The sequence below is a fragment of the Lissotriton helveticus genome, chromosome 2_1 (genome assembly GCF_964261635.1).
Source record: "Lissotriton helveticus chromosome 2_1, aLisHel1.1, whole genome shotgun sequence".
Classification (NCBI taxonomy): Eukaryota; Metazoa; Chordata; class Amphibia; order Caudata; family Salamandridae; genus Lissotriton; species Lissotriton helveticus.
The window spans coordinates 1,657,231,058-1,657,485,026 of NC_136059.1; the positions used below are offsets into that span (position 1 = coordinate 1,657,231,058).

The 253,969-nt window shown below is 42.5% G+C and overlaps 1 protein-coding gene across 1 annotated transcript; it reads right to left on the minus strand.

Annotated features, from left to right (window-relative positions):
• Positions 1–243: 243 nt before the first annotated feature.
• TET2 (tet methylcytosine dioxygenase 2) lies at positions 244–207,166 on the minus strand. The gene is made up of 10 exons (XM_078676620.1): positions 206,812–207,166; positions 80,032–83,455; positions 58,145–58,235; positions 44,923–45,016; positions 36,939–37,147; positions 33,063–33,213; positions 26,066–26,155; positions 20,072–20,209; positions 17,400–17,748; positions 244–3,436 (listed from the first exon to the last, which is right to left on the minus strand). The coding sequence occupies exons 2-10, from the start codon at positions 83,408–83,410 to the stop codon at positions 2,082–2,084; spliced, it is 5,856 nt and encodes a 1,951-aa protein (XP_078532746.1). The 5' UTR covers positions 83,411–83,455; positions 206,812–207,166; the 3' UTR covers positions 244–2,081.
• Between the last annotated feature and the right edge of the window lie 46,803 nt (positions 207,167–253,969).

Consider the following 253,969-nt stretch of genomic DNA (forward strand, 5'->3'; position numbering starts at 1 on the left):
ACTTTCACTCTTAGTTTAATATCCTATTGCCAAACTAGTGCTGAGGTATATGACAAGTAGGAACATCCCTCAGACCTGTTACGGATCCTTAGCTCACATTTTGACATTTTTGTAGCAGGTTGAGTAGCACCATCATGACATGAAATCAGCTCAAACCCCTAATAGGATTTTTTTTTTACAGTACTAAAATACTAAAGCATTGTGTTACAAAACGTTTTTTACAATTTTAATTTACTGTACAGGTTTATTTTTTTCTTTTCTTTTTATTACAAATTCATTATTTTAAATCTCTACAGCAATCCAGCTGCCAGTTTGTTTCCAAAGGTTCATCTTACAGAACTTGTCTTGTTTCGTTCTTGTGGTGTGTGAATCGGTATGTTTGAAAAGAGGATGCTTGCTCAGAAAGTCTGCATGTACCACAATACACGTGATGATGTCTACCACATGAGCAACTTGCCATTTAATTCTGAACAGACTGTGCTTCATAAAAACACAGAAAATCAGGAAATTAACTCCCCTAGCAGTAGCTTAAAACATGCCGTTAAGTGTTACCGGCAGTGAACATAAACTCCTATCTTTACATCTGTAGGCACTGAAGCACTAAATTTGCATTATGATATAAAGTAGTTTTATCATCAGTGTAAGAAGAGCACCAGAAATTGCATGTGTTGTGTATGAATGCATTCCCTTGCATCCAGAAAGCAGATAAATGGATCTATAATCTCTCTACAAAGTTACGGTCAAGATAATGTACTAATGTGCATTTTTTGGCAAAGTAAAATGTATATTTTTTACTGTTGCCTTAAGAAAAGTAGCATATTTTCATGACTAGTAACTCAGTTGTAGACTGCAAGTTTTTTTTTAATAACATAAGCAAACAAATTCCAATTGCTTTGGAGAGAACATGCTGGGTGTAGAAATAATTGTGAGGTCGTTGCAATTGTATCCTTAAAAAAAAAGCATGTAAGAAGTATTGTAAAGCACCAAGTTGTATTCAGTCCATCAGATGGTGGATTGAACACATTCTACTGTCATTTTGTTGAAAGTTTTCTTACTGCACAAAGCGCATAAAAAATTAAATTATAAAATGCACACATGGGTAAATTCCATGGGTGCCATATAGCCAGATGCCATGAGTGATGTCTCATGGTATGGTTAAGATCAAGTATTAACCATCAGCACCAAGATAAGTTATTAGACAAGACATCACCCTTAGCTGGTTGAGACAGAAAGAACATGTCCAGTTCACTTTGCAGTCCTCTTCCCCACCCAGCACTGGGCAGCCTTTGACATACCATCAGACATCACTCACTGTTCCTAAATGTTCTACAACTGGCATGATATGGCATCTCTTAGAAAACCATTTGCTGATTCATTAATTCTTAAAACATACAGAGGAGATTAAAAATGTTACTACCCCTTACTGTTGTAGGGAACACATACAGAGAAGTAATCATTGTAAAATATTACCAAGGCATTTTATGTTCCAATCTGTAGTAAAGACACTTTTTTTAAGATAGCACCATTCAGTAGGACTACTAGAATTAATGTTTGTTGTTCGGTTATTATGTTTTAAGTGTCCCTCTTTTGTTAAATAAGCCAATAAATTAGATTAAAGTTAAAAACTGTATGACAAAAAGCCACAATTCCAGTAATTTGTCCAATGATTTAGCACCAGATTTGATTTCTTCTTTTAGGATTCCTGATGTCCTAATACTGCAGTACATGTTGCCCATGCTCAGTAGATGTAATATTTTTGAAAGCAGTCACAAGTTTGTCAAGTTCTAGGAAAACATGTGTGCAAAGGTCTTTTCTAGTGTTACTTAGCTTGTAATGTTGAACACCAGGATGGGACACTTTGGTCATGTTTCCTACGGACTCTATACAACCAGTTGTACAATGGAGGAAATAGGACTGCTGAAAGACACCTCTTTTTGAATGTGTTTTATGATCAGACTCTTCCACTGACACAGCTCACAAAATACTGTCTTCTTTATCTCTCTGCCAATTGCTCTAAAGAAGAACTACTTTGCAAACAACCTGCGGTTTTGCTGGATGAGGTAACAAATATAGCTGATATATTAAATATACCTATTGTAAGGCCCTGTAACCCGTGTGAAGGCGTATGGAGTTGAAGTGGAAGTGGAGTTTGTGGTCTTCGACACTGTCCTTTGCAAGAGGGAATTGATAAAACGCATGTAAGTTTGTTCTGAGGCCCCCGGCTGCAGAAACTCAGGAGGCTCTCGCTTTACCTTTTTGGGGTAGATTTTTGGAGCCACATAATTTGGGCCATACTTCTCACAGTCTTCCTCTCTTTCTCTGGCCTTCTCAGCCATCTTGGCCTCCCACATAGCCAGGCCATGTTTTGCCTCGTTCATGCTCTTATGCTGGTAAAATACAAGGGATATTCGGGTGGGATGGTGTCTGTTTGGGTTTTTCAAGGGTGTTGTCGCATGGAGCTCCCTCTTTGCACACTCAATCAGAATGGATCCATGAGTTGGTGCTACAGCTACACCTCCAATGTCTGAATCCAGAAAACTTTGCTCGCTGTCTGACCAGAAACCGTCTTGTTCGTCCTGCACATGTGTCTGGATTTTTGTGGGAGTTTGTGATGTATTATCATGAATATTAGCACAGTTTGTTCTGTTTGTTTCATCGTGGGAGGGTGTAGTCCTGTCATGGTTTAGAGCTGGAAGCATGTTAATATTCTGGTTGTCTGCCAGAGAATTAATGTTGTTTCCCTTATTCAGCATTGAATTTGGAGGTCCACCATACATTGCCGAATGACCACTGTGAGCATGATAGGGGGATGAATGAGGAGTGTAGTCACCATTTCTGTTGACAGTTGAGTAATCCATTGCCATGTCTGCATGATGGGAAGGATAAGGGCTATAAGATTTTGCATGGTGTACATTTGGTCCAGGTATGCAGCCATTTAGAGAGCCCATCTGCATGTTTTGGTTTCCATAATTCAAGTACTGGTGACCGTACCTCTGCTGGTAGGGATTCTGACTTGGTGGCATATTAAGCTTAATCACAGGTTCTGGGCTCTGATACCTAAACAGGTCTGTATGCTGAGAGTGTGAGGAGTATCCGCCGCCATATGGCGGACACATCTCACTGGACAGACCTCCATTATAAGGATAGGTAGAACATTGGCTGTTTTGATGTAATGGTCCAGAATAAGTGCTCATGCAATTGGAAGCATTCATGTAGGAGCTGGAAGAATGAGAAGAGCTGCTGTAGATGTTTACAGGATTTGTTCCGCCATAAGGGTCAGAAGAATTTGAGGAGCTTTGGTAAGCATCAGTCGGAGGGGGGCATTTCATGTAGCGGGCTGTAGAATCTGTACCTGGGTAAGTGCTGACAGATGGAGAGTTCCTAGGAGGCGTTTGCTGCTGCTCTTGCTTGACTGATCCAGAAAGACGCAGAAATTCTGCATTTGTTTTCAAAAAGAGAAAGAAATAAAATTACAATCCTTCTAAACAAATCAGACTGGTCCAATATCTACAAATCTATTAACAATTAATGAACACGAATTGTGACAACATACTTGCAATGTTTCTATTGATGGCCTTGTGAACATATCATGAAATTACCAGAAGCAAGTATAATAGACGGGCGCTACATTTAATAACCGAGGCATTCTTACCCATACCACTTAAAATCGTGAGTGACTCGTAAGTGACCTCCCGGGAACGGCAGAGTGAGGGATAGGTCTTTCCGCTACAAGCACGGACCAAATGACACTGCACTACTCAGTGTCTTACACCTGCCAGAACATTTCGAAGCCTTAATCTGACCCAATTGGGGTTGATGTTCTAGATCTACAGGTACCACTTTTTAGGGTGCTGTATAGGGGTCACTCACTTTGTAAATTGGAACCACCACCAAAAAGTGAAATGCTGTCTAATTGACATAATGGCAAGAAACATGTTGACCTTAACAGAGCATTTCCCTGTACCCTCATAACAGTGCTGCGCATCTTTTCACATTTTTAATCAGGATAGTGGACACATTCATTAAAATTATTCTGGGTGGACCTCTACTTCCTGTTTTAACCTCACATTTTCACATCTACACTCACTAGGGCCCTTACACGCACTGCACCGTACGGCAAAGAAAAAAGATCTCCGCCAAAAGGTCCCACCATGGGTGCCGATTGGCTATTGGAGCGGCGACCCGATTAGGAGCAGACCCAATGATGAAGCAAGACACCTCGCTGATTGGGTGTGTGAGAGTCTTTTTCCTGAAAGGAGGAATTTTCCTCCTGCCTTTAGTGAGCACTATATATCTCACACCACACACATCAACCTGTATTGTCCATTAGGAAGGATGTATGACGGAACAACGCTAGCTATTACAACGCGTGCCGTTACATCGCAGTCGTTACAACGACTGCGATGTTACTACGCTATGCCATTACAACGCAAGTCTTTACATCGACTTGCGCTAGATGGCGTGCTAACATTAAAAAAGTGTAATTTACTATTCCAACTCCAGTCCACTTAACAGTAGGGAAGGTGTTGGGATAGTAAACTACACTATTTGTAATGTTAGCACGCCATCTAGCGCAAGTCAATGTAAAGACTTGCGTTGTAATGGCATAGCGTGGTTACATCGCGGTCGTGGTAACGACCGCGTTGTAACAGCATTGCGGTGTAGTAACCGCGTTGTTAACGATGTTTCCCATTAGGAACAGCATACCACTCTGTTTTTGACTCAAAAGTGAAGCAGACCTCCTAAGTGAATTTTAGGAGCAGGTCGAAGGTAAACAATAGGGAATACTTTACATTCTGTGTCACTTACTGAAAATTTCTCACCGGTTTATGACCTGGACAGTCGTCGCAACTTCTGCTTATGTACAGAAATTCTATGTATTTTGTTTTCTATGTTTTGCTGATCTGTCAAACTTCAGACATCCATCCAACTCTTTTGCAAAGTTTGGATATTTTAAATGCATTTGATTCAGATATGTTATTTAATTCCCCCAAAAGCAGAAGTCTGTCTTCAAAAATGATTTTCAGTGTGCTGAAAATCAATGAGTCCTTCAATCTTTTTAGAGAAAAATAAAAAGTGAAGGTGGAATGCTTTCAGTAACGTCAAGCAGTAGTAATTTCTCCAAGAAGCATTCCAATCTATTGTTGTTTGCTCATGGAGCCACTAAAGACCAACCTCATGCAAATAAACCATGGCCCTTCTCCACTAGGACCAGTCAATCCCCAATTTCAATTTGAGTAAAACAATTTAGGTTTAATTCAAGATTTTCACACTTCAATTTTAAGTTATCAGCTAATACACAGTTGTACCTGTCTGTAGGCAAGACCTATATTAAGAGTGGGCTTTGGGTCAGCCCCTTGATCATAATTGATAGCTTTGTTGTCTGTCTCACTTCCCTGCTCCTGATTCAGTGGTTCTTCTCCCTGTTCTTGTGTTGGTCCTACCCATGAGCATTTCAGTCTTGCTGTATTTTGAGTGGATGATGTATCCTTCTACTAATGTTGTCAGTCCTTGCTTCTTTGCATTGCACGCACATGTCTATTTTACGTCACTCTCTCTATTTCTCCTAACCCCCCTTGCCCTGTCCTTCACTTTTGCCCACCCCACTTAGAGTTCTCTTTTAAACAGCTCCTTGTTCACTTTTTTTGTTTTAACTTTTTCACCGGCTGCCGCGTTATCAATTGGAAGCCATTTTAAAATGGTTTTATGATTATTACAAAATGGCCCATGTATGGTCGGTATCTGTAAATGGGTCTTATTTTAGCAAATCACATTCAAAGATTGCCATTATAGATGCACAGGCATCCACAACAGCTATCTTTGAAAATAAGTTATTAAAAGAAAACAAAATGCATTTAAAGATGGTCACTGTGCATGCATTCTCATTAAGGACACCAACCTTAGAACAGCATTTGTTAAAACATAAAAAAACACATTCAAAGATGGCTGCTGTAGATGTGTGTGCATCTGCTGCAGCCATGTTGTATTGTAATGCGTTCCCTTTTACAAGCCTATTCCAAGGTGGTGGCACAGATTCACAGACATTCACACTGGCTATTCAAGATCAAAAAAGAACTAGTAAAGCCGAAAGATTTCACTGCTGAGACAGATTTGATTTGCCAATAGTTGTCTGTTTTTCTCAGGGACAAGGCCTACGTGTGACAAGTATGCACAGACATGAGTCCAGTTGCTTCATTGTGCCTATGGGTAAAGCTACAGCTCACTGATGAGTCACGATATAGCTGAAACTGGTCTTGAAATGATTGCGCTCTTATTTAGAGGGAATGGTGCCGAGTGATTCTAGCTAGCCTGCTCTTATTTGAGCAGGGCATACACTGATTTGCATGAGGTTAGTTCCAGTCTGAAGTGGAGGAAAAGAGAGATATCTACAAAATTGATGAGAATGTAGGAAAAGCGGTTTCTCCCCGATAACAAACCTTTTTCTCTGTAGAGGAAACACATTATGGGATTAGCCAGAAAATTAAAATCCCTCCCCACACTTTGATCTGAAGCTCTGATGGCATCAAATTAGCAAACCATTGCTACAAACCTTTCTTTTGTCTCTTCCATCAAAGCATCTATCCATTTATCCTTTCACACTTCTAGCCACCTGCCGATAGCCACCATTTTACCTTTAGGTTCCGTCATACATTAATTTTTTCATCCATCATTCAGTCTTTTACCATTCCATTCATCCATCCATTCATTCACACATCCATGGTCTATGCATGTATCCATACATACATACGTACATCCACCCATAATGAATTATTTGACTTACTTATCCACCAGTAAAGCCTGTAATTTATCAGTTGATCTTTTTTGTCCATCCATCCTATCCATCCCCACAGATTTTCATTTATTCAACCATCCTTTGATCCACCCATCTATCCTTCCTCTCAGATACCCCTTTACTCTGCCACCCTTTCACCTACCGGCTCAGGTTTCTATTTACTCTTCCAACCTTCCACCCACCCATCCACTCACCCACAGACCCTTTCACCCACTCATCCTTTCTCCCACCCATTTAGCCACTCACTCATCCATTCCTCCTTTCACCCACAACCTTTTCTCCCACTCTTCCATTCACCCATCCATCCTTCTTTGCCTTTTCTATCAACCCATCTTTCTTTATTTCTTTCTTCCTTTTATGGTTAATTATGAGCTTTTGTCCGCACGGTTGCAGACAGAAGAGGCCGAAAAAGGGCTCCACCCCAGGTGTAGCTGCTAAAGCGGGGGATTCACGACACCCCTGTACTAACTCCACTCCCAACTGATGTGGAAACCCAAAAAACCAACCCAGAGTACGGGGCATTTTCGTAGTAATTCTCTGTAGGTAAAACTGTTTCCACCACCTAGAAATTTAGACAAGGTAATTAATATTGTGTTGGTACCTCCCTAATTGTTCTAAATAGGACAGCCTGATCAGCTGGTGTTGCCTGTTAAAAGTTTATAGAGGTTGCCTCTTTCTCCAACAGCCCTAAAATATTTCAAGCGGAGGTATGACTCTAAATTTATGTTTGGAGGTTTATAGCATAGTGCCGTGTCCTGTGAGCCACAGGACCCAATTTTCTTATTCACATATTCACAAAAGTAGATTTACTAAAGTGAAATGTATTCTTACACCTTCGAGTAACTTTTCTACTTTAGGCTATCCAAAAAATATGAGTGTAATGTTACTCCAAAGTAAGTGTAGATTTACATGTCTCCACTCCATGAGATAGTGTGGAGCCAAATTTACAAGTGTAAAGTTACTGCTACCAAAAAAGAGTGGTAAGTTCAGCACAACAGATAATCAAGCACTGATCCTGCAACACTCTCCCATAGAAAAGAATGGTGGTAGGGACTTCAAATAAAACCACAGAGGATTTTTTTTTCAATTAAATTATTTAAAATAGTTACAAATATTTTTTTAATTATTCCGTGTTTTAAAAAAATCTCAAATTGATTTACTGTTTTTGAATCTAAAAATAAATGTAACAATCATTTATTAAAATGTAAACAAATGTATTTAATTTGTGAATCACCTTTAATAATTGTTAATACGTAAATATATATTTTTTACTTTAGGTAGGATTTTTTTTATTTAAACCTCAAAACAATTTTAATTTAATATACATAATATATGTAAAATAATGAAATATTTTATTAAAAATTAAGATCATGCAGTATGTAGCTTTTGTCCTACTTCTAGAAATAAATATATATAAAATAAATTTGCAACATTATTGCAAAAATATATTTTTACAATTGTGATCTCAGCTGTAATAAATAACAATAATTATAAGTAACATCTCCCTATGGCAAACAAAGACATTGGCTCAATTAGTAACGGTTTCTAATCATTCTGTGGATTCACATGAAAGAGAATGTTGAATTGTACTCAATGTCCTTGAAACTGCAGAACTTGCAGCAGAATGTAAGGGGGAGGGTCAGAGGAGCCTCTCAGAGAGGAAAACAAAGGGGGGGGGAGATGAAAGGAGGGGGAAGAAGAAATGGCCGGGCAGAGGAGAAGCCACCGGATCTAGAGCATGTTATTTTGCATGTGGCCAGCTTGGTCATTTGAAGCAAGATTACGCCAATAGTGCATTCCATGGACCAGTTCTTTCTAATGTGCTCGAATTTCATCAAGTTAACCAGAATTCCAATCCTGAGTTTTAGGATAGTCTGAGCGGTCCAACAATGTCCTGAATACCTTAATTCCTATCGATCAGAAGGGTCTACCAATCACTAGATTTGTAGAGCGCAACTCGTCTCCCCTGAGGATATCCAGGCACTGGCATGGTCCAGTTGATTAGCCAGTTCTTCAGGGACTTATGTAGATAGCCTCATTAACGATTAATATGTCACTTGCCTCATAGACACAGGTGCTGGGAGCTCTGCAGTGACATCCCTCTCAGTTTCGAACCTTAAATCTCTCTGGCTTGACCACAGCTGCAGTCTGTATTTCTAACCAACGAGTTCCTGACCACATTTCTTGTCCCAGTCTCTATTTACTTGTGACCCATCACTGAAAACATTCCGTTCTATTGAGCCCTACCTCATGTACTAATCCATTAGGAAGGGAAATACTGTGCAAGTTAAATTACACTATGCCCCAGCAGCAAGAGAATGAGGTCCTTGCCCTTCAGTGTCAAAGTACTAAATGTCAACCCAACATGAACAAAGTTGCTTGCACCGCCCTTGCTGTGGTCCACTGGGGTAATGATGTGGCGTTCATCTCTTCAATGGAACCAGTGATGGTCAAGATTGACTACAATGAGCAGCTACCCAGAATCCCTCAGTATCTGCTAAAACCAGAACCAGAGGCAGGAATCTGCCCTGTGATAGCTGATTTACTAAAACAAAGGGTTCCACTGCCTATTGTCAACTAATGCTAAACACCGATTTTGTAATTGTACATTTTTTTTATAGAACGCCTAATACCCCTCTCACAAGGCGTACAAGTGCTTTGCAGCGAGCAGCATGCTACTCCGGAACTCAAGCTAGAGTTAAATAGTGCGTAGATAGGAATATGTGCTTCCTTTTTCTTTGTGAATTAGTTGGGGGTAATTTTAAGTTTGCGCTTTTGAGTACTCATGCATTTAGTAGTGTTTTGAATATGGGAGAATAATGGAAGTGGATTAGAAAAGGAAAGTTGTGAGTTGTTATTGAGAGTAGTGGACACATGTGCCTTTTAGTTGGGTGAATTGGATAAAAAAGATATTTTGGAGTTATTAGTAGTCAGAAAGATTTGGGATGAGTCCGAGGGAGAAGGGCTGAAATAAAGGTTGAGAGGAATTGACATTTTTTTTTTTATATATAAAATAACTGAAATTAACATATACATGTATAGAGACAAAGAAATGTCTAAATATGTACTAATAGGCATGCACAGATATTTACATATATCTTTTAGTGCCGTTTTAGTACCAGGCATAAGCTCCTCTAAATACACCTATATGTACACAGAAGCCGCAATACTTATGTGGGCTGAAAGCATACCCGAACCCCGTGCAGTGGTGTAACAAAGCTGAAAATACATTTGTAAAATTAAAAACTAATTTTAACTTCCACACCAGCTTTGGGTCTGCCTGATTGTACCAAACCATGCACATTAAACTATCTTAAACGCAATCGTTTTGCCTTTGTGTGTTGGTACAAGGTCATGCAGGCCAGAAAAGGCCCGTAGCGTATTACTCTATAACCTCAGCGTATAAACTCAGTGGCAACTGGGCTCCCAACTTGTCTCTGTTTTGTAGCTGCAGCTGCTAACCTCTTTCAGGGCTCTGAAAATATTATGTTGAGTTACCCTCTAACTGTAGCTCTGCCAAATGCTGCTGTTGTTGAACTCCTCCTGATCATGATAACACAGAACCTTTCCACTGCCAAGCTGACTAGATATGAGATTCTGTTGTAATCTGCCTCACACAGAAGCCGCCTAAGGCAAGTCAATCTGTGCCCGACCAGGAACAGGGGCCAAGGGATGCTGCTGGTATGAGTACAGTTAAGCAGAGGTTGAGCTACATGAGTCTAGCCCTCATGAACTTCGAGCAGAAGGGGAGGTACAGGGGAGGGAGTGTTAGATCCTGGGATGGTGGGACAACGATATTACTTTTCTTGCAACTGGACTACCGGGAGCCCTCAGGTTGGGGGTGGTTGTCTCCAGAGATGATAACACCAAGAAATCTAAGGGAAGAGCACAATGAGGGGTATAAAGGACAGAGGAGGCCCTATGTTGTGCATTAGTTAACTCCTGCTCCCTCATAAAGCACAGCTTAGAAATTAGCTTGATGTTTGGGACAGCCAAGTTAGACTGTTTGTTTTTCACGGAGACTTGGGCCGAGGAGGACTCCGGCCTGGAGTTTGCGGCTGCCACGCCACTGTGTTATGGGGCAGTGAGACTTGATAGGAATATACAGGGGGGGGAGGCCTAGCCTTTATTTTTAGGGAGCAGCTGAGCTGCATGCTAGAGCCCCTGAACACCACTATTGACAGCTGCGAGGTGGGGCACTTTAAAATCGAAAATAAATATTCAGTGATTTTTGCGGGGCTGATGATTTACCATCTGCCTGGTCCTATAAAGCAATTAATTTCAAACTGGCACCAAGTGCTTGTACCCTTTATCTTTCGTCGTAACCTCACCATTCTGGGGGTTTTAACTTTCATTTGGAAGAAGAGTGACCACGACACCAGGACTTTCATGGATCTCATGCTCGGTTTTGGCTTGAGTCAATGGGTCAATATCTCGACTTCCGGACACAAGTTAGATGGGATCTTTTTCAATCAAGAGACCATGACTATAGGCGATTGTCTGCAGTTAAGTTGTTCTCACCGCAGTTTGATATTGTTTGATGTACACATGGCAAGTGTGGTGGAAAGCATGTTGAGTACCACTAACAGCATCAGAAAATAGGGAAAAGTCGCGGCTGGAGACTTTGCAGATGTGCTTGTAAAATTCAAAGAGAAGGACCCTGGGGCCCAGGCCTACCTGCAGGGTAGTTTAATAAATGGGTTAGGGTGGCAGTTGAGTAGGTTGGCCCCCTAGCGAGATCTTGCCCAAAGGGTAGTGAGAAACCCTGTGGTTTTCTGAGGAGCTCAAGGAACTTCAAAGGCAGCGTAGAAGGCAAGAACGGAGATGGAGACTGGCTCTTGAGTAGAAAGAAAATCAAACACAGGGAGCTTATTCTCAAATAGCAAAGCGCAATCAAAGAGGCTTAATCTGTATATTTCTCCCAGAGGATTAGGTGGGCTATCACTATTCCAAAAGAACACCTCCTATACATCAGGGGGTAGAAAACTTGCAAGCTTTCTTCAATAAGGTGGCAGAATTCTTTAAAGATAAGATCATGAAGATCTTTTCAGACTTCCCTGCTCTCACTGATTAGTTCTGCAGTTGGTCCCTGACCTCATAGCGGAGGCCCTGGAGAAGATCTTGTCATAGGTTTGGAATCTGGGGTGTATCCGCAGGGCTGGAAGGAGGCAATGGCCATGCCTCTAAAGAAAAAGCCTGACTGAGATTTTAGTGAATTTTAAAAAACATGCGCCCGATCTTATTGTTGCCTGCTTCAGGTAGGATCCTGGAAAAGCATATCAATCAGGAATTAGTTCAGTAGCTCCTAGATCAAGAACTCCTGGACCCTTCTCAAAACAGGTTCAGGAGGAATCTGCACCGAATCGGCACTTGTAGCGATTGCTGATTCCATTCGTAGTCAAGTTGACCAGGGAGGTGCAACTATCCTGCTACTGTTAGACCATTGACACCATATCTCCATCTCTGCTGGTGCAGAGGCTGCATCAGGTCGGGTGGACGGACGTGGCTCTTAAGTTGCTGGAGTCCTTACTGCAGGGTAGGAAGCTTTCAATCAGTTGCGGGGACTTAAGAGTCAAACTTTTCCATCTTCGATCTGGGGTTCCTCAAGGGTCCTCCCTAAGCCCTACCTCATTTAATTTGTATGTTGTCCCTCTGGTGAAACTGGTGCATTCTTTTGGATTCCAGGTGTAGTCCTATGCGGATAACACCCAGATCATCATCTCAATCTCCGATGACTGGGAAGAGGTGGGCAACAGTTTTAGGGCTTGTATGATGGAGATCAGCAGGTGGAACTGGTTCAAAATTAACAGGGAAAGAAACTGAGATCATGGTGTTTGGAATGGCTAGCTCAATATGGACCAACTGTTGGTGGTCAGAAATGTGTGGTATGATTTTTGATAATACATTGACCTACAGCACCCAGGTTAATAGAACAGAGAGCTCCTGTTTCTGGATTATTAAGATCTTGAAGAAAATACTATCTTTTCTTCCAAAAGAGCTTAGGGTGTCAGTGGTCATTGTGCTTATCACTTTTCGTTTAGATTACTGCAATGCCCTGTATCTAAATGCCAACCTGAATTCTCTAAAAAAGCTCCAAATTATTAAAAATGCAGCAGCATGTTTGGTCCTGGATTACCTAAACACTCCTCTGTCAGGGAAGGATTGAGAGCCCTTCACTGGCTGCCAGTAAAGAAGTAGGTGTCTTATAAATCCCTTTGATTGGCTCACAAGGCTCTCCATTCTCAGGTGTTGAATTATTTTAGAATGGCTTAAATTGGTATGTTTCGTTGAGGCCTCTGAGATCAACCGGTCAATGTAAGGTGGTGGTTCCTAGGTGCAAGAAAGTCAGATGGGGGAAGGGCACTTACAGTGGCGACCACCAGGATGTGGAACTCCCTCCCAGAACACAATAGGAGCTTAAACTCGTACCTGATTTTTCATAAGCAGGTGAAAACGGGGTTATTTGCAAACTAGTCCCCCTTTTAAGTGGTCGCATATTCCAGGTTTAACGTTCTCTAGAAATGCTACAATTACACATATTACACTTGTTTGTTGCTTCACTCTAACCAGATGCCTACTCTCAATGAGAGAGAACTTCACTACTCCAATGTTAATAAACCCCTTGTAGACTTGACTGATGTTCCAATTCCCAACTGCAAAATGATATTCTTTGTAGAATGGGCCTACCTTCGGAATAAGGAAGGGGTGTTGATTGCAGGGTATACAGTGTTCACTGTTTATGAAATGGTAGAAAGTTGTTGTTTCCTCAATGTGAGATCGGCCCAAGTAGTTGAACTTATTGCTTTAACCGAATATGTATTTTGGCTCAAGAGAAGATTGTTACTGCGTATATGGACTTTAAGTATGTGTTTGGATTGACGCTTGACTTGGATGGAAAGAGAGATCCTTACCTCTGCTGGAAAACGGGATTAAAAATGGACACTATGTACAGAACCCCCTTGCCCTGACTGATTCATCAGCCTGAACTGCCCCTTTGTCCAAAAGTGCCTATGTTGCCATGTAAGTTGTATGAACTTGTTCATTCCCTGTGCCTTCTTTAACCCCTTGAGCACTGGTGACGGAACCACTCCTTCACCAGCCACGGGTGGGCTGTGCTAATGACGGAGTGGTTCTGTCACGGCCCGGCCGCCGCGGCATCAATTTCGCGCCTGCGCGGCGCGTTCTATTATGCAGGCGGGGCCGTGACGGAACCACTCCGTCACAAGCACAGCGCGCCCGTGGCTGGTGACGGAGTGGTTCCGTCACCAGCATGGCGGTGCCGCGCGGCCCCCTTCCCCCCCAGCGTCGCGGCGGAATTACCGCCGCAGCCAAGGGGTTAAACGATTTGTGTTCGTTGCAGAATCATATTTCTAAAAGCGAATAGCAATATTAGATCAAACAGAAGTGTGAAACGGATTTTAACAGGGTATGGTAAGAAAGCAATGGGTTTGTGGTAAAGCTGACAATTCTACTCCCTGACCTTGCACAGTTGCATCACAAAGCTGCTTTTGTTGGTAGTGTTGACATGTTGTGCGCCACAGCAAGTGACTTGTATGCACCGTTCCTTTTCTCTATAGTCTAAAATGCTGCCCATTCCTATGTCACTTGTCAGTCCCATAATGCTGAGAAAGGGATCAGGATCACCCAGCTGCTCCACCTTCTCTTTGTGCACTCCAGATAGATTTCAAACAGATGCAGAATGGCGCATCTGATCCCTATGTCCTGGGGTGGGTGGGAGCTTATCCTTGTGCCAAAGCACATTCCATCACAGTTGAAAAGCATTTATGTACAGACTTTATCCCATGGTTTGGTAGTCCAAACTGTTCTCGGCTGTACACAGGTCACACTCCATTTCAATAGTAGTACAGGGGATTTGCATAGAATTAGGAATAGATCAGCATTTCCACAGTGTTTACCACCCAGAGTCAAACGGCAAGGTAGAAGCCTGCTACTTCTTTTAACTTGGCGACTGGTCTACCTATGAGACCACCAGAGGAGAGAACTTTTTAACCACCATAGAGGGGCCATATCAAGTTCTTCTCATCCCCAACATCGCTGCTACTTACAGAGGCCTGACAATGTGGACTCATTCCTCCTAGTGCAAGCGAGCTTCACCACCCTGAGTTGACTGCCCTTCCTTGTCGGCTCCCAAATCTATACCCGGTCTCCGATCCTCCACGAAGTTCGCCTTGAAACTGCACTGATTTCAGTCAGTCGGTCAATCCACCTTTGCCTGCCTCTCCACAGCCAACCAGTGCTGCACCCACTGCTTCTAATCCCTACTCCCTCTGTCTGAGGTAATCTGTCTGTTCCTGGGTACTGGATCCCTCTGTGGGGCTGGCCGGCTATATTTGCTGCTGCCTTGATCATCCAGATGTTGCTGAGATACATCACGGTTGCTGTGGGATGGTAAGTTCTTGAAGAAACAAACTGGACTGAACACATCCTAGGTCGGATTCGATTCTCTCGAATTGTCAACAACACCTATGTGAGGCTGCTTGAGAAATCCAGAGAAACAATGAACCGTTCCACTTTCTGGATCTGCACACGTGTGAATAATCATTTAGAGGGACACATGCCTTCTATCGAGGTGCCATTTGAAAGAAACACAACTTTACTTCACCTGTAGTATCATGGGCAAAGACTGTTGAAATGTAATGGAATGCACCCTCAGTCCTTCCAAGGACTGGATAAGTACAACAACCCCCTCGGTTGTTATCGCCCAATGTTACTCATCTTGCTGTGTCAGAGTGGGGAATAATGTGGGAGCACAACAAAGAGAACAACAAGTGTCTTTGTGGAGTGAATTTGACACTGTTATAGACACTATAAGCTTTGAGTTGTCCCAGTATGGATTTTAACTTCCCACTGGGATGGTGTTTCATCAGCGCTGTCATCATGAGGGGTTACACTCACTTATTTAGCAAAACTATAGCCAGTCCATGGCTGCCCCAGGAGTGGACTGAAGTCTGTTATTCAGGGGCTGTCATCGCAGTTATCAGACATTATGCTGTCTGCTCTCTCTAGTGACGGTGGGGTCGCTTTGAGCTTTGTGAAACAAACATGTGCATGTGGATGTGTGTGCACGCATGCGTGCGTGTGTGTGTGTGTGCGCATGCAGGGGCGGCTTCTCCGCTAAGACGGAAAAGGGTCACCTCACTGCTCTTTGAGCAGGGAAAATAAAAAGATAATGAAGTAGTTATTATCATTCTTTCCCTGCAGATTCGGGGCTGGGTTAGTGGGGGCAGGGCTGGAGGCACACGGGGTAGGAGTAGTCTGCACACTCCAATTGTGCATGACTGTTTGGCCGGCCGTCTTGTCCCGGCCAAATAGTCATACACACTTTTCATGGTCCCCACCGGGCTGCATCACACAGTCTGGTAGGGAACTTGCACAGGCCCACAGTCCCCATCTGAGCGCCGATCCACAGTGCTCAGACCAATCACAATGCTGCAGCGTTGTGATTGACTTAGGGGAGCCAACCACAACGCTGCATTGCAACGTTGTGATTGGCAATGGAGAGCCTGGGTGCTTCCTGGTTCCGGGACGGAAAAGCGAAGGAAATACGTGGAAAAAGGGAAGCGGTATTTTTTTGTTTGTTTCCCCTCTCCCCACCACCCCTTCCCCCCTGCCCTCAACCCTCATTGCCTGCCAGCCGCTACTGTGTGTGTGCCATAGCAGGGTCTGAGTGCTGCCCATACCTTCCTAACACTTCTCTCAACATACATAAACTGACAGACTACTTAAAGTAAAGTGTTAGGAAATTGCATGAAATTTCAAAACAGGTTTGTTTTCAACCCAAGTAGCATCTGGTCATGGCTTTGTGGAACCTTTTTGAACTGAGGAATGTATATATTTGAAATAGTAATACTGATTGTGGTTACATTGAATACTTTAATAAAATTATTCCATAATTCCACACTGGAATTCCACCACTCTACACCACTTGTAATATCAGGCCTCTTAAGCTCCACCCCTCAAATTACTGATGCCCTGGGCATTTGTAATTTTGTCGGGTAGTGACAGTTCCTGTTATCGGAGGGTCCCTTCTGAAATGGAAATTATCTGAAGAATCAGGACTACAGCACCTGATTCCGAGATCATTCCTAATTTCTCCATGGAGTTTCAATTTGACCTTTCAGCGGCAATCTGCAGTCAAGTGCCTGAGGGAAATTCTCTGGATCCACGGAGCTAGTGCAGATCTCGTAATTCCGACAGGGCTGCTACAAGCCTCATTGGAATTACCGGGACTCCCATAATGAGGCCCTAATTGGTCTGCATGGGTTTGCGTAATTTCTCTTTTATGTCTTAATATACTAATTTGGTGGTTTATTCTGTAATTTGTAACGCTATTTATATGATTTCACCCTTCCTCCATGTAGGCGGCATCGGAGCTCCTAATTGTCTTCATAAAATATGTAAATTATCGCTGCTAAATTATCTGCATAATATGCAAACTGGTTTTGTTTCAGGTACTTGCACCACCTATTCTGTCTTCCATTTATTTGTTATGTATAAAGCCTGGGTCAGTTACTGGAAGAGCATTTATCTGAAGCACTTGAGCTGGTTCACACGTATAAAAACTCCAACCGCATAAACAAATTACCTGCTAGGTGTTCAGCATGAGCAGGAGACTCTGGATGCTTCCTGCGAGGAGACTTTTCCTTCTCGCTTTTGACGAAGCCATTCTGCAGAGCTGCATGCCGCGCTGCTGCCGCTCTCTTGGCTTCCAGCTTCTTCTGCCTACAGGTCTTGACCGGCTCAGAATGCTTCCTTACTTTCCTGCGGAAGGAGTGCAAGACCTGGATGGCACCACTCTCTATCTTCTTCTCCTGCCCCTCAGCACTTCCAAACTCATCCACAGAGGAAGCTCTGTACAAAGGTAAGACATGCAGCTGCTCATCTTCTGGAATTTTGCCAATTTCACGGTTGTCCTCTCTGGTCAGGGTGCATACCTAATAGGGAAAGTAAATCATGATTAACTATTCGAAAGGCATTCATGAACTTTATTCGGATGAATGTACAAAATATATAGTACGTTTTTGAACACTCAGCACAATCTTGCTATTACCAAAAGGGGCAAAGAAGGGCTTCTAACAAATTAACCCTGATCAATGGTTGACTTCTTCAGGGGGGAGGTGGTTCCCACAGACCTTCAATGCACTTTTGGCACCTTCGGCTCTTAATGGTTCCCCCATAAGGGTGGTGGGGACTGGTGCTTTATTCGAGCCACTTTTGAAGCGACTGTGGGGACTAGGCACTTGCCATTGCCTGGTGTCACACACTGTTGTGAGTGAGCAATGATAGAGTGTGCTGCTTCTGCAATCTTAAAGCTCTCAACCTCAGAAAGGAGATCTAGGGAGTCCCTTCTGGCTGTGTCTTTAAGCTTTTGGGATGAATCTTGAACTACAGTGGATCTGGGACAGTGCCTAAATATCTTTGTTTGAGGGAGGATCTGACTGGATTCGGTGCTGCTGAAGAGTAAAAGGTACGTTGGGAGAAGAGTCCAACAAAGTAGGTGACTTGATAGTGACTTTGCAGTCATTTCTCTAGCTGCTGCAATGGGTTTGCACGCTGCCTAGCGAAATATAGACTGATGAACTTTTTGTGAACTGTCTCTACCATGGAAAAAGTTACATACATTCTAGTTTTAGTTCCTAGGGAGTTCAAAATAATTCCTTTACCCTTACGGATTTGTACTGTGGCCCAATCCCGAGTCTTGGTGAACCTCAGTTATTGCAGTAGGCTCTGGACTGACCAGGATATATACCGGCTCCACTTAAAGACTTTGAACACGCAGCAGCTCACTTCATTAGCAGTAGTAGGCAGCGTGATCCCTCATGGAAATACAGACAACTGCGTATATCCTCATCAGTACTACCTGAGATATTTGTCAGTCCCCCAAAAGTCAGATAACCACTGTAGTCACAGGGAGTATTTGCTATGGGTATTTTCAGATTATTTTGTAAAGAATGGTGAAATGGCCATATAGCAGTTATCACTGGATACGCTCACTATCGTCCCTTGACACCTGTTTCCCTGGCTCATCTGCAATACTCTTGGGTCATTTTTCTTCTCAACCTTTTAACCTGTCCAGGTAGGTGAATGTTCAGACATTTTATACCACCAGCTGATTAGTGGATGTACTAACCAAATCACAGTGACTAACAGGGCAGAGATTCAGCCACAGTTAAACAGTGAGTGTTATGGGCTCAGCAGGAGCTGAACACACAATTTATGCTCAGTGGCGTAGCTCGACCTTTTGCCGCCCATGGTGGTCGGGCGTTTGCCAACCCGTGAGGAAGGCAGGTGAGAGTGGGAGGCGGTCGTGACGGTCCCTGCTTTCACCAACTCGTGGACACCTGTAAGAGGGGTGGAAGGGAGCACGTCCACTGCCCCCGAAACTCGTGCCACCCGGGGCAAAGCCCCCCCCACCTTACTATGCCACTGGTTATGCTTCCAGGTGATAGCAGGCGGCACATGTGGTTCCTACATTCTACCTTCAATCAACTGATTATCTGCAATACTCATGCAGCCAAACATTCAGAGCATACAATTTTCCAGCTGCTCACTTAAAGGTTAGCACCGGCAATGTAGTCTCTGTGGGAGTTGGAGTTGGAAAGTGGGCAACTGCCAGCTAATTAAAAGGCTAGAAGGGGGTATCAGTGCGAGGAAGAGGACCAATAGAACAGGAAAGGTGGCCCTGTTTTCTTTCTCTGAAAGTTGTTCTATTTACATGAGGTCTTTAGGTATATGAGCACAGGGGAGCAATCTGCTGTTCCAGCCCGCAAGATGCCTGCTGGAAGGGTGCATGGTGGCAATGTGGCAGTCTGCTCTTCCACGGGGCCCTGGGCCACTCTATATGCCTGGGCTTATTGAAATACTGAATAGTAAAATACAGTTAGATTTTAAGACAGACCCACATACGTTAATAATATACGTGGATATTCATTATAGGAAAATTCGCCTCATACACATTCATTCTGGGCACCAGGAACAACTGACTTGATTTTACAGTTTTGTAGCCGAAAAAGCTCAGTTCTACTTCTATGTATCTTTGGACATTGTCTGTCCTCCTTGGTTCTTTCGGTGTAGCACGGCGACCTGACCAATATCGCCTGTCATTTGTACCCTGCATGTCTTAAAATGCACTGCCCGGTGGGAGGTATCAGACTATGCCACTTGTTGCATCTCTTCCATGCTTTCTTTAATATAGGCAGGCTTTGCAACAGACTTTACTGGTGCTTAGAGGAGAAAAGTAATGGGTACATGACTTACCAATGTACTTCCATTTTGCATGTTGGCAACGTCTCTGTGGGAATGTGCACAAAAATCGAGACAGGCAGTGACTCCAGAGAACGGACGACCTTCCTTTAAACCCAACCGGCAGTCTAGCGCTCTGTTTTCATGTTCAACCTGTGAAAAAATGACATTTCCACTATAAGACGTACTACTCACCAATAATGGAAACACTCTTGAATCTGAAAAGATCAAGTCACAAATCTCCCCCCCACCCATCTTCTTTAAAAGGACGTATTTAATAGCAAGTAAACACATACAATCTTGCACTTAAAAAAGCTCTGAGACCAATGATAAAGTAAATTAATCTCAGACTGTGCAAGAGCATTAGGAAATCCCCATGTTCATCACTTTGTTTTATACACTATTCATTATGTGTGTTAGTAGCTCAAATATAATGGAATACATGACTTTAATTAAGAGAAGAGTGGTGGAGTTACCATGATATTCCAAGATATCATCAGCGGCACCAACTTCATTGACACTCCCATCAGCTACATGGAACACCTCACATTCATAATATGCATCACAGCCAACTTCTCCCTGGCTAAACCTTTACATACACACCATCAGGAGCCCACACCATTTCTGCCAATGATATCACAGACTTAATCACAGCCCTCATCATCATCAACGCCAGCACCTGCATCCTCCTAGGAGACCTTAACTTTCATCTAGAAAACCTCACTGACCAAAACTCGACAGCCTGGCTAGATTATCATGAGGACCTTTGTCTCTTCTAGCACATTACCGAACTCACCCATCGTGCTGGACACCTATTGAAACCGATTCCTCAATCAGCAACAACACAGTTAATAAGCCAACAACTATGAACTGGACAGACCATACCCCCGTCAGTTTCACCATACACATCCCACACCTTCACAAACCTGCCACCACCGGAACTGCCTGCTGCAGGTGGAAAAGCATCTCAGAGCACTGGCTGGAGCACACCAGCGACTTGCTGGAAGCCATCAACAACCTCACCTGCTTGATCACCACCATTGTGGCTCCCCTCAAGAACAAGCCAACTGCAAGAGCCAGACCACAGGCCAGCTGGTAAACAGAGAACTTTAGGCCGATGAAATGCCACTGCAAGCAACAGAAGCGTAAATGGAAAACAAGTCATAACATCACAGACAAGACATCTGCAAATCAGCCCAAAGACGCTGCTACCAGCAGATACAGAGACACATCAACGTCAGCGCTAACAGCAACAAGGAAATCTTTGCCATCATCAAAGATTTCATGACACAGAACACCTGGAAACATGCAACAATCATGTCCCTGCTCCAAAAACCATCCTCTGACCTAGCCACGCTTTCCAGCTACAGACCCAACTCACTCCTACCATACCCGGCAATGATTTTAGAGAAACTAATCAAATGACATCTCACCAATCACCTCAGCAACCACCGGCCATGCAGACTGGATTCAGGCCCAACCACAGTACAGAAACAGTACTCATTGTCACCACAGATGACATACACAGGATACTTGACAGGAGACATGGCAGCCCTCATTCCTTGGACCTCTCTGCAGCATTTCACACAGTCTCAAACCCCTTCCTCATCAGGCATCTGCACAAGATTGGCATACATAGACCTCCTTTTCACTGGATATGCTCCTTAATGGATATAGCACAAGCTGTCAGCCTGGCACCTTACTCCTTAAAAGCCTGCAAACTCATCTGAGGAGTGCCTCATGGTGCATTGCTCAGCTCCACCCTTTTCAATGCATACATGATCCCTCTGACCGACATCATCTGCACACATGACATAAACATCCTCTTCTACTCAGTGACTCACAACTCATGCTCTCCCTTTCAGGTAACACATTAAACGAGCTCACCGCCTTCAGAGTGGAAGTCGCTAATTGGATGAAAGCCAAGTGTCTCAAGATCAACACCGACTAGACAAAGCAGTGATCTTCAGCAAGTACACCTCACCATGGGACTCCAACTGGTGGCCGACCAAACTCAGACCCACACCCAGAACCCACACCATGAACCTTGGTATAATTATCGATAACAAACTGTACTTGACCGCACAAGTCAATGCAGTCACTGCATCCTGCTTCCAGACCCTGAAGATGCTGAGGAAGATCTGATCTGCAAATGTCTCCCAATCAACACTAGAAAAACTATCACTCACTCCTGAGTCACCAGCAAGTTGGACTATGGGAACTCCCTCTATGCTGGGATCATCAAGCAACTCACTAGAAGTCTACCAAACATCCAGAACTCGGCAGCCAGACTCATCCTTAATCTCCCACACATAACTCACATCACACCACACCTCAGGGTACTACACTGCTCCCGACACACAAATGCACCCAATTCAAACTCCTCACACACACATTCAAAGCAGTACACAACTCTGACCCCACCTACCTGAACAGTCGCATCGCTTTCCATCACCCATCCAAACCCCTCTGCTTCACAGGACTTGTACTCACAAACATCCCAGGCATACACAGAACCAGTTCATGAGGGCGGACGTTCTCTTGCATAGTTTCTGAAGTATGGAATGACCTTCCACTCAACGAAAGCTGAAGACCATTTACCAAAATACCTAAGACCGGGATAGGCACACACACCTGCTCAGCGCCTTGATCCCCCTCGTGGTTGATAGTGTGCTCTACAAATACACATAACATGACGCAACCCTTGTGTTGCCGGGGCTCATTGATGCTTTTAGAATACATTTAAAAGGTGGAATCTAAAACAACTAGTGGTGTACTTAGAGTTATTGCTAATAAAGCTGCACGTAATTGGTCACTAAAGGTATCATAGACCCACCATATGAGTCATACTTGCAAAAAGAAAGGCACCAGAGTTCTAAATACTTATACACATGATTTATACAGACCCAGCAATACTCTGCAACAGTATTGGGGAGATCTTGATCTACCGTCTACAAGAAAAGTATAAAGAAATATAAGTTAAAATAGTGAGGACCTCATTTATGGGGTTTTGCTGTAGGGCAGCGCCGCAGGCCTTCCTGCTGCGCTGCCCTCTGGCAAAAGAAACGGGCACAAATGTGCCGTATCTATCAGATACGGCGCATTCTTCTCCTTTCCCCCCGTGTCAGCGCACAATGTGCTGCTGTGTGCCAAGGGAGGCATCTTTGCACCATGGTGCAAGGGTGCCTGCGTTGTGGGGATGGTGACTTTTGTGCAGGAAGGAAAACCTTCCTGCACAAAAATAATCACGAGCATTTTTCCTCTTTCTATGTGTGCTGCAGAATGTTTCAGATCTTGCAGGCAAATAAGAAATAGTTTTCTTGTTTTGGTAATCTCAACAACCATCAGGCTCGTGGTATGATTGATGCGAGTGAAGTCAGAGTAAGAATGGCAATGGAGTGGGATTGTTGGTGGTAGACAACCTTGTCAATCATGCACATTGACTTGTATTTGATGAGGGAGAGCCACTGAAGATAGATGATGTGACTGTATTTTCATATAGTGCAACTTTAGTGAAAGCAGCAAAATAGGGCAAATAAATGTCATAACATTTACAAAAATGTTCACATTTTAAAAAGAATCATCACTCAAGTAACAACGGGATATATTCTGAAACTGTACACATTTTATTCACATATATGAGTTTGGTGTCTAGAAAGCTAGGTTTTGTAGCAATACCATCCTTTTATTTTCAGAAATGAAACCCATTTCACCACTATGCACCCGCTTGACATTTTTCTAATAATGGCCAACTGTCACCATTCTTTAGCTTATTCATTTTTGGAAGTACGGCCCTTTTGTCTTCAAATACAAACTTTTCAATTAATTTTGTTCCCACACACTAGTTTTTTGTTTTGTAATTTTGTAATTTTGAGTAAACTTAAAATGTAATCCCTAAATACCAGCGTTAGCTACTGCATATTTTAAGGTTGCACCTAAATTTCAAATTGTCATTTTCTGCAAATACACTAAGGTGCTTATTTATGAGTGGGCAGCGTCATGTTTGCACCACGCAATGTGGTATATGTGTGACGCAAACTTCTAGGTCAGATTTTTAAAGCCTCACAAAGTCACTTTACGCGGCTCTAAGTACCTTTAAAAATCTGGAGTAACGCAGCTCCGTAAATCTGCCCTGGGAAGGCGTTCCATATAGATGTTCTCATGCAACTCCCATGGATTCTGATGCATCCCCAGATTTCCAAGAAGATCTAAACCTGGGTATGTGCCAATATCTTACTTTCCCAGGGGAGGAGTAACAAGGAGCAATATCTCTATTTCTCCTCGTTTCTTCCTCTTTCTATGGGTCCTGAATTCTGCAACACACATACAAAGAGGCATATGCATCCCAGGTTTGTTTTTTTGCAGGAAGGTGCCTCTTCCTGTACAAAAACAATCCTGAATGCAACACAGGCACCCTTGCACCATGGTACTAGAAACAGTTTAAGATACCCCAGTAAGTCTAATTTGCCCACCTGCAATCTCACCTGCCACGTAAGTCTCTCACGTGCATGCACATCCTTTTGGCTGGCCTCCACACACACATAGGTACACTTGAACCTACAATCGCAAAACAAGTATTTGCTGTGTGGATCATTCCCCCCTTTCCCACCTTCACTTGCCTCCTTAGTGGAGGGCTGGTGGTGTCTTCACTGCCTCCTATGTTCACAGGTGTACCTGTATGCCGTCTCTCAGTGAGGAGAGTTAGTGGTGTCGTCCCTGCCTCTTATTTTCACACTCTACCTGTATGCCTTCTCACAGTGGGGCTGGCATCAGGGGTACACCCCACAGACCATTACGAGGATCAAGTGATTGAAAGCTGTTGTCTGAGCTAAGGCAGGTGCAACGCTAGGAACCTGGTGGACAAAAGGAGATTTGTGGGCCATGGAAACAAGGCAAAGAAACTGGCATTTCGAGGATCTGGCTAATGGAGGACTAGATCATTAGACTCCTCCTCTGAAGCTGCCATGCCCCAACTTTGTATACAGTGGGGACAAGACCCCTCTCTTCTTGCTTGGTGTGAAATAATATATATATATATATTAAAAAGTGGACATGAGCGAATTTGGCTTCCATAGGTCCCCAACACGTTTCTGTGAAATTATGCATGTGACAAGGCAAAACATGCACTATAGCTCCAACACCTCATTGAAGAGCCTGCCCGGATCTAGAACACTCTTGAATTAGGTCTGATATTTATTTATTTTAAGTTTTTATACAGCGCAACACTTACCCTAGTGGGATATCACGGCGCTGGTATCCCATCCTGACGTTTCTGAAGGCATCGTTAGTGAGGACCCCAAAAGCATTATGCCCTAAACAACCATGTTTTTGGCTTCTTCCTGAACCCCAAATGATCTTTAATGAGGCGTAGGTCTAATGGTCATTTGCTCCATTGGACGACTACCTAATATGAGAAAGAGAGCCCGCCCGTTCTAACTTAATTTATTCACCTAGTTTTTTCTAATGTAAGATTACAGGATCTCAGCTCTCGTGAAGGCAAATAGAATTATATGTGTCTTGCAAAATTATAGGGCCAGTCTTATGTAATGCTTTGTGTCCATGGCACCGTAACTTAAATTTTGCTCTTTGGGGCATTGGTAGCCAGTATAATGTTTTCAGACATGTTGATGCCGAACTAAACTTGTCCTTATTGCAGATTAACTTGACCGCTGCATTTTGAGTAACCCGCAGTCGTGAAAACAAGTAGTCATGATGTCCATTCTTATTTTGTAAAATTGCCAAGGACGTGCATATAACCCTTCTATCTTTATCCATTTTTCCAGTGCCTTAAAATTAAGACTTTTTTGGAAGAATTATTAAATTGATTTGTAGGGATATGCTTTTTTAGAAACTAATCTAATTTCACGGTGGCAGTGATTTTAACAGTTCCGAGTGCTGGCCCAGAGACTGCACCCGTCAGTGTCTGTGAATATATAATATGAAGAAAAGAAAGGCATGCTCTTAAAAACACTGGAAAGATCCCCACTCTAGAAATTCACTTAAACTTGCCTGGTTGTTGAAGGCATCAGGTGCCATCTTCTTGTAAGTCGGAGCAATCAATGTTGACAGGTTCTGCAGACGTGCTTCGAGCCTTTCCTCCTGTTTCAAGAAATACATTAAGTATAAAACATACATCCACTTGTTTTGTAACATTCTGATTTTACCTAATCTAGTTATACAGATTTTGTAACATTCTGATTTTACCTAATCTAGTTATACAGAGCTGTATGTCACGACACTGAGCACAAACATACCGTTCTGCCAAAATATCATAGCTTAAATATCGACTACAAGACTTTTGCGAAAGTAGGTTTTCATAGAGGGGGATAAAACGCAACCCTGCCAATAATTCAAGTGATGTTCTCCTCTACAATCGACTGTGTTATTGGCATGTACTTAAATATTCTCTGTTCTTGCATGTGATTTTGAGTCATTAAAGTAGAATATAGCATGTATCCTTGACGTATTACTTACAGAGTATCATGCATCTAATACATCGTTTATATTGCATTTTTGTTACATGTGGCAGGTTGTGTACAAAGTATTTATGCCATAGACTCAATTTCCAAACTTTTATGCCGTTTTAATTCCTTGGTACCACTCTAGATTAGTCCTAGTTTGCTCTTATCACACTGAATAGTACCATATGCACTTGTTTGGTTTACGCAATAACTGGCATCCTTTAACCCATTGGGTGCTCATGACGAGCTCAGCTCGTCATGAGCTACGGCGCTCCGGTGCTCATGACGAGCTCAGCTCGTCATGACCTCGCCCGTTCCGTGGAACGCTTGCACGCTGGGCTGATTCCCCTGCTGTGCTGAACGTTCCATGGGAACGGGTGTGACCATGACGAGCTCAGCTCGTCTTGAGCACCGGAGTGGCGTAGCTCATGACGAGCTGGCCTCGTCATGAGCACCGGGGCGCTGTACGCGCCCCCCGCCCCCAGCACAGCGGGGGAATGTGCCCCGCAGCCAAGGGGTTAAAACCAATGAGGACAGAAAGGATATGGAGGTATGCCTATACAGCTGAAGATAAACTCAGCTATTGAAAAATCTACACGAAAACACACAAAGAACTCAAAATTGAGCATAACTCGACTTGATTACTTATTGCTTCTGATATACTGAAAGACACTTTTTCAGTAGTGGAAGAACGTACCACTCCTATAGCAACAAAAGTTAAATTCCCCCTAACTAAGACCCATGTAATGATTTGTAACGCTTTTGTCTTACTAACATCAAAGATAATCATCACTATATTTATGGGAATTAGACTCTCCTGTTCCCCAATAATAAGCAGGTCTTCCCAATCGTCTCAGGTTAACTTTTAGTTCCCCAATGTGTACATTAGAGGTTAGAACTTCCATTTTCTCCTTAAAGTAAGGTTCTCCTTCAGTTGTCTATCTGTTCAAGATTTAAAATAAGTAGGCCGCGTGACAATACCGGAATGTATCATTAGTCAATCTATTGTACAGGGCATGTGCCCAATACCTTTTAGGTAGCCAGATGCTCGTTGTCTGTTTAAAAAAAAGCGTTGGTTGGACCCTAAAGTACCTCATGTTATTTGCTCAATTCTTTACTGCCCACTCCTGCAAAGATCATAGAAAAATGTCATGAAACATAATTAACTTTCTATAAAACCATGGTACTCTGGACCGAGCACAAATGGGTTTCCATCCTTTGTACTGGTGTTGGTTCTACATGATCCATTGTCTTGGGCAGCTGCATCATATGAGCTCTACTCATTTTCAGCAGATTTTTATAATGTTGACCAACAAACTCTTCTGACCAGAACAGGAGCCTTTTGTATCCTTGGGGTGGTCCAGAAGTCCATGCCTTTTGGCTGTCAAATACATTCCTCCCTGGCAGCTAATCCTGCTTCAACCAGTAGAGTGTGTGCTTTTGATCTCACTACCATTATTAAAAATATAATGTATTCTTCTTGCCCAGGAGAAAGCTTCCTTATCACAATGCAAATGGTATATTATTTATCCACTTCCTTTTTCAAATTCCATTGGCCATTCATCTGTTGGTAGCCAAAATTATTGAATGTTGGCCATATCCTAGTTCCAGAAATATGAAGAAGGCCTCACACTTCTGCATCCTCACCCCCAGTCAGAGTTCACCAACAGCGATTGGGATTAATTTAACATTCTGTGCCTTTGGCATGGTTGACAGGCATATCTTTCCTCACTGCTTGTAGTCTGTGGGTAGCATTTCCCACAAAACAATAAAAACAAGTATATGACTGGACATTGGTTTTTTGTTTTCACTGCATGCACAATGTGTTATGAGTCATGTTCACTGACAGGTATCTGTACTTCTCGCCTGAGACACCTTGACTGCTCATCCGACGCTACCTAACTCAGAGCCAGGTGCAGAAGGGATGCTTGACCCAGTTAAGCAGGATCATTAGTAGGGCGGGCTCCGGGACGTCAGCAGTGAAAGGCCTCTGCCACGATGGTGGGCCCCAATAACTCCTGCTTGCCCCATGTCCATCTGAACGGGGCTCTGACAAGATACATATGCAGTTCATGGGCTGAAAAGCAGTACTTCCCTAAGTAGTGCCTAGCTAGTGGATGGTTCAGAGGTCTGAAATTAAGTCCTGAGGACAGCTTGCCCAACTCTGGCCTGCTCTCTTGACATGAAGTCCACACAGTAATGTTTTTTAAAAGTGTGTAGAGTGGACCAGGTGGCAGCTTTACAGATGTCTGCTAAGTATATGTTTTTTAGGAAGGCCATAGTAGCACCCAGCAGTGAAGTGTGGTCTGTGGTGGGAAGGCAGGGTTCTTTTAGTTTTAGTGTAGCAGGCCTGGATGCCTTTAACAAACAAGCTTATAGCTGCCGTTAAAATGGCCTGACCTTTGTGAGGTTGGAAGAATGTTACAAACAGCTGTTGTATTTTACAAAAGGGTTTGGTCCTGTCATTGTAATAAATAAGAGCATGTTTGAGGTCAAGGATGCAGAGTGCTCTTTCAGCTAGTGAGTCAGGTTGTGCGAAGAAGCCGAGAGCTCAATGGATTTGTTAATGTGAATCGGAGAGATCATCTTGGGCAAAAACGTGGTATTGGACCTCAGAACCACTTTTTACTTGTGTACTTGGAAAAAAGTTTTCTGGAGAGTGAGGGCCTGCAGTTTACTGAAGCATCTGAGTGAGGTGATTGCGATTAGGAAGGCAACCTTCCAGGGGAGGAACTGCATGGGGCATGAATTCATGGGCTCGAAGGGTGGCCCCATAAGTCTGGTGAGGGCAATGTTAAGGGTCCAGTTTGGGGCAGAGGGTATGCTAGGTAGGATTACCCACTTGCTGCACTCCATGAAAGCTTTGATCACAGAGATTTTTAAGAAAGACAAGAGTTCGATGTTTGGCATGTATGCTGCAATAGTTCATAGGTGTATTCTAATTGAGGTATAAACTAACTCTGACTTTCGAAAGTGTAAGAGATAACAAATAATGTCCTGAACTTTGGGGATGAGTGGATTAATGTTGCTTAGAGAACAGTAATGCACAAAACCTTTCCAGTGCAGCATAGCAGGTGTGTGTGGTGAGTATACAAGCTTCTTTGAGTATGTCCATGCACTCCTGCGGTAACCCAAGGTATTATGACTTCATGTGCTAAATCGTAAGATTGAGTTGCTTGGGGTCTGGGTGCCTGACTTTACTGTGACTTTGAGCTTCTTGTGTTGGACAATGGCCATCTCCAGTAGGAGGAGAATCATGGTTGTCTGCCTCATGTTGGAGCCACCAAGATGGGAGTGAGTGATGTTTACATCAACTTCCTGACCACGTGTGGAATTAGTGAGAGGGAGGGATAAGTATAGGTAAAGATCTCTAACCCCAGTGCACTGCCAATGGACTAGGGGTGTTCACACCTGGCAGGAAAGTGATAGCATTTGTTGATTTTTGATGAGGCCAACAGATCTATGCCTGGGGTGCCCCCCAGGTGGCCGTAGGGGAGCAGGGTGCTGCATCCTGCTGAGTAGGTCTGCAAAGTTGTTATCTACACACCTGGTGTCCATGGAACCGACGGACGGAACCAGCGTTAAAGTTGAAAACTATGCACTGAAGACTGTTCTCGCGTCGGGTGGAAATCAGTAGACTCAGCGCCATGACAAGAACGGAAGAACTCGTCAAGTCCTGGAGCACACTTGAGCACATCCAAACCCGATGGCAGAGAAAAACAATCTAACAATGCAGCCGGTGACCATGAGCATCTACATCAAGGGAGGAGTCCCCGACACCTCATGACTCGAAAGACATCTTAGAAGAAAAACTATTTGCAATGTCCAAGCCCAACACTAAATGGAAGGACTATGCACAGTATGTATATATCTACAGCCACACATGCTACGAACATACAACTTCTTTGCTGTCTCGACTTGCATATCTCTCAATTGACTCGCTTGACCCTCCAGAGGGAGATATGCCATTTCCAATTAAAGCCAAAACTGTAGACAGGATTTTCAAATGCTGGTTCAAACCTTCAAGGTAATCACTCAAAGAATGAGCTACATTTCTTGGGTTGACTGTCCCTATGTACCTTAAGCTTTTGGGCTCTAAAAAACCCACGCCCTTTCTCAAATCTGAAGAGATCCTGATGTGGCTAAACAAATCATGTATGACACACAGTAAAATGGTCACACAAAGTTGTTTTGTTACAGCAACAGAAACTTTTCATATTTCAACAGAGGAGGCAAGGGTTTCCTCTGTGATTTGGCATTAGAGGCATTTGTTGTAGGACAGTCAACAACTTTCTATAAGAACATGACTTCATGCATTTGTTTCATCTTAGCAAAACAGGCAGTGATATAATTCCTGGGTCTCCTATGGAACAGAATTGTACCCTTATTTTTCTATGTTAAGTGGGTTTATAAAGCATGTGACTGGCTGCCAGTGAGAAGTTCTTCATGCTGTTCCCTCTGCTAATGGTGAACCTTGGCGGATCTTGAGGTTAGTAATGTAAATTGTAATGTAAATTGATACTTGTATAGCGCACTACTCACCCGCAAGGGTCTCAAGGCGCTTGTACGAATACCGCTGTGGAACCCATCCTGGCTTTCCCTGTGAAGTGTCCACTCCTGGGCACCCCCCAAGGTGGAGGCCAGGCATCCTTAGCGTTGTGGGGGTCGTTGTGGAGATTAAGCAAGCTATTGCCCAGAGTTGCAGAGTGGGACTCCATGATTGGAATAGGCACCGAGGCGAGAATTATCAGGTCCGTGGAATTTTTGAGGCCAAGACCCGCCGAGGCGGGGAATTGAACCCTGGTCCCGGGCTAGACCTCTGCATCAGGGTCTGCCGCTCTAACCATTGAGCCACACTTCTCCAGGTTGGTGAAGCAAGGGCAGTCACTGATGCATGGCCATTTTGTTAGATACAATTAAGACTCCCTGGCCTGGGGGCAGCATATGGAGTTGAAGAGCCTCAACAGTGGGAGAAGGTGCAGCAGAGGAATGGGCATCAAGGTAATGTTGTACCCACCAGGCATTTGACAAGTAGCAGCCCTCATCATACATGAAATTGAAGGAGGGGACTAAGGAGTGGCATGCACAGGCAGTGCAGTAGTTATTGGGGACAGCACAACCAAGGATGGGGTGGACCTCTCCACCATGCAGCCCTAGAGCCTTGCCCAGAGGAGCAGAATGAGACACACTACAGGAAGCAATAGAGGACACCACTGCTGATGCACAAAGGATGGAATGACTCCTGTAGATGTCTACTAAAGTAATCTCCACACAGAGGGCACACAGTGGCGCAACACAGGAATGAACCTGGGACTCTCTCCACCACTTACCTTTGGATCCTCCCCATTTATCTTATCACTTCCATTCAGAGAAGCGAATGCCATCAAGGTCAAAGACAAGCACACACATCAGTCCCAGACAAAAATGTACAGGTATGCCAAAACTTCAGGTGAGGCGGCTCTGGCGGTTGAAGGACCTCCCACAAAAAGTGAGTCATCAGTCTCAGGGGATATTATTCCACAGATCATAAAATGTTCAAACATGTTGCTGGAATGCAAATGGACGAACTTCGAGTAGACATTTTGCTTCTAAGACAAGACTTCCATACAACACAATATTTAAACCAATCAAACTACCAGTAAATCGTCAAATGGCGATGTAAGGCTTGAACAGGGTCGTGTCCGCAGTCTTCTACCGTGATATGATGATCCAGGGTTCCTTGATTCGAGGCGCAGCTCGTTGTATTCAACTGTTGACCACTGCAGAAATTACCTTGTTTTTTTTAACTACATTTAATGAGTGCTTGTGAGGACTGACCGTGAGATTGCGGTGTGGTGTTGGAATCTGAGATGCCTAGGAATGGACTGACTGGAATATGTCCACAATTGACAGTGGTGCTTTACTGTTACTTTGACTGGATTAAAAACTGCTTCTGGTCCTTCTGAGTGTGTGCAGAACCAGTGAACTTACAATAGTGTCCTGATGAAACCTGTGATTGGCGAAAAGCGTTGGCTGCATGGGTATAGTGTGGTTGAAGAAGTTTGAATAAAGAAGAAAAATCTCCCACAGTGACAAGGACCCTACGAGTTTTGATTTATGCTAACTGTTTTTCCATACTCAATAGTTTTTTTGTTGCCTCTCTTTCTTATGTAACAAATTGTTAAGTGTATGGTCGATAAGCACCTGACCATTAGAGGCGTGCAACTTGGAATCATTATTAAGGTGATTTTATCAGGTGGTGTGGCTTCGGGTTCCTGGCGGCCTTTGTTTATTCAGTATTACAGTGAGAATGTGCCATTCGGGGGGCCAACTTAGTCCTCACATCAATGTTCCCATAAAATGGACCCTCTCCTGACCAGCAGAGAGGGGTTTTAATGACTGCCTCTTGTTGTGCGTGAGACTGCCTATGTTCTGCAGAATGGTGTTGGTTACTGATGCATTTCACTATACAACAATTCTCTTTGTTTTATTGGCAAAAAGCAAAACAAAAAGATTTATGAAGAAGAAATTGAAGCAAAGATATCAGTTTTAAAAAGGAGACTCACTTCTTTTGGATCATCACCAGATAGCTTAAACTTCCTTGGAACTCTACTTCTGGCAAACTTGCATCCATTATAGTACATACTCCACGAACACCCAAAGGAGAAGGAGGCACCACACGTCTCACTGTCCAGCCCTTGACATGCACATGTACGTCTGAAACAAAAAGAGATAGTGGAAAAATTCACTCAGAGGGAAGTGCAAGTTAACACTTAGGGCCATGTTTCATTTATGTAGGCTTGCCTGCTGGTCCACCAGATCAATGGATGGATGTTTTCTGCGGGCCAGCTCAATATAAACATCTCCACGAGGAAGGGTGAGATTGCTCTGCCTTTAGCAGAGTCTTTTTTGACAGCTCATCTAAAGGCACTGAAACTTTGCTGAGAAGGTGCATTGTTTAATGTGCCTGCACAGCAGAGGTTTTTGGTTTTGAAAAATAAATCCCCTAAAGCTGTGGTCTGTTATCTAAATCAAAATATGTCCCTGACGTGCTGGGATTTTACACCCAGTGAGAGCTGGTCATTTCTTTGTTTTCCTGTTTGGGACCCCAAGCTTTCTCTGGCAGTCCCAACCAGGAAAAAATCACACTTTTTCCGCCATCACAAACATGACAGACGCTAAACATGCTGGCACAGAATAACTGCAAGGTTTGAGGGTGGGAAATCCGTCACATTTTGGTGGATGTTCTATATTGACCAAACTCTAAACAAAGACCATAGTCTTCTCTGGTTGGTCAATCCACTCACATACATTTTCAGTGACAACAAACCTCACAATTCTTTTTTTAAGAACACTTTACAAATTAAAAAAAAATTGTTTTAATCAACAGTTTAAATTTAAAAGATTTATAATCTCAATTAGGAGATAAAAAAGAAAAATTTAACAGTATGCATAAATTGCATTTTTATCATCAGCAGTGCACAAAATTTGAACATCAGAGCATACACATGTCTAGTTGTTGCTAGTCATAAAAAATCTAGCTCCCACATAAAAAATCTAGCTAGCACTTTCTGTGGACTACTCTATTCCCTGCTGTTCCTCTCTCTTCATAGAAGTAAAGGGTAGGAAGGTAAATGCGTATACCCAAGTTAGAGATCTTCAATTTTCTCACTGTACTAGAACGGATCCCCCATAGCAGAAGAGACAACTGCATCCCAACAGACTGGCAGAAGGAGTGCGGGGCTCAGGTCCAGAGTAAGAAAGTTCAGAGCCTATCCAATATAATAGCTAGCCAATTGGGTGGTCCCACTACCCAGTAACAAATCCTTTTTAAGACACTTGTTATAATCCCGGGCCTATGGTCTGAACAAGAGTGTTGCTCCACTCGGGTATTTCATCTTTTGAAATATTCTGCAGAATTCAGCAGCAGAAATGTATGCAGCGTGTATATGACGGTGGTAGCTCAATCGTACATCTCAGCAGAGCTTCCAGTGTAGTGGCACGCACACCCAGCCTCTCACCAGATACCATTTAAGGTATTTACTATCTGAGTCAACTTGTGCTGCACATTGATCGGACCCTCAATGCTGCCTGACACTATGATGGCGACTGCTACCACTCCTGTGCTAAGTCCATGCCGCAACAGCACCCAGCTCACCATTGCTCTCTGGCACTGTTCCTCAGGCTGATCTGCTGTTTTTAGCTTGTACCCCCTTTCCTTCTGGGTCATAGTGATTAGAGGGGATCGACCGAATTTGAACATCAATGACTCATACCCCTTACCAGTCTTCAAGATGGCTACCTCAGTAAGACCCTCCTCGATGCTCTATTTGGCCTGGTCTAAAATACCAGGTCACAGGTCTGATTCTGATCTGCTTTCACCCTTCCCTGTTTCAGCTCACCCTCCAGGACAGTTACTCCATGAACTCTCCACCCACAGTTGAGACCTAGCTATTCTGATTGATGCCCAGTGGAGCTACCTTGCTAGCTATAGGGGAGATGAGCTGTGGACTCCCTCCTCGGCCGTCACCTCCTCTCCTTCGTCTCACCTGACCTCTAAGCCCCCTCCTCCCCCTCCACTCTACCCCCTAACCCATATCCGCTCTATTCATTTCTTCTTTCCAGTTTTGGACCTTTGCCCTCTCCCGATCTTGTTCACTGTTTCCATCCTGTTAAACACTTGGACATTCTTCTGTGAACTTTCTCTCGTCTGTGGAGACCTAGCTATTTTGACTGATGCTCGATGGAGCTACCTTGCTAGCTATAGGGGAGACGGACCATTCTGTGCGCCTGCTCTTTCTTTGCCAACACTTGACTTCTTCTTGTTACTGGCTGAACATCGTTTGCTCCGTGGCTCAAACTACTCGGTGTTGTAATTGACTGATCTGCTATGAAATACCCATGACTGCTGTGGGAGTGACTGGCTTTCATGTGACTGAGGTTATGAGAGTGCTCCATGAGTGTGTTAGTTTTCACCGACTGGTCGGTGACTAAGTGCACAAAACTGCTATTTGCTGCTCTATGTCCGGGCGCTCTGCCTTTCACTGCAGCTTCCTCTCTGTTGATGGCTGCGGATTGACTGCTAGTTTTGTGGCTGACTGCACACCGCTGCTTCTCCTGCATTCTTGTGATTGTCTGCACATGAATGCACTGTCACTGGGAACATACAACAGCTCTGTCACTGTGTCTGGGTGGGTTATGATGACCACACACAACCAAGAACAATTTGGAAGCAACACTCAGTGAGCTTTCTAATCTGCCTACGGGCCTGTGGGTTTGTGAAAATTGTACAATCACTAAATGTATATAATCCGCCTGAGGTCAGTAGTATTTAGCCCGTAAGGGTTCCACATTTCACTTGTTAGGGGGGCGGGGCATTAGGCAGCTGTATGTGGCGACTCGGGGTCAGAAGCTGTGAGACCAGGAATCACAAACAGAAACCACGTCGCAAGGGCAGTCTTTGTCTTCTAGTCAGGATAGCATTTTACTGTGGGTTGCCAGTGGTGGATCCTTAATGGCTTGAAAGTCTTCTGCAAGTTGTGGTATATATTTTTCTGGTTCCTGTAGTAGAAAGTTGGGATTGAATGGTTGCACAATTAAGTTTAGGGCAGAGTAGAGGAAGTTAACTAAGATATAATCTGTGCAACATAAAGACTTAAACTCCATGAATTAGAATCCAGCAATCGGAAAGAACAGGAGGTTGCAACTTTGATTCCTGGAGCAAGTTTTCTCTCAGTTATGTGAATGCTGCCTGCAAAGCCTATATCACTAATTAACTGCACACAGGTTGAAGATGTTGTCACAACATGTGGAGAGGTTACGTATTATGTACTGTGTCTTTGAAATACCAGTTGGTATTACATCACTGCGGAACACTGCGGTCCACTAATTATCAGTGCAAGCCCACATCTGTTTTAAAGTCCTCTGCCTCTCGCACAGGACCTCTGGTAAATGCCCTGACTGACTGTCTTACAAAACCAAACTCTACACAACCAGTTTTGAATTGTGCTCGGACACCCAGAACCTTGTCTCCGAACCAAAATACACTAGACCCATAATGGACGGTGGAGGTTGTTGGTTACACCACCAATGCTGTGACATTGCTCTATTGTATACATTAATATTCTTGTCAGTGTCTGAAAAGCCCCCAAAAACTTGTAAAGAGGGATGATGTGATTATTTCTGGCATCATATGCAAAGTACCATTTTGTAACCCCACAATCCTGCCATGGTCATAGCTAGAGACATCTGGGGCCTTCTTGCTAATAACTCCCTATGTGGTTGCCTAGAATTGCCTTAATGAGGTACTAGAACAGGATAGAAGCAGATTAGATATACAATGGACAAATACATAAAACAAATGATTAGCCAAAATGGCTATGGCTCCTGTGAGCAGCAGGTTTATCGCTTGGCTGAAAGCAGGTCTGAGTGACATCACTTACTCTTCATTTAGCGCACAACGCCGAGCAGTTATGGCGCCATACTTCGGCAAAGTATCGGTGAGCTCCTTGTACAATGTGTCAGCTAAACTCCGACTTATGCCTTCCCACACCAGAATGACGATCACCACCACTGCAGTCTCACAGGAATGGCCAGCACGCTCTCTAACCAAGCAAAGCACCTTTTCACTTTTGCTACCTCTTCGGATTACCTGTGGGGCAAACAAAAAGCAAGAAATAGACAATAAGATCAATGAAGCCATGTGTTCATTCTTCTGAAGGTACCCCTGTGTGTAGAGGATGCAACATGATGAACCCCATACATTAAACTTACAGAACAGATTGCTGCTGTAAACGTTTAATTAAATGCCCCATTTCTACTGCACACACAGGAAAGTGAGATTTCTATATGCAAATTTGCTTTCGTTAACAATACAGTTTAACCAAATCGTAATGTTTTACATTTACGTATTTGAATTTTACATAGTATATTATTTGATGATAACTGTGCTGTCAAATCGATCCACGTGGGTAGGAGTTTTAATGTTTAATATCTAGCTAACCTCAAGTTATTCAGTTACAGATGTTATCACTTGATCTTCACCGTGTCAAATTAACTTTTAGATTTCTCATTTTACGCCAAGTAAGCTCATAATGTATTGCTTTGCATGAACATGGCGTCTGCTGAGCAATGTACCCGTCAGCAATGACAGAGCTACAGTGCTGCTGATTTAGCTTGCATTTTAACAAATACTTTGATTTAGAGTTCTCTGGTAAATACAAATCCCATTTTCCGGAGGAAACTAGACACAGAGTGGATTTCACTCACTGATTTTCCTGCACAATTTTATCTGTAATTAAAGAAGTTCAGCTGGGTGAGTCTACTCCCTGTTGAAAGTTTTCTCAAGAAATTGGAGGCTTTTCAGTTACCAAAGCTCTACTGCAACGTACTATATTATAAGCGGAAGCACACCAGTGGTCCATGCAACTCAACAAACATGGATAAATGTGCCACCTAAATGTTTTTGATATCGCCCTCAGTAAAAAGCAAAAGCAAGGGCTGGACTTTAATCAGAATAAAACTTGTAAAACAACATCAAAAGCATGATATGGGGGCCTGGGGTTGCACAGCGATACTTTAAGGCTGTCCAATACATCATGAGAAGTTGCACGTTGAATGCTAGTGGTCTAGGTATAGTTATCCCACAGAAAGCATACCTTGAATGTCATGTGTATAATCAAAATGTAGGTGCATCTGAGAAGGAGGAACAAAAGGTTTTCTGTCCCTAAACCAGATGTGGCGGACGAAAGAGAGGATAGTTCTATTAACTGGGCTCATGTAGTAAAGGCTCTGCACTAAGGCCTTGTTTCAATAGCTGTAGACCTGGGGGGTTTGCACTGAACTTTTTGGCAACTGGAGGGTTAGAGACAAGATTGAATATTAATGAGACCCAGGATTTCATCAATCATTTGTCTGTGGTACTGCCACACTACAGATGGGCAAAAGATCATATACCCCATGATGGCGGTAAGGTATTTAAGGTACACCCAAACTATGCCTACAAATTGCCTAAAGAGCAGTTTATTTGACATTTATGAAACTACGGTTGCTAAAGATATTGGAACGAGGAGGATGATCATCAGTAGATATCAGATTGTTCTGAACAACATGCGCCACCAAGTCTCGCCAAATACGACGTAGTGCACTTATGTTGTACAGTTGTTATCGGTTTGCTCTCAATAGCACCATCTGTTAAGAGTTCCTGCACACATACCAAACAAAAACAGACAGAATATCTCACATGTATACACCACACCACAGATACGCCGTAAAATGTCTGTAATATGTTGCCTTCAATAGCACTAACCACCAAAACCTACAAAACAAATATAAAACAGCACACAGATAAAACATCAGACAGATACACAACTCGCCCATGCCACACAACTAATAGAGCTATGAATAGACTAACCGTGGGCAACGGAGGTTACCACCATCCTAAGAGATCTGTAAAAAATTATAAAAACATCTGGCCCCTCCATCTGACACTAAACCCATGCTCTCTGGCTATGTGAACAAGACCCTTCCACCCAATCATCTAACCACTTGTGCTCATCTTGCAATCTAACCAAATGTTCAACATTCTCAACTAATACAATACAGTCCGAAAAACAAAACAAATACCTGAAACAAATCCTATGTTTACTAACTCTCCAGCACTCAAGTAGCATCTGAAGTCATACATCCAAGACAGCCCAGTGTCCTGCAGGTTTATTCTAATAGCAGTTGCATACTAACCAAATACTGCAAAGATAACATAACCTACACAAGGCTGTGCCAGAGGTTTTGATTGAGGTTCATTCAAATCAATCCCCAGTACTTAAGAATAGAAGTCCTCAAGCTTATGGTCCAATGAAGCCCTGCAGACTAACTTTTCAATTTGCTTTGGGAATATATTGCTCAGTATCTCAAAAAAAGGAGATTCACCTATGTCTTCAGTCTTTTTTATTTTGAGTTGTACAACAAGGTTTTGGAAATTGTTCTCCTTAATTTCAAATGCAATTATGCATTCCACACTATTTAATCACCACACACTAAAAACTGTACTGAAGAATTAAAAAAAACAAAAAAACTTTCAGACATCCCATTTCATTCACTCACTAACATACTGATAAAATCCTGATAAGAAAGAACGAACTACTACTGCCGACATGAAAGACTATGTAGAAGGAGAAAGATACCAGAATAGAGAGCCATTGCCAATAGTCTTGGCCAGGTGAAGTCCTCCCCAAGTGGGGGATCCATACAGCACTAACTGACAAAGACTGGAAATAGCAGCCTAAAGGACATACAACAAAAGCACATAGAACATGTGAAAGGAAATTGAGGTATTTGGAGGTACAAACATTGTGAGACTGGTGAAAAAATAGCAATACTAGAACCCAACAAGTTACTGTGTGGGGTGAATGATCAAAATGATTAATCTAATAAAACACACCATACATAAAGATTTTAGAGAATGGATGATTAACTTTAATGGGTTGAAATACAAAACATCCTGATGAAGGACCGAAATTTGGGGTTATGTCAACAGACGTTTTGTAAACTGACTGAATAGTATAGGAGAAATAAACAACCTAGAGTGTTTCTATAACAGACTACAATTATGTAATGTGTTTTTTCTCCTATCAAGAATTACCTAGTATGTTAATGTGTGAATGGAACGGGGTGCCTGCAACAGTTATTTTTACTAATCAGGACTGTTTTTAGAGTAGATGTGTCATGTAGATAGATAATGAAGGAGATGAAATAATGTGTAATTTATAACTGCACTAAATTAAGAAGTGCAATTTTTTTACAAAATAAAATTAAAAGATAAAAGTGCTTCTCCTGTTTTTACATGTAAAGCAATATATTTCCAGCATGAAGTGAAAAGTTAGTTGAGTCACATGGGTGTAAGCAATAAAAGGCGCGTCATCAATTTAGTTGAAATGTTGAATGTACTTGTCTACTCTTCAAGAAAAGAAGACAAATGAGTAGGATGAATAGCCCTGCAGGCTAATACTCGTTTTGTATTGCTTCATTTTGGTGAAACTATTTGCGTCACAATTTTATTTAACAGTTAGCATAAATAGACTTTCAAAAACCCAAACCATTTTCAACATGACAACTTTCACAATGTACAGCATTGCTGCACTGATGACAAGTGATCATTCGTGGTGAGAATAGCATCATTACATTGGGACTTGTGGATTTCTCCACTACATTTTAGAACATCGATTGAGCTTTTTGAATGATTAATGTATCCATATACCTTACTCAATTATTTTACATCTCTGTAAAACTGTGTGAAATTTAGGTCAACTGAAGTGGAAAACTGGCAAGCAAGGTTCTGTGTCCAGCAAAAGTGAAACAGGGGATGCCCTTAATCCAATAGTTCTCAGTCCTTTTTTTCTGATTTACCGGAAGTATTAGCTAATCCCGCCTAATTGGAAGGATAACATGCCAGCTCTATGCAGACGACATGGTCTTCGGCATAGTTTGATAAATCTCTTTAAAAATTAGAACTGTCGCTTCCAATGAAGAAATTAAAAGTCAATTAAGTTGACTGGCAAAAGAATTGGGGCTGTGCTCTCCTGCTTGCTTGATACAGACGTTATGAATGCCAGGAACGGTTCTCTTATGAATTTAATCGCAAATTAAGTTTTCATCTAGAGGGTACCAGAGAACAATCAATATGAAATATGGCGGAAAAAAACAATCTGAGGATGGAGAAGATGCCCATGCGCACTGTAGTCCAGGGGAGGAGCCACCTATCTCGTGATACTTCGAAGACTCTTCCAGGACAACAATGTGCAATCATCCGGACCCAACACTAGGCGGCGATCTATGAACAGATATGAATTCAGCAGCCCACATGCCTCGAACATATTGTTTGTTGTGGTCATATAGCTTAGACCAATCTGATTGCTTAACAGATGAGGGGGTTTCTAGGTCCGCGTTTTAAGTCATCTAAAAAAAAAGTCTAGGCGTGTTTTTTTTAAAAGAGAATTTTAATTATTTGGCTTTAAGGCGTCTTATTTATTTATTTATTTATTTATTTATTTATTAAAGTGTTTTGTATAGCGCGAACAAGACCCATGGGTATCAGAGCGCTTAACATCGAGATCGGTCACAAATTGGCAGTACAATATTAATTATAGAACAAAACAGATATGAGGTAGAAGAACTTAAGGCTAAGAGAGAGTGCATAAATATATATATTCCACATGCATGTGCAATTAAGGCTAGCTTATATCCCTATCTATATCGATAAATACAGAGGTAGAGGTTATATAGTTTTCTGCTATAGAACAGTTATCGGTTCATCTAGTAAGGAGATGGCAGTGAGGATAAAGTTCAGTTCCGATTATTGGGTGAAGTCATTCACTTCTCGATGATATTGTTCCTGAGGATGGCCGCCCTACTTCGGAATAAGGATATTCGTCTTAGAGTTCCGTTAGCTTCCCTAGTCAAGGTATTTCCTCAACATATGACTTTTCAATTCCCCTTTGAATTGAACAATATTTTGAATCTTCCTGATGCTTGGAGGGAGAGAGTTCCAGACTCTAGGGGCAGCTCCAGAGAATGATCGGTCATAAGACTTTTTCTTACGGAAGATGGCTGGCCGCAACAATAGCTCCTTGGCACTTCTGGTTGGTCTGATTCCACCCGATAGCTTGATTTTCTTGGCTAGATATCTTGGTGTGTTGTAGTGCACCGCTTTGTGGGTAATGCATGCTATCCTCATTTGAATTCTAGCCTCATACGGTAGCCAATTTAGTGCTTTCAAGTGCGGAGATATATGATCAAATTTCCTAGACCCCGTGATGAGTCTTGCCGCTGCATTGAGACAGGCTTTTAATGGGGCTGTGGAAGTTTTTGGTAGGCCGGCTAAAGTGGAGCAACCATATTCGATCCTTGATATAACTAAAGATTGAATAGCCAGTTTTAAATCTGCTTCCGAGATGAATGGTTTTAATTTTCTTAAGTAACTCAAGTGGAAGCGGGCACTTTTCGCCATTGAATTAATATGCGCTTTCATGTCAAGATTTTCATCTAAGGTAATTCCAAGTGATTTCGCTGAATTGACTAGCGTTGGGGTGCAGTTTAGTGCCGTCAGCAGTTTGGTCCATTCCTTTATTTCAGCGTTGCTCCTTGGTGGTGAAATTAGCAAGAATTCCGTTTTATGGGCATTTAGTTTCAGATGATTGGAGGTTAACCATTCCAGAACCAACTTTAGCGTCTCATTCATTAGGTCAATGTCCTCAAGATTGGCGATCTTCAAGTATATTTGTGGGTCGTCTGCATACATGTGGTAGGAGATCTGTGCTTTACGTAGAATATCTGTAAGAGGTTCGACATATAGGTTGAATAGATCTGGGGATAGCGTTGATCCTTGCGGGACCCCAATTGTATTAGGACATGAGGGTGAGATTGCTTGGTTAACCAGGAATCGTTGGGTTCTGTTGCGTAGGAAAGAATTGAACCATTTCAGTACATTTCCGGACAATCCCATCCTGTCCTGTAATCTGGACAATAATGCTTCATGGTTTACCGTATCAAATGCAGCTGATAGGTCTAAAAGAATCAGTAGGCAAGCTTGCTTTTGGTCTAGGGCTTATAGGGCATCATCGACAATGTACAGGATCGCTGTTTCCGTGCTGTGCCCTGCTCTGAAACCTGATTGGCATTCGTCTAGTAAGGAGAACTTGGTGATGTGTTGATTCAATTGGCTCTGCACGCATTTCTCAATAAGTTTGGCCAATAAAGGGATGTTGGTTACTGGACGATAGTTATTCGGGTCTGTTGTGTCTGCGGTTGGTTTTTTGATTATTGGCACTACTTGCCCTGTTTTTAAGCAGTCTGGGAGAATCCCTTGCGCAAGTGACGCGTTTATTATTTTGGTCCAGATTGGGACCAGGATGTGGCTGATCTCTCTTACACACTTTGCCGGTAAAGGGTCGTGGTAATGGTTGTTCGGTCTAATTTCCGAGAGCGTTTTGGCGATCTCGATCTGGTCATATAATTCAAATGTGTCCCAATTCGCTTTATTTTTTACTTTAATCCTCTCAGTTGTCATAGGGGCCGCATTCGTCGGCATATGTTGGGTCGGGAGGATAGCCGCGCCTTTGCGAGCTCTACCTCTAGCGATTTGGTCTTTTCCGTGAAAAATGTGGAGAATTCCTCGCCGCTTAGGGGGGTCTTTGAATGTTTTTGTGCTGATTTGGCCAGTTTGTCTGATTGATGTTTTAGGATCTCGAAGAGATTTCGTGGTCTGTTTTTGGCATTGTCAAGTTCCGCTCTTATATATTCTTTCTTCGAATTGATTATCTTTTTGTTATAGTGACTTCTGGTGGTCCTGAGGGCTTTCAGCTCAGGAGAGGAAGGGTGTCGTCTCCAGTTTCTTTCGGCCATTCTCAATTTGCGCCTTTCCTCATTCAGTGAACCATTAAACCAGGGATTTTTTGGTTTTTCTGCGACTCTTTTCATTTTTAGTGGCATGGTGTCATTGACGATATTTCCAATTGAGGTAAGGTAGTGATCAGTCAACTCATTTACATTCTTCATGTCGTCAGGTGACTTTAAATCCTTCTCGCATCTTTCGACAAGTAACTCAATGTTCGCCGCTTTTGTATCTCTTATCGCTTTTTTGGACCTGGGGGGTTGCACAGTCCTACCCTTTTTCACTGTGGGAATCACGAATGTTATGGCGTGATGGTCCGACCAATCACAAGGATCAATAGCGAGTATTGATGTCTCTTTCTTATTTGCAATAATCCAGTCAATCGTCGCTCCTTGCACATGTGTGGGTTGGGTGCAAGCCTGTGTAAGGTTTAGTTCTGCTAGGAACTGTTTAAGCAGGTTAACCGTTTTGTCATTTGCGTCGTCCCAGTGTAGATTAAAGTCCCCCAAGAAAATGTTGATTGCCTTGGAGCTCTGCAAAATTGTATGTGATTTTGGATATATCAAGTTCCAGTGCCTATTGTGTTTAAAGCTTGGCAAGCCCTGGGTGAGGGGAAGAGAAGTGGGCCTGCAAGCTGCTTCGAATAGGCAAAAGCAATACTTCACATGTGCTGTGCTTGTCCTAAATTCAGTAATTTGTTAAATGGCAAATTAGTCCCTGGTATCCTTCAATTCAACACTTTAGGAGAGTTTGATTTTATTTGCAAATTGAAGACTCTGGGTTGACTCAAATAAGCACATTTTTGGATTATCTAAAGTGTCCTATTTTACAGTGGTCAAGGGATACGTTCCCATTAACCCATTATATATTGTGGAAGTGCATATGTTTGTTAAAACTTAGTAAACTACAAATTTACCTAAAAAAAGGTTTGATCGATTTTCCACTAACCGGGATTTTAGCTGTTTGTCCATGTTACAAGTTACACTGTGCAGAGGTACCAAACATACAGAGTCTAGAATCTAGAAGGCGTTCATACATACCCACTTAGCAATAGGACATCCCAGAGAGCTTCTGCCTTCTTTTCCTGTGTAGACCACTCTCTCTAATCGTATAGCATCACCCTTCTCGCCAAACCTATAAGAAAAATGTAGAACATTACAGATATTATAATAGCACATGTTAGCAGGAAAACCAAGCGTTCTCTTTTGTTAGAGAGCCATATGAGAAAATGCTCCTAAGAGCACAAATGCTAGTACTTAATATACTTAAATGCCGAGAGGGCACAACATATAAACCACTCTAAATTTAGAAACTGATCAGATATATGTTTTTGCTAAGATTTTGCTTAGTTTACACTCAAAAAGCATGAACACTTTCTTGTATCCGAGTAGACACTGCCGTAGTTCACATAAAAGGTACTGCCAGACTTTATTTAACAGAACAAACACACTACTACTCATTTGTTATCTACACATTTTTATAGATTCATCTTCCAAGCAGCTACTGTTGTAGTGAAGAATGCTGTATTTTCCAGGCCCTTTCTCATTAGGACAAACATATCTGTAGGGGTGAACCGACCTAAGTAGAAGCCTGTCTTTAATAGTAATTTGTGTTTCTAAAAGATATGTTTCATTTTTCACTAAAAGGTAAATATTTAAACAATATTTAGTATCCTAGGGATTGGTGTGAAACTGCTTTGCTGGTACAAAAATAAAATACAAAGAGTTCGACCATGTAAATTACTATTTAAAAATCATGTTCTAGCATGGAATCTCTGATACCATACTACCGTGAATGTCAGTCGTTACATCGAAGAACATTACATAGGAAGTCATTACATCACAGTTTTGACATCAGAGAGGCATTACATCAGGAGCACCTTTACATTGCATGTCTTTGCATCTCTAGTACTTTACTATGTACCTAAACAGATATTACTTTTAACCCCTTATAATGTCATTGATGTTAATATTAATTTTTAAGATATCGTTAATTTACATTTATACATGTATATTATATATTTGTGTGTGTATATATATATATATATATATATATATATATATATATATATATACTCTTGATGCACTTGCCAGCGATGTAACATCCCTCAAAGTTACGCCCCCAACGTATTGGTACCATACCCTAGTGGCAGATTGAGCGGTATACAAGAGCCAATTAACAATAACGTCCAGCAGTTTTCGAGAACCATTTAGATGAGTTTAGAGAGTGCAGTAAATCCAAGCATTGAGCAACTTTGGGCAAAGAAACTGCATGATACTTTAAGAAAAAGGTGGGCGCAAGCCTTAGGATCACCATGGGTTTGTAGTAAAAGCCATGTTCTGGAGCTAAGCACACTCCAACTGCGTAAATCTAAAAAATGAAGACATGCTTGAGCCATGTTGTGTACAATGTTTCCTTCAGTGGTTTTCTGGCAGAGGGATGATCAACTATGTCAGAAAGTGGTATTGCCCTTTGCAGCTGGGCCTTGAATAGAGTCGGACAGATGAAAAATACTTCAGAAAGAAGTCCTCATGTAGGAAAAAGCAAGGCACCACCAAGAGGGATGAACAAAAGAACAGTTATGACTGCAAGCCAGAGTATAAAGCTTTGGATGTGATAGATAATTGCAGTTTTTCCACCACCCAGAAAACACAACCGTAATCTAAATGCAGTAGGGCACAGATTCAATAGGACCCTAGACCAGGCTTCAGAAACTAGGTCTTGAATAACAGAGCAGGCTTTCATTTGGGTTGTTTGAGATAAAGCCAGATTTAAAATTAATGCGTTTGATGTCCTTTAGGAGGTGCATTTCTGGAACCATTTGATTTGTGCAGGAATGCTGTACACTAATGTACTCGAAAAGCGTATCCAGGTTAGTTTGTCAATCATTTTGTTTCCTAAAATGATATTTAGCAGCCTCCAGTAAGAAGCTTCATTCTTGTGTCTGGTGTTCCGGCTTCCACCCTTTTCTCAAATGCCTTGCCCGCTCTTCTTGCCTTTGTCTCCTGCTTCTGTTCTTGCCTCTCTAGTCATCTGGTACTGTCTACTGCCATTCAGTTATTCTGCTACAGCTTTGTGCGTGTCAGTCATTCTGCCTTCCAGCCATTCTTCAGACTCCACTTACAACCGTATGCCAACTTTAGCCTCCTCCCTACCCTATCCAATCCATTGTCTGCCATTTACTGCATCAAGCTTCGTTAATGTAAACCAAATGATTATTATGACTCACCGGAAGTTCTAAGTTTCCTCTTGCGCCTACTAACATTAAGTCAGTCAATCAGTGAAGGCTGCCATTGCGCATCTGTCCAATCCTGACCTAGTGCAAAACTTGGAATGCTGTAAAGTGGACATAATCAACTGCTGTGCGCGGTTGATGCAAGATCCTGCCTTAAGCAGTTAGGATGGAATTAGGATAACAGGTCATCCATGGCTGGAACTTTCCTGGTTGCTGGAAGATCCTCCACTGACCTGTATTCTCATCCCATCCCCAAATCTGGTGATGGAGAAGCAAAGGTTTAAGTAGGAAGGGTACGCAAATGGGACTGCGGGGTTCATTGTACTTATTTAGCAGATCTCTCTCTGCTGCTTTACCTTTACCTAGGTTGGAAAAGCAATGCACTTTCTACTAATTGTCTACTGCGCAATTGTGTTACTATCATAACAACATTAAATATGTACAAAATAGTGCTGATTGCTTTACAAGTAGGTCCACCCACCATGAGAACAACGTTATACCTTAAAAGTTGTTTATTTAAATGTTCAGGCATTTTTAACTAGGATAGGTTAGCTTGCCTCCGAAAAATGCTGCTGTGCCAGGCCCGGTTGCACAGTCCAGAATGATTCTAGGGCTGCAGTAGGTAGGAGACACAATATTTGCTGTTCTCAATTGGCTGCATAGACTTCCCTTAAACCAGTTGTCGGTGTCATGCCCGGACACTCGTTCATGAGTCAATTCACAGAGGAGAGACTAGAACTCAAGAACATAGCCACCTTTGGATAGGTCTCTGTTCCGGAAACAGCGTCCAGTGGAACGTGCCCAGAGGCCTGCGTGCAGGGGGCCTAGCTTTCTCGTGAACTACTCTGACCTTCTAGAACCAGAACGAGAGACTCAAGCTCCAAGAAAACCGCACCCTTCACTCACCAACTTTTGGTGAAGAGTGTCTATTCTGGGAGAGGAAATAGCAAGCTTAGCACACACACAGTTTTTCAGACAGCGGTCGAAGTTCATTAAAACAAGCATTTGCAATGCAATAGGTCTCGCATTTGCGAGAGTTAGAGCTATTGGTGTTGTGAATGACAATGCTTTTTACCTATGTGTTTGAGTGCAGTGCATGTATGCGTTGTGGAATGGAATGGAATTATGTGGGTTGCATTACAATTGTGAGGAGGAATTGTGTGGTGTGAGGTGTATGTGTGTAATGGAATCATGTGGCATGGTGAATAAATAGGTGTGAGAGCTGCATACAATAGATAGAAAGGAAGACAGAGAGGGATAGGTAGTGTGTACAGGATGTGGTGAATGACAGAGGAGCAGAAAGAGTGTATGAGAAATAGAAAGAAGGGGAGAGCAGTTGAAAGATGCATAAAGCGGGTGCGCCTGTCTATGCAGAAGACACCCCAAGATGAAGAGGAGAGCATGCATTTGAGGGACAGAAACCTTGAAAAGGCACAGGAAAGAAACAGTACTTGAAGACGTGAAGTCAACCACATGAGAGAGGCGGAAAGAGTGAGTAAGAGAGAGAGGGGTGAAAGAGAATACGAGAGAGAGAGAGTGCGAGAAAGGGATAGACGGATGAGTGGTAGGGCCACCAAGGGGGGACATGAGAGGTGGATCAGTGCGTGGCGTGAGGAGGTATAGGAAGGTAGCATGTGTGGGCAGGCAGTATAGAGGAGACGGAGTGTGAGGAAAGCATGAGAGGGTGCAGTGAGATTGTGAGATGAGAGGGAGTGGCAGTGTGAGGGAGAGATGAGAGGGGCAGTAGGTGAGTGGGGGAGAGTTGACAGGGTTGGTGGAATTACAAGGGAGAGATTTGTTGGTTTGGAATGGTTTGTTGTGGAATTGTGTGGCATGGAATTATGTGGTGTGAAGTTGTGTAGTGGAAATATGTGGCATGGTGTACTGTGGAATTATGTGGATAGTAATTAAATGGTGTTAAGTGTACCAGAATTTTGAAAGGGCCAGCTCTAAGACAGTGTGATCGGTGCCACTGCACCGGGCGCTAACTTTGGGGGGGGGCCACAGTGCTTACAAGTACAAAATGGTTTTAAAAGCACCTGCTGCCTCCATCCTTGCGTCCGGCAATTTTCAGGCAACGATAAAAATGTCAAGATAACATTGGTGATTGATAGATCTCCTGCAGTGAGATCAGAGGTTTGTCTAATGGAAGTTTTGACCCATCATAAAGTAGAGCAGGAGGTTAAAATGCCTGCTGCAAAGCACGTGTACCATGCAGATCACAAAGTGCATATAATGTAAATAGGTCACTTCTTTACTGCTTTTGTCAGAGAGATTCTTTTGTTACAAGTAGTTTATAAGTTTAAATCCTAATATAGAACAGTGAGCTATTGACTGTCATCAAAGTGCTGCATGCAAACTGCAAGGTGCAGATTAGAGCGTGAGGATTTTTTCCACCAGTCTTTCATTAGCCTAATGTTGCAAAAAGGGTTCACTTTGGTAGAAATCAGTTTTTAGTAAAGCCAACTTCCAACCATGGTGTTATATTTTAAATTCTGAGTTTGTGCTTTTCCAGACCAACTATTCTTAAACTATACTGTCTACCAGTAGGTATGATTTGTGACTCCTACACCTTTTAGTCCTCTGTCTGATGTAAAATTTCCTATACACTGATTTACACACTTAGGACTCATTGTCTCTGTGCAATGTGTATGTGATGTAAATTGCTCTGACACCTTACGCTGGTATGAGTGGCACTATAAAACAAAAGAAATACATGAGAGAGAGAGAGTGGTAATGGAGACTTAAGGGGCACTGTTAAAGAATGGTGGTGAGGTAAGCCTTGAAGAAGGAGGTCATTGATGAGTGCCAACAAACATTGTTGCACCGGCGCCACCAGCGCTAAGGCCGGTCCTGAAGTAGAGTGATAATGTGTATTATGAAAAGTTAAATACTCAATGCGACCAACCCCGTTTACACAGACCACTGATGCCCCAAAATAACACTGCATCGCCAGACACGGACGCTTTCAAATCACCATTAGGGGGTGTGGGAATGGAAACAGTACATTCTGTAGCACTCCTGGGCATTCCCCCAATAGTTGAGACTATGTACCTTCTTGTACAATGTATCTACCTGTTTTAATTTCCTTCCCACATATAGCCGGGACGTTAGACTACGTTTTTCCTTGCATTATGTATCCCATATTTTACCCAATTGATTCCTCCCTTCCCTTCGCTTTGTACACCACCTTAATACTGTAAAGCGCTCTGATACCATCACCGGTCTGGTTCGCGTTCTATAAAACGAAAAAATTAATAAATAATAAGTTGTCCAATGCATGGAGAGAAGGAAACAAAGTTATTCTTATCACAATATGGCTCCTACTGAGATTACCTCTCAAAATACACAGATCATAATCCTGCTGAAGAGCCATGAGCATTCCTCTCAAAAATCTCTGAGCAGTAGAAATAAAATCCACAAGAAGGCTGTGCTACTGTTTTACTTTATCTGGTTTTGCTTTACTACAATTTTGTCCCCTTGTCTAATGTAATGGATTAGTTGGAGCACTTCTCGCTTTAGAGTAGCGAGGGTCACTTAGCCTTCAAGTCAAACAGCTTTAGCATGGAAGCCCCAGCCACCTCAAGGTCGAGCCTTGCTTCAAAGTCTACTCGCATAGAAAGCTGTTCAGCCAATCTTTTGGTAACCCCTGAGGGTGCAGCTTTTGAGGCAGTGGCTCCATGTGAAGTCTTCCTGCAACAGAATCCCTCATGTGGGGAGAGGGTGTGGGTGGCGGAAGGGTGCCCACAGCAGTAGATTGCACAATGGAATCCAGGACATCAAAATACACCTATGACTAGCAGCTTTAAAGTGTCAGTAGCAGAGACGAACAATAGTTGTTTGTTCACCCAGAAACATTTCACTAATGCGATGTCAAATAAATCTGTAGCATGGTTTGTTGATTTGATGGCAATGCAGGTGGTTTAATGCTCAATTATTGGAAACAAATTACCTGGATGACAAATTTGCAGTTGTCAACTCAAAACATGCTGCAGCAAATAGCAAAATGTAAGGATTGACCCCGTTAATGGCCTGCTGGCCAGGGGGGACCAGCGGGTTCAAGGGTAACAAAGGGGTCCCAGCAGCAGGAGTGGCCTCAATTCGGCCATGCCTAAGCCCAGGTCCTTGTCAATTCTGTGTTACAACTCGGTCGTCACTTATGAGCTTCCAGATGCCTCCTGAACAATTGGGAAAAACTTTGCTCGCTTCCCAGTAGATTTGGCGGATCATGTATAGCCGCTTGTTGCTCCTGTACAGAGCGACCTGTCGTAGCTCTCTGATTGCCTAAGAAGTTGCCAATCAAAGGTGTCAAGGCTTTTCAAATCCGTGCCCTGAGGCAGGGAGAGGCACATGTACTTTGCATCTCATTGTGCGACGTGGACATTTAGCTAAGTCATAGAAATAAAAACAGGACATACGTAAACACAAAGAAGTGACCGGAAAGAAACCTCTACAATCATACACACGTGTTAATATATAATCTTTGAACTACATGCATTATTTTTCAGCAGTCAATTTCCATGATATTAAAATGTGAATATGAAATTTGGTTTCAATCTCTTATTGCTTCTAATACTTACACCTGAACACATCATACATGCAAATGTTTCAAGTAAGATTTTGTAATAAAAACGCAGCTTAGTACACGGTTCATCCGAAAAACAGGTTCCTTTGAAATCTGACTGCAGACTAACTTGTGGAGGTATTTTTAAGCAGAATAATTACCATTCTGGGATGGGCGTTGTGTTTGTCGAGATGAACGGGCAATGACAGCATTGATCAGATACAAAGTTGAATGCTAAAGTTCTGCAGTTGGCAGGGCTTTAAGTGGGCCGGGTCCTGCCAGACATCAGCTGGCAATGGGAGTCAGCATTCTGAAACAGTTCAGAAAAACCCACTGGTGGAAAGCTTAGAAAGCCCTCAGCTGCAGTGAAGAAAGTTACGGCTTGGCAGCGAGCCAGGCAACTGAGCTCAGCTTTTTGTTATGCACTTCACTTTTACTTAACAGCTTGCATAATGCCTCTGTCATGTTATGTTATCACAATTTCTATAGCGCACTACTACCCTTAGGTGTCTAGGCGCTTCATCTCCAACTCTAACCCCTTCGCCACTCATGCAACTTCAGCTCAGCAGGTTTTTGGCTCAACGGCGGAGACTCGGACCCGATTACAGAGCTTCAAAGTCAGCAGTTTGGACACTACATCCTCTCCCAGTATCAATAACCAAGCAAACACAAGCAGCGACTTGTGAGGTGGTGGTGTGTGGATGGCACTGCACAGCAAGTTTAAGTGTACATTAAGGGAACTGCGAGCAGCAACGGGCCCCATAGCAAGAGACGAGCAGGAAACCATGTGTGCAACCAACTTTAAAGCTTGGAAGTCGGCTTCTCTAAAAAAAAAAGAAATAGTGGCAAGAAACCAACATACATACTCAGAAGTGAAAGGCCACAAGTAATAGGGCCAGTAGCCATTGGCAGAAGCAACACCCCAAAAGGAGGGACAAATATATGTGAATGACTATTGAAAAGGAAGGATTTTCTAAGGGCGCATGAAGGAACAAATGGAAAGCAAAGGACGTGGTCTAAGCCCACAGAAGAGATACAGCATGTCTAGAGACAGTACATGCACGCTTCCTAGGCTTGACCCAAAAAGTAGGGGTACCATGATGCTGCACAAAATGGTGTGGGGTGGGGTGAGGGAGTGTGGGAGTCGGGGAGTGGGGTCAAAGGCATGGCTTAAAAAACTAAATATTTTGCTACTTTTTTCGATATTTAACCTTCAGATAACTGCAAATAAACTAAGGCACAGCTTAAATGAAAGTTAAATGCACTATTGTACATTATAAAACCACTATTAGTTAATGCATAACAGAGGTCTGTGTCTGTAATCAGAGAGCCACAGAATTAAATCCTGGTTGGCACAGTGGAGAATAGTGATTTGTGTATGTTTAGTGCTACGAGGTCCCAATCTGTGACAGAAAGCACTGTGAACATGTAAGTATTTATTTTAAACTAGCATTACACACAGGTTAAGATAGGCTGCTACAAAAGGGTTTAAGATAAAAAAAAAGTTCTTCCAAAACATAGATTTTAGTAATATCCAAATTGTACGCATTGCAATTATTTTTTATAACTGTCTTTTAAAAACACACACTTCACACGTCAGCCTTGCAATACCACTTAAAAGTAATAATAGTGTGTAATCAGGAAGCTTCAAGGCATTTAATCAATTAAATACAGTACAATCTTTCAAGCACCCAGTACATTTGCAGATTGACCAGCTGTGCATATTTGCCTTTCTTTCAGGCAACACACAGCCTAGCCGAAAGGTGTGTTTAGCTGTATGCCCCGATCTTGATTTCATAGCACAGGAGATTGCTTACCTTACGCTTCCGCTGAAGCATTTTGAATGCCGGAATTAACCGTCCCGGGACAGTTGTCTTTTCACAAAATCTAGGGGAAAGGCTTTTCTTACCCCTTGGCTGCGGCGGCAATTCCGCCGCAGCGCTAGGGGGTAGGGGGGGCCGTGCGGCGCTCCCGTACTCGTGACGGAACCGCTCCGTCACAAGCCTCGGGTGGGCTGTGCTTGTGACGGAGCGGTTCCGTCATGGCCCCGCCCGCTCAATAGAACACGCCGCGCAGGCGCGAAATCAGCGCTGCACAGGTGCGGCGAGTGGGGCGTGACGGAACCGCTCCGTCACCAGCACAGCCCACCCGAGGCTCGTGATGGAGCGGTTCCGTCACAAGCATGGGAGGGGTTTAATTAAAGAAGTATAGTCACATTGTGCCCCTCAGATCCCACCTACTTCCACCACTGGTTTCAGAAGCCAGTGTTCACAGGAATTTGGTGTTTCGCCTCAGAAAGTAAACGTTTGGGCATCTGCGACATGCATGTTATAATAATATAATGGAGCCTGCAATACCGATATAAAAGCCCATCTCTAATTTCTATTTTACAGGTGATTTGTGATATTTCTAGTTGCCTGTAATAACGAAATGACTTAGCTGTTCTACTGTAATAAGTTATTAAGGTTGATTTCTGGCATCACTACGCCTGATGCCAGAACCAGCAGTCAGGGTGAAAGGCAGGTCACTGAGCACATTTACAGCTGCAATATAAGCAATGAAAAACAGAGCAGGCTTTTGGCTGCTTCTGATCTGTTTTTCAAAAACGAACAGTAAATAGTGGAAACTAGAAATTTATGACACTATGTTTTTTTTCAACGCTATATGCCATTATAGGAAAGATAAAATCTCTGTATGTTTCTCCAAAAAGCAGCGCCATTTTTTAATGTTACTGAAAAAAAATATTTTTTAAGCACATTACTGGCTGCTTTTGGAGTGCTTACTTTTGCACTATAGATGCTGCTTTTATTCTTCATGTCTTCAAATCAGTCTCTTTTTCAAATGAAAGAGCAAAACCTAGTATTTAAGCATTTTGTGGAAAGAATGATGTTATGACCATGTATTATAAGGAATAAAGAACCCCTGCCATGTTATGAGGTTCTTGAAAATCACCTCAAAAGTCCATGACCTTATATAGAATCTCTAAATTGCGCCTTAGTCCTCTATATTGTCGCAAAACTCCTCAGTGACCTGCAGTCACCTTATAATGCATAGCAAGGGGTTCTTTATCCCAAGTCTTATTTAAGGAGGTGAGAGGGTGGGGTTAAATGCTGTGACACACAGGACGCCTGACTACTTACAGCAGGCAGCTCTAACAATATGTTCTCAGCAGGGCCGGACACGCCTTTAATTCCTCTGGGCATTTTTCTGTTTGGCTGGAGACCGGGTTTTGGAAGCCCAGGGCCACTCCTTGTGCAGCAGGCTAGGGGAAGGTTCAAGAGAGAGAAAAAGAAAGAGAAAGGGAGGAGCAGCGGTGGCTGGTCCATAGGACGCCGAAGCAGCGCCTCACTACGCATCATCCACCCAAAAAGAAACTGCTCATTGCAGTTCGGGCAACAGGAATGTAAAGCAGACGAATTGACAGCTTTCACAATTCGTCTGTTTACATTTCTGGCCTGTGCTTCACTCGGGTGAAAGTGCGCATGTCAACGCACAGCGCACGCAGGTGAGAGCAGGAGTCTAGAAGATGGAGTGCGCATGGGAGCGAGGAGCGCTCTCAATTTCAGCTCCTGACTTGCATTCACATCCATTAGGTATGCTGCACTTGCCTAGTGTAGTGCAGGCGTCTGAAGATAGGATCCTGCTTGGGCGGTGACATGTTTTTCACACAGTCGCCCATTGCCTTGTGAAATGCCAGGATACAGCCCAGTAAACAAGGGTCAGCCGCCCCCAGTCGCATCCAGTCTTCTGATTTGGCAGTCAAAGTATTTCCAAGAGCGCAAAAGAAAAGAGCGGGGAGAAGTTAGTTCCACGTTGCACGTCTTGTATGGAGAGGAGACGTGATGCGACGAGGGACCGGAGGAGATGCCTGGTAAGTTTATTTTATTAATTTTATTCATTAACCCCTTTCGTGCGTCGGCCTGCCGCCGGCCGTCCGACGTCATGGTAGGCGTGTGCGGAGGACGGCCGGGGGCGTCCGAACCACGCCCACGCTATAAATTACCCGCACCGCGGTGGAATTTCCGCCGTGGTTAAAGGGTTAAATTACCCTCGCCCCTCCCCGCGCGTAACCTCCCTCCCCCCTCCTCCCCCGAGTCATGCCGGCCGCGACTGTGCATGTTTGAGACTTGTGCAGTGGAGCAATGATAGTGAAGTAAAGCCTGCATAGTGCTGTAGGGAGAAGATCTTGTGTTGCACTGCAGTTAGGTGTGCCCTGTTTGGAATTACAGTAGCAAGGTTTGTACGATGGGTTTAATGACCAAGGCCTCTGGTTTTCCTCAGTGAGAGAGCCTCACTTGTGGCGCTGCCTGCTGCCAGAGAACTTGTGTTGTACTCTAGTGGGCAAGACCTGTGTGATGGTAAAAGTGAAGATGGTCCCTGCATGGTGCTTCAGTGAGAGATTCTCAAGACAAAGATATTATGTGAGCTGGGTCATGTCACAGTTAATGAGACTTGTGTGGTGCTGCATGCACTCCTTGAACTGCACCGAGTAATTGCGTGCTGCTGCAGTGAGCAAGGCATTCATGATGGTGGCTTGACTGGGCCTGTGCTGTATATGTGAATGAGGCCTGATGGTGTGCCTGTGAGAGTGAAGACTTATGAGGTGGTAGAGTGAATAATGCATGTGTTGCACTATGGTGTGAGGGCCCATGCTGTGGTGCAGTCATGTCAACAGCAAGAGGAGTTCTAAGAAAATAATTGTTGCAGGAAGTGTAGCATTCACTGGCGCCTCCTGTGCTGTATGTATCAGATTTGTTAATGAAGCATCCACTGGTGCTACCTGTGCTGTATCTGCTATGCTTGCTTGCCGCAGTGCAGTTCGCCAATAATTTTACGCCTCACCACTTTCAAATGTCACCAGCTGCCACTGGGGAGGAGGAAGGTAGAGAGAAAGTGATAAGAGAGAGAGGAGAGAGAAAGAATTGGTGGATGGAAAGATAGATATTACAGGAGGACATGAGGGGAGTTGTGCAGGTCTGAGCATTGTTACCAGGGCTGCCTTTCGTTCCTCAGTCGGTACATGGTATCGGTCTGTTGGTAGAGGAATATGATGCCTTTGCAACAGGGCCGAACTGGCTGTAGCAGGCATCGGGCGTATTCCCGGGAGGCTGGAATGATGGGGCCAGTTTTGCTACGGGGGCCGGTTTTGGAGTAGTGCTGCAATATCGGCTCCCAGTAACAAAAAAACAGCAGTGTTTTACACTTGACAACAAACCCCCGCCACCTGACACCCCCCTCCCCCCCTGCTCGGACACAATTGCCAGGGCTGCTCTGGGTTCCCAGTCCAACCCTGAATAAGGTGGCACAGAGAAGTTTCTGCTGCATGGAGAGCCGATCTTCCAGCCCTACCCACTTTCAGGAGGTAATATCAGACTGCCTTAGGTCAGGGAGAAGGCGGAGTTAACTATGTCCCCATCTCCTCATAGAACTCCAGGTGCGCTCTCTCCAGTGCCACCTCTCTGCTCTGCCGCGCCAACAAGCTGCCCAGGTGGAATGGAATGGATGGGGCAAACCAGGTTGAATTGAAAGAGGCTTTAGTGCGACCCCGCCCTTCCTTCGTGGTGGCGAGTGGTAAAACCGGTGATTTCCGGGAAAGCTGCGCCACACGCTAGGTTGGAGAGCAGCGCTGGTGATTACTCCCAGCGAGGATCCGTGTGAGAGATTCTGTCTGCACCTGCCGCCCACTGCTCTTCACAGAAGCGTAAGGTGGGCACCATAGGCGCACCTAGAGTCAAATTTCGAGGGGGGCTAAGAAAAAAATTTAGGGGGGGCTGATTCTTCAAACAAAAGGCAGAGTGGAGCTGCAGGGGCCCTAGGAAGGGGTGAAAACCATCAAAGCCTCATTAACTAGCAAAAGATCTTTAAAAGACCCGTGAAGTACTCGGGTGCGGCTGTGTGTGCGCCCAGGAAGCTGTCTCATCCTGTGCTGCCACACACGACGGGGGGGGGAGAAGGGGGGAATTAAGGGGGGCCAGAAGCCCTGTGAGTCCAATGGGCGTTGCGCGCCTTGTGGGCACACAGGGCATCATGCGCAGCAGCTGCCTTCTGTACGGACTCCTCTAATCAGGCCCTCCCAGTCTACACACCCAGTTTGAATTGTTACATCTGTGACGTCATCCTTTTTTTTTTTTTCCTGTGCCGCTTAACCCCTAACCTCACATTTCCGCATCACCAACTGTCACGTCAAAGTGAAAGGTACCCCAGCCTCCCCCACTCCCTCCGTGGTCCTGCCCTGCGCCGTCTGGTGCTGCTAGCCATAGTTTATGATAATCCAGTCAAATATTGTGATTCCTCGGGTTTACGGGACAATGCCACGTTGAAAATTGCCAGAGTAGAAATAACAAGCTCACAGTGTGTTGATTAGTAATTGTTTACTTCCATCCAGCTCCGCTGAGCCCGAGAACTCTCGATACACAGAGGATAAAAAAGCGTTCATCTGTTCTCCACCACTTATGTTAATTACCTTTCTTCCATGATTTCTCTAATCGCCGCCACGCTAGGCCCAGCTCCTAGATGAGTATAATAGGGACCTTCATCCTTTTCAACGATTTGCTCTGTTGAAATAATGGAACATCATTTTGTTAGTACCTAGTTTTTATGTACATTTTAAACTGTAAAGAATTTCACCCAACAGGCTGGACTGGCATTTTAATTGGAGACTTTCTGAACAATGTTTTTACTGGTTCAATGCATAGGTTTTGTCAACAATTCCTGGAAACTGTCAAAACTGGATGATTTATTTTACACTTGTCATTTTAACATGTACCTTGCACAGAAAGTGATGTTGTTGCAAACAGAAGAGAAAGTAATAGAAGAGATGACTGCACTCTTGCAAAAGTGTAACGAAGAAATCATTGACAGCTATGCACCCATTTTGTGCATAAGCACTTAACCAAGGGTTTGTATTGATGAAATAATTATTTTAACATTTGAAGCAGCAGAAGCAATACCATCAAAAGTATAGATTTGAATTTGACATAAAAAGTTGGATTTGGCACAGGGCTATTCGAATATTTTGTAAACAGATAATCTGTGCTCCAGTTTACCATTAGGAGGCGGCTTTTGTGCAAACATAAGGGACCACATGCACCCTTTAGAAGCGTAGTTTGTGAATAGCAATAGTGTTACTCTTTTGTGGAAGTGTTTTTTTTTAAAATGTCCCCCCCAACCATCTCCTTATATTTCCCTAAACCCCTCCCACTTAGGATCCTCATTTTCCTACCACTCCCCCTGGTCCCTTCCACATTTACTACTAAATCATATACTTACATAGGTCGAGACCTCCACATAGTGCTTGAAATGGAAAAAGTAAAGTGCAGGTACTCTGTACCAGAATATATGCTCGTTTCTGAGAAGTGCTGGTACCCTCTAATTAAAATTATTACATTTCTCTTGAGAGGTGTCGGTACTCTCCCTTTCAAAATAAACAAGCATTGGAAATGCAATAGGTCTCGGATTTATTTGAGTTAGAGCTAATGGCATTGTAAATGGCAATGTCTTTTAGCCATGTGTTATGGAGTGTATGCATGTGGTGTGTAGTGGAATTATGTGGATTGGATTGGAATTGTAGCAATGATGGCATGCTGCGCTTTAGATGAATATGCTTAAAAGCACCATACTGCGATTGCTACAATACTTAATTGTGGATGCGTTAACAATTGATGTGTGCACTGGTGGTTGGTGGTGTGTGTGCCTGTAGAAATTGTGCACTGATGGCTGGTGGTGTGTGTGCCTGGTGGAAGCGTGCACTGCCGACTAGAGGTGTGTGTGCCCGGTGAAAGCGTGCACTGACGGCTGGTGGTGTGTGCCTGGTGGAAGCGTGCACTAACGGCTGGTGGTGTTTGTGCCCGGTGAAAGTGTGCACTGACGGCTGGTGGTGGAAGTGTGCACTGGCGGCTGGTGGTGTTTGTGCCCGGTGAAAGCGTGCAATGACGACCTATGGTGTCTGTGTCTGGTGAAAGTGTGTGGTGGTGAGTGTGTGGTGGTGAGTATGTGTGTGCGTGGTGTTGTGTGTGTGTGGTGTTGTGGTGTGTGTGTGGTGTGTATGTGTGGTCTTATGTGTGGTGTTATGTGTGTGGTGGTATGTGTGTGGTGTTATGTGTGTGTGCGTGGTGGACTTAGTTCGAGTTTTCATACCCTGCACACTCACACACTGCCCCTACACACTCACAGACTGCTCACCCTACACACTCACACAATGTTCACCCTGCACACACACACACTGCTCACCCTACACACTCACACAATGTTCACCATGCACACTCACACAATGTTCACCCTGCACACTCACACAATGATCACACTCACACACTGCTCACCCTGCACACTCACACACTGCTGACCCTACACACTCACACACTGCTGACCCTACACACTCACACACTGCTGACCCTACACACTCACACACTGCTGACCCTACACACTCGCACACTGCTAACCCTACAAACTCACACACTGCTAACCCTACACACTCACACACTGCTCACCCTACACGCTCACACACTGCTCACCCTGCACTCACACAGTGGGGCTTAGAAGATAGCAGTTATATACGCAGCTCAAGGAGTGCTCCGTTTCTAGTAATTGTAATAAATATAGCTGTAGTTGGGGGTTATTGGGCCCAAAACATAGGCTAGGGAACCACCAGAACAGAGTTCTGGCCACAGTATCACACAAGGGCAACGATGTGTGATCTTGTACAGATCTTCTTATGCTCTCTTTTCTCTTAGGTCCACTAACTGGAAAGCACTTACAAACATGTTAATGCTCAGTACATGGCGATACATTAAAAATATGTTTATACGAACAAGTGATGTTCTTAGAAAGCAGAAATGTACAAGGTTCACAAGTACTGGGGCTCCATGCTCCCATTGCGTTATGCTTATTTGTAATGGATATCCCTGATCTCATTGCCCCCAGAGAATAGCGCTGCCTCACCGCGCCCACAGACACTTGGAGGGTGGGCAGTGCCTCGTATGTGCCCTCCGAGCGACCACACTGACCTGGAAAGATGTTTCAGAATCTGCTTCTTGATTATGTCAGCTATGGTGGGTCTGCCTGTTGCAGAAGGGTGGTCCAGGAAGAATCAGTGTGGGCAGCGGCGGGACCCGTGTCATCATCGTTGGGGAGCCAGCTGCCCCCTTCGGACGCGGTGCCCGCAGTCGCCCCCGCTGCCCTGCTCCGCCAGTCAGACGGTCGCCATCTTGGCTGCAGCATCACCTAGAGATGCCAGGCTGGAGGTGTTGTCATCGGCGCGGAGCCGCCCCCAGCCCGACGGCTCTGCACCGATGACTGCACTGGGAGGAGAGGAGGAAGAGGCAGAGTGTACCGGCTAGACAAACAAGCGATCACGAAATCGACCCAATTGTGAAGAAAAAAAACGCCTGCGAGTGGTGCGCGCGCCACTGCGAGCATAGGTCTTCAATTATTACGGCCGCGTTCGGCCGCGATAATTGAAGACATGTGGCCTTTGGTGCGCGTAACAGACACCAATAGGCCATGGGCGGAGCTACGCGACCGCCCATGGCCTGTTACGTTTTCTGTTTTAAAAGTACACGCACGCAAAGGCCAATGAAAATGGACCTAGGAAATAACACGCACAAGCTGCGTGGAATTCCTGGGTCCATTTTCAAAACCCCAAGAAAAGTGTACGCTAGGCCCGAGACCTAAAAAGTGCTGGCACTCCTGAACAGACAGTACCGGCTCATTTAACGCTCTGCCTCCACACAAAAAAGGTAGGAGAGGCGGTGGTCTCCGCCTGTAAGTTCGTGAATAGCTTTTTGTAGTCTATGAGCAGTAATACTTCACATAATACATGATGCAGTTTACCACTAGGCCCATAATATCAAAGTATGTTTGCTGAAATTGGATGGAACAGAGCAGGAGACATTCTAATGGTCTTTTGTGTATTCAGCAGGTTAAATTTAATGGGAGGTGTGGAAGAGCAGAACAATCAGTTTGCTGCTTGTTCTGCTATAGGTTGAGATGCGGTGCACGCTCCTGCCATCTAGTGTTAGGTGAACAATATTACAAGCTGTTTTTCTAGAAGTATTTTTCGGGCTTCAAGCATTACACAAATTATTCTTGCCCACGTCTACCTGAAGTCGAAAATGTACTAGGATAGTCTCTCCAGATTAGATAAGACCTTTTCCATATTTGTTATGTGCCTCTGTTCTTGTACTACATATATAACTTTTTTTTCACCTGGAACATGCCAATGGTTATCCTTTTCTTACAAAGCACAGTACGAAGGGGGTAGGGTCACCCGTGAACCCACAACAGAAAAACCTGCAAACATCAGTTATTTTTATTTTATTTGCAGCATGCGTGTATTACAGATCAACATGCCATGCTGATAGTGTAAAGCAGGACGCTCAACTTGCCTTGAGGCATGGAGGGAGCACAGTAGAAGAAGAGGATGCAAATATTGTCTTTAGAACAGTTTGATTCACTAAAACCTCCCCAAACGTAAATTCCACCACTGTGTGTTTAGTGAATGTGTGTGCAGACGTCCAGGCAGCTGTTCTACAAATGTCAACACTAGGAATGTACCTAAAAAGGACTTGTGCTACCCTCCTTGTGAGTGAAGTGAAAGCACAGTAGGTTCTATTGGCACATGCAAGGCAGATTTGTATGCAACATAAAATCCACCTTGCCAGACCGGATTCAGAAAAGGGCTTCAATAAAATGGCTATGCAGATGTAACAAACTGTTCGTTGTGTAGAGTACATGAGCACACCTCGTGCTATTCATTGTATGTGAAGAGCACTCTGCTGTACACTGTGAATTAGTGAAGAAAGAGAGTTGCTTAAGTATTAGGGTAATATGAAAGGTTACACCCTGCTTGGTTGTCACTTCCTTTGTTGGGAACTCCAAGTCCCAGAAGTACCACGTGCCAGCCACGTACCAGAAGGCACCTGCTGTCTGTCAAGGGGAGGAGCGCTTGAAACTTGTGGGCGCAACAAAGTGCTGCGCTCACTCCCACCGCATAGGACACGCGCAGGACATGCCCGGGCCAAGAGTGGGCCCGCGTTGCACCTGGAAGAGGTTGGGCTGGGTCACCCTTGGTTTATGGTTTCGCCACCAAGACTCGGTGAGTTTACTTATTTGGGAGCCTTGTTTTACGTTTGCCTGATGACACTACAGGTAATCATAAATTACCTGGGGACGTGGACACCGTCACCTTTAAATCTCCAGGAAGCACCACTCTTGGTTCCTTTCTGGCGGGCCGAGTTATAGCCAAATAAATAGACCTTGCAGAGAGGCATTTGTCCCTAGACATGGGAGAGGGCCCTCTGGGACATCAGGGGCACCAACTGAGTGAGGGAAAAGTGAGCCTCCCACAACCTGCAGTCCCCAACCCAGCGAGCATAACCTGCAAGTATTTCCACCAACAACTAGCACACATAACCCTGATCCTATGAACACCAGTGACAAAGGTTCCTCAGCTAAAAGGAAGCACAAACCCAAGCCATTTGGTATACCCAGGATATCCAGAGCTCCCAGAGCCCAAAGTCCACAAACAGGGCTAGTCCGCTAATCCCCTGGCAGTCCAACATCATTAAGCCCCTCACATGGTGCTGTACATGAAGTACTCAACATTGACTGGGATTGTGTCTTTGAAAAATTTAGATCTATGGTGGTTGCGTGCGAATCCCCGCTTGTGGATAGGATACACTGTTTAGAAGACTCCGTCATGCAGCTCTCAGAGGTTCATATTAACTCGTTGGTCTCATCGGCTTCCACTACAGCAACCAAACTTAGTAAGACCTATGGCTCTGAGTTCTGCTCCTTTCATTGATCAATCATCATCTCATTGTGTTATGCCGGTTTCTAATGTATCGAACCCCCCTCTTCGCAAGTCCGGGGCAATCAGGAGCAGGTTTCAGTAGGGGATGGTCTTCTGGTCAAAGGGGTGGGAGGTTGTACAAGGCTGTGTATAACCGGTCTCTCTAGTGTTCTAGAACTGGTAGGCAAACCTCTCTACCAGCACAACACCTTTGTGGGCTGGGGTCAAGGTTCCACCATAGATTATGTTTTCATAAACCTAGAACATTGTGTATATTTAGGAGGGGTTATAGAATCATGCTTTAGCAACATAACCCCATAAAATTCTTGCGGAACCTTCCCATCACCTCCTGCCCTCACACTGCTCCCGGCGCCACCGGCCTTTCCCAACATGATAAAGGCATGAGTGTCAAGTGGAGGACCACGATATCCCTACATTGATGCACCTGTTGATAGTTGGAAACTTATCAATCGTAGTTGACAGCCTGTTATCTAGTTACTACCCTGCCAGAGGTGTCCTAGAGCCTTTTCATGTTTAGGTTCTTCAAATAGAACTATTTTGCTCAGCCGATTCAAGCAGAGTGGGCAAAGGAAACAGGGATGGTTTAGCACAGAATGTCGCACTACCAACCATAGGCTTTGAGAACTGCTGAATGTTGGACCCCCGGATCAACCAAGTTATCACTGCCGCCAGATCGGATAGTAAAAAGGCCTTACAGAATCGAAAACTCGAACTTAAGGAGGAGAGATGGGATCCCTTAATTTCAACCTACAAAGACAGGGCTTACTAGGGGGTTCTGGGAGATTATCAATCATAAGCCAGCCTTTCTCCATTCATCTGACAGCCTAGGGTTGAACATTAACCGGTGGGATGTGGGGCTTGTCAGTTGTCATGCTCAATTGAGTAGAAGCAAACCTGGGTGCAGGAAAATAATGTCCTTTGTCCATTGCAGTATGGCTTTAGGGACGGTCCGGGAACCATAGAACAATGCTTAAACCTGAACCTAATTTTCGGGAAGTATGTGACAGCTTAGAAAGGGGCACTCTACGTGGCCTTTATGGACTTAATCAGTGCTTTTGACAGGGTCAACTGATCCAAGCTATGGGACATTTTAATTCATCTTAACCTGCCCTGGTGGATTTTCTACGTGCCTTGCACACAGGGTTAGTGCTTCTGTCAAGTACGGTGTAGCAGAGGAATATATAGAATGGTTTGAACACCCCTGAGGTGTCCGGCAAGGCTGCATTCTGGCCTCATCTTGTTTTTATCATATATTAATGATCTTAATTCTTTTTTGAAAACCAATTGAAAGGACATGCCCAAAGTAAAATCTGCATCCATTTTGGCCCTCAAATATGCAGATGATGCTGTTGTGCTCTCCTGCACTCTCATCGGCCGTAGGGGGGCTTGTTGATACCTTTTTGAGGTTTATGGACAGCTTACACCTAGACACAAACATCTCCAAGATGCATTATATGGCGTGTGGTAGGCAGACTAGCAAAACAAGCCCAATATCTATCAAGGGACATTAATTGGAGGGTCAGCGAGTTTACTTATCTATGGATTACTTTTGATGTACGGAACAGCAGGGCATTTTGCGGGTTTATTCGCTGCATGCATTTTAATAATTCCTGTGGTGCCTTATTCAAGTTGGCTTCCAGTGGTGGCAGTAACCCATTCTGCCTCTGTTGGAAGTGTATAAGTTCAAATGTCTTCCAGTGTTGACTTATGGGGCCAGCTTATGGGGGTATCGTGATTGCACTAAACTACCGTACGATGAGATCAATTTCTGAAGAAGGCTGCTTGGACTGGCCCTGGGAACCCCCACATTTTTTATGCATGAAGAGCTAAACTTAGCTTATGTGGACGGGTGCAATCAGATATGCCCCCATGCTCCTACGGTTGGCCGTATGGAGCAACAAATGTATGTTCCTCAACCGAAACATGGTTGAAGATTGTTTAAGTTATGAGTTTGGTCACAAGATCCTGTGGGTTGTCCACATTAGGTGCTTGGCCAATTCTTTGGCCAGACTTGAATTGTATTCACCCCCCAGGCCATGATCAAGAGAGAGAATGGTATAAAATGTTTTGGGTGCCAAGGTAACCAGAGAAAGAAAGGCCCTGGAAAAAAACACTCTGAGAGACTACCTGATCATCATAATCAGCCAAAGCCCTACCTGTCACGTGTAAGGAATCCCTGGGAAAGATCCCTGTTGATCCTTCCCACATGCTGCCCTGTTTGTCTGACAGTACTTCTCTCCAATTGCTTGAGCACTTGTCTTATTATGTATTTGTTATGCTTCATTTCGCCATTGCCATTTACTACCTATACCTAGAATGTAAGATCTGTGCCAACATAGGCCAACCCTTTACTTTCTAAGTATGTTATCTGTCCCGGCAGTTTGTTTTGATGTAAGTGCTTTTCTAAAAAGTGCCCTTCATTGGCGGAACTCTACAAACTATTACCACGGTTTGTCTATACCACAAAGTGTTTTAATGAATATACCTTATAATCATACCTCTGTGTATCATTATGTATTCTTTTATCCTACATTAATGTTTCTTGATGATTGTGTGTATCATCCTTTTAAGATTATTTGTAATAATCGAATAAATATGAAAGAAAAAAGGTGACAACCTTTGGTAACAAATTCCGGTGTGCATGCAATATTCCCTTATCCTTGCAGATTGGTTTAATGTATTCACATACTCTTCACAAAGAAGTGATAGACAATTTATTATTATTTATTTATTTGAAAGTTTTATATAGCGCGAACAAGATCTTTGCAGATATCAGAGCGCTTTACACAGAAGGGGTACATGAGGGAACATAGTCAAACCAGTAAGTCAGAGGAGCATACAGTACAAATAAGTGAGGGCAAAGCCAATCATGTAAATCAGTAAATCAATAATACAAGTAATGCAAATATGCAGCGGGGTCAAACAAGTAATACAGTTCGGTGCATATTTTTAAGGAGACCGAATTAATAGTTCAGGTGTATTTTGCCATGAGGATAGCTTTCACTTCTTTCTTAAAGAGTGTAGTTGAAGAGATGAGCCTAGTTTCGGGGGGAGCGAGTTCCAGATTCTGGGTGCCATTCCTGAGAAGGAGCGTTTATATGTTTTTTCCTTCCGGAATCTGCGGGTTTTCAGCAAAAGATTGTTTGTGCCTCTAGTGTTTCTAGCACCGCCAGAGATTGTCAACTTCTGAGTGAGGTAGCCGGGAGAGTTCAGGTGTACCGCCTTGTGAGTCATGCAGGCGATTTTCAGATGTATTCTGGCTTCAAAATAAAAACACTATCTCCCAAGATCTTTCTCTAAAACTACAGGAACTCGTAGGCTCAAAAGGGGGACCCGTAAGTCTTGTAGGGACATCGCTCAAGTCCTATGCGGGTGTGGAGAGTCTTTGAGGTGGGTTCAGGCATTTTAGACCTTCCACAAAGATCATAATAACATTCAGTCATTGCCATGTGTCCCCTATTTTGATGATATGATGACACTGCGACCAATGAAATCGCACTGATACATAAGCTATCACAGTTTGCTAAACATGAGAAAATACAGAATAGTGTTTTGGGCTGGTGCACGTGCTGGGGCAATGTGAGGAAAATAACGGCTTGTAAAGCATTTCCATTTAGCTGTCTCGCATTGCCCATGTTATGGGACAAAATGTTTCTTTTAGCATTGATGTGTAATGCAAAGTTAAAGTAAGTTAATCAAATTCTATTGCTACGGCTACCATATTGCTAAAATGATAATTTAAGTGCCACACCCTTGGTCTTTGCTGGTAGATGTCTGGAGGTAGTTTACTGCACAGATACACAGATATCTCCTTTTTGATGGGAAAACCATGGCTGCCTTGCCAATTTTGGTGCGGTGAAAAGCCATTGTGATTAGCGCCTGTCATAACTTTCTGATCTCATGTGGCAGAAAGCATAATTGTGGGAAAAGCATTTCCAAACATCATTGAGCTGTCGCTATTCAGAGCATTCCTGTGAGCTTGGGATTGCTGGAGTCTGGGTGCTAAGTTTTGGTATTTGTCTTGATGCAAACAAATCTGTCTCTGGTATGTCTCAAACTATTAAGTCTTACAAACAAATCTGTCCCTGGTGTGTCTCAATTGTTAAATACTTTTGTGGAGTCTTGAAATCTATTTTATCTCCTGCTTGCATGTTTGCTGGTGACATCTGATTCATCGTTATGTTAGTGTGTCCTGAACCCCTCACACACGTGTGGATAGGCGATGTATTCACCTTCGTAGAACCCTTTGTTGTATCACCAGTGTTTCTGCAGATATCTCGAGATAATGCATTCCTCTTTGCTTTGGTAACTAAACCGTTGTTAATTGGAGCAGCGGCTGAGGATCTGCAGATGTTCTCAGATTCAACTTGTTCCACCACCACAGTTTGTGCTGAACCTTGAGTGTTTTCCCAACTATACTATCTAAAACCCGATTGCAGTGACTATTGCATTTTCTTCTGTTTTTTTGTATATGTTTCAGCAATGTGTTGGATTAAATCTTCATCTTTTCCCATTTAAATCTCTCATAACAACTTAGAAAAGGTGGAAGTTGACTATAAGCCAATAGATTGCTGCAACCATGGCCTGCCTGTGTCCCAGATTATCTATATGCTGACTTTCTGTACCTCGTGGTAGCCTAATAGTAGCCGCAGAGTTGAGGAGCCCTTAATGAACCTTGTCAACTGTGCAGGGGCGGCTCCTCCATTGGAGCGGAGGAGCGTCGCCCCACTTACATTACCCCCGAAGCCCCAGAGATGAAAAATAAAATGGTAATTCATTATCATTTTATTTTTCATCCCACTTTGCAAACAGAGCGTCAGGAGGGGGGTGGGGCAGCTGCTGAGTGACAGCAGCAGGGAGGAGGGTGGGCTGCCTTTTGCACTTGTGTAAAGTGTGCATGTCTTTTTGGCCGTCCGTCTTGTGATGGCTAGCCACACACACACACTTTAAAGCTCTCAACCCAGCTGTCTTAAGACAGCTGGGTTGAGAGTAAATACAGGCCTCCAGAGCGCTGTGGAGCGCCGACTGAGGGTGCTCCCTCCAATCAGGGAGCTGCTCACATGCTGCATGTGAGCAGCGCCAGGATTGGGCAAGGGAGTTTCCTAGTGGCTTGGCTGCTGTGGAAGGAAGAAGCCATCCACACTGGAGGAAGGCCTTTTCATCTCCAGGTAAGTTTAAAAAAAAAAAGAAGACATTATTACCTCCCCGTAGATGCCAGCCGCCACTGCAACTATGTTGGAATTAGGCTCCTCGTGAAAACAGATATAACTATGGTCTTGAGGTGCAGCTGTGTAGTTTTTTTTCTAGATGACATTTTGTGTACTTCCTATATGATATTTAACAGATCTTGGTTTAATTGGATAGCTGCATTATCTCGCTGATTTCAACCCAGTTTACATCATCAGTAAATACAGGGTGTCTGTTGGGTTTCAATGAGAAAGTCATCTTCCTCCTAGCCCGCCTACATAGCTATTCCACAGTGCCATGCAGTGTGTTCAATTAGTGTATTAAAGATACACACGGGAGTAATTGAAAAGTGCGGGGAGTTAGATTGGGTAGGAATAAAACCTTCCATGTGCAAGAACAAGCTGCTAACTGTTTAAGGCAACATTCTTTTCCATTCTTTCTTGATTTTCTGGGTCTTGATGCACCTGCTACTTGTATTCATGTTCTGTGTTACCATCTAGTGATTTAGCAGGTGAAGGAAGCTGGATGTCTGTCATTTCTTTTGAAGCAGCAAGATGTTTAGCATGGTCCTAAGCTAGCTTTCTTTGCTTTGTGATTAGAAAGGAGCATAATTCTGGTGTAATGGACTCTAACATTAATTTTCTCGAACTAATGAGACATGCTTTTTAGACTATTTGTCTTTAATGGACAAACAAAATGTGTGCTAAAATCCTGTTTGTAACGACATGGTCAGTTTCGAGGGTTGATATGATTTGTTGTCTGGAGTATTTTGTTCAAAGTCAGTATATGGTCCACATTCGAATGGACATGGAATGGATCTGGTTAGAGGGTCATAATTTCATAAATAATGCTTTCATTTGAGGTCAATCTTTCAAACAATGATACTCCATTTGAGGCCGGCTTCTTTCCTAAGCTGATCTTTTGATCAATGGTTCTGAAACATTAATCCGGCTCACTAATCATGGATGGCTCGGTGTGTACATCTTTCTTCCCAGTTTCAGTGTTTTTCCACCAACTCTTTCTTCAATGGTTCTTTGGGATGACCATAGAAGTGGAGTCTTCTCTCATCATCATGCCATATGAGTGAATTACTGCTCATTCCCTTATGGTAGTTTCATTCACTGAAGTGCTTATCACAGTCATTGTGATCACGGGTTAGATAAATATTGGTGACCAAATCAAATTCCTTAGAGTGTAGCTGGTGTTATCTAGGGGAAAATATTTTAAATGCAGAATTTTCCCTTAGCAATCACCTCTTCCCTTCTCCCCAAAGTCATTCTCATATGGCCAGATTCCGTGCGTGTGGTTAAAAAGGCAAAAAATTCTTCTGCAATCTGCCGCGGTCGCGATGCTATGTCTGTGTCATCAGTGCTAAAATTAGTTATTGCATGCAATTCAATACTGAAGCAGAGCTGATGGGAGACAAAATAATCTAAGGTGGAGCCTGTTATCCAAAACATTGTGGGCGTTTGGGTCACATGGTCATAATTCCTTTGAGTCATGCCTAAAGCAGATAAAATGATTTTGAGGAACACTTGTTACAATATGACAGAACCACCAAATGATGCAAACACACCACACCCGTCCTTTTCAAGCTTTTATGGGGGAATTAGGGAATGTGATTTGAACCCTCATTCCGCCTGTAGTCCTTTATTAAGCCAACCCTGTCTTTAAGAGCTTCAAATCAGTGATTTTGTAAGAATCTTCTTTCTTTTGTTTTAATATCCATTTTGTGAAGTCTTAGAAGACACCTTTTTGTAGTGTGAGAAAGCAATGGGGGTGAACAGGTAGGATGGGTCCTAGTCTGAAAGATAGCTCATAGAGCTAATACTGATGGATGAAATAGGCTATGATATGCATATCACACGCTGAATCCCAGTATCTCCGCCTCCTATACGTCCAAGGAAGGTAAATTGATTACCATTAACTAAAGTAATAGAAACACCTGTTTTTTATAGCACTCAGAAACAACAGGAGTATGATAGGAAGTGCTATATTTAAGCAAGTTGTTTCAAGAAACCCCTTTCCTTAATACCAAATTCAAATGTTCTCTTTTGATCTTGGGGCCTGTAAAACTGGCTTCTAATCTCATTACCAGCATGTGACAGGACTAGCGTGAAATGTGAACACATCGTTGCATTTCTTGTCCCCAAAATTGTACATTTACATAATATTTTTTAAAAAGTGCAGCATAAAAATGAACTGTACAGTGTGCACTCTACACCTCTTGACGTTATACTTTTCTATTCCCCTACTCATCACTTTTTTTTTTTTTAATAATCTGATTTTAACAAAACCCAATATACAAAATATTTTCCTATGTACAACAGCTCAAATTTGAGATACTGCTGTTCAAATCTTGTGCTTACATGCCAGAAACAAGACTTCGTTGGTGTTCACCGGACTTGGGCATCAATATTAAGTTTTGGGGTAATCCTGTGCCAATTAAATTAAGCCAAGTCGCTCGTTACTCCAGTATTTTTTCTTTGCTGTCAATGGATTTCTTTGGTGGCAGAGATTTTGAAAATAGTGTATACGGTTATATAGGCCCATGAACTGCAACTGCCTCCGGCCATACCAACACTCTCCACTTCTATGAATGGGCAGCCGCAGACGGGGTGTCACTACGTTTAGCTGTCTTTTTGCCAACTCCGAGTTGTAGAACTTCTCTTTTTCAAAGAAAAGTGCTAGCACTCAACACACATGTTAAGTGAAAGCTTAAACCGGAAGTTCTAACTCACGGCGATGTGTCTTTCGCAACTATGTGAATATTCATGACAAAAGCATAATATACAGAACTTTCTAGGGTAGCATTCTGGTTTCGGGGATGAGGGAGAGGGTTGTGTGTAGCAGTGACAGTTTGGGAGCAGGGCGAGGCATGTATTTTGTTCTCCACGGCATTTCCCCGGTAGGCTGCAGCCCTTGGAGGCCAGTTTTGAAAGCGCAGGGCCTCTCCTGTTGAGGTTTATTGCAGTAGGTAGGAGAGGATTCAAGAGAAAGAAAGGGAGGGAGCAGGAAGGTAAAGAGAAAGTGATAAGAGAGAGATGAGCGAAGGATGGCGAGAGTGGATGGATGGAAAGAGAGTGATTAAAATGGAGACGAAATGAACAAGGCTGAGCATTTATGGTAAGGCTGCCTGAATTTGGCCTTGTCCGGAAGACACCTATGATCAGCAAAAGACTTCAAAAAGTAAGATCTCAGTGATGGCTCAGTAGAGAGGTAGTACAGACAAACATTTTCAGATATGAAACACTTTTATCCATTCTGCCTCGAGGAAAGTTTCATTTTTTCTATGTTATCCCTAGGTGGAAGTTCACGCACAGTGTCAGTATATTGCTGGAACGAACAGGAAGCAGGTTCAATACACATTGATCTTGCCTTCAATTTTGTGAACCAGCCTTTTCTATTACCATGTCTACATACACTTATTTTGTCAGCATTAGAAAGTTGAAGGACTCATTTGGTCCCGAGGGAATTCATATAAGCCAAGGCTCAGTGATTGCGGATTGGGACTCATTACCTGGAGGCTAAGAGTAGATCTGTACAAAAAGGCCCTTTAACCCAGAGTTATCGGTCAGGGATTGCAAAATGTAACTTTCAGGGAAGGCAACTATTTACTTACGTACAACAAATGTATTGCTTCTTGAAACCTATAGCTTTGTGCTGCGAGGAATTCTGCAATCTAGTGGTTGAACCTGGAATTTCTTTTTAAAAAAAATACGTTTTACTGAAGGGTGTTGGCCATAGGCGGACCCAGTAGTACGTCTCTGTATCATCAACCGTAAACTCTTATACAACACAGAGAGTCTGGAAAAGATTTGAAAGCATTCTTTTTGCACCATTCCCCTATTCTATATATATGTGTCTATATAAGCATCAGCGATATGCAAATGAAATTGACAGCATTTGTATAGCACATTTAACATAGACCACCTTGAAGCAGTTAATATTTAGGGTTACCCGCAGTGCTAAATTTGATAAATGTTGTCACTCACTGTAAAGGGGAGGGGGTGGCAGTGGTTAATTGTTGCTGACCAATTGCATCACACATGGGGACAGAAGCAAAATATGAACGACAATTCAACAGACCAATGAATGAAGGTTACTGACTCAAAGCTCATTTGTGTACTTACATAATTATTTGATTTAGGAATTTCTGAGGAAGCATGAGTCTGGCGGGACAGCTTAAGCTATCTTGAATGCTGGACCTAGCCTAAAAATGAGGCCAGGTAGCTTATTTAATACCCTGACGGGGGAAAGTAGTAGGGCATGGTAGCCTTTGTTCAGAGGAAGGCGATGTGGTGGCAGAGGCAGGTATCCATCATGAATTTTTCATTATACACATCATCCCATTTAGGAGAGAGACTCATCCAGACAGTCCTGGTTTACCTTGGCATTATGGTACTTGTAGTTTTGTTTCCTTAGAGACTATGAACAACAGAATATGAAGTCAAAGAAGAGGGATGCTTGCGATACTAATGGGAAGCATTTTACAAATTTTCCAATTTAGCATGGATAGTAAACTTCTGTACTGGAAATAGGCTCCAGACTGTATGATTTAGAATGCTGGGCTGGAGAACCTCTGAGTCGAGGGGGGGAAGGCAGCCAGATGCATGAGGGATGCTGAGTGGGTAAGCATCCGTAATGAAAGGTAATTAAATACACTATAGCATTGATTATTTTGTATGCAAGGGCATCACGACAGCGGCATGCTCTCAGGCAGAAGGAACATAATTGCATGAGAAAGCAAATCTGGTAATTGCATTGCATTTGCGGCTTATATTGCTGCCCCTTCCCAAGCCCTGTCCCTTGAAACCCGTGCTCAGTTTGGTGAACACCGACTCTTCTCTCGTCAGATTTGAAGTACTGAAGGTTCCATAGTAACCTGGGGTCAGATGTACTAAACCACAGGATTTGTGAACACATAATGAGGTTGGGCAGTGTTCTAGGCTTTCCAGCTCGCAAAATGGGTAATGTAAATCATTACGAATTGCAATAGGGGGCGGGGGAGGGGGGTTGGTAAGGGAGTGGTAAACGTGGTGTCCTCTCCATATTTGTGATTCAGATATGTATTATTCAATGCTTTGTGATGTAATTGTAGAAGCAAATCTTTGAAAAGTTACTGGCACCTAAGATGGAGTGATAATTGGTTGCTGGCAGGAAGGGGCTTGGGGGACCAATGCAAGCCCCCCTCCCGATATGTTCTCAAATCGGAAACATCTTTTTAAAGTAGCACAAACCCTTTGATGGAACCGGACTGTTAAAACAAATAAAACGTTTCCCATTTGGGAACAGAAATGCAAGGTTGGTGGTCTGTTGTCCTTTGCAGGTCACCATCCCTGCATTCTTGACCATTTGTACCGTCACAAGTTGTGACCTGACTAATATTCATAATGAAGGTCATTTATGAGACCCCCTAAGAATGCGCAATATCGCTGGCTTCTGAAGTGAAACAGACACTGAGCTTGTGTACTGTTGTCAAGCTATGGTGGTTTTATGCATTAGGTAGATATCCGACCTCCTGGAACAGCATTAAGTGGAGTATACTCAGCCTAAAAACCTACCTAAAATTTAACTTTCAGAAGATGATGCTTGACGATTGATTGCTCAGGACTTGAGCATCTGGAGAAGGTGACATGTAGCTGAGTGTGAACCTCTGCTTATAGTAACCATTGACTTCAATCCGTTATGACCTTGCGACTGGAGGTAGAAGCCCTCAAATTACATGCCAAACTAAGGGTCAACCATTTGGAAAAGGCACATTCAATTATGACTATTCTATCACGTAACATTAAGTGAACGCTATTACGTAACAACGGTGCTCTTCATTCCTACTTTTTTGAGGGCTGATTTTAGGAAAAACAAGTTTCCAAAATGAATTAAATCAGCGACATTGCAGTAAGGAGGACTGCATTTTGGTTGTGTATAACACCCACCGCCACGCTGAGACAGTGTTTCCAAGGGGGCGCTTAAGCGAAGGAAACTCTTTCATCGCTTGTAGGCAATGACCTGTCTAGCAAAAACGGAAATGCTACATAAAGAAGGATGTTTTTAACATTCTGATGTGTATAAATCAGGGTAGCACCCAGGGCAGAGTTTTCAAAGAAGCACAACTAAAGTTTGTATAACACAGCCTTCACAGCTGTCAGTGCTACCAAATTCTTCCAGCTCTCTGGAACCCATTCTCAGAGGTGAGACTTAGCAGGCACCTCTGCTGATCCAAATGCTACAGGTCTTTCCACATCACAGGACAGTACATCCTCTGCGTTGGACAGTATGGAAAAGGCATAATTCTTAAGAGTGAGAAGGACTCTCAATCCTCTTGGCAGTGGAAAGCTTTGTTGTTAAGTTTTCCTGCGAAGGTAGAATCTGTTTGAAGATGCCATACAGAGACATGCAATAAAGACATTTTAAAAGACTTCTACTGTTGTAGGACGCATAGCGGCTCCTATGTAGGTGTGCTAAGTAATACCTCCGTGTTCCTCCTAACACCTTTGGATTGATTAAGTACTTTGAATAATTGCCACCTGTTTCTGGGTGAGGAGATCCTGCACATGCGTCTGAAGATCTGCAAACATACATATGGTGGAAATTGCTTCTAAGAAGAAGGACTTATCTGAAGTGCTGGGAACCAAAAACAATAGAAATATGAAATACCAGTGCTTTGTACAGTAGGGGTTAATTGACACCCTTGAAGAAGGAATTTTAGGGCACATGCATCAACCAAAATACCACTCGAAAACAGGTCGATTCGCAGAATCGGGCCCTTTGCGACCGGTACTTTGGCACAACTTGCGACTACCTAAATTACGAATGCATTTAGAGAATCGCAAATTGCGATTTTGTGCTACCCAACAAGGTTAACCACTATACCGCAGCTCTTTTTAGTAGACATAGCACAACCTTTACATTTTACAAGTAGCAGTTTTTAATTTGACAATAATGAACCCTTAGTTTCTCAATAGAGAGGAAAAACAAATGTTGCTGTACCCTTCTTACAACAAGATCTTTACAGTAAAGTTGGTGAACAGTATTTATTGTGCATACTTAAGGGCATACTATGAAAGAAGTGAAAGATCTTATCCTGTTTACTTAGCAAATATTATAGACAAAGACTAAATCCACTCAATTAGAGGATAATCTAATTATTGACATGACAAAGACAGCATAGTCAAAGTTCAATAGTTTTCTTGTAAATGTCAAACATTCCTGTTGTGCTTCTTGGCGTAATAATATACATATATAGTCTGTGGTATGATTCAACATTAACACGAACGTAATTTCTTATGTATCTGGGATAAATTTGTATTTTTCCTTTAGATGAAATCCGTAATTCCGTAATTTGGAGAATCATTAAAAGCAATCATCTATATGTCCTCCTACCAACAATATGTTAATCATATTTCACACAAAAGGTCATGTTTCCTCTAAAGTCTACACAGGACTCTAAAATAAGAAATATGGACATACTTTACACATGCATGCTTAATGGTCATCAAGCTAATTAATGTTGCTTATGAAGATTGTGGCGGGGTGTCCATTTCTAGCAATGATGGTGTATTTACTACTTTATTATCCCAAACACATTTCTGCATGATTCATGTTGCCTACCAGTTTCCTACAAACAGTTTTAAGTTCAAAGTATTACATTGACCAAAAGTTGTGGGTAAAGGGATCATCTTCCCACATTGTATTTTAATGCAAATGTACTGCTGATTTTTGGAGGGAATGTAACATAGAAGTGCATGCTATAACAATTAACGTGACGTACTGCCTTACTACGGGAGACGGACCTTACACTTATGCAGATTTTGGGACGGGTTGGAGATCAAATATTAGAACGCCAAACGTGGGTTTGATCATCTTCTGTCTACTACAACGGTGACTCCATTATATTAACCACGTCCAGCTTTAACAAATGATGGGGAAGCCCTAAGAATAGTTACCGATTTGAATGCGACTGATGCGTTGATTCTGAAGAAACAAAGACGTCATTTGTGACTTTTGATCTACCAGATATCTTGTAGAGGTCTCGGTACTTATGGACATGCAGCCAATCGTTTACTTTCTGATGCACGTAGTTTGAGCCTTTAATCCTGTTGGACTTCAGGATTTTGTGATCAAAATTTGAAGCTTTAAGAAACTTGGTCTGCGACGAAACACGTGTCGGCTGTTATATTACGACAACTACGTGTCAACACTGCAAGATATTACCAAGCATTTTAATGCTCTTGCCAATTTGATTGCTTCTGTGTATACTACATTTTGATAATTAAAAAACACTACTGACTTTCTATGGTTAGTTTTTACTATTGTTGTTGTGCTCTGTCTTCGTTTTGTTATACTCTAACAATTAACCCCTTCTCGAGTGAATGTAGGTTGTTAAATGTGTTTACGGCATTAATGGTTTTTAATTTAGAAATCCAGCACTGGCTTATCTTGTCCTGTCTGGTAGGAAGGGTACATTTCACAAGAAGAGGTCTTATTAAGCAATTTTCCTTTCAAACGTATTCTCAAAATAAAGAGTTCTTGTGGAATGTGTTTGCATTTGTCTTCTTCAAGTCAGATTTTGCTTACTTTTTATCGAATGTCATCCTAAAAAAAAAGCTGATATTCATAGTTGCCAAAATGCTCCATATTTTGTTTGATGCCTTAAACCGGTTTTAGATAACCCTATTAATTCTGAGACCTGTGGGGTTATAGTTCTCAATGAAAATCCCCAAAAGGACACTTTTGATAAGGTAAGATTTTCATATTAAAAGTCAATCCTTGTTAAAGGTATTACACATGATACGGCAACTTTGCGTCACTGATGCTGGGGATTTTGAGGAATCACTATCTATGGTGTTATTTTTTTAACTCTCATTTATTTTATAAACATTTATTTTCTCAGCTTCCATATCCAAAACTAAAACCAGGTTCTATCAGATCAGCTTGGTCTGTTTAATTTTGTTCATGTAGGTTGAGAGAGAGAGGTGACCAGACAGGAATGGGCCGGTGTCCAGTTACCTGTATGCTACACTTGACTTGTATTCACAACTTCGCTTGCACCACTTGGCTATCTCAAATGATGGGGAAAGAAATGGGTACGTGGCATAGTCTGAAACACTGTCAGTGCTGGCCAGTAACAGAAAGGAACCTAGAGGCTGACACAATGACACTGCACACGAGTAATACATTATTACAGGTGAATTGTGGCATTTCTTTATTACTACAAGTATGTTCAGACACCAAAGAATGTATGTAATAAGAAAATGATTGCAGCATTTATATAGAGATTTGTGTTTTGTATTTGTAGTTGATATTTGTTAGGCGCATGTATCACCCGTAGGTCTCGCAGCGCCAGCAGATACTCAGATAACCATGGTAGGTCTCTCATCAGAACTGGTTTTAAGAGATTTGCGAAACCTCTTGTGATCTTGTTCCATACAGATATATAGGGGTAGGGCATTCCAGGTTTCAGGGCCTATTTGGGAGAAGGCTCTAACTTTGTTCCTTACTGTATGCACTTTAGGCACTGCTAGGAGTAGTTTACTGGTTGAGCGTAGAAGTCTGGCTGGTTGGTATTTTATTAGTTTTTTGGCTAGCTATTTAGACTCCTTGCCATTTAAGGTCTTGTGGACCAAGCAGCATATTTTGAAATTGATCCTCTTTTTTATCGGGAGCCAATGGATGGTCTTCAGGCTGGGAGTGGAAGGGGTGCGGGGAGGGAGGCTTAGAGCCAGTCTGGCCGCAGTGTTTTGTAGGACTTTTGACAGATGTGCCTCATTGATGGAAGCCAGTAGCGCATTTCCGTAATCTAAGCAGCTAATGATGAGTCCCTGTACTAGGGGGAAACGGGATGATAGTAGAATTCACTTAAATATTTTTCTAAGGGTTCTCATTAGGCCATAGCTGGTGCATACCACGGTGTTTATGTGGTCAGCCATGGAGAGTTTGTCATCTATTATACCCAGATTTCACGCTATGGATTTGGGTGGAGGGAAGAGTCCTAAGGACGGTGGTCACCAGTCATCTGTCCATATTTTCTGAGCATTGCCAAAAAGCAGGATTTGGGTTTTGCTTGCGTTCAGTAATAAGTGATTATTCGCCATCCAGTCGTTGATGGACGACATGCACTGTTTAAATCTGGATTTGGTGTTATTAGGGCCTGCTCCAAGTGTGATCTCCCTTGTGTTTTATACACATATGTATAACATATGTAAAGAAAAAAATACAGAGACAGTTAATCCAACTGACGCATATTAGAATTTTCTTCTACATCTGTTTACTTCACAAACTAGAGAAATTTGGCAATTCAACCTATTCCATATACATATACTTTCATTTATCTGTGCCAAAACACAAAAGTATAAGCTACCATCCAAGTATATACCTTTTTATAAAGGGGAAAGACCTGGTGGCATTACAAAACTCTTTATATTTTAAAATGGATCTTGTAATATGGAATGAATCATCACTTGGTTGCAGCACATCTCACACCCTGCAGCAAAGTCTCACTCTGGGCTAGTCTCAATGACTGCATTGACTTTAACAGTGTCACTCCTGCCAACAATATTTTTCAAAACTTTTCCTTAACTCTCAGATGTATTACCACTGGGACAGGCGCGTAACAAAGGCCCACCACAGCCCCTGCAGTGTGGGGTGCCCCCAGGCTTACCCATACTGGAGGTGGCCCCTTCAGGTCCTACTGATGTGGGTGTGAGGGGCCCCTTCATCATATCTTGCATCTGGGTCCACTCACATTTTGTTGCATGACTGTACTGGGAGATGGAGATTTTATCGAGTTGGTCTAACGTTCTCTCAAGCCTGTCTCAACAAAGATCTACTACTGTCCCCGCACGCCAGTTTCATCCCTGAATAAGCACCAATGGAGTTATTGAGAAGATGTGGTACTGCACTACCACCTTGAGGTGCAGTTGTCAGGAGTAATTTTGCTTTATTTAGCGTTATGTCTTTAACTTGCAGTGTGCAACAGAGTTAACTGGAAAACGTCAGCTGCCTTTGGGCTAGATTCTTGCTATTACCAAATACAAATATCCTATTACTCATTGACTTTATGCTGGTCTTTAAGGCTGTACAGTGCTCCGCAGCCTTTTGTCAAGGTTCGTGCTATAGAAATACCACATGTAAATACAAATTGATTCTCGCATTAAAGCACTAGATTGCTGAAGTGTGATATACTATGCAACAGACGAATAAAAACGTAGTCAGTAATGGCAATGTCAGGGCAGTTAGAATTTCTTGGTCTACATAATAAAAAAAGTTAGAAACAGGCAGAAAATGCAAGACAACTTCACACCCCTGATCTATATATTTTATTAAACATGTTCTAAAATTGATCAGCCACTTACCCACGCAGTTGCAGGATGGGAAATCATACTGAGTTTTCACTGGTGTGTCTAATAGGTTTTTGATGGGCGTGTCAAATAACGTAGAAGGCGACTCTAGAAAATTATTAAGGTATGACCCTGATGTTCTCTTTGTTGGGGTTTTCTCTAAGGGGATCACAGATTGTTTAGCTAAACCTGGAACATAACCTTCAAATTCTGGAGCTTTGGCATGTGTAGTTAGTACGGTTACAGAGCCTGACGTTTCAACCTTAACATGCCTTGGTGATTTACTTTTGAGACGCTTGTTATTGAACAGTGATTTGACCTGGAACTTTTTCACCTGCTCTTCCATCGTCTCAATGATGCTTCTTTGATTCACATTGTCAGGGCCAAATTGCTGAATCTCTCGCTTAATCCTTCGCCGTTTTTTTTTTCCTGGGACCCGGGTAGCAGTAGGACTGCTAAGAGATGGATGCGAGGTTGGCTCCACTTTTATGGGCATGAGCAAATTGTGGCACGAGTCATTTTGCTGCTCTAGTTTGAGTAACAGAGGACTGCTAAGAGAAGGAAGTGGGCTCGGCTCTATTTTTATGGGCTTGAGTATATTGTAGAAGGGTTCCTTCTGTCGCTCTACCTTGTGCATCACAGGACTGCTAAGAGGTGGATGCGAGTCTGGCTCCACTTTTATGGGTTTAAGCAGATGGTTATACGGCTCCTTCTTTTGACGCTCCATCTTGTGCAACAGATGTGACCTCAGCACCGAATACTTTTTAGTAGAGTCACCATTGCTCATGAATGGATGGAAATGTCCTCTCTGGTCTGCTACAGAGGGTGGAGTTCCCCTGAATTGTGGCATGTGTCTATGTGGGATCTGAGGAGTTCGCTGGTTGGAAAGATCTAGACTGCAGTACTCTTGCTTTGGTTGGTGAGGATATTGTGATGAAGGGGGCTGGTCCTGCTTCTCTGCTTCTTGGGAGCTAGGATACTCATGATTTGGGGCCAAGTTATTAGGATAGTGCTGCCTATGCTGGATATCTTGCGTTTTATTTAATGTAAACAGTTCACGGATTACAGCATGTTCCTTGTTCTCACTGTCTGAAGAGTAATGGTGTGCAATATTGGCGTTCGTTTGTGGAACTGAACTGTAAGTGGATTGTTTGGTGTTATGATGTGATGAATGGTTTAGTCCAGTGCTGGGAGTATGTGAATGTGATTGGTTTGGTTTCGTATATTGTTTTTCGATCTGAATGAATTCTTCCAATTTATTTTGACAGAAGGTGTTCGGCTCTCTTTTGATTTGCGTTATTTGGGGCTGGACTAGTGTGTGTGGAAAGGTTTCTGCCTGCTTCCCTCTGAAAATGTGTTGCTGATCCGGGGTTTGGGCAAACTGTTGACTTGGACAAATGGCCTGTGAATGTGGTGAAAAGTGGGCACGTCGGAATGACTCAGCCTCTGCAGTTTGTGGATTCAAGTGCTGCTGTTTGAACTGGGAGTCCACATCATGTTCCAGTCGCTGTCCATGCTGAGAATAATCTAAAGTCCACTGCTGGTTGTGCTGTTGCACGCTGGACCTTGATGGAGAATCAGCAGGTAGGCAATGGTCCTGCGGAGAAGGCTTTTGGAGCTGCATATGTTGTTGAGCGGTAGGTTGGTGTTGCAGGGGGGGCTCTTCGCCTTTGTTAATACGCTCCTGTTTATGAATGCGCTTCTTTGTTATGCCTTTCAGTGCACGGGGATTTCCTGTGTCTGGTCTCAAGTGTGCTGGTTCATCTGCATGGGACTGAGACTGAATAACTGATTTGAGTAAATCCTGTTCAGACATTTGGGGTGAGAACCTTTGCTGAAAAGAGCTGTTCCCTAGGTCTGCCCATCTTGGTTTCAGATGTGCTTGAGAGGTCTGGTCCTTAGCATCAGCACATGCCATCTTTTCCTTCTCAGGCAGAGGATTGGACTCGTTTCGCAAACCAACACCCCGACGATGTTGGTGTCCCTCGTCTGGTATCAGCAGTCTCTGCAACAGCTGCTCTGGTGACCCTCTTAATCCATCTAAGCTTTCCAGTGCTGACAATGATGCAAGCATCAGCAGACCTTCATTGCTAAATGTATCCTGTAAACTGGACTGAAGACTCTGCGAATATTGTGATACACCTGGACTCTGTGACTTTGGTCTATTCTGCCTCCCATCAGCACCATCCATTGCTTCGGAAAGATTCCCACCACTTTGGCTGGAATAGGAATAGTCTTTTGGGCACATACGGAGAATGCTATTCCTACCAGGCAATTGAGTGGTTTGCACATCTTTCCGGAAAGCTGGATTTTGTTTGAAGACAGTATAGTTTCCCTCTGGGTACCCTGAAAGAGTGCCATTGCCATTGCCATTGCTATTGCTATTGCTTTGGATTTTCAGATCAAGAACAGCATCACCAGCAAGGCTTTCTGTGGTAACCTGGCCCTCAGCTTCTTGCCCATTTCGGTACCCTGCCGGCAACATGTGTGAGTCATTATTTAGAGCTGACATCATACATGCTGGAGACTTGGTGGAATTCTCCATGCTGTAGACCCCAGAGTCCATAGTTGCTGGCACTTGTTGCAGCTCCGCTTGGCAGGTGGGAGTGGGAATACTCTGCCCTGAGGTATCGGCTGACTGCACGGTCGTCAGAGACAACGGAGAATACGGGTTAACGGCATCTGTGTGAGGTGAGCTTTTCTGCAGTGCACAGAACTTTCGCTCTCTGTCACAATGAGATAGTGTTTTTTGCAAAAGCTCATCGTTCGTATTTTCCTTGGAAGATGTGGAAACATTAGCACCATTGAAAATTGTCATCGTTTTAACCTTAGAGTATGAGAGGGAGTCACTGTTGTAATTGAGCGGTTCACTCTCCTTGTGTGTTTTTTCCTTGCAAGCAGGAGGGTTGGATCGACCACTGTCAAGTTTTGAGGATTTTCTGATGTTCGAGAATGAATTTTCCCCATGATGATTTCTCTCAGCCGCAAAGATGTCAGCCTGCTGCTGCTTTTCCACCAGGTAACCATCTACCCCATTGATCTTTTTATGGCTCCGGACTTTTTTTATCTGCTCAGGGTCCGTCAGGCATGGGTCGCTCGAAATGCGCTTTATGCCGCCATTTTGCATAGGCCTTGGACTCTCAATCTTCTCATGTGTAACATCCGGGCTGACGTAGTTCTTTTCACTTCTCTTCATGTGACTGAAGCCATAGCTGTTTCGAAATGGGATGAATTTATTCTCGCCGTTGAGCTGAAGGTAGGCTTTCTCAACTGACCGTCCTCCATTCTGTAACTTCAGTGACCGGGTTTCTCTCTGGTATATACTAGGTGGATGCGCGAGGAGGAACGGACTCAGTCTACTGCCCTCAGGATGGGCAATCCTATCCTGTTCCATCTGGTCTGCTCCGGGGCCATCCACGAGGCTGCCCTCTTAACTTATCTGAAAGAAACAAAGAAAGAAGTTTGTTGTTGATGTATTGCTTTACATAATTTATGCCAATTTTCACATAACTTTATCATGCAAATTAAAGGCTACTCTTAGTAATGTAATTTGTCCTCAACAGTCTTTTCTGTCTTGCAATGCTCTCAGCTTTATACTTAGACTTCACTTGCAAAACGTATCTCTGCCTGTCAGTGGGTTTCATAATTAAATAAATACGTGCTTCCGTTGCTGCAGTTGAACTCTAAGTACAAAAGAAATTGTAAAATGCTTTTTGAGATTCTAAGTCTTTGAAAATGAAATATAATTGAAGAAAAAAGAACCAGAGGTAGAACGTTCAAGTTTGTAGGACATTTCAAAGTTAAAGCCAACATTTTATTTTTTTAGGTCTTTGCCAAAGAACATAGAAATATCTGACCGGTTTTCTTTTTTTAATACACCTTAAATAAAACATGTAGAAGGAGAATTTGCATTATATAATATATTCAAAGCATCTTTTGCTCGCCATACAATATAATATCTCTAAATGCTAGACATAAAAGAAATTGGCACTGGCATCCTCCTACAACGTGAAATGCTTTGCCTTTGATACTTCATTAGATGCGAAGTAACTTCAATTTCTAAAATAAGGACAATTCTGAAATCGTTGTTACATAAGTTGAAGAAAGTAGTTAATAAGCAGTACTTATGAAAGATGTTGAGTAATTAAGCAAAATTGATATTTTATATTGATGACTAGGATTTTAATAAAATACAGGAAGATAAACGGACAATCCTGGATTGTCATTTTAATACTGTTCAAATTGAATAATCCAGAAATCTGAAGATTTTTCTTGCTATTTTAAATTCAGTTTTTGAGAGAATGGTGAACCAAGATGCAAAATATAGGTACCATACTTCACCTGCTCCCAGATCTTTTTAAAGAAAGAGGCAAAGAGTATTTATTATATTTTAGGTACTTAAGGGCCTACAATATTTGTATATTAGAAGATCAACACTTGTAAATCACACTGTATTTTATATTTGCTTTACACACCACTTCCATGCATTAATAAAATCCTAAAAATATTCCTAGCATTGCACTCTACGGGTATGCGCTTTAATCACCACAACACAAAAAAATACCAAATGCGAACAATGAGAGAGATGCCAGTCATCTAAGCAATAATCTATCTAAACATATATGACCACAGAAGAAACATTTGTGAGCTCTAGAGGACTCAGAGTTTTGATGGCATTGGCGTGTGTGGAAAGATTACGGAGTATTTAGGATGACGTCACCTAAAAGAATAGTTTTCTAATCATGGAGGGAAGAAAACACAATATTGATTGCTGCCACCATAGAATGTACACTGATGTCCCACACAGGTGAGATCAAAAACGAAACAAACAACCTATCACCACTTGAGAGAAGAGTGATGAGAAATCCCAAAACAAACCACAGACCATTGCATGGCCAGCATGTAAAGATGCAGCAGTAGAAATAATGAATAAAGATTGTTAAACTGGGAAGACATACAAACAACCACTGGTCAACATTTACTACATAGAAAGAGCCAAAGATCCCACATAGGATTAGAGAGCTGGTCAAAGAGCGCAAATAGGCATGCAAAGGAAAACAATAAACTTCAATCTTAAACTTTTCTGCAAATAGCCAACACCTGCCAGTATTAGGACTCCTTCTATCCACCGAAGGACCTTTATACATGCTCCCTGAGACCCACAAAGCAGGTTGGTTTGCATTGTCATTTACTGAGTCAAACCCCTCAAAGAAAACATCTGTGCTTGATCAAAACCACTGTAAAGGCCAATGGTTGCATTACAAGTACTAAACCTCAACAAAAGCTAACACCTGTCAAACTGTGGATGTCAGCGCTTTATACACCAACATCCCTCGCAAATGTTACGTTTCTCTCTGCCAAAACGTTAAACTAAAAGGGGCAGACCTGGGCAGTATTTCCATATACCTTTGTCACAAAACTCACAAAGTAAATCTACACACAACTTCACTTTTAAGAATGAACACTTTGTCGATCACTGGAGTTTCCATTGGATTTTAAATGGCTTCACAGTGTGCACATGGACGTCTATTCACCAAAATGCTGGAGTAGCAGAAGGGAGAAGGGACATCACATAATTTCTCTTTGACCCGGTCACACCACAGGAATTGAAATCATATAATCTGACACTGAATCCTCCCAGGTAGTGATAGCTCAGTAAAACAAATAAGTATACAGCAGTGCAATGTAGCCAAGAGTTGAATGCCTCAGTTCTCAGCCGGGGTTGTATGATAGAGGCCTGCATGGCTAAATCATGCGTGCCTCTACAACGCTGCCCTAACCAAGAATGAGTCTCAATAATACATTCCTTTACCAAGCATATTTTTACCACCCAATTCTGTGGTAAAGTTGTGACTGGTAAAGGGATATGTGTGGTAAAGTTCACACCTGAGCCCTAAAAACTACCCCAACCCCCCCCCCCCAGCCCTAAAAACTACCTCGCCCCCAAGACCCAAAACCTAACCCGATTTCTGAAAACTTCCCCAAACCCCCCTGAGCCCTATAAAGTACCCTAACCCTCTAAGCCCCAAAAACGACCCCACCCTCAGCCCTAAAAGCGAACCTGACCCCCCAGCCCTAAAATCGACACCAATCCCCCATTGAGCCCTAAAAAGCACCCGACCCCCGAGCCCTAAAAACTACCACAACCCTTAACAACTGCCCCTAAACCAGGCCCAGGTCCCACTTATTTCATTGTGTCCTCTCCCTATCCTTCCTGTTCCTGGGCCCGCCCATTCTAGCATCTAGACCGCCCATATGCCTTAATCACACTTATGCGTGGTTAAGCCATATTTGTGGGTAAGGCAAGCGGGGTTGTGCTTGCGGGAACGGCACATGTGGCTTAGTCTACGTTGTAAAGGCCGTTTCACCCTTGGCCGGAGATGTAGAAAGTAAATAGTGAAGTTCACAGCACCACTAAACTTCTGTTCTCTTCTTGGCATTGCCTTTGCCAGGCTCTGAGGCTAGGGGTCGCACAGACAGTGCCAGGAGTCACAAGGAGCATGCCAGGCATCACAGCTGAGACCCCAGGCAATCCCTAAATTACATATACGAGTGTGCAAAGTATATAATGGCAGATTTCGAGGAGGAGTTCCTGAACTAAGAACTACTAGTCTATATATCTTACATAGATTTGAGAGAGCACAAGTTTGAAAAAAATGTATAAGTACGCCATATTTACAAGCACGTAGTTAGTTCACATGTATTTTGCACCAGAGTGTTTATATTTAGAAGTGAAATACACAGAGTGTCTTATATTCAGTGGTGAAATGCATAGAATGTTTGAAGTAGAGTAACGATAATCATAACTGTGTGAGACTAATGTAGAAATGTTTGGGATGAATATGAAAACCTCATGTTCTCATGTTAAAGGAATAATGTAAGAGTTGAATGTAACTCTAAAAACCCAGTATTTTGTGTAGGCCTCATGGCAATTCACAAGCAAATCTAAACGTGCTGCTAAAATAATGTGAGACAAGGTTATTAAATGGTTATGATCTGGAAAACATGACTCACTAGATCAGTTTCATGCATATAATAACTTCAATAACCCTCAGCATTCAACATACCATCACCTTTCATTCAGTGGCACAACAATAGCCCCTGCAGCCGCTCTGGTGCGGGATGACCCCGAACTCCAGGGGGCCCCTTCCGGCACTGTGCACGGTGGCAGTATCCTGGCCTGAAAGCTCCTGACTCCGTCGGGAGTGTTTGAGGCCCCTCCCATGTACTTTGCAGGGGGGCCTCCTCAAGTTTCGTTACACCACTGCTTACATTACACAACTGGATTTGAGAAACAGGATAGCCACATAGACACTACCCTCTATAGGAAATACCTACAGACACAACCGTTTTCTTCCTACTCACAAACAGAAATCTGACCTATAGCAAGGCCATCATATACTACTGAATCAGTTGAACTTTAAGCAACATAAATGACAATTTTGCCTCTGGGCAAAATCTCCTTCCAAAAATAGTTTTTGGAGGAAAATTCTTCTAAGCTTAAGTTTGCTTTATGGCTGTTTTCACACGCTATTTTTTGTAATACTTTGCCAACTGTATGACATTGACTAAGGTTTTAGAAAATCCTCACTAAAGAGCTGGAACTGGTACCACCCTCTACTCCAATGAGAAATCTGTGAGTAGCCATTAGCCAATTTACGCATTATGTCTCTGCAGGTGCGAAAAAACACAATCAGCATAAAGAATGGAAAAAAAATCTCTTAACAAAGTGAAGCCAAATGTACCAGCAACAGATAACTCAACAAGGGAAGCCTGATTGGTAGGAGTGCTAAGAAAGAAAAAAACAATATTTTGAAAAATAATCAGTATGTTTGAAGAATTTAGAAAAAGGGAGGGAGAGAGTGTGCATACGTTTTTGTCTATGTTAAAATTCCTGGGGAAATCCGACATCTCACAATACCCGACTGAAAGCACCTGCACCGAACTATTTATCAGAAAATACGTTCATTAAGGGGTGAAACACCCCAAACATACCCCTCGAGCTATGCCCCTGCACGATGCTTGTGTTAAATTCAAGGCACACTCACAGCAGAAGAATCCAGGCACAATAACAGCTCACAATGCAGGCCCAACGCTGCTGGCTGACCCATCATAATTATGACATGCCTCGCAAAAAACCGCTTCATACAAGACTTATAAATAGCAAAATATCGTGCACACGAACTGGCATCTCTTTCTACCGAGATGCTTTAGTATCTTATTTGGCGGACCATTTGACTTTTTAGTCATGCAGGAATGGTAATCATGCTTTTTTTGGTCACATGTGCTGCAATATGCTTCTGTGATGCATGGTGCCATAAAATGATGTGGGGAGGGAGTTGTGGGCATTTGCTAGTCTTGTGACTTATCCTATGACTGTGTATTTGAGAGTTTTTTTTGTGTAACCCAAAGGCGGCAGAGGAAAGCAGGATCTTCGAGTCAGATATTTCTTCAAGGGGTCGCTGTTGCCAAGCAGAAATAACAAGTTTCTTTGCTTGCTATAATACACAGATTTGTCAACATGCAACCGAAGGCAGTTATTTTTTGCATTATCAATAAAGTTAGCCAATAATTGTATCTTGTTTAGCTTTGTGGGCCTTTAGAAAACGCAGAGAGCTATGTGGTTATGTGTTGCAAACACACGTGACAGTGCCAACAAGGTTGTGCAAAATTCAGCTTCCTCAACCTAATGAGTGCGAGACAAGATTTCACGGCAGGAGACAAGACAGTACAACATTACTGCCGAAAAGTGGTTCTCAAACACTTCCTTATAAGTAAATCTCACCGCACTTTTTTCTGATAGTCAAATTCACTACTGTACAGCTATTGGGTATTCCCAATCACAATGTAGAGACACTGTGCTTGGTCTGAGCTGGTAATTGCAGGTGGCGCCCACTGGTATTCTTTTTTAGGGACTGGGACGCATTTTAAATCATCAGATTTTGACCCAGAACCAGAGAGAGAAAAAAGCAGCAATGGAGGAAGGAAAGAGGAAGTGAAAGGTGGAAGAAAGAGTGGCAAATTGAGAAATCAGGGACGAAAAGGAACCTAACAGAGTGTGATATAGGGGCAGGGAGGGTTTATTGGTGGATGAAAGAGGCATGAGGTGAAATAAAGATGAGGCTGTGTTCATATTCGGCAACCTCAACATTTGGCCGCAGCACCGGCTTCTTAGAAAATGTGGACTCTGTCACTTATTTTTTTTTTTTTACAAATTAAGCACTGAAGATACTCCTGAAGTTCAAGGTTGATGGAAATGTTTAAGGAAACATATGTGTGTTTAAGGAAACAGACTCTCCAGATCATATGGACAACTATGTGGTGTAAAACTGGGCTATGCATTGTACATCCTAGTAAGATATCTACAAGTAGTCTTAAGGTTGTGTGCCAAATTGCATATTCTGAGGTAGACACCATGAGTACCATAAAGTTAGGTAACAACACCCATTGTTAGGGACAAAGACTGAATTCAGTTTGTGGTATGCATTATATACATTTTCAAAATGATTACATTTATTTTGTTTAAGGCCCAGCACTTTATATTACGTAAGTGGACAAAAAATTGTGCTGCACATCCTGGTGTGCAAGCTTCAACTCAAGGTTTTAAATTTGAGGGATCCACCGATTCAAGAGCACCCACAGTAGTCACTATTCACATCATTGGTGACCTGAGTATCTGTTCTTATTATTGACAAATCAGATCTGAAAGGAAGGTAAGCGGGGTGTAGAAAGAGTAAGATCAAGAAACAGAAGGATAACGTAGCAGACCGGTGTACTAGTCCGCTATAACGAATGACTAAGTTGCACCTTATCCCACACATTATTTGATGTGTGGGACTGAAAGCACAAGCTGCAGCTATAAGCAATACCGCCTTACAAACATGTAAGCGAAGAGGACGAAGCTGTTGCCGGCTCCCGGATTGTCTCACGGATACACCAGACTTCAGCCGTCCAATTTAGCGACTTGTGTACCAGCAGACCATAGTGGAACTATTATCAGGTGCTTGCCAAACAGTCCATTTAAAAGGAAGCACATGGAGAGCAAAAGACTCTCTCAAAAATGACATGCACTGTCAGTAGGAAGCGGTGACTCAGTGCAGAAACTCACAGCACAGCAATTTCACCGCAAGACAACGCCTCCTTCGAGTCTATTCTGGGAGATCATTCACTACTAGGCGGCAAGTGAAGAAATACGCTCTAGAGAATTGAGATTGAACACTGATTGGTTGCCGAAATACCCAATCCTACAGTGCCTTCGCACTGCTCAGCCACCCTTAAAGTGAAGATAGCACATACGAAACATTGTACAGCAGCAACGCGATTCAGACAGCACGTTCAGCTTCAACTGCTGTTAACACTAGCAGTGCTATTTTAACTTCTGCCCATGCAGCACCTATTTCTTTTTTTTTTTTTTATAAAGATTCATTTTGGTGTGTTATGAAAACGAAAGGGAGCTTTGGGAGGATTCACTTGGAGAATGTTTCGGCAGTAATTGATAAATCTCTTAGTAACTGTATTAAATAGGTCAGAGCGGGATTCAAATACCCCCTTTGAATACTGAAATCAGTGACTCAAGGAGGACTACCCGGAGGAAACAGGATAAGTGGTATGGCCATTTAAACACTAAACTTGGGGGGTCGGGCAGATGCTCCCATATCTTATTTGGTCCATCACACTACAGAGGTGTGGGAAGCGGTGGTAAAGAATGTGCTACGTAGGGTCCCATTTGACAGGGAATTATGCATTTGGGATTTGGAACCATTTCGCTCTATCGACCTTGATATGTCCATGGAGAGGTGGATAAAGGGAGGATGTCTTTTTGCTTGAGAGCTATACCCGGGGGAGGTTTTCCTCACATTTCAAGAAGCTACCACTCTCTTCCCCCAATCATTACTAATGCCTTCATGTCAGAGTCAGTTTCCGGCTGCCAGTGAGGTCTGTACCTGTGGTAAAGGGCTGCTGAATGATGTACCCTAGGAAGAGCAGATGGCTCACTAGAACGCGCTCAAACTTCTACAGCGAATGCTGCAAAAATCAGAATGCTCTTTTAGAATGGTACAATAAACAAAAAAACATTTATCTCAGTTTTGATAACCTGATGCAATGGCTGTAACTGAAGCAGTTTGCCTCATTGAAAGACACCATGCTCAAACACTATCTTCTTCATGACTCCGGAGAGGCATTGCATTATCGGTATAGATCAAGGACTTTCCTCTTTGAATTTATAATAAAGGCAATTTGTACAGAAATCAGGGGGTTCAAAAGAAGATCTTAATTGTACTCCAGGCATACTGATCTGAGGGCAATGTGGGCATGTATTGGTGGTTAATACACACCAACACATCACGTTCTTCAAAGTGTTGCACATCCCATATCAAATTCTAATGAAAATAAATGACAGCTTTTGAGTGTCACGATACCCTCGCTTCCTGACTTCCCCTCACCTCACAAAGTCAATGAGGGATTCACATGAATCAAATGCTTACCATACATGCTTTTAAAGACATGTAAAATACATCTGGGGCAAGGAAGCAAATGGCGCTACATAGAAATTACAGCAGCAACAAATGTGAACTCTATTATTGGCTCCCTCACATACTTACACCAGTTATCCGTGAATCTTAGGTAGATTCTTTCCGACTTAACACTAATAAATTCACGTGCTACAATTTTACATCTTTGAAAATAATCAACTATTTTTGATGGAGTTCAGCACATCATCTGTTGATGAATACTAACCTGCTCTCTACTACTGTTGCCACAAATCCATGCTGTACTAGACTGACAAGCAGTTGTTACAGCCTTTTCCTCTACTTTCTACAGATGCTACACCAAACCAGGTTCTACTTTCCAGATAACCAATTTAAAACACATCAACCTGTGCTTCCACCATTGTCTTGTGATCACATTTTCTTTCTTATGTAAGGGCAATTACATTTCCAAAAAAAGAAGTATGATAAGTACCAGAAGTAATGAGAAGAAAATAAATATGGTAATACTGAAACAGATATTGGCCAAACCAATATGTCTGGCATGTGTGGCCACCCTTCCCTTGACTCCTTTGGGCCATGGGGACCCCATCCCCTGGGGCTTGACCCATTTTTTTATTTTTCTTAATAAAATAAAAAAGAGGGAGGTGTGCAGCCACCCTTCGGAGGTCGATTTCGGCCCTGGGTTCCTCATCCCCCGTGGCAAGGCCTTTGTTTATATCTTTTTTTTTAAGGGAAGGGGTGTCCCCCTCCACAGGCAGATCTGCCCTGGAGACCCAATCCCCCGGCCAATAAAAACAAAATTCAAGGTAGGGGGCCGGACCGGGGGACCCCATCCCCCGGGGCCAGGCCATTTCTTTTTTTTTTATATATTCTTTTAAGAGAGGGGGGTCATGCTGCCCCCCCTCCCTAGGTCACAGGGGCCCCATCCCCTGAGGCAGGGCTAACTGGTCGGGGACTGCGGGGGGAGCCTGAAGGGCCCTGTGATCCCGGCCGGCTTCCGCCTCCTGTGGGAGCTGGCATTACTTTTTACCCCCAGGGAGCTGCTAACATGCACTCCTTGAGGATAAAAAGCAAAGCGTGCTCGCTTTGACCAAGCGAGAGTAAACTGCTCTTGCTTGGTCATAGCGAGCACACTTGTTTGCTATGGGATGGCAGAAGCAAACTGCAATGTATATATATATATATGACACAGAACGTTCAAATTTCACAAAGAGCGGGAGGGACACAGCGGGGAATTCGGGAAAGGATTTATTTTACACTAAAAAAGCTTCAGGCATGGCGCGTTTCGGAGCAATTTCCTTTTTCAAATGCCAGCTTGAAGTTCAAAGTGACCTGCAGGCTCATTGGCTGACTACAAGTCCCAACAAGCAGTTCTCACTGTTATGTCAGGTAAGTTCCTTTGCTCAGCCACTCGTCTCCCATCTGGCGTACCGGATGATTTGTAGAACGCTGCTGTTGTCTTGGCAGCCCGATGTTGGCGAAAGTAATTTCCTTTCCCGAGTCCCCAACGCCTTCAACTGCATAAATCCCCGTTGCTTCCGGCCTGAATAACAAGGATACAAGGATGCAATGACCCAAGAATCCTCTGTGAAGTCATGGACTGCGATGAGCAGCGGCGCTTTCAGCAAATGAGGATGCGGTGGGTCAGGGCCGTACCAAGCCCTTGGTGCAGTAAAAGAGTTGCCGTAGCTGCCCTGCTGGCTCTGTCCTCTTTGTAAAGGCGGGTCACCTCAATCGCGATCAGGGCTGGCGTGAAAATTATGCTACAGAACGTTCAAATTTCACAAAGAACGGGAGGGACACAGCGGGAAATTCGGGAAAGGATTTATTTTACACTAAAAAAGCTTCAGGCATGACGCGTTTCGGAGCAATTTCCATTTACAAATGCCAGCTTCAACAAAGGCAAGCCCACCAGATCCTTGAAATAGCCCCATATATATTAACTCATTACCTTACTAATCCCTGAACCATAAAAACATACCCCTTTGTTCCTCGTACCATTCCCCATTCCTGAATCCTAAAACCTTTTCAAACCCTTACTACGTTGTACCCGTACCCATTCCTAAAACCTTTGCTACCCCGAATTAACCCTGCGCTGCTCTGCGAGGCATGCTTTATTCGAGTATGGAGTTGTAGCTCCGCCCATATTTTCCGTTGGCTTGTGTCACTGTCCTTTGTAAATGCTGGCTTCTGATTCGGTAATAAGCTTGTACTCCCTCCCCAGTACCGCCTTGTCTTCATTTGTAACCTCCCTTGAGGACTGGCCCTTTTACTTCTGTTGTTACACCGTATGTCTTATTTGGTCTGAAAGCACTATTTTCTTTAATGAGTTTCTACTACTGCAGGCACGCTTTCTTGCAACATTCAGTGCGCCATGCACGCTTTCACTTTCCAAGCTGCCCGGGACAATGGCGGCCACTTCTTTCAAATGAAATAAGTCTCACATTTACAAGCATTTCACCGATTGGCATTGTAATTGTGGAGAAGTGTGGCTCACTGGTTAGAGGAGGCAGACCCTGAAGCAGAGGTCAGACCCGGGACCAGGGTTCAATTCCAGACGCCCAAATATCCACGGACTCGATAATTCTCGTTTCGGTGCCTACTCGAATCACGGGTTCACACTCTGCAGCTCTGGGCATTAGCCTGCTTAATCTCCACTACGGCCCCCCCGCGGCGGGATGCCTGGCTTTCACCTTGGGGAAGCCAGGACGGGTTCACAAGGCAAGCGCCGAGATGCCTACGGGTAATCGAGCGCTATATAAGAACGCATAATAATAATAATAATTGGCAATGCCATTTATTTATGCGTTAATTATCAAAACAGATAAATAAAAGGCATTGTCTACAATGCCAATAGCTTAAACTCTCGCAAATGCAAGACCTATTCTTTTGCAAATGCTTGTTTTCTCAGGGGAAGGTTATCTGATTATCAAAAAAAACACAAACCTGGAAATCAAAGAGAAAGCCTACTTAAAAGATCCAGGAGCATTAAAAAAAAAGACAAAGTAAGTCGCCTCCTTGCATTATATAGTAACTGGTAACAGGTCTTGCGTGCGTGGTTGAAATTCCAGCTGCCACTAAGTCCGCGCACTTGAAGCTTTTGGGCTCCGTCTGAGGTGTGTAATTGCATGCCGCCTCATTCCACAGCCGCTCGTGGCAGCAGGGCTCTACAGTGAGGGTGGGTGAACCATGGTGGGTCAGTCAGCTGCTCTGCGCTCAGACTTGAACAACCGGTTCTGTTGAAAAGAAACTAGAGCGTGCTTGGTAAAATGTAACTTCCATAGAGCCCTGGGGAAAGAACAGCTGTTTTCTTTATTTTAAAAAAAATGGAAAACGCAAGACCAAAGAAGAGATTGTTGGTTCGCTGCTAAGTCACATGAGGCGACTTCGCTTATGTGACCGGGGTCTCTGCTGTCTTCCTTTTCAGATTTTTTTCTTCTAATTTCGTTATCTATGTACACGAGCTCTTCTCTCTTCCGTGCCAGCTTCACCCAAAGAGGGAGCACGTCATTAAAACTCGCCCGCAGGCAGACCACCGTACACACCCTCTTTTTCAGCAATTCCACACAGATGCTGACTAACATCTGGAAAAAGACGTGAAAATGTTTAAAAAACTACAACAGGAACAGGGGTTGAAGCATTCTTGAGGGAACTGAAATGAAACTGCATTTTGTAAAATCTTACCTTTAGATTGAACACTGCATGATCGTGCCCCGGTGACGTGACAATATGTCCGCCAAGTAGACAAGGGAATTACTTTATGGTGGTTGTTAGTTTGCAGAACAATGGCCGGTTTACTTTTCCCACATAGGCTACGCGCCAGCTGGTGTTAGAAGGATTATCAGCACTGTGTTTAGCACGTGCCTGCCACTACACGGCTACTGGGTGAATGAATGAAAGGAAGTTTGAATGGAAGGTTGAAAGTGATCCTAAAATAGTCTTGTAAGATCGAAGTCATTAGTGAACACTGGCAAGGACATCAATTCATCCAAAATGCCAGCCGTAGTGGCAGTGACTTCACATGCCCTTTGACCTTCACTTGCACATACACGTTTACACATACACAAGTATTCACACATACACACGCACCCATTCACACACTCTCTCTTACATTAATTTACTCAAAACTGCAAACACCCACACAGCATGCATACATTTAAAAGCATGTTTTGTACTTACCTCAGCTGCCTGTGAAAGTCATATTCCAGCTATTTGTACTCCATTTTTTCATTAAAATAATTGCGAATAATGTAATATTATACACTATTAGAATAATAAAATTGACAAAAACCAAGAAGTGACCCCCTCGCTAACAGCGTCCATAAGGAGGAGCGGCTTCTGTTCCTGGCACTGATTTAGCCACGGCTGACACTAGGGGTGGAAAAGGGAATGCCAGGGGGTCCCAAGGGGCATCGACCCCTAAATGGCGTCCATCAACACTGGCTGCAGAGATCTGTACTGTGACCTGCATACCATACCCTGGATCATAGATTCATTAGCCTTTACTCGAGAGAATGTCTGCAGTTGAGTGACTTTATCTCTAAACTTGAGACACCAGTCTCAAGTCTAGAGATAAAGGTCAGCTTCAGGAGGAGTCTATGTAAATTGAAATCATAACAATTTTAACAATATTAGTAATAATTAAGAGTTTGCACATAGTTATGAACTAATGGACATATTGAAGGTATGTAAGGTCTGCATATTTAATAGGATCTTGATTAAGATCATTTTGCAAGAAGCTTCAGGTATGAAGAGAGCTGGCTTGCTCACAACAACAAAAAACTATAGTCAAATGAGCAACAAAGGTTAAAAAGTCATCACACGGTTGGGTGATTGCATGTTTCTTAAGCAATCTCATTTTCTTGGTAAGTGCTACTAGCAAAGTAAAGGAAGTGACCTGAAATCCACACTTGTTTTGGCTTCTTTCTGGGCCATTCGCTGACGAATAGCTTTTTTATGGATCACAAGCATTGTATTTCTCAACATTGTTGTTTAGTTTAAGTGAACTGTCTCAGTGGTTAAGCACATGACTCTGTAACAATTTGTGGGTGCTGCCACACAAATACATGCTAGCTGCAACTGCCTGGGAAAAATGAGATTGTGCAACAATGGGGTGGAATTGTTTCAGATGCATCTGACATGTTGGCTAAGGGCCTGATTTCGATCTCGGACGGAAAGCCATCCGACAGCTTGTTGGAGGCTTTTCACCCGATATCAATGGTTTCCTTCGGACCGCTGTATTACAATACCGGGGGTCAGAGGGGAAAGTGTTTCATTTCTATTGATGCTAGTGCTGCAACCCGCAGCCCAAGCATTAATAGAAAATATACACTTTGCGACCGCCGTGAAGGCGGACGCATCCTAATTATGGAAGCAGACCCGCCGACTCCTTGTCGGGCGGCATGTTTCCTCTACGATTTCGGTCAGATGCTCATCCGACCGACATCGTAATTAGGCCCTTAGTGTCTCAGTAGTCCAACTGGCAGTGGGAGCAAAGTTGCAAACTTTTGTACACAACTCCACACTACTTGGGAGGTACCAGGAAAGTAGAAGTCACAACAACGTGTTAATTTAATGCCTAATCGATAAGGACATTACTCACTCATAATGTTGCCTCCTAGTCATGCTTCTTCTCTAGACAGATGAACTTGTCTTGGTTCAGACATCTGATTTTGAGCAGAAGCTGAGAATACACATTGTCCCCAACTTACAATACCACTACTCATCAGTTATTGAGTGGAGTAGCTAGGCATCAAACACAAGGCCAAAATCAGGACAGAAAGTGCCCTGTCTATGGATCGGGCATCTGTTCTACCATTTAAAACGTGGCAAGGATTCTCAAGAAATAATGTTCTAATTTCAGATATTTACTAGCCATGGAATCTTAAGATAGCAAATGTACTAAACCCTGTCCCAACATTGCACGAGGAAGAACACTGTTATTGGTCGAATCTCCCTCAAATAGATGCCACAACCTGAGAATACTTAAACGTTTCTTTAAAATACCAAAGAAGGTGTAGGGTCCCTATTAATTGCCTTCCCATAAATAGTAGGTGGACAGTGGGAAACGTGACCTTGAAAAAAGGTGAACTTTCATTCACATTTGAGTAGATATTGGTTGTATAGCTGAAACATGGCTGGAACCAGTACATAACAGGGATTTATTCCAATATTGCAATAATTAGTAATGATTACTTGTCAATATGTGGATGATTACATCTGCCATGTTATGCTACATAACCTTTTAAAAGTCTCTCCATTAAAGAGTTCCGCTCTTTCTGGAACAAAATGGAGGGTGGGTAGAAATAGTAAAAAAATGTCACAGCATTCATAAACAATACCCTTGAAGCCTTTCCAAGTCATCTAATGATTTTGTTATTGGTTGTGAAACGAGAGATATTTGAAAGAATACGCCATCAGATCATTGTGAGTGCTCCTGGGCCAAGCTCATCAGTTCTTCACTATCCTGAACTCTCATACTTGGAGGCACAATTGAACATATTATATGACATTTTCCTTGCATGCTTGAAAGCTCTTTTCTGTGAAAATCAGAAGGAGCTCGCTATTGTCTATTAATTCAATAATTTGTCAATTGCTTGTGTCCTCACTATATTAAGTGTTATAATAGTGTATTAGAAAGAATCTCGTACTTTTGCACCGGTGACCACGTTGTCTTCATTTCAATAAATGGGGCCGTAGCAGCAAACATAACTGGACTTTTGAGAAAAAGGGCCTAACCGCAAAGTAATCACCGAGCTACTTGTGTTTTCATTGACAACTCAGAAATGCTGGTTACAATATTGCAAAGTTGCAAAGTCAGTGGACTTGGACCTCATATGAAGTTTGCCGCTTGTGCCAGAGCGGTGTTTTCCTTTTCTCTTTCAAGATCCATTGCAAATTTCTTTGGGCTAACGTAAAGAAGTAAAATAGAATTAACAGATGCTACATCTTTTAGGGAGAACTATGCTAATGCCCGCATGTGTGTTAATTCAGACATTTCATTTGAGAGGACGCTTCAGCATGCCGTAGTGCGCACGTGGCTACATTATTTACAAACGCAGCATCAGAGCTCCTCTGCTCTCATTATGCAACTGTAAGCAAGCAACATCAGTGGCCGCCTTGTCTCATATACTTGTCTTTGGGTTTTTATTGTGAAACACATTGGCACACTCCTGTTCCTTCTCTGTTTTGTTCTAAATCATACACTTGCAATACAAATGAGAAGTACTGTGCGATTTTGTAGTATTGAATTTTCTCTTTTTGTCTGAAAACTAGGGGCACACAATAGGTATCCTAGATTGCGAGAGGAAGGGTGGCTGTGTAACAGAATAGTGGCTCAAATTCTTTCATACGCAGTACATTTCCAAATCATTAGGTCTCGCCTAGACAGCACATGTGCAGTCTCTTTGAGACCTTTGAGATTTCGTTTGCTGGATGATTGATTGATTGATTGATTGATTGGTTGATTGGTCAACTGCCATAGACTTCGTTCCTCTGCATGTGTTTGCTCCTCTCCCCCAGATCGTGCCCACATTACTTGTGTCCTTCCACTGCTCATTTTTTAGGCACCTTGTTTTTCTTTGGGTTTAAGAACTCCCCCATAGCATGTCTTTGTCTGCTGGTTCCTCACGGACTTCTCCCCCTCCATGTTCCTCACCTACCCATCTGCTTGCCCCCAACTGCCCTCACTCCTTGCATTCTCAGTGTTGACTTGCCCCAACCCCCACTCCCTCCCTGCTTCCATGCATTTGTTGTCCATGTTGGCATGCCACTACCTTTCTTTCTTCCATCTTCTGTTGTCTGTGTAGGCTTGCCTTTACCCGCCTTCCCTCCCTCCCTTGTCTGTGTTGGCTTGACCAACCCTTCCTCCCTCCCTCTTTCTATTGTCTGTATGGACTTGCTCGCCCTCCCTCTCTTACTCCGCTGTTTGTGATAGTTTGCCCCTACCCGGCCTTCCTTCCTCCTTCTTATGTCCCTATTAGTTGCCCCCATCTTCCTCCCTCATTTGGTTCGTGTTGAGTTGCCCTAACCTAAGCACCCTCCCTTCTTCAATTGTCCATGTGGCCTGCCTCACTTAACCACCTGCCCTCTCTTCATTCCTCCCTTCGTCCATTGTCCATGTTGGCCTTCCTCCAAGTGTTGTCTGTGTTGGTCCACTCCGCCTCCATCTGTGTTGCATCCAGACAGCAATAACACAAAAATCCGCTATATTGTGGCATTTTTCTATTTGAAACTTTTAGCCCTGCTGCTGCACACATGGCTAAAAAACACAATGACAAAATGTATGCCTCACATAAGCAGGACCTATTATGTTTGTCAATGACCCTTTTTCAAGTGTCAGAGCAACAGGAAAAGGGTTCAGCCATGCTGAACATATGAGTCCAAATCATATGCCTGAACATGAATTGTGCTGAAAGAAACTTTCATAGCACCATATTTTTAGGTCTGGCAATAGTCACAACCGTTTAATCTTACCAATTTTATATCTATATAGTATATTTATAGGGGCCTTCCAGCCAGGCTTCTTCCTCCATTGGCCTGTTGTTCTGCAGTCTCTTTTTTCTTCAGCATGAGGCAGTAGGTCTGGCCACTTCAGCCACTGTCTAACTTCACTGTGAGTGACAGCATTCCGCTCTTATACAAGGAACACATTTTTACACATAGAGGTTCAATTCAGTGCCAGGGACTACTATGGCAATGTGTGGTTTTTGAGCTCAAAAACTCTGATAGTAGTTTTTTGGGGGCAATAGCCTGGCTGCTCATCCAAGAATTAAAATTTACAAAACCCTTGAAGAAACAAAGCAAGTACTGGCAAAGCTAAAAACCTGGCAGTCAACACTAGACCTGCTCGTTTTGTCAATGCTTGTTTATTCATGCAGTCTGTCTATACACTATAAGGAATACAAAAGTTATTTTAATATATCTATTTCTTTCGTTTGACTTGAAGTGAAGTACTGCTCCTTTGAAGGCTGCCCATAATCCAAACATAGGTTAACTCAATCAGGATGGAGTAGCTCCAGATTTAAGGCCCAAAAAATGTCATAATGGATCAGTAAACTTATGGAAAAAGCCAGACTTTTTCAAATGGGGTATCAATGAGTAGTGGAGCACAAGCCTAACAGGGCATACAGAGATGCTACAAATACAGCATGAAGAGCAGGAACAGATAAATGTCTCGTTTGTGGATGTTGAGGATGTGGTGGGAGAAGCTAGATGGAGCACAGAGATGTTTTAAGGCATGGCAAAGTGGGCAATTGCCCAGGGCCCCACCTCTCTAGGAGCCCAAGTGGCCAACTCGTACAGGGACTAAAACTGTCGATATTCCTGCCAAACAGTGCTCATAAATGTTGGCAGGTGTGCATTTTAACAGAAAATTAGGGCTGCATTTACCAAGGGTTTGCGCCAAGGCAAAGTGACGGAAACTCATGGAAGAGAATTTACATTCCAGTGTAAAAGCTATTTTGCATTCGAAGGTGCCCTTTTCTCAGGTCAGATAGCACTTTGCACCACTTTGCACCAAGGGAGTATTACTTGGGTGTATCTGTTAAGCTAGCCAGACCAGGCTTTGCATCAAAAATATCTAATTTTATTTGAATCTCCTTTGTGAAGCAGCAGCTAAAAGGAGAAATGTTTTCAATTTGGCAACAATTCCAAACATTGTATGAGTGCTGCATTGTGCAGCACTTATACAATCCATGGAATGTTAAACAGTTTTTTCTAAGCAGAGGATTTCATAATGGAAGGGTCATTTTAATAAATGTGGCTCTGCTCTTGTTTCTCTCCCTTCTGCAACTCAGTGCAGCAACTTAGGTTGCTGCGCTACGTTGCGCTAAAAAATACATCTGCCCTTTAAAATGCATTCCTGGCCTGGCCTGCCCTGCCTTCCCTCTTCCATTCTAAGGTAGCTGGTGGCAATTAAAATTAAAAAAAATCTTTCTGTCGTTTCACGCTCCTTAATTCACCTCATCTCTTCTGCCACAACCCTGTCTCTCAATTTCTCTCTCTCTACTTCCCTATGTAACACCATCTTCTCTATCGCAGCTCTCTCTACTGGCCATTTCTCTTAATATACCCAATACACCTCACTCAAGTTCATCTTGCTCTATTTCACTCTCATGACTTTGCCTCGTCTTAATCACTCTTTTCTACACTCCATCTCTATCTACCTCACCCGTTGGAGTACTGTACTCCTCTGTCTCTCTTTACAGCTTCTTCTCCCGATGGATGTATGACGTTACAACGCATACTTTTACAACGTCTACCTTTACATCACAAGTTTTACAACGCATACCATTACAACGCATAATGCTTTTGGGCGCTGGGTAGTGAATAGTTTAATTTACTATTCCAACTCCAGTCCCCGTGGATAGTAGGGAAGGTGTTGGATAGTACATTAAACCTATTCCGTATCCTAGAGCGCCCCCCAGCGCTATGCGTTGTAATGGTTTGCGTTGTAAAAGTTGCATTGTAATGGTAGTTCGTTGTAAAAGTTTTGTTGTAAAGGCTGTATACCTCTCCCGATATCTCTCTACCACTCTCTAAATTCTTAGTCTTACCTACTTCTCAGTCTCTCTTTCTGTGCTTACATCTTCCTCATTCTACCTCTCCCCATCTTCCTTCTGACTATCACAACTTCCTCTATTTACTTACTTCTCTCCCAACTTAACATTTCTGTATACATCATCTCTATCTCTACCCACTTCACCCTCTACGTCATGGCTCTCGCTATATTGTTCTCTTAATGTGTCTGTGTAAGTGCACACATGTAAAGAGAAGAGGGACAATGCAGTGGAAGAGAAATTAAGAGACAGTTACTCGATTTTAATAAATGGGATGGTGAAAACCTTCAGGAAAGTGCTTTGATTTTCACTGTTGCAGCAAGAACGCCAGTAAGGAAGGGCGATATATGCGTGACTACGAATATTCAGTAACTAAACCTACACTATGTTCAGGGCCTCTGGAACTATGCAGCAGGGTTGAGCAAATAATGCGTCAAGAAAAGCCAAAATATGTGGCGTAATGCGGCACATTTTGTAACAGTATTAATTCTTCGTTTTTTCGTTTTAAAACTTGATAAATTCTCTAGGCATTGGTTGCACCTCATTGGTACCAGTTTATCATTCAAATATAGCAATAGGCAACAGAAAGGTGTAAAGTCCAGCTTTGCAAAAGGCCATCCACTGCGCTGCAACAAGTCATCGCATTTTTTATAACTATTGAACCGTTCGATCTAGAAACACATTTTTTTTGTTAACATCTGTAGATTATGCGGCAGATGATAAATTATGTGACAATTGCATCAAATCTACAATTGTCACAATTGCATAATTCCAGTGGCCCAGACTACGTTCATATGTCTTACTTTATTATTGTGCACTAGTGCATTAAACATGTAACAAGTCACCCTTAGCATGTTTTCCTACACTGGGAGTAATAAGCTAGTTAGACACTAACTGCCACATAAAATGTTGCTGTTGCAAGTAAAAAAAAATCGAGGCCAAAACTCAAAAAGAAAAGGCTTCGTCAATACTTGTTCAGGCTTTCTTTTGGTACTATTGGCCTGGCACACAGCAGGCAGCTTGAACTTTTGACTGTTCTGTGGCCCGCATCTTAAAGTTAAGTATATAATTCAATATTGTTTGGCATCACGAGGGCTTGAAACAGAAAAATAACACTCTAGTCAAAACTACACTTGGGGCAAGTGTAATAAACCGGGCGAAAAAAGATAGAAAAACTGCACAGTGGTGTAAGAAAAACGGATTAAGAAAAGGAGTCATACGCTGATATGCTGCAGAAAGTTACAATCGGATTGTAATGCAGGACTTCACACACATCTACTGAACACACTGCTCTTTTTTAAAATTAAAGACTTGTTCTGGGTCCAAAGCGTGATGGTCAAGTTGAAGATTTCGAACAATTCTGTCAAACGAAATTAATTGGCAGACTCTCATTCTACTGTTGTGGTCTTCTCCGCTTTATAGCTTAGTAAAATAATATGGGTTGGAGATAATTACAGACAATAAAACGATATAACAAAAACACACCTAATGGCAATATTTACAGTGATACAGACTTTCACTGATCTTTGGACTCACATATGCTTCAGGGTTCTTCAAGTTAATGATTAAAAAACATCACAAGTGTGTGCTGCGTATGAGACAACCAGCGCTTAATTAGTAAAACAAAATAAAATGCCAGGGCTCTCGTAAGGAGGCCATGGCATCTTGCACCACACAGTGCCCCTGCCATGCTGCCAATGATGGTAATAACACAACTACTAACCATCATACTACTTCCTACAAGTCTTGCAATTCAGACTATTCCAGACCCCCCAAGCTACAAAATTGGCTTGGGGGGCAGGCAATGGTCTTTTGTATGTATATTGAATTCATAAATAACTGTGTTGTGTTCATCTCTAAATTACCCAGACAGTGTCATCTTGTGGCAGACTGCAGCAAGCGCTGGTGTTGACAATTAAGTGCATGTGCCAAGCACCAGAAAGCACTGGCTCAAATTAAGCACTGGAGACAACCTTGTAACCATTGTGAAACCACGTTTACTACTGACCAGGTATTTAGTGCAGAAATATACACTGTATCCTGCTTTATTCAAGAAACAAGACTGTATGCCACATCCCAGCTAGAGGTCACAGTAATAGGTTATAAAAATGTTCTCATGTGTGTAAAAACGCATATAGATTAATAAGGAGAGTGGTAAAATTTCTAATACTTTTTAAATTGTTTTAGACTTTTAATCATGAGATGATTCTTTTTAATTGAGACATTTTATGTGTAACCCACTTCAGGCATGTATTTAATTGTACTGATTTTATCAAATTTGCTGCGCATTGGTTGGTCCCTGCAATTGACCTGTTTGCTATTGTACCTATGCTTGCGTCTTCTATTTCTCGTTAGTATTCCACTTGCACTTTTCTGAACCTATTGCCTTTGCCCACTGGCCTGTGCAGCCAAAAATTCTCCTGCAGCCAAAGATGTTGCACATTGATTCTTATATCTTCGTTCGATGTGTTTTAATCATACATTGTCATGATTCTGATTGTATTGTATACATACTTTTATGGTCTTAAAGACCGAAATAAAGGTTTTTGAACTGGAACTGGCATATAGATTACAGTAGTTTAGTGAGGTTAGTGGCCAGTTATCCATTAATCTCCAGATAAGAATCTTCTTACCAGAGAAAGCTTAAGACCAAAACTCCAGTCCTTACACCCTCGGAGAGAAATAACCAACTATTCCATAAGCTTGGGTCCCTCTTGTCTCCACCCATGAGTCAGGTTTAACCACCATGATGCTTTCCACGTGGGAATATCATGTTCAGGAAGGACCTCAAGACCTGGCTCTTCGACTGATCCGGAGATGCTCCCCCCTCCCTCTAGTGCCTTGAGACCCTCACGGGTGAGTAGCGCACTTTATAAACCCCCTGATTGATTGATTGATCAGCCGAGTCGACTGGCCCCAGGTGATACTGGCCTTCCTAAGTTCACAGAGAGTAAATCCACCTCGCGACGTACATCACTTTACAGACTAAACATCAATCCCTGTCAGAGTATTAAAACTTTCCAAGGCTTGAAAATCAGTAAAACTTAGATGAACAAAAATCTAAGTGCCCCACCAAATAATGGCTAAAAATCACGATCCTAGTGCATAGTGCGACTAGGTCTACCTACAGCAGATCTGTGTGAAGAGGTCACAGCCAGCACTGTTAAAGTGAGACAACAGTTTTAGCAGCACCAGTCCTTTTACTGCACTGCCTTCTCTGGCAATGCAAGTCACTACAAAGTTCAGATCCATTCAATATGAGCTTGCCAAGGAAATGCGAATCCCGGACTATGTCTCACCACTGCCTCTTTCTGATGCCATAAAGTAACGTACCAGAATTTCTATAAAGACAAACGGTAGACAAAGGCTCTTACAGTAAATTTAACATTTCCGACCTCTCAGTAGAGGTTTATTGTTGCAAATGATCCAGTATCTCCCAACCCCTTCCCAGATGTAGTCCTTTTTGGGAACTTCATTGAACCTAGAACTTCCTAGGGTCCCTATAGACTGGTCTGCTGTTTGGCCAATATGATGATATGTAATGGGATCAGGAGTAGCAGGGTGCATTGGCGGTCGGCAGGGGCACAGCACGCCAGGAAGTGATTAGGGTAACCAGTGAGCCCATGGTTTAAATGCCCATGCCAGCTGCCCAAGTGACCCGCCGCCCAATGGGAACTAATTGGCACCATGTGCAATTTTCCTTGGTGTTCCAGGAAAGGCCGCAAATTTTAAAAATTGCTCCAGAACCTGAAATGCAGTTTGTGAACCCCACCCCAGGCCAGGGACAGGACCCTCCTGTGGCCAAGGTCAGCCAATATGGTATTACCCCTGGTGTTCATTATGTTGGTCCCTCATAAAGATGCCATGCAGCTCTGGCTCTTTGGAATCTACAGTGCCCTGAACGCCAGTGGTTGCAATGCACTATAACACAATGCAAATAAATTAAATAAAAGTCAGATACAGAAACCATGACAGCCATTAACCCTAAAGAAGTCTGATAAAAGTGCACCTGCACTTATATGATGTTATAATGTGAATACCTCAAGTGCTGTAACAGTAAAAAAGAAAATGCTTTTAGAAACGTTAGGCCTCTGCAAACATCAGAAAATGTCCTAATTCACCTTTAAAATGGGCCTTTTATGGGAGGGATGCTTTTAAATTGATTTGGTAATTCTGTACTTAACACTGTACTCTATTAGTGTGGTGAATTCTTGTTTAGTCATTGGAGTTGTGAGGTTATTAGTGCTCCAGCTGTGTTTTTAATTCTCTTGGGTAACTTTGCATCTCACCGTTTGACAGGAAGATCTTGCATGAACAGGCCCAAAATGGCTTTTCTGTCACTCAGGCCTTTCCCCTGTAGTCTCCAGGCTCAGTGGCTGCATTCAAAGCTTAATGTGCTGTCATGACCCAATGGCTGAAAAGTGTGGCCAGGGTTTATTTTGGTTTGCAGTCCAGCCCTGTACATGAACAATTTTTTGCCCCCAGCGTGGGCCACCCAGAGGGTTGGTAGATTTTGGGACTCAGGACTGGAAGTCATGCTTCTAGCCTGGGTCCTCAAACCGAGAGACCTATGGGACAAAAAGGGGAGATTGGGTCTGGCATGGGGGGTCTAGTGACGGCTGTCTGGGAACGACCCAAGAAAATAAATAATTGAGGATAGTATGGGTACTTAGACTAAGATGACAAGGTAGTCATTATGCTCATCATTTTAAGGCTCATACCGGTCAAGTATTTAGGCTTAGTCATGAAATGACTGATCTGAGTTCAAGCAATGCAGACTTCGAAATTATTCTGTCAAATAGAATTGTGTTACATATGAAAATAATTGAAGTTAAGTTTTCAAGTTTTAATATCAGTGTTGGTTTTTTGCCAGATTACATTTTTAAATGGGTATCATGTATTTGTGTAAGTTAACCAATATTTTTAGAAATAGATGAGACCCATATTTTCCAAAAATTACTATTGGGCTTGTGGGTATCTTTTTGAGGAAAGTGGGGGGAAGAGCTCCATGACTTGCTGGTCCACTGCCTATACCAGGTATTAGAAATGTCCCAATTTAATGGTATCCCGTTTATCAGCCTGGGAAGGAAGAAAGAGCTAGTTGGCCATGGCAGGATTCAGAATCTTGCATTGTTTTTCCACTTTGTCTACATACATGCACACACTTCATGTTTACCTCTGATGCAATGCAAAAACTTCTGTTCATTGGCTTGTATTTCTGCCCACACTGCTTCAGAATAACTCACAGCACAATTCAAGGGATTCAGTCAGGAGTTATACACTGATCTACAAAAAGGAAAAGTATTACAAATAATATCTATTTGGTCAGTGCACAGTACATACTGCTAATAATAATAATGAATGTTGCCACTGACAATAGTTTAAAGTTCAAACATACAAAGAATATATATTTTCACTGAAAAAACACAAAGGTTACAGGGGCGTTATAGTTAGGCTGACATGTCACTCATACAAAACCAGAGAAATTCAGCACTTATAATTACCTGAACTAACTATAACTTGTGCCCCCGCAATGCACTGCTTATGACCTCAAACATTACATTACTCATGACATGGTCAGTGACCTCACTGATGACATCTCAAATGATATCACTGATGACATCATCCACTGGCTGTGAGTGTTTTTAAAGAGTTTATAAGTGTTAAATATACATACTAAGGTGTATTGGTGAATCAGTGGGTATATGAGTGCCTGATTGGATGATTCAACACCGCCACCTTCCCGGAGAGCTGGAAGCACGCCGAGCTCAGCGCCCTCCTGAAGAAACCAACAGCGGACCCCACCGACCTCAAAAACTTCCGCCCCATCTCGCTCCTCCCTTTTCCTGCTAAAGTCATCGAGAAGATCATCAACAGACAGCTGGCCGCCTTCCGCGAGACGAACGGATCCCTCGACCCCTCGCAGTCCGGCTTCAGAGCCAACCACAGCACCGAGACCGCCCTCATCGCAGCCACCGACGACATCCGGACCCTGCTCGACAAGGGGGAAACAGTGGCCCTCATCCTCCTGGACCTCTCCGCTGCGTTCGACACTGTCTGCCACCGCACCCTAGTCCAGCGCCTCAGCAACATCGGTATCCAAGAGAAGGCACTGGAGTGGATCACCTCGTTCCTCGCCGGAAGAACACAAAGAGTCCGCCTCCCCCCGTTTCGCTCCGAGGCCACCGAAGTCATCTGCGGCGTTCCGCAAGGATCTTCACTCAGCCCCACCCTCTTCAACGTCTACATGAGACCTCTCGCAGCCATCGCACGCCAGCACAACCTCAACATCATCTCTTACGCCGACGACACCCAGCTGATCCTCTCCCTCACCAGGGACCCCGACACCGCCAGAACCTGCCTACACGAAGGGATGAAAGACGTCGCCGAGTGGATGAAGGACAGCCGCCTGAAACTGAACTCGGACAAGACGGAAGTCCTCATCCTGGGATCCTCGCCCTCCGCCTGGGACGACTCCTGGTGGCCCCCAGCCCTGGGCACCGCACCCAAGCCAACCGACCACGCACGCAACCTGGGCTTCATCCTGGACTCCTCCCTCTCGATGACTAGACAAGTCAACGCCGTCTCCTCATCGTGCTTCAACACCCTGCGTATGCTTCGCAAGATCTTCCGCTGGATCCCGACCGAGACCAGGAAGACAGTCACCCAGGCACTCGTCACCAGCCGACTGGACTACGGAAACACCCTCTACGCCGGAACCACAGCCAAGCTACAGAAAAGACTCCAGCGCATCCAGAACGCCTCCGCCCGACTCATCCTGGATGTCCCCCGACGCAGCCACATCTCCAACCACCTGAGGAACCTGCACTGGCTCCCTGTCAACAAGAGGATCACGTTCCGGCTCCTCACCCACGCACACAAGTCTCTCCACGACCTGGGCCCCAAGTACCTCAACGACCGCATGACCTTCTACACGCCCACCCGCCAGCTACGGTCCACCAGCCTCGCCCTCGCCACCGTACCACGCATACGAAGAGCCACCGCCGGAGGAAGATCCTTCTCTTACCTGGCTGCCAAGACATGGAACTCCCTCCCCATCCACCTTCGGCTGACCCAGGACCATCTCGCCTTCAGGAGACAACTCAAGACCTGGCTGTTCGAGCAGTAGCATACCCCTTCCCCTAAGCGCCTTGAGACCCTCCCGGGTGAGTAGTGCGCTATACAAATGGTATGATTGATTGATTGATTGATTCAGTGAGTGGATGAGTAACTATATAAGTCAATAATTAAGTGTCTCAGTGAATGTATGGGTGGGTGATTTGCTGTGTGAATGTCTGAATCTGTCTGTCAGTTGGTGTCTAAGAGGTTGTACATGGGAGGACGCACTGACAATTGTGGCGTCCTTGCGAATATTGTGCGCAATAAAAAAAACATTTTAGGACACATAACGTGTGTCACTAACACCCCCATTTCTCAAACATGGGGTCAGAGTACCTCTACTCTGACCTTTATGTTAGCTTTTTCAGACATTTTCAGCCCTTGGACCCATTCCCAACCCATAAAATGGTGGTGGCAACTTTCTGTTCAGGTTCCATCCAGCCAATCAGAGCATTCTCATTGGCACGTACATTCGTGATTTATCGCGAAAAGCCGTGACCGGAGGTATCACTATAATTTTTGGCTTGAAGTTCGCAAAAACTACTCAACAGATTTACACCAAATAGGCAAAAATCACTGCCTTGAACCAACATCTACACTCCCTTGACCCAACATCTACCTCTCTGCCAAATTTGGTCTAAGTCCTTTCAGCGGTTCGGGCTGAAGGAATGGCTAAAGGTTCCCATGGGAATTAACATTACAAACTCAACTTTATTTTGCGCCCCAAATACTCGGTCCCCACTGCACGGATCACCCCCAAACTTTCCATGACAACCAGAACCTACCTTTCATGAAGATTGATCAAACGACATCAAAGTTATAGCCAAGTCAAAAAATGCTTTTCCTATGGAAACTAGGTCCTAACTATAACTACCTACTGGCGACCGCCAGTTTGGGAATGAGAATCAAACTTCTCATTCATGTTCAATAAATCAAGACCCTATATTGACATGACAACTTCTTGATAGACCATGCTACATGGTTATAAAATACAGCATAGGAATGCACTGTTTGTAAATGAAAGGAAGCTGGAAAAATATATACACATGGATGTACAGGTGTATTTCTCGGCTAGAGCTAGTAAACCTTGTAGGGCTGAAAAAGGTACAATAGTTACTGGGTGCCGATCAGGGATGATACTTGGAACTGGATGATTACTGGGTTCCCACTGTTAGAGGGATAATTTGCCCTTAATATGTTAGTATTTAACATTTTCTAAATTGTGTTGCATTCATGAAAACATAGCATCACTCCTTTTAGCAAGAGCAATAAAGATACACAATTATGCATTGATTTCTTCTCTGCCGTAGATTTGCAAAATTCGAACTAAATGGGACACAATAAAAGGGATTTTGTCTATTACCTGTTCATCTTTAGAATAGGGCTCTATTGAAAGGCTAGTTCTGAAAACTAAGTTGATGCTAAGCATCACCACCAGTGATGTAGTAATATCGTAGTACAGCACTAGAATATCTTTCCATCTCTTCCGTGCGCCTTTCTTATGGCATTCTTTTGACGTGAGAATGACGGGAAGGAGATTCCCACAGTAGTGCTGTAACAAGTGAGTGAGAGTGCTGCCATTAGCGCTACATCATGGGACGCTAAGGGATTGTGAAAAACCCTTGTGACACACGCCCATTCATAGTTAGGGTGTAATATGTAGCTGGTGCTGTGTTTAGGAAAACACTGCCGCAAATATATTACTAAACCAGGTGTGTTAGCACACTGGCACATTTTCCATTGAAATGATCACTAAATTTGGAAAGATATATTGTTTTATTGATAAAACTATATAGCACACACACAATAATTGGGGAGACGATGTAGCCTAATGGCCAGATCGGTCGAATTTGAAGCTGGGTTACCGGGTTCGAGTCTCTGCAGTCAACATCCTGTGATTCTGGGCAAATCACTTCATCTCCCTGTACCTAACAAAATAAATGTGTCCGTCTGTAATGCAACTGGTGCTCATGTGAAGCACTCTGATACCTACGGGTGAAGTTCGAGCTATATAAAAATCACACAAAAAAAAAAGAAATGTGTGAACTTCAGGTTTAGCAAATATTTGTCATTTGCACATCATAAGTAAAGTGTCTTTATTTGTTTTGATCTTATTAAAATCTTTGTTTCCGTTACACACTGCATACTTACTAAAAAGTGCTTTATTTTTGTTGTCAGCTGATGATATATTTTAAGCTATATGTAGTTTGTTTATTGGTATGTAAAAAAGGACATCCTGCAGACTTTCATTTCACACTTGCAAGATTGTCACAAAGCTATTTTTACATAATCCTCTCACTTTGCAGTAAGTATAAAGTAAAGTAAACACCAATCCCCATGTTAAAAGTATAAGCAGCAATTTGTAGGAAGACTTAGCCTGACATTTGACCTCTGTCTTTTGAACACTCAGCAATTGTGACAAGTTTTAAACTAAATGTTAAGGCATCTTTATTGCTCATTCACCTTCAGATCCTCCCCACGGTTATTTTGGATGTGCTGCAGCAGCCCTTACTTTCAGCGCCTAGGGATTCCCAGAACTCTGCTAACCACATAAATTTAACCCCTTGTATGCGGACGCGATTCTGCGCCTGTGCGGCAAAATCGCAAGTGGGCGGGTTTATGATGGCCCCCAGCCGTTATCAGCACACGAGCACCGTAGTGCATGACGGCTGGGGGTCGTCATCAGCATGCAAAGGGTTAAATAATACTTCACTTTCAATTCTTAGCTGATTGAGCCACAAACTTCAAATTATGGATCCTCATTAAGCCCCCATGGGAAGCATTTTCTGCCGGGTTCCACCAAACTGTTTTTTACCAGCCTTAGGGGCATTGCCATAAAGTACCTTGTGACTATTATGGATGGAAGATGCAATACTTAAGCAGTAGTATCATGCAAATAAAGCATGATGTTTTCTTCACATGATGAAACAGTTAACTGAGCAGTCCACACATCAATATTAAGCTGTTTTCAGAAAACACAAATGGAGTTTTGCAGCTAGATTAGCAAAGGCCACTTGGCAAGATCTGCATGTTGGAAACCTAGATCATGTGCACGCAGTATAGCCCTGAATATCAGGCTACTCTGGATCCAGCCAGCCCACACTATAGTTCATGGGTACTCACAAACATTTTCACAGGGGGCCAAAAGTTTGGTCTCAATACCTCCGGTTTAGGAAACAGCTCAAAACCCACCTCTTCCCACAGTGAATCACTCCTGGCCCTTATCTTGTTCCTTGTTCCGCCCTCCCCGTCCTCTTCCTTGTCCCTCCTTCCCTCTCCCCCTCCCTTGGTCCACTGTACTCAGGAGATAAGATTTTTTAGCGCTGGGATACCTCCGGGTGACTACGCGCTCTACAAAATAAATAAATAAATAAAATAAATAAAAAAATAAATGTGCCCTTAGCCGCATTGATGCCATGGAGGTGGTTTTAGGGCGAGGGGATTGGTGGTAAACTTGGTGTTGGCGAAGTGAAGAATATATATCTAGTGACTGAACTGAACTATGTGAAACCAGAAAACCTGAGATTAATCCCAGCTTCCACACTTTACCAAATTGTGTGATCCTATGCAATTGTTTAATTTCACTTTCACTCCTTTTTCTTCCTAATCACATATCAGAGGACTTTGGAATACATGATTTCAGGGTGTGCGCTGAACAAAAATGCTCTCTTGTGTTTGACTTAATATATTATAATGTTGTTCATGTATACTATGATCCCAGGCCACCCAAAGCGTGCACATAACAACTGATATGACTCTTTAGTTCATTATAGGCGCTGTTGCCAGGGTAGGGGGAAGAATTAATGTATCTAAAGTCATGTCTAAAAACTATCACTTTTATATTAAAACTTCTCAGTGCACTGCAAAAAGGTTCTGCATGTTAATTAAATACACTTTTTGAATTTTGAAGAAACTGTCATGGTTTTACACTTTTGCTGTAAGAAGTGTTTAAAAATAAAGGTGTTTCTAAAGTAAAGCTGTGAAGGGCTCCCTAGTTACATCCTTTCTATAACACCAATTAACCTTGAAATAAATGCTAGCCTGTCTAACATCTTTTTATTATTAGTGCTGAGTCGAGTAAACAGCAGCCCAGTGCTCCTATTGGCCAGGTGGCTGCATGCGGCCCACCGGGACGTACTTTGAGTACCAATGCTATAGTTCAAGAGAGAAATCCTTAATTGCAAATACAGAAATGTACAGCAAAGTAGGTTAATAAGTTAGAACATTCTCAGCCTCAGGGCCAGGAGGAGGAGAAAAGGCAGAGGTTTGGTTGTAACCAAACATAATATTTACTCTCTCTCCAACATGCTACAACTAGAAAGTTCAGGCCTCCTGAAAATGTTGATCTCCTTTAAATTGATTAGAAACGTTGCCACTATGGAAAATGTGTGCATATTCTATAGGAGGAAGTGGGCCACTAATCGGTCTCATTCAATTGAGTAGCCTTTTGTGCTAAACGAGTGAGGAAGCAGGTCATTTTGCTCTGGCAAAGTACTATCTCTAAGATGTACTTGTGTTCTTTTCTCCTTTCTTGTAGGGTTATCCTACAGCAGTAATGCATGTAAATATGGAAGAAAAGGTCTTGCTCCTATTGTCTTTACAGCTGTAAACACAAATCATCAAATGGCAGAGATTCTGCTCCAAATGCTGAAGTGGTGCAGCCCTGGGCATTTTAGACCAGGATAAACAAGGTACCAGCAGACACCATTTGACAAATTGGGTTGTCTTTGCATCTGATTGAGTCCAGGGTCTTCTTGTGTATCATTTCCGCCTGCACTCATTCTGTAGGCTGTACAGACTTGCAGTGTTTCATCTTTTCAGCTACTCTTGAGCTGGTCACAGATCCATCAGCTGCTTTGGGGGCACAAAATGTCTTTTAATAGAGGAGTGGAATAAAGGACCCAACGTATCCCTGTCCGCGCCTCACACCCAGTCATCCTAGACTGTTTGCAGCCAAAATATACAATTGTGACCAGTGATGGTAGACATTGAAGTGGGGCCCACCAATGCCTCCTCTTTAAAGTGCTGGTAGTTTATGCCTCCCTGCATGTGTAGTGAAAGTACGGTTGAAGTGGAAGCATGGGTAGGTAGTACAGTAAGTGTACCAGCCCAAGTAAAGTCTAGCAGCTCCACTGAAATGTGTCCACTCTCTCCCATTTAAAAATTGCATTTTCAAGTCCCCTCAAAAAGAAAGCATCGACCAGTTTGACGCAAACGTGCAAAACTCTTTTGAAAGATATTTTCATAGAATAGGTTGCATAACGACCTCAGCTAGTTTGCAGTGGCTGACGACGTCCCACCACGTTTCTCGCTCTGAGACAATATCATTTGTACTGGTGTCTAGACAGGGTTCACTTTCTTGTGCTGTTAGCTGCTTTTTACGACAGCTCCTAACATTCCAAACCTTTATTGAGAACTTAATTAGAAGGGCCGACCATTGCTACCTTCAACACCCTCTCTTTTCAAAGTTTTTCCAGTGTTCGAGAACTTACCGGAGTAGCCGTGCATGCTTCTTCCATTTTCAAGTCTTCCAAAACAGGCACGTTCTACATGTTCTCTTATCCTATTTGCATAGGACAGGCAAGAGAGCCCTGCGTAGCATCATGGATTCACAGTATGGAATGTGAGGGTGTGTGGAGTCTACCTGCATGCCTCGTCAGTGGTAGTAAGTGCTATATAATTTCAAAATGCAAAATAAATTCATATAGCGAATGCACCCATGACTCATTGTGACATGCATTCAATTCCTTGCAAGTTGTAATCCCAATCTGTACTTCAATAACAAGTATAAAACCAACACACTTCTATCGCCAGATCCTGCTCAATCCCCAGATAACCCTGTAACCAAGGCAACGTTTACTGCACCGTCACATGACTGCTTGCAGCACTCCTGCGTCACCAGAGACTGGAACCACGCATCTACGTTATTTCATCGCTGCTCAAGGACGTTCAATGCATACTTTTATCTCCATCATCTCAATAATTGTAATCTGAACACTGGTCCATGAAAAGAAAGCGCTGCTGCAGTGATGGTCAGGTAGCGAGGCGCTCGCCTCGCATACAGCACCCGGAATGCATTGAACATGTAGCCACAGGAAGGAGAAAACACTTATGTTGTACTATGATTGGTCATTTGTACATAGGCCAGTGGAAGGCCGTTATGTTTGTAGTATTGTGCATGTGTAACAGTGAAGATGGAACAACCCTTCTACCCCCCTCCGGTTTCCCTGTTGTTGGTTTGCTCCATGATGTGTTACGTTGGTAAATAAAAGGATTCTACTCCACGTGCCCGGCACTTGGCATGCCGAAACCAAACTGACGACACATCGCTCGCTGCTCTCTGTTCATGCCGCAGTATACTCTACACGTGCAGACCGGGAACTATCCACCCTCAGGAATCCACTTGGAGTAGCAATAAATACTGTGTTTGCAGAATGGCACAGCTCTCTGCTCCCAATATGGAAGGCATCTTTTCAGGAACATCTTAAGGGTTTTTGGGGCCCTGGGACAAACGTATTTTGGGGGCCCCTTTTAAGAATTGCTTTGAATTTATGATCCAATTTCAGCTTTTTCATGCCCTCTTTGGCCAGGTCACTTGCAGTGCACAGGCACACTTGTCCACTTTCTAAATGTGTTTACATCCAATTTTCAGGGATAGTGCCCTGTGTATTCATTATTGTAACACAGCAGCAGATCATTGACATTACTGAAAATCTGGGTTACACCCTCCCATTTCTGCTATATAAGGTCTCGTTTTGATCTAAAAAAAAAAAAACAACTTTTTTTTATGGATGTTGCATGAAACATAAACACTACATTTCTCCGCAAAATGTAATACAATCTCACACATCCCCCACATTAAAAATAAATTAAAGTAAAACGGTACTTAAAACAATCTGTTTAAGAATTATTCAAAGTCATCAGGGCAAGCCTCTATGCTGGACAAAGATGGCTCTATCAGGGGGCCCCTGAAGGCTGGGCCAGAGCCCACTTTGTTCTACCTTAAAACGTCTCTGCATCTTTTGCCTGGAAGACTCTACATCTGGGACCTGGTAACTCTAAAAAGCGCTGATGGGTGGCTCTCACCAGCTCTTCTGAGCCTGCACGGACATGTCTCTTTCTCTCAGCGCTCCGAGGGTACACTTGCTGCCCCGACAAGAACCCTTTCGCTGCAGCCGGCCCATCTGTCTCTTCCGTGTGCATTGATCGCGCTTCCTGCTGTGTGCCTTTCTTCTCTCCATTTCTCGTCAGTGGTTCAGCGGAGGTGACGCGCGGCCGCATCTTGATGCGCTTAGAGAAAGGGGGCAGCCAGCGCCGAATCCAGTCCGAGCCCTGGAGGAGTCCAGACCGTGTCTTACTGGAGCCCGGCACTCTAGCTTCAGCTGGATCACACCCACACACGCACCATCCACCCCTTTCAGAAAAAAAAGCGAGGAATCCCTACTGAGCGCTTTATCTCTCTCTCCTTCCTCCCCCACCTTCTGTCTCCACACACACACACACGGAGAAATGCTAATCTCAAAGCGCCCTTTAAATCAGAGGCAATGCCCACGCAAACTATTGGCAAACAAAACACAATGGCACACGGGCACCCTCCAAGGCAGGAATGCTTCACACCGAATCGGAGCTGTGTGCCCGGAGCAGCGGGGCGCGGAGCCTGGAGTCCCCAGGGAGAGCGCAGGGTTATTATGTTGGCGGCCACTTGTGTCAGGTGGACAGACTGCAGTGACCACAACCTCCGCTGTCGTCAAGGACAGGCGGCCATGATTGTCGCGCCTTCTATCTGGGCTTTGGACCGAACCATGTGCCACGGACGCCTAAACCCCGTGATCATGGTCAGCATCCATTGACTGGATAAGAACTCAGCAGGTCAAGTGCTCACTGCAGAGGTCCTTGGTTTCACACATTGTAACAACTACCAGGACAGACTCCGCCTTTCATCATTCTGACATTAACAGAACAGGCACCGTAAACAGGGATCTATGTGCAAGCACTCAGATAGGTCGTATTTGAGATGCCAGTGTATATAAATGATCAGTTTCAGTAAAAGATAATAAAACTGAAAATGACGTCACCCCTGGATAGGGCTGTGTAGATAGCGCTTACCCGGATGTAGAAGGCTAGACTTCAGTCTCCATGCCAATAACACAGCCTCCGTTGTCCACTTGGAGAGACAGAAGGAATTGTGTGCTTAGTCACAGCAAATAGGCAAATGATTTTAAAGGGGGAGGGGAACACCCAATGAGTCACAGATCAAATTGGTGGGGCTCTCTACAAAGGACAATTGTGAAGTGTATATGCATGTATGTGTGTTTGTATGTATATATTATATACACATATGCACAGTATAAGTACACCTATGTTTTCTTAGCATCTTTAAATACGAATTTGTACGTATTTTTGGATATTTTGACCGTAAACAGATATATAGTCATACGCATAAACATCTCATATTTAAACATTTTGAGCAGGCACGTGAATTACTTCAAACGATTGCTGCTTTACATTGAATGGTAGTTTGACATAATGTGCGTGACAAGGTGCAGTGCCTGTTTTCTGTGTATATCACCTCCTTGGAGGTGTGCCCTCAGCTGTTTTGATGGTGGGATCCATACGGGGACAGGATAAATAGAACCTGGTCACAGGCCCCATCTTGCCCTCCCTAGAGACATCCGTGCTTAGCCATCCTACAGGCGGGATCATGGATAGGTGGGCACAGTGCTGGATATGTTCATTAGGCAGGTGCGGCCGGTTCAGGTAAGATCGGTGAGGCAGAGCGGGGGCAAGTCGCTAGATGACGGAATAGGTATAATAAAATAAATAAATAAAACCACTTACCTTGCGCTTGCCGCATTGCAGAGTCGGAGATGCGGCGAGTGCAAGGTAAGTGGTTTTATTTATTTTATTATACCTATTCCATCATCTGTCGACTTACCCCAGCCCGCTATTACCTGAACCGGCCACGCCTGTTCATTAGAAGGGGGAGGGGATGCAGATTTCTGCTACACACATGGTTGGTTTGATGTCTGCCTGCTGCTATGCTGTTAGCACAGCAAGGAAGAAAGAAGCGCGTTGACCACCATGGTCAATATTTCAATTCAACTTACGGGATACAGGTTCAAACCATGGAACGTCACCAATGTAGCAATTTCACTGTTCTGTGATTAAGGAAATGAGCAAACATTCATGCCTCCTCCTCATTCATTCAAGGGCGAAGAAACAATCAGTCAACATACTGGTTCTGTTCCACAGGGTTTAGTAAATGTGGTCTCCACAGACAAAAAGGGTAAAGTGGGTGTAGCTACGTATTCTCAATAGAACATCAAGGACTGGGACACTTAACGTACGTACAAGTGAAATGTCACAATAAAAAACATCTAAGTGCCACTAAGAACATACCCATCACAGGTATGGGCACAGCCAAACCACACCTATTTGAGTGGGTTGGTTGCATTATTTACTGGCAGGAATGGAGCAGCACCTGGTTTTTGTTTGTATATTTGGTATTCAACTCGTTTTGATAGTAATTTGAGACCCCTCCATACTCTGCAAACACTTCAGGCAAACTGCCAAGAGGTTGAACAAGGCAACAGCACTGAACGAACATCGTCAAATAGTGAACTTCGCTCTGAGAGCATTGACTTCTAGAAGACCGACAGCCACTTGGAGCTGCCAATTCCTTGTGTCCATATTTCAGGCACTTCCTTAGGGATCGGATTTTGGGAACAGACACAAGCTGGCCACTTTCAATGTCATCTTGTTTACTGCTAAACAAAATTAGGGGGAACTGGTTTGCGGTGATGAAATATGATACACATATTTGAAAGGGGGGCTGTACGGGGGAGCACTGTGTAGCAGCAGACACTGCAGTGAGAGTAATACTTTCTTGCTTCTACTCCCACCCAACCCCACAAAAAACAAAGTATTGTCTTAGGCCTACTAGGTTATCACGATTTTAAACCAGAGAGCTAATATTTCTGGGATGCTTAACACTTAAAGGAATGTTAGTAAGTATTTCACTCTTAATAGTAAGGCATTTAGGCAATCCATCTTTTAATACCTCATCTAGATTCCATCAGGAGAGGAGAAGGATTGGGTGTGGGAGTTTTTGTAAGTGAGACTGTTGCCAACTCTCGGAAATGGGTTATAGATTGCAAGTCTTGAACCAAGCAAGCAGACGGAAATATCCATACACAAAGACCAGTCCTCACGGGCGTGTTGGGAAGAGCTGCCTTTGAAAAAAGAGATTCATTATTTTCAAGAGGGTCAGTAATTGGGGGGAAAAATGGTCCAGCTGAGTTTTCCTGTACTCACATTTGAAAATATTATGTGATTATTCTAACTGGGACGTTCGCTGTGGCAGGGGTAGACTGATTCTTGTGATATTTGCAATTGTGGGTACAAGTTGACATTTTGTAGCATGTGTAAGCTAAAAATTTACGTTTTTGGCAATTGACAAATATTCCCTAATACAGCGTTTCGATTAATGCTTAGAGCAAGTTCTAGTGCAACAAGAAAAAAGAGGAGCCCACTCAGCAAAAAATATGCCAAACTACCTGTGTGTTTTTGAACAAGGGTGATATGTATAACGTAAAAAATGCAAAAGTTAGGCGAAATTCAGAAAATCAATCTAAAAAGAGGCTATTTGAAAAACGGAAAACAAAAAAAAGTTAATCATCAGAACATGTACCAAGGGTTGAAACCAAAACTCTCTGTGATTCTAGGAAAATCAATTATTTCGAAGTGTGCCCACATGTAAATATTAATGACTAATTGTGCAATGTATTAAATGGTGTAGATATTGGTTATGTAAATACAACCATACAGTGTGCCAAGACTGTTCCAATGACATGTTCCCACCCTCCTCTGCATCCTGTACACAGTCCAGACGAGCATTGTTCTATATATAGCACTGTCTCTTTAAGATTTATCTACTACAAAATAAATACTCCCTCAATAGAGCTTTGCTCCTCCACGCTATAACAAGTAACATTATAAAATAGAGACGGCAGCCAGAAGCACCCTAAAGCTAGGCCCCAGTACACATGCTCTCAGGGCGGATACCAATCCTAGCAACAACAACCAAAACCCATCCAAAAAGGAGACACACATACAACTGAAAACAGGAATGGTACAGACATGCTGATATGAATGCGTTTTCTATCTGTTTTGACCAAGTCCGATTCTGCATGAATATTTTGAAGGAAAACCATTGGTTCAAGCTAAAGTCTAGGCCTGCTCAAAGAAATAGCTTTGTCTTGGCCAGGAAGTGTTAAGAAAAACATCCTTTCCCCACACTGATGTTCTGATATCAGCTGCTCTGCTTCCACCAAAGGAATTTGAGCTTCAGAGATCTTCTAAACCGGCATGCTCTATCTCTTGGATCAGGGGCTTAGCAGGCGCCTGCAGCCTTTTAGATGTAGCGGCTCCGCCTTCAGAGCCGTCCCCTCCACCATTCAGCTGAAAGTGTATCAATAGCAATGAGATTTGGAAGTCTCAGGTGCCCTTTTCCACATTCTTTGGTGGTGGGGGACATGGGGGAAATCAGTTTACACTACACCTTTACTCTGGATTGTACAATGGAAGAATCTGTTTGCCCACATCACGGAAATCTAAGTCATGCAAGAATGCAGGGGAAAACAGTAGCCAGCATTTTTAGCCAAGACACAAGCAGAAAGAAAATACAAAATGAGGGATTAAGTACCACAGAACAATAAATGACTTAAGCATTTTAAAAAAATGAAATAGGTAATATATACAAAGTTAGTACGAGGACTAACAAAAGAGTTCTGATTTGAGTTTTAACTCTGATTATTTGTAATTTCACATCTGTTACATACATAATAATCAACAAGCACTGGCAAAGAAAATAGGTCTCTGCTCTGAAATGCGGTCATTTGGATTTTCCAGTGCTTGTTTCCAACTGCATGTGTGTACAAGTCAAGATGCATATGCACTTGCATGGCAGGAAATCTTTGACTATTGTTGTGCACACATTTGTCATGACAGATGCATATGTGCGCCCTGTGCATGTGCACACGTGTGTGTCTTGCTTCTAAATAAAGCTGGCATTTTTAAATTACCAATCCAACACGGTGGCTGGCAGTACTAGGACACTAGATTGAAATGATAAAAAAAGCTGAAATAGATTGCTCAAAGGAAATAGAATGGGAATCAGCTCACTTTCCAGTGGCCAGGCCTTGGTTTAAAAAAAAAAAAAACATTACTAGTATTTTTTTAAATCAGCTTTGGACAGGGAGTGGGGTGGGCAGCATCGTGAAGTAGAAGGGCGAAAGAGCAAATGGCTCATGAACAATGGGATGCGGGGCTAAAAGGCATCTGAGAAAACACAGTAAAAGAAGAAACATACCAGGCAGCCAGATAGCCTTCTCCACAGGATAATTTCTTTGGAAACTCACTAGAACTACAGCTGTGAGAAGTTGCAAAAATGAGATGCACCAACAAAAAGTTAACTTCCTCAACATAGTGCTCTTTAAAAAGAACAAGATAGCAGGTGAAAATCCTGTATTTGCTCAAAACATTTAATGTAGCATTTTTTTGTTTGTTTTGTTAGGTAAATTTCATTAAGATGCAATGTTTCCCAAAGGCGACCCTCTTTAGCACATTTAGTCACCTTAGTAAAACCTTGTCAACAGAATAGAAGTTCACAGTCCTATCAACATCCCTGTGACCCAACTTTTCCATAATATATCTCACTTACTAAAGGTTTATTTTGATTCCTAAGGATGGGGAGAGAAGGTGTGATAACGACAGAGCGAAGGGTTGAGAGGATTAGGCCAGGTAAGTGTCAAATAGCACCAAACATATTTCACTCATGCTTTAAGGTGTGCTCACCCAAAGTAGCCTCTTACTGTTTGTAACAGGGCATCTTCCTGTTGTAGGATGTGCATCTAACATTAACTTAGTTGATGATGGAATCATTGATGATGCCTTTACAAGTTAGATGTTATATGTACACAGAAAACACATGGAGATGATGGCAGGAGCGCTGAAACTTTTCAGACACTCACCCCCCAGTCACAGATTTGGGGGCGAGTATCTGAAAAGTTCCAGCGCTCCGTCCATCATCTCGTTGTGTTTGCTTTGTTCACTCTAAGTTGGCAAGGTATGCCCAGACTTGGGTCCCTTGCTCACTTTGCCACTGGATTCAAGCTAGCCTGGCTGATGAGGGGTGTTTCCCCGAAACCGGTCTCAGAATGCTAGTTTCCGGTCAAGGGAAGACCTGGCTTGGCAGCTCGGGTTGGACTGTTCCCATGAGGAACAGGGTCAGGAAAGATTTGCAAATGGCTGGGTCTGAACTGAGGTGGCGTAGTGAGCTAAAGACCAATGATGGATTAAACCCAGATCTGTTACTGGGGGTGAGTGTCTGAAAAGTTTCAGCACTCCGTCCATCATCTCCTTGTTTTTGCTTTGTTATATGTATACAATCATAGAATTCAGTAGCAACTTGAGATTATATGGTCGGTGAATCCAAAATGTTAGAACACTTAATTGTCACCCTATGCAAGAAAACAAGCTCTGGCAAAGCTAATAGGTCTATTTTGCATTTTAACTCTACCTAAACATTAATAAAAACGATCTGGTGTGATAAAAAACAAAACAAAAGATTGCTTTAACTATTCAACGTGTCTATGAAATAAGAAATTCAATGTGTGATAAATCGGAGTACTTTTGAGGTGTAATGTAGTGCCTTTCCTCTCGCATTGCAATAAGGCACTCCATAGGAAAATGAATTATATACCAAAGTGCCTGTAGCATGAGGTGAGAGAGAAATACTCTTTTGACCAGAGCCTACTCAATGTATATTTTAAAGAATTAGTAACAATTGACTTTCCTGTTAGCGACGCTGTCAAGCCAGATCCAAAATTACTCGTTAAGACACAAGCCGTTTCCATACCAGTTGGAAGTGATGCCCATTAAATGTCAGTCCAGGAATGCAACTTGCGACACAAAACTGTCCATACTACATGGGACACACACCTGTGCCTCTCCTGGCTACTTCAGTGATTGCAGATAATAAACAGTATCCCTAAATGGTTACACTTTATTGAAGACAAACAATTCTACAAGTGCCTAATCACGTCCATAGTTAGCTCTGTAAATAGAAGTAAATGATGGGAGGCACAGGTACATAGAAAAATATTTTATTTACGAGATTTTAACATGATTTTAGGATATACTTTTCTATTCGTCAGAGGTGTAACCACCGAAATGCTCTTTGTGATCACCTTCAGATCCTAGCTGAACATAATGACATTATGTCATACACCAAACAATATGATGCATGTACATCAATACTAATTCGTTTTCAACCAGTTTTTCCGTAAAATCATGTATTCCCTCTCAAGTATGCCTGAATTATAGAAATGTATTTCACATCTTTTTTGGCCTCTCCATTGGCCAATGAGGCATGGATTTTGTATGAGGATACAATGTTGTTCTTTATACAGCATCACCATGAACTCGCCACTATCCATGCCGTGTTAAAGAAATACAGTTCAGCTTTCTGCTTCCCTGTGCACCTTTGTTTCACCTCATTCATTTGACAGCATGATTGATGGACCTCAAAGTGGGCATAATGGGTATGTGCAACACTTTATTTAAAAATTATAACATAGCAACCAGGACACAACAATTCCTGTGAGGTACCAGAATCGATTCCTGATCACGTAGTATTGATAATCGATATGTTAGGATTAGCATGGTGTCACTAAACTCACACTGTAGACATGCATAATTAGTATTTACGGTATTTACTTTCACTTAGCTTCATGCCACGTTACGCTATATGAATACCATACTATGGCCTTCTTTAATATCGTACATGCACAGGCCTTATTCTCCCTTAGCTCTAAAAGCCCTGCTCCTGGGAAAGAAACCAACTGTTGCAGAAACTGCTGTTTCAGCTCGGTAGGCTCGGCAAGGTCGTAGTTAGCCGAGGGAGGGCCGATAAGCACATTCCGGGAGGGGTGCAGGGTGGTTTGTCTCTGAGAAGACAGAAGGGAGTCACCCGTCTGACCTTGCTGCCTGAGCGAAATCAGGAGCTCTTTGTGTGCCTTATATGGGTTTTCCTATTACTGTACTAGCTTGTACCAATTTGTATTTTTCCATGTTAGGCCATGCCGGTGCCAACGCAATTGTATATATGTGATGTGCTGACAATGTGCCAGCAGTCTTCTTGGCGGACCTTTTGGGTTAGGTCGCAAGGAGCTCCTCTGGCAGAGTTTTGTGTTTGTCTAATAAACGCTTGAACCTTCTACACTGCCGACCGACTGCTTATTGGTAATGGTAAGGGGATTTGGTAATGTAATGATTAGTGTTGGGAGGGGATTATATAATTTTCGGTACTTCAGTTGGCGACTCCGCCGGGACTCCGCGTTGGGGTCGTCCCTGTGTAGCCACAGGCGACATCGAAAGGGGTCCTCTTGATCGGGAGAGTTGCAGACCAGACGCATAAGAAATTGGGGTTTTGCTCTGCCCTCCCGGTCCGGAGGGCCTCAGCTGCTAGTAACCCCACGCCGGAGTCCTTCGGGTGCAACCCGAGAACCTGCAGCGCTGATACGGGGCAAACGTCGGCAGTGAAGAACGTTCCGGCAAACCTGCGTGCACCAGGTGAGTGTTGTGTCTCGTTATATGTTGAATTGCATATGCAGATTTAAATAGCGGGATTTAAGCATTTGGTGGCCCATGGTCACGGAGGAACTCTGACTTTGCATTAGTTGTCACAGAGAGGATCTGGTCGGAGGTTCGACGGGGGCAGTGTGGAACTGCACGTGCGAACGCTCTGGGTACACTAAAGATAAGGATTATACGCCTGGGGGAACTGCGGTTCCTGCTCGGCCGGACTGTTCTCGGGAAAGCCGATGGTTGAGATTGGGTAGCACCCGGACAAATCTGGAGCGGCGCTGAAACGCGGGCTTAGCCAGAACAGTTCGGGAGGTGAACCATGAATGCTGTCGGATGGCCTGTAGACCGGTCTGTGGTTTAAAACCTGTGTAACTATCTTTAGGCAGTCTGAGGACGAGACTGTTGTTGGACGTGTTTTTGCAGCCTTTTGAATAAATTAGCAGAAGAGTTCTCCACAAGTGGGAGCCGACGGGCTCCACTTTTTGATTGCAAATTGCTGGAATTTATATGTTACGTTTTACGTTTGTCTGATGTATAAGGAAAATACGGATGTGAGGATGATGGGTGTCATGGCCATGAGAATGAAAGTACAAGGATAACGTGATATTTAAGTTCGTTGAATTTGTACTAACGGAGAAATTCCTTTTCAGCCAGAAACGAGATAATACGATATGCCGTGCCTTAGCAAATTGTGTTTTGGTTGTGTCCGTAGCGACGAGGGGAGGTTAGACGAGAGTCAGCCGAACCCACCAGAAGGGACACCTAGCCACTTTATGTATTGTAAGCATGGTATTGGCCCCCTCATCTTTAACTCTTTGTGGCATAAATACACTAAGGACAATATAGAATTGCAATGGCCAAAAACCGGGTCTTTCGATGAACAAAAACTGGCATATTTACAAGAACGTCTTTTCATTAAACGCAGCCGGCAGTCGATGTTCGACACCCTTAACAAATGGCAGAAAGAAGCAAAGAGACGACGCATTCGATCTGAAAAATTAATGAAGATAGAGCAGGGACAGACTATTACCCAGAAGGCTATCGTATATGATAAAAATAAGGTAGAACAAAATATTGAAATTGCAGACAGGCGGTTTAAACTTCAGGTAGACCAATGTTATGTAGCCAGAGAAGGGGCGGAAGATGAGATTGAGGAATTGTTAAATGCGAGGCCTCCCCCACCATATGCCCCGGAGCGTATATACCCTGCAATACCTGTCCAGCCAGAAGTTAGACCACGGGCATCTGCGCCCGAGGAACGGGGCTCCGTTACCCATGAACAAGATAACGGTGTTTCCTCTCCTCAAGGTGGGGCCTTGGTTACGCTTGTCCCCGAGTCTACACAACTGATCACATCCCCTCAGACGCACTTGAGTCTCCCTATGCCGGAGATATCCTCCCCCCGAGTTTGTATTACACCCAGGGGGTTTGACCCGACCCCGAGGGGAGCTGTAGGGGGCCTAGATAGCAAGCGTTTGTTCACTAGAGCATCTGTAGAATATGGCGAAAAAGAAGCATTAGGAGACCAGGCTATCAAGTGGGTACGGAATGAAGTATATACCCTGATTGACATATGGAGTACTGTGAAGGATTTAGAGCCGGTCATGCAACAACATGTGCTGTACGAGATGTCCAATTCGCTCATTGCGTCTTGGGAAATAAACTTTAGGGACGGGACAGCCCCCCAGATCCTGTATACTATCAGAGATTGGGCCCATAAATTTAGCCTAACACCGGAAGAAGTATTTAAGAATGTAGACACTTTGGTACAATATCGCGACCGATTATTCTTGAAAAGTCCACAGTGGACTACGCAACACCCTATGCGAGAAGTACACCCAATCTATCATCCCGAAATCCCCGAACAACGAGATGGTAATCAGGCGATCATACGACAAGGGGTGGCGGCTCGGTTCCAGGAACAGTGGGTTTATACCCCATGGAAAAGAAGTGAAGTACTGGCGTTGAAATCTCAGCTGCCAGATCCCCGAAAGAATCCTACTGCGTACTACAAAGAATTGACCGAAGCAGCTGCGTCCGCTGTAATGACTTTAGCCGATGTTGAATTGTTCTTCGGACTACTAGTACCGGTTGATATATGGCGACAGGTGCACGATTCTAATCATGCTGAATTTGGTGGCACGTGGGAGGAGTTAAGGGGCTGGGACCAGGATCGCAAACCAGGGGACAAACCAAGAGTGGAAATAACTTCTCTTCCAGCGAAAATAATAACTTTTATGCATACTCTGATCCCACCCCGAAAAGTCGATTGGGATAAACTGTCCGCCTGTAGACAAAAGAAGGACGAAAGTGTGTCCGACTTCTTTACCAGGTTCGAAGAGGTTTTTATTGATTTTAGTGGGCAAGATTTGGCCACAGAAGGGGGCACAAGGTTGTTCGTTAACAGGTTCGTTACGAACCTGGCTCCGGAAATTTCAGCACGACTGGAGGCGGCAGAGAGTACCTGGACTACCTCTTCCCCGTCTGTAATCCTCAGCATGGCCCAGTACTACGAGCATAGAGAAAATGAAAATAAGGATAAGGTGGATAAAAAGGTTAAGGATCTGAAGACTCGAGTACTGTTACAGCAAGTGGTTCGAGGGCAAGGAGGAGGTAGAGGTGGTCGGGGCCCAATGACGAGAGGGGCGGGGACAGGAAGGGGTTCAGGAGGAGCCCCGTCAATCGGCATCAACCAGTGTTCCTATTGTAAAGAGGAGGGACACTGGAAGGCTCAGTGTCCATACTTGGCCGCCCAGAACGTAGCGATTCGCGGACGAGGTAGAGGACGAGGGGGCCCCGACCGAGGTGATATGCATAGAGACGAGCACAGAGACGTTCAACAAGACAGGTCAGAAAGGAATCATTTTGATAACCCCCAACACAGACAATACTACCATGGTGACTATGCCAAAGGGAATGATGATGAATATGCCCCAGCATAGGATAGCCAGGGACAGAGGGGGGGCCATGTGTCAATTCCGGTCAATCAGAGGGGACCCTACATCAGAGGGGAAGTGTTGGGGACATCTGAGAATTTTCTAATTGACACAGGAGCAATGAACAGTTCCGTTGCTCGATCATTGGTTCCAGGGGCAGCTCTGTCCGGGCAAAACAATGTTTCGGTGGGTTTTTCCGGAGTCCCCGTTGTAAGCCCCATCTCTAAACCTATCCCCTTTACGATTGGTCCAGCCACTATGGACACTCCTTTCTTATTAACATCGAATTGTGGAGAGAATCTGTTGGGATTGGATATGCTGAAAAGATTGAATGCTACTATACATTGTTCTGCGGATGGGGTCTATTTAACTATACGTCCCTCTGTAACACCTGTTAAACAATGTTTTACGAAAAATGAACGACTCCCACCGGAGTTCGATGGCGTCCCAACCTCCCTTTGGGCGATAGGGGACGCAGATGTGGGTGAACTGGACATACCCCCAGTTCACATCACGTTGAAGCAAGGCGCTAAACTACCACGCATCCCACAGTACAAAATAGCACCGGCGGGGGAACGGGCTTTATTGCACATCATCCAGGAACTGATTGACAAAGGGGTTGTAGAAGAAACAAACGCCAATATTTGCAATAGCCCGATCCTCCCGATTTTGAAGAGGAACCATGACCAAGGGGAGATGGGTGCTGCCTATCGTTTTGTGATTGATTTGCGAGCCGTTAACAAAATTGTGGTGCCACAGTATCCTGTGGTGACCGATATCACTACCATTCTCACCATGATCCCTCCGACTGCACAGTACTTTTCGGTCATTGACCTGAAAAATGCTTTCTTCAGCATTCCTATCCACCCTGATAGCAGACAGATCTTCGGATTTTCAATATCCGGACGCAGTTTCCGCTTCTGTCGCGCTCCTCAAGGCTACACTGAAAGTCCGAGTATATATAGCCAGGCTCTGAAGGCCCTGTTGGATGACTTAGAATTGCCGGATGGCAATGTCCTCTTGCAATATGTAGATGACTTACTAATTGCATCTGACACAGAGGATGGATGTAAAAAAGCTACGGTTAAATTGTTGCACCATTTGGCTGTCAAGGGGAACAAGGTATCCTTATCTAAATTTCAGTATTGTCGAAAGGAGGTGACCTACTTAGGTCATCTCTTATCGAAGGAGGGTAGACGACTAACACCTGAACGTATTGCTACCATTTCTAACATGTCTGTACCTTGCACGCAGCGTGAAGTCCGCGCTTTTCTTGGCATCACATCTTACTGTCGCCAATGGATACCTAATTTTTCACTTCTGGCTAAACCTTTGTTGCATTTGACTACCAAAGATGTGCACGAACCCCTACCCTGGACGGATGAATGTCAGCTCTCTTTTGACTCTCTAAAAACTGCTTTATGCTCTGCCCCTGTTCTGGGTACTCCAGATTATCGTAAACCTTTTGTACTATATGTACACGAGGTCGACGGTTGTTCATTGTCTGTTTTAACGCAGGCCTTTGGAGGTAAGCAAAGACCGTGCGCCTATTTGTCAGCGACATTGGATAATGTTGCAAGAGCACTTCCTAGCTGTCTGAGGGCTACGGCTGCAGTAGCAGTGGCCATCCGACAATCAGAAGGACTCGTTTTAAATTCCAATTTGACTGTAATGGTGCCGCATGCAGTAGACACCTTGCTAAATAAAACAAAAACGCAGCATCTTACGAGTGCACGCCTTACTGGGTATGAGCTGACCTTATTTGCACCACATATTACGATTACTCGATGTGCAACACTGAACCCAGCCACATTGTTACCACTCCATACGAGTGAACAGGACACTAATTTACATGATTGCATATATCGCACAGAGGAAGAGACCAAGGGTAGAATTGACCTCACAGACACACCCTTAGATCAACCCCAGGGAGAGCTATATGTGGATGGTTCCTGTTTCAAACTAACAGATGGCACAACGACAGCTGCATATGCGATCACGACCCTGAAAACAGTTGTTGAAACACTTAGACTACCCCACCGATCAGCCCAAGCCGCTGAACTTATGGCCTTGTTACGAGCCTGTGAGCTGAGTGAGGGACTAGAGGTCAATATTTACACGGACAGCCAATACGCCTTTGGCGTAGCCCATAGTTTTGGGCGGCTGTGGAAAGAAAGGGGCTTCCTTACTTCACACGGTCAGAGAATACAGAATGGGCAGCTGGTTTTGAGTTTGTTGGATGCTCTCACTCTCCCCAAGAAAGTGGCTATTATCAAATGCAGTGCTCACAAAGTGATTGTGGATGAGGTAGGAGAAGGCAATGCTTTTGCAGACCAGGTGGCCAAGCAGACAGCACAGTCGCTGATGTCACCCATGTACGTCCATTCCTCTACTAGATGGGTGGGGGGAGACTGTGGATTATTTGATAATACTATGGAAAGTGTGAGAATACTACAGAAGGAAGCCACCTCAGCGGAACTAGAGAAATGGGAACAAGAGATAGGGAGATTGGATGAAAATAATTGTTGGATCGACTTGACCGAAAAGCAAAGATGGCTACTGCCCAATGCATTAGTACAGGCTGTGGTAACAATGGCACACGGACCAGCACACATAGGAGCAAAAGGTATCTGTGGGATCTTAGATCCAGTTTGGAATAATCCGAATATCCAACGGACGGCTGTCCGTTTGGTCCAATATTGCATGGTCTGCTTGCAGCATAATCCAGGAAAAGGAGAAACTGTTTTGGCCGGGAATTTCGCACCACCTGCATTGCCTTTTGAAGTGCTCCAAATGGATTATATTCATATGGACCGCGTCAATAATCTCAAATATGTACTGGTTGTAGTCTGTGCATTTAGCAAATGGGTTGAGGCATACCCTACTAAGGAGAACACAGCATTGGCAACTGCAAAAGCTCTCCTGAAAGAGTTTGTGCCTCGCTTCGGATTGCCTCGCTTGATCTGGTCGGACAACGGGCAACATTTCCATGGGGCCCTTGTGCGGCATATCTGCGAGGGCTTACACATACAACAAAAATTCCATGCTGCCCGACACCCCCAATCAGCAGGGCTCGTGGAGAAGTACAATGGCATTCTAAAATTGAAAATGGCAAAAATAAAGGAGAGTACGGGGTTGAATTGGCCTGACACTTTACCTCTAGCCCTTATGTCTTTACGTGTCACCCCGCACTCACGTTCGGGTCTCTCTCCATATGAGATACTGTTTGGGAGACCTGCTAACGTGTGGGGGGTACCTCGACCTCGTTCTTTTGCAGATATTGAATATCCTATGTTGATTGATTACCTGTATGCTTTGACTAAAGACCTTCGTTCTGTTCATCAGCAGGTAGCTTCTGTACTGCAGCCACTGCCAGAGGGCCCCGGTCATCGTTTACAGCCCGGCCAGTGGGTCCTGGTCAAAAAGTTCGAGCGGGACACCAGCTTGGCTCCTAGATGGTCTGAGCCACGGCAGATTTTGTTGGCCACCCGGACGGCGGTTAAAGTGGATGGCCGCAAACATTGGATACATGTTTCGCATCTGAAACGGCTACCACTTCCACTCCCTGGTGAGCGGTCACGTCCAGGGGAAATTCTAACACAGGAAACTGAAAGAGCTGATGCATTTGTGCCCTTTTCTGACGCCTGCGAGATTGAGCGGAGGCTACAGGAAGGATCGGCGAGATCAGATGACTTGGTCTCCACTGAAGTTGCAAGTGAGCGTGCAATAGCGTTGAATTCTGTTTCAAGTACCCCAGACGACCAAACATCACCAGTACGGAAAGCCCCGGGTGTGCTCTTTTCTGACCCTGAAGTGTTGGGTCGTGAGCGATACAATCTTCGGCCCAGAAGGCCGACACACGGCGCCTCAGACCACATTGTCAGGAGATAGGTAAGGACTTCATTGCATAAGATAGGGTTTGCTAGACTACCGGTCTGAGCGCTGAGCAAGACACTGGACTGAACTCGTTGAGAGCTGGAACTTTTCAATCATTGTGCTCTGTTCAGAAAGAAGATTCTGTTCAAACGGATATGGCTTCTACCTTGGAATAAGGATACGAGTCTGCCTGTGAGACTCTGACGGACGCAGGAACGAAGAAACCCTCTGGCAGGTCGGACTGCTAGGCCTATTTCTGGACTTTTAGCTAGCAATGTACCCTTTTGGTCGTGTAATCTTAGAAGAAGAGTTTCCTATCGCGCCTAGACGCATACCTTTTTATGAGCCAATGTTTTCCACATGGACCACAAAGGTCAAAATAGCTTTTGTTGTAACTATAACTGTTATAGTAGCTGTGTTCATGAGTCTGTTTGTATACCTAGAACATAAATACCCATTACAAAAGTTTTTGCCCACTACTGCCGCACCTCCCGAACATTTCCTGTTTACCCTAGCGCCCCACAAAGAAAGGCATCGCCAAAAATATGCTAAAAATGTATTCATAGAAATGTTGCATCAGACGCACAATGTTACTAATGCCACGGATTGTTGGGTTTGTGGACTCCTGCCTACTGTAGTACGCAATCATGATCTATTTCTCTCCCGTCCTCTGTCTTATCTAGGTAGTTGTGAAGCATGGTACAAACTGTTTCTGGCGATATACCGGCATGGGAGTGAGCATTTCAGGGATCTAGATGTCAATGAGCATAATATTATTCTTGATTATGTTCGAACACACTATGCTTATAATAGAACAGGACATGGGGATAAGGTGATAATTGACCCACAAGGTTGTATACAGCTGTACTTAGCGGCAATGAACAAAACTTGGTTACAAGATGAACTGTATGATTTTAAAGACTTTAATGCCACTCAATACTTTCAGATTTTCATCGAACGAAATGTTACCAGAGACGGCACTGTCCCCATCCCTATTTTGAATGTTTCTGCAGGATTTTGTGTGCAAGGGATAGGTAAGGTACAAATGGGGAATAGCATCTGCAATTATACCTATCGACTGCGAAAACGTATTAGCCCTCCTTTGATTACTCCCCACAATGTGTACTTCGTGTGTGGGGAACATGCATACACTTGGCTACCACGAAACTGGGGGGGACGCTGTTATCTGTCCTTTCTGTTTCCCCCTGTTTATGTGGCTCCCTCCAACTATCATAAAACGCATCAGTTATACCCGATGCGGTCGTATCATGGGAATACAGCCGCTCCAATCACAAGCACACCGATAGCAAGCTTCACCGAGGTGACCTCGAGCCATTCCCGTAGTACACTTTTACACAGAGCACGTAGACAGCTCGATATGACTGAAGTTGATCAGACAGATACTTCATTGCAGCAATTTACGGATTTCAGCAAGGGTCTGGTACCCTTTTGGGGGCCTATTTTCAATAGTAGGGAAATTAGGAGACTGTCTAGAATAGTGGAAAATGTCATTAATATCACTACTGATATTTTAACAAACTTAACGGTGGAAATTCAGGCTACTCGCCTTGTAGCGCTTCAAAATCGAATGGTTCTAGACGTTATCTTAGCTGATCGGGGTGGGGCATGCCGCGTCATCGGCAGTTCTTGTTGTGTATATATTCCTGACTCCGCCCCCTCCGTCCATCTAGCCATCCAGAAACTGCATCGCATTGCCTCCGAAATGCATGTTGACAATGGGTCTTGGTCATTGTCAGGTTGGTTTTGGGGACTTCTGGCCACATGGGGATGGAAGATAATGTTAATTTTAGGAGGAGCTGCTGCCATCATTTTTACGTGCTGTGTCTTGATGCACTGTGGTCCAGCCTGCTGTTCTTATTGTGCTTCTCGTATCACCACTGTGTGTGTCCCATCCCCTATCGCTGTTAAAGCCCAAATGCTACAGAAAGAGGTACATGATATGATGGTCATCGATAAAGAAATATTCGAGGAGTAGATGTCTGTTGTCATTTAGCGCCACCACGCTAAAAGGAGGGTTTGAGGTACCAGAATCGATTCCTGATCACGTAGTATTGATAATCGATATGTTAGGATTAGCATGGTGTCACTAAACTCACACTGTAGACATGCATAATTAGTATTTACGGTATTTACTTTCACTTAGCTTCATGCCACGTTACGCTATATGAATACCATACTATGGCCTTCTTTAATATCGTACATGCACAGGCCTTATTCTCCCTTAGCTCTAAAAGCCCTGCTCCTGGGAAAGAAACCAACTGTTGCAGAAACTGCTGTTTCAGCTCGGTAGGCTCGGCAAGGTCGTAGTTAGCCGAGGGAGGGCCGATAAGCACATTCCGGGAGGGGTGCAGGGTGGTTTGTCTCTGAGAAGACAGAAGGGAGTCACCCGTCTGACCTTGCTGCCTGAGCGAAATCAGGAGCTCTTTGTGTGCCTTATATGGGTTTTCCTATTACTGTACTAGCTTGTACCAATTTGTATTTTTCCATGTTAGGCCATGCCGGTGCCAACGCAATTGTATATATGTGATGTGCTGACAATGTGCCAGCAGTCTTCTTGGCGGACCTTTTGGGTTAGGTCGCAAGGAGCTCCTCTGGCAGAGTTTTGTGTTTGTCTAATAAACGCTTGAACCTTCTACACTGCCGACCGACTGCTTATTGGTAATGGTAAGGGGATTTGGTAATGTAATGATTAGTGTTGGGAGGGGATTATATAATTTTCGGTACTTCACCTGCTCAAGGAACAACGGACTTTTGTGTGTACCATTTTCTCTACATCTTACTCTTCTTTACTTGTTGGTATTAAGACACATAAAAGAAAGAGTAGACGTTCTTCACCTGGTAGGAAAAGATAGTCGGTCGGGTATACTGACAATGATTACCTTTGAAGCTTGCTTGAACCACCATCTTATGGTCCTTTCTCTTACACCTGGCTTTAATGGAAGCTGCTTGAATTCGATTTAACACAATCATGTGGTAACATTTTGATAATTACAAATAAATTAGGGGTAAACTAAAGGTAAAATGGACCATCTCATGCAGGCGATGGTATCAAAGTGCATACATAAAAGCAGGCATAAAAAGTTGTCACAATCCTTTGAGCAGACTGACTGCCTATCCCACATAATCACTGAGGAAATAGAAATGTGTGCTCTCACATATAATGTACATTTTGCAAAAAGGCATTACAAGCCTTCACACAGCAAACAGCCACTCCCTTGTCCCCTCCCCACGCCACACATTTGTGACTTAGAGGAGGAACCATACTAAGTAGATCATATGCCTGCTTTTCCAGACCAAGGAAGATCCCCTTGGTTACAGTCAACAAAAGCTACCCAAACCACAACATGAAAACACGCCGACAAATATTGAAGTGCACGAGCGACAATCTGAGGCACGCTCCGCTGATATTGGAAACCTTATTTACGGGAGACAAAAATAGGCTCACTCCATGCAGTCGTCTAGGAAGAGAGTCTACAAAAGAAGAGCGAAGTAATTTTGTTGTCACGGCCAACCAAATAGCAGTTACAAGTACATCCACAGCAGTAGTTTGCTTTGGTGGTAATACGCACACTGATGTATTAGTCCGGGAATGAAATGGTTCATGGTATTCAATGAAGCACACAGGTATTATTATGTATTCCACTTCAAGGTTATAACACTGCATTGAACAGGCCCTATGAATCTAATACTCGCGTTTCTTGCTGCAGGGGGATTCCCATCAAACTCCCTCACTATTGAAGGTGTCTCGAGCCACCACGTGATGTCTACACACAAGGCGGCGGGCGCTTTCAGAGTTCATTCAGGGATAGAGTCATAGGCTAGTCACTGCGTATGCTTTAATGCATGAGGTAAAAACGTATCAGCTGTAGGTCAAAGGCTGCACAGATTCAACTATTCGAGTCTACAGTGCAGAATGCTAAAGATAACTACGAGTACCCGCCTCCGGGAGAGGGGATGTGCCTAGTGTAACCCTTTCTTTTTCACATGGCTTTGAATGAATCGGATGTTCGAAAAAGGAAATGCATAAGTACAACGCATGACGACACTGGACAAGAAACTCGCACAACTATTTTTAGCATGTTAACCTTTTTTTGAATGGCAAAGTTATCATTTTAATAAGTTAAAATTGTAGGAAATATACTCCTAAGCCAATGCTGGAGTGAGGCTCAATAGCAAGCAGTACTTCACAACACAGGATCGGAGTTCAAGTCAGCACCAATTTACAATCTGGAAGAGTCTAGTTTTCCTAACATTAGTTGCCATTACAGGCCAAGTGTGTGTGTTAGTAGCAGTTTCTCCCACAAACTAGTCCCACAAGCCAACAACTATCATTTTACCTAAGATTCCAGTTTGTGAATGTGGGAAGGGATGTGGTCCGTCGGCTAGACTGCTGACTTTGGTGCTGGAAACCAAGGTTAGAGCCTCGGGGTCCCGTCCACATCCTGTGATTCTGGGCAAATCACTTAATCTCCCTGTGCCTGAATGTGTAATGTTAATACGGTGCTCATGTAAAGCGCTCCAATACCTTCGGGTCAAGTTTGCGCTATAAAAATATGCACAAAAAAAATGTCATAGTATTTAAATGTACTGCAACTCCAGTGAAAACAGAAGAGACAAACATTTGTAGTAGCTGCCATGCTCTATGCTTCTACCTCCTGGAAAGGTCAAGTAGATATGGATACAATAAGTGTGAGGATACTTAGTTTGGCACACACCTTTTCATTTACAAAGTATATCAGAGTTACGGTGAAGTCAGATTTAAGCAGTGGCTCCTGCTGCTACAACGAGTAGGAATGTGGGTGGATAAGATGGGGCTGTTGGTTGTTTCTGTGGCCAATTTTTATGTAGCAATTTCATGAACTCATTCGTTTTTTTCAGCCATTCAACTGCAAGCTTAGCTTAGTATCTTAACAACATTGAGTGTCATTTCTGCTCTCTTGAAGTTTTCCAACACTTTGTTTGGAAGTTGGCTTTTTCATACAACGCTCCAATCGATATTCATTGAATAAAACCCAATCATCTTAATTACTTTTGGAGTCCTCCCTCTGTATCTGTTGTTCGATTCCTATAATCACCAATGCTTTGTGGAAAGCTGCCCGCATTATGAATTTAGAATCTGAATATTTGCCAAACTGACAGCGTTTTAAAATGTTAACAGCAAACAGAAACACCTAATGAATTATTATGAGAAGCTTGAAGCAATCTCAGGAAGAAGAGTGAGCCACACGAGTGGAAAAATTGCCAACGGTACCATCTTAAGTTCACCTCTGCCACATAGACACTCACTTCTGAGGCAAAGATGAAGCAGTACTAGAATTTACTCAGGCAGAGACCAAAGCCTGAATGAATTCCACAAAGGACTTTGCTTCATAGGGTAGAAAAAGCCCAGCCTAAATTTTAGGTTCCATGGCTTACTATAGAAAAGATACCACACTTTTTTCCAAACTTTATTTCTCAGCCTCATGGGAAATGAGAGGCACGCACGTGGACACAGTATTGGCGGGACGGACGGCTTTGCTGAACACGGTACATTGCTTTATAGAATAATTATACCAGAATTATGGATTACTCTGATGGAATCGTGACTTTTTGGACAACCTAACTTTGCTGACCTTTTCTAGCTTCCATTTATGTGCAATTAGCATGGAATGAACAACGTAGGACTCAGGTAGTACATTGTCATTCATCAATTGTAGTACTACTGCTATTAGAACAATACTGCCCTGAAGATGCCCATGCTTGGGTGAAACCAGTTGGCTGCGTATGTTTGTTTTGTCCTTGAGACGAAGAAAAATATAGAAAAATAAATCAAGCCTAAACAGACTCGTTGCATACTTCAGAAAGAACTTTGGATTCAATTTCATGTTTTTCATTTGCCTCTCATTTCATGCGTTTCTAGAATGTTTAATTTATGACCATCTGGTAGCTGTTCATTTGAGGTGGGCATTATCTATATACATCTGTGATTACCCTTAGGTGGTGCAGTGACTGAGTTCCTTAGTTGTCAATATTTCTTCAGATTTCTCAGCCATACTCATGGAACAGTCTACAAATGGCTCAGCCTGTATACTCCCTCATGGTTTCAACAGAGGAAAGATAATGGAGAACATTGCGCCTTGAGACAGAGATTACGTCCTGTCAAGCTCATTTTGTGTGTTAAGTGTAATATTAGAAAGGGATTTTAGACAAACGTATCTTTGATGTTGTCTCAGAGAGCATGTACAGCGTAAAGATTTTGGAAAATAATAGCCAGACCTATACACACAAATCTACCTGGGTATACAGAAAGGAGAAAGCGCCAAACACATGCATCACAGCATATCTGTGAGTATCATCTGATGTCTCAATTTCTTCATTCTTCATAAAATTAGTATTTTGTCTTTGTGATTTGTAGATTAACCCATGACAAGTAGGTGGCTGTAATTCCTAAAATTCTCACACTCTAGGGTTCTGGTAATAAGACAGTCTGTGAACTAAAGCTAATACCTTGAACTGAAAGCATACTTTAATGAGTAAGCAATGTAACATGTTCATGCTTGTAAAATGTAAAATTGTCTCTAGCTTAGTAACAACTCTATCTGGCAAAGTTTCAAAATGTACAGCTACTCTATAACCTGCTGACAGTATCCAAATACAACACATTATTAGAGTCTGTTGTAGATACAAAATTGTCCTGGAAATCACAGCACAATGGTCCTCTGAAAGAATATGGTAAATCCATCTTAAAAGTTTGATTAATATGCACCAACATTATTAGTGGCCTAGAAAATCACTCCAAGAATCACGAATGATATCTGAATGCCTATGTTAAAATTGCCACTGGAATAGAGGACTACGAATCCAGCATGTTTTCTAGATTACTATTTGTATCAGTTACAAGAAATTCAGCCTTTGACTTATTTGAACCCAGCTAGTTCCCTTACATCCATGTTTTAACTTATCCGAGACACAAATATCTTAAAACATACCTGGCTTTCATCAAGCATATAGCACCGGCCTGCCTTAACAATTCTTGAAGGAACTGACAAAAATGTTAAACGAAAAAGAGTTGATGAACAGGATCCCTATGGCACTGCATACAAAGAGAGAGGACAGGGAGTTGGATTTGTCAGTCCAAACTCCAGTGAAGCTGATACAGCGGTAGACCAATCCACTGTTTTGCAGCCTTCAATACCCTGGCCAACTTGGTAAGATGTTTCAAAAGTACAAGTTGGTCCATGGTATAGACATACTAGCATAAGAAGATCAGTGTCTCCTCAACTGCGATTCACAGTAGATCGCGTAGCGCACCTAGAAGGGTTGTTGGCGTATCATAGTTGGGACAAGAACTAGATTATCTATATCCAGATGTTCCTCAATGGATTCCTGCAGTTGAAAATAGATTGCTTTCTCTAAAGTTTGTAATTGAAAATGTACAGTAGTTCCATAAGAATCAGGTTATTTATGCTATAAAATAGCGTTGCTCAAACAGCATTCTATGCGATTGTGAATATACAATGCATTGTGTCAAGATGAGGAGAGAAGAGAAATTGTTGCTTTGAATATGAGGAGTCATTAGTCTTCTGTAATAAACAGGGATCCATTTTCGACTAATATACATAAAAATCACAAATGTCAAATACAGGAAGCAGACAGCCAATAAGAAAATGGTTTGTCTTATATATACAGGATGCTTCTAAGCAGGGTAAAACAGAGCTACTGCTTGCCCATTTAAGCATAGCTTGTTTTCCTTCTCAACACAGTATCTTCAAAAAGGTGCACTTTCTAATTACAAAGTAATTAGCACCACCTTATTCTAACCTAATAGTCTCAGTGGGTTCCATTCAATTTACTGTTGCAAATGGCTAATTATGTCTCTGATGGGCACTGCTCTTTAGCATGGCAACTTTTCTTTAGCATAAGGACTTCAAAATGCAAGGTATAATTGTGTAAAAGGAACAATTACACCTGGCCACTTGAGTGACAGATATTTGTAATCGTAAAAGCAACATTATAAACTTTCATATGTGATAAAACTACAGCTTGAGTTAATGTGGTGTGCAATGCAAATATTTAGCATTTTGAAAAAAATCATACAAATGACTTCCGTTGCAAGTGTCTAGTGACACCACACCTACCCAGTTTCCTGAGTAATGTAATCAAGATATCAGTAAAAACACCAGTGACATTTAGTAAGAAATGTGACCAACCCAAACCATACGGATTAATTTTGTTGAGGGGGAATTGCTGAAGGAGAAACATCCACCCTTCAAAAGAACAATATAAATTCTGAAATAGAGAGAACTTATTTGTGTATTCAGTTTTCTGCTTTATTAGAGGAACAGAAAATTATAATTCTATATAGCAAGGAAATGATTGTACATTCTAAATGCTACTCTATTCTTTAGAATTCATTAGTGTATTCGAATTGAAATTTCACAGATTGTATACTATAAAGCAAAGCTTCACATCATGGAGCTCTAGGCTGCAAAAATAAAATGAGGCCACCTTTCTTGCGTCTGTGTGCTTATAAATAGATATATCAAGATAAAAAAGGAAACATCGCACTACATTAGGTGCAACATCCATCCACCCACACCTCCCATTTCCTGCTAATTAGAATCTACAAATGCGCCTCTTATGGAGACAAAACAACCTACCTCCAGATTTTATTAATCCCAGGGAATCTGGTTAAGAAATTTGCTCCTGAAATACACTGCACTAAAAGTATTATGTAACAACATATAAGGTTTAGGAAGCCATGCAAAAAAAGATACCTCTGCTGTATTACTTTACTCATTCTGCTGCCAATAATTATGACATTTTTTCTAACAAGGAAAATGAAGCAACAGGAGATTAAGAGCTTGATTTAGAATTTGGTGGACTAGGTAGTCTGTCACAAATGTGACAGAGTATCCTGTCCACAAAACTGATGTTCCACCCTCCTCATTTAGAGAAGGGTAGACCATTTGCTTTTTGTTGACTAAAAGCGGACTCCGATGACCAAACAGTGAGTGAAGGGGTCGTTGGAGTGCAGCCTGGCACCGCCACTCTGCTTAGAGTCGACAGTCTGCTGCCTTTTTTTCTGTCACCTTCAGGAAAAACCTGTTAGCGAAGGACAGAAAAAGATAAAATATTGACCCCCGCGCACACTCTGGGTAAAAACTCTGAGGGTGTGGGGTCATTAGTTTTATTCCATCCACAACTCCCACTTTAGGGGTTTGTTTTTGAAAAGAAAATATTAAAAATGTGATGGATGGCCGCCAAACGGAAGATGGATGTCCACCAAATATTTTGACTCTTGACAGGAATCGCCATGAGGGCAGTTCCTATCAAGGTGCAGCGATGACCGCTGGCCAGTGGGGATCTGCAAACTTGGCAGACTGTTGTCTGTCTGGGTGGTGGGACCAAATGTCCTCCTCCACCCTGATGGATGGAGTGCCATGTACCAAACTTTAAATAAATCTGCTCCTAAATGATTTCAATGATTCACCTTAGTTGGAATATTTGGCATCTCCATCTTGCTACTGCAGTGAGAAAGACTGTGGGGACGTATGGCATTACCAAACCATTCAAGAGAGAAGAGAATAACCCATTTTGATAAGGAAGTTGCATTTTGCAATCCAAAACACCCAGAAGGTGAAGGACATTCTGACAGATTTAACACAAAGAACATGTTGAAAACGATGCTCTTCTGTGTCCCACGCAAGTTAACAGAGCAAGTGCTGGATACTCATGCAACGCAACAACCTGACCACCCTCAACACCACCAGAAATCACATGATTGTCAGAACAGATGAGCCACAGAAAATCTATCTTTTTACTAGAAAGTAGGAAAGGCCATAGATTAGTGACGGGCCTATACAACTGCTAATATTTTCTTAGCGCTAGAGTTTTTCAATATAAAACCAAGCCAAATTACTACAATTACCCAAGACAATTCATCTTCTAGAGCACATGTAAATAAAAAATACAAGTAAAGTAAGTACCTGTTAAATGTTTTTTGCAGTAAAGACAATATAGTTTTCATGCATTATTTAATAAATCAAAGCGCCTGAATAAAGTGTCAAACTTACTAGTGACTGAATTCAGACTAATGTTCAGAATATTCTACTGACCCACAGAGATTAAAAGTAAAGACCACGTGATTAAGAAGAGTCGAATGTCTCTGGTAGTCATTGGCATTGTTCATATCCTGAGTTCATACTTCAGATAAGAAAAATGTAAGGTAGTGGTTTCCCTTCCTACCACCTCACCAAAGGGCCCAATAAACGTTAGTAACTCAATAGATAAATCACATAATTTTTGCAGAACAGAATCATAAGAAAATAATTTATGTAATGCTTTATTGCTAGAGTTTATTACATTGTGCTTAAAGGTCTGAAGAGTGTATGATTGAAAAGGATTATGAAAAGTCATGTTCGAGCAGTAGGATTTGATGTTGCTGGCACTGAAGGCATGCACGCTTTATCAAACATCCCCCTTTGCTACAGTTTGTTCTGTGTTCTGGTTGTTGCATGTCCCCCTCCTCATGGATGTGTTGCCCGTCCCACCTGAATAATATGGTACACACAAACCTGCCATCTGCACTCCACTTCGAGTCATATATTAATCCAATCATATGAACTCTCCCAGGAAATTTTCTGTGTGCTGCTTTGTGCAATATTACTTGTTAGTTAACAAGCTTTCCTTCCTAGTTTCAGTGCCAAAAAAGCTGAGCTTCAGAAAACAGGTCAGAGTCAGGATGCACCAAAATAAGCCTGTTCTCACCACTACCAAAACCATGATCATGTTATTAGGTCATCATGCGTCCTCGTCCTACTTTTCTCCACTTCCCACTAAATAAGGATGCGTTAATCTGGGGTCCTTTTGATTTCTATTTCTTACCAGGAATAATAGGGTCACTAATCGTACGTACCAACACTGGAGGCTTCCGAGATCGCATTTACTGAATTCTGCCCATAAGAACATGTTTTAGTAGTATGTAGCCGTCTTTAGGTATTGCAATTCTGTTTCTGTAGCACATGTCCCAAGAAAAAAAACCTCAAAGGGTCAATACCTACATGGTGTCAAGCAGTGCTTAATTTGTTGAAGCATAAATGCCGTAGCCGACTGCTTTGCTGCTTTTTTCTTTCTCATTCTTTCTCTGTTGTGCTTTTTACCTCTCTTGCTCTTGGGAAATGTTGGATGAAGAAAAATAAGTGCCAGTTCCCCAAAATGAGTGGCAGAGGCCCCCTCCTACAACCATTGGCTCAAATTAAGTAGTAGTCTCAAGTGTTTTGTTAACATAACCCCTTCCCTGAAGTCTAAAACCTGGATATGAGATCTGGAAATTACCCAGATTAAAAAGCATGCCATTAGGGGCATGGCTTGAGCACCACCGAAGATGACTGCTTAACCTGGGAGCCACGCCCTACCTCAGAACCTCACAGCATTTGTTTCTGTTGTGCAGCTTGCAGCATCTTCGAATATGGGACTTGTGATTCCCTCTCACTGAATTGCCAGGAGTATAGATTTAGAGCATCAATTGCACAGGGGAAGCTTCTCCCTGGTTTTACTTCACAACAGCACTCCCAGGACATACTTGCATCTGCCATATTGTAAAACGCTTCCCTTTTCATCAATGACCTTTCTTATTACTGGAGCGGTGGGGGGTCATATTTACAAGAGAATGGTGGAGCACCCATGATACGGTTTAGTTGTTCCTCTGCAGACAAAGGTATTTTGGTACTAGTTTGGAGTTTTTTTTTTTAGTAAACTGTTGTCTACTGTGCATTTAAATATTGTAAGGGTAGGCTTAAGGAACCTCATCTTAATACCACATTTAAAGCACATTTGTCCTTCAAATCAACAGCCTTTTCTCCTGCTAGCGATCTGTTGATGGATAAACCTATTTCTACCACCATAATGGCACAATCTGCTACTCCACTTTATTCGTCAAACTCCTTAGAAAAGGTTCAATCACCCTCCTCTGCGAATAAAAGCCATAACCAAGATCCTCCTTCACTGGAAAAGTTGCCGTCTCATATCAATGGAGATTTGCCGGGTCTGGTGGCTCAGGGTACAAATGCATCCACTGCAGGGGCCTGTGTTCGAGCTCATGGTCACAGGTTCAAATCCTGGTGGGTCCACTCAGCCTTTCAACCATCTGAGGTCAATAAAATGAGTACCATTGAGTTGGGTAACAATAAACATCTGTTATTTAGTGCCAAGATAGCCCACTACGGGTGAACGTGCGCTTTACAAATACACAGGTTATGTTATCTTGCTGGAGGAAATTCGAGCTCTTTGACCCTTCATCAAGGAAACCAATAAACAATAAATGTATAAAGCACCTTGATGGCAAATGGACACTCATGGAGACACGATCATCATCGGTCGAACAACAGGTGTATGTATTACATGATGAGACTGATAAAATTGCAAGTATGGAAAAGAAGTTTTTCAGTTCGAGAAATGCTGGGAAGACCTGAAAACAGAAAAAAACATAACAATCTATGCCTGTATGGTCTTCCTGAAGGCACAGATGGTGATGGTCCAGTCTCCTTCTTTGTGTCTTTTCTTCCACAATTATTGGACTTCCATCCTTCTACTAGTCTCAGTACACAACTAGCTCATACACTGGGCCCATGTTAATCTAATTGGATATCAACTTCTAAACAGAGTGGAGTGATTCTCTTCTTTTTGGAGTTTACAGACCTTCTAAAAGTTCTTAATGCAGCAAGACCAAAAGACACGCATGGTCTGGGAAAAAGATTTTTATTGCTCAAGATTTCTGCAATGTCACAGCCAACAGAAGGAAAGAATTTCTCAATCTTCACCCAGCTTTTCGAACTATTGGTGCTCGATATGGTCTGTTTCATCCATTTTTTTAAGGTCATATACCAAAATAAAACCACCTCATATGAACGCCCAGCTGAGCTGAAGAGATTTATTAACACTCATTTGAACGATAACATGGACAAAGCTGGTGCTTCCCCAAGCTGATAACAATTGCTGGAAGATATATGCCAATATTATTCACATGCTTCCTAACAAATCAGCAACATCTGTTGCCCTGTTTGCCTCTACATCTCATGTTTCGTTCCAATGGTGTGGTAAATGTTCCCCTGTCGGATGTGCCATCATCATCTGTGTTCTCACTACCCCACTTTCCTTTTTTTGTCACTTCTTCGGGTATGTGTTATCAGTTGTCTTTTTTTTTTTTAAATGTACTGTCTCTTCTTGGTCTCTTTTTCAATTCTTTTCTCTCCACATCCCATTCTCTCCTGTATCCAGTCCCCTATTTTCTATATTCCTGCTCATATCTCTCTTTTTCTACCTATTTTACTATATTCTTGTTCTGCAGTGGTTAATTTTATATTGGTTCTCAAAGTTTTCCTTTTTGCTCATTGTTATAAAATTCAAAGTAATTCCATGGAACGTAAAAGAATGTATTAGTCCTATTAAACAACAGAAAGTATTATCCCACTTAGCCTAATCATATGCCGATGTAGTACTGCCCAAAAAACCCAAATCTGAAGCTCTCAAACATGGTTAGGTGAGTCATGTGTTTGTGTCCCTAACTATTAATTGAAATAATGATGTTATGCTATGTAAAAAAAACTTTTAATTAATAATATTCCCTTAACTGTTTTGAATATTTATGCCCCAACACAAACCGATTATCTTTTTTTTGCCTGGAGTCTCTCAAAAATGCATTCAGCATAATGATGCTAATTTTATTCTAAAGGTGTTGTAACCAAGTTATGGACCTGTTCTTATATATAATATCATCGATTCAGTCCTTCCATCATAAACTGTACAAGCAGTGTCACTCTACTATTTACACTATTTATTTTGACTCATGGAGAATCTCTAATCCCTCCTACCATGACTACACTTTTTATTCTGCTACACATGGTACTCCCACAAGATTAGGCCATATTGTTCATTCTAACCCCTTGGCACAGCATTTAGTACACTCTTTCATTAGTCCCATTGTGATGTCAGATCACGCCATGGTAGTTACAGATTTGGATTTGGTTCCCCCTCAACCTGAGTCTTACAGGAGAAGATTTAATAACAAATTTTTAGAAGAAATACAATTTATTACGTTTTTATCTAATTTACTAATGAGCTTCTCTTAATTAATGAATCTCCCCCCACTCTTCCTCCTATGGTTTGGGATTTGTTTAAGGCCGCTGCTCTTGGCTTTATTACAAACTACGTATGTAAGGAAAAGAATATTCGGAAAAAAGAATATAAATCTTTACTTTTCTCCATTAAGATCTTGTAACCCAAATAGTTCTCCTCTAAGTTACAGGCTGATCTTCACAATTTACTTAATGCCAAATTACATTTTAATTCTCTCTCCGCTAATGATGCATCTTCTATTTTGTTAAGAAGTAATGCCCGTTATTATGGTGGAAGAAACAAAGTAGGTAAATTGCTGGCTAATCCTCTCAAAACTAACTGTGTATTGAGACAGATTCACTGATTCATTCACATGGTATTTCCTTAACTACGAATGATACCATTTTAAAACATTTGTCAATTATTACAAAACGTTATATACTTCTGAAACTCCATCACAAAAGTCTATTATTGGTGAACATTTACGTCAGACTCCACATTCTATTTCCTAATTAGACTTTACATCCGTAGAAGAAGACCTTACTGTGAATGAGATTTCCCAAGCTCTGCATTTGCTCAATAAAGGGAAAAATCAGGTCCTGATGAATTTAGAGTAAAAAATATTTCTACATTTCACCAACATTTTCATTCCTGCTTATTTAATCATTTTGTTGACTCAAGCTCTACGTTAGGTACCTTTCAAGAAGCCATAATCTGCCCAACGCATAAAGAAGGAAAATACCCCACAAAATGTTAAATATTATGTAAAAACTACAGTTCTATCTCATTAGTGAATGTTGATTAGAAGATCTTCGCAAAAATCTTAACACTTTCAGAAACTTTTCTTACACATCTTACTGGGAAGAAAAAATCAGGGTTTATAAAAGGTAGATTAGCGTCTCAAAATACTAGATTATTTTCTAATGCTTTAAGTACAGCCCCTCTCCTTAAGACTTCCCTTGCAGCAATAATAATAGATGCAGAGAAAGCATTTGTTCAAATCGATTGGTCATTTATGTTGAAATCTTTAGCCTGGTATGGTTTTGATCCTAAAAGAATTGCTTGTTTCCCTTTTATACCAATCCCCACAAGAGTCTGTTCCGTTTATTGGAACAGCATCTTCATACTTTATTCTTCAAAGTGTGCTCGTCAGGATTGTCCTTTTTCACTTTTTGTACTTGCCCTTAAACCCTTTCTCTCCTTTATTTATCCTAATACATCCATCTCTTGTTTCACTTATGGTGATAACCAGCTAAAACTAGCAGAGTACACAGATTATATTCTTTTTCTCTCGTTTCCAGAAAAATCCTTACCGTCATTGCTTAATGAAATAGACATTTTCTCTATGGTTTCAAGTTATAAAATTAAAGATAAAACAGATGTTTTTCTTTTAAATAAATACACTTTCAAGCAATTATTCATTGATGCTGGTTTCCAATGGGCATCTTCCTATTAGATTATATATTTTGGTATTTGGTTTACTAATTCAGTGCAAGACAAAGTTAATATTAATTTTAAATGCAAAAACAACAGCTGATGGACAGAATGCAGAACAATGTCATGTATTCACCCCAGTACAGAGATCTGGGCCTAAATCCATAGTTTTTTGCTCACCACACCACCCCAGTTCAGACATGGCCATATGCAAATCAGCCTTGACCCTGTGCCTCATCGGAACAGTCCAGCCCGAACTGCCAAGCCATGTCTTCCCTGGACCGGAATCAAGCATCCTAGGACTGGTTTCTGGCTATCAGTCGTCTTCAGCCAGGATAGCTTGACTCCAGTGGCGTGGAGAGCACGGGACTCATGTCTGAGCATACCCGTCCCACTCGGGGTGACAAATGCAAAAATAACAGTTGATGGACAGAATGCAGAACAATGTCATACATTCACCCCAGTACAGAGATCTGGGCCTAAATCCATCGGTTTTTTGCTCACCACACCACCCCAGTTCAGACATGGCCATATGCAAATCAGCCTTGACCCTGTGCCTCATGGGAACAGTCCAGCCCGAACTGCCAAGCCATGACTTCCCTGGACAGGAATCAAGAATCCTAGGACCGATTTCTGGCTATCAGCCATCTTCAGCCAGGATAGCTTGACTCCAGTGGTGTGGAGAGCACGGGACTCACGTCTGAGCATACTCGTCCCACTCGGGGTTCTGTCCATCAACTGTTATTTTTGCAACATTCATTTTAAAGCATTCTTTGTAAAAATGGATAAATTACTCTCCTCAGGGAATCCTTTATATTTGTCTTGGTGTGGTTGTTTGGATTCCCAAAAAATTATGATTTCTCCTCCTTCTTCCATGTTACCAGTATCTATTTCGAAAGCCACTTTTAAACAAGCATTTGCAATGCAATAGGTGTTGCATTACTAAAGGTTTGAGCTACTGGCAAATAATTATTATTTGCAACACAAGTAGATCAACCTTTTAGTAATGTAACCTATTGCATTGTAAATGCTTATTTTTTTAATATAGATGTGCTTATATTAGAGGGTGTTATTCAATTGCACCATTTTTTACACAGCTTTGCTTCATCCCTCTCCATCCCTCTCCATCCCACCCCATAACACGTTTGCTTTTTGAGGCCGTCTCACGTGTGCCATTTCTCACGCTGCCATCATGTAATATTTGGAATTACTGATTGCATCACAGTATTAATATATTTTTCCTTTGTGTTTCTTAGCTGTTTTCCGCTTTCTTTGGTTATGTCTTTTATAGCTATGTCTACATGTGCAACACGTGATCGTTAATTTTGCTTGCATTTTGCTAAATATACATTACACAAGGACACATTTCTTTTTGGTAGGCACGCAGAGATTAAGTGATTTGCCAGAATCACAGGATGGTAAGCAAATGCTGATATTTGAACCTGGTTCCCCAGCTCCACTGATGCCGATACTTGAACCTAGTTCCCAGCTCCAAATCCGCCAGCTCTGGCCGTTACAGCACATCAGTCAAGGCCTCCTTTATGAGAAATGGTGCGAAGTATTAACTGAATACAGTATGTCACAATTACACTACCTCAATCCTCACTACTGGGATATACTGGGGAGGGGCTACAACTACATGATGAATGGTGACTCTCCTGGATGGGTGAGGGAGAGACCGCAATTACTCGAGGACTTCCTGCTCCATTTGTGGCGACGATACGGAAAAGAGGGCATGGTACAACAATTTTGTAAAGCCACTGCGCCCCTGCCAGCCCTCTTCTTTTCCGTCCACGTGGTCTAAATAATCTTTTTGAAGGTAAAGTTACAGGGCTGATCAAAACTCAAAATAGCTACAGCAGCAATAAAAAGACAGCTATGTATGGTACAGCACCCTTGGGCCTCGGAAGTCCAACACAATCGGGGCTGTTGCAGGACACCATGGGGCCTCCTCAGCCTGGACAGCTGGGAGCACTGAACAACTGTGAGGGTGGCCTGGGATCAGGTCAGAGAAGAAGTGCACTATGACCCGAAATGAAAGTGTTTCGCAGGAGATGGTGCCAGGGAAGAACCTAAGGCACTGATGTGAACTCCATCACCAGGAAGTAGGGGATTCAATATAAACAATCCGTGGAATAAGCCTGTGCTAAAATCCTGCACTGCGTATTGATGGAGGACACGTAGCCTAGCGACTAGTGCTGGAGACCTGGGAACGATGGAATCACGCTCCAACCCCGGCATTCACTTGCATCCTGTGATTCAGGGCAAATCACTTAAACTGCCTATGTTGTCCTGTAAAGCGCTGTAATGATCTCGGTTCAAGTTTACTCTATAAAAAAAAGCACAAAAAAACAATCGTCTGTCTGCACAGATTGTCTTAGTTAGCACTCGACAGGCATACCTATACCTTGAGATTGGATATGCTTCTGTCACTGTTTTACTGTGACAGAAGCATATCCAATCTCGAGGTATAAGTATGCCTGTCGAGTGCTGAGAAATGGTAAATCAATCGTGATACACTAGCGGGGAGAACCACATATACATATATTTTTATAGTATCCATTGGAATAACAAAGACAATCTGTGCCTACTGATATGGTTGCGCTGTTTTCCTTTATGTTGTTCACAGGCACATATATCAAATTTGGTGCAGGGTGGAGTGACAGACCGACGCCCTGAAGAAGTTGCCGTAAGTTTTTCAAGGGGCAACAAAACATGTCGGCTTTTTAAATAGAGCAGACACACAGCACAGAATAAAGTACATTTGGCCAGTGTGATCTAGCTCGGTTTTATAATTATAGGATTAATGTGCCAATAGTGTTGACACATTTCTCCTCACTTTGGGTCCAGACCTGCAGTACACCAATCTTGGTGCACGGACAGGCACTGTCTCCCTATCACCCTCACTTTTCTCCTTTTTCTTTGTACACTATCACTTTTGTTTGGAGTGGTGGATGCTGATGATGAGAACCTAGGCAGCAGGCGAGTACCATCCTGCTAGCCTCCATGGTGTTACCCCCGTGAGGCTCCATCACTCCCTTCCCACACTTTTTTCTGTCCATCTCTTCTCTCCTTTCACTCCAGATAGTCCTTTGGGGGACGGGAGGGTTGAGAAAGAGAGGAGTCACAGTGAAAACAGCGCAACCGATTTTTAATTGATGTTCTAATTGTGAAAGGGTGACCCTGATCTAGTAAGATAAGATGGCTAAATTGATAGCCGCTGCTCCAACTAAATAATGTTATTGGTTGGCCAGGATTAGGAGGAGTACACTCACCGCAGGAACAGGTCCTGTGTTGTACATGTTATGGTGAGAGGGGGACGACCTGTTCCTTATCCCCTTAGCCCCTTGTTGTAATTTGTCCCAATACTCGTACCTTTTGGCAAAATGTTTGGGCACAAAGCAAACAAATATTCAACTTACAACTTTCCTTTAACATTCCACATCTTTTTTGGAACCTCAATCAGTGAATTTTAAATTACCTTCCCGATTTTAATCTAATGGACATGTTCTTAGCAATTGCCTTCCAACAAATTGTTTTTAATTGGAAATGTTCCTATAAGTTATCATACAAGACTTGGTGGGATTGGGTTTGTTCTCATCATAATTTAGATACTATTTATAAGCCTCAATTTGTTAATTTTAATAATGATCGAATGTTATGCTTAGCCCAGACTACATTTCTAAATAGTACTGTTACTGATACACGACATACAAATTGTATACTATCAGAAAACGTCCTTATCCCGTGTATTTTCACTCGGTTTCCTACACTTGCAAATTACAGGTTAATATTGTATACTGTCTATTATTTAGTAATTGGTTTATTGTCATTTTTCTAGATTTTTACATTAGATCTTAAGTTACAAGGACTTATTTTTATGTTCTCAGGTACCTATTCATATTGTTTCTCCTTTTTATCCCCTTTCCTTCCTCACTCTCCCCCCTTCCCTCATGAAATTTACAAAGACTTTAATTGTTTTATGGAATTCTGCTCTCTATTGTCAGTCTGTTTTATATTACCTTATTGTTAATTCGTTCCATTCACCTGATTATTTCAATAAAGTCTTTTAAACACAATCCCATACCATTTTCAAAGCCCTGCACTACTACTGTGGTGTCTGTTACCTCCACAAGATTATCTTACCTAACTTGTCGTCCAAAGCTGGCCTTCCACACCCTGTTGACCATTTGCTGTTCAAGAATAAACGGTTTGGCAGGTGATCGCTACAAGGCACATCCTTACGGAACACCCTACCTCTCCAACTCTGGCTGCATGGTGGACACCTGTTATTGTGAGGCGAATACTCGTCACTTAACTTCAATCTATGGCCCTGTCAGAAACAAAGAATAACCTGTTGGCAACCTCCATCCAGCCATTGGCATTCAGTTTGCCGGTTTCCCTAACACCATCTTGAGACACCTGGAAGCAGCATGACTGCTACAAAAACCCTTCCAACCCCCTTCTCCCAAAAATAATAAAAACGCTGTTAACAATCATCCTTTTTGGAATGGGTCTTATGAATACTTGCCAACTCTCATCATTTTTGCTTCCAAGATTCAGACCCCCTCCCCCATTCCCTAGCGACTTGTTCGGATTTGCAAAGCCCAACCAATGAACCTTCCCATTCCAGTGTGTGTTCAGAGAACCGTGCAACAGATTTTAGAGCACAGTGTCAAATCTAAAGCACAAACATCCAGCACAACAAACAAAAAGGACGGCATTTACCTTGGTCCAGCATGGGACCACTTCTACATAAATGCTGGTATATGACTTCTCCTTCCCCTCCCCCATCAATCCTTCTTCGCTCACTTGGGATGCAGAGATCAATACATTTCAATTGTACGGCAAAGCAGCCCTGCGCTGCAGGGGCGATTTCTTGCGCAGATGCGTTCCCATGGTAACCATCTTATTGAAGCACTGAGGCCATCTGCTTTCGATATTCACCTGACATCAGGACAGGCTGTGTAGCAACATCACACATTCATTAAACATTAAAAACAGAAGACAAAGGCGCCGGTGAGAAATTAATCCCGGACACCGCGCTCAAGCCACCTCTTTAAGCTGGGGTTGTTGTTTGATAGGGCCTCAGAGTATGCCCTCGTCACATGTTTACTAGAGAAACCATAGCAGGCTAAATAATGATACATAAATACAAAAAAATAAATCTATATAATTCGACGCACTAGCTCGTCATCAAGAGGGTAATGCCTTTTTCTCAAAAAGTTCAATTTTCGCTGAATGGCTGTAGTGTGGTTTATAAGGCTCCAATCAACTTATGTATATATACAGGCCTTATAAAACAGGGATTCTACGGAATCGGTTTACAGTCTATGCATAACATGCTTTGCCGGAATGCATTTGTTCCTACTGTTTTTACGACATCACAAGCGTGCATTCAAGCCTATATCGACTGCTGTATTTAACAATGAATGTACACCGCCTTCCACCTAATACCGGGGCCCGAGTCGGGGTACCACGGGGGTGGACGGCGTCCCCCCACTTATTTTACTGGGAGCTCGATAACTGGAGCAAATGGAGCCACACATTCACTCCTTGGCCTCTCTGGGGCGAGATCGGAGCTCATTCAGAATGCTGCTCAGGCGGTGGCTTCTCTGATGCAATCGCATCTAAGGGGTGAGCGAGGGAAGGCAAAGAGGCTGATGGTGCAAGCCACCTTTCGTGACGTCACTTCCTGTCGTGATGTCAGCATCACCCCACGTCTTTTTTTAGGACTTTTGCCCTGTAATAAACTAAAATGGGGATAGAGTTCCATCTTAACTACTCCATAATACAACTTCCACAAGCGAAGATGTTTACTATATTCTATAACAGGGCTTAAAGTACATGCACGGATGTTTGTAAAATAAAGAAATCACCTTACTCATTCAATGCAGTCAGCAAACCTGTAGACAAGGTGTGTCTGCGGCTGATCTTGTTAAACAGGATTTTCTCTGCACTGCGCACAGATGACTAAACCATGGCTGAGATCCTCGCCCGATGCTTGTTGACCGACATGCATCGAGGCTGGCTGAAATACTTTTGGATCTACCAGCACGTAGAGCCGAAACATGTTTGCAAAACAGTAACGCTAACACCATGAAAAATGTGCTGGAAAGTCTCCTCAGTAAGATTTTTCAAGGGAACTACTTCGTTCAACATGTCAGCCACCTCAAGCAGCTATTTTAGAAGCTCAAATGCTACACCTGAAATTATAGCCATTTTATTTTTAGACTACTCTCAAATAAAAAATAAAAAAGAGGTTATGGTATCGGTGAAACTTTATCTCTAGGTCTTGAGGCAGTCAGTCGTTAATAAGCAGGATTCACAAAGTTAGTGTGAATTACCTGCCATCTATCTGGACCTCAGTTAAAATGACACTCCAACTACATAACAACGTTACTCTCTTTTGTGTACTTGGCTATCCAATGGTCACAAAGTCGAACATCAAGGTTTAATCCAGCAGGTGTGGTTTTGGGTTGGGCGAATTGCATAAAGTTTTCCTCATACAGTATGCCTAATTCTTCATGAAAGGAATGCATATTATGTGAATGCTTAAGGGAGTTTCTTCTGCATGACAACTGTACACAGAGGCACACCTCATGACCAAAAGTTAGGTGTGACACTGATAGGAAACTAGTTAGAGTACATATTTCTTTGCACAATTCCGTCTCGCAGGTGCTGCAAGGCAATTTCTTTTCGCAACAGTCTTTCGAGCAAAAATTATACAAAAAATAAGAGGAACAATCTGAGTAAAAAATTATGCAAAACTCCAAAAAATGGGAATTGTGCAAGCATTACATGCACAAAAAAAGTGTCACCCACACCTAGGGCAGTGTACTAAGTGAAGTCCAAACAGTAGACAAGGTGGTAGGATGTACTTTATTAAATCCAGTTCAGGTAAGTAGAAAGATGGTAGATTGTAGTAAGATGGTAAGATCTAGTATTAGCTGTAATAGTAGAAATAGCCCCACCAGGAGCAGACACCCTGTCTGCTCAGCCTCTCATCTTCAACTGCCACTCTCACCAAGCCCACACACCAACATTCCGTGACCTCATACAACATTCTCCAGTAATTCAGGCTGAAGAAAGAAGAGAAGACATAACCTTACAACAGGCAGCATGCTCTGAGTGTAATACAGCAGTGGCCATTCAAAATGTCCCTTTACAGCTATATATTTTCAACAAAATAGGTATTTATTTAGAAGTAGGAAATATGGGACTTAAAATAATTAAACAAATAATTAAAAGGGCCTAAGATGTTCTGGGGCAGATCTAGGACTCGTAGCAGTTTTATAGCACATCTTGGTACAGGCTTTTGTGCAATGGATCTTGTTCAGAGTAAGAATCAGGATCCTCCCGAACAACCTCGAGATTCAAAAAGCTACAAAGACTGGCTGTTTCAAGACACCTCACTATAGGCTAAGTCATATGTTGGATAAGAGGAAGGACCTATGCATCCACAAGTATGACTATTTCTACCTCTCACTCTTTTGCATGTCTTCATGCCTAAGCACATGCACAAGTTCTTTTTCACACGATTCAAGCAAAACTCATGCATGGGAACCTATAGTTGCCACAGATGCCGCACTGTAAACAAATATGCTACTAACCTTACACAACAAATGGGGGAGTCTCTTACTCGCCCACCCAGGGAAATGCTTCACAGCCACAAAAGGAGCGTAAAGTGCTATTCAAATACGGCAATACAATACATAACAATGAACGGTAATTAATACTACAGCTGAAATAGAATTGGTGTTGTTAGACACCTATCTCGAGGGTGCTTACATACCCTTTGGAATTCTGGGATCTCTGTTTTTTTGTTTTACATTGCCATAGTTTCCATACCTACTAAATGAAATAAAAGATGCAAGAATGTATCAAATATGCTGTGATATGTCTTGCCTTTTACCAGAGTTTATAGCAGCTCTGGGTTCAAAGGACAACTACTCAGCAAGTTTTAGTCCAAATCAATGAGGTGGACAGTTAACTTTGAGAAACCTGCCCTCTGTATTTCCTGCATTAATCTTGTGCACATGTTGGAGGAGGGTGAATGCAGGCTCAAAACAAAGGGCAGGTCTTTAGGGTATATTTAACAGGAACTGTGTCCACTTGGAGGCTCACAAGTTCAAGGTACTGAAGGTATATCCACCTAAATATAAACAAACGTCTGGGAAAGGGTCGCCTACAAGTCCAGATTTGTCCACAAAATTGATGTTTAGACTCCGGGGCCTGCAGATACAGGACTGAGCATGGATTGATTGTGATTGAAGGATTGGTAATATAAAGGCTCATGGTGAGTGAGAGTGACATCTTGTGTTTCCTATGTTTGTGCTCCGAAGATTTCAAGAGGGATTTCTGGGCTTTTTGTAAGGCATAGTGGAGCTTTTTAGAACCACCAGACCTTTTAGGTAATTGAAAATCTTAATCAATTTCGAAGGTTAGTTGGATATCTCCTTAATGTTTCCAATATCATTTTGGCCCCTCTTACTTATTTGCTATATATCTGCGAATATTCATCAAAGTAAATAGTCAATTTCTGAATTGCATTCAGGCTATAGGGTGGCCATCCATTCCCTTCACAATTTTCTTTGCTTGGGGGGGGCGTTACCAAGTGACGATATTGTTAAACTTTTAAGCGGGCAGTCTGATTGTGTGATGGTAAAGTATCAGAACCTTTCCTTATAGCCTTAAGTAAAGTCAAGAGGCATGCAAAAGTGTCTGTAGTTTATCTTCAGCAATTGAAATGTGAGAAATAAGTGATCTGCCCTTGGCTTCCCCGTCAAATGATAATTTGTGACCTTCAATGGACAAAGGTCTGAACTGCTTGTGATGGTTCGTCTCTCACCAGTCCTACCCAACTGCAGAAGGGAAAGGAAAACATGTGAGCTGTAATCCACAGACAACATGCAGACAAATGTTGAAAGGGACAAATAATCACAGACCTCATTATAGACCGTTTTAGAATGGAGATCATAATAAAGGTCAATAATAGACAAAAATAGAAATACTTAATATTAAAAAAAAAAACGTTTCAATATTTGAGAAAGGAAGCCGGGCGAGAAATGATTGGGTTAAACCAAGCTTGCTCCAGTAGGATGCATTTTGAGTTTTAAATTCACCAATAATAAAGAAACCTGTATTCCAACTCATATGCTGAACAGAATATAAACTGGAACAATATTAGTGCACCAAGTAGCAAAGATTAACTTTTACCTTCAATGTTTTGAGCTCCACAAGTGCATTTAGAAAGCTGATACTTCATTATGGCGGGAGATCTACTGTCTGCTATATTTAATAGGTCATTAACAAAATATTTTACCTAAAAATGTCAACTTCCTTTTTGGACCATGGCACTCACAAATTAACTTAGATTAGCTTGGACATTTCTCTCTAATATCAGTTGCGTTGCTTTTAGAACACCGTGTTCCTTGAGACTTGAAGAGGTTTGTGCCTTACTTCCGTCATCCAGTAAACTCCGAATGAGCTAAGTGGCTTTAAAATATGCTACACAGAAATTCTGCATATGCCGCTCTGCTAAATCCTTATGACCGGCTCCCTTTCGAAGTAGAAAAAACATTGTTCGCTGCAATGCAGTGCATTCTTTTCGAGGAATATTTTTGCAAATATTTTCACCTAATAACGCAGTTAAAACAAAGATTCCAGTTGATGAACGATAACGTAATATATTCTCATTAAGGGTGGTAAACCAAAAGCGGCTTCATATCAGGAGCCTTATTCCATAAGAGAATGCCCTCCCCGACACGCTCTGAGCGCCTGTGCAATGTTTCATTCAGCAGAACTTGGAGACGCGCCATTGGTCGGCTTCCATGAACAGCCCATCGGGTTTCTAGGGCTGTGCTTGTAAACAAAGCAGCCATGTGCTCAGCAACCACGTGAGACGGTGTCACAGCGATCTGCAACGCCTACCAATGCGGTAACCCCTGGCACAAATACAAAAGCATTGAAACAAGAGGATTTCCAGTACTCGCTCGTTCTCGTCACTGCTGTGCATAGAGGACTAGTTTCTTTTTACGGAAAATAAGAACGACATGTATAAGGAGTATGAATGTAGATAAGGAACCCGTTACAGCGATTGTAAGTAAGATTTGAGGCATTGCTAAAAAATCTGTCAAATCATGCTAATGCTTTAGAAAGACTAAGTTTCGAATTTGATGCCACTGCCTGAATCTTCCAGAATCAGGAGTGCCACTGCCTCATTAAGGGATGATACGGAGTCACAGTAGACGAGGAAGGTCTAAGTTGCTTAGCAACACCGTGCATTTGGTCAGGGTCAAAAGGGCAGGGAAGTCAGCATCTCCAGTTCGTGTCCATGCATTACTCCTGGGCCAACAAATGGGCAAGTAAATTGGAAAAATTGAACATCTTCCCTTCAGCCAACAAGGCAAACCAATCGCAGAAGAATGAGGAAATGCTTTAAACCCAAATAAAAAGCCAAGAAGAATCAGAACCCTTAAATTCAGCAGCTCTTGCTTCCAGCACCACGAGGCAGGTGCAGCAATGCGAATCTGACCTAAGAAGGCTGCCCACATAGTGACATGCATGCCTTTGAACTTTGGTCTACACAAACAGGACGAGCCTGCCTGTACCAGCACCTGTTGCATGTCGCTCACCCAAAGCACAGTCCAACCCCAAAAGCAAACACCGAGGGACACAGCGCTCAGTCTAGTGAAGCCAAGAATGTGTTTACCCTTGCTCTGCCAAGTATTTAGACTCCACAGACTAAAGCCATGTGGCTGAAATTAGATGTTAGAGAGATGTTGCTGTGACCTTTAGCAGGAAACACAGAGTTTAAAATACAAGCAGTGCTTGTAGACTGGGGAAGACTATGCCATTCCTTACTTGCCCAGAATATGGCGGTGGGCACATATATCATTTATTAATGAAAAGATTTGGAATGATGGGTTAAAAGGGCGTGGGTAGAGCAAGGGGATGTATCGCAGGCCAGCTGACCAAATGCGCCAGCTATCTAAGCCACAAAAATTGTCCTTCGGTTGACTAGTATATAGGTACAACGTACAATTTGCAAGCCCAGTAGGAAGTTATTTATCTGTGACTCCTTTGACTTCGTCATAATTCTGAACAATAATTTAGTGAGACCCCTGTATGCCGGTGCTACCACAAAAAAGTAATTCCAACTGCTTATGTTGCAAGAAGGTGCTCCAGAGATCCGTTCTGGTCTAGCCATGCCGGTGCCAGTTCCTGCTTTTCATCGAGCCACAAAGTATCTATTTTTGGCTCGCGAGAGATTACCCTGTTCTACGCCACAGTGCAGGATACTGCTGTAGAGCAGCAAAAAATGCGCGTACAGCGGAACTCGCTCGCAGAAGAATACCCTGACCAGTCCGCTCTACAATTTGGGAAGGATGTCACAACATTAGAGGGTACACTGTAAACCATATTAGTCCACACCTCTGAACATTCAGTTTTTCTGGTGCCGCTGGAAACAGTTCCGTGTATTTGTGAGGTTGCGCAACCATCTCTGGGAATTCTGGGCCTGTGTTTGTAAACATTGCTGCCACGTGCGCAGCACTTGCATACTGGCGGCCTGCAACTTAAAGGCGCATGCCTCCTTCCGGTAAATGAACTGAAACTGCAGGAAATTATCGAATCAAACTATTATTTTAGGGAAAAGCTTCGGAAGTAAATGCAATTATACCATCTACATTTAAACCTACAGACCCACATCCAAAAAGCATACTTTTTCCAGCCAAATAAATGGCATTGGATGTCTAGGAGGGTGCATGTGTAAAAAGAAGCATTAAAGGATATTTAAGACTGAGTAAACCAATTCAGCCATGCAGAAAGGATTAGAAATTATCCATCAAAGTCAATAGTCTTAATACTGTAACAATCTGATTTATGCAAATTCTTGGTGTAGATTGAGGCTTTCATTTGCAACAAGATGCATTATCTAAAAGAACATATGATTAAGCCCATTTTCACTTTTCAAAGGAGCATGGTTTAAAAGCAAGTCATTAAAAAACAGTAGGTGTTTGAAAAACGTTATTTTTTTATCTGATTTTTTTTTAGATTGGATTTAATGAACAGAAAAAAAACATAGGTTAAAAGGATGTCTGGCAAGACTCAGTAATGCAGAAAATACACACAAAAGAGATAGTCACAAAACGCCAAAGCACCAGCATATCAAACACGAGGGAGTGTTTCAGAGCACAGTTCGCCGTCTCACTCGTTTCAAGCCGCATGTCATTACCGCACGGCCTTACTCCGAGCGTGCATGTCGGCCGGTCCCTGCGTGAGGGGGACGAGAACAAAGAACCCGAGCATTAGGCAACAGAGGGGGCGAGAGGGGCCATTTTCTGACGTGTCCTTCATCGTAATGAGCGGCTCGGCTGCTCTCGCGCACACCGCGAGAGAAGATCCTGTCTATATTAAGCGAACCCTCTGCAGCCTCCCGCCCACAGGCGTCTCCAGATCAGCAGACAGGCAAACAAAGACAGACAGACGTGCCTCGTCACTCCTATCCACTAACCTCGTGAAAGCAAAGCACAGGAACCAAGCTAGCAGAGTGTACTCGCCCCGAACGCCATGCATTTGGAAACACTTTCAATGGGCATAAAAAAAGACAGAAACCGAACGTCAGCTTTAAAGCAAGCACCACATAAGATCTTATTTCAGCAGAAAGGGCTCAGTTATGGAAAGGGCAGTCAGTCCTCGTGTTTGTATGGCCCGGTAGCGCTTTGGGAGTTTGGCGCCTTTCTCGTGCTGTTCTGGGATGCTCTCTGACCGGAGTTAAGACACACCGGTGCCATGGAGTCTGGTTAATGAAAATTGGTTTGTGCAATGTATTATTTAGCACCGGTTCCTACTGGTTAATCATATGTGAACGATCCTGGCCAAGATCTGTGTAGTGTAGTATGGAAATGGAGCAGAGTGCAAAAGGAGTTTGCTTTCCTTTGGTTGGAAATTTGTTCATGAGCGCTATCTTTCTTTTATTTTCAAAAACCTTTATTAAAGAATAAAGACTCATCAGATACAGTACACCGTGCAGTACCACCATGAGCGCTATCTTTAATCTTTAGCACGTTATATAGTTTGATGCAATGTTGTGCTAGTTTGACATGTGTATGCTAACCTGTACTGAAGGACGTGTGTTCACTTCCTAGGTGCCAACAGTTTGCCAAGTAAATGCATTTAAAGCTTTATTGTGCACATGAGGGTGCCAATTTTCTAACGTGTTCTGTAGTCAGTGATGGCCAACTAGATGCCACATTGGAACTGTGATAAATGAACGCGATAAGATATGTTGGATGAATCCTTCTGGGTGTTTCGGTAGTATCGCTTGGTGTTGAGTGCTAATAGGGCCACGGCAACAGTTGACTATATGGAATATCTGTGGTTTGTGACATGTTCTGTCCAATATCTCAATTAGAAGCAACAGAGAAGCTCACAGACTATGCCTCAGATACATTGGAACCCACATCTACTGGTAATCAGCTTTGTGACTGGCCGATAGGGAGGTATTAGACAATAAACAGTAGTATCATTCTCTACCATACAATGCGCTACCCAACCGAGTCCAAGAGTTCTGCGTACATTTTATGGAAGTATTTACTTGCAGTCATTTTTTCCCACACTGTAAAGTAATAAAGTTAGTTTTACAAAACTACCTAGTTTTTTTTAATAAAAAAAAAGATTATAATTCGTATGCTTTACTAAGAAACGGAATCATTTCAAATGCAACAGCTTTTGCAAGGGCATGAGGGGATGCAGATCCTTTTAAGTTTTGGGCATTGACCTTCCCCGGTCTCTCCAGGCAGCCGGCATATTTGAGGTTCAATTGACAGATATTGTCACTGTGTTTCAGTGTTTAGTTCTGAGATAGGCTCTTGTCTGTGGATGAATCCACTTCGACCAATGATTCACTATCAAACAGGTCAGGGAAAAAAAGTTGAGATAAACTCCCCTAAACAAGTTATCATAAATATTTAACAAATATTTGGATTCAAATGTTCCTACATGCTAGTGCTTTAAAAAACAGAAGGTGTATAAGAAGTGTTTATGTGTTTGAAACAATTAGTGTACAGTAAAAAAAAAATAACATTCATGACGCATTTTTGTTCACAAAAAGAGGCATGCGGACAAAATGAAAAGCTTGACCCCGATCAATAGCAGAACAATTTTTTTGCTAATTACAAACTCCAAAAACATAAAATAATTAAAACTGGCCATTACTGTGTGGCGCCGCGGCCAGGGCGACTGACGCTGGTTAGCCGCCCAGCACCATGTGACTCTGGGCAATAGCTCGCTTAATCTTCCCGACGGCCCCCAGCGCCTAGAGACCCTTACGGGTGATTGTGCGCTTTACAAATGTGGACTTTACTTTACTTTACTGCTGTAATTCTCATCCTCACACCCACTAACCAACATTATATAATTAAAAATATTGGGAATGAATTGTGTGATGTGAGAAAGAATTCAAGCGAAGAGATGAAGGAAATACATTTTTTTCTGCTGTTATTGGCCCATTGATACGCTCTAGTCTTTTGAGGCATTCCATATTAGACAAAAGTCAAGCCAAAAACAATTTGAATTGCAAAGCTAATATTCCATGAAAAACATACCTATTAATATAGAGAGGCACTTTACAGTTACTCACAGAGCCGCCAAAAATAAACGTGATTGGCAGGCTCCGCGAGTGAAGCAGCTTGGTTGGCGCTGCGCTGGTCAACTTACAGTTACATAATGACAGCGGAGGATTCTAGAGGCGTGTCTGTCAATAGAGCAGCCACGTGCGCTTACTGCAAGGGGAAGCGCTGCCTCTGCTTGGTATGTCTGAAATGCTGGTTTGCCCCTTGCATGGCTCCTGCCATCAACAACAAACCACTGACCAGTCTAAAAAAATTGAAACAATGAATGAAATTCTGAAATGTTCATAAGTATGAGGGTTCACCATTTGAAAACACCAAGGTTCGAATGAGGCAGAAATATTACACGGCAATTTAGCAAATCTCTTACTGGCATATACATTTGCCGATGCAGAAGCATAAAAAAGCCGGTGTGATGACACAAAGACTAAAAATGTATTCCTAAGAGGATCATTAGTCAGCACCACAGCTTCCAGGCCATATCTCGCCCTCAATAATTTGCATCTGCAGGGTTCCTTACAATTCTGTATCGACCCTCTGGATTTACCTACAGCAACAGTTTCCTCCCTCCCCAACAAGAATCTGTTTTCTTCCAAAATAAGGGGACAAACAGTTGTTATAATAAAATATATTTACTTAGCGAGTTCTTTAAAATGAACAGCAGGGATGTATTTAAAGGAATATTACATTACATAGGACATTTAAAGGAATGTGCAAATTAAATCAATCACATCTGGTCTAATAATAATAATTACGTTTTGAACTAGGGGTATAAAACCCAGCAGTCACGGTATTTATGTCAGGACAAGTTCCAGTACAAGACAGTGGAGACGTGCTCAAACTTAATTTTACGCAGAGACGATGCACACCTGCCAAAAATTGTTTAACAAAATCAGTGATGAGCAGAGGGAAGAGGATTCCAGGTATGTGTTGAAGTAGCGGGGCAGGACATTAACTAAGATTTTAACCAAGGGATTGGATACCAGGCATGGTTTGGATGGAGGGGATACAACTCTCAGGCACCATGGTGGGGGATTCTGGCACGACCTACACGACCTACATTGTTGATTCGAAGATAGGACAAAATGTGACATGAATTATATAGCGCCCATACCTAAACAAACTCCAGCTTTTACAATTCAGCTCTAAGCTCCTATGACCTTAAAACCCCAAAGCTATATTCCCACAGCCCTACCTCCTGTGTAATTTGCAATGTAAGGCACACATACTTTAATATGCAAGCACCGTACTAGGAAAACGCTGCATTCTGCCCCAATTATCTATGACTAGCAGCCCGTCCCGACATTGTCCGGGCATGAAATACAATGTGTGTATTCAGATACGGTCATTCGCGTGTTCCCCCACTTGAGGCCCAGCTGCAGCCCTGGTTGATGTTAGCAGGCGCGTATCCCCCCGCTTGAGGCCCAGCTGCAGCCCTGGTTCATGTTAGCAGGCGCTTGTAATTAGTGTAGTGATCCGCCGCCTGAGCCCGGCTACAGCCCTGGCTGATGTTAGCAGGCGGGTGTAATTTGGTTTAATGTGATAGTTCAGTAACAGCGCGCATGAGAGGCTGCAGTAATTGTCCCCGCAGATACGCTCAGTCGCGTGTGCCCCCGCTTGAGGGCAAGCGGCGACCGTCTAACAATTAGAATTGTGTGAGTCTTGAATGATTGTCTCCCGCTGTTCTTATTTTTTTATGACCCACACCGACGGTCTTCAGCCCCGAGTGCTTTTTAGACGCACACAGGCCAAGCCACACACTGCGTTCGGCCCTTTCAGACGCACCCAGGCCAAGGCGCACACACTGCATTCGGTAACCCCAGTATGTGTGAGACAACGGGCAGTCCCCCAAGGGAGTCTTGCGAATGGTTACTTACCACGCTTCGAGGTGAACGCCTTTGTGACACCCCCAGCACATGGCCACAGCAGACGATCTGATTAATGTACGACCCAGATGGCATGAAGTGCGGCACGTAGCACACGCCCCCAGCATTTGTCACGCCACCAGCGTGCCCCTTGATTTGGCGCAATTGCGTAATTGGCGCTTCACATGGCATGAAGGGCGGACACACGCCCACAGCGCGAACACACGCCCCAGCGTGTCACGCCCCCAGCGTGCCCCTTGATGCGGCGCTATTACGACTCACATGGCATGAAGGGCGGAACGTACCACACGCCCCCAGTGTTTGTAACGCCCCAAGCACACTCCCACAGCAGAACGCAGACACGCTCACAAGGGACTGACTACTTTGCTGGCATGGTTCTTTTACCTTTTAAATGTATATGGTGGCCGTCTGCATAACCTATGTCCTTCTGCTGCAACTGCCCTTTCCAACACTGTATTGGGTGTTGTGATTGGTGCCGTGGTTACTGAGATTACCCGTCTCGAAGGTTTGGGCTCTCTCTTTATAATATTAGTATGGATATGGACTACATCCTTTAAATGTTATCATAGTTAGTACTGTTTTGTGATGTGTACCAATTGATTGTTTGGCCCAATTCTTCGCTCATTGCACAGAAGTTTGTCTTTAGGAATTTCCCTCTAAATACCCCAACAGATGATGGATAGTTATATTTATTTCAGCCAGTCCCTTAGATCAGAAATAAGGCATTAAAAATGATAGTGCATGGATTGCAATGATAATGTACAAAACAATAATGCAATAAGCTGGCACATTAAGTTGGGCGGTTCAAGTTTGGAGTGGCCACACCACTACATGACAAGACTGAATACAATCTTTATGTCCTATTGCGTTTAGTGCATCTGGTCATGTTTCTTGTCTGTTTAGTGAGGTACGGAGAGAGCTGGATGTTGTAGGAGTGGTTTGTAGGGGTTATGTGCTCAGGGATGGATACTAAAAACCACCAGACTAGTAAAATAACTTGCAAATTAAAAGGTAGTGGTGGAGCTATTGTGAAATATGAGAAGTGGATGGAAGTTCAGCGGGTGACTGTCTAGACAAGTTAGAGTTTGCAAGGCAATGGTTAGGTTTGAATTCGAGAGTCCAGCTCTTCCACAGAGAATGGTGAAAGAAAGAGAACCAGCAAGCTTGCTCTTGCGAATGAGGGGTAGGGTCGTCACCTACGGTTGTAGAAAGCCAACTAGAATGTGATTGCAAAGCTGAAGGACTGGAAAAGTTATGTGGGGGTGAGCAAGAAGATGGAACTGCAATAGCCTGATTTACTGAGCTGCAGAGGAGTATTGTTGTAAGTAGATTAGATAGGCAGCAAGGCACGTCTTCAAGTTATTAAGATAGATTTATTAAGATAACACAGCAGAGCAGTAAACCTCACAGCTGACCAGACCATCAACTGCCAAGGCTGGAATCCTCCCATACCAGATAGAACACTCTTAGGTACTATGGGAGATTGGTAAGATAGGAACACTAAGAAAGGACTACTGACACCAAGTAGCCATATTGAAATAAGTATAAATATACAACAAGTATGCTTGGTGGGAAAAGGACAAGGCAAGTGTGGATCTGCGGAATGTACAGTAACTGGTAAAAAGGAAGAGGTGGCAGTATGTGTGATGAAGGTTGAGAGACAAAGTTAATTATTAACTGTTGAAGATAATTCCATGGTTCCATGGCTAGAGCACACGTCGAGGGTCAGAGTGGGACAGAAAATAGTCCATGGCACAAAAATAAACATGGCCCCATTAGTAAATTAGATAGCCCAGAATGCGGTGCACATTTGCTAATCAGGGCGGTTTTGAACATGTAAAGACACACTTTATAAGCGTTTTTCAATGTATGGGAGACTATGGTAAGATTAGGGAAATCAATAGTTTATTTAAAAAAATGGCCCACCAGAACATAAAACAGGCCCTCAAACATCCAAAGAAATGGGTATGGGTGGAAAAAAAACCTAAGTCTTCAAACACAGAAATAGTCTCTAATCAAAAATGTATTATTATTTTTATATAATCAGATTATAGAAATGCACAATAGTATTCCTTCTGTTTGTGGGGAAATGCGCAATGGGAGAAAAAGCAGAAGTGTGGAACTATCGCTTGACTTCGTATGAGGTCATGGGCAATATTGTTTCACTTTTATTTTGTCCACTGAACAAGTCAGCCCAAGCCCCTGCAGCACAATTCCTGTAGCCGCCAGTTTAGTGTCACAAGATGAATCTTTGAATGGGAATTGTCTGGTACTAAAGACCAGATTAAATTCATGTGTATAAGTTTTCAATCTTGAATATGTGATTAGTATTACATTCTATAGTATTAGCACAAGCGCTGTAAGGAAATGCAGTGAACTGTGAGCACAACTTGCAATTCCTGAACATATACACGTTGGCAAAATGGAACAATTTGAGGCTCGTTATAATGCTTCCAGAATTCTTCTTGATTAAATGCAAATAAATGCATTAACTTGAAAGCAAGATTGGTGATTATTTACTTTGGAAAATAAAATGTTAAAAAAATGTGCAACTTTCAAGTTTTTGGGCTTTACTAGTGTGCAACTTTAAAAATAATTACACCGAGGAATTATTTAGTAAGAGACATGTGTCATCCATGTCAATATAAAAAAGTTGAATAATGGAGAATTGGTATAAAAGCGTTTTACATAACATTATGGGCAATGTGAAAATTAATTAGGGGCCGGACTCTTTAAAGACATCAAAAATGTGCACCCATAGGTACATGTCCTTGCACTGGTGCAGTTTTACTACCTTCATAAAGCCACAAGAGTTTACAGAAGCAGGCCTGAAAATTGTACTAACAAACGTTTGTGATTTCCATTTCCGGATCATGAAATATGCATGGGAATATTTACTCATGCAAAATTCAGCAGAGCAATTCCTAACTAACTTTGCCTACTCCCCCTTTCTTCCCCTACCCTGCAAAAAGTTGTACTCCTGCCCTTGTTAGGAGTGAATTTTCAATCTTTTCCAGTGTACCGTAGCCAGCGAATGACAGGAGTTGGTGAATATCCTTAAGCAACGTTAGTTTGGGGTTGTGCACAGGTATTACGTTTACTATTGAGTGCACAGCGCCCAGAGAAGAACTTTAGTAGTGCGAACTGGTGTCCTGTCGCAAACAAAAGCAAACTATATGTTCTTTATGTGCTTTAGTGTGACAAAAAGTCTTTTGATTAAGATTTCAAAGTTCATCTTGTAGCTTCTTATTGATAAAAAAACAGCCAGACATGATAATGGTGTGATGTGGCCTACATACGAATCATTAGTGTTTCCCAAAGGAATCGACCAACATTGACAGGCACGCGGCAGACTAATGCTGCTAATTTGGGGCAACGGAGTTCACAATATCAGCTTAAACATGTAGCAGCTTTTGGCTTCATAGAGACCACCAACCACACTCTGCAAGCCAACTGGATGAGAAGCATATTTTTAAAGCTAGTTGCTTAACAAAACTTGAGGGTGTTACGCCAATGCTTTAAGCCAGAAGTACTCGTCCAACCCAGAGTGGTAATAAAATGCCTCAAGCACGTACATCAGTACCCTCAAAAGCAAGAGATGCCTGCAGAACGAGGGAATTCCATCCCGTTACACCTTCAAATGGAAGTTACTGGGAAACAATATCAATTTTTGAATTACAAAGTTGATTTTTTCTAACAAACGTACTTTTTCCTCAAGAAATCATTAACTCTTCCAAAGGGGGCAACCAAATGCTAGGTTCCTGCACAACAGTGAAAATTTGTTTGAATAACCTGTTTAGGCTTCATCCTTTGTAGTCCTAGTGTTAAAGAAAACACCTTGTAAACCTGTCTGTCATAATTCACATGTTCAGACACGTTTTCAGCTCCTCAAACAGTGTTGCCAGGCAAGTTCCGGGCGCATGCGCATCATACATTACCCGTGGCTGGCTGTCAGCCAGAAGCAAACCAAACGAGCTGCCAAAATCCCAGTTTAAAGGGCCTTACTACAGATAAAAACAAATTTGCTAGGGCTTACGAAGTGAGGCAATGTGAGTTCAATGCAGACTTGCACTCACTCATAGGGTGTTGTAGAAGCTGGTAGGTAAATGAGCAGCGAGGCAGATATGTTTGATAAATGCTGTCAGTTTCACCACATTTTTCCTCAGAAATGTATCTACGTGTGTCAGAGAAAGAGAAGATTGTATTCATAATCCACAAATTAATACATTCAATCGCAGTGTTTTGCATTTAAAAGAACACTTTTCGATATGAATGTAAGCGGTGCATGAGACGTACATGTATGCAGTGGTGTTAAGCTTGATGAGGAAATGGGAAGGGTAACTAAAGTCACCACACAATGCTAGTGATGAAAATGGCTTACACATATTACAGAAATAGTAATCCAGCCACAATTAAGATAACTCAATGGGTGTGCAGGCTGAAGATCACACATAGGAATCCTGACTGGGATGCGGCAGCATTTTACGTCTCTGGTGGAATTAAACGGAGTACCATGAAGATGGGTAACAATATCGATTACTAAAGCATCAACAAACAGTTTATTTTGTGATGCATACAAATATTGACCATGAGGCAGTGCAAAGATTGCCGCAAAACACTCCGGGCCTGATTCAAAAAGGTAAACTTACACTTTTATGTAAGTTTACTCTTTTTCGCGATTCACAAACAAATGAGTTAATAGTAAGTTTATGACTACTGAGACTGAGACTCGGACGTTGGGGTGGAGAGGCCTATCTTTTTATGTACGGGATCTCTGCCTTGACTGCGGAGTCTCTGCAGTCATAAACCTACTATTAAATCATGTGTTTGTTAATAGGAAAAAAGAGTAAACTTACACAAATGTGTAAGTTTACCTTTGAGAATCGGGCACTCTGCTCGTATAAAAATGCAATTTAGAAATGTGTTGCTCAAGAAGATCTGCAAGGGGCTCATCCTAACCACAGCAATAAATAAATAAAACAAAAAAATAATTGTAAAACAGGACTCCACAAAAATGCAAACCTCAAATCAACTTTCTTTGTGCAGCTGTGCATATTACATAGCAAATACCAGTATTTGGTATAAATATAAAAAAGTGTAATTAAAATATTCAATAGGTCAGTAAACCTAGCAAGGAGAAGGGGGCAGCCTATGCGGGAGCAAGCTGTGATTCCTTTTTTCATACATTAGAGCTTGTGCTATGGGCCTCTAGTCATTAAGTTTTTCCAGGTTTTTCAGAAATATAGGTCAAATAGTTGCATTATTTGGAAGAAAAAAAAACATACTCTCAAACTAATAACTAAACCTAAAGTAAATCCTTCCCTCTCAAATGCTGCCCCATGAAACTATAGAACAAGGTCAACATCAATGATTTGAGTTCATACTAATTTTAAAATTTATAGTAAATCGCAGCTGGCCTGAGCTGCATTCCTCTAAAGAAAATACCTACATCAGACATGTATAATATCATTAATGCTTTTTATTATTTTTCTATTGCATGTATGCAGCACTCAACCACCGGAGTCTTTAAAGCACAATAGGCGAATCTACTTCTCTACTTCTATATGTTATTGGCATTCAAGTGCTGACCAACCACCACAAAAAAGGTAATCTTACTTTAATAAATAAGTGAGTTTTGGGAAAAACTAACTTATCTTACGATATATTCACCATCATTTTCTTCAGACAGCAAAACTGTGACAGAAAAATAAAAGATAAAAATAATGTATCACTTGCCTCGGCCTATTGGGAGTGCTAAATTAAGAGCTTCTTAAGTGTGTGAAATGGTCTTTGGTAGTCCAATCACGGGGAGTAATTTAAAATGTACCATGTCAATGGTGGATGGCAGTGGAGTGTTCTAGCATCCCCAATTAATACAGCTGCATGAAAGCTAAACAACTTATTTGAAGCTTTCATTTAGAGGTTTGATTTTAACTTCATGAGGGGGTCCTACGCTGTGGTGTTGTGTAAGAAGATTCTATGGAGTTTCATTGTGCCACAGAAACCCAACTGCGTTGTAGGTGATATGGAGCTCTTGCTGGAATCACTCGGGAAGGTCTTTTTGGGCTAGGATTGGTACTCATACCAAGTGTCTTATTCCTGAGACAATACTTTCCTTTGTACTCTCTGTGCAATTGCTGGGATGTGCCCCAGATCATTCCCATGAAAACTTGGTCACGTTTCTAGGGACTGATTGCAAATAATTCTGCCTTGTGGGCTTCTGCTCCTGAGATGGTGTCAAATCAATTAGCAACGCCTTTCAGTGAAGTTTTCTTTAGTATAAGAAAATAAAGCTAGAAGATGTATTTTCCTATTGCTCCTCTATCACTGCTCAGTACAGAAGTAAGCTTGCACCGGGAAGAATAACTATTGGTTTCACAGTGAGAAAACAAAGTACAAAAATAAAAATGGGAAGTCTAGAGCATAGCATCTGTCCTTTTTCTCTACCTTGATCACAAGTGACAGGTTTTGAGTGAATCCATGCAGTGCATTATTAAGATAGTAATTAATGATGGGCCTTCATAAATGTCCCCTTAGATATTTCTGTATACTGTGCAGTCAGCTGCATTGGCTGTGATAGTGTACAAAAATGTTATGAGATCAATATTTTTCAAAATGTACATTTACAATTCTCATTTTAAGATTCTAAAGCCTGACCATTAAACAGTTTGAAACACTTGCCAGAAGGAACACGGGGTGTAAATCCTAGGGTGGGTACCTGGTTAACAGAAATATATTTAAGACCATTAAGGTGAAGTTGGTGACAGCTCACAGTCCCCATATACCTAAATCCATGCATCACTTCTGTTCCAACAAAAATAAAAGACTTTGACCCATAGAAAATGAACTATGAGCAGTTCCTTTAGATATGCGGGCAAGTCCATTATAAAATTCATACCAGTGAATAAAAATTACCTGTATAAATAAAATTAAAAAACACACATACACACATAAAATAAAGACCCGGATCTCATTGAAAATTGCTCTTCGTTTCAGGATCTAGTAACAGATGCAGCAAAGACGGCACAAAATCCCAAATAGGCTACTACCTGCTACTGTCACATATCAGATGCCTGTATCAGTGCCTGATGCATGGCGGGCATTCACAGAACACCTAACACACTTCAACCAAACATGGTGAGAGCTGAAGAAAGTGTGTTGAAATCAAGAAAATGCTTATGTTTTCATGCCAAGGATTCAGGTGCAATGGATCCATGCGATATAAATAAAATTAGAAAGAAGGCTGCATTATGGCAATATTAAACAATAGCAATGCTTCTGGGGTTTCCTTTTGTGGAAAGTATATGGCAATCCGAATTGATGTCTTTCTTACTGAAAACTCTGGAATCCATTCAGAAAAAGGTCTGCATGAAAACAGAACATATACTTAAGGGACCACCTAACAACGGCAACAGATAACCATGTCTCAAAATCGGTTTTCTCCACGATTAGCTGTTAGAATGCCTTTTGGCAATATTGACATTTGCTGTCGGCAGGGTATTCTTTGACCATAGTTTTTTTGTATTCTTCTGAAGCGTTCCCAGTAACGTTTTTGCAGTGCGTATTCCCTCTAGTATTCAGAAGCACGCCGGTCTAGCTAGTGCTGTGCCAGTTCCAGGTCTTTAACGTTACTCGCGGAATCTATTTTTGGCTCACCGGAGCTGACCTCGTTTTATGTCACCATGCAGGATAGCTCTGCAGTGCAATGCACAAAGGACCGTGCAGAGGAACTTCCTCATGGAATACCCTGACTAGTCCTCTCTTCAATTGGCCATAGAGCGCACTAGTCCACAGCAAACCAGTTTCTGGAGCACACGTTGCTGAGCTGTGCAACTACCGCTGGAAACAGTGCATCATCCTCAGCGGGCTCGCAACCAGCTCTGGAAATTGTGTGCCTGTGTTTGTAAACAGTGCAGCCACGTGTGCGTCACGCACACATTTGTAGCCTGTTGCTAACCAGAATTAGAAATCTCCTACGAAGGAGCGTACAGCAACTGCATGGAATTCGCAATCAAAGAAATGCATCACTGGGAATTGGAGGGCTGGGGGAAGGAAGGAGGGGCTTCCTAAAAAACACATTGCTGCTCACTTCAAAAGCAAAAAAAAACACACTTATGCTAAAATGTAATTTTAAAATTACATTTTTCATTTTTTAAACAAATTATCTAGAATGCATGTCAAAAGGCAAACAATTCGCTTTCTGCTGCAAGGTTCCTTTGTTAATTAACCCTTTCCACGCTGCATGAATTTTCATGCTGTGCGGGCGTTTTATTGAGTGGGCGGAGTTCGTACGGCCCCCGGACGTCCTCTGCACACGCCCACCGTGACGTCGGACAAGGGGTTGAGAGCATAGGTGTATATATTATGTTCAGTATAAAATAAACCATACCATATAAACACAAATGCATTTTGTGGCAAATATGTATTGCAAACATGATATTTTTATACTAATGTCACAAGATTGATAGTTCTACACATTTTGGTGGAAAAGCAACATTTACTAAAAACTGGCTCATTTTAAAGGCTCTCTAACTAAACTGTCAAAACCCCATGTTTAAGGAGAGACGTTTTTAAGGCATTGACAAAGTGGGCACAGGCCCAGGGCTCCAACCTTTCAAGGGGTCCTCAGATAGAGTGGGCTTTGCTCCACAAACAGTCCTGTACCGATGACCTTGAATGATTATTAAACAAAGAATTTTCTAAATACTATTTCCTTTAATGTATTCTTAATACGGGTAATGTGTGGGAGTTTATTACAGACATTTTGAAGGGAAGTGTTGTGTTTGTTTTTCACAGCAATGCAAAATCCAAAAAAGGTTACTTTTAGATGGATACAGGACCTCACATATGAGAAATGGGGGGGGGGGGAGGCTTCATAGAGATTATTGGGAATAACATTAGTGAGCTGCTGCTATTTTACACCATTGAAAACACAGAGTCCCTGAAAAATTGATGGAAACAAATTTTCAATTTGATCAGAGTGCTTAACCCCTTCGGCGCTGATGACAAAGCCAGCTCGTCATCATCGTTACCTGCGCTGCGCGGATTACGAGCTGGCTTTGTCACAAACAAGCCATTTTTTTTCAGCGCACAGCGGGAAAACGCGGTAGCGCGGTAGGGGTTAAGCAGTGACCTGGCCAAAGAAGGATTGAAAGAGCTGCAATTGGATCATAAATTTAAAGCGGTTCTGAACAGGCGCTCCCAAAATAAGGTTTGGCCCCAGGCCCCCTAAATTCTTAAACATGTCTCTTTGTTTTAGAAATATTGATATTTCAATCGCAAAGTTAGTACCACGTCTGGAGAGTTGATTTGGATATAAACTTGCAACTTAACAAATGTGTATACCAAAGCAACTTTTCATCTCTCGGTTCAAAAGTAGTTAAACTGTAAATGAGAATTGCATGTTAGTATCACTGTAACCACTGCAGCCATGTTTCCTTGTTCATACTAACTGTGCGTAAGCCGCTAAGTCTGTCTGATGAGTAACAACCTCTTTTTCACATCTTAGATCTCGAAAAGAGGTTCAATTAGCCTATATAGCCAAAAGGTTATGTTGTTGATAGGCATAAAGGTCAACCTTCCTTCTCTCAGGACCTCAGACTTCTACACCTTCTGTACAACCTTTGTTTAACAAGGTCACAACTGCATTTAAAGCCTGTTTGTAAAGCATGCTGGGCCTGATTCACAAAGGGCCTTCGCTCTCGTGGTGGTGGCGCCGCTGTTCTGAGGGAGTCTCCGCACTCTGGGTGGAATCTCCGCAATGGGAATTTTCACTGTAAAATGGGCGGACGGCATTAAATTCAGAAAAAGTCTACATTTAGCGATGAAAGATATTTAATAAGGAAACGATATTAAATGAGTTAAAGTTTTACTATAGCAAACCAGAAGAGAGCACTGGCTGTATGTGTTGTGTCCTCACAGAAGAAACGGTGCAGAGCTTCAACAGGACATGAACTAAAAACAACACGGAAAAAACTGAACACAATAAAACCTGCACCGGGAAGAGGTCATAATGTTTATACTTCTTCTCCCTCGTCTGAAAGGGCTAAAAATTAACTTGTTGAATTAATCTGTGTGCTTAGGTTTTGACCTGTGAACAGGGTGGGTAGGCAAAGGAAAGAAACGAGCCAGAAGGAAGCCGAGAGACGCAAACCTTCACCACAATGCCTGCATCTGCTTCCAGCGAATTTCTCTCTCCGAGACACCTGCCCCAGACGCCCCCAAATCACCCCCGCTCCGGGGGGGGTCGAAGCTCTCAGCAGGCAGGAAAACAAAGAGGCTTTCTACACGTCACTCCAGCCTCCTTGCACACACTGATTAACTAACCTCGCAAAAGAGTCCCCATGAGAAGCAAACTAGCACAGAGCCGAGACAACAAAAACAGCACTTGACAAGACTTTCTACACGGGGACAAACATTTCCCCTTTAACTACAATTTGTGCTTTGAGGAGATTTGAGCACAAGTATTGCCATGACAAAGTCTCTCGTACACAGTGCATCAATGCCCAAAAATGCATCCTACCTTCAGCACGCATGCCACATAAATGTAATTTATTCTCACTAAACAACTGCTAGCCAGATTCACAACTATTGTTGACTAGGTATCTTATCCTGCTACTGTCTGTCTTTTCACAGAATCAGTGACTAAAGTCAACGCAGACATGAAATATCTAGGTAATACGCTTGTTTCAACAGAACCAAACGTTCTCGAAAAGGGACAATAAATAAACTGCAGCAGTTCTACTTCCTAAACCCCATCAAGAATCCCAGTGCAACAAGGAATAACTACTGAAGTCCTTAGACATAAGCCAAATTGCTGCCTCAGCGTAACCACCATCTCAGAAGCGAAGAACACTGAAAGAGTATGAAACATTTCATTGAAGACCTATGCCAATATCTGCTACAGACATGTTAAGATTGAACCTTTCTTGTGGTCCGATCACTGCAAATTGAAGGCTGTTTTGGTCTAAAGTCCTAGAAACGAATTGCAAGGTCTAAGAAGCCTTTTCTCCCTGATAATTTAATTTGTCTGTACATCTCTTGGGTAAATGTAAGCAAGTTAATGGAACGCACATCATGCTTCGCTTAAAGAACTAAATAGAAAACCAATCAGAAACCTCAAACTATCGCTGATATATGCGGAAATTGATGAAAGAAGACAATCCATACATAAGTTATTTCAAAACAGACGCAAGGCTATGCAGCAAGTTCAGTACAGTTCACAGATCTCCCCAATGGCACAAGATCCAGGGGAATCTCACATCTCTGTTACAAATGCATAAATTCTGAAAGTCTGGGGCCGATTGGAACTCATCATTACTGATCCTCCCGGAAGATGATGAATGCTGGCTTTCAACTCCATGCTTGACAAAAAAATGTCCCAAGTCGAATTCCCAACGTAAATAAAAGGGAGCGGTAGGCGCTGTTTTCAGCACCACTTTCTCGAACCACATACAGATTTTTCAGACGGCTTCAACATCTGCAATCTTTTTTTTGCTGAGAAATAGTGACTAAGAATATTTCCCTTAAGAAGTTAATTTCACTTTTGCGTGGGATTTTAATTTTCCAAAGAATAGTAGTCTTGTCTTAACTGTAACAAAGGGTTAATTGTTGCAAAAGATCAACAGATTACTTGCTGCGCTGGTGCCTACAGAAGACCAGGAAAACCGGTCTATCGTAACTCGTCAGCCCACGCATATTTCAAGCTCTTTAAACTCTGACAGCGGATAGCTAACACCAGATGAAAACAATGGCACTCGCTGACACCCAGCCTTAAGGAAACCAAATGCTGTTCTACACATTTTAGAGGTCTAACCTGCATAATTACATGGAACCATAATCTTTAGGGGCTTACAAACAGAAACAACGCAAGATTAGTAGATGAACTTGGAGGAGGGTATTGTGTGTATGTCCTCATTTCAAGCAAAAAATAAGTTCAAGTTGGGCAAAGTAAGGGAAAAATTAAAGAATGCTGCACCTTTTGCAGGAAAATAATCTCGTTAATATGAAATGTTGAAGAAAAGTTAAGAGGAAATCCTAAATGAAAGGGGGTATTAGATACTTGGATACAAGCCATGTGTTGAGCCATGACAGTAGTCTAGGAGTCCATTTAGTTTTTGTAATACACCATATAAAGTGGCAACATCAATTAACCACATTTGATGTGCTAAATTAACACGTTTGCAAGCTGAAGGGGCTATTCAAGATTGTATAATGCATTTCATGAGAGTAAACATTCTGTTCACAGAGCTGTATCTAAAGATATTGTGGTAGACTGCTATATGCACTATGTGATCTCTCACAACTTAGTTCTATCCAAATGTACCAAGTTTGTCTTCAGGGCTAGGCACTGACAAGCCTCTTATCGCTGCACAGCAGAAATGTCCATTGAGATTCTTTTCTAAGAAACTGGAGAGTTGGATTGCTCATGGAAAAGTCTCATCATTTGGGATAGGTTAAATCACTACAGAGTAGAAATGAGTTAAACCTGTTTTGCCTGTGATCACAACATAGGAGTGTTTCTCACTGCTACTTAAACCAATTGTGCTGACAACAACCACACTTAAATTTCCTGTTCTTGCATTTCATTTGGTGTCCTGCACACTTGATCTAACGAGGTAACACAGTTATCAAAGATCAACGGTAAAAAGTGCTCCCCTCATCCCTCTTCCTCAAACATAAGTATAGATAAACAGGATTTCCTGGAAGTAAGTGCTGCTGTTGTGACAGATTAACTATGCTGAAGCAGTAATTGCAGGACATCCTGAAGAAGACTTGCCTACTGGAAATCTTTTCTTCAGCCACAGCATATATTTTATATTTTCTTAAAAGCCATGATTAGTTTGAGATTTGTTTATGAATGCAAGATGATGATCATGGGAACTAATTTATCAGATGGTATGAATTTTAGAAAAACACTCTTTTCCTTATTAACACAAATTTATTATAGCTGTGCTAGCAGTGTCAAATACAGGTTAAGAGTTGCTTTATGCACCAGGGTATGCCACTTAAATGGATGGGTGAGTATTTGTGCATCACTGCAGACAGCAAAAAAACCACCCAAAAATGCAATGCCATAGACAAGTTCCTTGCATTCTTCTTACATTAAATGCCTTTGGATCATCAATTGTCACAGACTAACTTGGCAGGTCGGTCTTACCGGTAGTGCACTCTACGGCAGCAAAGTTGAAAGCCACATTAAAAATTCTATCATTTTTTAGATGGAACCAGGGACTCTGAATCCACTACAGATGTCAAACCATTTAATGAAGACATAAAACGTTAAAAAGGTGACGTTTTTATTTGTGGGTATACCAGCAGCTGAAAAAGATAGCATTTCAATTTTTAGTTGAGGGATCCAAGAAAGAATGCTATGGATGCAATCATGGCACAAACACTGCTGCTTTTTTAAGCCGTTTACCTGAAATAGATTACAGAAGAAGAATTTCAGTTTACCAACATTAAGACAATCATATCTGCTGGATTATTCCAATATATCAATCATCTGAGTATGTGCAATGGCAAATGGGCAATCTCCATTTGTTTTGGCTGAGGTCCCAGTACCCTTCTCAAATTCAGAAGTATCTCATTATGTAGCTACACTGCACACTACGGACTGCCATCTCTCATGGATGAGCCGAAAGCTGCTTTCTTCACCACCTTGCAGTCTGTTCTATCCTCTGGTCATTTTGGATTTTTGGTGTGTTTTGAAAAAGAAGGTGCAATTCAAAAAGAACCACCCAATGGAGCACAGATGCAGTGCATTTTCTAACGGGCGAGAGAGCAGAGAAGTTAGAAATGCAAGAGCTCACTTCGCCCCTGGAGTCTTACTGTGTAAGAGAACACCACTCTGCACTGCATCGTTCATCAGCGCCTAAAAATGTGCAACTGGTCGGCTACTATGAAGAGGCAGTGGAGTTTTAATGGCCACGCTTGTAAACAATGCAGCCATGTGCGCTGCGACCACGTGACCGCGCAATAGAAAAATCTGCAAGGTAACCTCTGGCACCAATCCAAATGCAGCCTACTGAAAGGATTTATTTAACGCCATTTCCTCTGCCACGTCTGTCATGGCGTAGCAGGGAATTTGAAAAGGAAAGTAAAACCGCCAAAGGGGAGGAGAGTACCGGGTGAGAAACCAAGTGTAAGAGAGGGATTGTTTTTTTTTTAAGGTGTATATTGTTTTATGGCAGTCTGCAGTTATTTAAAATATATATATTTTTACAAACTACCTTAAAGAGAGGGTGAGCTCTTATCAGGCTCGAGGCTCCCATTATTGGAACGTGTGTATACAAATGGTGAATGTATGCAAAAACCCTTCGAATCAGATCACGGTTTTACAAAGCTAAAGGTCTTTACGTGACCACAACAACCAGTTTAAAAGTAGGACTACTTCAGCATTTTCAGATATCCTTCACTTCTGTTATGCATCCAAAAAGGCAATTGAAACATGCTGAACATAGAGGTTAAAAGGGGATATGGTGGCGAGAAACAAGAAAGCTCCAATGCTTCTGTTAAAAAACAAAACAAAATGGGAAGTACTCCTAAAGTGAGAACCTTTTCTTAAGCCATGGCGTTAAAAAAAATCAAAATACTAGTGAATGAAAATGCCCCCTTCAAATTCAATTTAAGGTCAAACAGCACCTGCTTTCAGGATCTGAGAGCAGGTACATCAAAGCCAGTCTGCCTATAAACACCAGACAGGCTAATGTCCTCTTGCCCAGAGGCTTATCCAGGCCATTCAGTCATGAACACCACCCTCCCCACCAAGCCAAACACCCAGGGACTTAGTGCCCAACTTGCAGACAATCAAAAGGGTCTCATTCCCCTGAAAAGTAATCAAGTTAAACTTATCAATGTGATGTCCCTGGATTAAAAGGTGTGGTGACCTCTATCAGGAACTAAGGGTGCGCTTCAGAACTTTGATACCATAAGATTACTCCTACATTTAGCACACATTTCTAGATTCATAAAATGTCCCTGGATTGCTTAAAGAAACGTGAGACAGTCAAAACTATTGGATTACTCGAATGCATCACAGTTCCTCGTTTAGAATTTTCACCAGGAGGTAAAATTTACATGCATAAATTCATTGTGAATATCTTTTTGTGCTCTGCTATTTTTCCTACATTGGAGAACATATTTTCTTTAAAGGAGAAACAATGTCCTGTATAGTCCCATTAAATGTGGGGGATATCCACTGCCAGTTCCCATCGTTAATCACACTTAACTCATTCCTATGATAAGAGCATGTTTGTACAAGTTTCCAGTGAAGATTATCTGGAAAGGAATGGTGATTAAGTGTGTGGGTGTTCACCTATTATTACAAGGCAGCTAAATCAGAAATGCCCACAATTCAGACCCCACACCTTAACTCACAAAAGCAGCTTTTCCATCATACTAGTGGAATTATTGCAGTTCTAAGGGTATCTTGCAAACATAGAATTCCACCACTGCAGACCCCTTGAAAGCCGACCGGGATTTTACATTCGCACAAAGGTTAATTTTGGGCAAAAGAGCTCAACTTAGGTGCCCAAAATGCTTTGTGAATCTAACACTAAACTAGAAAAAGCTAAAAACTGGCCTGGCTTTCCAACAGGTTCTAGGTGTCCATCGCATGAGAATCTGTTCAGTATATAAATATATAAAGCAATTGACAAAAAAAAACAATGCACTAAAAGGTTGTAATGACAATATAAGTCTCTGAACATGAAATAGCTAGGGGACGATGGAACAACATACACAAGCTTCAAAATCTGGTCTCCTCGCGATTATTTGCTCATACTTTGATAAAATAACCTTCCAACATGTGTTGCAAGCAACACATCATTTGACTGTGCAATTTTTGTGTTCTATTTTAACATAATTTTAAAGCTACTGCTGTGTGCCCAAAATAGAATTCTCAGTATCATTTATGTTGAGTCCAGGTGCTCTAGTTTTCCAAAACTTGTCAGTCTAGCTCGTGCAGTGCCAGTTCCAGCTCTTCATGAAGCCTACAGATTCTATGTTTGGCACACCATGAATGAACTCATTGTGAAGCGCAATGCAGGATTACGCTGCAAAGCATCCCAAAGAAGAGTTCAGCTAAGCCCGCTTGTGGAATACCATGGACACACTGCCCTACGACTTGCCGTGGTGCGCTCAGGGAATATACTGCTACCCAGACAACCAGTCAATGCGTACGGACTAGAAGCAGTGCAGCCTTGCTGGAGGTGGAGACTCTGCTCACAGAATTATTGGTTCTCGGCATGTAAACAGTGCCACGTGTGCGCCGCTCACATGCGCACCACCTCTGTTTTCCTCAGACGCACGCCTTCTGTCAAAGGAAGGAACTGCAAGGAACCACCCCCAGCGGTTATCGCCACTCCCTGATCAAATGACTAAAATAAGAAATAGCTGCCGAATTAAGTACCATATTAAGCCACTGCCAATACCCAAAAACATTTTGTGACAAAATTTACATTTGAAATATTTTCAAAGGTGGAGCTGGTCCCTTTTGTATTAGATTTTGATTGTAGATTAAGCGTAGATTATTCACATCCTATATCTGCTTAAATATTTTTTTTCTTGACTTTTTGAACTATTTTAATACAGGATAATCGTTGATTAATTTGTCCACTAATTTGCTGCATGCAAAATATATTTTTTTAAACAGCGGTATGCTACAGGGTTGTGCGCATTGTCGCAATAAATGCCCTGAATGCTGGCACGTTTAAGAAACGAATTGAAAGTCTCAGCACTTTCTGCATTAGGCTGCTTTTTTTATTTGACCGATTTAGCCAGATTTGAAAGGAAGACTTCTCTCCATACATACAAGCAAGATATTGGCAGCGGTTTCATACAAATCTAAACAATACTGAACTTAAGCACAGCACGAGCTAAACCCCAAAACACATCAACACATAGAGAAACTGGCATCTGGGAGGGTGTCAAAGCTCTGCTAGGAGCCTCTTGCATCACGAGGAGGTTATAATTAACTCACTGTCTGAAGCTGTGCACTGTGAGCAGGAAAGGAATGAGCAGGAAAGGGGAATAAAGACAAAGAACAGAACATTAGGAAGCTAAGAGGCCATTTTGTAGCATAAGCCCTTCACCATAATGAGGGCCTTGACTGCATCTGCTGCTCTTTCTCATACATACACCAAGACAGAGGAGCCTGAATGACTACAGCGCTACACAAAATCTCCCACAGGCACCTGCGCGCGATCAGTGACAGACAAGCAAACAAAGACACATCCTGCGCGGTCACTTCAATCCCCTCAGAAACACTGATGAATTAACCTTGTGAAAGCAAAGCACCAGTACCAAACTAACGGTATGCAGACACAGGATATGGTGCAATGGAAACACGTTTGATGTATATGAGCAATCCCCACATTCACTTATTTGTTTGTCTACATATCGCCTAACCCCTTGCATTGTTATCCTTCACTCTAGCCAGGATGATCACTCATACAAGAAAAATCAACAACATCACTCCAGTTTAAACTCCCTTAAGTGACTATCAATGGAAACCCATTCCACTCAATAGAACACCCTTTCTCAAATGTTCTAACCATAAACTATCCGCTCAACCCTACACAAAAAATGGACCAATCCAACTAAAATGAAACCCTAAAACGCAAGTAAATCCAAATGACTTCTCAAAAGTAACACCTCACTTCAACAAAATGCCTCCTTCAAATGTTCCTTCTCATGAATACCCCTTCACATGGAATGCCAATCCAATATACACAAGACTTACGCCTTCACTTCAAATATAAGCTAAAAGTTAACCTTCCAAACCACCCATTACACTGACCACTGTGATGATCCAGGGACCCTATTATCGCCCAGCCACATCTTAATGCTTACTGTATCTTCTTCATTCAAACATCACTGTGTGGAGTATGCCAAATCTACCACATAGATGTAAAGCAGACCCTGGTGTCATCCTGCTGTGCCCGACGTTTACACTTGTACTTACCATGGAAACTTTCCCCAAAAGCCATCAAGTGGGACGCCTTTCTACAAGTTCATTAACATTCTAGTCAGACGAAATCCGAGCTAACCCAGACACGCAATTATTGACATGGATCGCCCCACTCCGAAATAGGCAGTCTCCTCAGCTTTGACAGTGGCAGCTCATCTAAGGCTTCCTTTATTATTGCACAATAGCTGCTGTCCACTCTTGTATAAACTTGATGTGCCATATTACTGGGCAGATAATTAGAGAAGCACATATACTTTGTGTGCCATACTGATGTAAATTTAAAATGTGCATAGCTTGTAACATCATAAACTAATTTATATTGGCTACTTGCTGAAATGTTGTGATGCAGTTGACCTTGGATGTATTCACATCTTGCTTTCCTTAAGTGTACACACCATGTATATATAGCCATGCCCCTTTAAATGTTCTATAAATATTTCCATCATCTAATTGAACTTTTGCTGTACAGCACCCTGCTACCAGAGTTAAATATATATATATAATTAATATATAATAATGTGACCAAGAGCCCGTGAGCTCGAAACGCGTCTGTTTTTGTGCCCAATAAAGAAATCTTGATCGTACCTGGCTGGTGTGGCTTGTCGTCCCTTCGTCGAGCGAGAGGATCGAGTGTGTATATATATATATATATATATATATATATATATATATATATATATATATATATACACACACACACATATATATGCACACACACACACACATATATATATATATATATACACACATATATACACATATATATATATATATATATACATATATATATATACAAATTACAGTCTCTTTTTAGGCTTGATTATTCCCTGTGATGCTGAATTTGAAAATCAAGGGAACGCAGCCAGGTACATAACCAAAGCATTTACTAGTCATTTACCAATAGAGCTCAACTATAAATAATACAAAACACAACCAAATACAACATGGCAGCCCTCTTTGAATTCGATTAATCAGAATCCCAGAACATAGAATGGCAATTCTGGAAACGCTTCGGGAGAATACAAAACGATAGAGGCGAGCTATACAAATAACATAGCAAGACTCACTCATGAACCAGATATGGCAAATACAGTGTGTGTAGTTTTGTGGGAGGGGACCAGTGTCATGATGTAAGGTAGCACACAAACCACAACGACCGCTCCCTACCACCTACATTCACTTCACTATTGAGAGCAAAATGCATACCTACAGTTGACTAGCTCTGCAACAAATTCATGGAAGTAGTTACTTGCGGTCATCTTTTTTGCCATACAATGGAACTCAAGCATCATTATGCGAGCGTTTTCACGTAAATAAAGCAGATTATGTAGTAATGGAACTGTTTATTTTAGATGCATCTGTCATATTTTGAACAGAGGTTGCCGCTCTTACTCCATATTGGGGCTAAGCTGAGCAGCAGTGCCCTTCTCCAGCTGTATTCTTATTGAGTCCCATAGGTTCCAGGCAAGATTATTGTCACAGTAGTGCATCTTTGGTTTGTTGATACTCAGTTGAGCCCTAGAAATTTTTAGCACCTTGAAGTCAATCTTTAGGATTCTATAAGCATAAAAGGCACGCCAGTAATTTCAAAGACTGATGTGTTAACATGTTTTAGGCAATGCAGTAAAAGCTATGCCAAATTCATCAAGAAAGGCCAGTTCTCAACACTGGAAAACCAATAAATTCTGATTTACCCCCAAACCACGAACCATTGGTGTAAACAGGAACAAACATCTCCCAGGATGTAGAATTTTGAAGTACTGTATAAAAAATTCTAATTACTGGAAATGGGAAAAAATATTGACTTGTTCCTCACATGAAGCTACCCTCAAGGGTTAACGCATCTATTTTTCTAAATCACCCCCTTTTACACAAAAGTGCAAAAGTCAAAATTGAGCAAAAATGTCTGCAGACATCAAATATTCTGTAACAAAGTCACCAGAAATAACTGAGTGTTGATTGGCAGATTCTGAACGTGTGCGCTCACCAGCTGATGATTACATAACGGCAGCAGAAGAATTCAGAGTCCGCATTTGTAAATAGTGCACCACGTGTGCATCGCTGCACCGTGAAGAACTATCTGTGCATTTTGTCCAGTAAAGCACCTCCTGAGCCAGAAACGTCTGCTCAACCACTAACCATCTAGAATCAGCACAACCCGCCATAATAACCTTATTTTACTCCTGCATCTCAACCCAAAGTACCACGTGACGAGAATAAAATAAAAATGGAAAATAGCCCACAATACTAAAGAACTGTTTGCTTTAGAAAGCACTGATTGTGAAAAGAGCAAGCTTTGCAAGCTGGTATATGGACCACATCAACTCTGCATTATTCTGTCTGGTCTTTCTAATTTGCAAATGGAAACACAGGTGTAATGGATCATATATTTTAGCATTTTGATGGCTTAACCCTAAGACTGAAGTCTTTATTTACAGATGAAAAAAATGCTATTTTTTTTTCTTTTATTTGTTCCAGTTATAATTTAAGCTCTGCATAATTCAATGTTATGATATGAGCATAAACATACGAAGCCCACATATTTTTGGGCAACATGTATCTTGCGTAATTTCATATTTTCCTTACGCCAACTGCGTTGCTTTCTCTTGCAAGAGTTGGTGCACGTGGAAATGACTCTGGGGAACCTGAAGTGTGATGTGTACGCTAAGATTCACTATGGATCTCACTGATAGTTACCGTTGATGAAAAGGACAGTTCGTATTGTTTGGACTAGAGGCAATACCTTGTGTATTATATGAAATAAACTACCCCGATGTAACACAAAGTTCGAATGTGCCAAGTTTCTTGGGAGAAACTTGGAAGGTTTGAGAAATTAAAAAAGGGCAAGGGACACAATAAAGATACTCAATATTTCAATGTACGCTCACAAAACTCACCGCATGAAATATTCAAGCTATCAATGATTGGAGAATGAATGCATTGGCATTATCCAGGAGGGAAAATAAATCATATTTGGTTTCTGTTACCATAGCATATGTGGAGAACCTTTCAATATATGAATCGCTCTAGTTGTAAGGAAGTTTGGAACTATACAATCAATAATAGATAATTTTCAGTTTTGGGAACGTTCAATTTGCTTGTATTCCATAGCTAGATGTCATATAGCTTTCATTCTCTCACCCCAAGGACATGAAGAGTTTTACTGCGACAAGTAATCAAGAAAAAGCCCCCTAAAGTATATACACAACTGAGAATAATATTTACAGCATGGGTCGTATGTCAACAATGTCGACGCTCTACTGTCTAATGTCTAACAACTGGAAGGGAATATGCCCCTGCGTAGGAGCTAAGAAGGTAGTTAAGTTGTGATGTGGCTGGGGAGCCTTTCTAGAACTTACACTGCAGTGACTAAATGGATGGTTTTTCATTTTCTAGCTTTAAGCGTCCTATTTTTTGGATTTTAAAGGGATTTTCCTGAAAGACATTTGGAACAGAAAAAGGACAGTGGAGTTGCCTTGTGCAGGAGCATTCATTAGAATGCAGGCCCATGACTTTGCTAGATAACACTGTAAAGACATCCTGGGCTATGCAGCCGATTTCAATAAAGTGAATTTCTTAAAAACATTCATTACTTTTAAATGTTTATAGACAAAACACACAAACATAATGCTACAGTGACATCAGTATAATGTCAAGATTTTATTTTCAAGATAGGAGTTATTTTTGGATCAGTGAGCTGCAGGAAGCCGTGACAAGGGTGAAAATAATGGAGGTGTTGTCTCTCGGGGGATTGGCAGAAGTGTAAAAGCTCTCATAGAAAGACGAGCACTAAGTACATCTTAGTATGACTGAAGTACTAAATCACAGAACGGTCTTCTGCAAATGAGGGAGTTTATACTCAAAGTCTTCGTTGTAGATACAATGTGATCATGTATGGTGGATGGGGTACTACAGTTGGACCATAATTCAGAGTAGCATTCATTCTTTATGTTCAAAAGCTGAAGAGTCTGTAGCGGGGTTGCAGTGCCTTCCCACGTCATGGTCCTGCAATGCTTACCCAGTATCAGGCAGAGAACTAGGAATCCAGTCTCTGAGCAGGCTTTCCATCCCAGGAAGCATATTCTGGGTGATTTGATCAGGTTCTCCACCACAAAGTCCAAGGATTTGGAAATCCTGGAATATCCCCATCACGAATCCCAGAAATTCACCCCATGTCAAAATACTATGGTGAAAAAGGAGCAATTGCAAATATAGAGCTAGTGTCACAATTTGCCAGTAATGCTTAGTTCAGTTGTGAATGTCTCATGTGAACATCCCAGCCAGAGGTTACGAATCATGACCATACTTCAGTTCTAGGTACAGTCTGCAGCCGAGTTCGCCTTCCATGTCACCCGAGAGGTGAACACTGGGTTGAACATAAACTGATGGCTAGCACTGGTATGGGCATTAGTTGACATCAAGTATAATCAGGTCATCTCTGTGACTGGTTTCCGAGATAAACGAGTCCATATGTTTTAAGACAGCTGCCTTATAATTGCCATCAAAATGTGTATGGGGCACTAGTTTGTTCATAAGTGTAGGATTGTAACAGATTTTGACAGACTCAACCTTCCAATACAAGGTGTGCAGTGCCCTAGTTAGATCTCTAAAAAAAACTGCTCATGCTATACATGGCATGGCAGGCTGTATGTAAAGATGTCTCGAAAACTGTGTGATTTTTGACTGGGAATTCGGACTCATTAAGGGCAATGGAAACTTTCCCCAAAAGCCATCAAGTGGGACGCCTTTCTACGAGTTCATTAACATTCTAGTCAGACGAGTCTTGGAAATCAGAGCTAACCCAGACACACAATTATTGACATGGACCGCCCCACTCCCCAATGGGCAGTCTCCTCAGCTTTGACAGTGGCAGTTCAGCAAGGGCTACAGGACCAAAATGTCCCACTTGGCATTTAAGCCCCATAACATCTCCAACTTCAACTCGCTGTAGGGCTACCAGGAAAGTCAGCATTGGGGTTTACATGTAAATAAGAATGTCATCAGCATATTGGGATTTCATATGTGGGAAACAACGGTAACTTAAACCATACGGGTATGCATGTAGCAATGCGCGTTAGTGATTTTGCAATCAGGGCAAAGGATAGGGGGGATAATGGGCAACCAAGCATGGAATTATTGCTTTAAATGATTGGTATTTTTTCCTTACATACTTTGCTCATGTTGTCTACAGAGGCATGTGTACACTACATGAAGCCTTGCAGCTGCCATACACCTGATTTTTGCCAATGCGGAATTTATAAACCCTTGTGTCTGTATCCCAATAGGAATAGAAAAACACTCTTCCTTGCCACAAAGCACATCCGGTTAGTTACGTTTATCGTGATGATACATTTCACACAAAAATACAATTCTAACAAAATGTCCAGTAGAACACAAGTGCTCAGCTTCCTCCAAAGGCGAGAGGGGTAATCAAGATAGCAGCACAAATATCCACCTCTAGCGTCTTGTCCTTGCCTTTTCCCATGGTTTCAAAAACAGCAACGTAGCAATGGAGATGCAACACTAGTCGGTGTTCATAAGCAGCCAATCAGGTTATAGGGCCATGCTCGTAAACAAAGTAGCCATGTGCACAGCAAGCACGCGGGAGATAGCGTCACAGTTATCTTGGCACCAACTCAAATGCGGACATGCCGGAGGATTTCTTTAACTGCTCCGCTTCTCATGCTGATGTAATACAGATCAGAGAAGCTTTGGCATGGAAAAGAAGAACTACCTATGAAATACACAAGACGTATGTAGGACCAAAAAAGATTTCCTTTCCATCCGAGTATTGTCCAACTTCCAGGTCTTGGTCAAGCCACAGATTAAGTTTTTGGATCTAAACAAATGACTTTCATGTATGCCAAAATGCAGGACAAAGTTGTAGCTCAACAGGGAGTCATGGACAGCGAATATGTTTGCAAAATATTCGCATATAATTTGCAGTCGTTTTCACTAGTGCGAAAATGACAAGCCAGTTTTAGAAGCAAAAGCATCTAGTGCAGTCAGCCGTTCAGGTACTGTGGAAAATGATGCATTCTCACCAGAGGTTGTGCAACCACCTCTGGGAATTGTGAGTCTGTAATTGTAAACAGTGAAGCCACGTGCGGTGCCATGCATACGGCCTACAGTTACCCACACACCTTTTGTCAATGCAAGAAAGATAGATACATTTACTTCCCTCGTCCAGTTACTTAGATTGGAACATTCTAACAAACGGGACAAGGGAAGTACATACAATACACATAGCAACATTTTATGACAAACTATAGACTGCAACCATGCCCTGATTTCATTTAAATAGCACAGGGTTAAGATATTTGGCTTCGTTTTTTTTGTCCAAACACCAATCAATAGGGCAAGTGGACGGTGGAAATTGACTTTCTGATCATACAATGAGACAGAGAAGTTAAACTGGTGAAACTGTACACTAGATACTTCTTCCACAAAAATCTATTACATGTAGCTATGCAATATTTCACGTAAAAACAAATCACGATGCCATGCAAATACGTTTATGTTGTCAATAAAAAGGAACATGGAATTTCAGTAAACATTATCTTATTTCGGTTCTAAGTGTTTTAAACGTGGAATTGAAAGGAAATGCCTTAAAGTAGTTAAACAACAGAGAGGAGTAGCTGCATCCGAACAGACCCTACCAGGACTTAAATCAACTTGTAACGAGTTAAACACAAAATACCACCAACTGAGCCTAAAGGTTGAGATAAAGGGGGTCAGCTGAAAGTTTGCAGCCATAGAAATGGCTAATAAATAACTAACTGAACTTCTGCACTGTAGCCTTACCCTGTGAGCATAGGTTGGGTGTTGAGGGGGGAGGGTGAACAGCATTAAGAAAGGGAGAGAGAGAGTCCATTTTCTTGGGAGGTGCCTATGCGTCACCATTTATTTGGCCGTTTTTGGCATATGATGTGGATTTCATAGATGCTCTTTCACACGAGGAAAGAGTATTGTATTAATCCACAATCCTGCAACAGTCCTCCCCCAAGCATCTCCAGGAACTTGCAGACCGGCAATGAAATATCCTGCATATCAGCGCTTGAAATGGAACAACAGAAGTGCAGGTACTCTGTAGCCAAGTACCTGCACTTCTATTTGTCCATTTCTTGGCTACAGAGTACCTGCACGTCTATGTTTCCATTTCAAGCCCTGATATGCTGGATATTTCATTGTCTGTCAGCATATCACTCCAACCTCCTTAAAAACCATTGATGAACCTTGTGGAAGCAAACCACCACAAGCAAATCAGCACAGTTGACATAATCAGGATCACATTTAGTGTGCACAAAGAAAACCAGACATATTAATATATTTTAGAAATCACCTGTGCACTACAGGATATGTTTGCAGAACCACCAGCCGGAGGGTTATACTGTTAAGTCCCTCACATTAGAAGCAAAAGACCCTGAACATGACCACAAGTCCTTCATTAAAGCCACAGGAGATATGAAAACGCGGGACTACATTGACTCTGGTCAGTAAGAAAGTCCAGAGTGGGGAAGAAAGGCGCCCATGTGAGGGCATGCTTAGGTCAAAAATGCGGTAGAGTTATGCGGATAACACAGGATAACATAACTGAAGCAATAGCAGAGTGCAAGAACAACCATGAGCAAAAGAGAAAAAAAATGAGCTCATCAGTTTCTCAGCCACATTTGGTCTCATGATATGAAGTACACATTTTTATGAACTATGGCACTTTGAAACGGATTTGCTGCATTTGTGTAAATTCTAACCCGTGAACCAAATTAAACAGAGAAACGTCTAAATGTATGTAGACACATGATTTAACAATTAAGATACGAATTGCGAATGTAAGTGGTGTAGTGGGGACTCGGAAGCTTTGTGCTGTGGAGACGACTGTTCCTTAAAGACAGTCGAAAAAATCTAGACTGCTCGGATTAACCCTGTTGCAAGGTATGCACCGCTGTATGACGAAGCATCATCTCATCCCGAGACGTTTGCTTGGTTGGTAACCCCCAGAATCACAACTGCTAGTCTCTATGAACATTTTAATCCTTCTACCTAAATCATGTTAAAAAAAGGGGAAATATTCCTAAATACTGGGTCCCATCAGAATTCCAAGAACAGGAGGGTGCCAGGCTATAAATACTTTATATATTGTTACACTTGTAGAAGCCATGTCCAGATGTCCAAATTCCAATACGTTGATTGGGACGGGGTGTTCACAGAGAGCCAATGAGAGGGGCACATGCGTTTGGGAAAGAGCGGTGGGGGACTTTTCATAACTCACATTATAGAGACAAACTAAAGAATGTTATTCTTCACCTGCATGGTTTGTGCACCTCACTTCAACAGTTAACATGGTCTACAATAAGAGTTGCTGCGAGCTTGTGTGCTTCTGGGGTTTGGCAGCCTATTCCTGTAAATACTTGCCACGGACAAAGGACAATCAAGAGCATTCCCTTGTACATAGGCTCGTGACTTAAATACGTCCAACTGTAAAAGACTTTAGAGGTCAGATGATTATTTTAATGGCTATTGAGATGAACTTCAGATGACTACTATTAAGCTTATTTTCATTAAGCTTATTTTATGAAAACATTAGATTTATTTGTTGTCAAATGCACCCTTTCCATTTAGATATTTCAGGTCAAGGTCCTGGTATCCGCATAAAAGCATGCTTCGGCAAATTTCCTCTATTTCAGAGATTGCTAACAAAATACGAATCTGCAGGCCATTAACCTAATTTTTGGAATAGAGTACACCTAAACAGGGTACATGTGACATGGAATTAATATTATTTGCATTTTTTATACTATGCTTTGCTTCTGAGGTATGCAAAACATCCAGTGAATTAGCTGCATAGACCTACAAATATTGCACTGGGTTTCTTCACCCACGGCTCTGGGAAACCCTTGTTCCAGGAGTTCTTCACAGTGGAACAGACATTTTCTGTTACCCTCTAGCATGTTGTGAATATTTTCGGCTGAACATGTTAGTCAAATAAAGTGTCTGATGGAGCACAAATACATTGCGCCTTCAGACAAATTCTAGAGTAGTAAGTAAATTACTAGCACAAGAAAACACCTCATGGCCGGAGTCACGTTCTTATACTCCTAAGTGTGGCTGTGTACTGTGTCGTTCAGCAGGACTTGGAGATACGCCACCGGCCGACTTCCAGGAATAGACCGTTGAGTTACTAGGGCCATGTTTGTAAACGGTGAAGCCATGTGCGCAGTCACCACGTGAGGCAGCATCATAGCGGTCTGCAACGCCTACCAGCGTAGTAACCGCTCCCACTAATCCAAAGACGGCTGAGCCAGAAGATTTAACTCCTTCTTCTCTCTTGCGGCTGTGGTATAGCTTAGCAGTTTATGCGCATGGCACAGTAGAACTCTCTGTACAGTACATATGAATAAATAGGTACACAAAGAAAATGTTATGAAGGGCTGTAGCTATTTGGTTTTAAATCATTCCACACACTGCATTTCTAAACTGTTTTATCAGCCCCCCCCACAACCTAATTCATAGTGCTAGTGTCTCAAATCAAATTTTTTTTAACTGCCATTTTCAACTTGTTTTTACATACTGATGACTACAACAATCTGAGGTCCAAGCTCTTTGATGTACCTCAGATGAGCCTGGAAATTCCCCTTCAAATAGCCCCATGACTTTGCCCTAACGGACTGCAAAAAGACTTCTGAGCCCTTAAAGGTCACTTGAATGGGGTTCAAACGTCATAACTACTGCTATTAAGCCTACCCAACGCAAGTTGTGTAGCTATTCATACACAAGACCTATTTGCAGTGCCTAATTTGAGACGGGGGTAGCAGCTTGGTTCTACCGGCTTTTTGTTTTCCACCAGACTTCGACCTAGAGCACGAGAGGAAAAAAAGACACACAAGGGAAGAGGAAAAGCAGGAAGAGAAAGACTGAAATCCTTAAACAAATGGAGAAAGCAGAAACCTGGAAGAGTGACATAAAGGAGAAGGGAGTGTCTGGTGGTGGATGAAAGAAGCATGTGTTGTAATTAAGACTACTCGGCATTGGTATTTGGCAACCAACACAATCAATAGTGCTGGCCTTGGGCTTGTGAGTGAAACTTTGGGCCCCTGCACTTATTCTTTTACAAATCAAACACTGCCTATCAGTATGAGTAAATTGGCAAATTTTTAATTACCATTAAAATAGCTTATTAAAGATCTAAGTGTTTTAATTGCACACAACAGCAAGTCCTCTGCTGCGGCAACAGTCAACTGTTTCTTATTTGAAAGATTACCAACATAATAATAAATCTATAAGTATTAACCTTTTTTCTGGTAAATCGTAGTCATAGACTGCCGAATCTCTCAAAAACGATTTACATTTTTTCCATTTTACTTTGTTCCTGAGACTTAAATGGCACAGATACACACCATGAAGCCATGTCGCTACCATCCAGTGAATCAGCCGCATATACACGCTCAGCAAGAGCGCTCAGCACTGTTTTTCCACTCATGTCGCTCTGACAAACCCTTAAATCAATATACCGGTCTGTGAAGAAAAATTATTTTCTACCCCCACACACTGCGTCAGGAATATTTGGAATAAATAATAAAAATCCAAACAAAATGTCCATAGGGACACCAATAAATGTCACCCTCCAAAAGATGAGTAGGGGCACAAGCACAAACCAAATATCTAGAGTAACGTTCAGGTCTTCCTCGGAGTGGCTTTCCACCATGTCGTTTAGCAGGATTTGGAGATACGCCACTGGTCGGCTTTCACAAACAGCGTGTAGAGTTACTAGAGCCTTGCTTGTAAACAATGGAGCCATGTGCGCAGCCACCACGTGAGGCAGCATCACAGTGATCTGCAACGCCTACCAGTGAGATAACTGCCTCTGCCAACTCATACGCAGCCAAGCAAAAGGATTTTTGTTCTCCCTTAACTCTCTCACTGCGGTGATGCAGCCGATTTTTCATGTGCGTGGGAAAATAGAAGCCTCTGTCCGGCAAGTATAAATATATACCCATACACAAGTGTTACAGCGATACCATACAGCACCGCGGTTTGAATAGATTCACACACTGAATTTCTAAACTGTAATGATTTGTTCTCTCAGACTACAGTGTGGTTCTAGTCCTCCAGTTCCTGCAGGAGAGTTTTGGATTACACTCAACACCTGACACTCACAGTGTTCAGGGACCTCCCGTTAAAGCATGCAGTAAATTATGGGGTGAGAAGTTTGCGATCTGTGGCGTCCTCCACCTCAAACTCAAGAGGTTGAATGACCAGTCATTCTGTAAGGGAGGAACCCAGGGTTCCTTCCTGGGAGCGATCATTGTGGCTAGGAGGCCAAGACAGTTGACATCCCTAGTGACAGAGTTTGCCAACAAAACAGTTTTCCGTGACGGAGCCACACTCCAGGTCGGAAAAGGGTTAATTCCCAATGTTTCATTCAGAGACTGTTTCACCACTATTTTACTGCTATCCATTTACTCTGTGAGGAGAAATCACTACACTTTTTGGATCTCTGCTGAGCGTTTGGAGTGTACTTGGACTGTTCCGCCTTAATCTGCCAGCGTGAGAGTTATTTCATAATCATAACCTTAGGCCGTGCTTATAATGGGCCTAAATCAGATTCATCCACTGTAGAACATGGTGTCAGGCCAAAATAAGCTTCATTCATAAAATATGCAATAGTACTATCTTGGAAGGGTCACTTCCACCGATCAAATTAGCCTTCTAGGTAGAAGTTAAGCATATCCCACTTGCAGAGTGTCAAAGTGGGATTCTCCCATGACATTTGTGTCTGATTAACTACACTATGTAGGTGCACCTACAAAGGTGGCTTTCTGAGAACCAGATTATGATTAAAGTTTAGACAATAATTGATATTAATAAATATATTGAGGTCAAGATGTCTGTGTTTTTACTATGCACAGTGAGAGATAGATGCCGCCATTAGGGTTGTCCTCCTGGCACAAGAGTAAATCCGATTACTCAGAATTTGCCCTCCTCATTTTAGGACTTTCACCCACACTCCCTTCTTCCATAGTTTTTAGGTTTATGCTAAAGTAGTGAATACAGAAGTAATGCAAACACAAGAGTTCTACCAGGAGCGGGATTTAAAAATAAAAAAAGATATATTTACATACATCACAGACCCTCTCTGGGGTGGTGCAACCATCTCATAGTTAAGGTTTAGGATAATGAAAAGAACTGGCATAATGAGATTTGTGGCAAGTAATCCTGGCAGAATTACTTCTGGTTTCTGTCAGCCCAGTTTTGCTTGTTTGATTAGAAAATACTTTATTTAGGTTTATCTTTGTCAAACACCTTGTACACTATTCACTCGCGCAGAAGATGAAATAGAAGACAGCAAACCTAGATATCCAACAACACGATAATAATAATCTTCACTTGTGGAAAAGTCTCGTAATCTGTCCACTCCTGTAGTCTTAAAACCAGAGTGCATATGGCTACAAAATACTCAATGTTTGATACTGGATACACGTGGAAACCAATCCTGGGTGCAACAGTCCAACATTCCAACACATTAAAGGAAATAGGTTCTTAAGAACTATCCCAGAAGGGTATGGGGAGTGTAGTCAGAATGCAGAACGAAGGTGGAGCGGAGGGGACTTTTTACATATTTTATAATGGTACAATATAAAGAATTGTATTTTTCGCGTGTGTGGACTCCACTTAAGCTCGCAGCGTCAAATGCAACAGATTATGTTCATGCTCGTTTTGATGTGGCTTCTTCGCTCAATGTAGCTCAATCACCCCGTAGTACATAGAAAAAACTACAAGGTCCTTGGAGATGTGCTGGACATTGTCTGTGGAGCAACCTACTACAGCACATACACAACTTGACATCCTCTTTGTATAAAAAAAAATCCTCTCCATCCCTTCTTATTTTGTATCACAGGACCCCTTGCATCTCCCCAGAGTAGCTCTGCTGAGAAGCAATTCAATCAGTCAATGTTTTAATAATATATTAAATAAATAAAAATATATCTCTGAGACTACTAAAAATAAATTGGAACTCGAAGCCATGAAACTTTTTTTTTTAATATTGTGGGCATAATCTATCTGTATACGATGTATAATTATCGCCTTAAAATGATTTGCATTTTTTTGTACATCGCTTTGTACCTGATGCAGCTGCGGCTCTTCTGCTATGGCGGAGTAGCGTCGCCCCCTTAAAATTTTGGAAAATAAAACTATAATTAAACAAGTCTTAAATCCGTTTTATTATCGTTTTATTTTTCTTCTAAGAGTGTCAAGTCTTGTAACGTGGGGGTCAAGGGGGGTGACAGGCAATGAGAGGGGGTGGTATGCGCTGCTTTCGGTGCGCATGTGGGTGTGGCCAGCCGTCTCAGGGTGACCAAACCAACATATGCACTGAGAGTGTCTCCAACTCGAGCTGCGTTGCTGGTTTGGAGACAGCTGGCACAGGCTCCCAGTCTCTCTTGTAGCGCAAATCGAGGGCGCTAAGGTCAATCTTGACGCTGCTCTCATGCTGCTGACAGCAACATCAGGATTGGCCGCAGGAGATTCTGAGAGCCTGTCTGCAGAGGAGCAAAACAGAACAATGGAGCCTTGCTGCAGCCCTTCAGCAAAACTGCTGCATAGTGCAACTGAGCAAAACACCACATTGGTCATGTCTGCTCGCTCACGCCGCTCTAATAAACCATTGCATTTGTATCCGTTTCATGGTAGGAAAGAATCTCCATTACCACAATCTAGGAACATCATGTATATTTTGGGATGGATATGCAATTCAAACAAAATATCCACTGGAACACAAAAACACTACCTTCTGGTAAACAAATTAGAAGCTGGAAGACCTGCTTGTCCCAAATCACTATCCTGCCCTTCTATGTGCATGTGTGCAACGCGACCTTCAGCAGTACTTGGAGCTACGCCACTCTACGAATAGCCCATTGAGTTTTTATGCCATGCTTGTAAACAATGAGGCCATGTGCGCAGCCACCACGTGACATTGCGTCATAGCCGTAGCGATCTTCACCGCCTACCAACGGCGTAACCACTGGCTCTCATACAAATGCATCCAAGCCAGAGGAATTAGAACGCCCTCTCCGCCTTCGCTGGTCTGATGTAGCTCAGGAGTCTAGATGCACGGGAAAACTGAACTGCGTACAATTAGAGAAGAGTATGCAGACGAATACATAGGAACTCGTGAGGAGATTAAAGTAACATTTTCAATAGAGTCACATACGTTTCTAAACCATGTTAGTGTCCATCCTCAACATTATTCGAAGCACTACTCTTGACTCTGGAAAGTGCAAATAAGATAGCCGATTTGCATAAAAGCCACTTAACACCTTGAACGCTATGGGGATTTTTCCCCTGTGCTGGAAAAGCAGCAGATGCACTTTACATGACGAGCTGGGCTCGTCATGAGCGTAGCAGGAGGCTACTGCATGACGAGCCCAGCTCGTCATGAGCGTCGAAGGGGTTAAATCAATTTGACTTAATATATTTAAAGGTCTTCTTCACCTGCATCTTACGTAATGGAAATATGAAACTAGCCAGAGTTCTCCACGGTGAAAGGGGAAGGAGGGAAAAAGGATACGGCTAGCAATTTCTATTTAGATTTGTCTATTTACATATAGCTTACGTCAGGAAAGAGTGAGAACTGGAATCAAAAGCAAATTTTCTCCAGCAATACAACTCAGTTTCTCAAAAAAGTAGCCAGAGACAAAATAAAACCTTGCCCGCTCTCTTTCAATTGAATGTAAAAAAAGAAAGAACAAATGTTTGACACATTCTTACCGGAGTTGAAAGCAAATATACCAAAAAGAAACTACCACTAACAATGTAACTGAGTGCTGTCTCTGAACCATGAGACAAACAGAAGGCATGAGGCAGATTATACAAGCCCCTGCTGCATGCCGGTCACTCTCCTACTCAAAACAAGTATGAAGGAAACAGTGTCTATTTTATATATGCTTCCTGCCAATCCTACTGTCCAACCAATCCATGCAGCGTAAGCAAAATCTGTATTAAAAAATAAAAACATTATTGCACCAACAGATTCTACGTAAAACAATGGGGTTGTGTAAGCTGAAGACCACACCAAACAATTTGGAACACTGCACTAAAACGGCTTGGATGATAGTGCACCACTTTGACAACCACCAAAACACAAAAGTGTGCAAGAAGATGCTGCCAACATTTGTTGTGAATAAGGAAATCCTTTAATATTTGCATTTTCATTTATGTTTATGACATGTGGGTTAGCAGATTTGCCAGCTTTGAGATAAATATCACTGTGTGAAAGGAGGTGGCGTAAAGGGGTGGCCTAGGTTAGTGGGCAATGCCTTGAGCTCATTACTCTCACGAGGGATAGGCTAGGGTCTTTGAGAGAGGCGAGATTTATGCTGCATGCTGGCCCTCCCTCAAACACAGACACACACACAGAAACAAAAGCGTCCAAAGCATTGTGTGATGTCCTGGGGAGGTTGCAGACCCCTCCATGGACATCATCTGTTCCTAGACTCCAAACAAGCTGGAAATCCACTCTGCAGAGGAGGTTCCAGTTCATGTTTTCGCTCTTCACTAGAAGACCGCGTGAGCAGAGCAGACATCGTGTGACGTACAATGGCAACTATGTGTGTTGTTAGGTCTGGGTTAAAGAAGTCATATTACCATTTGTCAACAGTCACATAATTCCCAGTAAGTTCTCTGCTGAGCAACTGCCCTATAGCCATATGAAGCAACCTGGTCTATTTGGTGCTGTGCAAGTTCCAGCTCTTCATTGAGCCACAGGATATATTTTTGGCGTCCAACGCATGATTTTACTAAATGCTCAGTGCAGGATATCACTGCAGCAGAACACAAAGGCCGTGACTGTGGAGTCTCGCTCACTGCATACCCTGACCATTTAGACCTAACGTTTGCCATGAATTACCAGTGGGCATATCACAACACCGTTTCAACAGCACAAGCTTCTCACATGCTCAGTTGTGCTGAAAAACAGCGCGCTCTGAGGTTGTGCAACTATCTCTGGGAATTGCCGGTCTGTGATTGTAAACAGTTCAACCACGTGCGCACTATCCACATGCATGCGGCCCGCTGGTACTCGGCGCCTGCAATAAGAAAATGAAACTAGGAAATACTTCAGCCAAGATCTTTCAAAAGAAACACAATACCATTACAGAACAAGCAAAAACATTTCTTGGCAAATTATAGATGGCAAACATTCTCATTACATGAATTTGAAATAGTGCGCTAGATTAAGTTTTTTTAGTTTTTTTTACATTTTGTAGGTAAAAGCAGCCTCTAGGAAAGCAGGGCAGACCGTGGCAACTAATTTCATGGTAATGCAAAAAGGCAGAAAAGTGTCTGAAAAAAGTAAATTATTTTACAGAGTAGGTACTCTTTCTACAAAACTCTAATACAATTACTTCATAGTTAGCAACATGTAGTTTGCAGCACGCAGTGACGGTCCAAAAAAACATACAGTCTTTGGTACAAAATTAATACATTTTCTGCAATATGCTTCTTTTTTATTTTAAGTGTGTTGGATCTGGAATTATAAGGAGATTTCATGCTCTACTAAAACAAATCTGTCTTGGCAGCTGCTTCTGAATAAACTAAACACAAATCAAGTAAAAAAATTGTAAGCGAAACTTTGATCTCTATGAGGTTATCTCGTTTTATACAATCCCCCATGCTCAGGAATGATAAACAGTCCTCGGTATAAGTCTCTGCACTTGCTTACGCCTTCTTTTTAAGAGCAGAGTTGGAGAGGATGTGTAACAGGGGTACAAAAAAAAGAAAATTAATATGAGTAAACAAAGCGTCAGAATGGGAGCCTTTACTTCCTTTGTTTCTCTTACACACATCACGACAGATGATACCGTATTAAGACAACCCCCTGCAACACACTTGCCCTCAGGCCTCTGGGAAAGATCAGCAGGCAGGCAAACAAAGACAGATCTTGCATTGTCACTCCAAGGTTCTTCAAAACAGCAAAAAACCAAGCATGTGAAGCCAAAGCACCAGAACCAAAGCTAACACAATCCACACAACCAAAGTGGTACAGTTGCACTCATTTTCCGAGTGCATCGAGTTAGACACAGAGATACATTTTAGAAAGTCCCTATCCTCCAGTGGATGCATTTAAGGAAGCTTCAGCAGAGAGTTATTCTTATGCGTCTCTTCACTTAGGAACTGAACATGGACATAACCAAAGCACCAAGGTGAAAGTTCCCAGCAGATGTAGCGACAGACCGTGCTCCAGGAACCAGTTCTAACAAATCCACATTATTTACCTTCATTGTCAGGAACAAGAGTCATGGTCTAAGGTCACACACAAACCACAGCTGCCTCACCCTGCCACACAAGTCCCTGCTCAATTGAGACCAAGCTGAACACGCCTTGTTAACCAGCTGCAGGTCAAAGAAGAGGAAAAAATTACTTGCTGCCCTCTTTCTGCCATACTAAAGCCTTAAGAATTCTTCTTGGCATAGTTAATATCTGCATTTATCACTGAAGAAAACTGGAGATTTAAATACAGCTGTTATTGTAGAAAACTATTGCTTCTATTTTGAGTGCATGGCCTTTGAAAGAGGAGCAGTGGTGGTAGATCTTTCTCAGTCTTGGACACCAAACTTCGACACTGTACCCAAGTCTAGCCAAGCCTCTCAGGAGGTTCGACATAAATTGTAGCTCCATAAGGAGTGCAGTTTGGTTCGGTGTTTCAGAGCTTAGTTCTGAAGGGACAAAATCAGTGGCATAGGTTTCAGTAATCAAGCTTTTCTAAAATGTTGAAGTACAACTTCTTGTCAACATCTCATACATTACAACATGACATATTACTCAATGAGAAAAATCCAAGCCCGTTTTAAATACGAAGCACTGAAAGACAACTTAATTACAATTATAAAGTAATAAACAAAAATACTAAAATAATTCAAAATACAACCAGCCGTGCCCAGAAAGGAGCCTTACTTCACCATGCAAATGCATCTCGTGCATAGCTGTCAATGAGTACTGTAGTGACTAAGGCCAGAATTCCTATTCCAACATCATTTAACATATGTGTTATAAACTCATCACCTTTGAATCCTTACTCGGGACAGATATTTAGCAAAACAACTTATTTTCCAAAGGTTGTTAATTTTAAATGGGCTTGAACTGGGCTGTGTAAGAGAATAGAGAATAGAGAAAAAATGTCTTCCAATGTTACTTGTCGAAAGCTGCTCTTGCAATGTAACAGTAATCTATTTTTGGGAGCTGTACGGTCCTAATAATAAAAAGGAAAAAAATATTCTATGTATTTCTTTAAACTATATTGCAAAAATAAGATTCTGTGAGAAATATAGGCATAGATATTCAGAAGAATAGCATTTAACCACAATGCCGCCAAAAATAAATGAGTAGCGGATAGGCTGCTGACGCGACCTCATACGCTATGCGCGCGCCGGCTTATGGTTACATAATGACGGTGGAGGAATTCTAGGGCTGTGTTTGTAAATAGTGGAGCCACGTGCTCGCCACTGCATGGCGGAACCTTGTCTCAGTCTGACATATCTGCTCTGCCTGTAGCCACAGAGATTAGACACCGTTCCCGCCACAGTCAAATTCTCTCAAGGTTATTTTCCTTACTTTACCTCAAAATCCCATCCAAAAAAAAGAAATTAATAAAATAAAAACCACCACAGTCTCCTTCATCAAAAGCACATGCAACGTTCTGTACGAAAAGAACAAACGTAACACATAAACCAAACAAATCAACTTGTGTTGCTGTACTTTGGGCACACTTGTAGAAATACAAACAGATACTTGAACTTGACACTTTAGGTTTCACAGACACAACCTCCGCTTTCTTCTCAGCTCTGCCTTAGTATTTTCTAATTAAGGCAACTTCTAGTAACAGAGGGACAATAGCTACGTTTACCCACATTGTCTTTGTTACACTTCAAATACCCATTAACAGAATTTGATATTGTGAGGCTACGCAACTAACATGACAGAGGGTTTAATGAGTAAAAAAAAAGAGGTTATAAAACTGTTTAAAATAACAAGCACTAAATTATTTGCCTTGTGTGGATTAGGACTCCTGATCGTTCATTCGTTCCTACCTAGAGTGAGTTACAGTTCGATTTCTCATGTATACTGATCACAATTTCTGTGCGCAGCAGAAAACAGCTATGACTATGGCTTATCGTAAACAAAATATCCGTGAAGAGTGCAACTAGGATTTTTTTTTTTTAAGAATACACTCCAATACTGCTCAGAAACATATTTAAGTATCTCTCGAAAAGAGCAATACACATACATACCATGCACACACACGCTAACTGGTATACAGAAACGGGTGAAGAGAATGACAACAGGCCTACTCTGAATTAATAACCAGGGCACCAGGTATGGATGCAAGCAATAGTACTTTTAAAGCTATACCAGATTAAAGTGCACTTACGAGGAGGACGTACAAGGATTGACTCTCGTCAGTTATGAACGTTATACGAGAAGTTCAGTTACTCCTTTGCAGACAAGGTATTTTTTGAAGAGCTATGTATTCAGCTCCTTCTGAACCTGGTCTGTATGTTTCGCGTGAAATCTAATGCCATTTGTTGTCTGGAGGTGCATGTTGCAGCATCTCTATGTTATTGTCACCATATTTGTGCCTGTGATCAAGTAGCATAAATGGATTGGAATGTAATCTTCTCCTTCTTGTACTGTCTCTATGTTGGGTGTCTTGTATAGCCCAGATTTTGAATACAATGCAGCATTTGTGTTCACAGCCATGACACTTACTTTACAATGATACATCATTTGTATTGGTACTCACAAAAATGATTTTGCTCCACATTCAATTAAGTATGATCTGAGACCTCCAGAGCATTGAGCTTGCTATGGTTTAAACCTTTGGCAATATGTCATTCAAAGACTTTTGTTGTGGGCACAGAAAGATCAATCCACCCTTTGCCTGGGTGTTTACTAGCACACAGAGCCATACATTTGGCATAACATGTTGTAAATTCTTTTTGGAGAAAGACAGGTTTGGACCATAGGCTCAGCAATGCATGGACATTATTTCATCCAATGAAGCGGCGCCTAATTAATTAGGGTTCATGACAAATAAGAGATTACAAAACCAAACCACAAAAGGAGGCAAGAAAAGATCATTAATCTTAAACATCAATTGGTTACACTGGTGACTGATGTAGAACTTCTGGTGCTGTTAATGGTAAAACAGGGGTTACTCTCTTCAACAATCAGGTAGTTTAGTTTGACTCTAGATTCGAACTTTTTGAGATTATTAATTGGACTTTTAGTGCTGCACAGCTAATGTTACAGGATTTGTATGTCCCAGACATCCCACTTTAGCTGTTAGCGTATCTTGATGTCCATTTGTCCATGTTTGTAAGCAAGTAATGATGCATGTGAATAGATTATTGTACTGTAGGACTCCTGTTCAAGTCCTGCAATCACACTTGGTTGGGTTCCAGTGGACATCATAATGTCCATCCATAGTTGACACAGCAACAAAACTGCACCACTTAGAGAATCGCGGAGGCATTCCAATAGAGCATGGCTTGAATTATGTATATTGGCCAACATTGTGCCATGCCAACATAGTCAATTCCAATGTTCATAAGGATGTTACATTTTCTCAACTGAGGACACACCACAATAAGGATGCACTTCAAGGGTTGACCTACAAGAGCTTTCTACAGCCAGCCCATCAGACTGAGTTAGTGCCCTCTTTGTGGGCCAAACAGCTAAACCACTGATGCCTATTTTCGAGCAGATACAGCTGAAGGCCTGACCTAAAGGTGTTCTGCGCCTTTGCTTGGAAGTGGCTTGCCACTTTCTCTTGAAATCACTCCTATTTCTAGACAAAAGACTTAATCTGTTCATACAGCAAGGCTACAGCAGGAATCTAGCTTCTCGTCTAATGGTTTACCACCTTGAGGTAGTAGAATCCTTCACCGCCATGTGTACCCATTTGCAGGGCTGAAATAAGCAGGGTAGCGTGTACTCCATTCCGTGCTGGGGCCTAGAACTACAAATTTTCTTAGATCCATTAATTGCACAGATCATTTGAAGGAGACCTAAAACATAAGTCTTTTCTAAAGTATGTGTTTAGGGCTCTTTGGGTGCTTTACTTTGGTGAAAGCACAAGACAACTAAGCAGACTTGCAGCAGTTACCAAGTACTCTTCAATAGCCTCCACGAATTCCAAAGAAGCTTGTGATTAGCAATGTTCTGGTATGATGCCGCGAAGCAAATACTTTGGTCCTACCATTGACATTTCTGCAGGCCAACAAAAAGATATCCAAGAGCACATTGTGTGCAGGAGGTCCTTGGAAAACAGATAACACAATTTTACAAATTTGATCCTCGTGTTTTCCTCTACTAGTTACAGAGAGAAACTTTACTGATGCTCAGAATCATAACAGACATGACTCCATCATTCGAAAAGCATCACCACAATGATGGTGGCATTCCCATCACTTAGGTGCAATATTCACTCAAGACTGCTTGGGCTTCCATGAGCATTTGCCCTTGGTTTCAAGTAATAGTGTTTGGGGAAGAATTGGAGTAAGCAAGCGGAGATTTGAAGGGTTGGCAAAATATTCATATTCTATCTTCGGTTCTAAATACGTATGAGGATATATGTATGATAGCAGATTCTGTGGTGGAGCTCTCCACACAGTTTCCCCATCGGTGGCACCATCAATTCAAGAAACTTGCCATCCCAATTCCATCGAGAAGACGCAAACTGTTTGGTTACACATTTAGCAGCTTTTGGCTTCACTGACAGAATCCACTGCCATATAAGAGTCAAATGGCTGAGAAACCTAGTTTTATAAGCCAGAAACTCAAGCTTGTCTAAAACCATTAGCCTGCAGTGGCAATAAAAAGTGCCAATTATCTGTTCTAGCGCAGTCCATAACAATGGATGCTTGCTGAACAAAGAGACCCCAATCTATAAGGAAGGCTTTGAGATGCCACTGGGAAATGATGTTTCTTTTCGCTTGAATGACCCGAATTTTCCAACGAATGTTCTTATTTCCTGAACTGGAACAAACGGCAGCAGGGTTAATTCTCCCAAATGAGCAAGAGAACACTAAGGGAGGCCTATTTAGGGTTTTTGCTTTGCTGACCTGATTATAAAAGACCTTTGAACTTGACTGTCAAAACTCCCGAGGCTGTGCACACGCCCTGTTCTTTAAACAGTGAAGACATGCCAGATTCTAGGCCCATTGCACTGTATCCAAACAATGGCAGTGTCTGGCTTCCTGCCAAAGGTGTAGTTTAAAGGGCCTTAGTACTGATAACATTCTGCAAGTGCTTACAAGCAGAGGCAATGCAAGGTCAGCTCAAACTGTAACTGCTGGACCTGGGCGTTGGAGGCATTGGGGAGGAGAACATGAAGTTGACCTCCTTTGGGAACGCTAGACTGTCTCGATTCCAGCACGCCGCCTGACCATGCAATCCACGTGCACAGAAACAAATGACAGAAGACTGCTTGAAGTTTACAGACTGGACTATTTGCTTGCACTATTTTGCAGCCAACTCCTAGTCGCGTGCATGGCTGTGACAGGCTTTCCTAGCAGGTCATCTGTGAGCCGCTCCCATTTAGCTGGGTTAATGGGGTGTGTGCAGTTCCATGAATTACAGTCTTGGCAGCCTAGCAGCTTCATTACGTAAGAGGTGGTATAGCAAGGGCCCTGGGCGAGAGCATTACTGCAGGGTTTTGCATGCAACCTGCAAGTCATAGGTTAGAGTGCCAGGAAGGCAATCCACCTGCTCCAAAAAAAAGTGCTGTTAAGTTGGGTTTTAATAACCAAGTATTGATGCATGAAGAATCTATTCAGTGCTTGCAGTGCAGTTTACAACACGGGGTTTAAAATGCCTAGACTCCTGTGTATACAATGATGCCACACGTGGGAGATTCATATAGACATCCTGAATGGCCTAGATTACATGTGCACACCTTGCAATTACATGTGCACATCTTGCGCTTCGCTTCTCCGTGGTACCAGTTTGCCCAGTGCACTGCGCTCAGTCTATCAGTAGATTTGTAGAGCACTTCTCGTCACACATGAGGGTATCCATGCGCTAGCAGGATTCAGTCGATGACCCGAATAGTCAGGTCTTAAGTGTCTTTCAGAACTCTGGAAGAGATGGAGAGGGTTGGGGACCTCTAGGGTACAGGCCCACTCTTTCCACTCCTTGCACGGCTCTGGGATACGCATCCCCACCTTGTACTTCTTTGTGGTCCACATAGACTACATACACTGCACTATATAGCATGTACGCGCTTTGCACTGTTCTGAGGTGCAGTTTGACCTTGCACTGCTGAGTTGTGCACCCCACCTTCCAAGGGACAGCTGGTAGAGTTTTTCCAAACAACACTCCTTGAATGAGCCCAGCAGTAAAGCTGTAGTCGGTGCAGGCTGTCTGGAAAGCGGGTGTCATTTCACACACCTCATTGCCACTTTCTTCAATCACGCCACCATTAGCGCCTCGAGGCTGTATCCCATTGGCACACCTGCACTTCTCACAGCTGGGTCCACTTAACTGTCGCAATTATCCGATGACCGGCAGCCCTGTCGGGTAATGCACTTGTAAATACACAAATCAACATATGAGTGACCCCCGCCCATCCCCCCACCCCCCTCCTCTCCTAATTCCCCCGGCACATGCATTGCGGTATTGCGTGCAGCCATTGAAATGCAAATGGATGGTCTGGTTTGCCTAGAAACAGCCTGCAATGTTTGCTTCGATAAATAATACCCTTTTCTGGAACTTTCAGATCACCGAGCACTTTAAACATACACACACGAAACCTATGTGGTGTCTGGACGATTTACAGCTTGTGAATATCTCCCACAAGAGGACGAACATGATTATTATATGTTTGCTGAAAGGCTGACAGGGCAGTCTGGCTGTCGAGAAGTGATAGGCTGCGTTCATCTTGAATTCTAATGCGATTGTTTTTAAAGCCCCACCGGAAAGTTCAGCATGGCACCAACTATACATGGCGATATTCGTCCAGGCGCTATAAACGTGCTAAAGATAAATGCATCTTTGAACTAAATGCATGTCAGTATATAATATAAATATGTAAATGGCATTTATGCACACCTTAAGCGCGCTAATAATAAACGCTCGACCGTAAAACCAGTACCCAGGTATATTTCTGCAATGCATACTTTTAACTCTACGTGCTCATCCCACACCAAACGTGGGGTATAAAACACTATATATGGTGCTATTTGCACGAGTGGTTATCTAGGATCTTGTAGCCGTGTGGCCCTGGGCACAAGGTAATAACATTATGAGACGAGGAAGTCTCCGCTCACTTTAAATGCCCTGCATTGTGCGGAGGCAGAAACGTTAACCATGTGAGCCTCACACATGCTCATCTCCAAGCAACATTTTGAAGCAGGAAGCTGAATTGTGCTAACGTGGGTTTATAAAGAACAATAATAATTAAAAAAAATGAACTAACAAAGCAGTGAAGAGAAATGGGAGTGGAAAGGGGCCCCGGATCCCACTTATCCCCCACCCCAGAATGAGGTCCCAGTTCCTGACCTTGCAGGGTTCTGGCCCCGATGTGCCCCTACCTTTGTGTCTGCCTATGAAAGCCCTGGCAACCCTCCCCGGACGGGGACTTGGCACAAACTAAAAGAGCACACGCTCTTTTTAGTGTCCTGTGAGAGAGACTCTTCCACTAAACAAAACCGAAACAGGGAGAAAAAAAACCCACAATAAATGGCACTCTCTCGGCGAATCCTCCTTATCTTCTCATCTGATGAACTATAAAACTGTCACCTTCCCTACCAGTGAAGCAAAAATGAAGCATCTAAAACAATAAACCCACTTGAGCAAGGCGCGTTGGTCCCTTTAAAAAAAACCTGCCTAGGCGCTCGAAGAAGAGGGCAGACAAGAGCCGGCCAGAAAACTCTTTCCATTGAACAACTACATTTGTCAGCCATGTTGAGGGGGTGCGGGCCGGGCTCCCCTTCTTTATTATGAGGCAGGGTGACTCCAAGAGGGGGGTGTGTGAAGAGGACAGGAGAGGCGAGGAGGGAAGAGAGGGCACACCAGGAGAAAAAAAACACAAGCGAGCTGGAGACCCACAGCAGAGAAGCAGCGCTCTGACCTCTTTTCCGTGCCCTCCGCCTCGCCCGGATCCAGCCCGCAGCCTTGCTCTCCCTCCTGCCCAGTCCTAGAGGGCGGCCATCTTGCTTCCTTCTGCTCCCTCTCCGAGCCGGGCTCGCCTCCCGCATCAATATTCATAAGGCGGGCCGCCTGACGTCCGTGCCCAGCCGGAGCCCCGGCGCAGCGGCTCCCCTCTCCCGTATGCGGACGTGCCTGGCATGGGGAGCGGGTGGGGGCAGCCCTGGCAGGCTGGGTGTGTGCTCGCGAGTCGTGCCCTGCCCGGGGAGTGTAAAATCACTTCCCCACCCGGGCCTTCCCACACAAAGGCTGGCTCGCTGCTTCGGGTTTTTTTTTCTATTTTTTTTTCGCTCTGTTGGGGCCCATACAATAGTAAAAGTGCTGGCAGAGGGCTGCCTGGAAGCGGCGGAGTGGAGTCTCGAGAGCGCGGACTGGGCTGCCACCGTCTTTGATCGCTGTCTGAGCTGCACTTCTGCAGTTCGTCCGAAAGGGGATAATTTCGTCTAATGTGATTAGCCATTTTAGTCGCCGGGCTCATTCTTCCAATATCCAGGTGTCCGTCACCTTCAGTACAGAATGATGTGATCTTATTCTATACTAACCGACGAGAACACCGTAGTATACATTTTTATCATGAAATTGTTGCAACCGACCCCGCAACAAAAATACTAATTTTCCAGATATGTCATAACATTAAAAAAAATTCTTAGACCTAGAGTAGAATCCAACGACATCGCTCGCAGCTTTAGATTTTAATTTGGACAAATTAAGCACCGTGGGAACGGAGAGAAAGTCAGGTAAGTGTCAAGCCACGCACAGTGTTGATTAGTAAACTGCTTTAAAGTTGAACCCAAAAAAGTTGAAACGTTCAAATACAAATATTAAAGTACACAGCAACTTCGGGAGGTCAGTCACAAATAAAAGTTTGCGGAGTTGTACTCGGAATTGCTGTAGCTGATGGAAATTCCAACAAGATGGTAGGAATAAGGTGCCGTCCAATCAGAAATTACTTTTCATCAGGACCCCTCCGTTGAAATACCTAGCACCGGGTAAAATATGCTGAGTCTCGGCATGAAACTGGCCATATTTAACTTAAAACCACGATCGAATGCTTCAAATGTTGCCAATGTTACTCCTATTTTGTGAATGTAGCTCAGTGGGTTAATCCATACTCTGGAAATACTTTGCGTAATATACGACAAAACTTGTTCGGAAAGGTAGGACACAGCATTTCATTCTTCGTGTGGAGGTGCACATGCCGCCACTGAGTCGTGCAACTCCAACATCATCGCTTAATATTCAGCGCAACCATCTCCGACAAATCTCTGGCAAGAAAGTGCAGTTTTGAAGAAAAATATTTTGTTGTGCATTCGCTGGCCGTTAATGGACACTTTATAAATAGCTTGGGGTGCGGCCTCAACAGAGGAGTCATAATCCGCTTGTTACTGTTTCATACGAAAAGGAATACAATGTTTCAGAGCGAACGGTTGCCCTCAAGGGTCAGTTTCCTGCTCTTGAGTTTAAAAGGCCTTCTCGTTTCCTTGCAACATTTTAACCTGCCATCCATCGCTCCAGACGCCCTTCCCGGATTGCGCGTTTCCTTCCATAAACTCAGGTTATTGTGTCCCGCTGCGCGCAGGCTTTAACTATCTACTGCAGCGCCCGAACACAGACCAGGAAAGTTTCAGGCTCCGCATTTTCCCTGCCCCCTCAGTCGAGGCAAGGCCAGCCCCTTGTTTACTATAGCCTCGTGGCCCAGGGAAGCAGATGACGATGACACGCGCAGACTACACACACACACCACGTTCCCTTTTCCGACTTCACACGCCCACTCTGTCTCCTGGATAAAAGTGTCCACCTCTCGGGAGTTCTGCAAAGGGTTAATTTAAGTCCAACTGATTAAGGTGGCTCCAGATACGCACAAAAGGCACGGTGCGCAACAGTACAGTAGTAATGCGCATATATAGCGCCAGTTTAGTGATCTACAACCCATGAATCTATTTATTAGTCCTTATCTGGCACACTGGTTCACGCGGCATCTCCATGGGACATTGTACAGGCGCAGTGTTCCGTTCCCAGACCATAACTTCACCACGGCGACTGCGCGTCCCGGTCGACACAGAAGAGTTAAGGCCAGTTTGTAAAGACACAGAAAACAACAGGAAATGCGTAAAAACAAACCGTGCGAACGTTCTCGAATGGTCTATTGTGGGCGATCGGGGTGCATGTAAATATTGCGCAAGACGGATATTAGAGGGACGCGCCCGAAAAACTGTTCTTATTTGGAACAACATGTGTGGGCCTACAACCTCCCAGAATATCAAGTTAGGTAACAGACATTCAGACGATTGGTCTCGGTCATGGATTGTCGCCATCTTCACGCCACACACAAACGAGTCGTTGGAGTGAAAGGCCCAGAAAAGTTCTCTCACCTTAATAAAAGTACCCACATCCAATCATAAGCTAAGGGAGGCGTTTCCTCTGGCCTGGGAAACGGCCTCAAAAAAGCGAGCTGTTCGGCTCGAGCCCGTGCAGTGGCGCGTCTTCTACCACCTGCTCGTGTGGCCACGGCGCACGGGCACCAAAGGGTGTTTACGCTTCGCCCCTCGGCAGAAATAAAGCCTGGTCACGCTCCATTAACCCAGGGGATATAAAAGAAACGCCTCGCTTCTGCAGGCCTGGGCTACTGTGCATGGAGGGGCCGAGTAATTTATGTCCTCTCGGACACCTTGGTGTCCTGACATACTGCGGCGCAGCTGTCAGTGGCCTCAGGAACTGATAAGGAGTGCTGGGGCAGAAAGGGAATGCAAGGCCTCTCTTATTTGCAAGCAACCTGACGTCACAAAATATGAAATCATAGAAAGTGCCATCAATCGACCTCTGAAGTTGATAAAGTGACTTTGCAAGAATCAACTTTCCTGATGAAACACCAGTTAACTAAAAATATACAATTCTAGATTGGTAACAGTGAATTATGGAGATGTTTTCACTAAGGGGTTCTGAGTGACATCAAATAGACATTAAGAGTAAAGGTCGAGTTGTCTATGTCACTTAGAACCCTGAGGTGAAAGCACCCCCCATAATTCACTTCTTCTCCATCTATAATTTTAGGTTTTGTGCTTTGATTGCCGCCGCCCCCTCCCCCCTACAATCATCTGTCCTTGCTTTCATCTGTTACAGGGGAGTAATGGGGGAGCCATACATACCATGACATCTCCTTCTGGACTCCAAAATGAAAACAACTTAACCTGCCATCCTTATCTAACCCTACCACCTTTTCTGCCTTTCTTCCACCTCCCACAGCTGTGCTTTCAGTGAAAGCAGACAGCATTGCTCCACTGAGGGATCGCAAAGAGGCTGGTCAGTCTGGCCTGGAATGCCTTTATGACATAGCTACTGAGGGTAACACGTTTTATCAACTGTTACTACATCATAGCAGTGAGTTACCAGATTTAGAATATGATGTAAACAAACAAAAGAGGCTTCCTATGAAAGCCAACCATAATATAAATGATAACAATGACAAAATAAGTACATATATTTTAGAGCTGTGTTAGGTGGAAATACATAACAGTCACACTGGGTAGAAAAGTTTGGACTAGGTCTCCCCAAAGAAATTGGGGAGAGGAGTTGGCCTAACAGCCAGGGCATCCAACCTCGAATCTGGGGAACTGGGTTCGAGTCTTCGCAATGACGCTGAAAATCCTGTGATTCTGGGCAAATCACTTAATCTCCCCGTGACTAACAAAAAAAATGAATGTGTCCTCATGTAATGCAACTGGTGCTATGTAAAGCGCTCTGATACACAATTTGGGTCGAGTTTGCGCTATATAAAACTCTGTAAAAAAAATAAAACTTGTAACAAATAGTTTCCAGACTAATGCACTAGTAGAATTTATATGTATATGTATATAGCTCTATATATGTATATGTATATATCTATATCTATCTCTATGTATGTATCTATCTATCTATCTATCTATATATATATTCACTGAAAAAACCATAGGTTATAGACCATATATAGTTAGGAATTAGCATTTAAAAAACCTTATTTTACTCACACAAAACCATTGAAATTCCATATATAGTTAGTTGTACTAACTATATATCGCGCACCCGCAATCCACTGCTGATCATGTCACATATTACATCATTCATGACATGGTCAGTGACATCACTGATGACATCACTGATGACATCTCAAATGACATCACTGATGACATCACTGATGACATCTCAAATGACATCACTGATGACATCACTGATGACATCACTGATGACAACATCCAGTGACTGTATGTTTCTGTAAAGTTAAAATATGTCTTACATATTGAAGAATGAGTGGATGTATAAGTGTCTGGATGAAGGATTTAGTAGGTGCATGACTGACTGTATGAGTGAGTGATTAAATGTGTCTCACTGAGTGCATGGGTTAGTGACTAAACTGTCTTAATTTGTGCATCATTATGTCTGTTGTTCTGTAAACTGCTGCATGTGTTGATCAGTAGCTATATGAGTAACTATATGGGTTATTGATTGGTTGCCCAAGTATTTGTATGGGAGACTGAGTGTGTGTGTGTGTGGGTGGCTGGGAGGTGTATGACTCTGTGCATAGATGTGTGAGCAGTTGATTCACTAGATGTATGGGTTCAAAAGTGCATGTGGAAACACCTGTATGGGCGGTTGACTGAGTGCATTGGTGAGTGAATGGATATCTCAGTGCTACATGTCAAAGTAGGTACATATGTAAAACACAGTACATGTGACAGTTGACATATATAAATAACTGTGCATAAGAGCCAGTGAATGTGTGAGTGGCTGTATGGATCATTGTGAACTTGTATCAGGCATTGTAAAAGAGAGTAAATATGTGTTAGTATATGTTTGAATAAGTAAGGTGTGTATAACTGTATAGTTGAGGAAATGGAGGTGTGATTGATTCTTTGTATGACTGACTAGGTGTGTGAGTAACTCCATGGATGAGTGACAGTCTGTGAGTGTCTGTTTACACTGAGTATATCTAAAGTTTTAATAGAGTCTGAAGAGGTTCATCGTATTATCACATGAATGATGTCATCAGTGATGTGATCAGTAATGTCAAATGAGATGTCATCAGTGATGTCATCAGTGATGTCATTTGAGATGTCATCAGTGATGTCATCAGTGATGTCATTTGAGATGTCATCAGTGATGTCATTTGAGATGTCATCAGTGATGTCATCAGTGATGTCACTGACCATGTCATGAATGATGTAATATGTGACATGATCAGCAGTGGATTGCGGGTGCGCGATATATAGTTAGTACAACTAACTATATATGGAATTTCAATGGTTTTGTGTGAGTAAAATAAGGTTTTGTAAATGCTAATTCCTAACTATATATGGTCTATAACCTATGGTTTTTTCAGTGAATTTTCAAGGTTTTGTAAATGCTAATTCCTAACTATATATGGTCTATAACCTATGGTTTTTTCAGTGAATTTCATTGGTTTTTTAAAAGCTAATATCTGTAGCTGTAAAATGTATTCTTCTTTAAATCCCAAAATATATTTTATATGTTTATTAATAAAAAAAATTTTAATACTTTTTTTTTGTTCGCTCCCGGTTCGCGAACCGGGAAGCTTCCCGTTAGCTCATCTTGATGCCGCGACCCAGTCCGCAAACCGGTAAACGTTCTGTTAGCGCAACTGCCGCGTTAGAAATCAACATCGTGACGCGTCGCGGAAGCGCGTCGTATCACGTTGTCGCGTAATGCGTCTTATGACGCGCTGCGTTAGCGCACCCGGAAGTGCTCCGGTACGCGAACTGAGACGTGAAGCGCAGCTCCCCGGAAGCGATCCGCGGCACATCGCAAAAGCGCGACGTATCGCGTTGCCGCGTAATGCGTCTTATGACGCGCCGCGTTAGCGCACCCGGAAGCGCTCTGGAGCGCGAACCGAGGCGCGAAGGGCAGCGACCCGGAAGCGATCCGGGACGCGTTCCGCAGCGCGTAACTTAAGCGTAAGAGGTCATGTGACTTGTTGATAAAACTTTTCATTGGTTCATTTCACTTTTGGTTTCATAATGATGTAAGGCTAGGTCAGGTGACCTAAAAATAACACTTTTCATTGGCTTAGAAATATTCTTTATCCCAAATGATGAAAACCCCTCCTTCTTTCCTCACTCTGACTTTCATCTTTGTGAGAGGAAGACCATTTTTGAGAGTTGAGCAATGGCTTCAATAGTTGCTTCAGCTGGTGCACCCCCACCACCACCTCCACCTCCTCATGGGAAGAGAGGACCACCTCCCCAGTTTATCAGCCAGACAGAGGAGGAAGAGGATGAACTAGAGGAAGAGGAGACCGAAGGACCACAGTTCTTACAGGAGGTGCCCCGGGTTTCACGTCGGAAAGCCAGCTTTATTTGGCAGTTTTTTTCACTCCCTCGAGGGCAAAAAAAAGTAAATGCTAGGTATGTCACCTGCCTGATTTGTAAAGACCGGTTATCTAGAGGCACTGATAAAAAATATAGCTACGGAAACCATACAATGCATCGTCACATGGTCAGGTGGCATCCATTGAACTACAGCCAGGCGGAGATACGTGACATGCAAGATAACCCAACAACAACTCCTGTGGCCAGGTCAACATCACTAATATCGTTGACAGCAGCAGAGGCACGGGAAACCGTGCCAAACATTCAGGAGAACTTTGCTCATATCAAACATACCTGTATGTATTGCGGTGCATTGCTATCATGTGGTAACATGAGCATTAATTTAATAAACCTAGCTATTAACAATCACAATTGCCCTAACCGCCCCAGACAGTAATTTTTTTTTTGCTCCTGTTGAGCCCTTTTCAATGCCTGTTTTTTGTTGTTTCCCCTCCATCAAAAACAAAAAAAAACCATAAAAATGTTCAAAAAATACAAAAAAAAGAAAAAATGTTCAGAAAAATAAAAAAAATATATAAAACAACAAAAACATAAAAAAAAAGTTCTTTTCAGAACTACCTCCCCTTTCAAAAAAAAATTGCTAGAATGTTTAGCACTCTGGCAAGCTCTTTTTTTTTTAGTTCGCTTCCCCGTTCGCTTCCCGGTTCGCTTCCCGGTTCGCGAACCAAAAAAAAAAAAAAAAAAAAAAAAAGAAGAGTAAGTATAAGGGAAGTAAACAGAGTAATTTTAAAAGAAAGACAGCTATAGGGAGTAATCCAGAGATACTGTTTAATAGGTCTATTTACCGAAGAAAAGATGGAAGAGGGTATAATTGTGAAAAACAAAATAGATAAGGAAGTGAAAGAAAAAAAAGAGAGTAGAACAATAACAAAGAAGAGTTTCTTGGAGAATGTGAGTGAATGTTCAAAATAAGATTAAAACATGTGGAATAACAGAGAAAAAACAGAAAACAGAAAAGAAAAAATAACAGAAAAGATTAATTGAAACAGCAAAGAAATGTAAATAACATAGAACCATATCATCAACATAGGCAATAAAAGTTTTGCAGCTTTTATCGGCAGAAATGTGTCGCTAAAGCCGCTTTTGCGGCGGAAAACTGCCGCTAAAACCACTTTTGCAACAGTTTTCTTCCAATAAAAACAGCAATAATTTTATTGGCTGTGTTCATAATATGCCCCTTAGTGTGCTTCAACTACACAGAGAAAGCATAATGAACAAGTAGTGAAACAGTGATCAGTCAAAGACACTAAGAGTAATAGAGACGGAGTGAGTGAACAAGAGTGAGGAACTATGAGAAGAGAAAGACTGAGAAAAGGAGTGGAAGGAGTAGAGTAAGTAGGTAATAGAGAAAGGAATGAGGGAAGTAGCAAAGGCAGGAAACTGAGGGTTAAAGAAATGAAGCTGTCGAACTACTAGTTGGTGAATGTGATAGAAATGTAACGAAAAGAGTACAAAACATTTACCTTATAATTGTCGTTAACTTACTCACTTTTTGTTTTTATACTTTCAATCTGTGAAAGAGAGAACAAACATTTGAAAAATATTAAAACATGTATTTAAAAATTAGAAAAGACAAGGGAAAAGATTGAAGGAGAAACAGAGTTTCTTTTCCTCATTTCACAATCACATCACCTGTGTTGCCTTTGGTTAGGTATCTCATAGTGCAGATGGAGTCTAGCATATCAAAGAGTACATAGAAGTTGAGCAAAATATACAACAATTTTGACATTTACAGAAGACTTAGCTTCTTATCTTGTTGGAGATGAAGTCAGGCCTGTCTTGCAACATGGTGCATCTTTTGCATCACTGCTGCATCAGTTTCATGTGGCACGGGTTTTTTACAGCATGACACATCTGCCTACATGCATCAATTTGTAATTTTGTCGCCTCATAGCAAATCTTTTCCACCGCCGCTGCATCACAAAAGTGACGCACAGTGGCGCAAAAGAGGCATACACCTATCATAAATCTGTCCCTCACATTTTAAATGATTGATTCAGGATGACGATAAGGTGTGGCCTATCCAGAGGTTTGTTTAAGCTGAGGCCTACTCAGGGTTTTAGATGAAATTTACGATTGTTGAACAGTACAGAGGAGATAATACATGTGAAGACCTACCAATGAAGTAAGTCATGTCCACTTCACTCTTGAACAAAGGCCAGACCTCTTCTGTGTCCATGGACGGACCTAAACTTCATCTGCACAATGTCATTCGTAAACTTAGGAAACACAGGTGATGTAATTGAAAAATGTGGAGTTTCTTTTCCTCATTTCACAATCACATCACCTGTGTTGCCTTTACTTAGGTATCTCATAGTGCACATGTAGTGCAGCATATTAAACAGTACCCAGAAGTGCAGCACTGCATGGAACAACTTTGACACTTACAAAAGCTTCAGCTTCTGCATGCCCCCTACACAGTGCTAATTATATACATTTTAAACTGATGGTATCTTGCTGGAGATGAACTGAAACCTATCTTGCAACATGGTGCATCTTTTACACAAAAGTGACCCACAAAGGAGCAAAAGAGGCGCACGGCCACCATAAATCTGACCCTAACATTTTAAATGATTGTTTTAAGATGCCAATAAGGTGTAACCTATCCACAGATTTGTTTCAGGTAAGTCCTACTCAGGGTTGCAGATGGAATTTAGGTTTGTTGAAGAATACAGAGGAGATAATACATGTGGAGGCCTACCAACGAAGTGAGTCATGTCCACTGCACTGTTGAACAAATGTCAGACCTCCTCTGTCTCCAGGAACAGGCCTAAACCTCATCTACACAATGTGATGTGTAATGTTAGGAAACACAGGTAATATAATTGAAAAACGTGCAATTTTTTTTGCTCATTCCACAATCATATCACCTGTGTTTCCTTTGCTTAGGTATCTCATTGTGGAAATGTAGTCTATCATATGAAAGACTACGTAGAATATGAGCACTGTATGCAACAACTTTGACACTTACAGAAGCCTCTCCTTCTCCATGCCTCCTACACAGTTCTAAATGTACATCATAAATACAAACAGTACAGAATTAATTATACATGTTAAATGGTTTATTTTTGCTGTTCTCAGAATGTATCAAAATTCACTAAAAACAGTGACTTGAAGGTATTCATCATATAACAGCGGGGAAAAAAAAACACAATCAAAATGATTGTGTTTAAAAAACCCATACAACAGAACAAATCAGAATTCAGAACTCCTTAAAGTTAACTTACTTTCCATGACGTCGAAGGGTGTCCTATGAACAGCTTACACTCTGTTGTGCTGTTATTACTTTCAGACCGCCACTTTCTGAAAGAAAACCTCCATCGTTTTGAAAAACATGTTACATACAATAAATGACTTCTTGCTCTCTACCACACGTTTCCACAAGGCCAAATCATGTCTGAGCCATTTATAACTCTTAGAATTCTTGTAAGCCAATCCCGTCATGTTGTATTTCCGCAACTTTCACAATTAAAATGTTGAAGATCATTTTCACAATCCTGGACTAGTAATATCTTCCCCTTCTTGCTCAGTCATGTTCTACATTTCCTATGACACTGATACTGCTTACTATGAAGCAGACTTACACTACCTCTATGACTACTACAATTATTTAATTCTCTACATCACTTTTAATCACAAAGCAATGTAAAACAGTAGACAGCATTGCAGACTTACATTCCCTCTACTCCATGTTTTGATTGGCTGCTTCAATTTGCTTATAAAAAGAAACAGTTTTTCTGAATTCATTCAAAGTGCACTTATTTCTCCATGACGTCCAGTGTTATGGTAAGAAGTTATGTCTCTGTACTACACTTATCCTCAAGGCCAAATCGTGTAGGAGCCATTAGAACTTCTTGAAATTCCTCAGAGCACATCCCGAGATTCTTTCCCTAAAATTTTGGTTTTAAAAACACCAGGTAAGAGTTTTTAAGGTCATACGGCAATTTTTTTTTGAAAATTAAAACAGAATCATTGCAGAATGACCAGCCATTTCTAGACTTTAAATAAGCTGTGTAATGTCCTGATGTTATTGAAGGACCGTCATGATATATAATTGCTGCAGTTACAAAAGTCCTTCCTGATATTGACAACTGTGAAGCCACAACATTTTTAATTAAAGTTGTCAATTTTGTTCCATCAGGCCTACATCGTTGGAACATTAAAATAACATACTGGCCATATGTTCGTATAAATAATGTGGACATCATTTCAGATTTACATTGGCTACACTCCATGTTGTGATCAGCTGCTTTTACTAGTTTATTAAAAGAGACTGATTTACTGTCTGGCAAAGTTAAATATATAAATCTTTCTGAGTCTACACTAGTAGTACTTGATACCCTACAGTTCTCGCAGTCATGCTGCCATTGATAAGAAAGCCCAAACAGGTGATCTACATCTACACCTTCAGCATGCAATACATCAAGCATATACATTAAAAACTCCTGAGAATCTTGCTGAATATTTTGAGAGAATTGTGTTTGGCCTGAACATCTGTCTAACAGATTTCGAATTTCAGACACACTTTCTATTTTTGTTCTATCAGTGCTACATTTCTCTAACACAGAATTTAACAAACTGCAAAATCTTTGATCAGAATTGACCACAATCTCTTCTTTTACATTTTCTAGAGAAAACAAAACATTAACCACTACATTAGCATAGCAGTTGACACCAGAACTGTTTTCAAATTGAAAACCAACAACATCTTCAACAGAATCCTTTTTGTTTCTGCTTATAATTTCAGGTTCATCGACTTTTCGTCTTTTTGCTACAACCTCCCCAGTATTGGTCACATTTCTTCATTTCCGGCCTACCACACGTTTCTCAAACAAAGGATATTGAGGCAAATGTGGCGCATACTCTCTTCTTAACCTATTGTATTCCTTAACACAATCTAGATCCGCACAAATGTTTGTGCCATCACACTCAATCAAGTACAATCCCGATAAAGTTCTAACTCGTGACAATGCCACATATGCCATACCCTCCTTGAACACAGAACTGCCAATATTCACCAATGCACTGTCTACACTTAAACCTTGCGATTTATGGATTGTCACCGCATATGCCAAGCAAACAGGAAACTGCTTACGGCGAACATATAAGTCTTTCACAAGCAAAAATCTAGCAGAACAACGACCAATTAGCTGTACTTCCTCAATGCCATCAAATGTAATTTTTAAAAATTCAATTCCATCTCTATTTCTGTATTTTACAAAATCAACAACATTACCCATTGATCCATTTACCAGACCTCTTTCAACATGTAAATTCCTTCTTAAAATTATACGGCAGTTCAAGCACACATTCAGAGTCTTTTCAAAACCTGCAGTTTTAGATATAGTCTTCTCTAATGAATCCAATTTTGTTTTCAAATTCTCAGACAAAATAATTGTTGATCCCATATGCTCTACTCTGTCAATAGCTTCCAGTTTCACAATCTCTTGCTTTTCTAAATGCAACATTTTGTTGTTGAATTTGGCACATTCTGCAAGAGTTGGCATCAAACATATTCCAGATTTCTTCTCAGTAATTTTCTGAAAAATATTCTCAGGCACAACATCTTGTTCTGGATATAAATTTGACAGTAATCGTGCATGTAAAGCTTCTTTCCCATGCTCGGTCACTTTTCTAATTCTATCATCTTGTAGAATAGTCTTGTAAACTTCATCCTTCGCCTGACGCATATTTTCATGCAGTTCAGCATAATTGAAGTTTAACCATATATTGACGTTGCCAATGCTCCCTAGGCACTTCCTGGTATCTTCATGCGTGAGCATTTTGAACACAGGTTGCCCTTTCACTGGTGTCAGCTGCAGAAGATCTCCGAAAACAATGATGTGTTTGCCACCAAATAACACATCATACTCTGTTTTGAGAACTTCTTGCATTCTCAAATGCACAAAGGCAAGCATGACATTGGAAACCATGCTTACTTCGTCAATGATAAGAAGTTTCATTTTCCTCAAGATTCTTGAAACTTCACAACAAGCATCTCCAGATAGCTTGTGATATTGTAATTTGTTGTCATGCTCCACTGGCAGCATCAGTAAACGATGTAAAGTAATCCCTTTAATGTTATGTGCTGCCAGTCCAGTTGGAGCGGTGACAACACAAGACAGCGATGACTCTGTCCTTTCCTGCAAATAACATGAAATTGCTTTAATAAGGAAACTTTTTCCAGTTCCCGCTTCTCCACTCACGTACAGTCGGACAGGCTTCAACAACGTACATGAGCACTCTTTCTTCTCATGACTTAATCCATGATCAATTTGCATGGTAACTTCGTCATATATTTTCCTCTGCTCAACGTTGAGTTGTCTTTCCAACTCTTCTAAGTTAACCGCATCCTCCTGAGCATGTGCCATGGCTCTTTCCACTTCATTCATAGCAGTGGCAGCTTCATTTTCGATAACAGGTCCTCCTAGTGGATCCTGACTCAATGAAGCAGAACTCTGACTGTCCTGAGAACTGTCTCTGGCAATCTCGGCTGCAATCGTTGCTTCCTGCTCGATTTCCGCATTCAACATTTCTACATATTTGGGAAAATCAGGACATTCTATGGTCTCCTTGGCGGCATTGAAAGAGTCTTCGTAACAGAGGAAATCTCCAAGCAGTTCCTCTTCTGCACGCCAAGGCTTGAAAAGTTGCAAAAGTGCTAAATAGAAAAACTCCTTTTTTTCAGGAGATTCGCCACTCAATTTTCGATGGTTTACCAAGTGGCATTTTCTTTGCTTGACCAGACATCCCTCACTTCCTATTACAGCATACACTCCTTTCTCAGTATCTTCTTTGATGTTCCTCTTGAATATGTAATTTTGAAGAACCTCATACAGACAAACATTCTCGAGGTGACTGCTTCGATTTGGATAATATGTATCCAACATGTTGGTCTTCAAAATGTCGGTACTGTTTGGCTCCTTTTCCGCCAAATACTCAATTTCCCGCACAGGTTTCAGAACTCGATTACGCATTGCAGCAAGACCAAGACTCGCCCAAACGATACTCCTGGACTTGGCATAGAGACTTGCTGAAGACAACCGGTCAGAACATTAGTGAGCTCCGATTTCTCGATGCAACAACATCTTCAGACTGAAACTGTACAACTTCTTACTGAGGCTCTTTTCATGGGAAATGTCCTCCCACATATCCTTCAATTCTGTCTTCTCTTTTTTGGTGATGTAAGATGTCACATACCGAGCCACAGCCATACAGTTATCAGCCACAAACTGTATATCCATGTTAGCATTCCACATGGACAAAATCACCGGGTTGTAGTCGTTGATGTACTTGGACTCTTCGTTCCTCTTCAAATTGTATGTGTTTTTAGGTGATTTCTTCATCACATTATGTCGCAGCACAGGCATCAAACTGTTCACTCTTCCTTTAGAAATCACCGGTCGTGGAAAGCCGAAATGACATTTGGTGTAGAACTTGTCCTTGTTTCGGAATTTACGACGACAGTACTTTCCACATCGATGGCTTTGGAAACGTAGAACTTTTTCTCTTAGGCTTTTCTTCTCCTTTGCGTTTGGAACAGCACACGTAGAATACTGTTGTATGAAACTCATCACTGAGTCTTCTGGATCCGTTCCAAATTTAGGTGCATCCTTGATCCACAGCAACATATGTATATGAGGAGCACCTCTTGCTTGGTACTCCTTTCTCCAGAAGAAATCCAACACCTCTCCAAGAGGTGGATTCTTCTTATTCATGATGAAAGACATCATAGCTTCAAATCTATGATTGAAGTACCTACATACATTGACTGGATCCAAAGAGCACAGTTCTCCGGGTGTCTTGAATTCGATGTTTTCTATGTTAGCATTTGCCTCTCGTAGAAATTCAAGTAAGTCTTCCCAGCCATACTCGGCACAGCTCAAAGTGAGGAACCATGTGGGAGTTCCTAAGTTCCTCAGCATACATTTTAAATCACCATGACGACGGTACCAGTACTCATTAGTACCACGCTGACACGCCATGAGATTAATCAGGTGAGAATCCAAAATACTGTCTTGGACATTGACTTTATCCATAAAGTCACTTGCCGAGATGTTTTGCATGTGTATACCACTTTTCAAGATGTGGTTCACTGCATATGACAGTCCAGACAGATCGCTTTCAAACAGGGGATGAAACAAATAGGGAATGCATTGTCGAAACCTAGCATCTCCTGCATACAATCGCAAAGTCCGGTATTCAGAAGCAGGAATTTGATGAGGTCGCTCATCATATCTTCCTCCCTGACCTGTTGGAAAAAGCTGTGGGAAACACCGAGCTTCCAAACTTTCCTTCCAAACACTAATGGGACTCCCTTTGGCTTGTTTCATTTGAAACAACTCAATAGCATTCCCCATGACTTCCTTGGAATGCAAAGGATGAACACTATAATGTTCATATATTTCTTCACTAGTAGAGGGTTCTACTTTCTCAATTTGACCAGCACACAAATCGCTATCCTCTTCCTCACTTACTTCCTCTTCTGCAACATATACATTCTTATAGTATTTATTATTTTTTTTCAAATACAATGTTGCCTTTTTAACTTTCCTAACATCCACTAAATCTTGCCATATTTTCTTATTCTTTGTCGGAACCCCATTAACTAAGATAACCAGAGGTTCCTCTTCCACTTTTTCTACTCCAATTGTGTTAATGTTTTTCTTCTAATCTAGAGGGATATAAACAACTCTTCCCTTTAATCCTCTCTGTAAATCTGATGGAGGCAATTTCCCTGTCTTTGGCTCCATTCTTACAATAGCCTGAAAGAGATGGATACTTTGAATCAAAATAGATTCATAAGTATTTAAATCCTTCAATTCAGAAGGAATCTCAACCAATTCCAGATTATTATGAACTGCTCTAGCAGGCATCTGGTTTTGATTTAATTTGTTACAACAATAAGTATACACACGTTGATCCAATCCCAAATCAAAACAATTTTCTACCATCAAGTATGTTGTGAAATCCTTCCATTCACTATTATTTTCCCTTTCACTTTTTGCATATAAATCCACTAACTTAGTCTGATTCTTATAATAAGTGCGTCGACAACACACACAAGTGAAATTTGGCCTCTCACTTGATTTGACCTGAAACGTCGCAATTTCCCTCTGAAAATTATCTGTACTGGAAACCTGTACACTATCTTCCACATTACCCTCTTCTTCTTGGTCAATTTCAACATTCTCCTCTTTACTTGCAAAGTAACAAAACTCAATTTCTTTACAAATATTCTTCACATCTACTTCAGAACCATGCAAAAGAGCAGTGCATAATTGTTTAAGCATAATTGCTGGACTCTTAGCATAATACAACATTCTAACTAATTTCCTCACTTTATTATGATGCACTGCTAGCATCCTGAAATGATGAAAAACAATCTGGCATACTCTCCTGGAAAGACAAGCCAGTGAATGACCATGCAAACCTGTCACTTCTCTCACTCTGCAAGGATCTAATTCTTGCAACAACTTCATTTTCTGCTTCAAACTTTTCTTATTAAATGACCGTACAAAATCACAAAGCAAATTGATGGAATCCTGTCGCACACTGCAAATACTACTACACTTCCAGGTGTACACAGGACCCTTAGGACGTCTTCCTAAAACCTCATTACCTAACACCTCTTCTGCCTCTGTTGTCACAAGTTTTTCTTTTTCAACTGGACAACCATCTTTCACTTCATAAGCTCGACCACTGGTGTCAACTGCATGCACCAAATCATTATCCTGGAAATAACTCTCCTCATTAAAAAATGCCTCACAACTTGAACTATGCATCCATTCTCCAGAAAAAACTTCACAAAAATTACTACGATTAACTATTCTCTTCCATCTACTATTTCTTTTGAAATCATAAATTGCCTTGTTTAGCTTCCTAATTCTATTGATTATCAAAATAAATAACGTACGTTTAATTTCAAATGCCTGATCAATAACTTTCTCAACTTTTTTTTTCTCTTATAAAAAACCACTTTCTGTTGACCTTTCTTAATATTTTTTAACAAATTGCCAATTATCCTGTTGCGGAACATTCGTTTATGAATGTCCCTAAACTGTCGTTTCCTTCTACTATCATGCACAGAGTTATCTCTTGCTCTAGCAGTAACATTTTTCATTGGCCTTTCCTTTCCATTTGAATTGCTTCTCCTTTTCTGGACTGAAACATTTTCTGTAGTAATATTTTTTTTACTACAGATATTTCTTATGAATGTTTTTGTACTCTTACCCGGTGCTTTCTTGGTGACTTGACAAATCTTTTTGTTAGAGGACTGCTGCTTTTTTTCATTGACCTGCTGTCTTTGACGTTTTGCAGCCTTTCTCAGTCTTTCTTTGGTTGGCATGGTGAAATCTTGAAATGATCTGCAGTTGAATCTGTGGTAAAATATATTAAAAAATGTTATTAACCACTATTACCCAACAGTAAACAATAACAGTAATCAAAAACTTAAAACACTACTTGACATTTTTACATAGAAGATTTTTTAGTGCTTGGCAAATTTAGAATATAGAAATAGCAGAAAAGAAATGGAATTTATATTCATTTTACCTGTGCTATTTTATATGTGAATCTGATCTAATTTTATGAGCATATTTTAATATTTTATTGAAGACACTACACATAACCTGTTTTTGAAGGTGTCTTTATTTTTAAATTAAACGGTTTACATTTTTACTTTTTATTTATTATAAATTTTTAAAATAAATGTTTATAGTTCCATAGGCTCAAGCACGTCAGCTTCCCATCCTATGTCATATAATTCTGACAAATCTGCATCCTCATCACGTTCTTCTTCATCCTCAGGATTTAAATCATCCAAGGGATCAACATCCACTGATGTTTCAATTACGAGTTCAATGATGAGGTCGAAATCAACTGATTGCTGATTGTCACTCATGTTGATGTTGTCTTTATCTTTAAAGAAAGATAACAACAATGAGATGTTGCAGAGTAAGAGACAAATCTCAGAGATTATAATAGTAAAATTGTTTAACAAGAGTAACATTTTGCAGCTATTATTTAGCCATGTCCAGCGATGCTGAGAAGGTGAAGCCTATGTCTAATTTTTCAGTGAACAGGACTCATCTCTTCTTAACCTTGGATAAGCCTCACCGACTCTGTGTCCCCTGTACATACTTAAATGTAAAGGGGCAGATTTATGTTAACTGGCACATCCCCAGGCATGCACCAGTTAAAGTGCACCGCTGCTCTGCCACCCATGGTGTGCCGCATTTACAATCAGATAGGACAAAGCTGCGTCAAAACCCTGCGCCTGCTTGAAGCAGGCATAGGTCTTGACGCAACATTGTGGAGATGGGGCACCCCTGAGCCTTGCTGGAGCTGCATCGCACTTGCGATACAACTCCAGCAATGCGCCACCTTTACGGCACAGATGCGTCACGCATCTGTGCCATTTTTGCCCCATGCTGCGCCGCATTGTAAATGCAGCACACCATGGGTGGCGGAACAGCGGCGCAGGATGACTGGCACATCCCTGGTGATGCGCCAGTCATCATAAATCTATCCCTAAGCTTCTTATCTTGTTAGAGATAAACTGCCATATGTATCATCAAAATATTTTGCATTTCCTAAATAGCGAATTTTAAGGAATAAATAGCGATTCTTTACCATTCCTAATTTGCGATGAGCAAATTGCTAATTGCAAATTACCCATTCATTTCCATGGGCCAGGAGGCCCATAGGAATGAAGGTGCAATTTGCGATTAGCAATTAGCTCATCGCAAATTAGGAATTTTTCCAAGGGTGCAGGGGTGTCTAAAGAACACCCTGCTGCACCCCTGAAAAAGAAATTTGGGGGCATATGGCGCACATACATGCCCTAAGGGCATGTATGAGCATCATATGGCACCTTTTGTTTTTTGGAAAAAAAGCTTTTTGAAAAATATTCGCAAATTACCACCAACTAGAAGTTGGTGGTAATTTGCAAATCCTTAATGGCATTTTTTGCATATTTTTTGTTTGATACATTGCGTTTAAGGAATCGCAAAATTTGCAAATCCTTAAGTGCAATCGCAAAATAAGGAATAGCAAATTTTGCTATTCCTTATTTTGCATCAAACTTGTTTGATACATACCATTTGTCTAATTAGCATTCGCAAAGGCCGAAATTCGCAGAATTTTGGCCTTTGCGAATGCTAATTAGCTTGATACATATGGCCCCAAGTGAGGCCTGTCTTGCAACATGGTGCATCTTTTGCATCACTGCTGCATCGGTTTCATGTGGCACGGTTTTTTTACACCATGACACATCTGCCTAAATGCATCAATTTGTAATTTTGTCGCCTCATAGCAAATCTTTTGCACCGCCGCTGCATCAGAAAAGTGACGCACAGTGGCGCAAAAGAGGCATACACCTATCATAAATCTGTCCCTAGCATTGTAAATGATTAATTCAGGATGACGATAAGGTGTGGCCTATCCAGAGGTTTGTTTAAGGTGAGACCTACTCAGGATTGCAGATTAAAGTTACGCTTGATGAAGAATACAGAGGAGATAATACATGTAAAGGCCTACCAATGAAGTAAGTGATGTCCACTTCATTGCGCCAGTCATCATAAATCTATCCCTATGCTTCTTATCTTGTTAGAGATGAACCGCCATATGTATCATCAAACTATTTTGCATTTCCTAAATAGCGAATTTTAAGTAATAAATAGCGATTCTTTACCATTCCTAATTTGCGATGAGCAAATTGCTAATTGCAAATTACCCATTCATTTCCATGGGCCAGGAGGCCCATGGAAATGAATGGGTAATTTGCAATTAGCAATTAGCTCATCGCAAATTAGGAATTTTTCCAAGGGTGCAGGGGTGTCTCAAGAACACCCTGCTGCACCCCTGAAAAAGAAATTTGGGGGCATATGGCGCACATAAATTTTAAAAACATTCCTTTACCTTAAAAACGATTTTCAAGTCATAATTTAAAAACACTGCCCACAGGGAAATGACTTAAAATGTCCTTAAGACACATGAAAGTGTTTTTTTAAAGCCTTTGCAACTTTTTTGGGTCACTTTTAACATGGCTATGTAACTCAAACAGTCAAAATCTAAATTTACCATGCACTTGTGGGAGCATATTTACAAGGAATTTGCTCCACGGGGAAAGGTCTTTTAATTTAATATGGGAAAAATAACATCAGAGACACTGAAATGCCTTATAAAGAAGCATACACCATTATGTCCTTGTCATAAATTTTAAAACCATTCCTTTTCCCCAAAAACGATTTTCAAATCATAATTTGAAAACACTCCACATGGGGAAATGACTTAAAATGTCCTTAAGACACATGAAAGCGTTTTTTGATTGCCTTTGCAGCATGTTTGGGTCACTTTTAACATGGCTATGTAACGCAAACATTCAAAATCTAAATTTGCCATGCACAGGTGGGAGCATATTTACAAGCAATTTGCTCCACAGGGAAAAGTCTTACATTAAAATGGGAAAAATAACATCAGAGACACTCAATTGCCTTATAAAGAAGCATACACCATTATGTCCTTGTCATAAATTTTAAAACCATTCCTTTTCCCCTAAAACGATTTTCAAATCATAATTTGAAAACACTCCACATGGGGAAATGACTTAAAATGTCCTTAAGACACATAAAAGCGTTTTTTGATTACCTTTGCAGCATGTTTGGGTCACTTTTAACATGGCTATGTAACGCAAACATTCAAAATCTAAATTTGCCATGCACAGGTGGGAGCATATTTACCAGCAATTTGCTCCACAGGGAAAGGTCTTACATTAAAATGGGAAAAATAACATCAGAGACACTCAATTGCCTTATAAAGAAGCATACACCATTATGTCCTTGTCATAAATTTTAAAACCATTCCTTTTCCCCAAAAACGATTTTCAAATCATAATTTGAAAACACTCCACATGGGGAAATGACTTAAAATGTCCTTAAGACACATGAAAGCGTTTTTTGATTGCCTTTGCAGCATGTTTGGGTCACTTTTAACATGGCTATGTAACGCAAACATTCAAAATCTAAATTTTCCATGCACAGGTGGGAGCATATTTACAAGCAATTTGCTCCGCAGGGAAAGGTCTTACATTAAAATGGGAAAAATAACATCAGAGACACTCAATTGCCTTATAAAGAAGCATACACCATTATGTCCTTGTCATAAATTTTAAAACCATTCCTTTTCCTCAAAAACGATTTTCAAGTCATAATTTGAAAACACTCCACAGCTCCTATGCACAAAAAAAACCTGTCAGTACTAATACTTCACATTTTCTCCAATTACAATTTCTCAAAGAAACAAAATCTATTTGTAAAACACTTGAGACAAAGCAACATTTGAAAAACACAACTTTCTTCATAATTTTATCCTTAAAACACACTATTCTCTATCTAAATTAAAGACATCTTTTCTCACCTTAGCAAATACTTTGAGTTTCAAAACAGTCTCAGAAACACACCAATTTGTCTTCAGCAGAGCAAAAGGTATGCACTCCAGAGTCTGCAGCTATCAAAAGCACAGAAATGCTGTAATTCTTCACACATATCTCTCATGTCACCCAATCAAAACTCTTCCCTCACTTTTTTTCAAATCAAAACCCTTCCTCCCTCTGCCCTCTCTGCTTTTTTTGCATAGCAACCACCTCTTGGAAGACCTCTGGTGTTTGCAAGTTCACACAACAATGTTGCAATTGAACTCTGAACTCTCAGTGCACCTGCATATCCAGTGCATTCTTTCATTTAATGATTTTTTTCTTGACCACTCAAAATACATCTTTCAAAGAACTCATCCATGCACCCTAACTTTCTGTTTTCAGCAATCAAAATCCACCAATCACTGTTACTGCTTCATTAACACAGAAACTCCACAGTTTTTTTCATTTTAAACTCTTATTTTTTCAACTGCCATTTCATTGCCACACTTCATCTGACTGCAGGAGAACCTTCTCTCACCATGTTTTCTGTCTGGATTGTTGGACATAGTTACATCTATTGGGCTCAGAGGTATGCTGAGAACAGAAATTTACCTAACCTCAATTTACAAGATGTGGAAATTAAGTGGTTTGGCCACAGAGGATTAAAATGTCACCAATTGATACCATTGGTGAAAACCTTTATGCATTTGCCAAAACCTGACCTGTTAATTGTGCACTGTGGAGGTAATGATTTGGGCACTTTGACTGGGGTAGGTCTGGAAATGCTTTTAAAGGACACCTTTGAGCAATTAATGGCACTTTTTCCTCAGACTGCCTTGGTATATTCAAATATATGCCAAAGACAGAAATGGAGGTGGTCGAACCAATTTTGTCCACAAATTGAAAAGTTGAGGAAGCATGTAAACAAATCTGTTTCAGCTTACATGAGAGACCATGGAATGGGCTCCTTGTACAACAATAACGTGCGTTACTACATGCAAGATATCTACAGAGGAGATGGAGTTCACTTCTCAGATGAGGGCAACAGAGTTTTCATTCTGAATTTAAGACTGTGCATTGGTACCTACTTATAAGTACCTAAATGTACCATAAACCCAAAAGCTCTTCTCAGAGCTACCCTACATCTGATCACTCACAATTATTATTTTTCTCTAACTTTTTTCACTAATTTTCAACAAAGTACGCTCCCCGGGGCGCTACCCGGTACGCGAACCGGAAGCTAACCTCGCGAAATATTTTTTAAAAATGTTTTTTTTCGCACATATAAGCCTCCTCAGCCACCCTCAGAAAACCTAGGGGGTCAAGATAAGTCTACCGTGCCCCCTTCTACCCATTCTGAACATTATTTGCCCTCCATCTTGTATCTTAAGTCGACCGAAACACAAAATGGTGGACTCCCGTAACGCTTAAGGTTCGCGTACCGGGGCGCTCGCCAGTTCGCGTACCAGGGCGCTCCCCGGGAAGCGCACCATCAAAAAAGGTGGGAAAGTAATTTACAGAAAAACGACTGGAGACACTCTCATCAAATATAGATTAGCTCATACTACATACCAATCCCTACCATTTTCACAAATTTGATTGAAATTCCATTTAGCCATTTAGCCTGTAGACCTTTCTAAATACCCTGAGGTAAATTACTTCACAAAACACATCTGAAGTGTTGGAATTGACAACCAATGAAAATGTTACTTTCAATCTCTACTTTTATTACCTGACATTTGATTGGTTATGTACCTGAATATATATAAAAAAGAGAGAGAAACACAGCCATTTTGACTACTACTTCCTGAAGTACATTGCAAGTGCATTTTCACTAACAACTTAAACTTGTTTTTAATAGGTAAGATGTTATTTTATAAATTTGAAAGGAGAACTATGTTATGCACTTTAAATTAATTTGGGAAAACATTTTCAGATAGTTATATACTGTCCCTCTGTAAGAGTTAGACATTGAGAAAGGCTTTTTTATTATAATTATGGATTGATTTAGGTTTCTGTGGTATAATTATGAATTTACTTAGGCTTCTTCACAGGCACTTTTTAATAGTACTACTTCATGCCTGAAACCATACAGTGCCCATAGATTACTTCTCTGTTATAAACTCACAAGTACCTGTCTGAACTTAAACCCAACAGTGCCCTATCTCTAGTGATATATTTATTTTTTATGCAAATTACAGCAAGAAAATGGAAGGAGAGCAGAATATTTCCTTCGAAATTGTTCTGGAGAACAACACAGAAAAAGATATTGAGGACAATGATGACTCAGATTTCATGGATGAATCACGGGACCATGAATTAGTTCAATGTGTAGAATCTGTGGATCATTTACTTCATTATGATGACGGTCAAATGTGGGAAGTTATGTTCACTCAACAAGAGGACATATCTGACAGTCAAATGTTAGACATTCTATTAAATTTTGAAAAACAATCCGAAAAATTAAATTATATGTAATATTAAAAAATTATTTGAGTCTTTAATCATTTTTATATGTAATTCATAAACTAGTGAAATGTTAGAAATGTTATTAAATTTTGAAACACAATTACAATAATAAATAATTGCTTAAAAAATTAAAAAATAATCAACAAAACCAACAATCAATTAACATACAGTATTTGAAAAGTCTATCATTCTTTTTTCCTTATAGTACGCTGCCCAGAACGCTTCCCGGTTCGCGAACCGGGCGCTCACCACGCAAAAAACAAAACATTTTTTTTTTTTTTTTTGCCCCGCGGGGCCCTTTTAAAGCCTCCACATCAAACCTAGGGGGTCAGGGAGGATCTACTATGCCCCCTTATGGTCATTTCCCCCTTTGTTTTGGCCTCCTCTTGTCTCTCAATCCTACCGAGAGACAAGATGGCGGCCGCTCCGGACTGTTTAGAATGTTGACAGACACCGGAGAGCCAATCAGCTTCGCTTCGCGAAGTTCCGTTACGCGTAAAGTACGCGAACCGGAGCGCTACCCGGAGCGCGCTTACAGATATATATCTTTTTTTAAACGTTAATTTCTCAAAATCCACTGGAGCACATATATTGAGACCTAGCAAAGGCACATCGGGCTAACAGTCCCTACAATTTTGCCAAGTTTCGTGCAAATCCATTCAGCCGTTCGGGCTAAAAGTGAGGCCAACCGCCCTATGGAAATTAACATTGGAAAAACACGTTTTGGGACCCCCCTTTTTTCTCAGCCCCCCCTTGACGACGAACCCCCCCCCAAATTTTCAGGGGCTGCTCAGAAACAAAATGTTCCATTTTCCTGAAAATTTCAGCCAATTCCGTCTACAAACGCCAAAGTTATTAGACATAGAATTTTCAAAAATCCCATAGGGAAAAAATCCTAACTATATATACCTACTGGCGACCGCCAGTAGGTAATATATATATATATCACTGAAAAAAATATAGGTTTCAGAAATGTTATAGTTAGTAATTAGCATTTAAAAAAACCTTAGATATTCACTGAAAAAAACATAAGTTTTAAGGGCTGTTATAGTTAGCTGGACATTTCACTCGTACATAACCATTGAAATTCCTTCGTTCTAGTTAGTTCTGCTAATTATAACTCGCGCGCCCGCAATCCTCTGCTGATGATGTCACATATTACATCATTCATGACAGGGTCAGTGACATCACTGATGACATCTCAAATGACATCACTGATGACATCATACAGTGAAAGTGTTTTGGTTCGTTATTTAAATATGTCATATATATATAGCAATCTGCATTGAAGAATTAGTGTATATATATATATATATATATATATATATATATATATATATATATATATATATATATATATATATATATATATATATATCGGCTCCGAAAAATCCTACCTCGTCTACAACGAGAATCAGGAAGCAGCACTCCAGGGTAAATACACGGTTCAGTTTAATTCAGTTCAAAACGCGCTTTCGGCACTCGGCCTTCGTCAGTGTTCAAACAAACAAAGTGCCGCAAAGCCTCATTGCATTTAAAACCATCACGTGTAAATTCTATTCGACATGGAAATAGGACCAAATGATGGAAACATGGTCGCCATCTTTGAATGGGTCCAAAATGTTATATGTGGCAGACGTTCTTCAATCCGAGCAATATATAAATATACAAACATATAAATAAATGACCGTAATACACATAAATCGAAATCGATCATGCAATGTTGCCATTACTATAATGCCCACAAATGGGCTTTTCATGTTTCATACTCAGTTATGAATGACTCCTCTAATATAACACAATTGTGCAGCCCTGGATGGGCTCAAACTCATTCTAGTCAAAAACACATTGTGAACCTGACCCCTAAGATTCTAACAGACGAGGAACAAAGTATCCTGAAACTGGGACTTACATTCTGTCCACAAAAAAATCTAGAGTTTACTCAGACACGGATAGATTTGTTTAAGTTTACCCGTAAACTAAAATTATACAAGTATTTTAAAACCAAGCCTCCAAGAGTAAAACCGACGGCTGTTGGTAGCACGGAGGGTGACATTCTTTCCTGTAGGGATCTGGCTGGTATCAGGGCTTTGGAAGAACTTAGGATTGAACATCTGGATGACGATGAGGCCGATAATCTGGGAAATACACAGTTGATCACGGACATGGGAGTACAACAGAGGGGTGGTATATTGCTCGGATTGAAGAACGTCTGCCACATATAACATTTTGGACCCATTCAAAGATGGCGACCATGTTTCCATCATTTGGTCCTATTTCCATGTCGAATAGAATTTACACGTGATGGTTTTAAATGCAATGAGGCTTTGCGGCACTTTGTTTGTTTGAACACTGACGAAGGCCGAGTGCCGAAAGCGCGTTTTGAACTGAATTAAACTGAACCGTGTATTTACCCTGGAGTGCTGCTTCCTGATTCTCGTTGTAGACGAGGTAGGATTTTTCGGAGCCGATATTGTTGTCGGGTGCACCCCCGGCGAGCAGGCACCAGCCAAGGAGTGCGACAGGCAGGTGCAAATGGAGCATATATATATATATATATATATATATATATATATATATATATATATATATATATATATATATATATATATATATATATGGATGGAGGATTTAATAGCAGTGTGAATGACTGTTTACTTGACTAAATTATAGTGTGTCACTAAATATATTGGATAGTGACTAAACTGTGTGAATATCTGTCTAACTTTGTGAGTTGTTGTGTAAACTGCTGCACCAGTTGGTTACTAGCAATGTGAACGTCTATATCCGTTATGGATTAGTTAACTGATTATTTGTATGGGAGAGTGAATGTGTGTGTGGTTCGGTGGGGTGTGTGTGACTGCCCAAAGATGTGTGAATAGTTGATTCAGGGGGGTATACAAGGTTAAGACTGCATGTGGAAACAGTTGTTTGGGTGAGTGAATATCTTTATGGATGTGGTGATTAGCAAATATATCTCTCAATGGTACATGTCCAACAAACTAGAAAAATAAAAGGCAGTGTATGCGACAGTTGTATATAAATAAGTATACATAAGACTCATTGATTGCATGAGTGACTGTATAGATACCTGTATACTTGTAATAGTGATTTCATAACACACTAAGTATGAATTACTATCTATATGAATAAATAAAGTGCTATTTGTATAAGTGTGTAGCTGAGTAAACGTAAATATGATACATTGTTGCAAAAGTGAGTAGGATGACGGCATAAGTGAATAGGATATGTGCTGGTGTGTTCTGTCAATATATAGGTGTATAAGTATATTTGATAGTGTTCTATTGAGCTTTGTTAGCATGTATGAGTAAATCTATACGTAATTTATTAGATGTGTTTGTAGATCTAGGAATCACTGAGTGGGTTTTTAGATACTTGTATTGCTGTGTCAATGGATTCATATATGGTACTCTTTATTTTACAGTGAGTGATGAAAGGTTATACTAGTGTATGATGAGGTGTATCTATTTGTCACATGGATGATGTCATCAGTGATGTCATTTGAGATTTCATCAGTGGTGTCCTCAGTGATGTCACTGACCATGTCATGAATGATGTAATATGTGACATCATCAGCAGTGGATTGCGGGCGCGCGAGTTATAGTTAGCAGAACTAACTATAACAAAGGAATTTCAATGGTTTTGTACGAGTGAAATGTCCAGCTAACTATAACACCCCTAAAACCTATGGTTTTTTCAGTGAATTTTTAAGGTTTTTAAATGGTAATTCCTAACTATAACATGTCTGAAACCTATGTTTTTTTCAGTGAATTTCAAAGGTTTTGTAAATGACAATTTTTAAATGTATTAATTGTTATATTTATTTTTTTATACTGATTTACTACACTTTTTTTAACCTTTATTTTTAGATATTTTATTTTTTACATTACATTATAATTACATTATACATTACTTTACAAAATATACTTCCTCAGAATGAATTACTTTAGTTTAAATACTTTACAAATAGGCAATAGACTTAAGTACAGTAGTTACAGTTGTTGCCATGGGCAACACAATTTCAAACATAATGCAAGATTTAGCTAAATGGGAATTTCTAGTTAAATGCAATTAGTTACTTTATGGATTACTTTTGTAACCACAGGACTGGATCCTAGATTCAGTCCTGGGACATCTCCTGTAAACAGTTGAGTAAAATCGTTTTGGTTACAGAAGTGGTTTTTAAGGAATATTATTGTATTTCAAAAGTTGACACTTCAAAACTTTTTCACATAGAATCACCAATGTTATCCTACGGGAGTAAATTCACTTAGCAAGTAAGTAGTGTTATCGTTACTTTTTCTTACTCAGTGGTGGATCCTGGCTCTAGCACTGGTGCATCGCCTGTAAACAGTTAAAGAATGCTTTAAGTTATACAGGCGATTTTTAAGGAATATTTGTAGTTTGTGAAAATCGACGCTTAGAAACTTTTCTTGTGAAAACCAGACAATGCATTCCTATGGAAAGAAATACAAGTTACTGGTAAGTACGCTTATAATTACTTTTCAGGGTCAGTGCTGGGCTAAAGGATGCAGCACTGGGTTCTCTCCTTATAACAGGTAAGTAAATCTGAATTTGTTGTTCAAATGATATTAGGGGAATATTTAAAAGTTCGAAAACTCCACACTTAGAAGAATTTCCAAGTGAAACCAGTCAATGTTAGCCTATGGAAGGAAATTCAAGTTACTGGTAAGTACGGTTAGAATTACTTTTCAGGATCAGTACTGGTCTCAAAGATGCAGCACTGAGGTATCTCCTGATAACAGGTGAGTAAATCGGAATTCGTAGTTCGGCTGATTTTAGAGGGTCCCTAGGATCAAAGTAGCCCATTAGGTACCTCCAATAGGCGTCACAGAGCTGTGTTGCAGAGAGGTGTAAAAGGGGGCGTGGTCTTTGTACACCTATCTGCAATGCAGCTCCCTGGCGCATACTGGAGGTACCTGTTGGGCTATTTGGCCCTCAGGGACCCTCAGTATTGAAAGAGAATTAATTCCCCAATGTAAAACCTGCAACGGGGTACAGTGGTGAAAAAAGGGGACGTGGCCTGAGGCGACATGTCTGCAAACACGCCCTGTGGCGCGTTTTAAGTTAGATAATTAATTCCTCCTCAATCGTGTGGGTCCCTGGGGGCTAACTAACCCACCAGGTACCTCCAGATGTTCAGAGATGTGGCAATCAACTGTGTATAAGGGAAGGAACTCGCACATCAACAATAATGTATTTATTTTAATACTGAAATAAATAAAAAAATCGAATAGCACCTTTTAAAAAAAATAAGGCTAATAGGGGTTTTGGATGGGGAAGTGTATTACAAATGTGGATAGAAACTGTACACAGTAACCAATAAATATACTTGTTTTAAAAAATAAATACAAAGATTTATTTGAATACTCGTATAATAAAGGAGAGAAAGAATTAAAAGAAAAACAAAGAGCGAATACGTATGAGGATATAAAACGAAACTAAAACTGTTTAACAAGTTTCACTTTTACAAAAACACGTGCACAAGTTAAACAGTGGAAATGTGAGTATGTGTCAACTGAAAAACGTGACAAAAAATGGGAGGAGCACTAAATTGGTTCGATAGTGACTTCAATAACCAAAACGTATATAAACCACACCTGTAGGATGATTACTTTTGTTTCTGTGATTTAATTACGGGTGACCAAACTACGAGCAAGATAAAGTTTACGATCGTCAGGTTCATCTTCAGTTTATCGTCAGGTTCATCTTCAGTTTATCGTCTATTTCCTCAGACGGAACATAAAGGTAATGTATATATTGTAATATATAAAACTTTAGGCTGCCTCCAGAAGAGTTGGATGTATGTCGACGGACGGAGGAAAGAATTTTAAAGAGAGGTAAATTAATAGAATAAGTTTATGCTTTACATATTTTTCTAATGCAAGCATATTATTATGATTTCTAAACGTAGTGTGTAAAAGTATAAATGTACTTTAGAAACAAAATGACATAAGAACAGTTCATGTATTATCGTCGCGGATTGAAAATACTACAAAGACGCAGAAAAAAGAAGGTTTGGAATATGTACAAATCAAAAAAAAAAGGATCAAGTAATTCACTTTTTCTTCTAGAGGGAAAGTGGGTTTATCAGTATGTATATTGTGTAGTACTGTGACATATTTTCACTCATGAAAACTGTAGGTTTATCGTTGCAAGCAGTAAACATGGAAACAAATATTAATTTCAATTAAAAAATAATAAAATAATCCTTTTTAACAGTTACAATGTTTTCATAAAGAGTAATTGAAAAGAAATGTACAAAAAACTAAAAAGAAAGATGGAGTAGTGAGGGATTGTTTGTAGTAGCACTTCTATTCTACTTTATCTGAAAGTAAATCATGCACTCTTATAATAATAAGAATTTGGGGCAACACTATAAAAAAGATTTGAATAGAAATAATGTTTGTGGAGAAAAAAGGGAGTGTGTACATATTTATATAGCGCAAAGTCGACCTAAACCTATATCAGCAATTTACATGTGTACCGTATTTACAGTACATTTTCAGGCAGGCGTAGATTACTTAATTTCTCTTCAATGACAGGATGTGGATGCGACTTAGAGGCTCAAACACTGATTTCCAGCACCAAGTTCGACAGTGTACCTGAATGACCACATACGTATATATATTAGCTGCCCTTCATGTGCCAAAAACTGCACCCTAAAGCTTTCATAGCCCTGTATTACTACAGCTACAATACTCCACTGAATGTACAACAAACATTCATATTCGCAGAAATTCGTCATGTCCACCATCTTTTATGTGTGCAACTATGGATGAATATAGGGTCAGTGATACCCCGTACCTTCCATGTTGGCCATGCTGTAGTACTTTACAGATATAATGACACATTTGCGTTTAAGACCCGGGTGACGTCAGCACTGCAATACGGACACCCGAATCAGTTGATTTCTCATATAGCTCACGACGGAACCACGCCCATAGCTCCGGAATCATGGTTCACAGCCTCGCGCAGCACTGGCATACGTCAGTCCAGCCCACTCCGCTTATGCTTCCAGGAAACCACAACAAATTTAACGACACTTTCCTAACGCTAAAGCAACAATAATTTTAACGCTGTCCTTGTAAATATGCCCCCAATATCACGAGAAATACGGCGAAAATCCATGTTCGCAAGTGAAAACCTTGTTAATATAAGGCTGTGCACTTAACATATCAATCCACCTCGCATATTAAACATGTTTAAGTCTACTTTAGAACACATGTTAGGATCCGACATAAACCGCAATTAGCGAGAGTTTTCCTATCGGTTCTCAAATCCAGGGCCGTCTTGTAAATACAATGCTGTTGTCAAACCTCCCTCTTCCTTTTTATATTCTCATAGAAACACCTACCTTCCCACTGAGAACACCTACATTGCAACTCATTGGAGATATGAGGCGACCCCTTCGCTAACCGGCTGCTAACATGCATTAATGCATCATTGCGTCACCTAGTAAACAGGGCGATATAATATTCACAGCATTTTTAGCTTCTTTAAAAAAAAAATTTCACAAAATGGCACTTGTTAATATGCCCTCAAGTTTGCTATGACACAGCGAGAACCTCGACTCCCGCCCTGAAATAGCAAACAGCAGTGTCCCGGGGTAGACACCCCGAGACACAGGACACAGCAGGAGCCGCTCCTGGGGGGTGGTGTTCCCCAAGGCTTTCCACTGCTCCAGAATGGAGACCACGGACCCCCTCCCAAAATGTAAAAAGCCTCGGAGGGTGGTAATCCCCGGGGCTAGACGGACCTTTGAGCTCCCTCACCCAGTTATTATGTAGCACCGAGGAATGGCGGTCCCCGGGCTACAGGGCCCCTCTGGACCACCATCAAATGTAATATTTTAGACCCCGAGATTTGACCATCCCAGGTAGCTAATTTTTAAACAAGCACAGGAGCCCGCACTTCGTTTTTATTTTTTTCACGGCGGATCCATGCACCCAGCGCACATTTCTGAGTTTAAAACTTTTTGGGGGGCCCTAGCAATCCCTGTGGGACCCCCTGAGCGGTCTAGAGGGTCAAAATATTTCTCACCTGCCCCCTTTATTCATTTTGAACACCTGTTCCACTAATTTCTAGACCCTCGCGTCTACCAAGGCGCAAAATGACTGCCAACACTTCCTGGTTTCGAATGTTGACAACCACTTGACAGCCAATTAGAATTCAGCGCGTGATCGGGACGGTGCGCTTAGTGTGCGTGCAAGATACACGCATCCACCGAGGCCATAGATATAGATGTACTTTTACTTGTAATTTTCTCAGAAACTACTGAACGTATTTACACCATTTAAGAAAAAGGCACGAGTCTGAACCGAGGACTGCCTCTTTGCCAAATTTTGTATAATTCCGTTCAACCGTTCGGGCTGTAGCCGCAATGAACGGTTCCTATGGAAAACTGCATGGGGAAAACACGTTTTGGGACCCCCCCTTTTTTCTCTGCCCCCGCTTCAAATGCAGTATTTTAGACCAAGGGATTGGTCCTTCCCAGTTAGCTAATTTTTAAACAACCACAGGAGCCCGCGCTTGGTTTCTATTTTTTTTACGGAGGATCCATGCACCCAGCGCACATTTCTCAGTTTAAAAAATAATATACAAATTGTGCCCTAGGGGTTTTTGTGGGACCCCCTGAGCAGGTCTAGAGGGTAAAAATATTTCTTACCTGCCCCCTTTATACATTTTGAACACTAGGGAGAGTGCCGGTAATTCTAACTCTGCATGCACTTTCACCCTCCTGAGGCGGAAGCCGGGAGGTCTCTTGCCTTTCCCCTTTTTTTAACTGTTTTAATATTGAATTGTGTTTTTGTGCAACTGTGGGCTACACCAGAGCTAAATTGGTGTATTGTGACCCCCTGCGCTCAGTAGCGCTCCAGACCCCCTTTTCACCCCCTCCCTTCTTGATCCGGACCTGCTCTCGGCCGAGTGTTGACGCCGAGAGCAGAGCACCGGTTTTGGCGGCCATCTTGGGCCGGGTTGTGGTTCGTGACGCGATTTCAGCGTCATAAAAACGGACAGTGATGACTTCGCGCAGCGGACGCGATCAGCGGGCGCGCCGGATCTGCGCCGGAGTCGTGCCAGAGTCCTGCCCGTCTGCGCCCGTCCGCGACACGGTAGCGGACGGTGCGGCGGCTAACTCTGGCCACAGGATTACCTATTCTGCAGGTGATCTCCTATCTTATAATTCACATACTGCGTCCTGTCGATTTGTTTTTCCAAGTCGGTATAAAGGCAAATGTCGCTGTCCTGGTTGTGGTTGGCACCCTAACATTTACAGGGTCTCCGAGCCACCCCACGTACTCCCCGTAAATAACTTCAAGTGCTTACTATTAAACACCCGCTCATTGCATAGGCACGCTTTGGATATTTTTGAGTTATTGACTGCTGAGTCACCACTCTGTCTTATGCTCACAGAAACTTGGTTAAATGAGACCTCTAATCCTGACATCACGGCAGCCATTCCACCTGACTATATAGTCTATAGACAGGATAGGGCACTGGGTAAAGGTGGAGGTGTGGCTCTTATAGTCCAAAGATCTTTTGCTTGTACAATCATTCCATCTTCGCCCATCTCTGGCTGCGAATCCCTTGCCTTTTCCATTGCACTTTCCCCGCACCAATCATTCTCAGGGCTCCTAATCTATAGGCCTCCAGGTCTGCGTGGTTCTTTCTTTGACGAGCTTCAAGCAGCCATTACTGCTCTTTGTCTAAAGGTGGAACATTGTATAATGCTTGGGGATTTCAACATCCACATGGATGTCGAGTCGGACAGTGAGGCTATTAAAATCTGCTCCTATCGGCCTAACACCCTTTATCACTAGTGCAACTCACGACAAGGGTCACACTCTTGACCAGGTATTTTCCACCTTCCCCCTTACCATGTCTTGCCCCACTCCTGTTTTATGGTCTGACCATTTTTTGATCAGCTTTCTTATTCTAGGTAGAAGTAAAACTTCCTGTATTAACTCGGACCAACTTAGGCACCCTAGTAGACCCTTTCACAAAATTACCCCTGAGAATCTGGCTCATGCATTTCAAGAGCATCCCTGTACCTTTTCCGGCCATCTGGAGAGGGACCTTGAAACTTTTCAGAAATGGTTGACTGAGAGGCTTGATGACCTTGCCCCTCTTTCTACACTTCGTTCATCTAGCAAGCGCAGTTCGGCTCCCTGGTTTTCTAAGTCACTTGCTCTTACCCGGCGTAATTGTAAGTCAGCTGAAAGACTATGGCGGAAACAGTACGATCAGGAAGCTAAGTCTGCCTACAAACTATTGATTACATCTTATCACGCAGCTATCCTTGAGGCTAAAAAGAACTATTTTGCCAACAGAATTGAATCTGCGTCAAACTCTTGTAAAGAAATTTTTACCATCGTTAAAGAGTTTGTGTCTCCCAAATCCTGTTCGGCCCAGCACAAGTTTTCCGAACCTTGGATAAAGGAGCTTGCCATCTTCTTTAATACAAAAATTAAACTGATCCAGGAATCTTTTCCTCCAGCTGTTCCTTATGTATCTCTGATTGACTCCAATCTGATGTCTTTTCCATCTGACACTTACCCCTCACTTTCGGAATTTCCATCTTTATCAGAATCCTCCTCTCTGGATCTTTTACTTAGGATTAAATCAGGTTCTCCACTTGACCCCTGCCCGGCGAGCTTTCTTGCTAGTAATGCCAAGATTCTAAATTCCCTGATCCACCCGGTCTTGAACTTATCCTTGTCTAGCGGCAATGTTCCCCCTGCCTGGAAGAAGGCAATGGTTGTCCCACTCCTAAAAAAAAACAGGTCTCGACCCAGAGATTCATGCTAACTATAGACCCATATCTCTCCTGCCCAGTTTAGCTAAGATCGTCGAGAAGCAAGTCCATTCTGTGCTTTCTTCCTTTCTGGAAGATCATGGGTTACTCCACTCTACCCAATCTGGTTTTCGCTCCAATCTGAGCACTGAGACCGCTCTATTGGAGGTTAACGAAGCCATTAAAGAAGTTCTCGACGCAGGTGGTAGAGTAATGCTGGTGATGTTGGATCTGTCGGCGGCCTTCGACACCATCCCACACGAGGCCCTCTTGAGAAGACTTCATGAGATTGGTCTTCGTGGGACGGTGCTTAGATGGTTGAGATCTTACCTAGCCGGTCGTCGACAAGTGGTCTGGGCCCCTCCTTATTCCGCAGAAGTGCCGCCTATGGATGTCGGAGTTCCTCAAGGGTCGGTGCTGAGCCCGACCCTTTTTAACATCTTCATGACTCCATTGGCGGTACTTGCGGAATCCATGGGTGCCCAGATCATATCATACGCTGACGACACCCAGCTTCTCTTCACCTGCAAGAAGGGCATGGAGTTTGACGGGGAGAGCATCCGTGGTTGCCTTGGGGCTGTCTTCGACTGGTTTCAGCGAAGCAGCCTCAAGTGCAACCCTGATAAATCTGAGGTGCTCTTCTTCGGCTGTCAGGCAGATCCGCCTTGGCAGGAATGGTGGCCGGTGAGCATGTCTCCACCCTCTTCCTCCTCTGTGGTCGCGAAAAACTTGGGGATTAAAATCGACAACACCCTTTCGCTGAAAGCACAGATCATTGGTCTCACCAGCACCTGCTTCGGTCTGCTAAAAATGCTGCGAAAATTCCTTCCTCTGCTTCCTCTAGTTCATAGGAAGCTGACAGTACAGGCTCTGATTTGCTCGAGGATTGATTACTCGAATGTTCTATACCTAGGTTTACCTGATTATCTCCTGCATAAACTTCAGGTAGTTCAAAACTCCGCGGCCAGGGCTATTTTTGGCCTACCTCGGCAAGCCAGGGCATCAGAGCTGCTTTTTTCCCTTCATTGGCTTCCTGTCAAGAAGCGGATTACTTTCAAGGCTCTTACATTGACTCACAAGGCACTCCATTCGGTCGGGGCTTTGTATATTCAAAAACGGCTTGTTTTTTACAAACCCACCAGATCTCTCCGATCGGAAAGTCTTGGCCTGGCAACGGTTCCCCCCATCAGGAGGGCCAGGATAGGAGGACGTTCCTTTAAACATCTTGCCCCTAAACTTTGGAACTCTCTTCCTGTTGATCTCCGTCGCACCTCCAATCTTTTTGCATTCAGAAAAGCTTTGAAGACTTGGCTTTATAATCAGTAAGATGTTATGCTCTGTTTCCCCTTTTTCAGTTGCGGGTTAGAAAGCGCCGGGACACTCCTCGGAGTAGCCGTGCGCTATATAAGCAACCCCATTAACATTAACATTAACTTGTTCCACTAATTTCTAGATCCTCGCTTCTACCGAGGCACAAAATGGCTGCCAACACATCCTGGTTTCGAATGTTGACAAGTTGACAACCACTTCACAGCCAATCAGCATTCAGCGCGTGATCGAGACGGTGCGCTTATAGTCCGCACAAGATGCGTGCATCCACCAAGGCCATAGATTTATGTGTACTTTTAATTATCATTTTCTCAGGAACTACTGAACAAATTTACACCATATAAGCAAAAGGCATGAGTCTGAACCATGAACTACAACTTTGCCAAATTTGGTGTAAAGCTGTTCGGGCTGTAGCAGTGATGAACGGTACCTATGGAAAATTGCATGGGGAAAACACATTTTGGGACCCCCCTTTTTTCTCAGCCCCCACTTCACAAATCACCCCAAGACTTTCAGGATAGGAACAGACCGGAACACCCCACCAGTTTTGAAAATTTTGCGAAGATTCGTCAACCGGTGCCAAAGTTATTCCAAATAGAATGTTGCAGGTTTCTTATGGACAATAGGTCCTAACTATAACTACCTACTGGCGAAGTTAGGGGCGAATACCACACACGTCTCTTTACAACTCCAGACACTCATTCCTCCTCATCAAGAGAAAAGCCTGCACTCCAATCCTTTAGGAAATTCAATTTTAATAAAAGACAGCATTAGCATCATTTAGGCTGTACTCACAGCCTTTGTCAGCCTATAAAAAGCACAATTTCTCTCCGTATTTAAACCTCAGATTTCCTTCGTACAAAACCAGTGAAATTCAGCAGTTATAGTTACATGAAGTAACTATAACTTACACCCCCACAATGCATTGCTTATGATCTCACATATTACATCACTCATGACATGGTCATTAACATCACTGATGACATAATCCAGTGAGTGTACATATTTCCGAAGAGTTTATGATTGTTAAACATATATACTAATCTACTACAAAAGTTAAATTGCTATACTAGGTAAATTACTACTGAGATATACTGCTTCTAACATATATTATGTGAATGGCTTAGTGACTATCTGTATCCTTGTGTGTTTGGTTGAGTGAGTGGCTGTATTTGGTGAGTGAGTGGCTGTATTTGGTGAGTGAGTGGCTGTATTTGGTGTGTGAATGGCTGTATTGGTGAGTGAGTGGGTGGGTGTGTGAGTGGATAGGTGTGTGAGTGGATGGATGAGTGAGTGGGTGTCTGAATGGTTGTATGAGTGAGTGACTCAGTGTGTAAGTGGCTGTATGGGTGAGCGAGTAGCTGTTTGAGTGGGTGGCATGTTTGCAGAGTGGTGGAGAAAGGAGCATGGCCTCAGAAGAACTCTCAGCAATACCTCTGTGGAACTTACTGGAGGTAACAGGAGGGATAGTTGCCCCAAAGGACCCTGTAGAGCCAAGGGGACTTAATCCCGCACCCATCAGTGCACCAGGAGGTGCATTTGCAAGGAGGTGAAGAATGGGTGTGTGACCTCCGACAACCTCTCAGCAATCCTGCTGTGTGGAACATTCTGAAGGCAACAGGAAGAGTAGTTGGCCCCCCAAGGACCCTCTGCATCCAAGGGGATTTTAACCCCCAACTAGCAGGAGGCGCGTTTGCAGAGGGGAAGAGAAAGGGGTGTGCCTCCAAAGACCTCTCAGCAATCCCATTGTGTGGGACTTACTGGAGGTAACAGGAGGGCTTGTCGGCCCCCAAGGACCCTCTGGACCTAAGGGGACTTCATTCCCCAACCAGCAGGAAGCATGTTTGAGAGTGGTGAAGAAAGGGGGCAGGGCCTCCGGCAACTTGCTGGTCTTTTAAAATATATATATTTTTTCGGGGATGGGTGCCGCATGGCCTCTTTTCCCTTGGCTAATTTTTGCTCTGGTGACCCCCCTACCCTGAGGGATGGAGTCATGTAGCCCCCCGACCCACTCCATCCCCCGGGGCCCGGACATAAAAAACAATATTGGGAGGGTAGTGCATGGCTCCCCCTCCCTGGGCCCATCTCCAGGGCTCAGCCTTTTTATTTAAAAAAAATAACAATGGGAGGGGTCAGCGCACCCCACTTTAGGGCTGATTTTGGCCCAAGGACTCCATCCTCCAGGGACCGGCCTCAATTGTGGGTGCTCTGGTCCCAACCCAGGGTGCCCACTGCCACTGATTGGGAACGCGGGGGAGCCTGAAGGGCCCTGCAGTCCTTACTGGCTCCACGCCTCCTGCGGGAGCCGGCATTGCTTTTACACATAGGGTGCTGCTGACATGCAGCTCCCTGTCTATAAAAGCAATTGTGCTCCGCTTTGAGCAAGCAAGAGCAAAATGCTCTCGCTTTCTCAAAGCAGAGCACAGTTTGCTATGGCTCGGCATGAGCGGTAAAGCTCCTGCCAAGCCATAGCAGACAGCTATGTCCTGGGGGTGGGCACCCTGGGATATAGCAGGAGCCGGCAATGTGTGTGGGGGGGGGGGGGGACAGGCAGTCCCTAACGCCATCTTTGGCTCCAGGATAGGGGCTGCGCAGCACACTCCTATGTTTCATTTTGCCCAGAGGAAGAGGTGATCCCCAGGGCACAGCCCCGCACTCATGTCTATTAAAGCCCCAGGGAGATAGTGGTCCATGAGGTGGTGGGGCCCCGCATTATTATTGTTTGCCCCGGGGAGGTTGAGGTTCCCGGGGCTGCGGGGGGGACTGCACTCATTTTTATTATAGCCCTGGAGAGGTGGCAGTCTCCAGGGCTTGCGGGAGGACCAGACGGGCACCCTGCATAGTTGTTTGCCTCAGGGAGCTGATGGTCCCCGGGACTACTATAAGCCCTAGTAGGGGAACCCCATTTTCCCCCTCCTTTTCCAGCCCCCAATTTCCCTAGGGACCTGGCCCACTTGGGGGTCAAATGAAGTAAAAGTGTGGGAGACTGCATTTTTGTTTTAAATCTCAGAAGAATTCGCGGAGCCACCTGTGGATTTTTCTGAGATTTAGCCGTGGCGGGGTGTCTGGGAGACTCCTATACCACGCCTAGGGGCTCAGGGTGACCCTAGCATGGCCCCTTTCCTTCATTTTTTTTGTGGGACTCAGCTTCAAGCTGAGTCCCAAGATGGCTGTCAACAGGTACTGGTTCAAGTGTTGGCAGCCACCCAAATTTCAGTAGAATCCGGGAGTCCACTGCAAAAACCTGCGCCCCGATATCTATATTTTTCAAACTTAAATATTTCTGAAACTACTGAAGAAATTTAGACCAAATCAAAAAAAGCATGCTTGGTGGGCCATCATCTAGCTTTCGCCAAATTTGGTGTAAGTCTGTTCAGCGGTTCGGGCTGTAGTAATGTTCAAAAAATGAAAAATCCCCATAGACATAACATGGGGTAAATGTGTTTTGAGACTCCCATTTTATTTTCCTCGGCTCCTGCATGATGGATAACTCAGAAATTATCAACAATGCAGCTGAACTAAAAAGGGGAAATTTTTTGATTATTTTGTGACGATTCGTCAAGCGGCACCAAAGTTATTGGCAAAACAAATAACGCTTTTCCTATGGAAACTTTGGTCCTAACTATAACTACCTTCTAGCTATCGCCAGTAGGATATATATGCATTATATATCCACAACACCCTCCAACACACACACAACTATATATACATATATATATATGTATATATACATACACATATATATACATACACATATACATATACATATACATACACACATATACATATACATACACACACATATATATATATATATATATATATATATATATATATATATATATATATATATATATATATATATATATATATATATATCCTACTGGCGGTCGCCAGTAGGTAGATATAGTTAGGACCTAGTTTCCATAGGATATCCACAACATTCTATTTGGAATAACTTTGGCACCGGTGGACGAATCTCAGCGAAATTCTCCAAGAAAATGGCCTGCTCCGCTCCTTCCCTGGAAGTTTGTGGGTGATTCGTCAAGTGGGGGGCCGAGAAAAAAGGGGGTCCCAAAACATGTTTTCCCCATGCAATTTTCCATAGGGACCTTTAGCCAGGGCTACAGCCCGAACGGCTGAACGGAATTACACCAAATTGGCAAAAAGGTAGAGTTCGGTTCGCAGATTGTGCTTTTTGTGAAATGGTGTAAATCTGTTCAGTAGTTCCTGAGAAAATCAAAAGTAAAATCATAGTGACCGTCCTGACTCGTTCAGAAGCGGTCGCTCCCACACGCTCCCTGGCCACTTGAGTATCTTAGCGATAAATTGCTCACTGCTGCATTGCTTTTCATAGCTTTTGTGCCTGATTATCATAGTAGCGCTGTACTCGCATTGCTTTAAAAGCTGTTGGGCTTGACTTTGTGCCTGATTATCATCGTAACGCTGTGCTCGCATTACCTTTAAAAACTGTTGTGCTTGACTATTATCATAGCGCGGTGCTCGCATTGCCTTAAAAGTTGTTGTGCTTGACTAATATCATAGCGCTGTGCTCGCACTGCCTTTATAAATTGTTGTGCCTGACTATCATCGTAGCGCTCTATTGCCCATTACTACCATTGCATTGCTCGCATTAATTGGTAAATTAATTAGTGACTGATTGTGCCAGTGCAACTGCCCATAGCTATACTCCTCATTGTGCCCCAATCTCGTCCTGTTTCGCTTTTGTTTTCTGCTGCCATTTTGTTGTTATTGTGCCTCCTAGCCAGTCTCTCCACCCCGCTCCCGCCTCCCAGCTGCTCCTCCCTCCCACTGGTAGTTCAGGATCGTCCCGTCTGCTGAAGCGCTGTGACCGTCCTGACTCGTTCAGAAGCGGTCGCTCCCACACGCTCCCTGGCCACTTGAGTATCTTAGCGATAAATTGCTCACTGCTGCATTGCTTTTCATAGCTTTTGTGCCCGATTATCATAGTAGCGCTGTACTCGCATTGCCTTAAAAGCTGTTGTGCTTGACTTTGTGCCTGATTATCATCGTAACGCTGTGCTCGCATTACCTTTAAAAACTGTTGTGCTTGACTATTATCATAGCGCGGTGCTCGCATTGCCTTAAAAGTTGTTGTGCTTGACTAATATCATAGCGCTGTGCTCGCACTGCCTTTATAAATTGTTGTGCCTGACTATCATCGTAGCGCTCTATTGCCCATTACTACCATTGCATTGCTCGCATTAATTGGTAAATGAATTAGTGACGGATTGTGCCAGTGCCACTGCCCATAGCTATACTCCTCATTGTGCCCCAATCTCGTCCTGTTTCGCTTTTGTTTTCTGCTGCCATTTTGTTGTTGTGCCTCCTAGCCCGTCTCTCCACCCCGCTCCCGCCTCCCAGCTGCTCCTCCCTCGCTCCGCCCCCTTCACTATCCACTTATGACAGATGCACTCTCGCGCAGCGTTCAAGCGCAGCGGACGTGCTCCATGCGCGCCGAAGGTGCGCCAAAGGTAAGCCCGTCTACGCCCGTCCGCGCCTGGACCGCGCCCAGCGCCAAACCCCCTGGCCCCCGCAAAATCCACTCCACCCGCATAACGTACGACGCAGCTACCGTCTCAGCACTAAACCCCTGCCGTCTCCCACACTGCTACCAAGCCGCCCCAGGACACACCCATGGACCCTTCACCTGCCACTCCTGCAAGTTCGACAGCATCAGAACCCACACCAAATCCACAAACCTCAAACAGAACTCCGTAACTAACCACCTGAAGTGTATCCTGCTCAATACCCGCTTGGTTCACAAACACGCAACTGAACTTTGGAACCTACTAGACACCACATCGCCGGACGTCGCCTTTCTTACAGAAACCTGGATGAACGCCTCATCAGCGCCCGACATCGCCATAGCCATCCCGGACGGCTACAAGATCATCCGAAAGGACTGCATCAACCAAACAGGTGGAGGCATCGCCATCCTCCATAACACCATCCGCATCACGACCAGTTCTGATGAAACCCTCGTAACTGCCGAACACCTTCACTTCCAGATTCACATCGACCCCAAGACCACACTCAGAGGCACCCTCATCTACAGACCACCTGGCCCCCGCACACAATTCTGCGAAGACATCACTGACTTCATCAGCCCACACGCCCTCCCCTCCGAGGACTACATTCTACTGGGAGACCTCAACTTCCACCTGGAAAAGAACAACGACAGCAACACCACCACCCTTCTGGACAACCTCGCCAATCTCGGACTCAAACAACTTGTAGACACCCCCACCCACTATGCCGGGCACACGCTCGACCCAATCTTCTCCTCTAGCAAGCACATCTCCTTCAACAACACCACAGGACTCCATTGGACGGACCACAGCTGTGTTCACTTCAACTACAAAAAGACCACGTCCCACAACCACCCACAACCAATCCCCTGCAGAAACTGGAATAAAATTACCACCGACCAGCTCTTCACATCGCTTCACCAAAACCCTCCTACCAAATCATTGGACCCTAACCAAGCAGCCATCAACCTCACACAATGGATCACCCACAGCGCTCACGAATTAGCACCCTTGAAAAACCATCAAATCATATAAGGTAGCAAAAAAGCCCCCTGGTTTAATGATGACCTTAAAAAATCCAAAAAGATCTGTCGCACCCTCGAGAAAGCATGGCAAAAAAACCCAACCACTGACAACTTGACCACCTTCAAGAACGCCACCCGCAAACACCACCAACTGATCAGAACCACCAAGAAATCAGCACTCAAGGATCGACTCGACAACAACGCCCACAACAGCAAGGAACTATTCAACATCGTCAAAGAGTTTACCAACCCCACTGCCGGCACCAACGACATCACTCCCTCTCAAGACCTCTGTGACTCTCTAGCCTCGTTCTTCCACAACAAGATCGCTGACATACATAACAGCTTTGGCGACCAGTCCACCTCACCTACCTCCGAACAAAAACCCCCCACCAACAACCTTTGCGCCTGGAACCCAATCACCACTGAAGACACCATCCGCTTGATGAACTCCATCCACTCAGGATCGCCAACCGACCCATGTCCCCACCACATTTTTAACAAGGCAGACTCCATTATCGCACCCCATCTCCGAGATATCATCAACTGCTCCCTCAACTCCGCTACCTTCCCGGAAAGCTGGAAACATGCCGAACTCCGCGCCCTCCTGAAGAAACCCACAGCTGACCCCACTGAACTTAAGAACTACCGCCCCATTTCGCTCCTCCCTTTCCCTGCCAAAGTCATTGAGAAAACCGTTAACAGTCAGCTCGCCGCCTTCCTCGATTCCAATAGCTCCCTCGACCCATCACAGTCCGGCTTCCGAGCCAAACACAGCACCGAGACCGCCCTCATCGCAGCAACAGACGACATCCAAACTCTACTGGACAACGGAGAAACAGCTGCCCTCATCCTACTTGACCTCTCCGCAGCTTTCGACACAGTCTGTCACAGCACCCTTATACAATGCCTCAGCAACGTCGGAATACAAGGAAAAGCATTGGACTGGATCATCTCGTTCCTCGCTGGAAGAACCCAGAGTGTCCGCCTCCCCCCTTTCAAATCGGAAGCCACTGAAGTCATCTGCGGCGTTCCACAAGGATCATCACTCAGTCCCACCCTCTTCAACGTATACATGAGTCCCCTCGCACCCATCGCGCGCCAACACAACCTCAACATCATCTCCTACGCAGACGACACCCAGCTGATCCTCTCCCTCACCAAAGACCCAAACTCTGCCAAAACCAACCTACATGACGGGATGAAAGAAGTGGCCGAATGGATGAAGAACAGCTGTTTAAAACTGAACTCGGACAAAACGGAATTCCTCATCTTAGGATCCTCCCCCTCCGCTTGGGATGACTCATGGTGGCCACCGGCCCTGGGAAACGCACCCAAACCAACGGACCACGCACGTAACCTGGGCTTCATCCTGGACTCCTCCCTCTCGATGACCAGACAAGTCAACGCCGTCTCATCATCATGCTTCAACATCCTACGTATGCTCAAAAAAATCTTCCGCTGGATCCCCACCGAAACAAGAAAGACGGTCACCCACGCATAAAGTCACAAGCCGACTGGACTACGGAAACACCCTTTACGCCGGAACCACAGCCAAACTACAGAAAAAAATTCAACGCATCCAGAACACCTCAGCCAGACTCATCCTAGACATCCCCCGCCAAGCTCACATTTCCTGTCACCTGAAAGACCTCCACTGGCTCCCCGTCAACAAGAGAATAACGTTCCGTCTCCTCACCCACGCACACAAAGCCCTTTACGACCTAGGACCCGAATACCTCAACACGCGGGAAAGATCCTTCTCCTACCTAGCGGCCAAAACATGGAATTCTCTCCTGACCCACCTCCGCCTTACACAGAACCACCTCTCCTTCAGAAAACAACTAAAAACCTGGATATTCGATAAGTAACGTACCCCCCCTCCCTCAAGCGCCTTGAGACCTTCTGGGTGAGTAGTGCGCTATACACATTTTTAACTTGAACTTGTGATATCTAGAGACAAAGTACCGTACGCGTACAATTACGAGCACGAGCTGCATGCTGATTGGCTGTCAACTGTCTGTCAACACTCCGAACCAGGAAGTGTTGGCAGCCATCTTGTGCCTCATTAGATCAGAGTCAACAGAAAACAGGGAAACAAAGGTAAAAACAAAGAAAAGGGGGCAGGGTAGAAACACCCTGACCCCCTAGGCCTGCTCAGGGGGTCCCACAAAGACCTCCAAGGCCCCCCCAAAAATATTTATTTTTAAATCGCGGGATACGCGTACACTGCCGATCCCCCCCAAAAAATTAAGGCGCCACTATGCAAACGCGCCCCTGGCAGATGGGGAACTAATTCCCCTTGAATACTGGGGGTCACTGGGGGCCAAGTAGCCCACCAACAACCTCCAGTATGCGCCAGGGGGCTGCCTTGCAGAGATGTGTAAAGAGGCCACACCCCTTTTTACACCTCTCTGCAAGGCAGCCCCCTGGCACATACTGGAGGTTCCTGGTGGGCTAGTTGGCCCCCAGGGACCCACAATATGCAAGAGGAATTTGTTCCTCCTCTGTAAACGCGCCAGGGGGCGCGTTTGCAGAGTGGTGCAATCCGTCACCTCAAGCCCTGCCCTCTCCCTGCACCACTTTGCAAACGCACCCCCTGGCGCGTTTGCAGAGGGGGAAGTAATTTCCCTTGAATACTGGGGGTCTCTGGGGGCCAACTAGCTCACCAGGTACCTCCAGTAAGCACCACGGTGCTGCTTTGCAGAGTGTTGTAAAAAGGGGCATGACCTCATTACACCTCTCTGCACTGCAGCTCCCTGGCGCATACTGGAGGTTCCTGGTGGACTAGTTGGCCCCCAGGGACCCCCAATATGCAAGGGGAATTTGTTCCTCCTCTGTAAACGTGCCAGGGGACTGTGTTGCAGAGAGGTGTAAAAAAGGGGTGTGGCCTCGGAACACCTCTCTGCAAAGCAGCCCCCTGGCGCATACTGGAGGTTTCTGCTGGGCTATTTGACCCCCAGGGTCCACCAGTATGCAAGGGGAATTGGTTTCCCCTCTGCAAATGCGCCAGGGGGCTGCCTTGCAGAGAGGTGTAAAGAGGGGTGGGGCCTCATTACACCTCTCTGCAACGCAGCCCCCTGGTGCATACTGGAGGTTCCTATTGGGCTAGTTGGCCCCCAGGGACCACCAATATGCAAGGGGAATTAGCTCCCCCTCTGTAAAAGTGTCAACTTTTAAAATACAATAATATTCCTTAAAAATCACTACTGTAACTAAAACACTTTTACTCAACTGTTTACAGGAGATGTCCAAGGACTGAATCTAGGATCCAATCCTGTGATTAGAAATGTAATCAATAAAGTAACTAATTGCATTTAGCTAGAAAAACACATTGAGGTCAATGTTGCATTGTGTTTGAAATTGTGTTGCCCTTTGCAACAACTGTAACTACTGTACTTAAAAGTCTATTGCCTATTTGCAAAGTATTTAAACTAAAGTAATTCATTCTGAGAAAGTATATTTTGTAATGTAATGTATAATGTAATTGCAATGTAATTTAAAAAATAAAATATCTAAAAATAAATAGTTTAAAAAATGTAGTAAATCAGTATAAAAAATATAACAATTAATACATTTAAAAATTGTCATTTACAAAATCTTTGAAATTCACTGAAAAAACCAAAGGTTTCAGGCCTGATATAGTTAGGAATTAGCATTTAAAAAACCTTTGAAATTCACTGAAAAAACCATAGGTTTCAGGCCTGATATAGTTAGGAATTAGCATTTAAAAAACCTTTGAAATTCACTGAAAAAACTATAGGTTTTAGGGGTGTTATAGTTAGCTGGACATTTCACTCGTACAAAACTATTGAAATTCCTGTGTTACAGTTAGTTGTACTAACTATAACTCGCGCGCCTGCAATCCACTGCTGAGGATGTCACATATTACAGCGCCATGTCATTGCAAACTACAGTGTTCCGGGGTGGGCACCCCAGGACACTGCAGGAGCTGGCCCTGGGGGGTGGCGGTCCCCAGGGCCATGACAAGGCTCCAGGAGTTGGGCCATGCCGCCCCTCCCATATTTTACAAAGCCCGGGGGTGGTGGCCCCCAGGGCTGGGGGGTCCATCACGGACCCAATTGGAATCTTTAGTGCCCTGGGGATATGGTGGTCCCCGGGGCGTGTGAGCCCCCCACACAGGGTATTTATTCATTAAAAAAAGCCCCTGGGTGGCGGTCCCCAGGGCTGCGGGGGGGCCGTGTGCCCCTGCAATAATTCATACTTTGCCCAGAGGGATGGCGGTCCCTGGGGCAGTGTGGGGGGATTGCCCCCCCACACTTTATTTTCAAAATGCCCCCGGGACTTGGCCCCCCGGGGCTAATTAGAATTATAGAGCGGGAGACCGCGCTTCGTATTTTTTTAAATTTAATCGGCAGTATCCGCGCACCCTGCACAGATTTTGCCGATTTAAAAAAATATATATTTTTTTGGCCTTGGGTGTCCTTGTGGGACCCCCTGAGCAGGCCTAGGGGGTCAGGGTGTTTCTACCCTGTCCCCTTTTTGCTTTTTTTTTTTTAGGTTTCTTGTGCCTCAGTTCTACCGAGGCACAAGATGGCTGCCAACACTTCCTGATTTGGAGTGTTGACAGCCAATTAGAATACAGTTCATGCTCGGCAGGGTGCGCTTAGAGTCCGCGGATCCTGCGCTCCTCTAGATATATGTGATTTTACTTTTGATTTTCTCAGGAACTACTGAACGGATTTACACCATTTAAGCAAAAGGGACGACTCTGAACCAAGGGCTACCTCTTTGCTAAATTTGGTGTAATTCCGTTCAGCAGTTCAGGCTGTAGCTGCGATTAAAGGTTCCTATGGGAAATTGCATAGGGAAAGCATGTTTTGGGACCCCCTTTTTTTCCTCGGCCCCTGCTTGACGAATCACCCTGAAACTTTTAACATAGGAGCGGACCGGAGCGCCCTACCAGTTTTGAAAATTTTGCTAAGATTCTTCAACCGGCGCCAAAGTTATTCCAAATAGAATGTTGCGGATTTCCTATGGATAATAGGTCCTAACTATAACTACCTGCTGGCAATCGCCAGTAGGAGATATATATATATATATATATAT

What these genes read in the sequence shown, in the direction of transcription:
- TET2 (XM_078676620.1), bottom strand. Translation starts at nt 83,410, where the DNA reads ATGGAACAGGATAGGATTGCCCATCCTGAGGGCAGTAGACTGAGTCCG. An exon ending in CCCATCCTGCAACTGCGTGG is followed by an intron (nt 58,236 to 80,031) that starts GTAAGTGGCTGA and finishes TTATTTCAACAG; the next exon opens with AGCAAATCGTTGAAAAGGAT. An exon ending in CGTTGTGCGCTAAATGAAGA is followed by an intron (nt 33,214 to 36,938) that starts GTAAGTGATGTC and finishes TTTTTGTTTCAG; the next exon opens with ACGTACATGTGCATGTCAAG.